This window comes from Mauremys mutica, chromosome 18 (assembly GCF_020497125.1).
Source record: "Mauremys mutica isolate MM-2020 ecotype Southern chromosome 18, ASM2049712v1, whole genome shotgun sequence".
NCBI classification, from domain to species: Eukaryota; Metazoa; Chordata; order Testudines; family Geoemydidae; genus Mauremys; species Mauremys mutica.
Window position 1 is genome coordinate 20,188,301 of NC_059089.1, and position 279,804 is coordinate 20,468,104.

The following is a 279,804-nucleotide window of genomic DNA, read 5'->3' on the forward strand; positions in this document are numbered from 1 at the left end:
CCGAGTAAGGTTCAAGTAATCCGATAGTGGACAATTACAAAATAACTAGTCTATAGGAGGAATTTCTTTCTAACCTCCATCAGTTAGTGGCTGTTATAAAGACACACAAGAACAACTAATTATTCTCACGACAGAATCAGCTTTGGACATAGACCAGTCAGCAAAGACGGACTGTCCATGGACCATTTACAGACATTCACCAATTATTCTAGGAAAGTTATAGGACGATCAAACTTTTTCTCTAATAAAGTAAAGTATAAAGTTTTATTTGTAGAACAAAGACACTGATATATTATTAACACAGATTTATATGTAACAAGAGGTTCAAGCATACAGCTGCTTTATCTTCTGAACAGACTGTTTCCACCAACCCTCCCAGCGCTGAGCCTTCATTAGCTGGGCTGTGTTTTCCTCCTTAATCTTGGCAAACTCCTCTTCCAGCTTATGCTTATATTTCTGAACAAATAACCAAAAAGAAGAAACTGGTTAAGATCAGATATACCTGCCATTTCTTTTAGTTTCTAACTCCATGCCCTGCCCTGCCGGTTCAAATGATTTGTGTGCCACTTATTTTCCATATTTGACAATAGAGTTATACAGGTATTTAATTAGTCATTGGCTTCTTTTCTTTCCTTTATTTAATGGGTACTGAAACAAACAAACAAAATAAATATTTAAGTTTTGCTTTTAAGTATACATTGGGTTACAGTGTAAGATGCTCTATCCCACCTCAGTGAGTTCATATGAGTAAAGATTTACCTGTTCTAGAAGGGGGAAGGGCTCTAAGTCTCAAATCTGCTTTTGTCCTAGAACTCACTAAGGCAGAGAGACGAGCTAAACTGTGTGATGAAGCTGCTCTGAGGTACATCACCTAGACAGGATGGGGAAGTTGTGAACCTTCTACCATCATTAAAACCTCCAGACCAAACAAATGAGTTCTTGTTCTAAAAATGAAAACTGTTTTCTTGAACCTATACTTCATTGTTTCATTTTGCCTTACCAAAATATATTTTATTGTGCAGTATGTATGTACTCTATGATATATACATTGATTAATATTACTCACATACATCTATGCATACACCATGCCTACCTCACAGGAGTGTTTTGAGGCAAGTGCTTCATTATCATTACTACATATATAAAACTGACACAGTTTTATGGTCTTGCTACCTCTGCCGTAATATATATATTTTGTACTCTCCATACAAAATGATTGTTGAAATAAAGTCACTTCCACAACCGGCCCAGCAATGTTGATCTTTTATTCCCATGAGGGCTTAAAGCACCTTTCCCCAGGTGCTGATTTTGCTGTTCTTTGAGCTATTTGCAATGTGAGTTGGAGGGCTTTGAAGTAGTCTGGAATAGAATCTGTTCATTTTTCCTACTGTCCAAAGTGACAAGAGGGTGACCCTACTAGTGGCAGAAAGAGAAATCTGAGATGACTCAGGATTTAGGATGGAAATGGGAATGGATCTTACCACCCATTCCACTCCAAGGGAGAATTAGCCTTGTGATCCAAGACTGAAATTGCAGACTTTGGGGAAGAGAAATGAGTGCTTTATTGAAACAGCACGAGGGGGAAATCCTGACAACACCGTTACTATCCAAACTGTAATTCTATTGACATACATCAATGATAATCTGTTCTGGCACCATTCATTGTTTTGTCCTATAGAAAAGTGGGGAAGTGCCTGATGGAAAAGGCTCTCAGCAGAAATCACTCAAGCACTTTCTACTTTTGTCCCCATCATAAAGAAATGGAAATGAAGGGGGATTTCTAGTCACTGATTTTGACTGTAATCTTTGAAAAGACTCGCAATGTGCCTTGGGTTTATGAGCAGGTATATTTTCTTCTCTTACAGCCCCCTGAAATTACACCTCTCTCCCACACAAACCACATAGGCTGCATCTCTTGCTTCTTCTGCTGAAACATGACCCAGAGTAGTTTTGGCTGTTGTCACAGAGGCAGTTTCTCTGCAGAGAATATGGTCTGGAACGTCTGTGAGCGTGGTCTTGGGTATTCCTGGCCAGGTCCTTAAAACCACAAACAAGAAATTTTTTAAAAACTTTTTGGTGGAGGAGGAGGAAGGGAGTAGAACGATTTTACTGTTAGTTATCTCTGAAGAGGAAATACCGATTTTTTTTCCAGAAAGAAATCTCCACAAAAGCAGAATCTAGATTAATACTTGCCTTTCATATTCTTAGCCTGGGAGTAGGAAATTTAGTTATTAAAAAGAACAACTAGAACAAAAAAATGCTTTGTTTTTTTGTTATGTGCAAATCCCATTGATTAATATGTGGTCACATGATCAAAACAGGTAGTGTTTGTCCCGAGGTCAGCATTTCCCCCCTCGCTGAAGCACATTAGTTATGAGAGAAACGACATCGTAATTGTTGTGGGTAGAACGTAGGAAGTTCAACAAGTGTCGTGACATCAACAAGTATACTAGAAAATTGTGTGGACAGTACCCGGAAGCATTTTTGACAGAAAATGTGCAGAGAAGCATTCAATATATATTAGTGATACCTGCTGCCACGTTCAGTTAACGGCTTAACGTCATGGATCTCTAAAGAAAGCCCAGCTCGTTTACGACGGATTAAGGTGGAGATCTTCTCTTTTGGCATTTCAATTCCTGGGACACAGCAAAGGACAGACTTAGTAACAGCGAGACAAGACCAGCTACATGCTCCAAGGCAACTGTACAAAGCTGGATACTTTTAGTTTTCAAGAGGTAACTTTGCAAGAAGTCAGTGGATCATCTGAATTCTTTCCTTTCATAGTACTTGAGGATCTCCTATTCCTAAACCTCGTCACCAGGGCACAGAAATAGTTTTCCAATTGACCCTAGAGCCCTGTTAATAGCATCCTGAACGGCCATGTGGTGAGACTGAGGTGCTGGAACATCCTAAGGGCCAATTCTGGTTTGGTTTGATCACAAGACCCATACTAGGGGGTGGCAGGGGTAAAGATTCTGGGCTGCTTGGGCTGCAAACTAGTTAACAGGCAGCCCTGGGAGGCAGCTGTAATTAGAGCAGCCGGGGGCTGTACCAGCCCCCATGGCAACTTAGAATCTTAACTGCACAAACCACCATTGGACTCTCACCACTTCCTCCCCCTGGTCTGTGCTGCATCTCCAAGGGGCGCAGCACAGAACCTCACCTACAGTGTCAGTTAGGGAAGAAGGGAGATGCAAATATGTCACTCTCGAGAACTAGATCTGAAACCACAAACTCTAAATTTTTACTGGTAGTTAGTCTGATAAACAAGCAGATTAGCACCCATCCAAATCTCTGGGTACTTTATACAAAACTTAAATTGCATAAAACTTCCCTTGAAGCCTTTGGACAAGGAACAGTATAAGAAAAAATCAAGGGATGACCACATTTGGCACAGGGCCGCCCGGGGGGGAGGGGGACAATTTGCCCCAGGCCCCGGGCCCTGCAGGGGCCCCCACGGGAGTTTTTTGGGGCCCCTGGAGCGGGGTCCTTCACTCGCTCCGGGGGCCCTGGAAAACTCTCGTGGGGCCCGGGCCCCCGGAGCTTCTTCCGCTCAGGGTTTTCGGCAACAATTTGGCAGCGGGGGGGTCCTTCCGTTCCAGGACCCACCGCCGAAGTGCCCCGAAGACCCGCGACTGGGGGTCCTTCTGCCCCGGGATCCGCCGCCAAAGTGCCGGGCCCCCGCTGCCGAAGACCCCAGGCCCCCTGAATCCTCTGGGTGGCCCTGATTTGGCATTACAAGTTATTCAGTATAATGAAATACAACTATGAAAAGCAATAGTCAGATGCAATTCTAGAAGGAATAGTGCAGAAGATTACTGCAGGAACTCTATTTCTCCTTTTAACAACATTTTACTGAAAGCACCAAGAAGGAAGTGGAGAACTGGGTAAGTGTTCCATTCAGTTGACTTACTTGCTACTTGTATATCATCAACGGTGATACTTTCATCTAACTCCAGAAGCAGGTTTTCTGTGAGGCTAGCTAGCGCAGAAACAAATTTTTGGGCACACTCAGCAGCACAGGCCTGTGGGGACACAGTTATCAGTTAGGACTTGAGTATGAGTGTAGATGGGAAAAGTTCTCCCTCCGAAGACTCTCATCTCCTTTCAGAGCAGCTCTGAAGAGTTACACAGCTCTCCAACCTGCTTTTGTGCAACAGCTACAGTGCAGCACTTTATGAAAAGCTCACAGAGTGGCCTCTCTGGAATGCTCCTAATGGAAACACATTACTGATCAGATTGATGTCATCAATTATAAAATGGCATAAGAAGATCTGTGTAGTTAGACAGAATCTGCCCAAAGAGTTGCACGATAGGATTAAACAGAAAACTGAAACATCCACAGGGAAAACACCCATCACCTGCTGCTATTAAGATTGCTAACCAGGAGATGTCACCATTACTCCATTCTCACATGCCGTCACTACAACACTAGTTTTAGAACCAAGAATATTATCATTATGGGAGTAGACAAATGCAAGTTCATCCTTTCCTCAGTTTGCACTGTGAATAAATACCCCCTGGGAACAACAGATTGACTACAGTCTTAGGAAGAAAGCATGGTCTAGTGGTGACAGCACAGAATTAAGATTCAGAAGATAGGCAGCCCCATTAAAGACACTAAAACTACAAATCTTTTCCAGTATCAGAGGGGTAGCCGTGTTAGTCTGGTTCTGTAGAAGCAGCAAAGAATCCTGTGGCACCTTATAGACTAACAGACGTTTTGCAGCATGAGCTTTCGTGGGTGAAGAAGTGGGTATTCACCCACGAAAGCTCATGCTGCAAAATGTCTGTTAGTCTATAAGGTGCCACAGAAATCTTTTCCAGTTCACTTTTAATGGGGAGGTAAAATGCAACCTAAACTCCAACCTCTGACCTTGAGCAAGAAATCAAATAGGTTCTAACAAGCCACAGTCTTGCATGTCACTCATACCTGCAGTGTCTGGGTGTTAAGGAGTATCCCATCAGCTTGGTCTTTTTGTCTTTTTAACTCCTCCTGGCACAAAACCTCCAGCTGGGGTAAGTTGTCTGGGTGCCCCAGAGCTGGACGCAGTTTGTTCTTGTTCTCAGCCTTTAATCAAACAAATACATCACTAGCATTTTCTGTAAAGAATGTGTGGCTAGGTCCTAGAGAGAAAGAGGGATGAGTAGAAACACAACTCTTTTGTGTATCACTAGTTACAGGGTGGCATGCTCTTTAATGGCTAAAGGCCTGGGGCTAGCCAACCCTAGTTACTAAGGAGATACACCTGAGCAAGGATCAGCTGATTCCCCTATAAAGAATAGCAACAAGCTGCACAGAGAGAATCCCCAGGTAGATCAGAGTGGGGACAGAGAGATGACAGAGGGTGAGGGAAGCAGGTAGGCTCCAGCAGAGAACCCTGAGACATCAGTGACATTGTGACACTTCTTAGGGGTCCCCCGGGTTGTGAGGCACCTCACTACCACCTGCCCTTAGCATGTACCTTGTTGTACCTACTGTGGGTCAGACCCTTGACTCCACCGGCCTCTGGCAGCACTAGCACTGTCCTCCAGGCCTTCGCAGGCCTTGCTCTCTCTGTACAGGTTAGCGATAGGCACTCAACACCACCCGAGACCTCTGAGCATTCCTCTAGAGTGCCCAGCCCCGATCCACTGAATATTCACAGAACTTCCAGATTCTCTACTCCCAAAGGAATAGTGCACACAAGCTTACTAGTGTCAACTAAAGACCACCACTTTGCTTAACACAATGCACTTAGAGATATTTATAGTGAAAACAAGAATAAGTTTTTTTTTAAATCAGAACAGAGATTCATATGGACAGCAAGTAAAAATACTGGAAACAAAACACAATCATAACATGCTTTTGAAAGCCTGAACTTACCTCCAAGTTTAACTATTCTAATTAAAAATATGAGACTGAAACTAGGAAATGAAATCAGGGGGTGGTTTAGGAGTCAGTGGCATAAGCAAGCAAATGAGTTTAATGTAAATGACAATAACACGTTCTGTCACACAGCGGATATTTTATACCAGCATGCCCAAAAACCATACCTTTGCATTGTCCCATTCTTCCAGCTGTTCTTTGAAGAGTTGCCGGATCTGATCAGTGGAGTGTCTGAGCTGCTGCTCATGCTCTTTAAGAAGGCTGTCGATAACCAGATGGGAGACATGAGGGAGTTGTTCTTCAAACAACTTCAACTGATCCCAGAACTCTGGGGGAAAAGGCAGCCACAGGAAGGTTTGTGTCACATACAGACATTGACGTCAAGGAACCAGAAACCAAACAAACTAATGTATAGTACAGGGGTAGGCAACCTATGGCACACGTGCCAAAGGTGGCACGTGAGCTGATTTTCAGTGGCACTCACACTGCCTGAGTCCTGGTCACCAGTCCGGGGGGCTCTGCATTTTAATTTAATTTTAAATGAAGCTTCTTAAACATTTTAAAAACCTTATTTACTTTACATACAACAATAGTTTAGTTACATATTATAGACTTATAGAAAGAGACCTCCTAAAAATGTTAAAATGTATTATTGGCACACGAAACCTTAAGTTAGAGTGAATAAATGAAGACTCAGCACACCACTTCTGAAAGGTTGCGGACCCCTGGTATAGTATAAGTGCCAAAAGTGACTGGAATTTTCTTTCACACACACTTCTCTTTGTGTCCACTGGCCCAGGACCAGTGGTTGGTGACACATACAGGTCCTGAAGCATTTGTACGGGTCTTTCAATTAAATATCTTTGCAATGGTCTTTCTCAGATAATTTTTGTAACTGACAGCACCCCAGTTACAGGTAATTGGCCCAATTCTGGTCCCACAGTTAATGAAAGTATTGCCACTGACTGGAGTGGAAACATAACTAGGCTTTAAAACTCTGCACAGGTTGAAAGCAGAGATTCCAGCCTTTTCAATGATAACAGGACCTTAAATTTATACTAAGCCTACTCTTATTCCTTCTTCTTCCATTGGCATAGGCCCAAGAATGAATTAAGAAAACTCTGGACTTCTGATCATTTCAGTTTTCAATTCCAATTGATACATATGACAAAGTATTAGGTCCTAAGATTTTACCTATTAGGCAGGAATTATGGTAGTCATCCGTCTGGCTCTGATAAGACAGGAGCTTCTGCCCAAACAATTCTGCACAATGGTCAAATGTCTCTTGCAGATATTCAGGCCTCGTGATTTGATGCTTATCCTTTCGGTAAAACTCCTTTGGAAGGTAAAGACGTGGTAAAGAAAAGGACTTGACAAAGTGTCCAGTCTAAGAGTCACCACTGCGAACATATCAGTACAGTGGATCTTTAGGGCTTTCAATCTCCCCTTCATTCTGTGCCACCTTTATCCTCCCCCACTTGAGCTTTACCAGCAGCTTTGACCTGAGCTCAGAGTGGGAATGTTTGCTGAGAATGCAGATTCATTACCAGAGATCAAGTGTTTTGTCAAACCTCTTTCCCTTGTAACTAGATCACATCCAGTCTCTGCTCTCAGCTTTCCCAATCATCTTGTTATGAAGGTGATGTTGTAGTCTCTGAATTCATGACACTGAGATGTGGTTATGGCCATTAAAAGCAGGGCATTTTGGTATATTTATAATAGGCTGTGAAAAACTGAGACCGAGCCTTTTTCCACCTCCATTTTGTCTTAATCTGCGCCTACCGTCTGACCCTGTTGCAACTAACAGGGTTTGAGTTGTGTTGGTAGTGAAGCCTTTCTATCACATAACTATGGCAGAGGTATGTATATTCATCCACACCTGCTATTCTGCCAAACAGGGATAGTATAAAGTTTAGTTATTGTTTGTACAGAACTTTAAGATATAAACGCCAATGCATGTATTAAGTATTATTATTATACACTGGATGCACTAATAAAGTAAAAAAAATTATTGTGGCGCTCCAATGCAATATAGTAGAACCAAATTGCTATGCTACTACAGGAGTAAATCCGCAATAGTAGAAACTGACTGCAAAAAATAAAGTTTTCTTACCTCAGCAAGATACAGCAAGGTATCATTACCCTCCCAGAGAATACAGGTGATAATCCCCTTAAAATGACTGAAACCAAAACACAATGACAATCCAAAAAGTACTTGGTACTGGGAATATTTCTGACTTTTTAAAACATTTTATCTCATTGAATATGAGAGGTAAATATATTAAAATAATCATAAATACAATGTAAATAACATATATTTGTTCATGTTGCTGTTAGAATGCCTAAGATGACCCCAACCCTCTTGGTACAGCTCCTCTTCAAAGCAAGCAAAGACAAGAGTAAAAGGCACATACAAAAGCCCATGCAGAAAATATTAGGTGTAGCATAACAAAAAAGGCAAAACCAGGTAAATTTCTACGCTAAGGGGCATACATAATATAGTTCTATAGCTTCCATCATTATGCTTTTTGACAGGTTTCCACCCCTTCTCCTTTTGTGTCCCACCCCTTTTTATCCAACGCATCAAAGGATATAAACCAACTACACCTATAATTAACACTTCACATTTATCCCATTGTCATTAAGACTGTGCAACTGTCTAATCTAGCTTTACAAAAATAGCAATTTAACTGTGTATTGGATCAATACTTTAGGAAATACAGAGCAAACTTACTCAGATTCTTTAGGCTTCTCGCCGAAGATGTGGAACTTCTTGTCAATTCGACCTGATCTGGAGTATTTTTGTATGCTGAAAAGGCAAAGATTTTCTACTTTATTCAAAAGAATTCAGACTTTTAATACATAGTCTCTCCCTCCTCTCCCCGTCAGCCAGTTGTTTATGATACTACGGTCATATAAACTTTATCAAATTAAAAAAAAAAAGCTGTGAAGATTTTCATGCTCCACATTTATATAACATGAAAATTATCATCTGATAGAGATGTTCTCAGGATTCTGCTTCCTATGGGCCCTCCAGATCCTCCCTTTCCGGACCTTCCTTTAGAACAGATGATCCAATACAAGATATTACCTCACCTTATCTCTCTAATATCCTGCGATCAGCATCGCTACAACTAAACTGCATACAGATTAGCATCTAGCCACAAAAATGCCCATTTAATGTGTCTAAGAGCCAAGTTGAGTTTCCACAATAGGACATCTAGTTTAGGCACCCACATTTGAAAATTACGATACCTGTGCTGTCTGTGCTATCTATCAATAATATACAGACACATCCATATATTTGGAAATTACACTCTGTGTTTTTATATTACATACACACAACTTTGTATAGCATCAACCTGCATCCCAAAACACTTTGTATTAACTGAAATAGGAGAGAGAGAGAGAAATTAATAGGTAGAGGTGAGGTTTGAGATGCAATTTTAAATGAGAGTGAGCTGATAAGGCACAAATACACAGCGCAGTTGTTCCAGATGGTAGGCACCACTGGGGAAAAAGCTCACACCAACAGCAGTGAGAATGTGTGGGAGGATGGAAGGCAGGCTAGTGTTAGAGGGACATAGACACAAAAACACACACAAAAGATGCTGGAGTTTTTCTTTCCATAGTCCTTACCTCCCCACTGAGAACTTTTTGCTTACAGAGGAAGACATCTTGGGTCCTACAGATAAATTGCCATAAGGAACAGAGTTCCGGGGACTTTCAGCATGCAGATTTGAAACAGAAGCTCTCTGTGCTGTGGGAGCCTGATAAGTGGCTTGATAAATTGGCTGATAAATGGGTTGATATATGGGTTGATAAATCGCTTATAAGGAAAGAGGAAATAAATTCTGTAAGCCAAATTTGAAGTCATTTCTATACATTTATACAGCATGTGTTTTCAATTTCCATACTGAGTACTCCTAATATTAATTGACACTAGTGAAGAGAAAACATCAAGATGTTTCTAAATTGGATTCAGCACCCAGAAGTCTAGGTGCTAGTCTATGCAGGATGTAGGTATGCTGTCCCAGCAGGTGCCCAGGGAAGGGTTTCTTGCATCACCTTTGGGTAGGGAAGAGGTATGAACCTCTGCCATTCCTGGCTTCCCTCCAGCCCCATCCCATCAATATGCTCATGGGAAGAGAATCTAGAAACTAGGAGCTGCCTTCTGCACCAGATGCAGGCCCAAGATCCAGGTATATCTCACAAGGTGAGAAAGGGCTCAGGGGTTTCATTCCCTTGCAGGGCCATTTAAGACAAGGGCACAATCCAGCCACAAGAGAATAGTCTGCTTCACTGTGTTTTGGTATTTCCACTTCGGGTCCTGAACTAAATTAGGAACAAAAGCAAGTGGAAAACATACAGAGTAGTTAAGCAGTTTCTGAACCTCAGAAAGGTTTAGATGAAGATATGAGCATATTTTTGTCTCATCCAAACCAATTTGTCCCTGCCTGATTTCCTGCTTCTTTCATAAGAGGTTGGGTTAAACTCTGGTGTGAAAAGTGAAAGCTGAGAGCTGTAGCCAGAGAAGAAGTCCAACTTGAAGTACTAAGTGACCTGAGTTTGATGGCCTCAACTCAGCCTCCGGTGAATGTGTGTCCTTATAAAATTACCAGGTGTTTGACACAAATGGCAGTGTCTGCTTAAGGGAGGCTCAGAAATTAGCAGGCATGGCTAGCCCAGAGTGGACTCTCCATGTCAGAGGGAGGCTATTGATTAGGCAGCCTGAGAAAGCTCATATGGCATCATGTTTAGCAGCAAGGCAAGGATGTGGGAAGAGGGCTTACTCTATCACTGGATCTCCATCATGGGGACCTTTTTGCATGGGGTCTAGCTCTAAAACTCCTGTTAACCTCTATGGAAGTTATACGGAGAGCCGCCACTTTCAAAACCTCAGTGGAATTACATGAACAGCTGTCACATACACTTTACCTAAACCAACATAATCCTTCATTTTAAACAAAACAAAAACAAAAAAGAGAGAGAGAGAATATCACTGCCTTCTCCTAAGGGAGTATATATGCACTCACATAAAGATATAGGGGATAAGTCTTGTCCTCTGTACACTGGCACATATGGTTGGAGACAAAGAACGAGTGTGTAGGGGGCCTCTTTCCTTCTCATGAGCAGCAGGACAGGATTCATCCAAACCTCTCCAGACAGCACTAGGAGATATGGCTATCCAGTATGCTTCCCTACACACCATATCTCAAAGGATGTCTGGTGCGCACACACTCAGTCAACTGGCACGTATGATGCAAACAAGAAAAAACGTGGCCTGTAATAGGCTGATATGTACTTTATTCCTGCTCAGAGGTATAAATATATAGTCACATATTAAGAGTTGCTAGTTAAAATATATATTTATTTCTGTCAATCCATAAGAAAGAGAACTTCAGCAGTAAAAGGACTGCATGCATACCTCCTGCTACTGACTGTGAGCGATCATCTCTCTCATGCCGCAGTTCTGGAGATTTCTTGGGTTGCTGAATTCTGAAACAAAAATTAAGAGCTATGTGGCCCAGCTACCAGTTCTCTATCGTTGTCATGGTTTGAGAGCACTTTAATCTCTGAGATACTGCCTAATGTTAGGGCTAAATTTACAAATGCATGTCTAACTGCAATAATTTGCATGAGGACAATTCAAATAATCTAGTATAATTGGAAAATAGAAGTTTCTGCAAGCACAATTGTGCACTCAAACATGTTACTGAAAAGGTCTGGAGCTTGCCACTCCACACCATCCACTGTCTAATTATTCATTAACGTTTATACATTTTCCTCATAGTTTTACCTTTATGTAACATTTTATCTCCCTTTAATTCAAACAATGCCCTTGAAGCCAGAAAACTAGTAGTCAGTTAACATCTATTTTTACAGCACTTTAGCTGAACTAGTGAAATTTAGCTGAACTAGTGAAACCTGAGCCGTCCTTTGTAGGTGACAAATCTAAGGAATTCTCACAGACTGAAGTGTCATTAGAGGAGGTTTTGGAATTAATTGATAAATTTAGCAGTAACAAGTCACTGGGACCAGATGGCATTCACCCAAGAGTTCTGAAAGAACTCAAATGTGAAATTGTGGAAGTATTAACTATGGTTTGTAACCTGCCCTTTAAATCAGCTTCTGTACCCAATGACTGGAAGATAGCCAATGTAACGCCAATATTTTAAAAAGGGCTCTAGAGGTGATCCCGGCAATTACAGACTGGTAAGTCTAACATCAGTACCGGGCAAATTAGTTGAAATAATAGTAAAGAATAAAATCGTCAGACACATAGAAGAACATAAATTGTTGGGCAAAAGTCAACATGGTTTCTGTAAAGGGAAATCATGTCTTACTAAGCTATTAGAATTCCTTGAAGGGGTCAATAAACATGTGGACAAGGGGGATCCAGTGGACATAGTGTACTTAGATTTCCAGGAAGTCTTTGACAAGGTCCCTCACCAAAGGCTCTTACGTAAATTAAGTTGTCATGGGATAAGAGGGAAGATCTTTTCATGGATTGAGAACTGGTTAAAAAAGACAGGGAACAAAGGGTAGGAGTAAATGCTAAATTTCAGAATGGAGAAGGATAACTAATGGTGTTCCCCAAGGGTCAGTCCTAGGACCAATCCTATTCAACTTATTCATAAATGATCTGGAGAAAGGGGTAAACAGTGAGGTGGCAAAGTTTGCAGACGATACTAAACTTCTCAAGATAGTTAAGACCAAAGCAGACTGTGAAGAACTTCAAAAAAAAGATCTCACAAAACCAAGTGATTGGGCAACAAAATGGCAAATGAAATTTAATGTGGATAAATGTAATAAATAATGCACATCAGAAAAAATAACCTCAACTATACATACAATATGATGGGGGCTAATTTAGTACAACTAATCAGGAAAGAGATCTTGGAGTCATCGTGGATAGTTCTCTGAAGACATCCATGCAGTGTGCAGCGGCAGTCAAAAAAGCAAACAGGATGTTAGGAACAATTAAAAAAGGGATAGAGAATAAAGACGGAGAATATCTTATTGCCCTTATATATATCCATGGGATGCCCACATCTTGAACAGTGTGTACAGATGTGGTCTCCTCATCTAAAAAAAGATATACTGGCATTAGAAAAGGTTCAGAGAAGGGCAATTAAAATGACTAGGGGTTTGGAACGGGTCCCATATGAGGAGAGATTAAAGAGGCTAGGATTTTTCAGCTTGGAAAAGAGGAGACTAAGGGGGGATATGATAGAGGTATATAAAATCATGAGTGGTGTGGACAAAGTGAATAAAGACAAGTTATTTACTTGTTCCCATAATATAAGAACTAGAGGCCACCAAATGAAATTAATGGGCAGCAGGTTTAAAACAAATAAAAGGAAGTTCTTCTTCACACAGCGCAGTCAACCCGTGGAACTCCTTGTCTGAGGAGCTTGTGAAGGCTAGGACTATAACAGGGTTTAAAAGAGAACTAGATAAATTCATGGAGGTTAAGTCCATTAGCTATTAGCCAGGATGGGTAAGGAATGGTGTCCCTAGCCTCTGTTTGTCAGAGGGTGGAGCTGGATGGCAGGAGAGAGATCACTTGATCATTACCTGTTAGGTTCACTCCCTCTGGGCACCTGGCATTGGCCACTGTCAGCAGACAGGATACTGGGCTGGATGTACCTTTGGTCTGACTCAGTATGACCATTCTGATGTTCAAATTCTACCACTAAAATTGTGACAGTACGATAGTTTAGGTTGTGAAATATCTCCCTCAAGAAGAGGCAGAAATCCCATTGCTTGGGACTTTTAAAACTAGACTGGACAAAACACATAAAAAAGTACTGCATATAAACTTCTCCATCCTGCACTGGCACAGAAATGGCCCGGATGATTTAAAAATTCAGTGGGATCTTTATGTGCTACCAGAACACAAGTAATAAATATGTATATGAATTGCTTGCACTACATCCTGTGCACAACATGACAATAAGATGTACATATAGTGAGCAAAAAATTAAATAAGTTAAAGGAATAACATCTTTAGGCACTGAGAGCATTTACTTACTGGAGTAAATTTTTGATAACGCTTACTGCTACATCATCAATTACTGACTTTCCAATTCTGCTTGGATTCAACAATGGAACATTATCTAACCCCATAACCACCATCCTACTCTCCTCTTTGAGACTCTCTGATCGGACTGCAGCCGCAATGGAACCTCGTAATGCAAACTCTGTCTGAGCTGCGATGGGGTCCTGGAAGTGGAGGAAAACAAAATCAGATATTACTAAAGAGAACAGGCAGTTAGTTATACTATTCCATGGAGGTGCCGGCTACCAACCCTGTTGCCCCACAGGCTAGATGAAAGTGTTTTATAACTTAGCCCTGGTCTACACTACGATTTTAGGTCGAATTTAGCAGCGTTACCTCGATTTAAGCCTGGACCCATCCACACAATGAAGCCCTTTTTTTCTACTTAAAGGGCTCTTTAAATCGATTTCTTTACTCCACCTTCGACAAGGGGATTAGCGCTGAAATCGGCCTTGCCGGGTCGAATTTGGGGTAGTGTGGACGCAATTCGACGGTATTGGCCTCCGGGAGCTATCCCAGAGTGCTCCACTGTGACCGCTCTGGACAGCGCTCTCAACTCAGATGCACTGGCCAGGTAGACAGGAAAAGGCCCGCAAACTTTTGAATTTCATTTCCTGTTTGGCCAGCGTGGTGAGCTGATCAGCACAGGTGACCATGCAGAGCTCATCAGCATGATGTGCACATTGCCAGGGCACATAGCCCGGTCTGTACTTTGTGAGAAGACTATGTCCATGTCTATGTCCTCATCACTCTCGTCACCATGCTGCTGTCGCCTCTTTGCCTGGTTTTGCTTTCGCAGCTTCGGATTCTGCGCTGAAAAAAGGCGTGAAACAATTGTCTGCTGTTGCCCTGACAGAAGGAGGGGCGACTGACGACATGGCTTACAGGGAATTAAAATCAACAAAAGGGGTGGCTTTGCATCAAGGAGAAACACAAACAACTGTCACAGAACGGCCCCCTCAAGGATTGAACTCAAAACCCTGGGTTTAGCAGGCCGTTGATTTCACAAAATAAATCGGGTCAATTTCTTGTTTTGATCCACTCCATCTATCTTTTACATCTTAGGCTGGCAGCAGATGGTGCAGTACGACTGCTAGCCATCGTCATCTCCTGGATGCTTGGCAGAAGATGCTGCATTACGATTGCTAGCCATCATCATCTCCTGGCTGCTCACCAGAAGACGGTGCAGTATGGCTGCTAGACATTGTCATCTCCTGGGTGCTTGGCAGAAAATGGGAATGACCTGGCTGAGTCAACTCCCATGTCTGCCCAGGTGCCCCTGACCGACCTCACCGAGGTCGGCTAAAAGAGCACCCAGGAGTACGATGATGGTGGCTATCAATCGTAATGCACCACCTGCTGCCAAAAGGCAATGAGCTGCTGCTGTGTAGCAATGCAGTCCTATGTCTGCTAGCACCCAGGAGACATACGGTGACGCCCAGTGAGCTGAGGGGACTCCATGCTTGTCGTGGTATGGTGTCTGCTCAGGTAACCCAGGAAAAAAGGCGCGAAACGATTGTCTGCTCTTGCTTTCACGGGGAAGGGGGAGACTGACGACATGTACCCAGAACCACCCGCGACACTGTCTTTGCCCCATCAGGCATTGGGATCTCAACCCAGAATTCCAATGGGCAGCAGAGACTGCGGGAACTGTGGGATAGCTACCCACAGTGCAACGCTCTGGAAGTCGACGCTAGCCTCGGTATTGTGGACGCAGTCCGCCGACTTAATGTACTTAGAGCATTTTGTGTGGGGACACGTACAATCGACTGTATAAAAATGATTTCTAAAAAAAGACTTCTATAAATTCGACCTAATTTCGTAGTGTAGAAATACCCTTAAAAACATTTCCAATCGATTTTTCCCCTTTCTGCAGCAATGAGAGATTGAGAGTTAAGTATTACTATAATTATGACAAGCAATCTTCAAATAAATATAATTAATAGTAATGATGCCTTCTAGTTTACAAAATAAAACGCTCTATAAAGAAGTACCAACCAATAAGGAAGATTAATCACCTGATACAAAATCTGCTATCCAGTCAAAACCTTCAGCAAGTGCATCTAAAGAAACTTTTAAAAACACACTCAAACACAAGCACAACCTCTCATTAAGGATCATCTCCTACAAAGTGCTGAGCATCTCCTGAGTTGTCCTGAGCACTCTCAACACTTGGTAGCCTCATTGGTGGTTGAAGGCACTCAGTACCTTGCAAGATTGGGCCCTATATCACCACCTCTTGGGCAGCTTGTGATCATTTGAAATTCAATAGCATACGTACATTTTACATGAAAAATCAAAATATGGATTCTGATTTTAAAATACAGGAGTAATCAAAATAGTTTGCATTTGAACAGTAAAATTCACCCAAAGATTATATAAAATACAGAGATTCCAGCTAATGTTATCTTACAGTACAGAAGGGGATGATTGTATTTACCAGCAGGCAATTGAGATACTTGCTCCTTTTTTTCAGTTCTTTCATCACAGTTTTGGCAAAGTCATACAGTTCTTCGGAAGTCACAGCCTAGTTAAAAAGCAAGGATAATATGGATAGTATTTTGCTCAATATGGTAGAAAATTTAGAATGTACCAAACACGTTGACATATCACATCTGTCTGTTCAAGATGTTTCTAATCTGTTCTATCACTTTAGTATCTAGGCTGGTGTGGAAACCAGGGGATCAATTCATTGCCTATAAAAGCTGATGTTTTTCTTTTTTGAAAATAATTTTGAGTATGAATATGCTTCTCAGGAAAATGAAGGATTAGTGGTTTTAGTGTCTCTACCAATGCAACTTCTCATGACACTTATCAGCTGTGATATAGTAGGGGGAGCAAGCATGGAGAAGGTGTTAACCTGACCCCGTCACTGAAAAAACACTAAACAGCTTAACATGATTCAGGATTTTGAGTACAGAGACCTCGGCCTGCTTAACCAAGGGCAACAAATGTCATTAAAAATCATTATAACCTTTTTATTAAAGATATAGAAAAAGGAAGGAAAAACAGTTAAATCATTTAAAATGTAAAATATTAAGAAAAGTTTTCATTTTAAAAATATCCCTTTTTCTTTTTTTAAACTGTAGAGCGTTTTTGTAGTCAGAACCTCCTGTTTGACAGCCTTTTAGATGATAATAACTGTCCTTTTTGGGGAAGAGAAAAAACGAGCTGAGATGGTCTGGAACTGATGTTGCTGTTGCTGAAATCCAGTCCTGTTTCCTTTAAGACTACACAAAACAAACACACACAGAAGGGGACAACAGAGACAGAAAATGCAGCATCTGTCTCTGGTGATGACTTTCACCTGCAACCTCACTGCTAGAGAAACACATGGCTTCATCAGCCACTCCAAGACCTGGCAAACATCTTGTTTAGGGCATTGGTTTTAGCTGCCTCATTGGTCATGGGCTCACAGCAGTGTTGTGATAGAGATAGTCTTGGTCAGCTAAGTCAGACTCTTATTAAACAGAAGGCAAAAAAGAGATATAGGAAAGAGAAGAAATAAGGTGGGGAAGGTAAAGGACACATGACACATTCCAGGTGTTGATGTGTGGGTCCCTTTTTCTGGCCTAGTCTGGCCAGGACATCTCTCGGGATCAGGTTGACGAAGGCCCAACGGTATCATGGTGGACCCTGCGTCACAGGAGATGATAGGAGTGTCAGCCATAATGATAAAAGCTAATTCCTTTCAGTCTACTTCTCCTTCATCCTGACATCTTCATTCCCTCCTCTGTCTCTTTTTAAGGACCCCAAAAGGGAATAATGGGTGGAATAGCCATCCCCTCATTATTTTATTCACCATCTAAGACTTCCTTCCAACACACCAATTTTAGTTAATTAATTTCTGATTCCATTCTCCTTTGTTCATCAGTCATGATCTTAACACAGTCCTTGGGTAGTGGCAGTAGACTTTTGTGTCTGGCTTTCTTCAACTTTGACTTTCTTGAAGTTTTGCTGACTTTTATATACAGTTTTATGTAACAGGCGGAGTTGTTTTGTTACCTTGGACACCTTAGAGAAAGACCTTTGCACAACAGCTTCTTGAGCAAAGACTGCCATGTCAAATTGTTTGATGTGTACAAATGGAGACTTATTTTAGGATGAACTAATTTTCACTTATGAACAAGGTCAAATTTTAGAATTTGAGCTCAGTGCTCCCCAAGTAAATTGCCTGCCTATGCACTAACCTACTGTGCCACATGATCCTGGATTTAGCTGATCTTTATTATGAGTTTTTCCTTTGTTAAACAGTAGGCGGCCTCAAGAATCTGATAGTTCACCGTTCCAAAATCAGGTAAGAAAACTGTCGGATCATTTAAAGAGGATTTATTGGCATTTCCAGTTTTTCAGCCTCATTACCAAAATTCATGTTTCTCAAAAGCTTTATTTACAGTCTTTGGCATTTTTCTTGACTATAAAAAATAAAATCTATATATTTATGTGTGTCCACTTCTCCCATTGCTGGTTTGGCAATATCCTCCTTTTCCCTTTATAGTTCAATACAATATACAATGCCAGTTTGACTACAATGAACTGTGGTGGATACTAACAGATTCACACAATCATGCACATCATACAACTACATGACCTCTCTTTGGAACTTACTTCTTTATCCACAGTAGGATGAGCACAAGCATCTATTTTCTTAAGGAATTTCTCCAAAAAGGAGTTTAATGTCTGTGCCTGTAAATTGGAGTTTGCCACCTAAAACAGAAGCAGATGTTAGTGAAATGAAAACTCAGTTGAGATAAATGAACACTCAAATATTTATAGAACTATCAAAAGATTTCTCCAGGAGGGAGATCCTCATGAATGAGCACACTATTTATTTTCGAAGAACAAAAACATTGAATCACTGGTACCCAGAATGGAAGCCAAATTCAGTGATTCATAACAGCAACTCTTTTTTCATGGCCTATATTGCATCAAGCAGATGGCTGGTCTATTTAGTTGTAGGTGGTTAGAGTGAAGTGCTGCAAACCCAGGACGTAATCGTACTTGACTACAACAGGAGCAGGACTGGTCCTAGATCCCTAGATTCAAGGCTGGCAATGGCAGAGGAAAACACAGTCCTTAAATAATAGATAAAACACTGTACCTATGTCCCATCTGTGTGTTTGCCTCTTCAAACCAAGCCAAAAACTTTTTGGATAGAATAAGTGATATATATAAATGATTGAGACTGAACCAAACTAAAGTTTTGGAAGTTGTATTTGTACCTCTGATTTGATTTTCACTTGTAGATTTGTTAGAAACCGCTGGATTTTCTCCATGAAGAGACGATCCATTGCAAGATTATGGAATTTTGTTTCAAACTTGTTGATAACCTCAGTAGCCTCAAAAACAAATGCCAAAAATCAGGAGATAAATCAGACTTAAACCTGTCCTTCTTAGCCTTTAATAATAGCACTTAGCATTTATATAATGATTTTCATCATTATCATGTCACACAAACATTAACTAAATCTAAGAAAGTCTCACAACCAAAATCTATTAACACGGGAGATTAGAAAAGTTGCACTAGCTGCAGCCAGGAATTTAAACACTAGAAGGGAATGAAGATTTGCCCACTTGCTCTAAGTAGTTTGACTCCATTTTCTCCATATCAATCATGATTAAGCCTTCAATGAAGTCAATGCGTCCTGTTTCTTTCTCCAGACGCTTACAAAAGAACTCCACCTCTTCTGGAGAAAAGTTACCTCCCTCTGAAAATAATCTGGAAACAATAGGTGAGAAAGGAAAGTAATTATCTTACTCACTTCCTCAAAAGGATCCTTAGCTGAATAGTCCCTATTATATATATTTATTCATGCTATTATAATATTAGTAGTATATTTTTTTAAAGGATGAACTTGAATTTTACTGTGCTGACTTGACAATAAATTAAAGAATGTAGGTAAGGAGACAAGGAGAACAAGAGAAATAAAACTATACAAGCCAGGCAAACAGAGATTGATATAGAAATAAACACACTCACACCTCTCCCTTATACCTGCAAGCTTTAAGAAAGTCCACATTTGAATCTCGTAGTTTCCCCAAGGCTTCTTCTAAATAGTTCCGGTAACTCCGCAGGGATATTTGGATAACTTCCACATGATTAAGCAGCTCTGAGTGCAGAGAATTGCTTAGAGCAACCAACCTAAGAGCAAATAACAAAAGACAGCTTTTTCAGGGAAATCTATGGAAGAGTAGACATTCCTTTCCAAAGACTGCTGGGTCTTGGAGATAGCAGAAGAATGAGAGTTTAATCAGGGCGCTTCTGCCTCCCTTCCATTGTGAATGTTTTGATGTGGCAGCATACAGCAGACGCACTACTAGCAAACACTCAATGCTATGGAAAAGGACTCTCATACAGATGTTTTCATAACCTGACTTGTCAATTGCTACTAGTGTACGGGATAGGTAGCATGGATAAAATCTGGATACACGAAACAAGCCTTTTCTATTTTATTCTAAAAATTTTATAAAATTCACCAATGACTTTAGTTTCTTAGCAGGGAGATAAAGAAACCCTGGAGAGGCTTTACTTTTGATTATTCATATCTATGAGGTAACACATTAAAGAGTAATGGCACAGAAGGTGTTGGTCTTGAGATATTAAATTCCACTTCTGCCAAAGGGACCTGGAGTAACTGACTTCACAGGACCTGGGGTTTCTAGGTTTTACCGAGCACTGAGAGAGGAAATACAGAGTCTAACTGAGTTAACCAAAGGATTTCTTTGTAACAAAGACTCTCATTCAAAGGAATGGAGATTCAAGTGAGAAAAGCATTCCATGTGACTCCCTTGCAGAGGATATTAGGGAAAAAAGAACTCAGCATAGTCCAACCTTTATGTTTATTCCATAGTTTGGGCACCACGACTGTTGTGAGAAATAGTTGTGTGAGCTAAGTTAGTACATACACACATGGGCACACCTAAATCAATGAATGTAAATGGAATTTTCCTCTTATTTATTTATACTTTGTCATTCCATTTGTTATTCCATTTTTGCCCAAACATTATTGGACACGTCTTCAAGTATCCTTGGGGATGATAAAAAGTGTTTGTATTTAGTTTTATTTTTCACATTATCGTTCCCCTCATTATTATAATTGCTCTAAAACATGGCTGACAAGCCTAAAAGTAGCAGAAGAGCAATAAATATTGTACTAAGGCTGGACATTGATAAATGTCTCAGATACATGAGCTTTTTGATCTCAGTATGTTCAAGTAACTGTTACTCTATACTGAAGCTTTTCTGTTTTAGATTATAGATTTACAGGGTAATGTGACTATACATTAGACAAAAGAATCTGGGCAGCTGAAGGTGGACAGGGCAATAATTAGGTCAAATGATCCTACCTCAGTCAAATGAGCTGTCTGGCAATCAAACAGTAAGATAAATGCTTCAAACTATCCCAGTGGGAGAATGACAATGATACCTGCTGCTGTTCAGGCAGGGCCAGCTCCAGGCACCAGCTAAAGAAGCAGGTGCTTGAGGCAGCCAATACCGAGGGCAGCACTCTGGCTGCGACTGGGGCGGCATGTCCGGGTCTTCAGTGGCAATTCGGCGGCGGGTCCCTCAGTCCCTCTCGGAGTGAAGGATCTGCCGCTGAATTGCCGCTGAAGAGTGGAGCGGCGCGATCGTGCTGCTGCGGCTTTTTTCTTTCTTTTTTTTTTCCCCCCCGCTTGGGGCAGCAGAAAACCTGGAGCCAGCCCTATGTTCAGGAAATCTGGGATAAGGCAGATTCAGGATGCAGTCCAGGAGTGGGAAACCTCACAAATCATGAGACTCACGACATGCTTACTTTTCAGCCTTAGTGGAACTGAGGAAGATGGCCTCCATGTCCTGGATCCTTCTGCGGAAGTTCTTGCTGATGTCATTTTGGTCCTCTCGGAGTTTCATAAACTCATTTTTCTCCTTGTTCAGAGCTTCCACCACCCCTGCACAGTGACACTCCAGACGCTCTTGGTGAAGAAGCAGCTCCGCTGAGAGGAAAGGGAGTACTCTTATATGGCCATCGCCTCAAGCTTGGATTGAGCCCAAGCATCACGACATGACCTATCCTGACTTCCAACACAAGTGACTATGGCTTACCCCAACAACTAGCCACTATGCTCAGTAGAAGATAGTTGGTGGTGTGAAAACTTGTAAATGGGTGGGGGGTAGTCTTGTTAGTCTGTATAAGCAAAAACAACAAAGAGTACTTGTGGCACATTAGAGCAGAGGTCGACAACCTTCAGAAGTGGTGTGCCAAGTCTTCATTTATTCGCAGTAATTTAAGGTTCCGTGTGCCATTAATACATTTTACATTTACAAGGGCCGGTGGATGGAACCCCAGACTGGCAGTGGGCTGAGCAGACTGTCGGCTGAGACCCCAGGGCTGGCAGCGGGCTGAGCCGCTCAGCCCACTACCGGTCTGGGATTCTGTCCGCCGGCCCAGGCCGGCGGTGGGCTGAGCGGGGCCGGCAGCAGGGACCCCAGGCCGGCAGCAATATGCCACAGTAAATCAGCTTGTGTGCCGCTTTTCGCACATGTGCCATAGGTTGCCGACTCCTGCATTAGAGACTAACAAATTTATTTGGGCATAAGCTTTCATGGGCTATAACCCACTTCATCAGATGCAAATGTGTTAGTCTCTACGATGCCACAAGTACTCTGCGTTATTTTTATGTTAAATGTGAATTTCTCCCCTTTGCTCCCATGCTCTCTCCTCTCCCTCCCTTCTCAGTCACTGCTGACATCTCCACTATCCTTCCCATCACCCAGACTTGCAACCTCAGCTGGTTGGGAAATTTCTTGTCTGAATGATTGTACAGTGGATATTGCTCCTCTTGCAAAGCCACATTTTTCTGTGGGAAAATTTCAATTTTGAAAAAAAAAAATTTCCATTAGGAAAATCAAACAGATAGCTTCCCAGCTCTCTGCCTGAAGGGGAGCTGCAGCCAAGCTTGTGGGGAAGCAGGGAGACTGAAAGACAAGGAGGCAGAGAGCTGGAGTGCTGGATACAGGAGGGAAAGAGACATTGACAAGCGCCTTCCAGGCAGCCAGACAGCAAGCCGACCTAAAATGAAATGTTTTGGAATGTCTGTCCTGCGAAAAATGTAGAGGTTTTATTTTTCATCCCAAATTGAAATGTAATTTTTTCCTATGCTTTAAAATTTTCCACAGGATAGAAATTTCAATTTCCAGCCCGCTCTAAACCTCAGTGATATCTTCAACACCTCAAACCTTCTCCTATATCCAGCCTCTTAAGCTTTGTCACTTCTTTCTCTAAAACTATTCTAAAATCCCTCCTTTTTCTTTTGTCTGCCATGACAAAACCTTATTAGCTGAATTTCAAAGGTACTGAGCATCCACTGTTCCTATTGACTTCACTGGGACCTGTGGATGCTCTGCATCATTAACAATCAGCTCAGAGGGCCATTGATGAATCTCTTCTTAGTGTGAACCAGGAGGAAACAAATGTGAGCTATGAAAAAGGAATGTTAAACACCCCCCACAACATGTAAGAAACTAGCAAGTTTAGGGTAGGAGCTAAAAAAGGCTCCTTGAACCCACATTATTCCCCAATATTGAATCAATAAACACTAGCCACTGCTGTGCCAGGTTATGACTCACACCTGGAGAGCTCTAAAAAGAGATGTGATGCCCACAGTGAATATATGTACCAGCCCTGACATTATGGATATCCTTTTCTATGCGCTCGCGCCTTGGCTGATGCATGTGAAGACGCAGTTGCAGTTCTGAATCCAGCTCCTCTTTCTTGGCAGTTACAATGATCCACGAGTTGGACAAGGATTGGACAAACCACTTCTCCAGGTGCTCAAAAAAGCACAGGCGGATCCTATGATTGAAAAGCAAACATGTTGCTTTGGGAGAGGGAGCGCATAGATGTGTGTGAGAGACAAAGGATTTCATTTTGCAGAAAAACTCTTCAAACATCTCAGTAAAAAAAAACAAACAAAAAACAAGCTCTGAGGAGTCTGACTCCACTGAGGTAAGGCTTCTCACCAGTCGCACAACAGTGACGCTACTGTTTCGATCAAACATAAATAATGTTAGCCTGCCCAACCTGTTATTCTCTTTACAGCATCTCAGTTCTATCATCCTGCCATGGATTTCTCTGATATAGTTAATCCACCGCTTTTAATAGAAATGCAACTGCTAAAATGCAGAAGAGTTGGTGCTCTGTCAAAACGAAGGGTAAGAAAAGGGACTTGGAGGGATGGGATTCAGAACTTTGAGCAAGGAACTGGAAGATGCTTTGAGTTCATGGCTCTGCCGATGCTTTGTTGTGTGACTGGACAAGGCAGTAACCTTTCTGTGTCTCAGTCTTTAAAATAAGCATAACATCTTCCTCACAGATGTGCAGTGAGACTTAAATGTTTGATGGAATGCAATATAAAATGTTTCTTCTTATTCTTTTGGGAAGGTCATAAAAGGGGGTAGCATACAGATAACTTTTGGATGCTCATTCAAACTTTACCTCCAAACCTTCTGAGGTTTGCCAATTACTTAGGGGAAAGAAAAAAGGACAAACTACACTCAACTAACCGTTTCTTAAGCTCTGTAAACAAGTTGTCTGGTACAAGCACATTCTCCAGGTACACAGGAAGTGTTTTTTCTGCAAATTCAGCATAATAGATCTCGGAGGTCTTGGTCTTGCCTGTTTCCTTATGTCCAAGGACTGAGTAAGTGTTCCCACTAGAGGTGGTGAAGACCTCTGCTATTACTTCACAGCTTTCAGCCTCACCAGAATCATGGAACAGAACCTAGGAAATCATAATCTGTTATCTTTGCTACTGACAAGTTTTTAAAGACCTATTAACATGGGTCATACACAGGTTAATGTTGAGAACCTATGGATTTCAAGAACCATGAGCCATGTTCTGATTCCTAGTTTGGAAAACAAAGCTATAATGAGCAAGCAAGTTTGTGCATCTCAGCATGCTGATATTTCCCTGTTAGCCTACCAGTGTTTGTGCAAGGCAAAAAGTAGAAGGGGGTCATTCCATTTCCTTCCATCTACAGAGAAATGAAGAATATCCTAGTACTTCAAGGTGGTCACTAGCCTCGGGTCACCAGTTCTTCTGTCAGTGTCTCCAGGAACAATACAAATGAAACGTTACAGCATAGCCAGCAAAAGGTTGGCATTGTTTGGATTTTTTTTTAAAAAGTACCTTATTAAGATGCTCTGGATACAGATATATCCTCTTTGCTGAGTTTTATTATTATTATTTCAATCCCTTTGAAATATGAGCTGCAAATGCTCAGCTATATGGGCTGAAAGGCTGTCTAGTTTCACTATAGATTTTGTGATCGCCTTTGTAGTTTTTTGGTTGAAATGCTCTTTTGTAACTTCTTAGAGGGGGTTTCCTCAGCTATCCCTATGTTCCCAAAGGAATATTACAATTCGGAACTAGTTTTTCTTTCTGTCCACTGTAAAATACACAAAGCAAAGAGTGATTTTCAGCTGAGACAACCTTTGCAAAATGCTTACTGGTTCCCAGTTGGGTTGACCTAATAGGATCATTAATACCAAGGGATCAGAAGAATTCCACAGTTCAGGATTTTGCTGCTGAAATGTGCAGAACACACACATGGCAAGGCCAGACATAGGATGAGGGACTAGTACTACACTAATTAGTTAACTTTCTTTTAATGTCTTGCCACCGACTGCCAACTATTCAGAGGCACCCCACTCACATAAAAGGCTCTGTTACATTGAGGCAATGACCATTTAGGTTCTCCACTAAGTACAGACCTGAAAAGAAAATACTGAGATACAGAGATAGTGTTATCTCATCATCTTGGGCTGACAATACTAAACGAAGGCAGGAAACAGACCCATGTCAGAAAAGTCTCTTTTCGGCTGTTTCTTGGAAAACGGACAGGAGAAGTGCATGAGGGAATGGTCATGCACTGATGTATGGGCTTCACCATCTCACATACAGAATCTACAGTTGCTCTAAATACCTAATGGTATATATTACAGAACATCACTAAACTAATGCTGTAAAGACCCATGTGTGTTTTGGCTGTATAAACATCAAAAAAGATTTGCATTTCTGCTGAAGCTGATTTACCTTTATGAAGAAATTAGACCTACCTCAGACTCAGGAAGAATATCTTTCAAATAATCCATTTCTTCATACGCTTGTGCAGGACTGTCTCCATCCTCAAACCTATTTGCTTCACTTTCTGCACTGTCCTCTAAGTGTTCAGTTTCTTCACTTTCTGGAGCTGTGCTCTCCCCATCCCCTGGTTTCTCGGCTTCCTCAGTTTCTTGTACAATGCTTTCCTCATTCTCGACTGTATTTGTTTCTTCAGTTTTGTTTGTGAGGCTCTCAGCCTGCTGCTCTGCTTCTGTACTTCCTTGTAGAAAGCTCTCAGACTGTTGCTCTGTCTCTTGTAGAAGGCTATCTCCTGTCGTCTCAGCCATATTTTCAACTTCTGAGTCTTCAACAAATACTTCCCAATTAAAATAAAACAGAAATGTCATCAGCCATATTCCAAAGAAGCACAGATTGAAAAAATAAGATTTGTACTCTTGAGACATTACCTTGCTCTTCAAATGCAGAGCCCACCTCCCCAGGTAAGATTGAGAAGAAAAAGAAACAAAAAGGTGCAAGTTACTTGTTTAGAATAACATCAAGTTCACTTCACTTTCCAAAATTAATGTACTCCATCAGCATTGGAAAGTTCAAAGTAATAATGTACCATTAAAAGGAACTCATTTTTAAAATGTAATCCACATTTGGATGATTTTTTAATTCTAATTTTTCTGTTTTAAAATGTAGGTGAAGTTGTTGAAACGTAGGCATGAAAATGACAGATTTGAGACTAAGACAGAGGTAGGCATAGTGTGGGCAGATGACGCAAAGTCTCCCTTACTCAGCTCTGCCAATGAACCTCAGTCCTATGGTGGCCAAAACTCTCTTTCATTTGCTCTAATCTTTGATTGATTTGGATTTGAATGCAAGATCCCCAACAATGAAACAGCAATGCATCAGCCAGATTTCAAATCATAAGAAGTTTGTTTTCTTTATACCTGTTTATAGACTTCCTTCACGCCAAAATACTGGCCAATGGATGAACTATAAGAAATCAATTCCTTCAGTATAGCTTCTGGGTAGGACGCTACTGTCTTCACTAGGTCTTGGTGAAAGGCCTCATACCTGTCAAATACCAGGTTGCTATTTAAGAGAATTCATTACATAATGTAATAAAAATTAAATATGAACATAATATACATCTGCATCTAATATGTGATCTAGAAGTGAAGTTATTGGCATAAATCAATTTCCTGACCTATGTAGTCCCATTATCCAAGATCTTTAATTTCCAGGGCTACTGCAATATTCTTGTGATTAAATCATTCATTTATTATGCTAGCATATCCTGGACTAGCTTAGCGCAATACAGAACCCTAATGTCAACCCAAGAAATTCAAATGAAAGAATTTTTTTTTAAATCACATATTTATTTATTTGTTTGTTCCCCCCCCCCCAACTCTTTAAAAAAAGCGGAGTTTTGTACCAACAGTTTTTTGCCCACTCTGAGCAAATGCAATAAGACAGGAGAGCACATTATTTGACATTAGTCTTCCTGAAGGTGAAGTAGCTAATGCAATTTTGGCTTTTCTACAAATGCATTCAAAATGCAACACAAATGTGATTGGAATGGTCTTATCAAGCTTTGGACATCCTTCACTCAGAAAGTTTGTCACATTTTCTACAATCCAGAATACATACCCAGCTCTAATGACATCCAGAGAAGCAAAGGCCTTTCCTAAAAGAGTCTTCAGCTTTCCCTCAGAGCTTTGTGTTCTCAGTTTGTCCAAAATTATATCCAGATTAGCTTCCCTTATCTAGGCCCATATGAAAAACAAACAATAAGCATAAAGCTGTAAGAAGCCCAAATGTTTCATATCTATTTAGGAGTCAATAAATTAGTTTTATGTACGTGTCTGTATTTTAATTATACATTAGACAATACTTTAAAGGGGCATTATTAAGATTAATAGGCTCAACATTTGATCTATCTTGTCTCCAATTCCTTATGTCTATTTACAGACAGTAGGTTTTCCCCCCAAATCAGAGGCATCAATGCCCTTTAAAAAAGAATCAGTGATCACAGCACTGTGTGTATTTGCCCATGTGCGTAAGAAAGAGAATAATGGTGGGAAAGCATATATAGAAGGTAAGAGAATTTCAGTTTCAAGCTTTCAAGAACTTATTGTAAATAGCTAGCACATGCCTTTGTGGGAGTTACATGCATTTACTCCAAGGCTATTGCTCTTTTGCAAAACACAACATTTGTCACTGGCCAAGGCAAGTGATGTGAATCCCAGCTGACCAAAACTACTCACTGCAGATCAGGCACTCCAGTGAACCACAGGAAGAGCCAAAGACTCACCTCTGCTTCACCTGGATGCCTCGGCTACCTTCAGAGTCTCACTGATACCTGGACTAGTCATGGTGGCCCGTTATTTCAGGACCAAAGTAGTTACTGAAGATTCTAATGGGTAGAATTTTCCCAAGCAAAAGAACAATGAAGACTAGATAACATGTGAGAGCACCTGTGTCTCAGGACCCATCTGGGATGTTTGGCCTGGTAAATTCATCATTAAGCAGCACTACCTCATCCACTTCTTTGGGGCTCTATCAAGTGAGATTGTGACTGATGAACAACAGACATCCAGACTAGGCTTCTATATCCAATAATTCAGTCATCATTGACACTTACTGCTTCCCCTGCCAAAGGCACAGGGAGATCTGGGAGACTGCACAAGACATTCCAGAAGGAGCAAATTGATCTTACACAGGGAGGGGAGGCCATGCTGCTTTCTTTCCAAAAGTTGGCAGGTATTAAAATCATTTAAAGATTCTGAACAATGCCTTCAAAATATCCTTTTATCAAGCCACAGAGCACAACTATGATGTGATAACTCAATATACATGCATGGTTCTGTAACCGCATAAGATTTTCCTTGTGAATATGCATGCAACTGTTTATGAGTAATGATAAAGTTATAGTTGCTAGAGCTGGAAAATACCAATTTAGATAAATGAGATCATTCCCCTGCCAAGAATAAGATATAGTCCCCCTCAGAGGATGTATCAGATATTAGACTAATACACTTAGCAGTATGCAGCCACATTCCAAACACAGAAACCATTAGAAACACTCCCACTTTAAGTTGTACTTGCTATAAAGGATTCTTTGAATCCCAAAAGCATCTTTTTGCTAGGAAGTGCTTTCTTTACACCACGCCGTTTTAGACTTTTGATTGTACCTGATTCAGGTTTTCATGTTTCCGCCGGCACTCAGTCAGTTTCACCTGAAGTTCGTTTTCCTGCTGGGACAGTTTGAGCTGATGTTCATCCCAGAGGACAATAGCTTGCTGGAAATATTTGTACAAGTCTTTGCAATCCTGTTCAATGTGTTTAGCCAGATCCTCAAAGTCTCTCTAAAACAATCAAACAGATAGAACAAATTATCATTACATTACTATTAGACTATTATCTGGGAGTAGAGATGCTTGAGTAGTAGGGGGATAGCTGACTTGCCAAGACTGCCTAGAGGAATCCTACAGTTACCTGATAAAGCAGAAGGTATATCAAGAATCAGAGAACACCATCTTTTTTCATGTCACTACCATCCATTCTGTTCTTGCAACTGTGCTAGTGGGAATTACATTACCATCAACAATATAATTTCTAGCAGCACCACTTTCAATGACATATCAGACGATCAGAAGATAGCACCACAATGCTGTTTGGACGGGGGTGAGTAGGTAGTAGTCCAATACCTATTTTTCAGAAATTGGAAGCCCTTAGATACCATGACAAAGAGCAAGGCACGAGAACCTGGAAAGATATTTAGAACCTAGAGTGTGAAAGAACAACTGCACAGCCTCTGAATTTGAACTACTCTTTTTTCCTTTCCAGTCCTGTAAATTCAGTGAACATTTTTCTCACCACTGATAAAATCTAAAACAAAGTGCCAAAGTGGATGACCCTTTTACATCACTTTTCAGACTATGATATTTATAACTGATATCAGTATACGTACTATAATGCTTTATTAGTCCAAGACAACGGATGGAAAAATAGCTTTCTAACATCCAATATTCATGTGTAAATACATCAAAATAAAACATATACATATGGCTAAAGCTCAGATCATTTACCAAACAAAAAAATATTCACGTCACCTATCGTTGGTGGATAGTGCAGGAAACTCACCTCTTTTCCCATATAAATTAGCACAGAATTAACACAGGTTAAAAACGATAGCTAGTGTAAACAAATAGAAGAGGCCAGCAAAATAATAATATTTTGCACTTTACATCATGTTCCATCTTATGATCTCAAAAGGTCACGTAACAAGTCAGTGACAGAGTCAGGAATAAAAACTAGATTGTCTAATTCCCAGCTAGTACTTCAGCTAAAAGACCATCCATCCCTCACAAGAGTAGCAACCACAAAGTTAAGCTCTGCATGAACCCTGAATTATTTAGCCATCTAGAACCTTGAGCACAACAGGCCAGTTGTTTTCATATGAAGTCATTGTAAAAATAAAACCAAAAGTTACGAACTATCATTGAATCGCCTCAAGCATCTCTATTTTCAGAATAAGAGGTCTATGATATCATTGCACACTCTCTAACAGTGCATCAGTAGAATAATGAAATGAAATGTGAAATTTTAAACCAGCACAGACTGCAGGATAGATGTTAGATTTGACTATTCTGACGATGTAATAAAAAAATGGCCTTAGTAAACGTACATCCATCTGCTCCAGCTCCTGTTCAAATCGACTCTGCAGCCTTCCAACCATCTTGAAGAAGTCAGGATTCACAACCTTTTCAGCCTCTTTCTCTGTGCAAACTTTTAAACTCAACAGTTTATTCTAAAGGAAAGGAATATTACATTAGTGACATGTACCTGGTATGCAGTGTTGTCAGGATATTGGAAAGACAAGGTAGATGATGTAATATCTTGTACTGGACCAACTTCTGCTGGCGAGAGAGACAAGCTTTCGAGCTACACAGAGCTCTTCTCCAGGTCTGGACCAGAAGCTCTATGTAAGCTCAAACACTTGTCTCTCTTACCAACACAAGGTGGTCCAATAAAAGATACTACCTCACTTACCTTGTCTCTCTAGTATACCTGGCATCCCAGTTAACATGTTGCATGGTTCAACAGTTTGTTTAACTCAACATGCATTCTTTTCTTTTGAACTGGTAGCTTTAGAAATAAATATCCAACTTCAGTATCTTTTCCTGAAGAAACCCTAAGTGGAGGAAAAATAAAGCTGGGACTAGGCAGTGGGTGTGCAAGGTGAGGAGTTGTATACGCCTCCCACAGGAAGAGCACTACGTCTTTGATGACATACTGTTTATAACAATCAGTAATAGTTTCAGAAAATGAATGCCTGTGATATTTGAGTCCTGTGATTGAATTGAAAATACTAGAAAACTGTAAATAATCAATGCTTTGTATTTACACATAGTCTTTGTCATCCAAAACTCTCAAATCCCTTTACAAATGTGGATTTAAGCCTCAAAACCACTTTATGCAGCATGTCAGTAGTATTATCCCCATTTTATATATGGAGAAATTGAGGTACAGAGGTTAAATAATATCCCCAAGGCCACAGAGCGAACTGTGGCCATGCTGGGGTCCTGACTCTCAATCTCCAGTGAGTGTGGGGAGGTTGGGGAAAGGATGCCCCCCGTACTCACCTGCGGCGGGAAGCGGAGTGCTGTAGCCCCAGCCCCAGCCCAGACATGTCGCTGGAGGGCGGGGGGAGTTAGGAAAAAGGTCCCGCACTTACTGGCAGCAGCGGAAGCGGAGCAGCCTGGCCCCAGCCCACTCCACACAGCCAGCTCCCAGCTGCGGCGCTCCACTTCCTGCCACATGTGAGTACAGGGGGCGTCATTTCCCCAACCTCACCGGCGGCGGGAAGCAGAGCACCGCGGCTGGGAGCTGACACGCTGATCCACCGGAGTGCTGCTTTACCGCGTTGTATGTGAACCAGTGTGATACTGGGTCATGTTATATTGGGGTAGAGGTGTACAAAATGCCACGTTATTGTGAAGAAAAGTACACAACATAGTTTTGACTAACAGGATAAACGTAATTTGGGTTGTCATGCTGAAATAGTGGGTCTCAAACCAGACCTTATACTGGATGATCTGCTGCTACCAAAAATCCTTCATTGGGTCTCCAAATTCAGCAACTTCCATTCTCATGACACTGACCTTGCATAGCTGTACATTGGCCAAACATTCCTGGCAAACTCTCTCATATTGGATGCGAATTATCATCATATGCTGCACATTATGGGTGTCTTTAGAAAAGAAGGAAAGGAAATAAGAGTCCATTGTGAAGACGTCACCATTTCACATTGTAGCACATGTGAATATGACTGAACAGTTGTGTCTAGCCTCACTCTACCCTGGTGGCATGCTTGACTCTCATGTATGGGCGTCACCAGCCAACACCACTAGGCTGCCTCTACCCAAATTTTTTTGCCATTATGCTTAGAAATGGTGAACTGTTATTTTTATTACATTTTAACACTGTTTGTGCTGCTAAACAGGCTACAAATATCCAAACAGTTCCTGTCTGGAAAGTTTATAGTCTAGAAGACACACATATAGAAAGACAAGGCATACTGCAAAACTTAGAGGAAGGAATCACTTTAGAATGAGAAAAAAGATTATTTAAAGAGAAAAAAAACCTGAGAGACCAAGATCAGGGCAGCATACGTATGTACAGACACACAGTACAGTTCAATCATGGCCTTAGAAATAAAATGATTGCTTAAATCCCAATTCATTGTCGTGAATGCCTTGCTTACCTATATATTTGTTTAAAGCCACAAGAGATTCGTACCATTCATTTATCTCAGCTTTTGAATGTGTCGGAGGCAACAAATCACTATCAAAATAGGAAGCAAGAGACACAGTGTCATACATAATCCATTCCAGTTCTCAATGGGTTAAAACTGCGACATAGTATAATAGCACTATTGCTTTTCCACATTTTGTTTGTTAGAAGTATATTTTCAGCAAGGCAAAACCATAGAGATGCTGCAATTTCTGCAAAAAAGCTGCCTTCTGGAAAATGGATAAATTGTTATCTGTTTAGTTGCTATATTAATTTTAAAATGAAAAGGAATCATTACTTTAAAATTACAGTATTTTAATAGGTTATACACACAACTTTTCTGGTTTAGAATGGACGGTGTCCCAGATATATAGTATGAGATTTCCTTTGTCTCCTCTGCTGATTATTTACTATATATACACTAAAATCTCACACCATTCCCAAGAGAGGCACTCAAACTTTTCAGTCAAGCCAAGTTAGGGTTATGGGATTTTCACCTACCCATTCATCCTGACTTGCCACTATTTATACTGTACTTTCAGAGCCACTGATTTCTGTTCTTTAGAGTTTTTACATCAGGCTTTTTCAGAGAAATTTGGGGTCTGGTATATCATATTCGCTAGGTCCCCACCCCCTTCTGTTCACTTTATTTACATGGATGTTACAGACATTTTGGGGGGCCCTAAGCTCCAGCCCCTGGTACAATTGTCCCCCCTTTCCCTCCTTCTTATCATCCCTGTACATCACTACTTGCAGCTACCTGATGTTGCCAATAATGAAACATTTAATGACCCCTTCATTCAACACATCCTGCCCACTGAAAACCATGAGCATCACCTCACTGGTGAAAGATAGAAAGAAGTTTGGGGGCTCATTTAGTACGGTGTTGGTCCATTTTACAGTGGTAAATCAGGTGCATTATTCACTATAGCAAGAAACATTTTTTCTGTCTCTCGCTTCATACCAAAGTACTTGCAGAAGCTCCATTCTCTTTCTACTAAGTGAAATCTGGTCCTTTATCATGTTCTCCAAGTCTCTTTTTACAGCTGTGGGTTCCTGTACCTCCTTCCTTGCCATAAATTCTCTGCAGGACACAAGTAACCATTTAAATAAAGATATGTTTGGGACAATCTATATCTTGACATCTAAAAGTTATTTTGAACCAGATAAATTTAACTCCAGTCATTAAAAAGGAGCATAAATGCCAACATAATTGCCTGAACACTGTTAGCTTTACAAAGAGAACAGAATCAAAGATTATTTTGTAACAGAAACACAAATAGGGTCTTGTCATTTAGTTTTAATCCTACTAAAAATATAATCTGTTGCAGTGGTTTGAGCATTGGCCTGCTAAACCCAGGGTTGTGAGTTCAATCCTTGAGGGGACCACTAAGGGATCTGGGGCAAAAAAACTATCTGGGGATTGGTTCTGCTTTGCGCAGGGGGTTGGACTAGATGACCTTCCAACCCTGATATTCTATGATTCTAACTACGGACCTGAAACCGCGAACCACATAGTCCTTCTGTATGATTTTCCAGTCCTTCAGCCTCTCTTGCCACTTGAGCCATTGAGACAGCTCCCTCTTCAGGTCTGCCTCCATCAGATTAACAAACAACTTGGCTATTGCCCTCTGATTGGCTAGTAGTGCTTGGTTTATCATCTGTGCATTGGAAGATACAAACAGGAATAAAGGGCAATACAAAGCATACAAAAATTTGACAGCTATCTTTTTTTAATCCAATGCAATGCACTGAACTAAAAGAGACTGTTAGAGAAACAGTGGGAAAATGGGGAGTATTTTGTACAAACAGAACACTCCTCCTAAATTGGAATGACATATATGTTTGAACAACAGCACTGAACAAATCAAGAAGTCCCAGATTCAGACATAGCACAATAATAGCCATATGCAATTCGAGAGGGTTTTAGACCTCCTCTGAAGCACAAGGTATTAGACAGTGATGACCTTGTCTACAGTCAGGAAATCTCCGATAGCTGTGAAGCTGCAACAGTGGGAGATTTCTTGAAAACTGCCATCTTAGGCACAACCTTAGAGGCAAGATACTAGACATAATGGCCCAGTTGTATGATCCAGTAAGGTAAATGCCATAAATATAAAAATATGTTGAAAGAAAAGCCTTCACACAATATGCCCAATTGAATTACATGAGTGAGCAAATGCTCTGATTTTGATCATATCACTGTCAGTGCTTAGCTTGAGGAAACTGTACATATTAAAAGTGAAGGAGGTTTTCTTTCCCTAATGGACAGTAACAAAGGCATGGAAAATGTACCTATATGTTTCAGAAAGGAATGATTTGTTGAGTACTGGAAAATACTGATGTATGTCAGAGAGATAAGACAGCACCTGCATGGAGGGAACTGCAGGGTAAAAAAAGTTATGAGAAATGACGATTCAGCTCTTGTATCTTTTCATTGTTAAGAAAGTGTGATAAGTTTGAAAGAGAGGTAGAAGTGTGATTAACACTTCCAGAGTGAAAGAGGAAGAAAATTAATCATTCTTTACAGTACACAGGGAATATTCCATCTTGCTACTTTCTCTATAGCCTCTTAGACAAATGAATGACTGCATATATCAATATGAAAGAGTTACCATTGCTTCAGTATGTATGAACCTGTGAACATCACAGGGTGAGAAATAAGAAATATCCTCCAGAATCTTGGTATATTTCCTCAGTAACTCTTTTATCTGGGAAACCAAAGGAAAGAGAGAGAAAAAAAAGAGCCCCAAAAGTCAGTATTTCTTAAGATAAGTATCTGAAATAAGACATAGATGTTCTGTTTCCTTAAAAAAAAAAAATCAGTTGACTAAAATACACAGTCATAGCACAGATTCAAAGCTGGATTTATGACTTAAAATAAAACAAACTATGTATTTTTCTTCTAAAATGTGATACCTTTAATAAACACATGGTTGTATCAAATATTTTAGTAACTATTATGAAAATCAACTGCTTCGTAATATATGTCACCCTTTAGATCGGTGGTTCTCAACCAGGGGTACGTGTACCCCTATGGGTACACAGAGGTCTTCAGGGTGGGGAGAGAGGTACATCAACTCATCTAGACATTTGCTTAGTTTTACAACAGGCTACATAAAAAGCACTAGCGAAGTCAGTATAAAACTAAAATTCCATACAATGACTTGTTTATTCTGCTCTATACTATACTCTGAAATGGAAGTACAATATTATATTCCAATTGATTTATTTTATAATTATATGGTAAAAATGAGAAAGTCAGCAATTTTTTAGTAATAGTGTGCTGTGCCACTCTTGTATTTTTATGTCTGATTTTGTAAGCAAGTAGTTTTTAAGTGATGTGAAACTTGGGGTACCTAAGACAAATCAGACTTCTGAAAGGGGTACAGTAGTCTGGAAAGGTTAAGAGCCACTGCTGTAGATCACTGCAGACAGGTTGCAAGTCAAGTCAAACATGACCAACTTCCTGTTAGACATTTACAGCTAAATCCCAGGCCCCATTTAAACAACAGCACTGGGCACACAAGCCCCTTGCTGCTGTATACATGTTGCTAAGGCACAGGACTAAAAGGAAACAATCTGAGCTCTATTTCTGGCACTGGCACAACCTCCTGTGTGGCTCTGGACAACTCATCTTACTCTCTGATCCTCAATTTACCCATTTGTAAAATAGGAATATTATTCCCCTACACCACAGAGGTGTTGTGAGGAGATCCTTAAATAGGGATAAGAAAACAAGGCACTTATTTGTCCCATTAGTATAGCATGTGAGCACCTCATAAGCTTTAATGTATTTATCCTCACAACCCCTCTGTGAGATGGGGAAATACTAGTATCTCCACTTTACAGACAGACCTAGAGCCCAGAGAGAATAAGTGACTCGCTCAAGAGTGAAAAGGAAGTCTTTTGCAAAGCAGGAAACTGAAACTAGATCTTCCATATATCTGGCTTGCACCCTAAAAAATGAACCAATGAGTGTTTTCTCTCTAAACACTTATATCATACTTTTCATCTGTAAAAGATACTATTGTATATTTAAAAGAGCTTTGAAAAGATGAGCAATATCATTATCTCCATTTTACATATGGGAAAAATTGAGGCACAGAGCAGTGACTTTTTATTATGAACAGTATTGTATTTCATATTTTGATACAGTTCATATGAAAGACTGGCAAAACAGAGTTGTATATTATCATATTATAACAAATAATAGGTTAAGTGATAACCAAATGCTGAAGCTTGAAGTAAAACTGTTCATTATCAATGTTACAGGAGCTCTAACATACTTCAGAAGATGGGTACTTAAGTGCCAAGGATGATTTTATTTGTTTTCTTGTTTCCATCATGTATAGAATTATTCAGTGAATGACTCATTACAGCCAGGCTTCTTTCTTTTCCCAGGTTCCTCAGGAATAAGTTGAGAAACATATAGCATGGGTGAAAGAAAAACAGCAGTCCTGATGAGTTGAGAAGATTCTGTTGTGGACATTGGTTCACACTGTAATACTAGCATGTGTTTTTGTATGCAACCATTTGCATATGTGCCTACAGTGAAGCATTTTAGAAATCCAAATAAATAAATGATGAGCAACCCTTCCTTCTAAAGAGGTTTCTGTTGCTTAAAAGGCTGGAAATGTTACACTGGTAGTCACAATGGCTAATCAGATAGTACACAGAAGTTACTAGTGGTGGTGTTTGATTTGCATACTAACAAATACTTTAGGGTCTGATCATGGCTTTACACTAAAACAGTGGTTCTTAACCTTTACTGCAGCCTGCACCCCTTTGGTTCTCAAAATATGTTCTCGCACCCCTTATCAAAAATCGTTGAAGTAGGTCAGTTCGTTAAACCTAGATATATCAGAACTATAGAATGAAAGAGATAGAATTACATATTTACTTTAATTTTGCAGTAAAATTAAGACTACATGAAAAATTACACACTTTTTTAGATTTAATAAATACATAGGTTTGATTAAGCAAAGTAGTTGTACTTATGTGCCTGTGCTTAATTTGTGATTTCGATGATTTACCCTCTAAAAAAATCTGGCATGTCTTGCACCCCCAGAAAGAGCATCTCCCACACCCAGGGGGTGCGTGCACCCCAGGTTAAGAACCACTGCCCTAAAACAACCAAGCAGCGGCAGAAGGAAGAATCAGACACCTCACATACACCTACATCGCCTCTTCATGTCTCTGCTGCAGGTGCCGGGACTGGGAAGGGAGGAAGCAGAGGCTGTGAACATGGTACATTTCTCTCCCCACCTGTGTAGGTGGGTAGAGAATGATAGGATAATCCAGCAAAGGAAGGCAGTAATCCACTACTAGTCAGGGCCTGTAGCAGAATACTACCCAGAGGAAGCAAGTTGCTTCCTGCTCCTTACCCAGGGTTAGGAACAAATTCTTAATCCAGCAATTAATAAATAACCATTTAAACTTTAGCTCACTTTCTCAGCTCGAGCCACTTCAAGCTTTATTAAGGTTTCATCCATCTCTTTAATCCACTGCCTTCTATACAAGGACTCCTGGAAGATGGCATCCCATAACTCCCCAAAACTCTGTAAGAAAAAATGTAATGTCAGTCCCACTGAAAAACTAACAATGAAAAATATGACTGCAGAAGGAGGTAGAAATAGACATTATATATACACATGTGGCAAGCAAAGAAAAAAGGAGAGACAAGGGCTTGAGCTAGAGAAGTAGATTAAATCAAATACACTCCCTTACTGCGATTGAAAAGGCTTCCAGATCAGTGTCACTTTCAATCTTTTTTAACAGAAGTTCAATAGTTCTATCAGATTCTGACAGTTTTGTCAAAAGCAACTCTCCAGACTCCAAAATGAATGGTTCCATTTCCTAAAACAGGCAGGTATATGAGTCAGATATTGGGTATTAGGCCTTGACACTTAGATAACACTTCAGACTACCTAGAGTCTCACCCTCCCAATGCAGGCTAACTCCTGCTCTAGCACTGCCACTGCTTCATTATGACGGCCTCGTCTGTGCTCGGAGAGGCGTTCAATGATATTGCTGTTTGTCTTCTCAGGAACTGCCGAGGAAGAAAATAAAGATGATGCAGACTGGATGTGTTGCTGCAGAATGTCTAATGTAGTCACCAACGCATTACTAAATCAATACTAAGATCTCTGGGCTTTGTGCAGTAGGAAAGATTCATAGCCTTACACAATACGAAAGGGCACAGATTATAATAGCACTCTGCAATTATACAGCACTTTTTATCCTATGATACTAAAACACTTTGAAGACATTTATTAAGTCTCACATCCCCTCTGTAAGGTGGGTGAATATTATCTCCATTTTCACAGATGGGGAAATTTATGCAAAAAAGATGTTAAGTGATTTGCCAAATAATAAAGACACAGAACAGAACCGAGGAAATATTGACTCCTATTCCCCTGCTCCAGCCTCTAGAAAACTTTGCCTTTAATTTTGACACATGAACAAGTTATTGAGTGAAAAACTCAGAGGGAACCTTGAACCAATATTAATGCAGTATCGCATAATTCTTTGGAGAATATTTGCAGTGGAGAAAGGGCAGAGGTCCTTGTGTACATTGGAAAGATATGAATTTTAACAGGCGACACACTATCATAGAGCTCCCATTTCTCACATAAATATTTGCCCATTACATTTTTACAAAATAGTGCCAAAATGCTTTTCATATCACAGAAAGTCTGCAAGGGTAAAGCTTAATACATACTGAATTGTAAAGAATGGTTCTCTGAAAGCCAAATACTAATTTTTAATGTTTGTTATTAATCTTTGTTTCTGTAATGAACAAAAGCACACAAGCTATTAAATTCACACCTGGTATAAACAGGTGAAACTCCACTGACATCAAAGGACTTGTGCCTGCTTATACTAGGGCTGAATTTAACTTTACGTCTATACATTCTGAGTAATCAAACAAGTACAAAACTACAATAAATGTTTCTATGATTATTCCCTCCCCTCCATGTGGGAAATTCCTAAAGAATCATTAAAAATAACATAAGATTAAGTTAGTAAATTTTACTAATGAAATCACTGAGGCCTCTGACTTCCCGGGCTGCAATCACATCTTCACTTTCTTGAGGTTTTCGAAATGTAATTTCCCTGAAATAGAAACAGAGATGAAAGCCTTGACCTATGCCATAAAAGAAAAAGTAAGGATCTCCAAAAGGCATTGCTTCACAATTTGTAAATTGTATTTGTAAATTCATTTGTAAAAAATCTAAATGACCATAAGCATCATCATAACTTTAGTGAATTTGGAGGGGCTAGTGTTTCACAGAATGAATGTTACATTTTCCCAGATGAAGTGGGCCAAATTAATTAATTATCATAGCTCATTTGGTGACAATAATCCAAAATACGATGGCATAACAGCAACAAATCCCAGGTTTAAATACATACTAACTATAGCAAAAGTACTTGAAACTAGAACATTTTTCTACCCTCTGACTCTTCCATTCAGTGGGGCACAATGTATTTCTCTATGTGGTTCTTCTCAGAATTAATACTACGGGGACTCTACAGCAACAAGATAAAAAGAAAACACTAGTTGGATAGACTGTTTGCATCACTTCTAAAACTATCATCTTCTCATGGTTTGCTATGAGAGTGATGACCAATTCTCAATTAGGACAGATCTGACTTTCCTCACAAATAATAGGTATTTGCCAGCAGGAACATCTCTCATATGTTTTACAAATGCACTGGAGACAGAAACCTTTCATGGGGGGGGTTAAAATGTGTCAGTTCTGTTAATGCAGGTATCACCTTTGTATAACTTGGATTTTAATTTTACTTCCACTTCTGGTCATGGCTATGGTTACACCCTGAACAGCATATTTGTTCTCTTTCAGTGATATTCCAGATACAATATTCTTACTTTACAAGTTCAAAGATTATTTTGCTCATTGCAAAGTCCACCTAGGATCTGCAAATCCAACTATGATTTCTTTCCCTCTTACATCTTGACTGTTAATAGAGGTTCTGCAATTAGAACTTAGCAGACACTTTGTTCAGGATGCATGAAGCAGAACAGACTATCTTCATTCTTTCATAGCTGATTTACACCAATGGTTTAACAGGAGTAGAATTTTGTTCATAGTTAATAGGTGCATCAGACTTAAAGGCATAAACGATGCTAATCTATTTAGCAAGGAACCCTTTTTACATAGTCACTTTTCTAAAAATAAATGCAATTTAAAGTAAGACTAATGAAAACTGTGCATAGTTCTAGACCGTTTTAAACAATAGTACAATACCTTTTAAAAAGGAAAACCATAATATGCAGCCCTCTACAAACATTGACTAATTAATTCTCGCAAATCCATGTGAGGTAGGCCAGTATTACCCCTCTTTACAGCTAGGAAAACTGAGTCACATGGAGGTTGAGTAATTTGCCCACTGCTACAGAGCGAGTTATTGCCAGAACCACAATTAAAATTCAGGGAGTTCCTAGCTTCCAGTCCCATGCTCAAACCTCGCTGCCCCTTTTTGACCTGAGTAGCTAGGGCCAAAATTTGGGGTCTAGTGGGTTGTTTTGGTTAGGAGGAGAAATTGATGTTGGAGTCAGGTCTTTCTTTGATACAATCCTGTTTATTTACAAAGAATGTACAAAGTCCTGTTTCCCTCAACACAGCAGGTGACAGTTTCTTTGCTCACAGTTCCAAGCCCCTTTACAGCTAGCACTTAGACCAAAAGTTCTCTCTCTAGGCCTTTCTCAGGGCCACATTCCCAGTGCTTGCTCTGGCTGCATCCTTGGCTTTCTGCTGTTTCTCTCTCAGCTTCTCTGCTGTTTCTTTTTCTTTTCCTCTCCTTCTTATGCCTCTCCCAGTCCATAAAGACAGAGACACACACTTCCACCAAACAATACCTCGTGACAGCCCTCCACCCACACGTGCCTTGCATGTGCCTTTGCTTTGGGTGGTGACATGTGTTCTGGGTGGAAGCTGCTATTGTCTCAGCTAGTTCCATAAAGGAGCTTAACTGTTTTCTTACATTTATCAATAATGAAGGTTGGCTGTGATACCCACTAGTTTCAAAGAAGTTTAACCCAACCCATAACCATATATAATTATAAATGTATACTTCCAATCTATACCTGTACAACACTGGATTTTCAGTGAAGTCATCATTGGGCATTCCCTCAACCCATTTCTTCTGGCGATGAGATAACAGTCCTTTACCAGCACACATTCCCAAGTCCCTAACCACAGGAATCCTTCCACTGTTCATAGGAAACTTATGTTGCTCTGCCTTGTTTCTCACTTCCTCCAGAGAGCGTACTAAGTGCACCTTCATAGAAACATAATCAAGGTGTTAAAATTCTCAGTAATCCACTGAAAGCAGAGAAGATCAAAGAAGCTGCACTGAGTAAAAGTGGCTGAATAGGAGATAAAGTAATAAACAATTCTGTGCACTTACATAACATCTTTCATCCAAGGTTCTTTACAAAATGAGCAAGAACATCCCCCTTTTAACAGATGGGGAAACAGGGGCACAGAAAGGTTATATGACTTGCTTAAGGTCACACAGCAAGTCAGTGGCAGAGCCAGGAACAGGAATTAGGTAACCCTGACTTCAAGTCCCATGCTCCAACCACTAAGCCATTCTGATTTTCCTTTAAAAAAATCAAGCCAGCTGTATACACTAGCCAAATACTTCTGAGGGCTTGGCTACACTTACAAGTTGCAGCGCTGGGAGTTACAGCGCTGGTCATGCAGCTGTGGAAGGGCCAGCGCTGGAGTGTGGCCACACTGACAGCTACCAGCGCTGCAGTGTGGCCACACTTGCAGCACTTTCCAGCGCTGTATTGAGAGGTGCATTGTGGGCAGCTATCCCACAGAGCACCTCGTCCCGTTTTGGCGCCGTTTTGGCGCTGAGTATTGTGGGAAGGGGAAGGAAGTGTGCGGGTCATTCCGCTTCCTGTTTGCCAGCGCCCCGTGGTGCATCGCTTCACATCCCAGCATTCACTCTTTCCAGCAGCGTTTGGCGCCATTGTGAGTGTCTTTCTGTTACTCTCTGTGTGAATCGCGATTTCTGTGGCAAATGGAGCCCGATCTGCTGAGGACTCTGCTGATGAGTGTCACCAGCACAACACGTTTGGCAGTCCAGCTATTCCTTCAGCTCCAAAGTGACAGTGAGGATTCCGACGATGATATCAATATGGATTTGCCTGCCGCGTGTGACACTAAAGTGCTTGCGGCATTTACGGAAATGCTCAGCACCGTTGAACGCCGCTTTTGGGCTCGGGAAACAAGCACTGAGTGGTGGGATCACATCGTCATGGAAGTCTGGGATGATGAGCAGTGGCTGCAGAACTTTCGTATGAGAAAAGCCACTTTCATGGGACTGTGTGCTGAGCTCGCCCCCACTCTGCGGCGCAAGGACACAAGATTGAGAGCTGCCCTGACGGTGGAAAAGCGAGTGGCTATTGCAATCTGGAAGCTGGCAACTCCAGACAGCTACCGGTCGGTCGGGAACCAGTTTGGTGTGGGAAAGTCGACCGTGGGAATCGTTTTGATGCAAGTTTGCAAGGCAATTAATCGCATCCTGCTAAGAAAGACCGTGACTCTGGGGAGCGTGCAGGACATTGTGGATGGCTTTGCACACATGGGTTTCCCTAACTGTGGAGGGGCGATAGATGGGACGCATATTCCTATTCTGGCCCCCCCCCACCTGGCATCAGAGTACGTTAATCGGAAGGGGTATTTCTCTATGGTTCTCCAGGCGCTTGTGGATCACCGCGGGCGTTTCATTGACATTTACACAGGCTGGCCTGGAAAGGTGCATGATGCACGCATCTTTCGGAACAGTGGCCTGTTCAGGAAGATGCAGGCAGGGACTTTTTTCCCAGACAGGAAGATCACAGTAGGGGATGTCGAAATGCCCACTGTGATCCTTGGAGACCCCGCGTACCCGTTACTGCCTTGGCTCATGAAACCCTATACAGGGAAGCTTGACAGGAGCAAGGACCGGTTCAACTACAGGCTGAGCCGGTGCAGAATGACTGTGGAGTGTGCTTTTGGGCGTTTAAAAGCCCGCTGGCGTTGCTTGTATGGGAAGCTAGACTTGGGGGAAAGCAGCATCCCCGCGGTTATATGCGCTTGCTGTACCCTCCATAATATTTGTGAAGGGAAGGGTGAAACATTCAGTGAAGCATGGACCACCGAGGTTCAAGTCCTGGAGGCTGAATATGCACAGCCAGAGAGCAGGGCTAATAGAGAGGCCCAGCACAGGGCTACAAGGATTAGGGATGCCTTGAGGGAAGAATTTGAGGCTGAAAGCCAACAATAATGTTTGCTGCCTTGCATGGGAGTGAATTGCACTGCTTACACTGTTATTCTATTATCCATAATAATAATATGATTTGTAGTGCCTCTTTCTTTACTGGGCTAAGGTATCTTTCACTATCTGCTATAATAAAGACTGTTTTCAAAGCCAAGAATTGTTTTATTGAAAAGAAAAAAACTTCCTTGACAGACAGACAGACACACAACATTTCATGAACACAAGAGGGCAGGGGTGTGGGTTGGTGAACTGTACAGTCACAAGTTTGCATATGCCCTGTCTGGATTGCTGTTTAATGAATCCTGCACTTCAGGGTTCATATACTGCATGGTGATGGGGGTTGAATGCAGAGGGTAAGGGTGGTGGTAGGTATCAGGGCTGGTTGGGGAACATACAGGTGTTGGAGGCAGCTGGTGGTGGTAAGAACCTGGATGCTGGGGAAAGGTGGTTTGAGCTGACATTGGGGCACAAGGCACAAAGGACGGGGCGGGTGGGGGAGTAGCACGGTAGTGCTCTGCTTGCATGGCAACGAGTGACTCTATAGACTCCGCTTGGCGCTCCAGGATGCTTAGCAGCCGCTCCGTGGTTTTCCTCTTGGCCACTGCATTTCTCTTGCGTGTCCTGCTTTCTTTCTCTCGCCAATCCTTCAAGTCCTTACTCTCTCGAGCAGACTGATTAAGAACAGTTTTCAGCATGTCTTCTTTGCTCTTTCGGGGATTTTTTCTCAAATTTTGAAGCCTCTGTGATGTTGAACATCTGGGCAGTCCAGTAGTCAAGGTCACTGTAGAAACAGAAATGACAACATTTAACACGGGCAGCATTGTATCCACTATCTCCAGACATGAATTGTTACACTGAGGGAGTGAGTTCTTATTTAAGCATTCTTTTACCCACACGCATAACACTACAGAAGCCACGACATGGTGAGTGAGCAGTGCTTATATGGGGAGAAGTGGGGCTTGGGTGTAAGAGGGGAGCTGGTTGCTTCGGGTAATCTGGAGTGCTAGAGGGGTTGAGTGAAATGAAGATGCAGATGCAGGGGTGATCTTATCTCCCTATCTCTTCACTAAAGAGTCTCCCAACATTTTTCACAGGACTTAATCCTGGAAGATGTTTCCCTACTGCGAGTCACTAGGGAACAGCGGGGGGCTCTTTTAGAGCAATGTGGATTCCGCCCGGGACCCTATGCGGCTTGCCTGTGTTCAGAAATGGTCCCCCCACCACTGGCAGAAGAGTGGCGCGGACGCGTCACCGTCACTGGGACAAGGGACACAGTGGCTCTGCCTATAAACCTGCGCAGGCATATTGCCCACGCTCTGGATGAAGCTTTTGCTGAGATAACTGAGGCAGATTACCGCGACGTGATAGACCACATCAACGGGCTATTCCACATCTAGAGGCTGGCATGCATGCATCCATAACCCCCCTCCTCTCCAGAAACATTTCACCCAGAAAATAAAAGCCGCTTACCGGTAACACGCTCCTCTGCTTGTCCTTCTGCAACTGCTGGCTGCTGCGATTGGGTGCTTTCCTCCTGGCTTGAGAAGAGCTCCTGGCTGCATGCCTCCAGGGAATCTGCGGTTTCTTCCCCCATGCCAGGAGCTTCACTCGCGGTTTCCTCCCCCCCCCACGCCTCCGCCGCCTCCTCCGCCTCCTCCTCCTGTCCCCCAGCCTGCTCAGAAGTGTCCATCGTTATCCTGGGATTGGCAGTGGGGTCACCCCCAAGTATCTCATCCATCTCCCTGTAAAAACGGCAGGTCGTGGGAGCAGCTCCGGATCGTCGATTCCCCTCTCGGGCTTTGTAATAGGCACTCCGCAGCTCTTTAATTTTCACCCTGCATTGTACTGCGTCCCGATCATGGCCCCGATCCAGCATGGCCCTTGATATCTGCTCAAAGATATCGTAATTCCTACGGCCGGAGCGCAGCTGTGCCTGAACAGATGCCTCACCCCAAACACTGATGAGGTCCTGCAATTCACCAGTGCTCCATGCTGGGGCTCGTTTGCCGCGTGGAGGCATGGTCACCTGTAACTGATTAAAACTGATTGCACTCCACACCTGGCTGCAGCAAACAGGAAGGAGATTTTTAAATTTCCCGGGGCATTTACAGGGCGGGTCACCTGAGCCAAGAGCAGTAGAGTGCAAACTGATGTGCAGAGTGGCTGAACAGGAATTCTGGGATACCTCCTTATTCCCTGGAGGACAGGTAAAGCGCTGGTGAGTGTCCACACCTGCTGGGCAGCGCTGGATCACCAGCGCTGCACTCCTTATACCCCTGCCGGGATGGGTTTTCAGCCAGCGCTGCAACCAGGGAGTTGCAGCGCTGGTTGTGCCCTGCAAGTGTGGACGGGGTGTTGTTGCAGCGCTGGAAAGCCTCCACCAGCGCTGCAACTTGTAAGTGTAGCCAAGCCCTGAGTCTGGCAAACTAAGTCTCTGAATTTATCCATCATTGCCATGTCATTAACATAGCAAATTTTGGCTTTGGCAAATACATTCGGAGGTTCAAAAGACACATAGCAGGACCTTAGCAGGTTTGTTGGGGAGTGCACCCTGATGACATTAAAATTATTTTCTGCTAAAACAAACCAAAAATCCAAAAGGCCCAAATTAATCTCTGGTCTAACTCTACTGAATTCACAACAGCAAGAACAAAACAATAAATTTGGCTTAGACTCTGATGTTTCTGTACCTCATCGTCAAAGATCTGCCTGTAGACTTTCCCACTGGGGACAACACGTACTGCTCCCACCAGCACCATGTTGCAAAGTGATCAGTTCTTGGCTTGTTTGCAGAACAATTTCCATGCACCAACCTGGGGGAGGGGGCACAGAGAGAAGGAGGCATGAGAATGAAATCTTTAAAAGGACACTATCAACTTTAGAATTAGACATCGATCTGAAAAAATTGCACCTTTATATCATTATAAATATACACAACAATTATTAGAACGTAAAGATGGAAAAATATTGGTGGTTTCTTTACTTTGTGCCTTTGACAGGACTGCTCTGGGTGGGGTGGGGACTTGCCTATCACCTAGCTATTCTGCAACACCCCACAAGGGCTATTCCAGCAGGCAAGCAAATTGGTAAATATGCCCGATGGTCTGTGATGGGATGTTAGATGGGGTGGGATCTGAGTTACTACAGAGAATTCTTTCCTGGGCGTCTGGCTGGTGAGTCTTGCCCACATGCTCAGGGTTTAGCTGATCGCCATATTTGGGGTCAGGAAGGAATTTTCCTCCCGGGCCGATTGGCAGAGGTCATGGGGGTTTTTAGCCTTCTTCTGCAGCGTGGGGCATGGGTCACTTGCTGGAAGATTCTCTGCACCTTGAAGTCTTTAAACCATGATTTGAGGACTTCAATGGCTCAGACATAGATTTGATACAGGAGTGGGTGCGTGAGATTCTGTGGCCTGCATTGTGCAAGAGGTCAGACTAGATGATCATAATGGTCCCTTCTGATCTTAAAATCTACGGGGAAACTTTCATGGTTCTCTAATCTGTGCCAGGCATCAGAGCAATCCCAGGCAGCCCTCAGGATAGGAAAAGCACCTTGTCCTCATTTCCTCTCCCAGTCCATAAACTTAAGCCTAGCATTGGCACAGTGATGGATTTGGGTTTCTGGGTGTAGGCAGTTTTGTCCTTGAAAGACCCTTAATAAACAGGGGAGCAGAAAAGCACACTAAGAAACAGACATATTTTGAAGTCAGTCAATTAAAAAAATTTGAGTTGCCTTTATCCCATTGAAGAGAAATATTGTTCCTTACTGAAGGCTTTTTAAAAAAATAATTACATAGGCCCAGATCCTGTAAGTGACTTCATGAGAGTGGGTCTCTGTGCCTACTGTCTCACTGAAATCATTGGGATCACAGGTACAAGGATCTGCCAGGCAGAGTCATCTGCAAGATCAGGGCTTTAAGGGAAATGTTATGAAAAGCTTCTACCTACAGAAACTCAAAAAACAATAACAACAAGGAGTCTGTGGCACCTTAAAGACAAACAGATTTATTTGGGCATAAACTGTCATGGGTAAAAACCCCACTTCTTCATCAAAAAACAATGATGATGACCAGCCCAAAAACTATTAATGAAGACCACAGGTGTGAATTTCCAGCGTTTCTTCCATAACCTAGATTCTGGACAGCAGAGCCTCGCTGATGGCCCAGCAGCTATTGTGGGTTACAACACTTTCAGGTTTCGTAAATAAGCGATCAAAACACATCGCACTTGGGGAGTTCGTTGCGCCAGGCGCGCCTTCCTGTCAGTGCTGTTAGGTGACTCGGAGGACGGCATGTGTCAGCCAGGACAGGGTGTGAACCTCATGGAGACCGAGCGATATAAACCCACGGGAGGACGCTCTTCCCACGCGGCAGTTCCCGCCCTCCCCCCTCTGCTGAGGAAGGGGAGGAGGCCGCTAGCGCTGTAGTGAAACCGGTTGGGCTTGTGGCTTAGAGCAGGGAGGAGCAGCGAGGTTCTGGGGCTCTGAGGTGGCGACGGGGCGGGAATTCTACCAACCTCCAGGCAGGCCCAGAGCGGGGCGCGCTCCACATTCCCCCAGCAGAAGCAGGGGGGGGTCACTCTCCCCAGCACCCCCTCCCGCAGCAGGACGGGGGCGGTTCATCTCTCAAGCACCCTAGTACCTGAATAGCCACCCAGCTCCCAGCGCAGCTCCCCGGCTAGGCCAAGCGTCTCCTCGTCTCCATGGTAACCCAGGGTAGCCTCAACGGGCTCCTCTTCTCGCGAGAACCTTCAAACTCCCGCACGAGTTCTTGACCTGTTGCCATGGAAACGCATGGGAAGCGGGTCAGGGCGTGTCTCGTCCCTCTGGGGCCTGCTGCACCGAGGCGCTGCCTGCCGCCCAGCTGACGCCATTTGCTGGTTGCTCAGCGGCCCCTGGGAAGGGTGGTACTAGTTTCAGCTCTAGTGGAGCAGCGTTACTTGCGGCACCAACAGGTCTCCGCAGAGGCCAGTGGTGGATTTAGAGTTAGTGGGGCCCTGTGCTCAGCTTCACTGTTGCCCCCCCTCCCCGTTTTTCATTCTTTTTTTCTCTCTTCTCCTCTTGGGACTCAGGGCTGGGGGTGCGGGGTCTGGGAGGGAGTTAGGGTGCGGGAAGGGGTTCAGGGCTGGGGGTCTGGGTGGGAGCTATGGTGCAGGAGCGGGTTGGGGTGCAGGGTCTGGGTGAGACAGTGCAGGAGGGGGTGCAGGATCTGGGTTGGAGTTAGGGTGCAGGAGGGGGTGGGGGGTGCAGGGTCTGGGTGAGATGATGCAGGAGGGGGTGCAGGATCTGGGTTGGAGTTAGGGTGCAGGAGGGGGTGGGAGGTGCGGGGTCTGGGTGAGACGGTGCAGGATCTGGGTTGGAGTTAGGGTGCAGGAGCGGGGTGGGGGTGCAGGGTCTGGGTGAGGGCTCAGGGCTGGGGCAGGCAGGGGGTTGGGCAGTGATAAGCTGCCAAAATCTTAACAACCGATTCCCTATAAAAAGTTCTGATTTAAAGGGGGAGCGGGGGGAGGGGCCAGGGGAGAGATCCTCGTGGGGCCGGGGGCCCCTGCAGGGCCTGGGCCAATTGCCCCCTCCCCTCTGGCCAGCCCTGGAGCTTGCAGCAGCCCCCCCCCCTTTCTGGGCCATTCAAAAAGCAGCAGCAGAACAACTCCAGAGCTCAGCTGAGCTGCCCAGCTGGTGCCGGAGGCTGGCCACGCTGCAGCTGGGGGGAAGCGGGGGAAGGGCTGGGGGAGCCTCAGCCTTCCCAGCTGGGAATCCTGGGAGCAACAGGATGGTCCGGCCCATGGACCAGAGTTCTTTGCCCACCCCCTGGCCCTTTAACAACCGGTTCTCCACGGAGGTCTAATTTTAACAACCGGTTCTTGAGAACCTGTGGGAACCTGCTCCAGCTCACTACTGGGGTTGGGGTGTGGAGCACTTACCTGAGGCAGCTCCTGTTTGGTGTGGGGGCGGGAGGTGCAGGTGGCTGTGCATGCCCCCCGCATCTCCCATTGGCTGTGATTCTTGCTGGTGCTGAGCTGTCCGAGTGCCCGGCCCTGGGCCCCCTGTTGTTGGGGGGCCGGTGCCAGGGCATCCTGTGTTTAATGGTAAATCCTCCTCTAGCAGAGGCCAAGAACTAAATGATCCACTGAGTCTGAATCACATTTACACAGCATGGACTCTGTGAATCTGGGTTTGAGTCACATAAATGAAGCAATTTGGTAGAAGTTTGCCACCTCTGTAAGTACTTATTGTGTGAATAGGAAGGAGTCTTCAGTTTTCAAGGCTGCCAAGGCAGCAGCTTCCACCACCAGTATGAAATTCACTTATAAAAAGTTCTGCTTGTCAAGAAAAAAATGAGCAGATTTTCTTTGCCATTCACAAACTGAAGCACAGTGAAAAATGTCAGAGCCAGGATTAGAATTAAGAAGTGTTTTAATTTATATTTTATTGAAAAATATGTTTCCCCCACTGCTAAATAAGGGGAGAATGGCGGGGGGGGGGAGAAAGGCAGAAAACGGAAAGGTAAAGGAATGGGCAGAGAGAGAAAGGAGAAGGAAATGGGGCAGGGAAAGGAAAGAAGAACGACATTTCCATTCACTAGGAATTAATAACAGGTTTTGGAAAAGTTAGACCAAATCTTTTCAGATTTGTCTGAGGTCCCTCTTCTCCAAAACATTATCTTCTTTTTAACTGCTAAGTCCCCATATTACTGTGCCAAGCTTCTATCCCCAGAAGCAATTTGCTTTTCTATCTAAGCAATAAGCTGTTTGGCTACAATCATTGATCTAGAAAATCAAACTTCCTGTGAGTTAGAGCATTTCCAAACCACAGTTCTAGGAGGTAATTTTTAGAGATGTAGCCACTATCATATTAATCCTCCTACCTATTCTAGCCAAATGAACTGTGTCCTGGGATAGTCCAAAACACGTGGGCCAGTGTGACTCCAGGAGTCTCCAGCAGCAATCTGTTTTGGCAAGACCCATGCACTAATTGAAACCTACATGGGGACCAGTCTGAAGGAAATACAATTTTCTGCTGGATCAGCCTTAATCATAGATCAGTAGTAGCAGAGATTTTAATGTTTTGCAAGACACTTAATTATTGACAAGGATATACACATCTAAATTAGGGAGATTTTTTGGGCCAGAAGATAGTTATAACAGCCATTCAGGTGAATGTAGATGTTTTTGGCTCCCAGGCCTGTACTCTGATTGCTAGATGTTGCTGCCTCTCATGTTTATTGTACAGTACTTTAGTCCAGGGGTTCTCAAACTGGGGGTTGGGACCCCTTAGGGGATCATGAGGCTATTACATGTGGGGTCACGAGCTGATAGCCTCCACCCCAAACCCAGCTTTGCCTCCAGCATTAAAAATGGTGCTAAATACATTAAAAAGTGTTTTTAATTGATGGGGGGGGGTCGCATTCAGAGGCTTTCTGTGTGAAAGGGGTCACCAGTACAAAGTCTGAGAAACCCTGCTTTAATCACTTGCTTTTGCTCACTCCCCCCAGTAAACCATTTATTAGTTTGACAGTGCATTCCAGGTTGCCAGTGAATGTACAAAGACACACCTTGAGTGTATTGAGAAACTCAATTGTACGCTGTGGTGTGTGTGTATTTTATATATATCTTTCTACTGAGCTCACCAACAAAACTTGTATTGATTTAAATGGGAGCAGAATTTGACAAGTCTTGTTTTTATCTTTTCCTTAACTGATCTTCACATTTTCAATTAGAACACCCACTACAGGGAAATAAATTGAATAGACATTGTTGTGAGGGAGAAAAGCGTCCAACATTTCTGTTCAAGCCACTTCAATTCCCTCTCTCTCTGTTACAACCAAAGATTTGTGAGGTATTAGGAGCTCTACCAATAGCAGATGGAGTTGCTTTCCATTGTGATACTTCTCCAGTCACATAGTTCTGTGCAGGGCTGCCCGGGGGGGGGGGAGACAAGTGGGGCTATTTGCTCTGGGCCCCGCAGGGGCCCCCACGAGAACATAGTATTGTATAGTACTGCAATTTTTTTTATGGAAGGGGCCCCCAAAATTGCTTTGCCCCAGGCCCCCTGAATCCTCTGGTTGGCCCTGGTTCTGTGTCCGTTAGGAGAGAAAATTAATTGAAAATAGATCTGATAACCCTGAGCTTTCTTCATTAGAAATTAGATGAAAACCTAAAGATTTGATATCATTCTGGGTCAGCTGAGATTGAAATGATGGATCCAGATAAACTGTTGAGACACAAGATTATTTCATTTTTAAGTGTATTTTGCAAGGCGGCGAGCACCACAGGATTGGAAGCAGCAGAACCTTGAGATGCATTTCAAGTATCCTACAGATTAGGGGAAGCCCAACTCACCTAGAAAAATCAAATTAACTAGATTTTTTGCTCTTCTAAAAAGAATGTTCTGGTTCAATTTAAATTTTTTTTTTAAACACACAGCTACACAGAGATTTTGGCTCTGGTAAAAAATAGAAATACCAAAATATCTCTTATGTTTCCACATCAGTTCTGACCCAAATAAGACTAGGAAGCACTGGAAGTCTCATGAAAGCTTCTTTGCATCAGATGTCCAGCCAACAGCAGTTTGAATAAGTGTAGGGATATTAAAGAAGGTACTAACAGTGATTCCCCCAAGTGACAGTGACACCCCCCCTCACCCCGTTTCAGCAAGTGCAGAGGTCTTTTAGTTCTTCTGTTGGGGCTTGTGGGTTCCTGTCTGCCGAAAACACTGATTGTAGCTGTCCTGTAAAAGATACTCTATTACTATGTAAAACTTACAAACAAGTTAATTGACTTTGTTCTTGAAGTAAACACTATGCTAGCCTTAAGCTGTAATTAATACAATGTAAACAAACAGACTCCCACCCTCTGTGATTACAGGGCCAGGAATCTCATAGGAATTAACACACACCCCAAAAGTGGTGGAGACAGTAAATTAAAATATGGTTAAGATATGGAATGTATGTTGATGAATGTTTGATGCACGTGAATGGTTAGGGAGGTGCCAGCCTGAAAAGGAACCATCGGCCAAAGAATGTGGCAAGTGGACCACCAGACAACCTCCGGAGGGTAAACTGGGATCCACCCCAAACACCTGGAAGGAATGTGCCACTTTAGACAGTGTGGAGCCACCAGGAATGTGACAGCTCCCATAGACTAACATAGGAATTAATTCCTATAAAAATGGACTCTAAAAACTGAGGACTTTGAATCTATGGTTCTGCTGCCAGCCTTCAGGTGCATCTGACACAGACTCGGCTCTATCCTCATGACCAAGATACCTGGCCAGTAACTTGGCATGAGCAACATCTAGGCTGGTAACTATAACACCTATACAGAACCTCTGTGAATGAATATATATATATATGTGTGTGTATAAGGAATAAGTAGTTAACGTTGTTTGCTTTCCTCTTTTGCTTTATTATTATATTTACAATAAATGTGGCATCTTTGCCTTATCCCTCTTAATAGGATCCTGCTGGTTTTTATTATATTGGTATAACATAAGCATCTGAATCTACAAGTCTCTTTATATTTCCCCAACTCTAGACACAACCTACTGCTGGTACAGCTCTATTGCAGACAAATACCAATGTATTTTTGGCAAGGAAATTGTTGGAATCAGCAAACTATCCTTATGGTGTCAAGTATCAGAGGGGTAGCCATGTTAGTCTGGATCTGTAAAAAGTGACAGAGAGTCCTGTGGCACCTTATAGACTAACAAACGTATTGGAGCACAAGCTTTTGTGGGCGAATACCCACTTTGTCGGATGCATGCCTTATCCTTATGGTAACATAGTGTCATCTTGAAACCATTCCCATATCCAGAAATCCTGGGGATGTCAAAAAAAGTTATGGAGCTTTTACCAATTATCTGTATATTTTCATCAACCAAGGAAACCTACAATATCAGTTATGTTAGTTCACACTAAGACCAGTCTGAGATTAACTTCATTTATTTCTTATTGCTGCATGATTCTTTCGTACAGCAAGAAACCTTCTTTTCTTAAGGATCTCTGGCCTACCTAGATTGTCATCCCACAGGTATTCTGGAGAAAGTATTTTGGTTGGTTTGTGGTAAACAAAATACTTGTTTAAGTGACTCTCTTCTTGCCAGATTGCTTCAATTCCATTGGCTTTGTCCACCATGATGGCTTCATGGCATTGCTTGGTCAGCTTGTAAACCTCCATTACTGTTCCTCCAAAAAAGCCTCCAGCATAGTAGAAGTCACCCTCATCTCTGGGCACATAAGCTTGAGAAGCAGGTCGACGTTCATAGGTGAAAGACCGACGCTCAGCGGCGTAGAAACCTGGGTGTAGTGTGCCAAACAAGTCGCTCAGGATCTCCACTCCAACTTGGTCATTAAACTTCATGTCTACATCAACACACACAAGGTAGCTGACCTCATTAACGAACCGCTGCTGAGAGAAGTAGCTGAGCATTTCCATTCGTCGCATAGAGATTTCTTGCCACCTAGGGTAGTTTTGGACTTGCAGAACCACTACGTTCCTTCCTTCTTTGAGCGCAACTTTAGGAACTTCTTCTGGTCTGTCTGTGAAAATGTAATAGTTCACCCTATGTCCAACCATAAAGTACGTCTCTGCAGTTTCTAAAAATGTCTTGAGGAAGACTACATACCTAGAAAAAAAAAAAAAGAGAAATTCTCCATTAGAAATAAAAGGCACTGTGGAAGAAGACTGGAAGAAGGGGACACAGAGCAACAAAGTGACAGGATCGACAAAAAGAATCTGTTTTAGTCAGAAACAGTGTTTTTAAAATATTTGTTGCTAGTTTCCTGGTTAAGATTATTTCCTTCCAAATACTGATGATCATCAGTCTTCATCTCTTGAGCCACATTCAGCTGTTCAGGGCATTGCACGTGACGCTCATGGACAGGGACGGCTCCAGGCCCCAGCATGCCAAGTGCGTGCTTGGGACGGCAAGCCGCGGGGGGCGTTCTGCCGGCGCTGCGAGGGCGGCAGGCAGGCTGCCTTCGGCGGCTTGCCTGCGGAGGGTCCGCTGGTCCCGCTGCTTCAGTGGACCTCCTGCAGGCAAGCTGCCGAAGGCAGCATGCCTGCCGTGCTTGGGGCGGCAAAATGTCTAGAGCCGCCCCTGCTCATGGAATCCATGCTGCAGGAGCAAGTGAGGTCTTAGGTACTGCGGTGATCACATGAGTGCTCTACCCATGAACACACGTGGAAGTGCTGAGAAATGAACCATAGACACCATGTCACTCTGTCCCTCCCAAACAGCCAGGAAGGGAGTCTACCTGGGAAGGATGAAGAGCTCACCTGTACCCTGCCTGAATTTGAACCTGTGGCTCTAGGGACTTTCAAAGCAAGGTATGGATCATCTCCTGAGAGATGCTGAATATCTTTAACTCCATTAACTTTCAGTGAGAGATAAGGGCAAGCAGCACCTTTCAGGATTGGGCCTATATTGCCACTTAGCCAGCCTTGCAGTGAAAATGAGAGTTCTCTGTCATGTTCACATTCCAGCTTCATGTACCATCCAAGCAAAATGACTTGCCTGCGTGGCCCAGATGTAGCTGCATTTCAAAGGTGTTCTGCCTTGTTACCTGCTATTTCAGCTGACCTGCAAATAACCAGCAGGTGTCATGTGTTATAAGAGCTGTCCCCCACACAGCCAGCTATGAGCCAAGATCTCTGGCAGCAGTCTGACATCAATGGTTGGGAAACAGCCAGGGCGCTATGACCAACAGCACTCAGGATCCTCCTCCTGCTAAAGTATTGGAGGGGGCCAGCAAAGGAACGTCTAGGAAAAAGCCCATCAAACCCCCTCAAGAGTGGAGGGGCCAGTTGAGGCACTACCACCTTACAGAATTCAGCTCAAACCCAACAGGAGTAAGGGGGCATTTACAAGGTTTCATGGCAATTATCCAAGCCCCCTTCATTTCACTACTGGAGGGATCAACAGGAGAGTTGTACACTGTACACTATTAGAAATTAACATCAACCTCATTTGTCATGTATATGTCTAGCCCAGAGGTGGGGAAACTACAGCCCGCGAGCCACATCCGGCCCGCGAGACGATCCTGCCCGGCCCCTGAGCTCCCGGCCAGAGAGGCTAGCCCCCAGCCCCTCCCCTGCTGTCCCCCCACCCCTGCAGCCTCAGCTCGCCATGCCGCCCGCCCTCTGGCCCGCCATTCCTGCCAGGCAATGCAGGTGTTGGGGCTGTGAGCTCTTGCTACTCTGAGCAGCATGGTAAGGGGGTGAGGGGGTTGGATAAGGGGCAGAGGGTCTCAGGGCCAGTCATGGGACAAGGAGCTGGGGGGGGTGGTTGGATAGGGGGTGGGTTCCCTGGGGGCTTGTCAGGGGGTGGGCGTGTGGATAGAGGTTGGGGCAGTCAGGGGACAGGGAGAGGTTGCATGGGAAAGAGGTTATGTGGGGGTAGTCAGGGAATGGGGGAGGTTGGATGGGGCGGAGGTTCTGGGGGGGCAGTCGGAACGGGGAGCAGGGAGAGGTTGGATGAGGCACAGGTTATTGGGGGGTTCAGGGGATGGGGATGGGGAACGATGGGGATGGGGAACAGTGGGGCTTGGGAGTCCTCAAGATATTATTAGGAAGAAACCCTAATTCGTATTGATTCAGGGGCAGTTACAAACCATTGTGCCAGCATAATGTTAGGGGAGTGTTATGTTTCTTGGGGTTTTGTCTTTCAAAGTCCTGATTACATGTAATCATTATCAATCCCATTAAACTTTTCACAAGAGTAGAAGTATTCTACCCAGTATCCTCGACAAATTCAAACTTCAGTTCTTTCATTCCATCTTCCCAAATTGGCCCTATATTTTCAAAAAGGATCTGCTATTCTTTGCTTCCTATACTATTTGTTGTGTCTCATTGCAGCAACTTTTCAATGTTGTACATCATCTCACTGGTGGCCAAATCAGCCTTGCAAAATTGTTATAAATATTTATGAGCACAGCTACTTGTCCATTCTTAACAGGATCATAATAAAATAATCAGGATATTTTACTATACTTTGATCTGGAGTCCTTTTGACCTTTAGCAATACATTTTGCAAAAAAATTCTGTTGGCAGGCAATAGCGCTTATAACCACTGGCTGAACCTATGCTCCATGACTAACAGGACTTGGTTGTAGCATGCACAGCCTTTTGAAAACAATCATGTTATTAAATGGACACAAATCAGACATTAGGAATGGCAATATACAAAAACCTGTAGGAGAACACTTCAACCTCCCTGGCCACACAATAGCAGATCTTAAGGTGGCCATCCTACAGCAAAAAAACTTTAGGACCAGACTTCAAAGAGAAACTGCTGAGCTCCAGTTCATCTGCAAATTTGACACCATCAGCTCAGGACTAAACAAAGACTGTGAATGGCTTGCCAATTACAGAACCAGTTTCTCCTCCCTTGGTTTTCACACCTCAACTGCTAGAACAGGGCCTCATCCACCCTGATTGATCTAACCTCGTTATCTCTAGCTTGCTTCTTGCTTGCTTATATATACCTGCCCCAGGAAATTTCCACCACTTGCATCCGAAGAAGTGGGTATTCACCCACGAAAGCTCATGCTACAAAACGTCTGTTAGTCTATAAGGTGCCAAAGGATTCTTTGCTGCTTCTACAGAACCAGACTAACACGGCTACCCCTCTGATACATGTTATTAAATAGTTCCTTAATCTGTGCTTGCATAACTTAGCGCTTCACAAACCACGCAAGTATTTTCCTTCATTTACAAATCAGATAAAGCATTGCTCGGCATGAAAGTCAAGTTCTTCCTTTGTAAGAAGGACTCTTGAAGGATGTCTCTGTGCCCAGTTACGTGGTTCTATTTCTAAATATTCCACCCCAAGTAGAATGATAACAGTGTAGAGAAGATAAAAGACCATCTATTGTTAAGTCAGCAGAGCCTAAGGTCAAAAACTTTGTTCCCAGAGCAAAGGGAAAAGAGGAGAGTACATCACTCAACTTCCATAGTTGCCAATCCCTCCAGTCCCCCTCCATCTGATACACACAACAAGCAGCTTAATCTGACCCTTTCTCACAGCTGCCAGATCTTCCTAATTTCCTCCTCCACCACACTGGAAAAGCCCTGTCCTTTCCCTGTCACTGAAATGTGTTTTAAGTCAATCAGCAGTCTTCCAACAAAACTCCTGCTTGGGAGGGTGAGGTGAATAAGGGATACACCATCACTACACAAAAAATAAGTTCCCCCATCTCCTCATTGGTTATACATCACCTTTCATACCTAACCTATAGTTCTGTAAGTAAGCCATACTCACTTTTTGATAGCAAACACTGTCAGTCCAACAGTGACATTCCTTTGTCGGAATTCCTCATTCAGGATCTCGGAGTTATAGGTCCCTTCCCAAACTATTGGAGCAAACCATGGAGTCATCATAAGGACGTCACTTCTCCTGTGGAAGAGGAAGTTTTCTTTAGAATCACACTATAGAAGTAAGAAATACGGAGGCAGTTGCCTTCCCTACATATAAACACTACCAGAGCCATGTGTTAAAGTTCAAAAATAGATAACTAACAGCTATAAAGAATATACAACTCCATGAAGTCACAATACATGGTGCAGTAAGGCTATATAATGTATCAGGTTATTGGATATATCAACTAATTAATGTTTGCACTGCACGAGCATCTACCCAGCATGTCTGAGGTCTGTAACTGAACACAATGTTCTGGCTTGTACTTTGTATAAAGACCCAAGTGTTTCTGAGATTTTGTATGCCTAAGTTAACACAGAGCAAGACAAGTTCAAATCCTTAAGGAAGTTTCTTGCTCAGATTTTAGTCAATTAACTTTAGTTATATTTTAGATGTAACAAAACACATTTTTAGTTTTACTTACGATGGCTTTAGAATCTGTGGCTTTGTGTAAATCATCCTAAAAAGTAGGAAAACAAAAATGATTTCAAGTTAAGGAAAGATTTCCATAGCTCTTAAAAAATACTTGTCGACTTTACAGACAGATAAAAGATTCCCACCAATCAGCTCCATTGAGAACTTAGTGACCCATACTCAGAACTCCAAAGGAAAGGGTTTTAGCTTTACTGTACCTCTGGTGACTTGAGTTTAAATCCTGGTTCAGGTCACATATGAACATAAATTTAGTGGTCTCTCTCTCTAGTCCCTAATATTGGTTCACATCACAAAACCTCTATGCAGTGCAGGGCCACCCAGAGGATTCAGGGGGCCTGGGGCAAAGCGATTTCGGGGGCCCCTTCCATAAAAAAAAGTTGCAATACTACAGAATATTATATTCTCGTGGGGGCCCCTGCAGGGCCTGGGGAAAATTGCCCCACTTCCCCCCGCCCTCCCCCGATGCAGTGTGGCTTGATTGACAATCTATGCTCATGAGAGGCTCAGAGGGAGACATTAAAAGTCAGGAATGAGGTGCATTAGCAAAGTGGTGTGAGCATGCAGGATTGGAGTAGAAAAGTTTTGCAGGTAGGGAATGCGGAACATTGATAGAGCAATGTGTGGGGTCAGAACTTGAATAGTAGAACTTCCAGGAGGTCAGAATTGAGGTGCAGACTGGTGTAACCCAAGCAATGTGAACATCCTTAGAGAGGAGGGGAATCCATGAGATCACTGCTGAGAGCTTTCAAAGATAGGTAACATCTGAGCTTGTCTAAATCTCAGTGTCATTATCCTGTATTGATGATTCATAATACACAAATGCAGTGCTAAGACAGAGCACTGGAGTTCCACAAGCATAGATTATCATCCTTCAGGAATGCCAGAGGTCTTCTGAAAGCAGCTGAAACACTAAACAGAAAGTAATGAAAAGTTCTACCTTGGTAATTCAATTTGTAGTAAATCTTCCAGGATATGGTTGCTATAGAGAAAGAACAATGGAAGTTTGGCTTACAAAAAGACAGCATTCAATAGAAAGTAACTTGTCCAAGAAATCATTGAATTAATTCATGTTTCCCAGCATCTAAATATTCAAGAAAAAGTTCTGTCTTAATATCTTTGCATCTTGAATGTCATTGGGATCATATATCATGTTTGTTTTTTAATAGAAAGAAACCATTGGCAGTTTAGTTTACCAAAAGTACAACATTTTTAGAGCATAACTGGTTTAAAAATAATACAAGTAAAAGGAAGACAGACCTGCAAACCGATACATGAATACTCATTATTCACACAAGCAGTCCCACTGAAGTAAATGGGAGTTATCATATGAGTAAAGGCCGCTCAGGTTAGTGTTCATCAAGTTAGTGATCATGAAACAGACAGTAAGTGGAATTAACAAAAGGTCCCACCTTGGTCGCTTTATTTTGTGAAAGTCCTGGGTATTACTGCTACAGAAAGAAAACATATCACATTTAGTGTTTGGTTGTTGTTGTTTTTTTAAACACAGCAGTCTTTAATTACATGATCACATACTATTCTTTCCACAGGACCCCTGGCTCATTCAATGCATAGGCGATATGGTGCCATACAAATTAGTTTATATAAAGGGTGGGTGCACACCTATTGAATAGCTGCTTCTTAATTGAGCACTAACTCTTTTCATTTCATTGCCTTTTTGAGTGGTAAGAACTGAGAATGAACTGTTTGAAGGCTGAGAGGCATAAGAGATGCTGGGAGACCATGAGTGAGTGTGAGGCTGAGGGGGAGAGAGGGACACACAGACAGGACTGGCAGGCAGGAGGAAATGAGGCTTTTAAAGATGGCCCATAAACAAGCCATCCCTCATTGGAGAAGGAAAGGCAGGCAGTGTCTTCAGAAAGCAATTAATTACACCTTTGGATGCCAGCCCAAATAGTGCCATAGATTCAATGCAGATGAGAGAGAAAATGGGGGAATAGGTCTGCATGGAACATCCATAACTAAACCCCAAACTGTGCAACTCTCACCTGCTTCTGTATTCCATTGCAAGCTCAGATCAAGTAATCAAGGCTCACTTTGCTTTGCCCAGTTCTTACTAACATGGCAGCCAGTTGATTTTGTGTCAAGATCAGACAACAGGTGAGACTCAGCTGTTTATCTGTGGCTGCTGGTGTCATCAGGAGGTTGGTGGATGACGTGAACATATGAAAGGGCCTTTCAGAGCCAGTTTACAGAAATGCATAAAGGTGGGGAGAGGGATAGCTCAGTGGTTTGAGCACTGGCCTACTAAACCGAGGATTGTGAGTTCAGTCCTTGGGGGGGCCACTTAGGGATCTGGGGCAAAAATCAGTACTTGGTCCTGCTAGTGAAGGCAGGGGCCTGGACTCCATGACCTTCCAGGGTCCCTTCCAGCTCTATGAGATAAATATATGGAGATACATCTATTTGTATCCTAGGAGAAATGCTCAGATAGCTCCACTGAAGTCAGTGGAGTACCCTGACTTATACCAGCTGGGGACCTGGTCCCTTAATGTATCTAATTCAGAAGAAGGTGAGCATGGGAGCAGTGCTCTCCCCCTCCACCTGCTTCTGAGGAGCCACTGCTAGTTTCAACTGAGTTTTCATTTGAAATTTGGTAGCAAACCCCAAGTCAAAACTAAAATAGAAGTAGTTAGGAATCTCAGCAACATGGAACTGATTTCCAGAGCTCTATCTGAGAGACTTCAGATGCTCACAAAATCTGGGCAAATCCAACAGGGAACAGTTACCTCGTTGTGTCGGAGACCTTGCTTGAGGTACCACTGGACACATACCTGCAATAAATCCAAATGTCATGTAAAACATCTGAGTAACATAAAAACTTTACACTAAAAATCATCTAGTCTAATGTTTAGGCATCTTTAAAGACACAAACCACACAACAACCAACTAAACCCAGCGGTTTATCCTCACAACAGAACAAAACCAAACCAGCCAACAAAGGAGAAAATGCAAAGGTTGCTAGAATGCTGTGGCAGGTGAAGCAAAGCAGTTTCCTATTATTATCTGTCATGCACTGAGCGTGCACTCAGTGATCTCTTATGGTCTCTGCATCAAGGAGCTTACAGATTAAATCACCACTGGAATGCCAAACTAAAAGATAATTGAAAAGAGAGTTATATGGTAAAACTGATGTACTGTGTTACTAACCAAGCTTGTGAAGACCTCACACTCAACAGTATTCCTGTCTGTATGAATATTACATGAGAACGCTTCAACTTCTGTTTCAAATGCTCCTTTGTTTTTAAATTTAGCTCATTTTTATTTATTAAAAAAAAAAAGATGAAAAACACCCCCAAACGACCTGAAACTGAAAATAAAAGAAACATTTTGTCTGACCCAAAACTTTTTTTTTTTGGCAGTTCGAAGCCAACTCTTTCTTTTTTCTGTTGAGCACCCAATCTGAAAAATCAGTTAGACAAGCTTGGGAACTTACATTCATAACTCTGCTAGACGCTGAAAACCATGGACTCTGGCTTTATGGCTCCTTATAACAATTTGTAACACACTGTACTGCCAGCTCACCTCAATTGCTCACTTCCTTTTAGGTGGTCTCCCACAGCATGTGACACACACATCCCTTATGTGTAACAATCTGTCCCAATTTAACTCAGATACTCTGGTTACTTTCTCCACCTGAAGAAGAGCTCTGAGAAGCTCAAAAGCTTGTTTCTTCCACCAATGGAAACTAGTTCAATAAAAGATATTGCCCCATCTACCTTGTCTCTCTCATATCCTGGAACCATCAAGGAAAATCACATTGTTGACTCATACTCAATTTGTGATCCACTATAACCTCCAGATGCTTTTCAGCAGTACTACCACCCTAGCCAGTTATTCCCCATTTGTAGTTGGGTATTTGATTTTTCCTTGCTAAGTGTAGTATTTTCCCCTTGTCTTTACTGAATTTCATTTTGTTGATTTCAGACCAGTAACCTCTCCCAGCTTGGTGTCATCCATTAATTTTATAAGTATGCTCTCTACTTCATTATCCAAGTCATTAACAAAAATACTGAATAGTACTGGACCCAGGACAGACTGCTGCAGGATCCCACTAGATATGCCTTCCCAGTTTGACAGAGAACCATTGAGATCTGCTCTTTGAGTACAGTCTGTTAATCAGCTTTGCATCCATTTTATAACAGTTTAATCTAGACCAGATTTCCCTACTTTGCTTATGAGAATGTCATGTGGGACTTCGTCAAAAGCATCACTAAAATAAAGAGATATCATGTCTTCAGCTTCACCCCTATCCACCAGGACAGTCACCCTGTCAAAGAATCTACACGTCTTCAACTTACATGTGTTCAGCAGCCAGAGCCTGGCTGGAAACCTGCTGCTTTCACATCCCAGCTGCAGGAGGATTGCTCTCACTGAGCAGTACCCTTCCCTCTTGGTATCTGTTGCAGTGAAAGTCTGGGGCAGGAGCTCAGTTCTTGGCATGAGACTAACCTAAAGAACGTTCTGGAACAGTGGGAAAGCTACCATCTGAGTCACTGTGTTTTTAAAATAGCAAATGTGGCTATGCTGTTATAAGATAAGCACAGGAAGTTATGCAATGGTTTTAAAAATTAATGATTTATACACTTTGAGCTAACGGTACTTTTAGTCATGCTGTGGCAGCCGCACTGATGTGGGACTGCACAGATGTGACAGAAGAGTCTGTTCCCTCCCTCATTTTTCCCCCCAGCTAGACTAATACAAAGCTGCGGGAATCTGTTGCACCTGTAAGAACGTGGATTTGCACCACAGATGAGCATTTCTAAAGGTTCATATGCATTTGGGTAAAGTCTTTTGTAACAATAACCACCTTAGAAATGGCGTGACGGAGACTATTGCTTCGCAAAACTACCCACTTACCAAATGTAGCCAAAGCTGAAGCACAGCAGCGTGGTGCAACCCAGGACATGAAGATGGCTCTTTGGAAAATAGCCTTTGACCCCTCCTGTTTTCCCTGGAATAATGGAGATGTGCAAGAGATTGGTACACGTAGTTCAAAGCAGTATCAATTAACTGCCAATCCAGTTCCTTTTGCCATGGTGTGTGGCAAGACTAAAAACCTGGATAAAACCCATGGAGGGGAAAAAATTGGTTCACACATTGCTAATTCCAGACTCCTTCCAGACACCCACTATATAAACCTCACAATAGCCCCATGTAGTGGGTAGATATTGTAATGGACTGATTAGTGTGTGTGTTGCCACTGCCTTTAACTGAATGGAATCAGAACTCCTCCAGTTGTCATGGACGCTATACTGCCACTAGGGAGAATTCTCCTTTGGGTTAAGCAGTTGGATAACATAACAATAACTTCATTAATCCTACAGACTTATGAACAATACACCAATTTCTACTATTCTCACATGAAATGTATATATACTCGTTATAGGCCTGATCCTTCACTCGTTGACATGAATGGCAAATCTACCATTGACTTCAGTGGTGCAGGATCTACCCCTACACACACACACACACACACACACACACACACACACACACACACCAATATATACACATTTCACAGATTCTATTTTTATATACAACTCTTGTAATGGAAGATACTTGCCCAAGTTTATGCTGCAAATCTTTGACATAGCTGGGAACAAAACCCAGACTCCCAATTCAATGATTAGCTGCCTGTAAGACCTTCTTCTGCTCTTCTGGGGTCTTATGAATAAGGAAATACAGAACACATAGGCCACAGACCATTAGGAGTGTGAGAAACTGGCCAGCCAAGTGGCTGATTATTCTGAGTGGTCATGAAAGTGGCTGTTGTGTTGGGCAACTCTAACAAATATAACAGAGAACAAAAATCCAACTAAGCCCATTACATAAAATTGCTTTTAAAAGTGAACAAATGTTAAAAATAGAGTGAATTAGTCTAGACAAAAAGGATGGTTGGGATCATGACTGGAAGACAAAAGAGAATGGAACTGGAAAACTAATGGACCAAATGATCTGTTGGAAATTAGGCCTAATAGATGGACAAAATAACGAGGCAATAGGCTGTTCTACCTGCTGCTCCCTTTTGGAGTTCTCAGAGAGGCTTTGGAGGGGAATCATGGTGTCAGGGTGCAGACAAGTGGATTGGTAGGAGCAAGCTTAATACTTTACTTTAAATGTTTCAGTTGTTTTCCTTCTTGTCTTAATAAAAGGTTATAAAATGTTGCAGTGTGGTTGTTGCCACAGGACTAAGCAGGCTGAGGTCTCTGTACTCAAAACTCTGAAACATGTTCAACTCTTTAGGGTTGTACGGTGATAAAATTAATGTTATTAGGTGGGTCACCCAAGAGTCTACGTGGACATACATCCTCATAGCTGGTTAGCTTAGCAAACAAACAGTTTTCAAACTTGTTTTTTAAAAAAACAAATATTTTCTTTAAAATCTTTGAACATATTAAGCTTGTTTCTGCTAATGATGCAAAGCCAATTATTAACACTCATGTTTAGAAAAAAAATAAGAATGCTTAACAATTGTTTTAAGATTTTATTTGAACCTTTTAACAAATATTTTGTTTTGTTTCTTTTTCTTTTTCTGGAGGTTTGTAGTTTTTGTAATTGATAATAACTTTGGTTTTATGTAAAGGCATTTTAAAGAAAAAACAAAAGTTGTAAAAATGAAGTGTTTTAAATTGTTGGTTAGGCTGCTAAAGCAAATTTTTGCTAAAATGTCATCATGGGTTATTCCTTGTTAACAGAATGCCTGCTTGATTCACAGCTGTGACTGAATTAAGAGTCAATCCACCTGAAGTAAGGGCTGTTGTCAGCACCAAACTTCTTGTTATAATTTTTGTGATTGTTTTGTTGTAGATGTTATTGTGCCTTGTTGTGTTTCGCATGTGCAACAGCACAGTGCTAGTGTTGTGGGGTCACCTCTCCGTGATAAGCTACAAGGTCACAATGGCCACGTCCTCCCAAAAGCTGGTGGTAAAACAGGTCAGGCAAAGTCTGTCCCTGGACAAAAATGCCTGTGTACTTTTCCCCCACTTTCGGGTGTTGGCAGTGATGAGCTGCCAAAATCTTAACAACCGGTTCCCTATAAAAAGTTCTGATTTAAGGGGGGGGAGCGGGGGAAGGGCCAGGGGAGAGATCCTCGTGGGGCCGGGGACCCCTGCAGGGCCTGGGCCAATTGCCCCACTTGCCTCCTCCCCTCTGGCCAGTCCTGGAGTTGCAGCAGCCCCCCCCCCCACACACACACCCCTTGCTGGGCCATTCAAAAAGCGGCAGCAGGACGACTCCAGAGCTCAGCTGAGCTGCCCAGCTGGTGCCGGCGGCTGGCCACGCTGCAGCTGGGGGGAAGCGGGGGAGGGGCCAGGGGAGCCTCAGCCTCCCCAGCTGGGAATCCTGGGAGCAACAGGATGGTCCGGCCCACGGACCGGAGTTCTTTGCCCACCCCCTGGCCCTTTAACAACCGGATCTCCATGGAGGTCTAATTTTAGCAACCGGTTCTTGATAACCTGTGGGAGCCTGCTCCAGCTCACCACTGGGTGTTGGTAAATGGTTCACGAATGCAAAAATAATCATCCCCCCAATCGTGTTGTTGCTTCTTTTTAAAAGACCGCAACATACTTTGGTAAAAATGCCAGAAGGGGTAAATAAAAAGAGGAAAAGATGGTTCCCCTTTGTCCCTTTTAAAACAAACGAAGGGACACAAAAAAAAAAACATTCTGGACATACAGCCAAAGGAGTAATAAGAGCTGGCATGTTTCTAAACATTTAGAGAGCAGATTACAGCAGTTCTGTCTGTTTTATTAAGCAATGTCTGATGTGAAGCAGAATTGGTTCATAAAAGAGGGATATTGTAAGAAATGGGGCCTGCTCCACTTGTGAGCTCAGCTGTTGGAAAGTGAGTGAAAATTCATAAAATGTCACAATCATCAATAGCAATGAATGTGGATAGAAAACTGGGAGTGAGACTGAATTAGTCCAAACCAAAAGGTCCAGTGCCAGCCAAGGGCTGTGTTAAGACCATGACTGGTAAACAAGGAAGAAGGAACCAGGAACTAATGAACCAAACAAAACCCCAAGGACAGCTGGAGTGAAAGGAACAAGCTTCACCATCATGGCTGCCACCCCCACTCCTTCCTGGGGGCCCTGATTCCACCGTGACACTGCTGAGCCTTTATCCTCCTGATTCTGCGAGATGTCCTGACCAGACTGGGCCAGAAAGCGGGAACCATATAACATCCCCACCTCTATCAGCTTCAGATAAATCCTGACCACCACCTGGAATGAGAGATGTGGGTTCCTGCTATGACCTCTCCCGCCTGTGTGCTTTTCCTTCCACACCTTATTTCTTCTTTTTCCTGCCTCTCTCTTTGCTTTTGTTTAATAAATGTGTAGCTGAGCCTGCCAAGACTGCATTTTTTTGCAACAATACTGTGAGCCTTTGACCAGAGAGGCAGCTAACAAGCAATGACTTAAACAGCCAACGATGCAAGTCTGACAGATCTCAGAGCGGCTAATAAAATCGTGCCCTATGCCAGTGTTGTTCTGGCTGTGAGGCTGCAAGTGGAAGCCAACGCTGGAGACAGAATCTGCATTTTCTATTTTTGCTATTCTTTTCTCTTCCCTTTTGTTTGTCTTGTTTTGGGTTTAAAGAAACTAGATCAAACGTTAACAATACCAGCAGCTCCAGGCCCTCTGAACTAACTTCTGCTCTTTTCTCCAAAAATGACAGTTATTACGATTATTAATATCGTCATATAAAAGACTATCAAAGAGAAGGTTTTCCTTATAAAAACCCCAGCTACAGCTAATGGGAAAGAGAGGAAGGGAAATTGGTTAAATTAAAGCTTTAATTAATACATTACTTTTTAAATGCTTCAACTGATTTTACTTTTTACTGTATCTTTAATAAAAGATAACAATGTTTAATGGCATTGGTTGTGATGGAGCTAAGCAGGCCAAGGTCTCTGTGTTCAAAACCCCCAAATCATGTGCAACAATTTAGTGTTTGTGTAGTGACAGGGTCGTATTAACACCGTTGGCTCTCTGGGCCCCTTTATTCCTTTGAAATTAACACACCACATCCAAGCCAATGGGTAATGGGACTCCTCAGAAGCTAATGGGGCTCAGCACTCACCAGCAACCCATACAAGCTGGTTAAATGAGCAGCATTCATTGGACAGGCCTGGATCCACCAACACTGCCGGTGGATCTAATGCTGCAACAGAAGGGAACCGCTGCTAGGAAACCCCCTTCTTTGGCTAGCTCCAATTTGCAACTAAAATCTGTTTAAGGTCACATCATATGCAGCTCTACAACTGTCCCTGATATGTCCCCTGAAAATACTGCCACGTGCCCAGAGTACTCCAGAAGGCAAAATAAACCATAGGCCAATGCTCTTTCAGCAACAACAACGGAAGCAGCTACCAGGTCCTCAACCTTTTTAGGCAACTCGATTCAGATCACGCAGTCTGACACTATAGATACATCTGGACAACGCCCTGTTCTTTTAAAGAAAGAAACCTGCTTGATATAAACTGAATTTCAAGGGGAGGTGTTTAGCAGGTGCAAGACCCCACTCATCTACTAATGACTGCAGGATTTGGAGCCAGGACTGTACAGTAAAAAGCTGGGGATAAAAAAATAAAATAAAAAAGGCTTACAAGCACTCCACTTAATTTCTGCAAAACATGTGATTTCAGGGAACAATCCCTGAGGGCAATTCTAAGGTTATCTCCATGAAATTCTCCATAGTAATTTAAGCCTTCAAAAGGTGGTTAAAAGAACACAGAGAGAGTATTCTGTCTTACAAAAGATTCTGGACAATGCAGATTTGGATCACATACATTATCAAAAGATTGAAACGTTTTAGTGGTAGGGGCTAGTTCTTAAACACAAATTACTCTTTTTCATAAGACGCTCTTCTCCAGAAGGAACCCAGCTTCAGGAAAACCTGTTGGTTTCTGACATCTCCTTGAAGAAAGGGTCATGAAATCTGTAGTCTACAGAGGAAAGAAAGGGAGATATGGAAGGTCTAGAACCCCTTATTCATGAAAGTAGTCCTAATGAAAGCAGTTCCACTGCCTTGACCAGGGCTACTTACAAGGAATTGCACAATCAAGTTGGAGATTTAGACTGTCACTGCCATATAATTACATTCACAAATGGTGGATTTCTGCCACGTTCTAGATGAATGCAAAGAAAGCTTGAAATCCAGCTCAGAGCCTGGGACTTGCGTATTAGATTTTGCCCCAAAATTATTTGTAAATATACAGACCAACTCAGACAATGGGGAGAGCAAAATAAAAGTGCTTTTTACATCTGATAGAAAGCCAGTGCAGTATTTTATATAATATTCTTATTGACAATCTTCCATATTCCCCAAATAGATCAAAAAGTAGGGGCCCCATCCTGCACCAACTGAACTTCCATTGTCTTTAGTGGGTCAGGATTGAGTCCTATATTAACATATACATAAATGTGTGCAGGTAAAATGCAGAGGAACAAATTCTCTCCCTCACTACACTGGTGTGACTTTACTGAGGTTAACATGTAGGGCTGCATTCTACTTCCGTCAGTTATTGCTTTGCTGTAAAGGGGAAAAATTTGGCCCATAAGGAGAAAAAAAATAACCCTCGGTCTACAATACATGGATAAACTACATCTCAAAAGTATTTGTTGATCCCATTCCTCTGTGGATAAATAAAGTGGTTGAGAGCAGGGGAATATGTGGAGAAGAAAGATGAGAGAGAGAGAAAATGGAGAATATAAAAAATATGAATGTGTGGCTAAGACTTCCCTCTTTTCCAGACACAGATGTAAATTTGATTCAGTTTCTTCAAGACAATGGCACAAATATTGTTCTTGTATAAAATCCAGTAAGGGCCTAATTCTGAGCTCAACTACCCCAGAGTAAATCAGATCTACGCAAGCCAGTGGAATTAATCCAGATTTATCTAAGTTAATAGCGTATTAGTTTGTCTCAAGTATTTAATATCTGCTACTTTTAAGTTCCTTCTTCACATTTAAAACACCTGGTCTGCCGCCAAACCCCACACCTGCTGTATTTTTTCAAAGTCTGAACAAGATTAGACATGACACAGCTCATAGAACATCTTAAAAGGAAAATTTATAGGTACCTTGGTCCTTGTGCATCGCGCACCCGATTGCTCCCACAGGAATGTGTGTGAGGAAGAAGGAATTGCGGAGATTGGTGGTGACAGCCGTGGACTGGAGCAGCCGTAAGGAGCTGAGAGCTGCAGGCTCTCTGGAGAGGGCAGCGGTAGCCCAAACCTCTTGTTTGATATCCCTGTTGATACGGATGGCTGGCCCGGGAATTAGGTGGGCAGTTTGCGAGCAGGAGCCAGCCTAGGAGAGTCCGTGTGCTCTGACTCAGGCCAGTCCTGCAATCCTCGCTCTCGGAAACTCGCACCAGGTTCACGCAATCCCACTAAGGAGGAAGCTGCTCAGGTAACAGTAAACTTCGCCACACCTACGGCCTACACCCACTCTGACTGTGGAAGGCAAAGCACGTCAGGACAGGCTGGGAGCGAGGACGTACTGCTCTGCTAGGTGAGCCTTGCGGCTGCTCACAGCATTCTTCACCCCAGGAGCTAACTGCCTGGAGACGTGGGTAAACGCCCTAGTTTGCACAGCAGGCTTCGTTTGGCCCTTACGTGCCAGCAGCTGTGGTGGCAGTTTACTCTCCAGCTCCTGCTGCTTCCTCAAGCCCTCAGTAGGAATCTGGCACAGATGCAGCTGGAGTGTGACACTTATGACTCCTTTCTGCCAAAGCACTTGCCCAACCAGGACAGGATCTGCCGTCTGATTTTAAATGTCTGTGTCATATGCCTCAGGGAGCCACTTTGAGGCTTTGTTCGCCCTAGAAGCATCTGGCTCCTAACTACTTGGTGCCCCTAATGTGCCTGCAACACACCATGCATTCGCGCACCAAATTGCTCCCAGGAGAACGTAGGTGATTGTACCCTTTGGAGCAAACCTGCTCTGAGCAAGGCTAAGCACCATGCCGCTCTCTCATGGGCACATTGGCAATGTGGGCAGTGCTAGGATTTATTTATTTATTTTTTTAATCGCTAGATATGGCACTTTGAGTTAAAGGGATACTGTCAGATCAAATTTAATTCCTCGAGTAAGCCATCTAGATTCAATGCCTCATACATGTGCAGCTCAAACTAAAATTGTGAGGGAGCAAGGGAGGACTGTTGGTTACTTCTAAAATGATATAGTGGTACCTAAATGCCATGGTGATGGACACCTTAGAAATGCAGATGAGCTTTTGTACTGACTTTTGTCCATTTCTAATTTGATGGGTTTGCAAGTTTTAGGGTTTTTTTTTCACACATACCCAGAAGCTGCAATGGAGGACACTGGAACAAGCAAAAGATGAGTCGTTAAAGAACATTTTCTTGTATTAAATTTTTTTTAAATGCTCCCGTTAAACACTTGGGAGACATTATGAGAGAGCTAGCACCCCCCTCCCTCCTTCCTTCTAATTATCATCCTCCATCCCCTATGTAGAGTCAATGAAAATTGGGCTGATGAATTAATGATCTCCCCTCCTTTGCTATCTGCTGATTAGAACCCAATATGGTGTCCTCCTGGGAACACCCCTGCCACACGCCCACTCTCACTCTTGGAACAAAACAAGAGACTGGCCCCCGAGAATCCATCCCAGGTTTTTGAGGGATAGCTCAGTGGTTTGAGCAGTGGCCTGCTAAACCCAGGGTTGTGAGTTCAATCCTTGAGGGGGCCATTTGGGGATTGGTTCTGCTTTGAGCAGGGGGTTGGACTAGATGATCTCTTGAGGTCCCTTCCAACCCTAATAATCTATGATTAGTATGACAGTGCAGTCCAGGCACCAGCATTCCAGCTGGAAGGGATGGCAGTCGCTGTTGTTTTGCCCCCAAGCAGCACGCCGAATTGCCGCCGCAGGCGGCGGGGGCAGTCCCTGTGCCCTTAGGGCAGCAGGCGCGTTTCCGCGGTGGAGGCAATTCAGCGGCAGCTTCTATGTTTAGTTGTCCGCAGCAGCTTCTGCTAAACATAGAAGCTGCCGCCGAATTGCCGCCGCGGCGGAAAGGCACCTGCTTCCCTAAGGGCACATGGACTGCCCCAGCTGTCCACGGCGGCAATTCGGCGCGCTGCTTGGGGCGGCGAAAACTGTAGAGCCGGCCCTGAGTCCAGGTTGTACATTCAGTGGCAAAGACACACCTTGAGTGTATCAAGAAACTCAGTTGTACCCTGGAGTGTGTGTGTGTATTTTATACATCTTTCTACTGAGGTCACCAACAAAACTTGTATTGACTTAAATGGGAGCAGAATTGGGCAAGTCTTGTTTTTGCCTCTTCATTAACTGATCTTCCGTTTTCAATTAGAACACCCACTACAGGGAAATCAATGGAATTGTGAGGGAGAAAATCTTCTAACATTTCTGTTCAAGCCACTTCAATTCCCTTCTACAAGTGACTTTGAGGAAAAAATTCTCTCTCAGTTACAACCTGCAAATCCAATTGCATAGATATCATGGTGATAGGTGCTATTGCTGGATATGAGTCAGCAGTGTGCCCTTGTTGCCAAGAAGGCTAACGGCATTTTGGACTGTATAAGTAGGGGCATTGCCAGCAGATCGAGGGTCGTGATCATTCCCCTCTATTCGACATTGATGAGGCCTCATCTGGAGTATTGTGTCCAGTTTTGGGCCCCACACTACAAGAAGGATGTGGAAAAATTGGAAAGAGTCCAGCGGAGGACAACAAAAATGATTAAAGGGCTGGAGCACATGACTTATGAGGAGAGGCTGAGGGAAATGGGATTGTTTAGTCTGCAGCAGAGAAGAATGAGGGGGGATTTGATAGCTGCTTTCAACTACCTGAAAGGGGGTTCCAAAGAGGATGGATCTAGACTGTTCTCAGTGATATCTGATAACAGAACAAGGAGTAATGGTCTCAAGCTGCAGTGGGAGAGGTTTAGGTTGGATATTAGGAAAACCTTTTTCACTAGGAGGGTGGTGAAGCACTGGAATGGGTTACCTAGGGAGGTGGTGGAATCTCCTTCCTTAGAGGTTTTTAAGGTCAGGCTTGACAAAGCCCTGTCTGGGATGATTTAGTTGGGAATTGGTCCTGCTTTGAGCAGGGGGTTGGACTAGATGACCTCCTGAGGTCCCTTCCAACCCTGATATTCTATGATTCTATTTAAAAACCCAAGACAACTGATGGAGCGTAAGTGGAAGCAGAATTTGGCGCAGAAGAGGGCTCTACCAGTCATCTTATTCCAACACATACTGTTCTCCAGGTGAGACTCATTACATCCGCATTTGGTCTCTCTTCCTGACATTTGTTAAGCAGTCTTTGGTGCAGAGAGGCAACGTCTGGCTTTTGAAGGCCCAAAGATTTATGAGGTATTAGGAGCTCTGCCAATAGCAGATGGAGTTGCTTTACATTGTGATACTTCTCCAGCCATCTCTCCCTGAGAAGCTAAGGTCTTTTAACCATAGTTCTGTGTCCTTCAGGGGAGAAAATTAATTGAAAATAGATCTGATAACCCTGAGCTTTCTTCATTAGAAATTAGATGAAAACCTAAAGATTTGATATCATTCTGGGCCAGCTGAGATTGAAATGATGGATCGAGATAAAGTGTTGAGACACAAGATGATTTCATTTTCAAGTGTATTTTGCAAGGCGGAGAGCACCACAGGATTGGAAGCAGCTGAATATTGAGACGCATTTCAAGTATCCTACAGACTGGGAGCAGCCCAACCCATCTAGAAAAATCAAATTGAACCAGAGAATTTTTTTTAGAAGAGCAAAAAATCCAGTTAATTTTTACACACAGCCACACAGAGATTTTGGCTCTGGTAACAAATAGAAATACCAAACTCTCTCTTACGTTTCCACATCAGTTCTGACCCAAATAAAACCAGGAAGCACTAGAAGTCTCATGAAAGCTTCTTTGCATCAGATGTCCAGCCAAGAGAGGTTTGAATAAGCATCTGAATCTACAAGTCTCTATATTTCCCCAACAACCTAGTGCTGGTACAGCTCTATGCCAGAGAAATACCAATGTATTTTTGACAAGAAAATTGTTGTAATCAGCAAATTATCATTATGGTAACTGTGACAGGTTTGGCCACAGAGACCCCTTTGGGACTGTCACCTGATGTGCTGGAATTACCTCTGAACCCATTTTCTCTGCGAGCTTGGGACTCCAGAACCCTGGCTTGTTGAGCCAGACACACTAGCCTGCTGCAACACCGACCCAGGTCTGGTTCACACCCCCAAAGCTGCAGACTTTAACCAAAAACTGCTCAGCAAGTGACCTATCTCCAGCACCCAGACACCCAGCTCCCAATGGAGTCCAAACTCTAAATAAATCTGTTTTACTCTGTATACATTTTATACAGGGTAATCTCAAATTGTCCAGCCTCTGTAACATAGATAGATAGAGAGAGATGTACAGCTGTTTGCTCCCCTAGGTATTAATCACTTACTCTGTGTTCATTCATAAACAAAAGTGATTTTATTAAGTATAAAAAGTAGGATTTAAGTGGTTTCAAGTAGTAACAGACAGAACAAAGTAAGTTACCAAGCAAAATAAAACAAAACACGCAAGTCTAAGCCTATTACATTAAGAAAGTGAATACAGGTAAATCTCACCCTCAGAGATGGTCCAATAAGCTTCTTTCACAGACTAGACTCCTTCCTAGTCTGGGCCCGATCCTTTCCCCTGGTACAGACCTCGTTAGTTCCAGCAGGCATCTTAGGTGAAAAGCAGGGGATTTCACATGACTGGGACCCCCGCTTGTTCTGTTCCACCCCCTCTTTTATAGCTTTGGCACAAGGCGGGAATCCTTTGTCTCTCTGGGTCCCCACTCTTTTTTCTCAATGGAAGAGCACCAGGTTTAAGATGGATTCCAGTACCAGCTGACATGATCACTGTAAAACCTCATTCTCCATTCTTTCAGGATCGGCCTGCCTGTACCCAGGAAGGTTTGCAGGTAAACAGAGTCATTAACAACCAACCGTCCTAGCTAATGGGAGCCATCAAGATTCCAATCCACCATTAATGGCCCACATTTTGTATAGTTACAATAGGACATCAGAGTAATACTTCATATTTCTAGCTTCAGATACAAGAATGATTGTGTAGTGGGGCAGACTGCCCCACTCCCTGAGAGCGTGGGCTGCGGCAGGCCAGGGCGCCTGTGCAAACCGGGAGCCAATTATAGGAGGGCTTATTGTGAGCCAATCAGGCCCAGGTTGGAGACAGCCAATCAGGGCCAAGCTCAGCCCTATAAGAAGGCTGCCCAGGAAGGGAGCAGTCAGTCTGTCCCAGGCTTTCAAGAGGGGAAGGTCAGTCTCCAAGGGAGGGAGACTAGCACGGTGGACAGTGCAGTGCTGGCCAAGCTCGGGGAGGCTAGGGTGCTCTAGCCTGTAGCCTGTCAGGCTTGCAAACCATTCTCATATCCAGAAATATTGGGGATGTCATATACAAACAATTGTATATGTATATAACTTTTTATTTTCATCAACCAAGGAAACCTACAATATCAGTTATGTTAGTTCACACTAAGACCAGTCTGAGATGAACTTCATTTATTTCTGATTGCAGCATGATTCTTTCGTACAGCAAGAAACCTTCTTTTCTTAAGGATCTCTGGCCTACCTAGATTGTCGTCCCACATGTATTCTGGAGAAAGTATTTTGGTTGGTTTGTGGTAAAGAAAATACTTGTTTAAGTGACTCTCTTCTTGCCAGATTGCTTCAATTCCATTGGCTTTGTCCACCATGATGGCTTCATGGCATTGCTTGGTCAGCTTGTAAACCTCCATTACTGTTCCTCCAAAAATGGATGCCATATAGTAGAAGTCACCCTCATCGCTGGGCACATAAGCTTGAGAAGCAGGTCGACGTTCATAGGTGAAAGACCGACGCTCAGCGGCGTAGAAACCTGGGTGTAGTGTGCCAAACAAGTCGCTCAGGATCTCCACTCCAACTTGGTCATTAAACTTCATGTCTACATCAACACACACAAGGTAGCTGACCTCATTAACGAACCGCTGCTGAGAGAAGTAGCTGAGCATTTCCATTCGTCGCATAGAGATTTCTTGCCACCTAGGGTAGTTTTGGACTTGCAGAACCACTACGTTCCTTCCTTCTTTGAGCGCAACTTTAGGAACTTCTTCTGGTCTGTCTGTGAAAATGTAATAGTTCACCCTATGTCCAACCATAAAGTAAGTCTCTGCAGTTTCTAAAAACGTCTTGAGGAAGACTACATACCTAGAAATAAAAAAAGAGAAATTCTCTATTAGAAATAAAAGGCACTGTGGTAGAAGACTGGAAGAAGGGGACACAGAGAGCAACAAAGTGACGGGATCAGGGAGACCCATCGGGTGCGCAGAAGAGGGAGTAGGTGGGGGAAATGGTGGAGGTGTAAGAAGGGGCAGACTTGTAAAGCATCTTGAAGGTGAGGATGAGGATTCTGAACTTAGTGTGGAAAAAGACAAGAGGCAGTGAAAGGACTGAAGGAGGCTGATGACATGGTTGGACTCACAAGAGGCATCTAGGATTTGAGCTTTTGTTGTTATTTATGGAGGGGAAGATGAACCAATTCCTACCTAGTTTGTAAAGTATCTTTGATGATCAAAGCTGTGTAAATGTCTGTTTCTCTCCCCTATGAAAATAGCCAATTGATACAAGAGTCCTATTCAGAAGTAACAAATAACTGTGACTCCACCTAATAGGTTTTGTTGCAAGCAGGAATTGACAATGCTCATTAGCAAAAATCATCTGTTTTAGTCCGAAACAATGTACCCTGCCTGAATTTGAACCTGTGGCTCTAGGGACTTTCAAAGCAAGGTACTGGTCATCTTCTGAGAGATACTGAATATCTTTAACTCCATTAACTTCAGTGAGAGAAGGGCACACAGCACCTCTCAGGATTGGGCCTATATTACCACTTAGCCAGCCTTGTAGTGAAAATGAGAGTTTTCTCTGGCATGCTCACATTCCAGCTCCATGTACCAACCAAGCAAAATGATTTGCCTGCATGGCCCAGGTACAGCTGCATTTCAAAGGTGTTCTGCCGCGTTACCTGTTATTTCAACTGACCTGCAAATAACCAGCAGGTGTAATGTATTATAAGAGCTGCCCCCACCACAGCCAGCTATGAGCCAAGATCTCTGGCAGCAGTCTGACATCAATGGTTGGGAAACAGCCAGGGCACTATGACCAACAGCACTCAGGATCCTCATCCTGCTAAAGTATTGGAGGGGGCCAGCAAAGGAACCTCTAGAAAAAAATCCATCAAACCCCCTCAAAAGTAGAGGGGCCAACTGAGGCACTACCACCTTACAGAATTCAGCTCAAACCCAACAAGAGTGAGGGATACACCATCACTACAGGAAAAAATAGCTTTCCCCCCGCCCCCCATCTCCTCGTTGGTTATACATCACCTTTCGTACCTAACATAGTTCTGTAATTAAGCCATACTCACTTTTTGATAGCAAACACTGTCAGTCCAACAGTGACATTCCTTTGTCGGAACTGCTCATTCAGGATCTCGGAGTTATAGGTCCCTTCCCAAACTATTGGAGCAAACCATGGAGTCATCATAAGGACGTCACTTCTCCTGTGGAAGAGGAAGTTTTCTTTAGAATCACACTATAGAAGTAAGAAATACGGATGCAGTTGCCTTCCCTACGTATAGAAAGACACTACCAGAGCTATGTGTTAAAGTTCAAAAATAGATAACTAACAGCTGTAAAGAAATATACAACTCCATGAAGTCACAAGCCATGGTGCAGTAAGGCTATTTAATGTAGCAGGTTACTGGGACCGATCAACTAATACATTTTGTTAGTCTCTAAGGAGCCACAAGTACTCCTAGTTGTTTTTGCTGATACAGACTAACGCGGCTACCACTCTGAAACTTGCAACTAATTAATGTTTCTTCAAGTGCTGTCCCTGTGGGTGCTCCACTCCAGGTGATGGTGCATCTCTTCACCGTTGATCAGAGATCTTCAGTAGCAGTGCCTGGTTGGGACATATGTGCTCAGTTGGTTTCTCCCATCTCACTGGAATCTTCCTGAGTGCATGCATCCCGCACCCTCCTCAGTTCCTTCTCAACCATCCTTGGCTGAAGACGGGACTTGGGGCAGTGCTCATCCTCTTCCCTGGTTTCTGAAGGAAACAATTACAAAGAACATATAAATAATTAGTTAGTAACATCCCAGTTGTTTCCCTTCCTTTATAATAGTTACTTAGTTAAAAAATAAACCAACCCCCCCCCCCACTTTCTTCAAGTTTGTCTCCCGCTGAGACACTCTCCCCTGGCATTACTAGTGCAATAATGCCAGAGGCTTCAGGATTCAATAAAGGTACTTCCTATCAGGACTTTATGCCAAGGTCCGATGGACACTCACGTTGTCTGAAGTGCCTCGGCGAGACACATGTCCCTGCCAAGTGTGTCACCTGCACAAGCCTCAAAGCCAGAGCTCGTCGTGACAGGGACCTGCAGCTGAAAATGCTTCTCATGCAGAAATCCCTGCAACCACTTCTGGAGATGGGCAATGGCAAACCCTCTCTCTCACGCTCCTCGGCCAAGTCTCATCCGACTTGGAGCATGACTTCACCCTCTCTGGAGCAGAGGCAAGAAACTCTGCAGCCGCCTATGGAGAAGGTCACTAAACCCTCTCCCTCACGCTCCCCTGCCAGGCCAAAACCGACCAGGAGCCGGCTTCACCTTCTCAAGTGAAGCAGCAAGAAGCCCTAATGGCTCCTCTCAGAGACACTCAACAGGGTAAAGGATCTCCCGCAGGGTCTTTACCCTTGGTGCTGTCAGCACTGAGGCAGGCAACTCTGGGTACGTCTACACTACGGGATTATACCAGTTTTACAGAAACCATTTTTTTTAAACAGATTGTATAAAGTCGAGTGCACGCAGCCACACTAAGCACAGTAATTCGGCGGTGTGCGTCCATGGACCGAGGCTAGCATCGATTTCCGGAGCATTGCACTGTGGGTAGCTATCCCGTAGCTATCCCATAGTTCCCGCAGTGTCCCCCGCCCCTTGGAATTCTGGGTTGAGATCCCAGTGCCTGATGGGGCAAAAACATTGTCGTGGGTGGTTCTGGGTACAGCCTCGCCCCTCCCTCCATGAAAGCAGCAGTAGCCAATCGTTTCGCGCCTTTTTCCCTGGGTGAACTGTGCAGACGCCATAGCACGCCAAGCATGGACCCTGCTCGCTCAAGACAGCAATCATGGATGTTGTAAACACCTCGCGCATTCTCGTGCGCTCAATGCTGAACCGGGACCTGCAAAACCAGGCGAGGAGGCGGCGGCTACGGCAGCGCGGTGACGAGAGTGATGAGGACATGGACACAGAATTTTCTCAAACCGCGGGCCCCTGCGCTTTGGAGATCCTGCTGGGAATGGGGCAGGTTCTAGCCATTGAATGCCGATTTTGGGCCCAGGAAACAAGCACAGACTGGTGGGACCGCATAGTTTTGCGGGTTTGGGACGATTCCCAGTGGCTGCGAAACTTTCGCATGCGTAAGGGCACTTTCATGGAACTTTGTGACTTGCTTTCCCCTGCCCTGAAACGCCAGAATACCAAGATAAGATCAGCCCTCACAGTTGAGAAGCGAGTGGCAATAGCCCTCTGGAAGCTTGCAATGCCAGACAGCTACCGGTCAGTCAGGAATCAATTTGGAGTGGGCAAATCTACTGTGGGGGCTGCTGTGATGCAAGTAGCCAAAGCAATCACTAAGCTGCTGCTACGAAAGGTTGTGACTCTGGGAAATGTGCAGGTCATAGTGGATGGCTTTGCTGCAATGGGATTCCCTAACTGTGAGGGGGGGGCAATAGATGGAATCCATATCCCTATCTTGGCACCGGAGCACCAGGCCACCCAGTATGTAAACCGCAAGGTGTACTTTTCAATGGTGCTGCAAGTACTGGTGGATCACAAGGGACGTTTCACCAACATCCACGTGGGATGGCCGGGAAGGGTTCATGACGCTCGCGTCTTCAGGAACACTACTCTGTTTAAACGGCTGCAGCAAGGGAATTACTTCCCAGACCAGAAAATAACAGTTGGGGATGTTGAAATGCCTGTTGTTATCCTGGGGGACCCAGCCTACCCCTTGATGCCATGGCTCATGAAGCCATACACAGGCAGCCTGGACAGTAGTCAGGAGCTGTTCAACTACAGGCTGAGCAAGTGCAGAATGGTGGTAGAATGTGCCTTTGGCCGTTTAAAGGCGCGCTGGCGCACATTACTGACTCGCTCAGACCTCAGCCAAACCAATGTCCCCATTGTTATTGCTGCTTGCTGTGTGCTCCACAATCTCTGTGAGAGTAAGGGGGAGACCTTTATGGCGGGGTGGGAGGCTGAGGCAAATCACCTGGCCGCTGATTACGCGCAGCCAGACACCAGGGCAATTAGAAGAGCACACCAGGAAGCGGTGCGCATCAGAGAAGCTTTGAAAACGAGTTTCATCACTGGCCAGGGTAGGGTGTAACTGCTGTGTTTGTTTCCCCTTGACGAACACCCCCCCCTTGATTGACTCATTCCCTGTAAGCAACCCACCCTCCCCCTTCTATTATAGCTTGCTTAAGGAAATAAAGTCACTATCGTTTAAAAATCATGTATTCTTTATTAATTCATCATAAAAAGAGGGAGAGAACTGACAAGGTAGCCCGGGTGTGGTTTGGGAGGAGGATAGGAGGGAAGGAAAAGGCCACTAAAAAAATTTCACAATAATGACAGCCTTTTGGTTGGGCTGTCCACGGGGGTGGAGTGAGCGGGTGCACGGAGCCTCCCCCCACGCGTTCTTGCATGTCTGGGTGAGGAGGATGTGGAACATGGTGAGGGTGGTTATACAGGGGCTGCAGCAGCACTCTGTGATCCTGCTGCTGTTCCTGAAGCTCCATCAGACGCCGGAGCATGTCAGTTTGATCACGCAGCAGCCCCAGTGTTGCATCCCGCCACCGCTGATCTTCCTGCCTACACCTCTGATCTTCCTGCCGCAACCTCTGATCTCGAGCATCCCTCCTGTCCTCACGTTCACTGGCATCTTTCCTGTAATTTGATACCACGTCCTTCCACTCATTCAGATGAGCTCTTTCATTGCGGGTCACTTCCATGATTTCCAAGAACATTTCGTCTCGTGTCTTTTTTTTCCCGCCGCCTTATCTGAGATAGCCTTCGGGATGGAGTAGGGAGGCTTGAAAAATTTGCAACTGCATGAGGGAAGGAAAAAAGGGAGAGAAGTATTTAAAAAGATACATAAGCATTGTTCTGTAAAATGTAAGCAGAGTCAGGATGAGCTCTACCCTGACATCTGGTGGTGAATTATGGGGAGTGTGGAAAGGAATTTCAGGTATTTTGCATTGGCACACCCACCCCAGCCCACAGCAGCTGGGGATGGTTATTTTTACAGCTGTGGGATCCCCAATTTCTTTGTTATTGGGGCAGGAGGAATAAAGTGTTGTCACCCTGATTAAGTAAATGAGGAACTGTGAGACTGCGTTATGACAGAGATTAAGTGTCCATTAAGTAGCACTTGCTAGACAAGGGACATGGGTGCCAAAACCCAGTGAATTGAGAGAGGTTGGGGACTGGTGTGTGTACCTGATGGTATGGGCCCCTTTTGAGGGCCTGGAACACCCATTGCACATCCTCCTCTCTCCACTGTTAAAGAGCAGAGCTAATTTTGATTTCATTAGGAGTCCATCTAGAGGCTGCTGAGCTGAATTCACTTGGGCCAGTAGTACACCAGCACTGGGGCTCCCCTACTACAAGCTGAAATCACTAAGAGCTGAAATCACTAAAAGAGCCAAACTTACTGAGCTGAGATCACTGAGTGCTGTGTTAACTAGTGGGGGAGCCTGAAGATCTATCGCCAAGCAGCTGGCAGAGCGGAGCAGTTTGCAGCGTGTTGGAGCAGCCCATGGAACAGTGAGCGGAGCGGAGCAGTTTGCGGGGACGGCTGGAGCGGCTCACGGGTCGGCTGGAGGAGCGGCACAGCTGGTGGAGTGGATCCGGTCGTGGTGAAGGCTGCAGCAGAACTCCATGGAGAGGCGGAGCAGTTGGCCCTGGCCCACGTAAGGTGCCCCTTAACACCCTGTGTGTGCCCCCCCCCCATTTCCACCCAGGCTGGGGCGTAAAACTCTGCAGATAAAGTTTTGAACTCTGGGGTGGCACTGACCAGAGACTTTTGGGTTGTTGGACTTTGGGGTGATTGGACTTAAGACCCTAAGGGGAAAAGGACCTTGCCAAACGTACTTAGAGGTGGGTTTTTGTTGCTTATGGTTTGTGTTATAATCCTGTTTGTGGTGTTTCTTCAACGTGATGCTGCATTGTTTCCCTCCTTTATTAAATGGATTTTGCTACACTCAGATTCCGTGCTTGTGAGTGGGGAAGTATTGCCTCCTAGAGGCGCCCGGGGGTGGTGGTGCTATGTAATTGTCCCAGGTCACTGGGTGGGGGCTCGAGCCGGTTTTGCATTGTGTTATTGAAATGGAACCCCTGGATACTGAACCCGGCCCTTGTTGCTGCCAACTCAGAGGGGCAGAAGGGTTACACTTACACTCTTTCACGGAGAACAACACTATTCACCTTACATAGCACATGTGATTTCACTACAAGGTCGCATTTTACATCTTAATATTGAGTGCCTGCGGCTCTGGTATTAGAGATCTCACAGACGCAGGTCTGGGCAGCAGAATTCGGCTTGCATGCGGCCATGGTAAGCCATTCTCTTTCGGCTTCTGCAGCCTTCATATATCCAGCACCCTCCTTTACCAAATAGCAAGCAAAGCCTGTTCAGTGCTGCTTCTTTCCTGTTAACATGCAGCAGCAGAAACCACCCCCAAATCCAATTCTCTGGGATGATCGCTTTACCCCTCCCCACACCAGGTGGCTGGTATCATGGAAGATCACTGCTAAACACGCCCCTTCCTCCCCCCCCACCGCGTGGCTGGTAGCAGGGAAGATCCCTGCTAGCCAAATACGAAAAAGCTCAGCGCTAATCACCCCCGCCCTCCCTCTGCTTGGCTACCTGCAAGGAAGGATTTCCTTTTAAGCAACAGGCAAACAGCCCAGAAGGAATGCCCATCTCTGTCCCCTTAATTAAATTCCTGAATTTCAACCAGGTTACCATGAACGATATCACTCTCCTGAGGATAACACAGCGAGATAAAGAGCGGATGTTGCTTGAATGCCAGCAAACACCGGGACCATACGCAGCTAGGCTTTGTCATGCAATGATACCAGATTACTTGCTACATGCATGGCGTGGTCAAGTGTCCTACTGTGGAGGACGGAATAAGGCTGCCCTTCCCAGAAACCTTCTGCAAACGCTTTTGGAGTACCTCCAGGAGAGCTTCATGGAGATGTCCCTGGAGGATTTCCGCTCCATCCCCAGACATCTTAACAGACTTTTCCAATAACTCTACTGGCCGCGAATGCATCCCAAGTCCTCAGGGCAAATTAATCATTAAAAAATGCTTGCTTTTAAACCATGTCTTATATTTACAAGGTACACTCACCAGAGGTCCCTTCCATGGCTTCATTGTCCGGGATAGTTGCTTGGGAGGGCTGGGAGGAGGGTAATTCCGTCAGGGTGAGAAAAAGCTCCTGGCTGTTGGGGAGAACGGAGTGCTGTGTGCTCTCTGCTAGGTCGTCCTCCTCTTCCCCGTCTGCAGAATCCTCAGCCATGGCTGAGATTACCACCCCCACCTCGGAATCCACGGACAGGGGTGGCGTAGTGGTGGCGGACCCCCCCGAGAATTGCATGCAGCTCAGCGTAGAAGCGGCATGTTTTCGGCCCTGCCCCGGACCTTCCGTTTGCTTCTTTGGTTTTCTGGTAGGCTTGTCTGAGCTCTTTAACTTTCACACGGCACTGAACTGAGTCCCTGGTGTGGCCTCTCTGCATCATGGCCTTGGAAATTTTTTCAAATGTTTTTTCATTTCGTCTTTTGGAACGCAGTTCTGTTAGCATGGAATCCTCTCCCCATACAGCGATCAGATCCAGTACCTCCTGTGCAGTCCATGCTGGAGCTCTTTTTCGATTCTCAGGAGACTGCATTGTTACCTGTGCTGATGAGCTCTCCACGCCAGCCAAACAGGAAATGAAATTCAAAAGTTCGCGGGGCTTTTCCTGTCTACCTGGCCAGTGCATCCGAGTTCAGATGGCTTTCCAGAGCGGTCACAATGGTGCACTGTGGGATAGCTCCCGGAGGCCAATACTGTCGATTTGCGGCCACACTAACCCTAATCCGACATGGCAATACCGATTTGAGCGCTACTCCCCTCGTCGGGGAGGAGTACAGATATCGGTATTAAGAGCCCTTTATATCGATATTAAGGGCTTCGTTGTGTGGACGGGTGCAGCGTAAAATCGGTTTAACGCTGCTAAATTCGGTATAAACGCATAGTGTAGACCAGGCCTCTGACCGCCCCTGCACTTTACAAACAACTCACAGGGGGCTCAAAAGCAGGGACCCAGCTTCCCACAGCAGGAAGCTCTCCTCGGCACCGGTTCCCCCGCCTCCGACAGCCTGCCACCCCACAGCAGATTCAGACCCCCTGTGGGGCTCTCACAAACAGCTCTTGCCTCCTGCAAAAGTGAAACTAACATCACACGCAGGCACACCCTAATGTCTCAACAACAAAAAAAGTGGCTTTGCGTTTTAATTTAACCACATGATATGCTCTTTTAGTTTTAAAGTATGGATTGTTGTATTATGCAATAAGCGCCGAATTGCACAAACGTAGTTTCTGCATAACACTGACTCCGCCACCAAATGTATTGACCTCCCTATATTGGTGGACAAAACCAGAGAACCTATGTTCCCTTCCATCCACACTCCCCAGTACTCATGCTGACCACGAACGCTTCCCAGATAGATTGTGGAGTGCACTTAGGTGACCACAAGGCACAGAGCCACTGGTCCCTATCAGAGACACATCTGCACATCAATCTCCTAGAACTCAGAGCCTTCAGGTAGGGAGGAGCACAATCTCACTCCCTATGCACAGCAGCCATTAAACTATGGAATTGGTGCATACATCACATAAAAGTCACCGCTTCCTACCTGTCCACGTGTCACAACACTACCGCCGACACACTCAGCAGACACTTCTCCGAGGAACACGAATGGGAATTACATCCCATGATACTCCGACAGCTCTCCTCCCACTAGGGCACTCTGTCGATAGAACTGTTTGCCACTCCTCAAAACTGCAAATGCCATCTATTTTGCTCCAGAGCGGGACTCGGAAATGCATCTCTAGGGGATGCGTTCCTCATTCCTTGGAACAACTCCCTCGTGTACGCTTTTCCACCGATTCCACTCATACACAGGGTTCTATGCAACATCACAGAGGAGAAGGCCCAGGTCATACTTATTGCCCCAACTTGGCCCAGGCAGACATGGTATCCTTACCTGCTACGCATGTCCATCCGTCCTCCCCGGACTCTTCCTAACAGCCCAGATCTCCTCTCTCAGAACTGCGGTCAGCTTCTTCATCTGCAGCTCTGGAAACTCCATCTGACGGCGTGGTTTCTTCATGGTTTCAGTCCCACGAATTAGCCTGCTCTGAACAGGTCCAACATGTCCTCCTGCACAGTAGAAGGGACTCCACTCCTAACACTAACCTGCAAAAGTGGAAACGCTTCTCCATCAGTGCTTCCACAGATGCCTAATACCCCAGACTGCAACCCTCTCTGACATCTTAGACTATCTTTTCGAACTAAAACAGGATGCGCTTTCACTGACTTCGATCAGAGTACACCTTGCGGCCCTTACCACTTTCCATGACACTCTGGACGGCTATTCACTTTTGGCCATCCCACCATCAAACTCTTCCTTGCGGTCTTGCAAAATCTCTACCCTGAGATTCATTCACCAGTAGCCTCCTGGAGTCTCAACCTAGTTCTCCACGCTCTTATGAAACCCCCTTTTGAGCCCCTGGCCACTTCATCCCTGCTCCACGTATCTATGAAAGTGGCTCTCTCGGTTGCCATAATGTCAACAAGAAGGGTTGGTGAAATAAGCACCCTGACGGCCTACCCTCCTACACCATTTTCTCTAAACACAAGCTTCCTATACAAACCCACCCCAAATTCCTCCCCAAGGTGGTGTCTACCTTCCACCTTAACCAGTCAATACCTGTATTCCATCCCAAGCCTCAGACAACTCCACAGGAAGCTACATTACATACGTCCGATGGGCTCTTGCATTCTATCTTGACAGAACTAAACCATTTCGTAAATCCCCTAGGCTATTTGTTTCTACTACCAAGAGATCAAAGGGTGATGCTATCTCTAAGCAAAGACTCTCCAAGGGGATCTTGGTCTGCATCAGATCCTGCTATCAGACCCAGAATGTTCAACCACCCAGAGGGTGTTAGGACTCATTTTACTAGAGCAATGTCAACATCCATTGCCTTCCTCCACAACGTACCTGTTACAGACATATACAAGGCGGCCAAAGGGACATCTGACCACACATTTGCCAAACATTATGCTATCACACGGGATACCATGGCAGACTCCATAGTTGGCCATACGGTACTGTCTACCGTTGTCCCTCACACAACTCCAAAATGCCACCAACCATAGTGGGTACTGCTTCACATTCAGGTAGAGTGGAGCACCCACAGGGACAGCACTCAAAGAAGAAGAGAAAGGTACTCACCTTGCAGTAACTGAGGTTCTTCGAGATGTGTGTCCCTGTGGGTGCTCCATTCCCCGCCCTCCTCCCCTCTACTTTGGAGTACTAGTACGATTCCTCCATGGTAGAGAAGGAACAGAGGAGGGTGTGGGACGCATGCGCTCAGGAAGATTCCAACGAGACGGGAGATACCAACTAGGCGCATGCATCCTGACTAGGCACTGCTACCGAAGATCTCCGATCAACAGCGCCAGGACGCACCATCACCTAGAGTGGAGCAACCACAGGGACACATATCTTGGAGAACTTCAGTTACTGCAAGGTGACTAACTTTCTCTTGCACTGCACGAGCATCTACCCAGCATGGATGAGGTTTGTAACTGAACAAAACATTCTGGCTTGTACTTTGTATAAAGACCCAAGTGTTTCTGAGATTTTGTATGCATAAGTTAACACAGAGCAAGACAAGTTCAAATCCTTAAGGAAATTTCTTGGTCAGATTTTTGTCTATAAACTTTAGTTATATCTTGGATGCAACAAAACACTTATTTTTAGTTTTACTTACGGTGGCTTTAGAATCTGTGGCTTTGTGTAAATCATTCTAAAAGAAAAGTAGGAAAACAAAAATGATTTCAGGTTAAGGAAAGATTTCCATAGCTCTTTAAAAAAATCCTTCTTGAGTTTACAGACAGATAAAAGATTCCCACTAATCTGCTCCATTGAGAACTCAGTGACCCATACTCAGAACGCCAAAGGAAAGGGTTTTAGCTTTACTGTACCTCTGGTGACTTGAGTTTAAATCCTGGTTCAGGTCACATATGAACATAAGTTTAGTGGTCTCTCTCTAGTCCCTAATATTGGTTCACATCACAAAACCTCTATGCAGTGTGGCTTGATAGACAATCTATGCTCATGAGAGGCTCAGAGGGAGACATTAAAAGTCAGGAATGAGGTGCATTCGCAAAGTGGTGTGAGCATGCAGGATTGGAGTAGAAAAGTTTTGCAGGTAGGGAATGCGGAACATTGATAGAGCAGTGTGTGGGGTCAGAACTTGAATAGTAGAGTTTCCTGGAGGTCAGAATTGAAGTGCAGACTGGTGTAACCCAAGCAATGTGAACATCCTTAGAGGGGAGAGGAATCCATGAGATCACTGCTGAGAGCTTTCAAAGATAGGTAACATCTGAGCTTGTCTAAATCTCAGTGTCATCATGCTGTATTGATATTCATAACACACAAATACAATGTTAAGACATAGTACTGGAGTTCCACAAGCATAGATTATCATCCTTCAGGAACGCCAGAGCTCTTCTGAAAGCAGCTCAAACACTTAAAAGAAACTTAGGGCTTGGCTACACTTGTAGATGTAGAGCACTTTGAGTTAAACCAGCCTTCGGAGAGCACAGTAGGGAAAGCGCTGTAGTTTGTCCACACTGACAGCTTCAAGCGCACTGGCATGGCCACATTTGCAGCACTTGCAGTGGCATTGGGAGGAGTGCATTATGGGCAGCTATCCCAGCATGCAAGTGACGGTAATGTGCTTTTCAAATGCGGGGGTGGAGTGTGACAGGGAGTGTGTTGTGCATATGTGGAGGGAGAGAGAGTGGGTTTTTGGGGGGCCCCGCCTCTCTCTCTCACACACAGCATTCCACAGTAATTGTTGCTTTGTTTCAGAGCAAATAAGCATGAGGACTGTCAGAAACGGAGCTTTGAAAGGGCATATCCACATTCCCGCAAAGATTCAAAAACAATGACAAGAGGGGCCACTTGACTTAAGCGGATTATGGGATGTTTCCGGAGACCGATAAGAGCGCGGTAATGCAACACCTCGTTCACACTGATGCCTGGGCATTGTAGCCAAGGTGCAGCAAACGTTACTCCATTCGCCAAGGTGGAGTACCAGGAGCACTCTAGCTGAGAAGTCGGAGGGCTCTACGTGCCTGGCCAGTCTGGACAGGTTGGGAGTTAGGGCACCTGGGGCTGCTTTATTGAGCTCTAACTCACAAGTGTAGCCAAGCCTTAATAAAAAGTTTTACCTTGGTAATTCAATTTGTAGTAAATCCTCCAGGTTATGATTGCTATAGAGAAAGAACAATGGAAGTCTGGCTTACAAAAAGACAGCATTCAATAGAAAGTAACTAGTCCATGAAATCATTGAATTATTTCACGTTTACCAACATCTAAATATTAAAGAAAAAGTTCTGTCGTAATATCTTTGCATCTTGAAAGTCAGTGTGATCATATATCATGTTTGTTTTTTAATAGAAAGAAAACATTGGAAGTTTAGTTTACCAAAAGTACAGCATTATTAGAGCATAACTGGTTTTAAAGTAATACAAGTCCAAGGAAGACAGACCTGCAAACCGATACATGAATACTCTTTATTCACACAAGCAGTCCCACTGAAGTAAATGGGAATTATCATATGAGTAAAGGCCGCTCAAGTTAGTGTTTGCAGGCTCATGAAACAGGCATTAAGTGGAATTAACAAAAGGTCCCACCTTGGCAGCTTTATTTTGTGAAAGTCATCCAAGTCCTGGGTATTACTGCTACGGAAAGAAAGCATGTCACATATAGTGTTTGGTTGTTTTTTTTTAAAACACATCATGGAACAAAATAGCCAGTTATCAGTCATTTCAAGATTAACACCATTCAAATATTTAACAGAAAGGAATAAAAAATTCTACCCTGGTTGTTTTATTTCCTGTGCCTCATCCAAGTCACTGTCCTTTTTTGTTGGTGGGGGGAGAGCAGGGAGAAAAAGAGGTTTTTTTCACCACAAAAGCAATACTGACTGGCAGGTACACTGCCATTTATTTCACATTAACACCTCTGGTAATGATGTCATGCCGTATGGCAATCTCCCACTCTGTCAATAGGTAGGTCAAGTTTCTCTGGAATTACCTGCTGACATTTGGGTGGATGGGGTTCTCTCATTGTCCCTCTAATTACCCGGAAGTAGAGTACTTTTACCTGTGTAATCTTACTGAATCAAATTCTGCTCTGCAACTGATAGGCATCATTGAAAGACCAGTACCAAATATAATGGCAAAAGTAAGAGATTATTCCTTGTAATTACTATTCTATTCTGTGCAGTAGTTATGCTCTAAACTATCCTGTATTACAAAAATTATATATGAAGAGAACATAAAGGTTGCAAAGTCAAACACTCAAAAGTCACAAAATGCCATGAAGGTTGCTTTGAAACCTTAATTCTGCCCCATAGTGCATATGCCTTGGGTTAGTCTTTAATTACATGATCACATACTATTTTTTCCACAGGACCCCTGGCTCATTCAATGCATAGGCTAAACGGTGCCATACAAATTAGTTTATATAAAGGATGGGTGCACACATTGAATAGCTGCTTGTTAATTGAGCTCTAACTCTTTTCATTTCATTGCCTTTTTGAGTGGTAAGAACTGTTTGAATGCTGAGAGGCATAAGGGGTGCTGGGAGCCTATGAGGGAGTGTGAGGCTGAGGGGGAGAGAGGGACACACAGACAGGGCTGGCTGGCAGGCAGGAGGAAATGAGGCTTTTAAAGATAGCCCATAAACTTGCCATCCCTCATTGGAGAAGGAAAGGCAGGCAGTGTTTTCAGAAACAATTAATTACACCTTTGGATGCCAGCCCAAATAGTGCCATAGATTCAATGCAGATGAGAGAGAAAATGAGGGAATAAGTCTGTGCAGAACCAGGGGCGGCTCTAGGAATTTGGCCGCCCCAAGCAGTCATGCCTGCGGGAGGTGCACCGGAGCCGCGGGACCAGCGGACCCTCCGCAGTCATGCCTGTGGGAAGTCCGCTGGTCCCGCGGCTCCGTTGGACCTCCCACAGGCATGACTGCGGAAGGTCCGCCAGAGCCGGCTGCCGCCCTGCCGGCAAAATGCCGCCCCAAGCGCGCGCTTGGCGCGCTGGGGTCTGGAGCCGGCCCTGTGCAGAACATCCATAACTAAAGCCCAAACCATGCAACTCTCACCTGCTTGTGTATTTCATTGCAAACTCAGGCCGGGTAGTCAAGGCTCACACTTCTTTGCCCAGTTCTTACTAACATGGCAGCCAGTTTGTGATTTTGTGCCAAGATCAGACAACAGGTGAGACTCAGCTGTTTGTCTGTGGCTGCTGGTGTCATTAGGAAGTTGGTAGATGATGTGAACATATGAAAGGGCCTTTCAGAGCCAGTTTACAGAAATACATAAAGATCCTAGGAGAAATGCTCAGCAAGCACAGATAGCTCCATTGAAGTCAGTGGAGTACCCTGACTTATACCAGCTGGGGACCTGGTCCCTTAATGTATCTAATTCAGAAGAAGGTGAGCACCGGAGCAGTGCTCTCCTCCTCCATCTGCCTCTGAGGAGCCACTGCTAGTTTCAATTGAGTTTTCATTTGAAATTTGGTAGCAAGTCAAAACTAAAAACAGAAGTGGTTAGGAATCTCAGCAACGTGAAACTGATTTCCAGAGCTGTAATTGAGAGACCTTAGATGCTCACAAAATCCAGGTAAGTCCAACAGGGAATAGTTACCTCATTGTGTTGCAGATCTTGATTGGTGTATCCAGACAGGTAAATTTGTACGTATTCCTGCAATAAATCCAAATGTCATGTCAAACATGGAGATCTAAATAACATAAAAACTTTACACTAATAATCTAGTCCAATATCTAGGCATCTTTAAAGACACAAACCACACAATAACCAACCAAACCCAGCGGGTTTATCCTCACGATAGAACCAAACCAAACCAGCCAACAAAGGAGAAAACTGCAAAGGTTGCTAGAATGCTGTGGTAGGTGAAGCAAAGCAGTTTCCTATTATTATCTGTCATGCACTGAGAGAGCACTCAGTGATCTCTTATGGTCTCCGAATCCAGGAGCTTACAGATTAAATCACCATTGGAATGCCAAACTAAACAATAATTGAAAAGAGTTATATGGCAAAACAGATGTACTGTGTTACTAACCAAGCTTGTGAAGACCTTACGCAGGGGTCGGCAGCCTTTCAGAAGTGGTGTGGAGAGTCTTCATTTATTCACTCTAATTTAAGGTTTTGCGTGCCAGTAATACATTTTAACGTTTTTAGAAGGTCTCTTTCTATGTCTTTAATATATAACTAAGCTATTGTTGTATGTAAAGTAAATAAGGTTTTTAAAATGTTTAAGAAGCTTAATTTAAAATTAAATTAAAATCCAGAGCCAGGACCCAGGCAATGTGAGTGTCACTGAAAATCAGCTCACGTGCTGCCTTTGGCACGCGTGCCAGAGGTTGCCTACCCCGCCTTACCCTCAACAGTATTTCTGTCTGTATGACTGTTACATGATAACACTTCAACTTCTGTTTCAAATGCTGCTTTGTTTTTAAATTTAGCTAATTTTTATTATTTAAAAAAAAACAAAAAGATTAAAAACACCCAAAATGACCTGAAACTGAAAATAAAACATTTTGTTTGACCCAAAACAGTTTTTTTTGGCATCTGAGTCACTGTATTTTTAAAACAGCAAATGTGCTATGCAAATTGGAAAACGCTATAAGATAAGCACAGGAAGTTATGCAATGGTTTTAAAAGAAAATGATTTATACAGTTTGTGCTAAATGGTACTTTTAGTCATGCTGTGGCAGCCGCACTGATGTCACTAGGATTGCACAGGTCTGACAAGACTCTGTTCCCTCACTTATTCCCCCACCCCCACACCCGCTAGACTAACACAAAGCTGGGGGAATCTGTTGCACCTGTAAGAACCTGGATTTGCACCACAGATGAGCATTTCTAAAGGTTCATATGTATTTGGGTAAAGTCTTTTGTAACAATAGCCACCTTAGGAGTGGAGCGACGGAGATTGATGCTTAGCAAAACAATCCACTTACCAAAAGTAGCCACAGCTGAAGCACAGCAGCATGATGCAACCCATGACATAAACATGGCGCTTTGTAAAATAGCCTTTGATCCCTCCTGTTTTCCCTGGAATAAAGGAGATGTGCAAGGGATTGGTACACATAGTTCAAAGCAGTATCAGTTGACTGCCAATCCAGTTCCTTTTGCCATGCTGTGTGGCAAGGCTAAAAACCTTGGTTCATACATCGCTACTTCCAGACACCCACTATATAAACCTCACAATAGCCCCATATAGTAGGTAGGTATTGTAATGGACTGGTTAGTGTGTGTGTTGCCACTGCCTTTAACTGAATGGAATCAGAACTCCTCCAGTTGTCATGGGCGCTGTACTGCCACTAGGGAGAATTCTCCTTTGGGTTAAGTGGCAGGATCCTGTTCTTTTGGAGGAGCTGGTGCAGTGAAGTTCTCTGTACACTGCTGCAGTGAAGTTTCAAGCACTCCTACTGTGTAGTTTAGTGAAAACTGTGAAGCCCAATGTGGCAGTGAACTTATGTCAATATCATTATGACTATTTTGCAAATGGAGGAACTGAGGCATAGAGAGGGGAATTTAAGAGCTGCATACCAGAAGTCATTTGCAGCACATAACAACTGCTTCATTAAACCTACAGACTTATGAACTATACACCAATTTCTACTATGCTCACATGCTTCCAGATGGTGACATGTATATATACACTCACTATAGGCCTGATCCTTCACTCATTGAAATGAATGGCAAAACTGCCATTGACTTCAGTGGTGCAGGATCTACCCCTACACACACAGCAATATATACACATTTCACAGATTCTATTTTTAGATACAGCTCTTGTAGCAGAAGATACTTGCCCAAGTTCATGCAGCAAATCTTTGACATAGCTGGGAACAAAACCCAGACTCCCAGTTCAATGATTAGCTGTAAGATCGTCTTCACCTCCTCTAGGGTCTTATGCATAAGGAAGTACAGAACACACAGGCCACAGACCATTAGAAATGCGAAGAACTGGCCAGCCAAGTGGCTGATTATTCTGTGTGGTCATGAAAGTGGCTGTTGTGTTGGACAACTCTAACAAATATAACAGAGAACAAAAAGCCAACTCAGCCTATTATATAAAATTGCTTATAAACTGAAGCAATGTTAAAGATGGAGTGAATTAGTCTAGACAAAAAGTATGGCTAAGACTATGACTGGTAGACAAAAGGAAAAGAAACTGGAAACGAATGGACCAAATGATCTGTTGGAAATTAGGACTAATAGGTGGACAAAATACCGAGGCAATAGGCTGTTCCACTCACCACTCCCTTTTGGAGTTCTCAAAGAGACTTTGGAGGGGAATCATGGTGCCAGGGTGCAGACAAGTGGATTGGTAGGAGCCAGCTTCACCATCATGACTGCCACCGCCCCATCATATTCTGGGATCCACTGGGACACAAATGGGCCTTCATCATCCTGGTACCGAGAAATCTCCTGACCAGATTGAGCCAGAGAGAGGGACCCACATGACACCCCCCAACCCCCTTCGTTGCCTTCAGCTAAGACCTGAACAGCATCTGGAATGTGAGTCTTGGCTTTCTGCTGTCACTCCTCTGTTGTGTCATTTCCTTTCCCCACCTTATAGCTTCCTTTTCTTCTCTCTCTCTCTCACTCTTTGCCTTCTGATTAATAAATGTCTAGCTTAGCCAGAAAAGACTAGATCTCTTGCACCAATGTTGTGAGCCAGTGACTAGAGAGGCAATGCCTTAAACAGCCCACTGCTGATACAAATTTGACATATCTCAGATTTGCTGATAAAACCATGGGCTGTGCACATGTTTCTGTAGCAGTGAGGCTGCATGTGAAAGAACCAGAGATACAAGATGTATTTTCTATTTTTGCTGTTTTTTTCTCTCCCTGTTTGTGTTTAAAGAAACATTGAACTTTAACAATAGCAGCTGTAGCCCATCCTAACTGACTGTGTATGTCTCTTTTCCCCAAAAAGGACAGTTATTACCATTTAAAAGACTCAAACAGGTGGGTTTCCTTGTAAAAAGCACAGTCTTCATCTTAATAAAAGGTTATAAAATGTTGCAGTGTGGTTGTTGCCACAGGACTAAGCAGGCTGAGGTCTCTGTACTCAAAACTCTGAATCATGTTCAACTCTTTAGGGTTGTACGGGTTAATAAAATTAATGTAAGTGGGACACCCAAGAATCTAGGGTAAACATACACCTTCACAGCTGGTTAGCTTAGCAAACAAACTGTTTTCAAAATTGTTTTTAAATAAAAAATATTTGCAATAAAATCTTTGAACATATTAAGCTTGTTTGTGCTAATGATGGAAAGCAAATTGTTAACGTTCATGTTTTGAAAAAATGAAAGTACTTAATTGTTTTAAGATTTTATTTTAACCTTTTAACAAATATTTGGTTTTGTTTCTTTTTCTTTTTTTGGAGGTTTGTAGTTTTTGTAATTGATAATAACTTTGATGGTTTTATGTAAAGGCATTTTAAAGAAAAAAACAAAAGTAAAAATGAAGTGTTTTAAATAGTTGAACGTTTATCTGCTAAAGCAAACTTTGTCATCATGGCTTATTCCTTGTTAACAGAAAGTCTGCTTGATTCACGGCTGTGACTGTGAATTAAGAGTCAATCCACCTGAAATAAGCGCTGTTGCCGGCACCAAACTTCTTGTTGTAATTTTTGTGATTGTTTTGTTGTAGATGTTAATGTGCCTTGTTGTGTTTTGCATGTGCGACAGCACAGTGCTAGTGTTGTGGGGTCACCTCTCTGTGATAAGCTACAAGGTCACAATGGCCACGTCCTCCCAAAAGCTGGTAGTGAAACAGATTAGGCAAAATCTGTCCCTGGACAAAAATGCCTGTGTACTTTCCCCCCCACTTTGGGGTGTTGGTAAATGGTTCATGAATGCAAAAATAGTCGTCTGCCATCCCCTCCCCCCCTTCCTCCAAATCGTGTTGTTGCTTCTTTTTAAAAGACTGCAACATACTTTGGTCAAAATGCCAGAAGGGGTAAATAATTTTCCAAGCAAGTTAGTTTAACCCCTCGTGTACAGAATGTTCATGATTTGTGTAAATGTGCAGTTTTAAGTGTGCAGGTGGCAAAAAGAGGAAAAAGATGGTTCCCCCTTGTCACCCCTCCCCCCCCTTTTTTTAAACAATTCTGGACATACAGCCAAAGGAGTAATAAGAGCTGGCACGTTTCTAAACATTTAGAGAGCAGATTACAGCAGTTCTGTCTGTTTTATTAAGCAATGTCTGATGTGAAGCAGAATTGGTTCATAAAAGAGGGATATTGTAAGAAATGGGGCCTGCTCCACTTGTGAGCTCAGCTGTTGGAAAGTGAGTGAAAATTCATAAAATGTCACAATCATCAATAGCAATGAATGTGGATAGAAAACTGGGAGTAAGACTGAATTAGTCCAAACCAAAAGGTCCAGTGCCAGCCAAGGGCTGTGTTAAGACCATGACTGGTAAACAACGAAAAAGGAAACAGGAACTAATGAACCATACAAAACCCCAACTACAGCTGGAGTGAAAGGAACAAGCTTTGCCATCATGGCTGCCACCCCCACTACTTCCTGGGGGCCCTGGTTCCACCGTGACACTGCTGAGCCTTTATCCTCCTGATTCTGCGAGATGTCCTGACCAGACTGGGCCAGAAAGAGGGAACCATATAACATCCCCCACCTCCACCAGCTTCAGATAAATCCTGACCACCACCTGGAATGAGAGATGTGGGTTCCTGCGGCCTGTTACATCTGATAGAAAGCCAGTGCAGTATTTTATATAATATTCTTATTGACAATCTTACATATTCCCAAAATAGATCAAAATTAGTGGCCCCATCTAGCACTGACTGAACTTCCATTGTCTTTAGTGGGTCAGGATTGAGTCCTATATATATATATATATTATATATAAAAAAATGTGTGCAGGTAAAATGCAGAGGACCAAATTTTCTCCCTCAGGACACTAGTGTGACTTGACTGAGGTTAACATGTAGGGCTGCATTCTACTTCCGTCAGTTATTGCTTTGCTGTAAAGGGGAAAAGTTTGGCCTTTAAGGAGGAAAAAAAATAACCCTCGGTCTACAATATATGCATAAACTACATCTCAAAAGTATTTATCCATCCCATTCCTCTGTGGACAAATAAAGAAAGTGGTTGAGAGCAAGGGGAATATGGGGAGAAGAAAGATGGAGGGGGGGAGGGAGGGAAGAGAATATAAAAAAAAATATGTATGTGTGGCTAAGACTTCCCTCTTCTCCAAACACAGGTGTAAATTTGATTCAGTTTCTTCAAGATAATGGGACAAATATTGTTCTTGTATAAAATCCAGTGAGGTCCTAATTCTGAGTTCAACTCCCCCAGCATAAATCAGATCTACACGAGCCAGTGGAATTAATCCAGATTTACCTTGGTGTAACCAAGAGCAGGATATGGACCTAAGTTAATAGCATATAGTTGGTCTCAAGTATTTAATATCCGCTACTTTTAAGTTCCTTCTCCGCATTTAAAACACCTGGTCTGCCTGCAAACCCCACACCTGCTGTATTTTTTTCAAACTCTAAACAAGATTAGACATGACACAGCTCATAGAACATCTTAAAGGAAAATGAACAGGTACCTTGGTCCTTGTGCATCGCGCACCCGATTGCTCCCCCAGGAATGTGTGTGAGGAAGAAGGAATAGCGGAGATTGGCGGTGACAGCCGTGGGCTGGAGCAGCCGTAAGGAGCTGGGAGCTGCAGGCTCTCTGGAGAGGGCAGCGGTAGCCCAAACCGCTTGTTCGTAGCCCTGTTGATACCGCTGGCTGGCCCGGGAATGAGATGGGCAGTTTGCGAGCAGGGGCCAGCCTAGGAGAGTCCGCGGGCTCTGGCTCAGGCCAGTCCTGCAATCCTCGCTCTCGGAAACTCGCACCAGGTCCACGCGATCCCACGCGGGAGCTCACTGCCTGGGGACCTGGGTAAACGCCCTAGTTTGCAGAGCAGGCTCCGTTTGGCCCTCCCGGTGCTCCCCCAAGCCCTCGGTAGGGCTCTGGCCGGATGCTGCTGAGTTGTGACACTTCTGGCTGCTTTCCGCAAAAGCACTCGCAGGGCGGTGCTGGCCACAGGCAGCAAGCGTCGCTGGGTGGGGCACCGCTGGGTCTTAGGGTCCTCCCAGCTCTGACCCTTCCCGCAGGCTCCCACAGCTGGCTGCTGCAGCCCGCTGGGTCTTCCTCCGGGGGGGTCTAGTTAAAAGGGAAAAGGCCTGCCCGCCCTACTGGATGCAAATAAATAGCAGTGCTCTATTTAACTAGGGGCATTTTAAGGAAGCCCTATAGCCCTTAGCAAAGCCAGGCCCGCTGAGTCTTCCTCCGGGGGGATCTTCAGGAGCTGGGAGCTGCAGGATCTCTAGAGAGGGCAGCAGTAGCCCAAACCTCGTTTCATATCTCTATGGATACCGATTTATTGCATGGTAATTAGATGGGCACTTTGCCAGCAGAGACCCGCCAGCCTATTAGAGTCCACATGCTCTGACTCAGGCCAGTCCTGCAATCCTCGCTCACAGAAACTCGCACCAGGTTCACGCAATGCCACGCGGGAGGAAGCTGCTCAGGTACAGTAAAGTTCGCCACATCTATGGCCTAGACCCACCCTGACTGTGAAAGGCAAAGCACGTCAGGACAGGCTGGGAGCGAGGACGTCCTGCTCTGCTAGGGGAGCCTTGCGGCTGCTCACTGGGGGTCAGAGCTGCGTCCTCCCGCGGGGCAGGAAAGACGCTCAACCGGAGCCCTGCCGCCGCGTGCGCAGCGTTCTGAGGGGCGGGCCTGTGTGCTCCCGTGGGGTAGTGTATCTGGCTCTGCTTGGAGCCTCAAGGTAAGGGGTCTGGGGTTGGGGGGGTGGATAAGGGGTGGGCGCAGTCAGGGGACAGGGAGCAGGGTGGGTTGGATGGGGGGTGGGATCCAGGGGAGGGTGTGGCTAGGGGCGGGAGTCTCTGGAGGGGGGAAGTCAGGGAGCAGGGGGGGAGTGGATGAGGCATGGGAGTTCTGGGGTTTGTTGGGGGGCAGTGGCTGGATAGGGGTCAGGGGACAGGAAGCAAGAAGGGTCCGGGGGGGGGGCAGTTAGGGTGGGGGGTCTCTGGAGGGAGTGGTCAGGGACAAGGACCTGGGGGGTTGGATGAGTCAGCAGTTCGTGGTGGGGGGGGGGCTGTCAGAAGGCAGGGGTGTGGAGAGGGGTTGCAGCAGGCAGGGAGCAGGGGGAGGGTTGGATGGGTCGGGAGTTCTGGGGGTCCTGTCAGGGGGCGGGGAGCGGTTGAATGGGCATGGGAGTCCCAGGAGTCTGTCTGGGGGTGGGGGTGTGGATAAGGGTTGGGGCAGTCAGGGGACAAGGAGCAGGGAGGCTTAGATAAGGGCAGGGGTCCCAGGAGGGGGTAGTCAGGGGACAAGGAGCGAGGGGGTTGCGGGTTCTGAGGGGGGCAATCACCCAGCCCTCTCCCCTGAGCCCTGACCCCCCCATACACACACCACACCCTCTGCCCTGAGCCCCGCACACACCCCAGACTCCTGCCCTGGGCCCTGTACCTCCCTCATACACACCCAGACGTCTGCTTGACTTCTTCACACCCCCCCCACGGCCTCAGCCCTGACTCTGGCACCCCCCCACATCCCCAGCCTCCCACACCCAATGCACCCCCCACATCCCCACCCTCACCACGACCACCAAACGGGAGCTCCTGCACCCCCACCCCCACATTCCCACCTGGACCCCTCACATCAAATGGGAGCTGCCCAGGTAAGTGCCCCACAACCAAACCTCCTGCCCCAACCCTGAGCCCCCTCCCTCATTCTAGCTCCTGGCCAGACCCTTCACCCCCAGCCCTGTGCTCAGTGCAGAGAGAGGAAGAGAATGGGCTAGAACCGGGGAGAAGGTGGGTACCCACTGTACGTGGGCAGGGCCGGGACCCCAGACTGGCAGCGGGCTGAGTGGATTCGGCAATCAGGATCCTGGCTGGCAGGAGCCAGCGGAAGGAACCCCTGAGCGGCTGTGAGCTGAGCCGCTCAGCCCACTGCCGGTCTGGGGTTCTGGACGCAGGCCTCGCTCAGTCCACTGCCAGCCTAGGTGAACAGAACCCCAGACCAGCAGTGGGCAAAGCGGGCCGGCGGCATAAGATCAACATTTTAATTTAATTTTAAATGAAGCTGCTTAAACATTTTGAAAACCTTGTTTATTTTACAATACAACACTAGTTTAGTTATATAATATATAGACTTATAGAGAGAGACCTTATAAAAAATATTTAAATGTATTACCAGCATGCGAAACCTTAAATTAGAGTGAATAAATGAAGACTCGGCACAGCACTTGTGAAAGGTTGCTGACCCCTGCAGTAGATTATAAGCTTTGTAATGATACCTTACAAGAGACCTTTTGCATGAAGCATATTCCAATTACATTATATTCACACTCATTAGCATATTTCCATAAAACATATGGAGAGCAACATCACAGCAACATCTTGCAAACCATTCCCATATCCAGAAATACTGGCAATGTCATAAAAAGTTATGGAGCTTTACCAATTGTTTGTATATTTTCATCAACCAAGGAAACCTACAATATCAGTTATGTTAGACTGGGCTTAGTGCAAACTGAGATTACCTTCATTTATTTCTGATTGCAGCATGATTCTTTCGTACAGCAAGAAACCTTCTTTTCTTAAGGATCTCTGGCCTACCTAGATTGTCGTCCCACATGTATTCTGGAGAAAGTATTTTGGTTGGTTTGTGGTAAAGAAAATACTTGTTTAAGTGACTCTCTTCTTGCCAGATTGCCTCAATTCCATTGGCTTTGTCCACCACGATGGCTTCATGGCATTGCTTGGTCAGCTTGTAAACCTCCATTACTGTTCCTCCAAAAATGGATGCCATATAGTAGAAGTCACCCTCATCGCTGGGCACATAAGCTTGAGAAGCAGGTCGACGTTCATAGGTGAAAGACCGACGCTCTGCGGCGTAGAAACCTGGGTGTAGTGTGCCAAACAAGTCGCTCAGGATCTCCACTCCAACTTGGTCATTAAACTTCATGTCTACATCAACACACACAAGGTAGCTGACCTCATTAACGAACCGCTGCTGAGAGAAGTAGCTGAGCATTTCCATTCGTCGCATAGAGATTTCTTGCCACCTAGGGTAGTTTTGGACTTGGAGAACCACTACGTTCCTTCCTTCTTTGAGCGCAACTTTAGGAACTTCTTCTGGTCTGTCTGTGAAAATGTAATAGTTCACCCTATGTCCAACCATAAAGTAAGTCTCTGCAGTTTCTAAAAACGTCTTGAGGAAGACTACATACCTAGAAAAAAAAGAAAAGAGAAATTCTCTATTAGAAATAAAAGGCACTGTGGTAGAAGACTGGAAGAAGGGAACACAGAGAGCAACGAAGTGACAGGATCAGGGAGACCCATCGGGTGTGCAGAACAGGGAGTAGGTGGGGGAAATGGTGGAGGTGTAAGAAGGGGCAGACTTGTAAAGCATCTTGAAGGTGAGGATGAGGATTCTGAACTTAGTGTGGAAAAAGACAAGAGGCAGTGAAAGGACTGATGACATAGTTGGACTCACAAGAGGGATCTAGGATTTGAGCTTTTGTTGTTATTTACGGAGGGGAAGATGAACCAATTCCTACACAGTTTGTAAAGCATCTTTGATGATCAAAGCTGTGTAAATGTCTGTTTTTCTCCCCTATGAAAATAGCCAATTAATATAAGATTCCTATTCAGAAGTAACAAATAATTGTGACTCCACCTAATGGGTTTTGTTGCAAGCAGGAATTGATAGTGCTCATGAACAATAAAAAGAATCTGTTTTAGTCAGAAACAATGTTTTTTTTTTTAATATTTATTGCTAGTTTCCTGGTTAGGATTATTTCCTTCCCAATACTGACGATCATCAGCCTTCATCTCTTGAGCCACATTTAGCTGTTCAGGGTATTGCATGCGACTCTCATGGAATCCATGCTGCAGGAGCAAGTGAGGTCTTAGGTACTGCGGTGACCACATGAGTGCTCTGCCCATGAACACAAGTGGAAGTGCTGAGAAATGAACCATAGACACCATGTCACTCTGTCCCTCCCAAACAGCCAGGAAGGGAGTCTACCTAGGAAGGATGAAGAGCTCACCTGTACCCTGCCTGAATTTGAACCTGTGGCTCTAGGGACTTTCAAAGCAAGGTATGGATCATCTCCTGAGAGATGCTGAATATCTTTAACTCCATTAACTTCAGTGAGAGATAAGGGCAAGCAGCACCTCTCAGGATTGGGCCTATATTGCCACTTAGCCATCCTTGCAGTGAAAATGAGAGTTCTCTGTCATGTTCACATTCCAGCTTCGTGTACCATCCCAGCAAAATGACTTGCCTGCGTGGCCCAGGTACAGCTGCATTTCAAAGGTGTTCTGCCTCGTTACCTGCTATTTCAGCTGACCTGCAAATAACCAGCAGGTGTAATGTGTTATAAGAGCTGCCCCCGACATAGCCAGCTATGAGCCAAGATCTCAAGAGTGAAGGGGCCAGTTGAGGCACTACCCTCTTACAGAATTCAGCTCAAACCCAACAGGAGTAAGGGGGCATTTACAAGGTTTCATGGCAAATATCCAAGCCCCCTTCATTTCACTACGAGAGGGATCAACAGGAGAGTTGCACACTGTAAGAAATTAACATCAACCTCATTTGTTGTGTATATGCCTAGCCCCTTTAGAACCCAGTACTAGTGAATGAGAAACATCCTCCTGATCTTTGTCTTTACTGGAGAAAGGGCAGCCAAACAAATAGATATACAGCATAGAGTGAAGATGGTAATTTTTCATTCACAGACATTTCCAATGCAGGTACTGGCCACATGCAGTTTGATGGGCCAGGAGACCCTTCTGCAACATATTTAGCCTTGCTTGAAGATATTGATTTCTGATTCAAAACTAACCATTTTTAATTAAGCCCATTTCTCAGAACAAGAAAACATGAAGGTGCCCCAGGAATCCTTTAGCAACCCTCCTCTCCAAAAGAAGGGTATAAATATGCTCCTTATCCCCAAGATATTATTGGGAAGAGACTCTAATTCATATTGATTCTGGGGCAGTTACAAACCATTGTGCCAATATAATGTTAGGGGGGGGTGTTATGTTGCTTGGGGTTTTGTCTTTCAAAGTCCCGATTCCATGTAATCATTAGCAATCCCATTAAACTTTTCACAAGAGTAGGAGTATCCTAGCCAGTATCCTGGACAAGATGAAACTTCAGTTCTTTCATCTCATCTCATCTTCTCAAATTGGCCCTATATTTTCAAAATGGATCTGGTGTTCTTTGCTTCCTCTCCTAAACTGGTGTGTCTCATTGATGTACAACATTGAAAAGTTGCTTCATCTCACTGGTGGCCAAATCAGCCTTGCAAAATTGGTATAAATATTTATCAGCACAGGTACTAAAACCTACTTGTTCATTCTTAACAGGATCATAATTGAAAAATAACCAGGATATTTTATTATACCTTGATCTGATGTCCTTTTGATCTTCAGCAATACATTTGGCAAAAAAATTCCGTTGTCAGGCAATAGCGCTTATGAACACTGGCTGAACCTATGCTCCATGACTAACAAGGATTTCGTTGTATCATGCACAGCCTTTGGAAAACAATAATGTTATTAAATAGTTCCTTAATCTATGCTTGCATAACTGGCTACATAACTAACGACACTGAAATGTGTTTTAAGTCAATCAGCAATCTTCCAACAAAACTCCTGCTTGGGAGGGTGAGGTGAATAAGGGATACACCATCACTACACAAAAAATAAGTTTCCCCCATCTCCTTGTTGGTTATACATCACCTTTCGTACCTAACATATAGTTCTGTAATTAAGCCATACTCACTTTTTGATAGCAAACACTGTCAGTCCAACAGTGACATTCCTTTGTCGGAACTGCTCATTCAGGATCTCGGAGTTATAGGTCCCTTCCCAAACTATTGGAGCAAACCATGGAGTCATCATAAGGACGTCACATCTCCTGTGGAAGAGGAAGTTTTCTTTAGAATCACACTATAGAAGTAAGAAATACGGAGGCAGTTGCCTTCCCTACGTATAGAAAGACACTACCAGAGCTATGTGTTAAAGTTCAAAAATAGATAACTAACAGTTGTAAAGAAATATACAACTCTTCGAAGTCACAAGACTTGGTGCAGTAAGGCTATATTATATATCAGGTTATTGGGATCTATCAACTAATTAATGTTTGCACTGCATGAACAGCTACCCAGCATGTCTGAGGTTTGTAACAGAACAAAACATTCAGGCTTGTACTTTGTATAAAGACCCAAGCGTTTCTGAGATTTTGTATGCCTAAGTTAACACAGAGCAAGACAAGTTCAAATCCTTAAGGAAGTTTCATGGTCAGATTTTAGTTTCTTAACTTTAGTTATATTTTGGATGTAACAAAACGCTTATTTTTAGTTTTACTTACGGTGGCTTTAGAATCTGTGGCTTTGTGTAAATCATTCTAAAAGAAAAGTAGGAAAACAAAAATGATTTCAGGTTAAGGAAAGATTTCCATAGCTCTTTTAAAAAATCCTTGTCGAGTTTGCAGACAAGTAAAAGATTCCCACCAATCAGCTCCATTGAGAACTCAGTGACCCATACTCAGAACTCCAAAGGAAAGGGTTTTAGCTTTACTGTACGTCTGGTGACTTGAGTTTAAATCCTGGTTCAGGTCACATATGAACATAAGTTTAGTGGTCTCTCTCTCTAGTCCCTAATATTGGTTCACATCACAAAACCTCTATGCAGTGTGGCTTGATTGACAATCTATGCTCATGAGAGGCTCAGAGGGAGACATTAAAAAGTCAGGAATGAGGTGCATTAGCAAAGTGGTGTGAGCATGCAGGATTGGAGCAGAAAATTTTTGCAGGTAGGGAATGTGGAACATTGACAGAGCAGTGTGTCAGGTCAGAACTTGAATAGTAGAGTTTCCTGGAGGTCAGAATTGAGGTGCAGACTGGTGTAACCCAAGCAGTGTGAACATCCTTAGAGAGGAGGGGAATCCATGAGATCACTGCTGAGAGCTTTCAAAGATAGGTAACAAATGAGCTTGTCTAAATCTCAGTGTCATTATCCTGTATTGATTCACAATACACAAATGCAGTGCTAAGACAGAGTACTGGAGTTCCACAAGCAAGATTATCATAGATTGCCTAGGGAGGTTGTGGAATCTCCATCTCTGGGGATATTTAAGAGTAGGTTAGATAAATGTCTATCAGGGATGGTCTAGACAGTATTTGGTCCTGCCATGAGGGCAAGGGACTGGACTCGATGACCTCTCGAGGTCCCTTTCAGCCCTAGAATCTATGAATCATTAAGCAGCTGAAACACTTAAAAGAATCTAACAAAGTTCTACCTTGGTAATTCAATTTGTAGTAAATCTTCCAGGATATGGTTGCTATAGAGAAAGAACAATGGAAGTTTGGCTTACAAAAAGACAACATTCAGTAGAAAGTAACTAGTCCAAGAAATCATTGAATTAATTAATGTTTCCCAGCATCTAAATATTAAAGAAAAAGTTCTGTCTTAATATCTTTGCATCTTGACTGTCAATGTGATCATATATCATGTTTGTTTTTTAATAGAAAGAAACCATTGGCAGTTTAGTTTACCAAAAGTACAACATTGTTAGAGCACAACTGGTTTTAAAGTAATACAAGTCCAAGGAAGACAGACCTGCAAACCGATACATGAATACTCATTGTTCACACAAGCAGTCCCACTGAAGTAAATGGGAATTATCACATGAGTAAAGGCTGCTCAAGTTAGTGTTCATCAAGTTAGTGATCATGAAACAGACAGTAAGTGGAATTAACAAAAGGTCCCACCTTGGTCGCTTTATATTGTAAAAGTCCTGGGTATTACTGCTACAGAAAGAAAACATGTCACATTAATGTTTGGTTGGTTTTTTTTTTAAACAGAGCAGTCTTTCATTACATGATCACATACTATTCTTTCCACAGGACCCCTGGCTCATTCAATGCATAGGCTATATGGTGCCATACAAATTAGTTTATATAAAGGGTGGGTGCACACCTATTGGAGTGTGAGGCTGAGGGGGAGAGAGGGACACACAGACAGGACTGGCAGGCAGGAGGAAATGAGGCTTTTAAAGATGGCCCATAAACAAGCCATCCCTCATTGGAGAAGGAAAGGCAGGCAGTGTTTTCAGAAAGCAATTAATTACACCTTTGGATGCCAGCCCAAATAGTGCCATAGATTCAATGCAGATGAGAGAGAAAATGGGGGAATAGGTCTGCATAGAACATCCATAACTAAACCCCAAACTGTGCAACTCTCACCCGCTTCTGTATTCCATTGCAAGCTCAGATCAAGTAATCAAGGCTCACATTTCTTTGCCCAGTTCTTACTAACATGGCAGCCAGTTGATTTTGTGTCAAGATCAGACAACAGGTGAGACTCAGCTGTTTATCTGTGGCTGCTGGTGTCATCAGGAGGTTGGTGGATGACGTGAACATATGAAAGGGCCTTTCAGAGCCAGTTTACAGAAATGGATAAAGGTGGGGAGAGGGATAGCTCAGTGGTTTGAGCACTGGCCTACTAAACCGAGAATTGTGAGTTCAGTCCTTGGGGGGGCCACTTAGGGATCTGGGGCAAAAATCAGTACTTGGTCCTGCTAGTGAAGGCAGGGGCCTGGACTCCATGACCTTCCAGCTCTATGAGATAAATATATGGAGATACATCTATTTGTATCCTAGGAGAAATGCTCAGATAGCTTCAGTGGAGTACCCTGACTTATACCAGCTGGGGACCTGGTCCCTTAATGTATCTAATTCAGAAGAAGGTGAGCACTGGAGCAGTGCTCTCCCCCTCCACCTGCTTCTGAGGAGCCACTGCTAGTTTCAACTGAGTTTTCATTTGAAATTTGGTAGCAAACCCCAAGTCAAAACTAAAATAGAAGTAGTTAGGAATCTCAGCAACATGGAACTGATTTCCAGAGCTCTATCTGAGAGACCTCAGATGCTCACAAAATCTGGGCAAATCCAACAGGGAACAGTTACCTCGTTGTGTCGGAGACCTTGCTTGAGGTACCACTGGACACATACCTGCAGTAAATCCAAATGTCATGTAAAACATCTGAGTAACATAAAAACTTTACACTAAAAATCATCTAGTCTAATGTTTAGGCATCTTTAAAGACACAAACCACACAACAACCAACCAAACCCAGCAGTTTATCCTCACAACAGAACAAAACCAAACCAGCCAACAAAGGAGAAAATGCAAAGGTTGCTAGAATCCTGTGGCAGGTGAAGCAAAGCAGTTTCCTATTATTATCTGTCATGCACTGAGCGTGCACTCAGTGATCTCTTATGGTCTCTGCATCAAGGAGCTTACAGATTAAATCACCACTGGAATGCCAGACTAAAAGATAATTGAAAAGAGAGTTATATGGTAAAACTGATATACTGTGTTACTAACCAAGCTTGTGAAGACCTTACACTCAACAGTATTCCTGTCTGTATGAATATTACATGAGAATGCTTCAACTTCTGTTTCAAATGCTCATTTTTATTTATTAAAAAAAAAAAAAAAGATGAAAAACACCCCAAACGACCTGAAACTGAAAATAAAAGAAACATTTTGTCTGACCCAAAACTTTTTTTTTTTTGGCAGTTCGAAGCCAACTCTTTCTTTTTTCTGTTCAGCACCCAATCTGAAAAATCAGTTAGACAAGCTTGGGAACTTACATTCATAACTCTGCTAGACGCTGAAAACCATGGATTCTGGCTTTATGGCTCCTTATAACAATTTGTAACACACTGTACTGCCAGCTACCCCTCAATTGCTCACTTCCTTTTAGGTGGTCTCCCACAGCATGTGACACACACATCCCCCTTATGTGTAACAATCTGTCCCAATTTAGCTCAGATACTGTGGTTACTTTCTCCACCTGAAGAAGAGCTCTGAGAAGCTCAAAAGCTTGTTTCTTCCACCAATGGAAACTAGTTCAATAAAAGATATTCTCCCATCTACCTTGTCTCTCTCATATCCTGGAACCAAGAAGGAAAATCACATTGTTGACTCATACTCAGTTTGTGATCCACTATAACCTCCAGATGCTTTTCAGCAGTACTACCACCCTAGCCAGTTATTCCCCATTTGTAGTTGGGTATTTGATTTTTCCTTGCTAAGTGTAGTATTTTCCCCGTGTCTTTACTGAATTTCATTTTGTTGATTTCAGACCAGTAACCCCTCCCAGCTTGGTGTCATCCATTAATTTTAAGTATGCTCTCTACTTCATTATCCAAGTCATTAATAAAAATACTGAATAGTACTGAACCCAGGACAGATTGCTGCAGGATCCCACTAGATATTCCCTCCCAGTTTGACAGAGAACCATTGAGATCTGCTCTTTGAGTACAGTCTGTTAATCAGCTTTGCATCCATTTTATAACAGTTTAATCTAGACCACATTTCCCTACTTTGCTTATGAGAATGTCATGTGGGACTTCGTCAAAAGCATTACTAAAATAAAGAGATATCATGTCTTCAGCTTCACCCCTATCCACCAGGACAGTCACCCTGTCAAAGAATCCACACGTCTTCAACTTACATGTGTTCAGCAGCCAGAGCCTGACTGGAAACCTGCTGCTTTCACATTCCAGCTGCAGGAGGATTGCTCTCACTGAGCAGTACCCTTCCCTCTTGGTATCTGTTGCAGTGAAAGTCTGGGGTTGGAGCTCAGTTCTTGGCATGAGACTAACCTAAAGAACGTTCTGGAACAGTGGGAAAGCTACCATCTGAGTCACTGTGTTTTTAAAATAGCAAATGTGCTATACTGCTATAAGATAAGCACAGGAAGTTATGCAATGGTTTTAAAAATTAATGATTTATACACTTTGAGCTAAACGGTACTTTTAGTCATGCTGTGGCAGCCGCACTGATGTCACAAATGTGACAGAAAAGTCTGTTCCCTCCCTCATCTTTCCCCCAGCTAGACTAACACAAAGCTGGGGGAATCTGTTGCACCTGTAAGTAGCTGGATTTGCACCACAGATGAGCATTTCTAAAGGTTCATACGCATTTGGGTAAAGTCTTTTGTAACAATAACCACCTTAGGAGTGGAGTGACGGAGACTCTTGCTTCGCAAAACTATCCACTTACCAAATGTAGCCAAAGCTGAAGCACAGCAGCGTGGTGAAACCCATGACATGAAGATGGCTCTTTGGAAAATAGCCTTTGATCCCTCCTGTTTTCCCTGGAATAAAGGAGATGTGCAAGAGATTGGTACACGTAGTTCAAAGCAGTATCAATTAACTGCCACTCCAGTTCCTTTTGCCATGCTGTGTGGCAAGGCTAAAAACCTGGTTACAACCCATGGGGGGAAAAATTGGTTCACACATCACTAATTCCAAACTCCTTCCAGACACCCACAATATAAACCTCACAATAGCCCCATGTAGTGGGTAGGTATTGTAATGGACTGGTTAGTGTGTGTGTTGCCACTGCCTTTACTGAATGGAATCAGAACTCCTCCAGTTGTCATGGGCGCTGTACTGCCACTAGGGAGAATTCTCCTTTGGGTTAAGCAGTAGGATCCTGTTCTTTTGGAGGAGCTGGTGCAGTGAAGTTCTCTGTACACACCTGCAGTGAAGTTTCAAGCACTCCTGCTTGAATGCATTCAATATCATTATGACTATTTTGCAAATGGAAGAACTGAGGTGCAGAGAGGGGAATTTAAGAGCTGCATACCGGAAGCCATTTGCAGCACATAACAACTGTTTCATTAAACGTACAGACTTAGGAACTATACACCAATTTTTACTATGCAAACATGCTACTAGATGGTGACGTATATATACACTCGCTATATGCCTGATCCTTCACTCATTGACATGAATGGCAAAACTGCCATTGACTTCAATGGTGCAGGATCTACCCCTACACACACAGCAATATATACACATTTCACAGATTGTATTTTATATACAACTCTGGTAATGGAAGATACTTGCCCAAGTTCATGCTGCAAATCTTTGACATAGCTGGGAACAAAACCCAGACTCCCAGTTCAATCATTAGCTGTAAGATCTTCTTCATCTCCTCTAGGGTCTTATGCATAAGCCAATACAAAACACACAGGCCACAGACCATTAGAAGTGTGAGAAACTGGCCAGCCAAGTGGCTGATTATTCTGAGTGGTCATGAAAGTGGCTGTTGTGTTGGGCAACTCTAACAAATATAACAGAGAACAAAAATCCAACTAAGCCCATTACATAAAATTGCTTATAAAAGTGAACAAATGTTAAAAGTAGAGTGAATTAGTCTAGACAAAAAGGATGGTTGAGATCATGACTGGAAGACAAAAGAGAATGGAACTGGAAAACTAATGGACCAAATGATCTGTTGGAAATTAGGCCTAATAGGTGCACAAAATAATGAGGCAATAGGCTGTTCCACCTGCCACACCTTTTGGAGGGGAATTATGGTGCCAGGGTGCAGACAAGTGGATTGGTAGGAGCCAGCTTTGCAATCATGACTGCCACCCCCATCGTATTCTGGGATCCACTGGGACACAAGTGGGCCTTCATCATCCTGGTACTGAGAAATGTCCTGACCAGATTGAGCCAGAAAGAGGGACCCCGATGACATCCCCCCACTCCCTTTCGTTGGCGTCAGCTAAGACCTGAACAGCACCTGGAATGTGAGCCTTGGATTTCTGCTGTCACCCCTCCATTGTGTCATTTTCCTTCCGCACCTTATAGCTTCCTTTTCTTCTCTCTCTCGGTCTCTGCCTTCTGATTAATAAATGTCTAGCTTAGCCAGCAAAGACAATCTCTTGTCACTCTGATCAGAGTGGCAGCTAAAAGCAATGTTTTAAACAGTCCAATGCTAACACAAATTTTACATGTCTCATTTGGCTGATAAAACCATGGGCTGTGCCCAAGTTTCTGTAGCAGTGAGGCTGCAAGTGAAAGCACCAGAAATAGAACGTGTATTTTCTATTTTTGCTGTTCTTTTCTCTCCCTCTTTGTGTTTGTCTTTAAAGAAACATTGGACTTTAACAACAGCAGCTCTAGCCCATCCTAACTGACTGTGTTTGTCTCTTTTCCCAAAAAAGGACAGTTATTACCATCTAAAAAACTCAAACGGGAGGGTTTCCTTATAAACAGCGCTGTCTACAGCTGAAGAGATATAAGCAATATTGTTAAAATGAAAGCCTTACTTAATACTTTCCTTTAAATGTTTCAGTCGCTTTTCCTTCTTATCTTAGTAAAATGTTGCAGTGTGGTTGTTGCCACAGGACTAAGCAGGCTGAGGTCTCTGTACTCAAAACTCTGAATCATGTTCAACTCTTTAGGGTTGTACGGGTTAATAAAATTAATGTAATTTGGTGGGTCACCCAAGAGTCTAGGGTAAACATACACCATCACAGCTGGTTAGCTTAGCAAACAAACCGTTTTCAAAATTGTTTTTAAATAAAAAATATTTGCATTAAAATCTTTGAACATATTAAGCTTGTTTGTGCTAACGATGGAAAGCAAATTGTTAACGCTCATATTTTGAAAAAATAAAAGTACTTAATTGTTTTAAGATTTTATTTTAACCTTTTAACAAATATTTGGTTTTGTTTCTTTTTCTTTTTTTGGAGGTTTGTAGTTTTTGTAATTGATAATAACTTTGATGGTTTTATGTAAAGGCATTTTAAAGAAAAAAACAAAAGTAAAAATGAAGTGTTTTAAATAGTTGAACGTTTATCTGCTAAAGCAAACTTTGTCATCATGGCTTATTCCTTGTTAACAGAAAGTCTGCTTGATTCACGGCTGTGACTGTGAATTAAGAGTCAATCCACCTGAAATAAGCGCTGTTGCCGGCACCAAACTTCTTGTTGTAATTTTTGTGATTAACATCTACAACAAAACAATGTGCCTTGTTGTGTTTTGCATGTGCGACAGCACAGTGCTAGTGTTGTGGAGTCACCTCTCTGTGATAAGCTACAAGGTCACAATGGCCACGTCCTCCCAAAAACTGGTAGTGAAACAGATTAGGCAAAATCTGCCCCTGGACAAAAATGCCTGTGTACTTTCCTCCCCACTTTGGGGTGTTGGTAAATGGTTCATGAATGCAAAAATAGTTGTCTGCCCCCTCCCCCACCAAGTCATGCTGTGGCTTCTTTTTAAAAGACCGCAAAATACTTCGGTCAAAATGCCATAAGAGGTAAATAATTTTCCAAGCAAGTTAGTTTAACCCCTCGTGTACAGAATGTTCATGATTTGTGTAAATGTGCAGTTTTAAGTGTGCAGGTGGCAAAAAGAGGAAAAAGATGGTTCCCCCTTGTTACTCCTCCCCCCTTTTTTTAAACCATTCTGGACATACAGCCAAAGGAGTAATAAGAGCTGGCATGTTTCTAAACATTTAGAGAGCAGATTACAGCAGTTCTGTCTATTTTATTAAGCAATGTCTGATGTGAAGCAGAATTGGTTCATAAAAGAGGGATATTGTAAGAAATGGGGCCTGCTCCGCTTGTGAGCTCAGCTGTTGGAAAGTGAGTGAAAATTCCTAAAATGTCACAATCATCAATAGCAATGAATGTGGATAGAAAACTGGGAGTGAGACTGAATTAGTCCAAATCAAAAGGTCCAGTGCCAGCCAAGGGCTGTGTTAAGACCATGACTGGTAAACAACAAAAAAGGAAACAGGAACTAATGAACCATACAAAACCCCAACTACAGCTGGAGTGAAAGGAACAAGCTTCGCCATCATGGCTGCCACCCCCACTACTTCCTGGTGGCCCTGGTTCCACCGTGACACTGCTGAGCCTTTATCCTTCTGATTCTGCGAGATGTCCTGACCAGACTGGGCCAGATTTACCTTGGTGTAACCAAGAGCAGGATATGGACCTAAGTTAATAGCATATAGTTGGTCTCAAGTATTTAATATCCGCTACTTTTAAGTTCCTTCTCCGCATTTAAAACACCCGGTCTGCCTGCAAACCCCACACCTGCTGTATTTTTTTCAAACTCTAAACAAGATTAGACATGACACAGCTCATAGAACATCTTAAAGGAAAATGAACAGGTACCTTGGTCTTTGTGCATCGTGCACCGAGTTGCTCCCACAGGAATGTGTGAGGAAGAAGGAATTGCGGAGATTGGTGGTGACAGCCGTGGACTGAAGCAGCCGTAAGAAGCTGGGAGCTGCAAGCTCTCTAGAAAGGGCAGCAGTTGCCCAAACCTCTTGTTTCATCCCTATTGATACTGATTTATTGCACGGTAATTAGATGGGCACTTTGCCAGCAGAGACCAGCCTATTAGAGTCCACATGCTCTGACTCAGGCCAGTCCTGCAATCCTCGCTCACAGAAACTCGCACCAGGTTCACGCAATCCCACTAAGGAGGAAGCTGCTCAGGTACAATAAACTTCGCCACATCTATGGCCTAGACCCACCCTGACTGTGGAAGGCAAAGTACATCAGGACAGGCTGGGAGCGAGGACGTACTGCTCTGCTAGGGGAGCCTTACCACTGCTCACAGCATTCATCACCCCAGGAGCTCACTGCCTGGGGACCTGGGTAAACGCCCTAGTTTGCAGAGCAGGCTCCTTTTGGACCTTAGGTACGAGCAGCTGCCGTGGCAGTTTGCTCTCTGGCTCCTGCTGCTTCCTCAAGCCCTCTGTAGGAATCTGGCACAGATGCAGCTGGAGTGTGACACTTATGACTCCTTTCTGCCAAAGCACTTGCACAACCCAGGACAGGATCTGCCGTCTGATTTTAAATGACTGTCATATGCCTCAGGGAGCCACTTTGAGGCCTTGTCCGCCGTAGAAATATCTGGCTCCTAACTACTTGGCGCCCCCAATATGCCTGCAACACACCATGCATTCGCGCACCAAATTGCTCCCAGGAGAACGTAGGTGATTGTACCCTTTGGAGTAAACCTGCTCTGAGCAAGGCTAAGCACCATGCCACTCTCTCACGGGCACATTGCCAATATGGGCAGTGCTAGGATTATTTTTTTTAATCGCTTGAGATGGCACTTTGAGTTAAAGGGATACTATCAGATCAAATTTAATTCCTCGAGTAAGCCATCTAGATTCAATGCCTCATACATGTGCAGCTCAAACTAAAATTGTGAGGGAGCAAGGAAGGACTGTTGGTTACTTCTAAAATGATATAGTGGTACCTAGATGCCATGGTGATGGACACCTTAGAAATGCAGATGAGCTTTTGTACTGACTTTTGTCCATTTCTAATTTGATGGGTTTGCAAGTTTTAGTTTTAGGGGTTTTTTACATGTCCCCAGAAGCTGCAATGGAGGACACTGGAACAAGCAAAAGATGAGACGTTAAAGAACATTTTCTTGTATTAAATTTTTTTAAAATGCTCCCGTTAAACACTTGGGAGACATTATGAGAGAGCTAGCACCCCCCTCCCTCCTTCCTTCTAATTATCATCCTCCATCCCCTATTTAGAGTCAATGAAAATTGGGCTGATGAATTAATGATCTCCCCTCCTTTGCCATCTGTTGATTAGAACCCAATATGGTGTCCTCCTGGGAACATCCCTGCCACATGCCCACTCTCACTCTTGGAACAAAACAAAAGACTGGCCCCCGAGAATCCAGTCCAGATTTTTGAGGGATAGCTCAGTGGTTTGAGCAGTGGCCTGCTAAACCTAGGGTTGTGAGTTCAATCCTTGAGGGGTCCATTTAGGGATTTGGTTCTGCTTTGAGCAGGGGGTTGGACTAGATGATCTCTTGAGGTCCCTTCCAACCCTAATAATCTATGATTAGTATGACAGTGCAGTCCAGGCACCAGCATTCCAAGCTGGTGCTTGGGGCAGCAATCTGGAAGGGGCGGCAGTCCCTGTTGTTTTGCCCCCAAGCAGTGCGTCGAATTGCCGCCGCAGGCAGCGGGGGCAGTTCCTGTGCCCTTAGGGCGGCAGGCGCGTTTCCGCAGTGGAGGCAATTCAGCGGCAACTTCTATGTTTAGTTGTCCACAGCAGCTTCAGCTAAACATAGAAGCTGCCGCCGAATTGCCACCTCTGCGGAAAGGCGCCTGCCGCCCTAAGGGCACACGGACTGCCCCAACTGTCCACGGCGGCAATTCGGCGCGCTGCTTGGGGCGGCAAAAACTGTAGAGCCGGCCCTGAGTCCAGGTTGCACATTCACTGGCAAAGACACACCTTGAGTGTATCAAGAAACTCAGTTGTACCCTGGAGTGTGTGTGTGTATTTTATATATATATCTTTATATCTTTCTACTGAGGTCTCCAACAAACTTGTATTGACTTCAATGGGAGCAGAACTGGGCAAGTCTGGATTTTGCCTCTTCCTTAACTGATCTTCCATTTTCAATTAGAACACCCACTACAGGGAAATCAATGGAATAGACCTCGTTGTGAGGGAGAAAATCTTCCAACATTTCTGTTCAAGCCACTTCAATTCCCTTCTACAAGTGACTTTGAGGAAAAAATTCTCTCTCAGTTACAACCTGCAAATCCAATTGCATAGATATCATGGGGACAGGTGCTATTGCTGGATATGAGTCAGCAGTGTGCCCTTGTTGCCAAGAAGGCTAACGGCATTTTGGGCTGTATAAGTAGGAGCATTGCCAGCAGATCGAGGGACGTGATCTTTCCCCTCTATTCAGATGAGGCCTCACTAATGCTGGAGTACTGTGTCCTGTTTTGGGCCCCACACTACAAGAAGGATGTGGAAAAATTGGAAAGAGTCCAGCGGAGGGCAACAAAAATGATTAGGGGGCTGGAGCACATGACTTATGAGGAGAGGCTAAGGGAACTGGGATTGTTTAGTCTGCAGCAGAGAAGAATGAGGGGGGATTTGATAGCTGCTTTCAACTACCTGAAAGGGGGTTCCAAAGAGGATGGATCTAGACTGTTCTCAGTGGTACCTGATGACAGAACAAGGAGTAATGGTCTCAAGTTGCAGTGTGGGGGAGGTTTAGGTTGGATATTAGGAAAACCTTTTTCACTAGGAGGGTGGTGAAGCACTGGAATGGGTTACCTAGGGAGGTGGTGGAATCTCCTTCCTTAGAGGTTTTTAAGGTCAGGCTTGACAAAGCCCTGTCTAGGATGATTTAGTTGGGAATTGATGCTGCTTTGAGCAGGGGGTTGGACTAGATGACCTCCTGAGGTCCCTTCCAACCCTGATATTCTATTATTCTATTTAAAAACCCAAGACAACGGATAGAGCGTAAGTGGAAGCAGAATTTGGTGCAGAAGAGGGCTCTACCAGTCATCTTATTCCAACACATACTGTTCTCCAGGTGAGACTCATTACATCCTCATCTGGTCTCTTTTCCTGACATTTGTTAAGCAGTCTTTGGTGCAGAGAGGTAACGTCTGTCTTTTGAGGGCCCAAAGATTTATGAGGTATTAGGAGCTCTGCCAATAGCAGATGGAGTTGCTTTACATTGTGATATTTCTCCAGCCATCTCTCCCTGAGAAGCTAAGGTCTTTTAACCATAGTTCTGTGTCCTTCAGGGGAGAAAATTAATTGAAAAATAGATCTGATAACCCTGAGCTTTCTTCATTAGAAATTAGATGAAAACCTAAAGATTTGATATCATTCTGGGCCAGCTGAGATTGAAATGATGGATCCAGATAAAGAGTTGAGACACAAGATGATTTCATTTTCAAGTGTATTTTGCAAGGTGGCGAGCACCACAGGATTGGAAGCAGCTGAATATTGAGATGCATTTCAAGTATCCTACAGATTGGGGGCAGCCCAACCCACCTAGAAAAATCAAACTGAACCAGAGAATTTTTTTTAGAAGAGCAAAAAATCCAGTTATTTATTTATTTACACACAGCCACACAGAGATTTTGGCTCTGGTAACAAATAGAAATACCAAAATCTCTCTTACGTTTCCACATCAGTTCTGACCCAAATAAAACCAGGAAGCACTAGAAGTCTCATGAAAGCTTCTTTGCATCAGATGTCCAGCCAAGAGAGGTTTGAATAAGCATCTGAATCTACAAGTCTCTATATTTCCCCAACAACCTAGTGCTGGTACAGCTCTATTCCAGAGAAATACCAATATATTTTTGGATAGGAAATTGTCGGAAACAGCAAACTATCATTATGGTAACTGTGACAGGTTTGGTCACAGAGACCCCCTTGAGACTGTCACTTGATGTGCTAGAATTACCTCTGAACCATTTTCCATGCTAGCTTGGGACTCCAGAACCTTGCCTTGTTGAGCCAGACACACTAGCCTGCTGCAACATAGACCCAGGTCTGGTTCACACCCCCAAAGCTGCAGACTTTAACCAAAAACTGCTCAGCAAGTCACCTATCTCCAGCACCCAGACACCCAGCTCCCAATGGAATCCAAACTCCAAATAAATCCATTTTACTCTGTATAAAGCTTATACAGGGTAAACTCATAAATTGTCCAACCTCTGTAACATAGATAGATAGAGAGAGATGTACAGCTGTTTGCTCCCCTAGGTATTAATCATTTACTCTGGGTTCATTCATAAACAAAAGTGATTTTATTAGGTATAAAAAGTAGGATTTAAGTGGTTTCAAGTAGTAACAGACAGAACAAAGTAAGTTACCAAGCAAAATAAAACAAAACAGGCAAGTTTAAGCCTATTACATTAAGAAAGTGAATACAGATAAATCTCACCCTCAGAGATGGTCCAATAAGCTTCTTTCACAGACTAGACTCCTTCCTAGTCTGGGCCCGATCCGTTCCCCGGTACAGACCTCGTTAGTTCCAGCAGGCATCTTAGGTGAAAAGCAGGGGATTTCACATGACTGGGACCTCCCTTGTTCTGTTCCACCGCCTCTTTTATAGCTTTGGCACAAGGCGGGAATCCTTTGTCTCTCTGGGTCCCCACTCTTTTTTCTCAATGGAAGTGCACCAGGTTTAAGATGGATTCCAGTACCAGCTGACATGATCACTGTAAGACCTCATTCTCCATTCTTTCAGGATCGGCCTGCCTGTACCCAGGAAGGTTTGCGAGTAAACAGAGAGTCATTAACAACCAACCCTCCTAGCTAAATGGGAGCCATCAAGATTCCAATCTACCATTAATGGCCCACTATTTTGCATAGTTACAATAGGACTTCAGAGTAATACTTCATATTTCTAGCTTCAGATACAAGAATGATACATTCATACAAATAAGATGAACACACAGTAGATCAGGGGTCAGCAACCTATGGCACGCGTGGCATTAAAAATCCTGCCTGGCGCAGCAAGCTGTGGGGTCTGCAGTCCCGGGCTGGAGCACCGGACCGAGTGCAGCAAGCCTCCAGCCCCTTCCCTGCCTTCTCCCCTCCCCTGGAGCCCTGCCGCCGTGCGCGCAGAGCTCTGGGGGCCGGGGCTGCGTGCTCCCGTGGGGCAGCGTTTGACTCTGCTGGGAGGAAAAGACGCTCCCCGCTCACCCGGAGCCCTGCCGCCGCGTGCGCAGCGTTCTGAGGGGCGGGCCTGTGTGCTCCCGTGGGGTAGTGTATCTGGCTCTGCTTGGAGCCTCAAGGTAAGGGGTCTGGGGCTGGGGGGGTGGATAAGGGGTGGGCGCAGTCAGGGGACAGGGAGCAGGGTGGGTTGGATAGGGGGTGGGATCCTGGGGTGTGTGTGCCTAGGGGCGGGAGTCTCTGGAGGGGGGAAGTCAGGGAGCAGCGTGGGAGTGGATGAGGCATGGGAGTTCTGGGGTTTGTTGGGGGGCAGGGGCTGGATAGGGGTCAGAGGACAGGAAGCAAGAAGGGTCCTGGGGGGGCAGTTAGGGTGGGGGGTCTCTGGAGGGAGTGGTCGGGGGCAAGGACCTGGGGGGGTTGGATGAGTCAGAAGTTCGGGGGGGGGCTGTCAGGAGGCAGGGGTGTGGAGAGGGGTTGCGGCAGGCAGGGAGCAGGGGGAGGGTTGGATGGGTCGGGAGTTCTGGGGTTCCTGTCAAGGGGTGGGGAGCGGTTGAATGGGGCATGGGAGTCCCAGGAGTCTGTCTGGGGGTGGGGGGGTGGATAAGGGTTGGGGCAGTCAGGGGTACGGTCCTAGGGGGGCAGTCAGGGGACAAGGAGCAGGGAGGCTTAGATAAGGGCAGGGGTCCCAGGAGGGGGTAGTCGGGACAAGGAGCGAGGGGGTTGCGGGTTCTGAGGGGGGCAGTCACCCAGCCCTCTCCCCTGAGCCCTGACCCCCCCATACACACACCACACCCTCTGCCCTGAGCCCCGCACACACCCCAGACTCCTGCCCTGGGCCCTGTACCTCCCTCATACACACCCAGACGTCTGCTTGACTTCTTCACACATCCCCACGACCTCAGCCCTGACTCTGGCACCCCCACACATACCCAGCCCCCCCTCTGCCATGACACCTGCACACCCCTCGCATGCCCCCAGCCCTCTGCCCTGACTGTTGCACCCCCCCACACCCCAGCCTCCCACACCCAATGCACCCCCCACATCCCCACCCTCACCATGATCACCAAATGGGAGCTCCTGCACCCCCATCCCCACATTCCCACCTGCACCCCTCACATCAAATGGGAGCTGCCCAGGTAAGTGCCCCACACCCAAACCTCCTGCCCCAACCCTGAGCCCCCTCCCTCGTTCTAGCTCCTGGCCAGACCCTTCACCCCCAGCCCTGTGCTCAGTGCAGAGAGAGGAACAGAATGGGCCAGAACCAGGGAGAAGGTAGGTACCCACTGTACGTGGGCAGGGCCCGGGACCCCAGACTGGCAGCGGGCTGAGTGGATCCGGCAATCAGGATCCCGGCTGGCAGGAGCCAGCGGAGGGAACCCCTGAGCGGCAGTGGGCTGAGCCACTCAGCCCACTGCCGGTCTGGGGTCCTGGCCGCAGGCCCCGCTCAGTCCACTGCCAGCCTAGGTGAACAGAACCCTGGACCAGCAGTGGGCTGAGCTGGCCGGCGGCATAAGATCAACATTTTAATTTAATTTTAAATGAAGCTTCTTAAACATTTTGAAAACCTTGTTTATTTTACCATACAACACTAGTTTAGTTATATAATATATAGACTTATAGAGAGAGACCTTCTAAAAAATATTTAAATGTATTACCAGCACGCGAAACCTTAAATTAGAGTGAATAAATGAAGACTCGGCACAGCACTTCTGAAAGGTTGCTGACCCCTGCAGTAGATTATAAGCCTTGTAATGATACCTTACAAGAGACCTTTTGCATGAAGCATATTCCAATTACATTATATTCACACTCATTAGCATATTTCCATAAAACATATGGAGAGCAACATCACAGCAACATCTTGCAAACCATTCCCATATCCAGAAATACTGGCAATGTCATAAAAAGTTATGGAGCTTTACCAATTGTTTGTATATTTTCACCAACCAAGGAAACCTACAATATCAGTTATGTTAGACCGGGCTTAGTGCAAACTGAGATTACCTTCATTTATTTCTGATTGCAGCATGATTCTTTCGTACAGCAAGAAACCTTCTTTTCTTAAGGATCTCTGGCCTACCTAGATTGTCGTCCCACATATATTCTGGAGAAAGTATTTTGGTTGGTTTGTGGTAAAGAAAATACTTGTTTAAGTGACTCTCTTCTTGCCAGATTGCCTCAATTCCATTGGCTTTGTCCACCATGATGGCTTCATGGCATTGCTTGGTCAGCTTGTAAACTTCCATTACTGTTCCTCCAAAAATGGATGCCATATAGTAGAAGTCACCCTCATCGCTGGGCACATAAGCTTGAGAAGCAGGTCGACGTTCATAGGTGAAAGACCGACGCTCTGCGGCATAGAAACCTGGGTGTAGTGTGCCAAACAAGTCGCTCAGGATCTCCACTCCAACTTGGTCATTAAACTTCATGTCTACATCAACACACACAAGGTAGCTGACCTCATTAATGAACCGCTGCTGAGAGAAGTAGCTGAGCATTTCCATTCGTCGCATAGAGATTTCTTGCCACCTAGGGTAGTTTTGGACTTGCAGAACCACTACGTTCCTTCCTTCTTTGAGCGCAACTTTAGGAACTTCTTCTGGTCTGTCTGTGAAAATGTAATAGTTCACCCTATGTCCAACCATAAAGTAAGTCTCTGCAGTTTCTAAAAACGTCTTGAGGAAGACTACATACCTAGAAAAAAAAGAAAAGAAAAATTCTCTATTAGAAATAAAAGGCACTGTGGTAGAAGACTGGAAGAAGTGACTGGACACAGAGAGCAACGAAGTGACAGGATCAGGGAGACCCATCGGGTGCGCAGAAGAGGGAGTAGGTGGGGGAAATGGTGGAGGTGCAAGAAGGGGCAGACTTGTAAAGCATCTTGAAGGTGAGGATGAGGATTCTGAACTTAGTGTGGAAAAAGACAAGAGGCAGTGAAAGGACTGAAGGAGGCTGATGACATAGTTGGACTCACAAGAGGGATCTAGGATTTGAGCTTTTGTCGTTATTTATGGAGGGGAAGATGAACCAATTCCTACCTAGTTTGTAAAGCATCTTTGATGATCAAAGCTGTGTAAATGTCTGTTTTTCTCCCCTATGAAAATAGCCAGTTAATATAAGATTCCTATTCAGAAGTAACAAATAATTGTGACTCCACTTAATGGGTTTTGTTGTAAGCAGGAATTGATAATGCTCATGAACAATAAAAGAATCTGTTTTAGTCAGAAACAATGGTTTTTTAAAAATATTTATTGCTAGTTTCCTGGTTAGGATTATTTCCTTCCAAATACTGACGATCATCAGCCTTCATCTCTTGAGCCACATTTAGCTGTTCAGGGTATTGCATGTGACTCTCATGGAATCCATGCTGCAGGAGCAAGTGAGGTCTTAGGTACTGCGGTGACCACATGAGTGCTCTGCCCATGAACACACGTGGAAGTGCTGAGAAATGAACCATAGACACCATGTCACTCTGTCCCTCCCAAATAGCCAGGAAGGGAGTCTACCTGGGAAGGATGAAGAGCTGACCTGTACCCTGCCTGAATTTGAACCTGTGGCTCTAGGGACTTTCAAAGCAAGGTATGGATCATCTCCTGAGAGATGCTGAATATCTTTAACTCCATTAACTTCAGTGAGAGATAAGGGCAAGCAGCACCTCTCAGGATTGGGCCTATATTGCCACTTAGCCATCCTTGCAGTGAAAATGAGAGTTCTCTGTCATGTTCACATTCCAGCTTCGTGTACCATCCCAGCAAAATGACTTGCCTGCGTGGCCCAGGTACAGCTGCATTTCAAAGGTGTTCTGCCTCGTTACCTGCTATTTCAGCTGACCTGCAAATAACCAGCAGGTGTAATGTGTTATAAGAAATGCCCCCGACATAGCCAGCTATGAGCCAAGATCTCTGGCAGCAGTTTGACATCCATGGCTGGGAAACAAACAGCACTCAAGAGTGGAGGGGCCAGTTGAGGCACTACCCTCTTACAGAATTCAGCTCAAACCCAACAGGAGTAAGGGGGCATTTACAAGGTTTTATGGCAAATATCCAAGCCCCCTTCATTTCACTACGGGAGGGATCAACAGGAGAGTTGTACACTGTAAGAAATTAACATCAACCTCATTTGTTGTGTATATGCCTAGCCCCTTTAGAACCCAGTACTAGTGAATGATAAACATCCTCCTGATCTTTGTCTTTACTGGAGAAAGGCCAGCCAAACAAATAGATATACAGCATAGAGTGAAGATGGAAATTTTTCATTCACAGACATTTCAATGCAGGTACTGGCCACATGCAGTTTGGTGGGCCAGGAGACCCTTCTGCAACATATTCAGCCTTGCTTGAAGATATTGATTTCTGATTCAAAACTAACCATTTTTAATTAAGCCCATTTCTCAGAACAAGAAAACATGAAGGTGCCCCAGGAATCCTTTAGCAACCCCCCTCTCCAAAAGAAGGGTATAAATGTGCTCCTTATCCCCAAGATATTATTGGGAAGAGACTCTAATTCATATTGATTCTGGGGCAGTTACAAACCATTGTGCCAGTATAATGTTAGAGGGGGTGTTATGTTGCTTGGGGTTTTGTCTTTCAAAGTCCCGGTTCCATGTAATCATTAGCAATCCCATTAAACTTTTAACAAGAGTAGGAGTATCCTAGCCAGTATCCTGGACAAGATGAAACTTCAGTTCTTTCATCTCATCTTCCCAAAAGGGCCCTAATTTTCAAAATGGATCTGGTGTTCTTTGCTTCCTCTCCGAAATTGGTGTGTCTCATTGATGTACAACATTGAAAAGTTGCTTCATCTCACTGGTGGCCAAATCAGCCTTGCAAAATTGTTATAAATATTTATCAGCATAGGTACAAAAACCTACTTGTCCATTCTTAACAGGATCATAATTGAAAAACAACCAGGATATTTTATTATACCTTGATCTGATGTCCTTTTGATCTTCAGCAATACATTTTGCAAAAAAATTCTGTTGGCAGGCAATAGCGCTTATCAACACTGGCTGAACCTATGCTCCATGACTAACAAGGACTTTGTTGTATCATGCACAGCCTTTGGAAAACAATAATGTTATTACATAGTTCCTTAATCTGTGCTTGCATAGCTGGCTACATAACTAACGACACTGAAATGTGTTTTAAGTCAATCAGCAATCTTCCAACAAAACTCCTGCTTGGGAGGGTGAGGTGAATAAGGGATACACCATCACTACACAAAAAATAAGTTTCCCCCATCTCCTTGTTGGTTATACATCACCTTTCGTATCTAACATATAGTGCTGTAATTAAGCCATACTCACTTTTTGATAGCAAACACTGTCAGTCCAACAGTGACATTCCTTTGTCGGAATTCCTCATTCAGGATCTCGGAGTTATAGGTCCCTTCCCAAACTATTGGGGCAAACCATGGAGTCATCATAAGGACGTCACATCTCCTGTGGAAGAGGAAGTTTTCTTTAGAATCACACTATAGAAGTAAGAAATATGGAGGCAGTTGCCTTCCCCAGGGGCGGCTCCAGGCCCCAGCATGCCAAGCGCGTGCTTGGGGCGACAGGCCGCGAGAGGCGCTCTGCTGATCAACGGGAGGGCAGCAGGCGGCTCCGGTGGACCTCCCGCAGATGTGCCTGCGGAGGGTCCGCTGGTCCCGCGGCTCCAGTGGAGCATCCACAGGCACGCCTGCGGGAGGTCCACCGGAGCCGCGAGACCGGCGAACGGCAGAGCGCCCCCCGCGGCGTGCTGCTGTGCTTGGGGCGGCGAAATGGCTAGAGCCGCCTTTGGCCTTCCCTATGTATAGAAAGACATTACCAGAGCCATGTATTAAAGTTCAAAAATAGATAACTAACATCTGTAAAGAAATATTCCAGTCCATGAAGTCACAGGACTTGGTGCAGTAAGGCTATTTAATGTATCAGGTTATTGGGATCTATCAACTAATTAATGTTTGCACTGCACGAACATCTACCCAGCATGTCTGAAGTTTGTAACGGAACAAAACATTCAGGCTTGTACTTTGTATAAAGACCCAAGTGTTTCTGAGATTTTGTATGCCTAAGTTAACACAGAGCAAGACAAGTTCAAATCCTTAAGGAAGTTTCTTGGTCAGATTTTAGTTTCTTAACTTTAGTTATATTTTGGATGTAACAAAACACTTATTTTTAGTTTTACTTACGGTGGCTTTAGAATCTGTGGCTTTGTGTAAATCATTCTAAAAGAAAAGTAGGAAAACAAAAATGATTTCAAGTTAAGGAAAGATTTCCATAGCTCTTTAAAAAATCCTTGTCGAGTTTGCAGACAAGTAAAAGATTCCCACCAATCAGCTCCATTGAGAACTCAGTGACCCATACTCAGAACGCCAAAGGAAAGGGTTTTAGCTTTACTGTACGTCTGGTGACTTGAGTTTAAATCCTGGTTCAGGTCACATATGAACATAAGTTTAGTGGTCTCTCTCTAGTCCCTAATATTGGTTCACACCACAAAACCTATATGCAGTGTGGCTTGATTGACAATCTATGCTCATGAGAGGCTCAGAAGGAGACATTAAAAAGTCAGGAATGAGGTGCATTAGCAAAGTGGTGTGAGCATGCAGGATAGGAGTAGGGAATGTGGAACATTGACAGAGCAGCGTGTGGGGTCAGAACTTGAATAGTAGAGTTTCCTGGAGGTCAGAATTGAGATGCAGACTGGTGTAACCCAAGCAATGTGAACATCCTTAGAGAGGAGGGGAATCCATCAGATCACTGCTGAGAGCTTTCAAAGACAGGTAACATCTGAGCTTGTCTAAATCTCAGTGTCATTATCCTGTATTGATTCATAATACACAAATGCAATGCTAAGACAGAGTACTGGAGTTCCACAAGCATAGATTATCATAGATTGCCTAGGGAGGTTATGGAATCTCCATCTCTGGAGATATTTAAGAGTAGGTTAGATAAATGTCTATCAGGGATGGTCTAGACAGTATTTGGTCCTGCCATGAGGGCAGGGGACTGGACTTGATGACCTCTCGAGGTCCCTTTCAGCCCTAGAATCTATGAATCATCCTTCAGGAACACCAGAGCTCTTCTGAAAGCAGCTGAAACATGTAAAAGAATCTAACAAATTTCTACCTTGGTAATTCAATTTGTAGTAAATCTTCCAGGATATGGTTGCTATAGAGAAAGAACAATGGAAGTTTGGCTTACAAAAAGACAGCATTCAATAGAAAGTAACTAGTCCAAGAAATCATTGAATTAATTCATGTTTCCCAGCATCTAAATATTAAAGAAAAAGTTCTGTCTTAATATCTTTGCATCTTGAATGTCATTGTGATTATATATCATGTTTGTTTTTTAATAGAAAGAAACCATTGGCAGTTTAGTTTACCAAAAGTACAACATTGTTAGAGCACAACTGGTTTTAAAGTAATACAAGTCCAAGGAAGACAGACCTGCAAACCGATACATGAATACTCATTATTCACACAAGCAGTCCCACTGAAGTAAATGGGAATTATCACATGAGTAAAGGCTGCTCAAGTTAGTGATCATGAAACAGACAGTAAGTGGTATTAACAAAAGGTCCCACTTTGGTCGCTTTATGTTGTGAAAGTCCTGGGTATTACTGCTACAGAAAGAAAGCATGTCACATTTAGTGTTTGGTTGTTTGTTTTTTTTAAACACAGCAGTCTTTCATTACATGATCACATACTATTTTTTCCACAGGACCCCTGGCTCATTCAATGCATAGGCGATATGGTGCCATACAAATTAGTTTATATAAAGGGTGGGTGCACACCTATTGAATAGCTGCTTCTTAATTGAGCACTAACTCTTTTCATTTCATTGCCTTTTTGAGTGGTAAGAACTGAGAATGAACTGTTTGAAGGCTGAGAGGCATAAGATGCTGGGAGACCATGAGTGAGTGTGAGGCTGAGGGGGAGAGAGGGACACACAGACAGGACTGGCAGGCAGGAGGAAATGAGGCTTTTAAAGATAGCCCATAAACAAGCCATCCCTCATTGGAGAAGGAAAGGCAGGCAGTGTTTTCAGAAACAATTAATTACACCTTTGGATGCCAGCCCAAATAGTGCCATAGATTCAATGCAGATGAGAGAGAAAATAGAGGAATAGGTCTGCATGGAACATCCATAACTAAACCCCAAACTGTGCAACTCTCACCCGCTTCTGTATTCCATTGCAAGCTCAGATCAGGTAATCAAGGCTCACTTTGCTTTGCCCAGTTCTTACTAACATGGCAGCCAGTTTGTGATTTTGTGTCAAGATCAGACAACAGGTGAGACTCAGCTGTTTATCTGTGGCTGCTGGTGTCATCAGGAGGTTGGTAGATGACATGAACATATTAAAGGGCCTTTCAGAGCCAGTTTACAGAAATGCATAAAGGTGGGGAGAGGGATAGCTCAGTGGTTTGAGCACTAGCCTGCTAAACCCAGGGTTGTGAGTTCAATCCTTGAGAGGCCCACTTAGGGCTTGGCTACACTTACAAGTTGCAGCGCTGGGAGTTACAGCGCTGGTCATGCAGCTGTGGAAGGGCCAGCGCTGGAGTGTGGCCACACTGACAGCTACCAGCGCTGCAGTGTGGCCACACTTGCAGCACTTTCCAGCGCTGTATTGAGAGGTGCATTGTGGGCAGCTATCCCACAGAGCACCTCGTCCCGTTTTGGCGCCGTTTTGGCGCTGAGTATTGTGGGAAGGGGAAGGAAGTGTGCGGGTCATTCCGCTTCCTGTTTGCCAGCGCCCCGTGGTGCATCGCTTCACATCCCAGCATTCACTCTTTCCAGCAGCGTTTGGCGCCATTGTGAGTGTCTTTCTGTTACTCTCTGTGTGAATCGCGATTTCTGTGGCAAATGGAGCCCGATCTGCTGAGGACTCTGCTGATGAGTGTCACCAGCACAACACGTTTGGCAGTCCAGCTATTCCTTCAGCTCCAAAGTGACAGTGAGGATTCCGACGATGATATCAATATGGATTTGCCTGCCGCGTGTGACACTAAAGTGCTTGCGGCATTTACGGAAATGCTCAGCACCGTTGAACGCCGCTTTTGGGCTCGGGAAACAAGCACTGAGTGGTGGGATCACATCGTCATGGAAGTCTGGGATGATGAGCAGTGGCTGCAGAACTTTCGTATGAGAAAAGCCACTTTCATGGGACTGTGTGCTGAGCTCGCCCCCACTCTGCGGCGCAAGGACACAAGATTGAGAGCTGCCCTGACGGTGGAAAAGCGAGTGGCTATTGCAATCTGGAAGCTGGCAACTCCAGACAGCTACCGGTCGGTCGGGAACCAGTTTGGTGTGGGAAAGTCGACCGTGGGAATCGTTTTGATGCAAGTTTGCAAGGCAATTAATCGCATCCTGCTAAGAAAGACCGTGACTCTGGGGAGCGTGCAGGACATTGTGGATGGCTTTGCACACATGGGTTTCCCTAACTGTGGAGGGGCGATAGATGGGACGCATATTCCTATTCTGGCCCCCCCCCACCTGGCATCAGAGTACGTTAATCGGAAGGGGTATTTCTCTATGGTTCTCCAGGCGCTTGTGGATCACCGCGGGCGTTTCATTGACATTTACACAGGCTGGCCTGGAAAGGTGCATGATGCACGCATCTTTCGGAACAGTGGCCTGTTCAGGAAGATGCAGGCAGGGACTTTTTTCCCAGACAGGAAGATCACAGTAGGGGATGTCGAAATGCCCACTGTGATCCTTGGAGACCCCGCGTACCCGTTACTGCCTTGGCTCATGAAACCCTATACAGGGAAGCTTGACAGGAGCAAGGACCGGTTCAACTACAGGCTGAGCCGGTGCAGAATGACTGTGGAGTGTGCTTTTGGGCGTTTAAAAGCCCGCTGGCGTTGCTTGTATGGGAAGCTAGACTTGGGGAAAGCAGCATCCCCGCGGTTATATGCGCTTGCTGTACCCTCCATAATATTTGTGAAGGGAAGGGTGAAACATTCAGTGAGGCATGGACCACCGAGGTTCAAGTCCTGGAGGCTGAATATGCACAGCCAGAGAGCAGGGCTAATAGAGAGGCCCAGCACAGGGCTACAAGGATTAGGGATGCCTTGAGGGAAGAATTTGAGGCTGAAAGCCAACAATAATGTTTGCTGCCTTGCATGGGAGTGAATTGCACTGCTTACACTGTTATTCTATTATCCATAATAATAATATGATTTGTAGTGCCTCTTTCTTTACTGGGCTAAGGTATCTTTCACTATCTGCTATAATAAAGACTGTTTTCAAAGCCAAGAATTGTTTTATTGAAAAGAAAAAAACTTCCTTGACAGACAGACAGACACACAACATTTCATGAACACAAGAGGGCAGGGGTGTGGGTTGGTGAACTGTACAGTCACAAGTTTGCATATGCCCTGTCTGGATTGCTGTTTAATGAATCCTGCACTTCAGGGTTCATATACTGCATGGTGATGGGGGTTGAATGCAGAGGGTAAGGGTGGTGGTAGGTATCAGGGCTGGTTGGGGAACATACAGGTGTTGGAGGCAGCTGGTGGTGGTAAGAACCTGGATGCTGGGGAAAGGTGGTTTGAGCTGACATTGGGGCACAAGGCACAAAGGACGGGGCGGGTGGGGGAGTAGCACGGTAGTGCTCTGCTTGCATGGCAACGAGTGACTCTATAGACTCCGCTTGGCGCTCCAGGATGCTTAGCAGCCGCTCCGTGGTTTTCCTCTTGGCCACTGCATTTCTCTTGCGTGTCCTGCTTTCTTTCTCTCGCCAATCCTTCAAGTCCTTACTCTCTCGAGCAGACTGATTAAGAACAGTTTTCAGCATGTCTTCTTTGCTCTTTCGGGGATTTTTTCTCAAATTTTGAAGCCTCTGTGATGTTGAACATCTGGGCAGTCCAGTAGTCAAGGTCACTGTAGAAACAGAAATGACAACATTTAACACGGGCAGCATTGTATCCACTATCTCCAGACATGAATTGTTACACTGAGGGAGTGAGTTCTTATTTAAGCATTCTTTTACCCACACGCATAACACTACAGAAGCCACGACATGGTGAGTGAGCAGTGCTTATATGGGGAGAAGTGGGGCTTGGGTGTAAGAGGGGAGCTGGTTGCTTCGGGTAATCTGGAGTGCTAGAGGGGTTGAGTGAAATGCAGATGCAGGGGTGATCTTATCTCCCTATCTCTTCACTAAAGAGTCTCCCAACATTTTTCACAGGACTTAATCCTGGAAGATGTTTCCCTACTGCGAGTCACTAGGGAACAGCGGGGGGCTCTTTTAGAGCAATGTGGATTCCGCCCGGGACCCTATGCGGCTTGCCTGTGTTCAGAAATGGTCCCCCCACCACTGGCAGAAGAGTGGCGCGGACGCGTCACCGTCACTGGGACAAGGGACACAGTGGCTCTGCCTATAAACCTGCGCAGGCATATTGCCCACGCTCTGGATGAAGCTTTTGCTGAGATAACTGAGGCAGATTACCGCGACGTGATAGACCACATCAACGGGCTATTCCACATCTAGAGGCTGGCATGCATGCATCCATAACCCCCCCTCCTCTCCAGAAACATTTCACCCAGAAAATAAAAGCCGCTTACCGGTAACACGCTCCTCTGCTTGTCCTTCTGCAACTGCTGGCTGCTGCGATTGGGTGCTTTCCTCCTGGCTTGAGAAGAGCTCCTGGCTGCATGCCTCCAGGGAATCTGCGGTTTCTTCCCCCATGCCAGGAGCTTCACTCGCGGTTTCCTCCCCCCCCCACGCCTCCGCCGCCTCCTCCGCCTCCTCCTCCTGTCCCCCAGCCTGCTCAGAAGTGTCCATCGTTATCCTGGGATTGGCAGTGGGGTCACCCCCAAGTATCTCATCCATCTCCCTGTAAAAACGGCAGGTCGTGGGAGCAGCTCCGGATCGTCGATTCCCCTCTCGGGCTTTGTAATAGGCACTCCGCAGCTCTTTAATTTTCACCCTGCATTGTACTGCGTCCCGATCATGGCCCCGATCCAGCATGGCCCTTGATATCTGCTCAAAGATATCGTAATTCCTACGGCCGGAGCGCAGCTGTGCCTGAACAGATGCCTCACCCCAAACACTGATGAGGTCCTGCAATTCACCAGTGCTCCATGCTGGGGCTCGTTTGCCGCGTGGAGGCATGGTCACCTGTAACTGATTAAAACTGATTGCACTCCACACCTGGCTGCAGCAAACAGGAAGGAGATTTTTAAATTTCCCGGGGCATTTACAGGGCGGGTCACCTGAGCCAAGAGCAGTAGAGTGCAAACTGATGTGCAGAGTGGCTGAACAGGAATTCTGGGATACCTCCTTATTCCCTGGAGGACAGGTAAAGCGCTGGTGAGTGTCCACACCTGCTGGGCAGCGCTGGATCACCAGCGCTGCACTCCTTATACCCCTGCCGGGATGGGTTTTCAGCCAGCGCTGCAACCAGGGAGTTGCAGCGCTGGTTGTGCCCTGCAAGTGTGGACGGGGTGTTGTTGCAGCGCTGGAAAGCCTCCACCAGCGCTGCAACTTGTAAGTGTAGCCAAGCCCTTAGGGATCTAGGGCAAAAATCAGTACTTGGTCCTGCTAATAAAGGCAGGGGTCTGGACTCCATGACCTTCCAAGGTCCCTTCCAGCTCTATGAGATAAATATATGGAGATACATCTATTTGTATCCTAGGAGAAATGCTCAGATAGCTCCACTGAAGTCAGTGGAGTACCCTGACTTATACCAGCTGGGGACCTGGTCCCTTAATGTATCTAATTCAGAAGAAGGTGAGCATGGGAGCAGTGCTCTCCCCCTCCACCTGCTTCTGAGGAGCCACTGCTAGTTTCAACTGAGTTTTCATTTGAAATTTGGTAGCAAACCTCAAGTCAAAACTAAATAGAAGTAGTTAGGAATCTCAGCAACATGGAACTGATTTCCAGAGCTCTAACTGAGAGACCTCAGATGCTCACAAAATCTGGGCAAATCCAACAGGGAATAGTTACCTCGTTGTGTCGGAAACCTTGCTTGAGGTACCACTGGACACATACCTGCAATAAATCCAAATGTCATGTAAAACATCTAAGTAACATAAAAATTTAACACTAAAAATCATCTAGTCCAATGTTTAGGCATCTTTAAAGACACAAACCACACAACAACCAACCAAACCCAGCGGTTTATCCTCACAATAGATCCAAACCAAACCAGCTAAACAAAGGAGAAAATGCAAAGGTTGCTAGAACACTGTGGTAGGTGAAGCAAAGCAGTTTCCTATTATTATCTGTCATGCACTGAGAGTGCACTCAGTGATCTCTCCTGGTCTCTGCATCAAGGAGCTTACAGATTAAATCACCACTGGAATGCCAAACTAAAAGATAATTGAAAAGAGAGTTATATGGTAAAACAGATGTACTGTGTTACTAACCAAGCTTGTGAAGACCTTACACTCAACAGTATTTCTGTCTGTATGAATGTTACATGAGAACGCTTCAACTTCTATTTCAAATGCTCCTTTGTTTTTAAATTTAGCTCATTTTTATTTAAAAAAAAATGAAAAACACCCCCAAACAACCTGAAACTGAACATAAAAGAAACATTTTGTCTGACCCAAAACTTTTTTTTTTGGCAGTTCAAAACCAACTCTTTCTTTTTTCTGTTGAGCACCCAATCTGAAAAATCAGTTAGACAAGCTTGGGAACTTACATTCATAACTCTGCTAGATGCTGAAAACCATGGACTCTGGCTTTATGGCTCATTATAACAATTTGTAACACACTGTACTGCCAGCTACCCCCCAATTGCTCACTTCCTTTTAGGTGAAAGCAGCAAAGAGTCCTGTGGCACCTTATAGACTAACAGACGTATTGGAGCATGAGCTTTCGTGAGTGAATACCCACTTCGTTGGATGCAAGGGTATTCACCCACGAAAGCTCATGCTCCAATACGTCTGTTAGTCTATAAAGTGACACAGGACTCTTTGCTGCTTTTACAGATCCAGACTAACATGGCTACCCCTCTGTTCCTTTTAGGTGGTCTCCCACAGCATGTGACACACACATCTCCCTTATGTGTAACAATATGTCCCAATTTAGCCCAGATACTCTGGTTACTTTCTCCACCTGAAGAAGAGCTCTGGGAAACTCGAAAGCTTGTTTCTCCCACCAATGGAAATTGGTTCAATAAAAGATATTGCCCCATCTACCTTGTCTCTCTCATATCCTGGAACCAACATGGAAAATCACATTGTTGACTTATACTCAATTTGTGATCCACTATAACCTCCAGATGCTTTTCAGCAGTACTACCACCCTAGCCAGTTATTCCCCATTTGTAGTTGGGTATTTGATTTTTCCTTGCTAAGTGTAGTATTTTCCCCGTGTCTTTACTGAATTTCATTTTGTTGATTTCAGACCAGTAACCCCTCCCAGCTTGGTATCATCCATTAATTTTATAAGTATGCTCTCTACTTCATTATCCAAGTCATTAATAAAAATACTGAATAGTACTGGACCCAGGACAGACTGCTGCAGGATCCCACTAGATATGCCCTTCCAGTTTGACAGAGAACCATTGAGATCTGCTCTTTGAGTATAGTCTGTTAATCAGCTTTGCATCCATTTTATAACAGTTTAATCTAGACCACATTTCCCTACTTTGCTTATGAGAATGTCATGTGGGACTTCATCAAAAGCATTACTAAAATAAAGAGATATCATGTCTTCAGCTTCACCCCTATCCACCAGGACAGTCACCCTGTCAAAGAATCCACACGTCTTCTACGTACATGTGTTCAGCAGCCAGAGCCTGGCTGGAAACCTGCTGCTTTCACATCCCAGCTGCAGGAGGATTGCTCTCACTGAGCAGTACCAGGGGTGAGCTGCAGCGGGTTCGCACGGGTTCGCGGGAACCCGTTGTTAAATTTAGCAGCCATTTTAGAACCGCTTGTTAAGGGCTGCTAAATTTAACAAAAGTTCCCGCCCACTCCTCTCCTGCTCCGCCCCCTTCTCCTCCAACTCCCCTGCTTCCCGCGAATCAGATGTTCGCGGGAAGCCTGAACAAGCAGCATGGAGGCAGCCAGCAGGTAAGCTGGGGCACGGAGGGGGAGGGGAGGTGCGGCTGGCTCAGCAGCTCCCGGTCCCAGACCGCGGCTCCCTCCAGCCCAGCGCCGGCCCGGGGAGTCGGGCCCCACAGCTGCCGCCGAGCGGCCGGGCCCCCGGGCCGGCCCGGCCCGGGGAGTCGGGCCGAGCGGCTCGGCGAGTCGGGCCCCGGTGCCGGCCCGGGGAGTCGGGCCCCGCGGCTCGGCGAGTCGGGCCCCGGTGCCGGCCCGGCCCGGGGAGTCGGGCCCCGCGGCGCCGGTCGTGGTCCTGGCAGAGTGGACCCGGTCCCCAGGCAGTGTGGTAAGGGGGCAGGGAGGGGGTGGGTTGTGGGGGGGTGGATAGGGGTCAGGGCAGTCAGAGGGCAGGGAACAGGGGGATTGAATGGGGGCAAGGGTCCTGGGGAGCAGTCAGGAAAGAGCAGGGTTGGATGAGGTGGTGGGGGCACTCAGGGACAGAGAGAAGGGGTAGTTGTATGGGGTAGGGGTTCTGGGGGGCCATTGAGAATGAGAGGAGGGGTTGGGTGGGGCGGCAAGGGGCAGTCAGGGGACAGGGAAGGGGGGGATGGGTCAGGGGTCTCGGAGTGTGTGTGTTAAGGAACATGAGGGGTTGGATGGTGCACGACCCCCCCCCCCCACGGAGGGGGGGGGAAGGAGGGAACCCGTTGTTAAAATTTTGGAGGGAGGAGGGAACCCGTTGTTAAAAATTTGGCAGCTCATCACTGAGCAGTACCCTTCCCTCTTGGTATCTGCTGCAGTGAAAGTCTGGGGCAGGAGTTCAGTTCTTGGCATGAGACTAACCTAAAGAACGTTCTGGAACAGTGGGAAAGCTACCATCTGAGTCACCGTGTTTTTAAAATAGCAAATGTGCTATACTGCTATAAGATAAGCACAGGAAGTTATGCAATGGTTTTAAAAAATAATGATTTATACACTTTGAGCTAACGGTACTTTTAGTCATGCTGTGGCAGCCGCACTGATGTCACAAATGTGACAGAAGATTCTGTTCCCTCCCTCATTTTTCCCCCCAGCTAGACTAATACAAAGCTGGGGGAATCTGTTGCACCTGTAAGTAGCTGGATTTGCATCACAGATGAGCATTTCTAAAGGTTCATACGTATTTCGGTAAAGTCTTTTGTAACAATAACCACCTTAGGAGTGGAGTGACGAAGACTCTTGCTTCGCAAAACTATCCACTTACCAAATGTAGCCAAAGCTGAAGCACAGCAGCGTGGTGCAACCCAGGACATGAAGATGGCGCTTTGGAAAATAGCCTTTGACCCCTCCTGTTTTCCCTGGAATAATGGAGATGTGCAAGAGATTGGTACACGTAGTTCAAAGCAGTATCAATTAACTGCCACTCCAGTTCCTTTTGCCATGCTGTGTGGCAAGACTAAAAACCTGGTTACAATCCATGGGGGGAAAAATTGGTTCACACATCGCTAATTCCAGACTCCTTCCAGACACCCACAGTATAAACCTCACAATAGCCCCATGTAGTGGGTAGGTATTGTAATGGACTGGTCAGTGTGTGTGTTGCCACTGCCTTTAACTGAATGGAATCAGAACTCCTCCAGTTGTCATGGGTGCTATACTGCCACTAGGGAGAATTCTCCTTTGGGTTAAGTGGCAGGATCCTGTTTTTTTGGAGGAGCTGGTGCAGTGAAGTTCTCTGTACACTGCTGCAGTGAAGTTTCAAGCACTCCTGCTGTGTAGTGTAGTGAAAACTGTGAAGCCCAATGTGGCTGTGAACTTCTGTCCATATCATTATAACTATTTTGCAAATGGAGGAACTGAGGCGCAGAGAGGGGAATTTAAGAGCTGCATACCAGAAGTCATTTGCAGCACATAACAACAGCTTCATTAAACCTACAGACTTATGAACTATACACCAATTTCTACTATGCTCACATGCTACTAGATGGTGACATGTATATATACACTCGCTATAGGTCTGATCCTTCACTCATTGACATGAATGGCAAAACTGCCATTGACTTCAGTGGTGCAGGATCTACCCCTACACACACAGCAATATATACACATTTCACAGATTGTATTTTATATACAACTCTGGTAACGGAAGATACTTGCCCAAGTTCATGTAGCAAATCTTTGACATAGCTGGGAACAAACCCCAGACTCCCAGTTCAATCATTAGCTGTAAGATCGTCTTCACCTCCTCTAGGGTCTTATGCATAAGGCAATACAAAACACACAGGCCACAGACCATTAGAAGTGTGAGAAACTGGCCAGCCAAGTGGCTGATTATTCTGAGTGGTCATGAAAGTGGCTGTTGTGTTGGGCAACTCTAACAAATATAACAGAGAACAAAAATCCAACTAAGCCCATTACATTAAATTGCTTATAAAAATGAACAAATGTTAAAAATAGAGTGAATTAGTCTAGACAAAAAGGATGGTTGAGATCATGACTGGAAGACAAAAGAGAATGGAACTGGAAAACTAATGGACCAAATGATCTGTTGGAAATTAGGCCTAATAGGTGTCCACTGGGACACAAGTGGGCCTTCATCATCCTTATACTGAGAAATGTCCTGACCAGATTGAGCCAGAAAGAGGGAGCCAGATGACACCCCCCCACTCCTCACACAGGTGGGTTTCCTTGTAAAAAGCGCAGTCTTCATCTTAATAAAAGGTTATAAAATGTTGCAGTGTGGTTGTTGCCACAGGACTAAGCAGGCTGAGGTCTCTGTACTCAAAATTCTGAATCATGTTCAACTCTTTAGGGTTGTACGGGTTAATAAAATTAATGTAAGTGGGTCACCCAAGAATCTAGGGTAAACATACACCATCACAGCTGATTAGCTTAGCAAACAACCCGTTTTCAAAATTGTTTTTAAATAAAAAATATTTGCAATAAAATCTTTGAACATATTAAGCTTGTTTGTGCTAACGATGGAAAGCAAATTGTTAACATTCATGTTTTGAAAAAATAAAAGTACTTAATTGTTTTAAGATTTTATTTTAACCTTTTAACAAATATTTTGTTTTGCTTCTTTTTCTTTTTTTGGAGGTTTGTAGTTTTTGTAATTGATAATAACTTTGATGGTTTTATGTAAAGGCATTTTAAAGAAAAAAACAAAAGTAAAAATGAAGTGTTTTAAATAGTTGAACGTTTATCTGCTAAAGCAAACTTTTGCTAAAATGTCATCATGGCTTATTCCTTGTTAACAGAAAGTCTGCTTGATTCACGGCTGCGACTGTGAATTAAGAGTCAATCCACCTGAAATAAGCGCTGTTGCCGGCACCAAACTTCTTGTTGTAATTTTTTTGATTGTTTTGTTGTAGATGTTAATGTGCCTTGTTGTGTTTTGCATGTGCGACAGCACAGTGCTAGTGTTGTGGGGTCACCTCTCTGTGATAAGCTACAAGGTCACAATGGCCACATCCTCCCAAAAGCTGGTAGTGAAACAGATTAGGCAAAATCTGTCCCTGGACAAAAATGCCTGTGTACTTTCCCCCCCACTTTGGGGTGTTGGTAAATGGTTCATGAATGCAAAAATAGTCGTCTGCCATCCCCTCCCCCCCTTCCTCCAAATCGTGTTGTTGCTTCTTTTTAAAAGACTGCAACATACTTTGGTCAAAATGCCAGAAGGGGTAAATAATTTTCCAAGCAAGTTAGTTTAACCCCTCGTGTACAGAATGTTCATGATTTGTGTAAATGTGCAGTTTTAAGTGTGCAGGTGGCAAAAAGAGGAAAAGGATGGTTCCCCCTTGTCATCCCTCCCCCCCCCCTTTTTTTAAACCATTCTGGACATACAGCCAAAGGAGTAATAAGAGCTGGCATGTTTCTAAACATTTAGAGAGCAGATTACAGCAGTTCTGTCTGTTCTATTAAGTAATGTCTGATGTGAAGCAGAATTGGTTCATAAAAGAGGGATATTGTAAGAAATGGGGCCTGCTCCACTTGTGAGCTCAGCTGTTGGAAAGTGAGTGAAAATTCATAAAATGTCACAATCATCAATAGCAATGAATGTGGATAGAAAACTGGGAGTGAGACTGAATTAGTCCAAACCAAAAGGTCCAGTGCCAGCCAAGGGCTGTGTTAAGACCATGACTGGTAAACAACGAAAAAGGAAACAGGAACTAATGAACCATACAAAACCCCAACTACAGCTGGAGTGAAAGGAACAAGCTTTGCCATCATGGCTGCCACCCCCACTACTTCCTGGGGGCCCTGGTTCCACCGTGACACTGCTGAGCCTTTATCCTCCTGATTCTGCGAGATGTCCTGACCAGACTGGGCCAGAAAGAGGGAACCATATAACATCCCCCACCTCCACCAGCTTCAGATAAATCCTGACCACCACCTGGAATGAGAGATGTGGGTTCCTGCGGCCTGTTACATCTGATAGAAAGCCAGTGCAGTATTTTATATAATATTCTTATTGACAATCTTACATATTCCCAAAATAGATCAAAATTAGTGGCCCCATCTAGCACTGACTGAACTTCCATTGTCTTTAGTGGGTCAGGATTGAGTCCTATATATATATATATATATATATATATTATATATATAAAAAAATGTGTGCAGGTAAAATGCACAAATTCCCTCCCTCAGTACACTAGTGTGACTTGACTGAGGTTAACATGTAGGGCTGCATTCTACTTCCGTCAGTTATTGCTTTGCTGTAAAGGCGAAAAGTTTGGCCTTTAAGGAGAAAAAAAAATAACCCTCGGTCTACAATATATGCATAAACTACATCTCAAAAGTATTTATCCATCCCATTCCTCTGTGGACAAATAAAGAAAGTGGTTGAGAGCAAGGGGAATATGGGGAGAAGAAAGATGGAGGGGGGGAGGGAGGGAAGAAAATATAAAAAAAAAATATGAATGTGTGGCTAAGACTTCCCTCTTCTCCAAACACAGGTGTAAATTTGATTCAGTTTCTTCAAGATAATGGGACAAATATTGTTCTTGTATAAAATCCAGTGAGGTCCTAATTCTGAGTTCAACTCCCCCAGCATAAATCAGATCTACACGAGCCAGTGGAATTAATCCAGATTTACCTTGGTGTAACCAAGAGCAGGATATGGACCTAAGTTAATAGCATATAGTTGGTCTCAAGTATTTAATATCCGCTACTTTTAAGTTCCTTCTCCGCATTTAAAACACCCGGTCTGCCGGCAAACCCCACACCTGCTGTATTTTTTTCAAGCTCTAAACAAGATTAGACATGACACAGCTCATAGAACATCTTAAAGGAAAATGAACAGGTACCTTGGTCCTTGTGCATCGCGCACCCGATTGCTCCCACAGGAATGCGTGTGAGGAAGAAGGAATAGCGGAGATTGGCGGTGACAGCCGTGGGCTGGAGCAGCCGTAAGGAGCTGGGAGCTGCAGGCTCTCTGGAGAGGGCAGCGGTAGCTCAAACCGCTTGTTCGTAGCCCTGTTGATACCGCTGGCTGGCCCGGGAATGAGATGGGCAGTTTGCGAGCAGGGGCCAGCCTAGGAGAGTCCGCGGGCTCTGGCTCAGGCCAGTCCCGCAATCCTCGCTCTCGGAAACTCGCACCAGGTCCACGCGATCCCACGCGGGAGCTCACTGCCTGGGGACCTGGGTAAACGCCCTAGTTTGCAGAGCAGGCTCCGTTTGGCCCTGACACGTGCTAGCAGCTGCGGTGGCGGTTGGCCCTCCCGGTGCTCCCCCAAGCCCTCGGTAGGGCTCTGGCCGGATGCTGCTGAGTTGTGACACTTCTGGCTGCTTTCCGCAAAAGCACTCGCAGGGCGGTGCTGGCCACAGGCAGCAAGCGTCGCTGGGTGGGGCACCGCTGGGTCTTAGGGTCCTCCCAGCTCTGACCCTTCCTGCAGGCTCCCACAGCTGGCTGCTGCAGCCCGCTGGGTCTTCCTCCGGGGGGGGGGTCTAGTTAAAAGGGGAAAGGCCTGCCCGCCCTACTGGATGCAAATAAATAGCAGTGCTCTATTAACTAGGGGCATTTTAAGGAAGCCCTATAGCCCTTAGCAAAGCCAGGCCCGCTGAGTCTTCCTCAGGGGGGATCTTTAGGAGCTGGAAGCTGCAGGATCTCTAGATTGGGCAGCAGTAGCCCAAACCTCTTGTTTCATATCTCTATGGATACTGATTTATTGCATGGTAATTAGATAGGTACTTTGCCAGCAGAGAAAACGCCTGCCCAACCTACTGGATGCAAATAAATAGCAGTGCTCTATTTAACTAGGGGCATTTAAAGGAAGCCCTATAGCCCTTAGCAAAGCCAGGCCCGCTGAGTCTTCCTCCGGGGGATCTTTAGGAGCTGGGACCTGCAGGATCTCTAGATTGGGCAGCAGTTGCCCAAACCTCTTGTTTCATATCCCTATTGATACCGATTTATTGCATGGTAATTAGATGGGCACTTTGCCAGCAGAGAAAACGCGTGCCCGACCTACTGGATGCAAATAAATAGCAGTGCTCTATTTAACTAGGGGCATTTTAAGGAAGTCCTATAGCCCTTAGCAAAGCCAGGCCCGCTGAGTCTTCCTCCGGGGGGATCTTTAGGAGCTGGGAGCTGCAAGCTCTCTAGAGAGGGCAGCAGTTGCCCAAACCTCTTGTTTCATCCCTATTGATACCGATTTATTGCATGGTAATTAGATGGGCACTTTGCCAGCAGAGAACCACCTATTAGAGTCCACATGCTCTGACTCAGGCCAGTCCTGCAATCCTCGCTCACAGAAACTCGCACCAGGTTCCCGCAATCCCATGCGGGAGGAAGCTGCTCAGGTACAGTAAAGTTCGCCACATCTATGGCCTAGACCCACCCTGACTGTGAAAGGCAAAGCACGTCAGGACAGGCTGCGAGCGAGGACGTCCTGCTCTGCTAGGTGAGCCTTACCACTGCTCACAGCATTCATCACCCCAGGAGCTCACTGCCTGGGGACCTGGGTAAACGCCCTAGTTTGCAGAGCAGGCTCCTTTTGGACCTTACATGCCAGCAGCTGCGGTGGCGGTTTGTCCTCCTGGAGCTCCCTCAAGCCCTCGGTAGGACTCTGGCCTGGATACTGATGAGTTGTGACACTTCTGGCTCCTTTCCGCAAAAGCACTCGCAGGGTGGTCCTTGGGCATAGGCAGCAAGTGTCACTGCGTGGGGCACCCCTGGGTCTTAGGGTTCACTCAGCTCTGACCCTTCCTGCAGGTTCCCACAGCTGGCTGCTGCAGCCCGCTGAGTCTTCCTCCGGGGGGGATCTAGTTAAAAGGGAAAAGGCCTGCCCGACCTACTGGATGCAAATAAATAGCAGTGCTCTATTTAACTAGGGGCATTTTAAGGAAGCCCTATATCCCTTAGCAAAGCAAAGCCTGCTGAGTCTTCATAAGAACATAAGAACGGCCGTACCGGGTCAGACCAAAGATCCATCTAGCCCAGTATCTGTCTACCGACAGTGGCCAATGCCAGGTGCCCCAGAGGAGTGAACCTAACAGGCAAGTGATCTCTCTCCTGCCATCCATCTCCATCCTCTGATGAACAGAGGCTAGGGACACCATTCCTTACCCATCCTGGCTAATAGCCATTTATGGACTTAGCCACCATGAATTTATCCAGTTCCCTTTTAAACATTGTTATAGTCCTAGCCTTCACAACATCCTCAGGCAAGGAGTTCCACAAGTTGACTGTGCACTGCGTGAAGAAGAACTTCCTTTTATTTGTTTTAAACCTGCTGCCTGTTAATTTCATTTGGTGACCCCTAGTTCTTGTATTATGGGAATAAGTCAATAACTTTTCCTTATCCACTTTCTCAACATCACTCATGATTTTATATACCTCTATTATATCCCCCCTTAGTCTTCTCTTTTCCAAGCTGAAGAGTCCTAGCCTCTTTAATCTTTCCTCGTATGGGACCCTCTCCAAACCCCTAATCATTTTAGTTGCCCTTTTCTGAACCTTTTCTAGTGCTAGAATATCTTTTTTGAGGTGAGGAGACCACATCTGTACACAGTATTCGAGATGTGGGCGTACCATGGATTTATATAAGGGCAATAAAATATTCTCAGTCTTATTCTCTATCCCCTTTTTAATGATTCCTAACATCCTGTTTGCTTTTTTGACCGCCTCTGCACACTGCATGGACATCTTCAGAGAACTATCCACGATAACTCCAAGATCTTTTTCCTGACTTGTTGTAGCTAAATTAGCCCCCCATCATATTGTATGTATAGTTGGGGTTATTTTTTCCAATGTGCATTACTTTACATTTATCCACATTAAATTTCATTTCCCATTTTGTTGCCCAATTACTTAGTATTGTGAGATCTTTTTGAAGTTCTTCACAATCTGCTTTGGTCTTAACTATCTTGAGTAGTTTAGTATCATCTGCAAACTTTGCCACCTCACTGTTTACCCCTTTTCCAGATCATTTATGAATAAATTGAATAGGATTGGTCCTAGGACTGACCCTTGGGGAACACCACTAGTTACCCCTCTCCATTCGGAGAATTTACCATTAATTCCTACCCTTTGTTCCCTGTCTTTTAACCAGTTCTCAATCCATGAAAGGACCTTCCCTTTTATCCCACGACAGCTTAATTTACGTAAGAGCCTTTGGTGAGGGACCTTGTCAAAGGCTTTCTGGAAATCTAAGTACACTATGTCCACCGGATCCCCCTTGTCCACATGTTTGTTGACCCCTTCAAAGAACTCTAACAGATTAGTAAGACACGATTTCCCTTTACAGAAACCATGTTGACTATTGCTCAATATGTTTTTCCATGTGTCTGACAATTTTATTCTTAACTATTGTTTCGACTAATTTGCCTGGAACCGACGTTAGACTTACCGGTCTGTAATTGCCGGGATCACCTCTAGAGCCCTTTTTAAATACTGGCGTTACATTAGCTAACTTCCAGTCATTGGGTACCGAAGCTGATTTAAAGGACGGGTTACAAACCTTAGTTAATAGTTCCGCAACTTCACATTTGAGTTCTTTCAGAACTCTTGGGTGAATGCCATCTGGTCCCGGTGACTTGTTAATGTTGAGTTTATCAATTAATTCCAAAACCTCCTCTAATGACACTTCAATCTGTGACAGTTCCTCAGATTTGTCACCTACAAAAGCCAGCTCAGGTTTGGGAATCTCCCTAACATCCTCAGCCGTGAAGACTGAAGCAAAGAATCCATTTAGTTTCTCCGCAATGACTTTATCGCCTTTAAGAGCTCCTTTTGTATTTTGATCGTCAAGGGGCCCCACTGGTTGTTTAGCAGGCTTCCTGCTTCTGATGTACTTAACAAACATTTTGTTATTACCTTTGGAGTTTTTGGCTAGCCATTCTTCAAACTCCTCTTTGGCTTTTCTTATTACACTCTTGCTCTTAAGTTGGCAGTGTTTGTGCTCCTTTCTATTTGCCTCACTAGGATTTGACTTCCACTTTTTAAAGGAAGTCTTTTTAATCTCTCACTGCTTCTTTTACATGGTTGTTAAGCCACGGTGGCTCTTTTTTAGTTCTTTTACTGTGTTTCTTAATTTGGGGTATACATTGAAGTTGAGCCTCTATTATGGTGTCTTTAAAAAGGGCCCATGCAACTTGCAGGGATTTCACTTTAGTCACTGTACCTTTTAACTTTTGTTTAACTAACCCCCTCATTTTTGTATAATTCCCCCTTTTGAAATTAAATGCCACAGAGTTGGGCTGTTGAGATGTTCTTCCCACCACAGGGATGTTGAATGCTATTGTATTATGGTCACTATTTCCAAGCGGTCCTGCTATAGTTACCTCTTGGACCAGCTCCTGCGCTCCACCTCACGTTTAAATCTAGAGTTGCCTCTCCCCTTGTGGGTTCCCGTACCAGCTGCTCCATGAAGCAGTCATTTAAAGTACCGAGAAATTTTATCTCTGCATTTCATCCTGAAGTGAAATGTTCCCAGTCAATATGGGGATAATTGAAATCCCCCACTATTATTGGGTTCTTAATTTTGATAGCCTCTCTAATTTCCCTTAGCATTTAATCATCACTATTATTGTCCTGGTCAGGTGGTCGATAATAGATCCCTAATGTTATATTTTTATTAGAGTATGACATTTCTATCCATAGAGATTCTATGGAACATGTGGATTCACTTAAGATTTTTACTTCATTTGAATCTACATTTTCTTTCACATATAGTGCCACTCCTCCCCCTGCACGACCTGTTCTGTCCTTCCGATATATTTTGTACCCCGGAATGATTGTGTCCCATTGATTGCTCTCAGTCCACCAGGTTTTTGTGATGCCTATTATATCAATATCCTCCTTTATCACAAGGCACTCTAGTTCACCCATCTTATTATTTAGACTTCTAGCATTTGTGTACAAGCACTTTAAAAACTTGTCCCTGTTTATTTGTCTGCCCTTTTCTGATGTGCCAGATTCTTTATGTGACTGTTTATCATCTGATCTGGCCCTTAGATTATCCTCTTCCGTCCTCTGCTCCTGACTATAACCTGGAGATTCTCTATCATCAGACTCTCCCCTAAGAGTAGTCTGCATCCAATCCACATGCTCCTCTGCAGCAGTCGGCTTTCCCCCATCTCCTAGTTTAAAAACTGCTCTACAACCTTTTTAATGTTTAGTGCCAGCAGTCTGGTTCCACTTTGGTTTAGGTGGAGCCCATCTCTCCTGTATAGGCTCCTCTCATCCCAGAAGTTTCCCCAGTTCCTAATGAACGTGAACCCCTCCTCTCTACACCATCATCTCATCCACACATTGAGACTCTGAAGCTCTGCCTGCCTACCCGGCCCTGCGCGTGGAACTGGGAGCATTTCTGAGAATGCCACCATAGAGGTCCTGGATTTCAGTCTCTTCCCTAGCAGCCTAAATTTGGCTTCCAGGACCTCTCTCCTACCCTTCCCTATGTCATTGGTACCTACATGTACCACGACCACCGGCTCCTCCCCAGCACTACACATAAGTCTGTCTAGATGCCTCGAGAGATCCGCAACCTTCACACCAGGCAGGCAAGTCACCATACGGTTCTCTCAGTCATCACAAACCCAGCTATCTACGTTTCTAATAATCGAATCTCCCATTACTAACACCTGCCTTTTCCTAGAAACTGGAGTTCCCTCCCCCGGAGAGGTAACCTCAGTGCGAGAGGCAACCCCAGCACCATCTGGAAGGAGGGTCCCAACTACGGGAAGGTTTCCCTCTGCTCCCATTGACTGCTCTGCTTCCCTGGGCCATTTTTCCTCCTCAACAGCGCAGGGGCTGTCTGAGTGGAGGTGGGACAATTCTACAGTGTCCCAGAAAGCCTCATCAATATACCTCTCTGCCTCTCTTAGCGCCTCCAGTTCCGCCACTCTGGCCTCCAAAGTCCGTACATGGTCTCTGAGGACCAGGAGCTCCTTGCACCGACTGCACACATACACCACCTGCCCACAGGGCAGGTAATCATACATGCAACACTCAGTGCAATAAACTGGATAGCCCCCACTCTGCTGCTGGGCTTCTGCCTGCATTGTCTCCTAGTTAATGGAAGGGTGGTTTACAGAAAGAGGTTTTGAAATGTGGTTTGGTTTATAGGTTTTAAGGGGACTACAGGGAAAGGGTTAGGACCAACAAGGGACTCCCGCTCCCTTCCCAAACTCCCTTGCGTAACTCCCTGTTAGCAGCCCCTGGTCGCTTGTGCGCGGCTTTATAAAGCCCTGGCCTGAGTGAATGCCCCACCCACTGATTAAGGCTCAGCCAATTACCAGAGGCTTCGAGCTTTCAAACCTTCCTTTGAAGCTCATGGCCTCCAACTGTCAGCCACAGCACACGGTCCTTCAAACAACCAAACAGACTGGCAAACACAAGCTCGGCACACAGCAAGTAACCCCCAAACACAAACAAACAAACACACTACAGACAGTCACTTACCCCACAGATGCTGTATTTGCTCCTCCTTCACCTGGAGAACTCCCTTGCAAAACTCCCTGTTAGCAGCCCCTGTTCGCAAAGCTCAATAATTCCCTAGATCCTCTGGGGGGGATCTAGTTAAAAGGGAAAACGCCTGCCCGACCTATTGGATGCAAATAAATAACAGTGCTCTATTTAACTAGGGGCATTTTAAGGAAGCCCTATATCCCTTAGCAAAGCAGGTCTTTTTCTCTCAAAGGTGTATTTCTACTGCTCAGTTTACTGTTTAAAATGGTCAGGCGAGGTCCCTTGAAATAAGAGGCAGGTGGTCACTCTGCGTTGTTCCTTGTCTGTTGGAAGCCAATGGGGAAGTTAATAGTAATGCATTGCATTCCACACCATGAACCAAACACTAACGCAAAGCTTAAGAAAGTTTTGCCCCCGTTTTCCTCACCCCTGCTCAACTAGAGTTGGGCCAGGCATTTACTTTGGAAGGGGCCCAGTTTAAGCTGAGACAGGAGCCGGTATCTTTTGTTGGGGGCTGTGTCTTGTGCTCAAGCTAAGCTTTAATTAAAAAAAAAATGTATCTCTAGCTCTTAAGGCTACAAAGTCTTTCAGAAGTGAAAAATGGAGGGATATCTGCCTGAGTCACCAGTGATGGATTAATGATTTTGCCGCCCCTAGGCCCTGAAATAATTGCCGTCCGGCCCCAACTCCACCCGTTCCCCACCCCCATTCCAACCCCTTCCCCAAATCCCCGCCTCTTCCCCCAGTGCCCTGTGTTCCCCCTCCTCCCTGCCCCCTGAAACAGTTGTTTTCGCAGTGCAAACGCTGGGAGGGAGAGAAACAAGACGCGGCATCGCACTGGAGGAGGAGGCAGAAGCGAGCTGGAGGGTGGGGCAGGGAGGGGAGCTTCTCCGTGGGTGCTCAAATTTGCCGCCCTAGGTGATAATAATACGCGGCTGTGCCTGACCCTTCAGACAACCCAGCTTAAGGTGCTATAGGCCAATGCTTTCAAGGCTGCCTAAGTCAGTGGTTCTCAAACTTTTGTACCGGTGACCCCTTTCACACAACAAGCCTCAGAGTGTGACACCCCCCCTCTATAAATTAAAACATATGTTTATATATTTAACACCATTATAAATGCTGAAGGTGAAGCGGGGTTTGGGGTGGAGGCTGACAGCTCGTGACCCCCCATGTAATAACCTCACAGAACCCCCTTAGGGCTCACGACCCCCAGTTTGAGTACCCCATCCCCCCACCCCGCCTCAGTGATAACAGTTTGGAGAAATTCTGCACTTTCCACCTTGCATGCACGACCCTAGAGCAGCTGATTGGTGCAGTTTTAAAGAGCAGGGGCTGCAGACATTTAGTGTCTGACCCAGCCGCGAGTCAGAGGACACATACACACTCTCCCTCCCTCCCTTCCTTCCTTCCTGCTTTAAAAAAACCTGCTCTCTCAACGCTACTTGAAACAGGTCCCAACCCGGGGCACAGGATTGGCGTCCGCAGCAGCCAACCGCGAGCGAGCAGGCGCCCAATGCGGGAGAGGCGGGTGGGACGATCAGGAGAGGGGGTTGGTTGCAGCGAGGCCCGGCGGCGCGGCTGAGAGCGGCAGGGCTCTGTGCTGGTGACCGCCAGGCGGTGGCTTGGTCCTGGCAATGCCTGGGGCGCTAGCTGGGTGAGGAAAGCGGAACCCGCAGCGTGCGCGGCCCTCAGTGGCCGCTTCGTGGGCGGTTGCAGGTGGATGTACCCTGCGAGAGGGCTGTAAATTAATTCACAGTCGTGTAAACACTCACTCCAGCAATCAGGGAGGCTACTAGGTACTAGAGGGCTTAGCTAGGGGACCTTCTTTCCTGTCCCCAGGGAGCTGGTTTGCTGAGGATGCTGCCTGAGTATATCTGTGGTGGACTCCCATAATTTTTCTCAAGGGCCCCTGACAGTAACTATTTGCCTCCGCTGATTTTTTGTTTTGTTTTGTTTAAATTGTTGTGTAGATTTTAAGACTGTATAATGGCCCAGTCCTGCTCTTGTTGGTCAGTGGGAGCAGAATTACAGCCCTTACCGGGTAGAGTAGGGAGAAGAGATTGGCTTTGTGAGGTTTTGACTCTAGGAGTTTCACAGGAAGCATTTAGATATGCTGGTGTAATGTTGTGATGGGAATTATTAGGATTTAATATGTTGTGCAGCCCCTGGGCTGGGGCTTGTAACAGGCTTTGTCTCTTCCTGCCTTTCAGTTCCAATCTAATTTAACACAATGTCACAACAACGAGTCCTGCCCCAGAGTAAAGAAACCCTCCTACAGTCCTACAACAAGAGGCTGAAAGATGACATCAAGTCAATCATGGATAACTTCACAGAGATCATCAAGACTGCTAAGGTGGGTATTTGAAAGAAGGCCAATGAAGTCAATACCCATTTGGTAGCTGTCAGAGTGAGGCATGGGTATAGAAGTCCATCCAGAGCCCACTCACGTTTTATTTCCACTAGTTAGAAGGACCACTAGAGTCCCTCTAATCCTAAACAAGAGAACAAATGTCTGTGCAGAACAGAGACACAAGTGGTAGGTCATGTAAAGCTTGATTTATTTTTAAACATCCCATAAATAGAACATTCCCTCAAAAGAATAATCCTTTCCACAGTTAGATTTAGGTAAGCTATCTGAGAAGAGTCAGTTTCCTGCACCACTTAAAGGAACAAATTTCCTCCACTAACATCACATTTAACAACTATATATCAAAACACTCTTACTCTAGATGTTTACATCCTGGAGATGACTCCTAATAACCTTCAGCTTGTAACACCTTCACAGCTGTGGGGGTCTCTAAATCTTTGTCAACTTGCTTTGTCACTACAAAATCAGTGTATCTACATTTCTTCCTCCTTTTTACTTGGACTTATTAACCATTCTCCCAGCCTATAATATATAGAACAATCCTCTGGCCTGTGACCAACTAGCATAGTCCCCACCTTCTTACACCAGCTTCCTTATGTAAAACACCCGTGGGTGAGGCAAAGGCCAATTAACCACTATGGAAAAGGCAACACATTGCAGACAGGATTTTTCTGACCACACTGAACAAAAGAATAGATTTCTTCATCCTGAAAATAGCTGTAGATAATCAGAAAATTCCTGAATTTCTGACCTGACTCCTTGTTTTGTAATGAACTAATAGAGTCTAATTAGCTCTGTAGCTGAAATCTAGAGCAGAGGTGGCTCATTTTTGAGTGCTGGGGAAAAGTGATCCTTGTCTGTAATTTTTGAGGTGCTTTGGGATCCCTTTGGATGAAAGGCACCATAAAAATGTAAGATTATGATTTAGGCCCCGATTTTCCAGTCAGTGGGACTACCTGCATCCTAATTATGCATTTGTAGGACTAAATCCTAAGGTAACATGGGTAGAAATATAAATGTAGATCCAATAATTTTGCTCAGAATGATCATTACACCCTGAAGGCTAGAAATACCAATCCAGCTCACAGGAAAAGGTTGCATTTGAAAATTGAACAGTGAGATTTAGGTGGCTCATAGAGATTCAGCACTTCCTGGAGTCAAATTCTGCAGTTACGCATCTATTCTGCATCTACGCCAAGCTTAGTCTTATTCTTCAATGAGGCTTTAATAGCTTTACATGGGGTGAGGGTAGATTGATGCCAAATTTGGCCGCCTGAGTTTTTAACAGTTATTTTTAGCAGGTTACTAGTGAACAGCTGCAAATTATGCTACTCAGTTTTAAAAAAACAGTCCAATCAAACAAGCTGGGAGTGCTGGAAAATCAGTGGTGGGAAGAATTAAAGAAGACAGTCCAAGGAAAACAGAGAGGTGAACAGCAATTGGTTAACATGAAGGAAAAGATGGGAAATCAACAAATGGTGCACTCTGTTAGGCCTGAATAAAGATATAGCAGACAAAACAGATATGCCAACATGACCGAAGTCAGGCTAACAGAGGTTTCTGGGTAATCCCTGAGTGGAAAAATACTGAGAAGCAGCATGTCTCACAAAGCGCTGGGAAAAAAGTGAGATAAGTGCGGGGCTGCATTCCTGGCATAGTACCAGCTGTGCTGTGTTAGGAACAGTTAGTCTGAAGAACTGATAAGAAACCCCAGTGGCCTTACTTTCACTCCCTGGTTTAGTTTTCTGTCTGTTTTTAACTCCCCTACATTCCTAACTTTTGGTGCTTGTTAAGATATTGTTAATCATCTAATGCTGTAAACATAGGGGACTAGGCGTGCATGTATATTAAAGGTGTCTAGTTTCTAGTTGTTAGAAAAGGGGGGGTTGGGTTGCTCAAGTGAATGATCTATGACGCGATGGAACTGTCTATATAGGCTGATACTAAGATGTAAAGAGCGGCCGGTTCTCTCTGGAGACGAGCTGCTCTCTATTGATGCGTGCACTTGTCAATAAAGAGCTTTTGATCGGACCTTGCTGGTGTTGCCTGTCTCTCTGCGGTCAGACAACGAACCTCGCCGTCTGCGTTCGAGTCCCTGCCATCTTTGGCGACTCCGCCGGGACTTGTCTGACTCTCTGGCGTGGGATCAGACCCTGAGGCAACGCAGCGCGCATCCTCCAGTTTAGAGGAGCCTTGCCTGGTGACCTGATCCCTGCGTCGGCGATAAGGCGTGTTCTGTGAACCAGCTGAAGCTCGTAGAAATCCAGCAACGTCCACCTACCCATTGAGTAGGGTCGAGGTTGTCGGGGTTCAAGTCCCTGACAACTTAGGTCTGGGTTAGAGTCCCAGTCCAAGTCTGGGTTAGAGTCCCAGTCCAGGTTTGCGCAGGATCCAAGTTGTCTGGGTTAGAGTCCCAGCCTGGGTTTGAGTCCCAGTCCAGGTGTTCGAGTCCCCTGGAGAGGTAAGCGAGCGCTCGACGCGGGGAGGTGGGGGTTAGAGTCCCTTTACCTCGACGCGGGGAAGGAGAGGTTAGAGTCCCCTTACCAAATGGGACAAGTTGGCAGTAAGTGCCCGGGGGACGCCCCGTTGTCTCTGATACTTAGAGATTGGAAGGAGATTTCTGGAACCGCTGGTCTGGTTAAATCTAAAATGAGAAGTTTATGTCAAATTCAATGGCCTTCTTTCACCGCTCATTTGTCCCCGACAACTCTTAACCCTGATCCTACCAAAAACATCTACTAGATAGGATCAGGGACACAAGCCCCTTTTTTATATGTGATTTGAACTGAAACAAGCTATTCTTTAAAGTAATAACCTCTTCTGGGATGCAGGAATATTGGGTGAGCTGAAGACACATGGCTTTTTTAAATTAATTTTTAGATTGAAGATGAAACCCAAGTCTCTCGAGCGACCCAGAGTGAGCAGGACAACTACGAGATGCACGTCAGAGCTGCCAACATTGTAAGTACAGCTTGTGTGCCAAGCAGGCGTGCTGCATAGCGGATCTTATATGCTCTGTGGTCCGTTACAACATCCATGAGGAGCACTCAGAACACTAATGTCAATTGCTGCGAGAGGTGTAATCATCACTGGGTGGCTTTCCCAGTGCATAGGAAGGGAGCGATTTTTCTGTTTGCTCTGGATTTCGCTTTGGGTTGGGACCCAAATTGATGAACTTTCACTTTTAGAGCTTCCCAGTTTTGCCTTTGGGTGGTGCCAAAACATATAGTTCTGGGTTTATACTACTTGCCAGTGGAACAAAAGAGCATCGTTGTTCATGCATAGAGTGCCAGAAGGTTGCATAGTGCCCCTGCTGTACATGGACAACTGCATTCTTCCTCTGGTGCTGCAGGCTTTTGGCTAGCATTTTAGCCACGTTGCTCCCGTGTTGCAAAGTCTGGTATCAGGAGATTGTGGGAGCAGCCCAGCAGATCATGTTGCAGAGCCATGATAAAGGACCCAAAGTCACTCTGTGTCCCGTTTGCTTAATATTTTATCCACCCTGCAAGGTCCGAGCTGGCGAGTCCCTGATGAAGCTTGTGTCCGACCTGAAGCAGTTCTTGATCCTCAATGACTTCCCCTCTGTGAACGAAGCCATTAACCAGCGTAACCAGCAGCTGCGGAGCGTGCAGGAAGAGTGTGACAAGAAGCTGATCTCGCTGAGGGATGAGATTTCTGTTGACCTGTACGAACTAGAAGAAGAATATTACTCTTCCAGGTACAAATAGGGCCGTGGACTCACACATACTAACAAGCCTCCTCTTGTCTCTAGCCCTTTCTGAGAAACAGGATAGGAGAGCAGATGGTCCTTAAGACACAAGCCTAAATGGATATTTCCCCTTAAAATTCACACCTGTGTTTTTAATTAGATCAAACTTGTCTTCTACAACCTAAAACAAGCCATCGAGATGCTAAGCAGTCAGGCTGGTATGAGGAAAAGCCTTTTTCTGTGCCAGTTCTTTCACAAGTGTCCTAACTACATAACGTGCCTATTCCTTATAGCTCACCACCAACAACTGTCTGGAATCTATTTAAAATGAACTAAAGGGACATCATCAAGTAGCTTAGAATCAGCATTTTTTCTCTCTCTAGCAGGGTGAGAGGGTTGGTGGGTTTTTGTTGTAAAACCTACCCCTAATGTATCTTTTGTGAAATCTTTTTAAAGACTTTCAATAGAACATAGGTACTGGTGAATACAATTTTTTTTTTCTCTCCTAATATGGTTGCAACCCCCAACGTGGCTAGTTAATGAGATTTAGTAAATGAAAGTTTCCAGAATCAGATCTGACAGGGACTAGTTCGGTTGCCCTGTCCGAGGTCGGTGAAGTGCAACAAGGTAATCAACAGCATAAATGGTGAAAAGCAAACTAGCTCTTTAAACTTCTTTCACTTTTAATAAGCTTTGATAAGCTGATTTTTATTTTAGGGAATTAAAAAAAAAAAGGTTTAGTGGTAGTTACAGATGCTTGAGTCAACTGGAACTTTGAAAATCAGGCCATAATTTACTGGTAATGCAGGTATTTTAGAAATAAATGTTAGCCCAACAGCATCCCTTTAAAATTGATGCATTAGTTTAAGAAAACTTACCTTTCATAGCTGGGAAAAGGAGAGCAACAATTATAAAAAGATGTCTTATGACAGTGAGAGGCCCAGTAAATATTTTGGAGATGAGTGGAAAGGGAGTTGAGTAGGGTTACACAACGCTGACTGATCTAAGGAAAACTTCAGGTCTTAACTGGGTCAGGACTTCATTATTTCATTAATTGATAGACAACATCCACTGCTGTGGTGGTCGAACAGAAGTGTGTGAGGTTATGGTGACCCAAATGTGAGCCTGTGGTCTGTGTATGTGCCATTGTAAACAGGCTCTGGCATGTACACGAGTAATTCTAAAATGGTTCTTTTAATCTTTGGACCAATGGGTTCTGACCATGCTGGTGTGGTCACTTATCTACCTAGCTCTGAAACTGCACTAAGCCATCATTCCTAGCAGAACTACTGTCTAAGCAGGAGCCGGGGGGTTGTCCCCTCATTGAACCAAATCAATCCAGTCTTATTCTGTTTCTAATACGAAGTGCTCACGTGGGGAGAAATCTTGCCTTGAGTATAGAGCTATGGTCTCTTTAATGATGCTTCATGTCCTGTAGCTGCACCTAACGTTTCATCCACTGGTCCGTGAGCACTTATTTCCTTCTCCTTCGTGTGCCATCGTTGGCTACAGATTTAACGCAATCTTTATTTCTGCACCAAAGAAACATGTGAGTGTTTAAATAGACACGAGTGGCTTATTCGAAGTACTTTTATAGAGTCATAAGGATTTTTTTAATGGAATTTTACTGTCTGATGTGGGGAAAGGGGTTTCTATTTTGTATTAAACTACACGTGGCTGTAGGATGTTAATTGTGTTTAAATGGCTGTAAATGCAAGACTCAGTGTGTACAAGGGTCAACTCCTTGTACCGCCTAGGATCAGGCATATCATTGTGTTCTATAGTGGCCTGATCCTGCTCTCACTTAAATTGATGGGAGTTTTGCAGTTGACTTCAGTGGGAGCAGGACAGAAGGATTCCACACAACCACTGTTCCAAATTGCTCTCCCAATCTCTGGTTTCCGTTGGTGGTTTTTCACCATCCACAACAGTTGGAGCTTTAGAGTTTAACACCTGAAACGTTGTTTCCTGACATCCCTTTGGGTGAAGCTGCAGAGCATTGCGTTCTCTGCACCCAGTCTGTTAGCCTCCAGCTGGTTCCTTTGTATTGCTAGGGCCCATAAGTCTTTGTGCAGACAAAACTCCTGTTGACTTCACTGCTTGTCTGTGAGAGGACTATAGAATTAGACTCTGTGCTTTTGGGTAGGTGTCACCTGGAAAGGCATATTCTCACTCCCATCACAGTACCAGGGGTTTGGAAGATGCTCTTGCCTCATATACTGGTAAATACTGCATGTCTGTAGGGTTTTTGCTAGTAAATACTGATTTCATGAGGAAATTTGCAAGCCAAGAATCTTGCAAAGCAACTTGTGCTTTTGTGTTCTAGGCAAGTGCCTTCCCACGTGGTCCCAATAGTGTGGCCCCGGGGGCGTGGGGGGGGGAGGGGATTTAATCCTGAGCATCAGCCTCCCAGCATCTCCTTTGGGGTCACATCCAGCAAAGCCTCAGGGTCCTCTCCACTTTGAGATTGGATGGTGCCTTGCAGAGCCCCATAACAACTATGAACTTGAGGTTACTGGCTGTAGAGCTGTAGTGTAAATTTTGAGGTCTATAATAACCCCCCTGCCCCCCCAAAAAAAGTTAAGGGAGGGAGGGAGGAGAAGGAGAGATGCCCACTTCCTTTCCAGAGCTGCATTCCACCTGGATTCTAGGCTGAAGAGTTCTTAGTAGCCCTCCTGTGTGAAGTCTGCTGGACACCAGACCCTAGTGCTCTGGGATCCAGTCATGAGGGGCTGAGATCCAGGAGAAATGGTTGGTGGATTCAGGACTAATTACGCCCCAGTCCTTCTTGCATACCTCAGTGGCAGCCTTGTTTTGCATAGACACTGAAGGATGGAGTGAAAAGCCTTCATACCTCAATGAAGGGACCTCACTTGGTGATGGTGCAAAAGCCCCAGATGGTAAACCCCCTTCCCTTCTCTCTAGCAAACCTAGCCGGGCGACTGCGGGAAAAGAGATGCTTTGACTTGGCATTGGGTGAATTCTCTGGAACTGCCAAAAACCAAGTGCTTTAAATCAGTGACCTCCTTGTGTGCTTATTCCCCAAAGCTGTAGCCCCGTGCACTCCGGCTTGCCTTATCCAGCCACCTGTGGCCGGAGCTCTGAATTCCTGGTTCACACTCCTGTCTCTGAGAGCACGGCTTGGTGACTGGAGGGTGGGTTTAGAGTTCAACCTGCTAGACACGTCTCTTCAGTTCAAAGTGTTTAGTCTCTTTTTATATATATTTACTTTAAAAATATTTCCCATAAATCTATTAATTTGAGTCTATTAATGGTAAATAAAACAGAAACAAGAAAATCACTGGACCTCTTGGGTTTGTTTTATTTTGAACACAAGCTACTTCCTGTTACAGCACTCACTTCCGTCTCTGGGTGTCTCTTGCATGGGCAGCTCCTTCCTCTCTTCCAGCATTTTTTCCTCTATTTTTATTTTTATTTATACCCTGCCACTGTGCATCTACCTCAGACTTCAGAGCAGGACCCAGGGCAACACAGGGACAAGAGATAGCCACTAGCTTAGGAACCCAGGATTTGTCATAACTGTTCACCCTACTGGTCCACCTACTCTTATACCCTGCAGTGGTCAACCACCGTCGCCTGCTTTTTCAGAAGAGCTGAGCACACACAGTTCCTGTTGAAGTTAATGGGAGCTGCAGGTGATTAACACTTCTAAAAATCTGGCCAAAAATGCTGCAGAAGAAGGCATAAATCTTTGCCAATCTGGTAATGCTAGAGATTGAGGGGGGTAGGGGGGGAGATTTCCTGACCCCCACAGTGATCCTGCAGCATGAGAATCGATTGTCTTTTTCTTGGCACATAACTTTTTTAGCTATTAGTCATAACACTAGAAAAGGGGATAGAGGCTTTGGGTTTTTTTGGTTCTTAAAAAAAAGAATGGAATGATGATCTTACAAATACAGACCTCCTCCAAGCAATTCACTGACAATGTAGTAATGCTCCTTGAAAGAACATAAAGTACTTTTTTTTTTTTTTTGCCCCATGGTAAATCAAGAATAACCCTGACTCTAAACACGTACGGCCCAAACTTTTAAAAGTGGCTGCTAGTTTTTAGATCCTAGACCTGAGTTTGAGATATGCAGAGTATTTCCAGTTCCCAGCAGCTGGAGTTGTGAGCGCACACTGCTTTTCTAAAAAATCAGGGTCAGGTGTATTAAGCTGGACACCCAAAATCACTAGTGAAATTAGGACCAAAGGGCCTGATTCTCCTTTCAGTTGGGTCCAGATCTAACTCTCAGTGAAATTGCCAGAGATGAAATCCTGACCCCGCTTACGTGAATGGGAGTTTTACCATTGACTTTAATGAGGCTGGGATTTTGCCCCAGGTGTCTTTCCTTTGACTTGAATGAGAATTAGAGTGGACCCACACACCAATTTCAGACTGGAGTAACGCCGCTGGCTTCAATGAAACGACCCCTGATCCTTCTCAGGGCAGTGAGATCACACACCAGCCTGAGCCCTGTTAGGGAACATCAGTGTCATGAGACTCATGATAAAGTTATAATCCACAAACATTATGTCCATGGACGCTTTTGCCATTTTCTTAACGCTTTGCTTCTGTCTTGCTTTCTCCCCTCCCCTCTTCCCCCCCCCCCCCTCTCTGATTGCACCTGCTGTCTCTCCTTACTGGGGTGGCTTGTTCTGGAAAGCTACAGTCTATGTGACACCAATGATCTTCCTCTGTGCGAAGCCTACTGGAGAGAAGACCCTGCTGTGCTTTCCCCTGAAGGTCTCTCCATGCCTCTGGCAGCTGCCACGGCAGAGCAGAGCACTACGGCTCCTCAGACCTCAACCCCATCGCACCCTCACGTGAACGGGCACGGGACAGGCCCGACGGAGCACTCCTGAAGAGGATGCCGTGCCCGCTGAGCACGCTCAGACCAGTCGTGCTGAGCTGAAGGAGTCTTCCCAGCTGCTGTATTGAGCCAACCTTCTCCCACTGCCGGAATAACGTACTGTAGTGTTTGCAGGTCAGCTGCTGCCATTCAGTGGATATCAACAGTGTCTTCTTCACCTCTTGAGCCATGTCTGAGAAAGTGTTACCATAGGGCTATGGTAGAAGTAATAGGCCAATAGGAAATTGACTGCTGTAGTAACTTTGAGCTAGGATTTGTCTTATGTTACCGCATGATAGCTGCATGTAGAGACCATTAGGAGCATGGAGTTTGTTTCCATGTGAATCCCGGGTTGGGAGCATGTTGTTGCGCTGAGCAGGAATCGAGTGTATTCTGGTTCTGAATAGGAAATGTGGGTCAAGGTTTGAGGTGGGGTTTTTTCAGTATTTATTTCTTCCTAAGACTCAAGTTAATCAACATTTGCGGGCTTCCTAAATCAGTATTCTCAGCCTCTTCCTGTTCTGGAGTGGCACTAAAATGACTTCCGCTGTAGTTCACAAAAATAATAACCTCCTCAGTATGTGTATATAACACACTTCACCTTCAAGGTGCTCTGCTAACTTGAATCCTTGTGTTCAGAAACTACTGAGATGGGAGAGCTAAAGCTACCTGGACTCCCCATAACACCCCTGCCACAGACATAGATACTATTCCCATTGAAGTGCAAGGGAAACCAAGGCAGCAGTGCAGTGACTTGCCCAAGGCTATAGATGGAGGCAGTGTCAGAGCCAGGATTAGAATTAAGGACTCTCTGGCTCCCAAGTGGGTGCTCAGACGCCATTTTTCTGTCAAATGGTCGATGAAGCTGCTATGAAGTTATTTTTTTGGGCAATGATTAATGCTGTTTAATCAAAGACAGGGGGGAGAGTTGGGGTTTGATGGGTGCTCATGGATAAGAAGCTCTTTGGTTTCTTAGTTAAGAGGAAGCATTCTGTGCAATTTCCTTTTAAGAAACCATTTCTGGTGCTTCAGTCAAAGCTATCTAGCAGCCCCTGGGTACTCAAATCTCACTGTCCTTAGTAGAGCTCTGTGTAGCTTGAAAGCTTTGTCCCTTTCACCAACAGAAGTTGATCCAACAAAAGATATTATTTCACCCACCTTCTCTCTCATGTCCTGGGACCACTGCAAACAGGTTCCTTCTTTCAGTCATTTAAGCTAATTCTACTTGTATAATTGAAAGAAAGTATTTGAAATGGGATGTAACCATTACAGATCAATGTCTAAACATTGCAGAACTACTGGTGCACCCAGAATGCAATTAAGTCCCTGGTCAGTATTCTACTGTAGAGTCACACTTCTCTCTGGGGTTGTTCCCCCGCCCATTTATTTTGTAAGTAGATGGCTGAATAAAATGAACTTCGTTTTGTATAATTTTTAAAGTGTGTGTTTTCAGCTGCAAGGGGAGGGTGACATGTGAATCTTACGTGTGTGTATGTAATGGGAAGAGCATTTCCCCAAATGTTCAAAGCAAAACCCCTCTCCAGTGCCTCTTCCTGCTGACACTGAAGTTGGGCTTTGCAGAAGGGTTGAGTATTGCTGAACTGAAATGTGCAAGGTGAAGCAGGAGGTCCATGGGGCTTGTCTGGGGAGCTGCCCAGGGACTTCCTCGAACGTTGCTGTGCTTTATCACCTACTTGCAGGCCAGTGGTTTGACTTAGTCTGTGTTACATCTTGTGGGTCACAGGTGTGAAATCTCTGTTGCAAAATCCTGGTAACATGCAGAACATTAGCTCAATGGTTTGAGCACTGGCCTGCTAAACCCAGGGTTGTGAGTTCAATCCTTGAGGGGGCCATTTGGGGATTTAGTTGGGGATTGGTCCTGCTTTGAGCAGGGGGTTGGACTAGATGACCTCCTGAGCTCCCTTCCACCCCTGATATTCTGTGATCTTATGTGTTGCCTCTCAGCTAGATGCTGTGGACACTTCATGCACCTCACACCTTGCTATGAGAAACTAAGGCAGAGATTTCCAACAAGAAACCCAACTGCCACTGAAAGGTACCCATGAATCCTAACCCACTTAGGCCCCACTAAAAAGCGTGACCTAAAAGATCACTGTCCAAAATAATTCCTGGGGAGAATGATTCTCTGCATTAGGTCATCTGTAAACTACAGGTGCACTTCCTGGATGGATATAGCAGGATTATCTACTGCCTCATTGTACAAAGAGTTAGTCACATATGCTTATTTATTGTTGCTAACTCTCATGATTTTAGCAAGAGGTTCTACAATACTTGGTGTTTTTTCCTCAAAGCCCAGACTCCTAGAGTCATGTGATTTCATGAGAATCTCAGTTTTCATTAAAAAGAAAAAGTTTCTACTGTGAAAATGTGACCCTATTCAATCAACCCTACAGTCAACCCTAAAGACTTGGAAACCTGAAAGCAAATAAAAATAACCTAAAGTATATTATTTTTTAAAATGTCATGATTTTTGTACACATGAAGTTGTCAGTATTGTGTTAAGTACATTAGAATCAGGATGTGTGAGTTTTGTTTAAAATATTGCAGGGTAAATAACCTCCAGGACAGTTTAAACAAAATTAGGGGTAAGGTTGTTTGCACAACCCCCACCTATCTTAGTCGATTTACAGTTGCATAATTACGTCCTGCTTCCCTAAAATTCCTTGTGTGGTTTTAACTCACTGCCTGGCCTAACTCGAGGAAGACCAGATGGGACATGAGAAAAATCAGGACACTTTTTTTTTTTCAGGGGGACTGATATAATTGCATATATAAAACAAAGTTCCTAATATTGGGATGGTCTCGATAATATTGGGACATCTGTTCACCCTACCTCACTGCCATGGTGTGTTGTAAACTGTTCAATGTCGGCTGTTCCATCCTAGAAGTGGTTGAATTTTGGTGGCTGGGAAATGAACTTGTAAAATGACTTGAGAGCCTCACAAATAAAGCAGTAGCTCCCGGTGTGGACACAATTCTGGAATAAAAATTACTTTATTCTGGAATAATTCACTCACAAAGCCAAAGAATTATTATGGGATAAAAGTGACTTTATTCTGGAATAGAGTCTGCAGACGAGGAGCTAGTCTGGAATCGCTATGCCAGCTAATTGCAGTTTGTGGACAAGCCAGGGGCCAGAGAAATCTCTGGGACACACACACGATTGGTTGCAGAACTTTTTCATTTGGACGCAGCGGCAACAGAAGGGAGAATTCCAAGGGATTTACAAATTCGGCTTTAATCCTGGCACGGCGCATAGCGGGCACGGCAGCACACGAGGGAGAAGCGGGGGACCTGCACGCCATGTGCCATAGGCACAGCCTCTCCCTGCTGCCGGCAGCAATGCACCCAGCGGCGCGCGCCTCCCCCGCGCGGCAGGGCACGCAGCCGACCCCGAGCCCCAGCAAGGCGCGCGCCGCGCTTCCTCCTCGGGCCCCGCCCCTCGCCGCCTCTGCCAATGGGGAGCGAGGGTGCGCTCTGCGTTCGGCTAGCGCTGCCTGCCCGGCCACGTGGGGGCCCGGCTCGGCTGGCAGGCGGAGGCGGCGCGCGGGTGAGGCTGCGCGGGCCCGTCCCCGGGCAGGGGGCGTCTGGGAGCTGGCGGCAGGCCCCGGCCCTCCTCCCTATTGCCCCCTCCCCCAGGAACCCCCTTCCACCATTGCCCCCCGTGCCCATCCCCTGTGCCCCCCACATTGCCCCGCCGGCCCCCCGCCCGCTCCCGTAACCCCCCTATTGCCCCTCCGTCCCCGCTGCCCCCCCCACCCCTGTGACCCCCGCTATTGCCCCTCCCTCCCCGCTTTCCCCCACCCGCCCCTGTGACCCCCTCTATTGCCCCTCCGTCCCCGCTGTCCTCCTGCCCATCCCCTGTGCCCCCCCTATTGCCCCGCTGTCCCCCCGCCCACCCCCGTAACATCCTGTATTGTCCCTCCCTCCCTCCCTCGTGCCCCCTTCCTTGCAGATGTCCCCCCGCCCATTCTCCTGTATTGTCCCTCCCTCCCCGCTGTTCCCTCGCCCACCCCTGTAACCCCCTCTATTGCTCCTCCGTCCCCCCTGTCCCCTCGCCCATCCCCATGCACCTGTCTACTGTCCTGCTGTCCCTGTGCCCCCCGTGCCCCTTCTACTGTCCCTCCCTCCCCACTGTCCCCCTGCCCACCCCCGTAAACCCCTCTATTGCCCCTCTGTCCCCCGACCATCCCCTGTGCCCCCCCATTGCCCCTTCCTCCCTGCTGATTCCCCATGTCCCCTCTATTGCCCCTCCCTCCCTGCTGATTCTCCATGTCCCCTCTATTGTCCCTCCCTCCCTGCAGTCCCCCCTTTCCCCTGCAGCTCTCTCCTCCAGTTCTCCCTCCCTCCTGCCACTTCTCTTCTGTGTTGCCCGCTGTGCAGTTATAAAGTTGCTACCCAAGTCCCCATTGTTACATTTCTCTTTCTGCATTAAATAAAGCCCCTTGTCCACTCTTCTCATTAACCAGCTTTTTTTTTCAACATCTAGGACAAGGAGATGGATGTTGTCTCTGGACTTCATTCAGTGCTGGTGATCCCCCAGGCACTTACCCAGGTGGCCCCGCTCCAAAGGACAGACATGTGTGGCGCACATCATCGCTTGAATTGAGCCCCTCTTCATTCTGGGGCACGACTGTGTAGATTCTCCTGTATTTTATTGCTGTTGCCAGGTGGCCTGGATTAGACATGGCTAGTCTGGCCACCAAAGACTCATACCTGCAGAGTTTAGCTAAGAAAATTTGTGTGCAGCAGGTCCAGGAGCCACGGAAAAGAACATTCGGTATTACAGGTAATTCTATTTGTCCTGTGCAACGAGACTCCATTTCTTGATGCTAATTTCTGATCTCTAGAAACCCTGGCTTGTAGCATGGTTTTTTTTAGTAGGCCTGTGAGGCCGTTTGGTCTGGTCTGTATGACTTGGTAGGTAAAAACCAAACAGTACTGTAATGTGGGCCCCGATCCTGCAAACATTTAAGCACATGTGTAATTTTACTCACATGATTAGCCCCCTCGACTGCTGTGCAGCTGTTCATGTGCATAAAATTATACACTTGTTTAAATAGTTGCTGGACTGGGGACATAGGACACAACTGGTCTGTAATTGGGTTCTCCTAACGTCTGTCATTTGAACATAGATAAGATCTAAATCCCATAACTAAAGAGAGGCTTATGTCAGCATTAAAATTTAAATACAGTATGTTGCCGGGCCCCTAATTTTCAGTAATATGTGGTTGGTGAGGAGGACAGTGAAGAAAGAGCTGTCCTGTTACTTTCTAAACCTTTCCTGTGCCTTTCAGCTTCCAAGCGAGCTGGGTCTGGAGATGCTAGCAGCCAGCCGAAGAAAAAGAAGAGAAAGAAACCCAGAAAGCAAGCTGAGAAGGCAGATGCCCCTCCAGCTAAGCAGGCAGCACACAATACCAGCAAATCTGCTCCAGCTAAGCAGGCAGTACCTAATCTTAACACATCTACTCCAGCCGAACAGACAGCACCCAAAGGGAGCAGAGCTGCTCCAACTGGAACAGCAGTGAGCAAAAGTGAGAACGGAACTACAGGTGAGAGGGCTCGGATGGCCGATTCAGAGGCTAAATCTGTCTGAGCTGAGCCTTGTCTTTCTTCCTTCCCCACGCCAACAAACTGGGACCGGGAACACTATTCCGAGTCTCCATGCATGAGTATTGAGTTTGTCCTTTGCTAAGATCAGACTGCAAACTGGGTGTGAGGTTCAAGACAAGCAAGTTGTAATGTTGCAGCTGGATTCACTAACTGGAGATGTGCAAAGGAGAGATGTCTGTAACTGCAGGGGGAGAAAAGAGACTCTGTCGGTTCAGATCTAATCTAATTTTGTAAAAGCTTTTTGTAAATCCTAAAATTGACAAATATTTCCATGAATTTGTAAAAATCTAAATTCCGATGCAAACAGTTGTTCTTAAACTAATAAACACTCCATTGCAGGGCTTGCTGCCTGAATGCCACAGCACCTGTAGGACTCTAGACAAAATGGAAACTGAGTAACTGATTTTTCATTGTCCCAATTGGGAGAAATGAAATGTGGATTGTGTGTTGTACAGCAGGATGGTTTAATGGACTAAACCACTACTGTGGAATAACTAGATTCCCTGGAGCTATGGTTTTAGATTTAATGGGGTAGAACTCAGCCCTTGGTCTTCCCAGCTATGTCATTTTGAGTTCTGTGTTTGGGGATCTTCTGGAAGAGAGATAAAAACAAACAAAGCCTAAAGTTCTTTCTGCATGGAGCAGATAATTAGCCTAAATTTTCCTTTTCTGCAGTCCTTTGTAAAATGTAGTATAGTTGATGCTCTCCAACCCAGAGGTAGCTGCCTTCCCTGGTACACTAAATGTATTTAGTTTGCAAAACCCTTAGAAATCCTTCAGCAGAATATACAATATTTTTCTCATTAAATGTTCCAGTAGAAGTGAAGATTGTGTGCGCGTGTGTGAGACCCAGATTCAAGGTGGTTAGTAGGGGGTTCTCTGAAAACACAAATCCCTTAAATCACCGCTTTTCAAACTCTTCATATTGTGGGTCACTTCATCAACTAGAGTTTGTCGTATGGCTGACACCCCTGCGAGTGCCCCGCATGCTCTGCAGCAACTAGAGTGCTTGGTCACCTGAAAAAGTGATTTTTTTCACACATTGCTAAGGAGAGAGGCTGAAAATAAACTCACTTGAATTTGATTGCTGTATTGCTTGGTTCTTTGTTTCCACTGCCTGGGAGTGTGACTTCTCATTTACAGGTACCCTGGAATCTCCCCAAGCTGCTTACAGCCCTTGCTGCTCTTATCTCCCCAGGTCACTCTGCAGATGCTTCACCAATGTTAACGAGGCAACTTCCTGAACCACAGTTTGAAATGCTGCCCTAATGTATTGAGGAGTTTGGGTATGTCTGCACTACAGCTGCACAGCTACGGTCCCGCAACTGCCACTGTGAAGCTGTAGTGTAGATGACGTAGTTAATCCACCTCTCCGAGAGGTGGTGGCTAGATCAATAGAAGAATTCTTCTGTTGACCTAACTGCATCTACAAGGAGGGTCAGTGTAAAATTTTTCACAGCCCTGAGCAATGTAGCTAGGTCAATCTAATTTTTAGGTGTAAAGCAGGCCTGTGTTTGAAAGGGTGCGTTTCATATGAATAGAGAGGAGAGTCTTCCTGATTCCCCCCTTGCCCCCTTTCACTCTTCAGTGAAAAGGCTTTTGTCTGGATTTAGACATTCCCCAGTAGTGTTTGCAAGTGTGATAGCTCAGAGCTGCACTAAATGCATGAGAGAAACTGACCAGCTGCCGGATGGTTCTAAAACATTCTTCCGGGTTCAACCACCTTGAGTAGTGTTAGAGATGGAGGGGAGGAAATTCTAAAGAAATGTTCCTTTCTGAGGAACAACAAGGAGTCCGGTGGCACCTTAAAGACTAACAGATTTATTTGGGCATAAACTTTTGGGCATAAGGTTGCATCTGAAGAAGTGGGTTACCCACGAAAGCTTATGTCCAAATAAATCTGTTAGTCTTTAAGGTGCCACCGGACTCCTTGTTGTTTTTGTGGATACAGAATAACACAGCTACCCCCTGATACTTGACACCATGAAATTTTCTGAGGAAAGTGTGTCTTGCATTTTCTTCCTGGGTCCCGCTGGAAACTCAAAGATCTTTCCTATGTGGCTAGTGCCTTATTCTAAGTGAATTACTTCATTCTGCCACTTTTTTTTACCAGGTGGAAAAAGTGATCCCGGTTCATTTTCTGCCGTGAATATCTTGCGTCAGAGGTTACATGAGAAGATGCAAGAAGTCTCTGGTCAGGTAAGGGCATTAGCCACTCATTGGATAGATTGGTTCCTCCCACCACTCCACCACCCCCGCCCTCCCCACAGCTTGTTGCTGGGAGACAGGAACTGGGTGGCCACACTGCAATATCCAGAGCTTGCTAAGTGAACTGTGAAGGGAATTCATTCTCATTGAAGGTGATGTGTTTGGGGCTTTTTCCTGGGGGACACTCCTATCAATGTCATTCAGGGTTTTGTGCATGAGTTCAGGGTAGTGTATGGCCCAGAGTGACTAGGGAAACTAGATAGACCTCTTTAATAGCCAGTTCATACAGGCCAGTCTTGAAGGAGAACATCCACCCGACCAGAGGAGGAGCACTGTGGTGAGAATCTCATGAGAGGTGAAACAGCTCCAGAATCAAGGGCTGAGGAAACCCCAAGGTCTGTGGACTCCACGTAGTCTGAGGCCAGGGACAGTAAGGGAGAAGCTCGTTCACAAATGTATGAAGGTTAGGAGACTCCCAGAAGGCTGAGATCTAGCAGGATTTGGGATGCACAGCTGGAGTTGGAGTTCTGGGCACTCAGCACCTCTGAAAGTCAGGCCCATAACTTCTAACCTTAGATGGTCCTGTGATAGATGGTAAATGTTTAAGGCACTTATGGGAAATGTAGATCAAGGGAGTTGTGGTCATCTCAGCTGTAATATCTAAATTCTGTACAACCCCTTTACAACCTCTCTTCCTCTTCTGGCCTTTCCTTTAGGGCGGCACTAAAGAATTATCGCCAGCTGTGCTGGAGAAGAGGCGCCGAAGGAAGTATGAGAAGGAGAGGAAGAGGCGCCGAAAAAAGGAGCTGAAGATGAAGGAGAAAATCGAGAAGAAGGGAGCCCAGGAGGCAGCTGCAGCTGTGGAGCCGCAGCAAGCGAAGGAGGAGAGCAAGGCTGGGATCATCTTCAACCAGGTCAAAATCTGTGAGGAGGAGGAGCTGAGCAAGACAGAGAAGAAGAGAGAGAAGAGGAAGAGAGTGAAGGGCAACCTCACTCCTCTGACAGGCAAGAACTACAAGCAACTGCTGAGCAGGCTGGAAGCCCGGAAGAGCAAATTGGAGGAGCTGAAGGACAAGGACCAAAAGAAAGCCCAGGAGCTGGAAAATAAGATGAAATGGACCAACGTCCTTTACAAGGCAGAAGGTGTCAAGATCCGCGATGATGAGGAACGTCTGAAGGCTGCCCTGAAGCGCAAGGAGAAGCACAAGGCCCAGCGCCAGAAGCAGTGGGAGAAGAGGACAGAGCATGTGGTAGAGAAGATGCAGCAGCGGCAGGACAAGCGGCGTAAGAACATCCAAAAGAAGAAGGTGGCCAAGGTGGAGCGCAGGAAGGACAAGGCCCGGAAGAAGGGTCGCATCCTCCCAGAGGACTTGGAGAAAGCTGGTGTGAAATGAGACTAGGGCTGCCAATGTTGGTGGCCTGGAAATGGACTCTCAGCCAGGGCTTATGGGGCTTGTTGTGGGATCTCTTAATAAACTGTTTTACAAAACTGCTCTGATACCTGCGCCTGGTGCCATTTATCCTGTAGCCACCCAAAACCATGTTTAGGCCTGATTTTTTTCAGGGGTGCTGAACATTGAGCCTGGAGTTGGTTGGTTGTGCCTCTGAAATCAAGCTGTTTACTTGGCTGCTTAATCTTAAATTTGGAAGATGGGGGTGCTACTTTTTCTAACTTCATGATGCCCAGAATGGAACATTTATATTCCAGGTATTGGCTGACTAGCCCTCATTTCTCTCTGATTGCAACTCTTTATCCCTGGGGGGCGGGGGGAAGTCCGCAGCATCTCTCGTTCATTATTACTTAGGTTGTAGCATGTTAGCACATCTAAAATTGCATAGAATCTGATACAGGCTTTTGAGGTTTGGCTCAGCCCCCTTACTGCCTTCCACGGGGGGCATGGATCAGCATTCACATTGCGCTCCCCGTCAGTACGTGGCCTGGGGTAGCTAATGATCCGACCAGCAGACCGAGTTCAGTGATGAATCCTGGTCATGTGCCAGCTGAGGCCCGTTGCACATATGCTAAGATGTCTTCCATACCCAACCCGCTCCTTCTAGTTTTATTCATCAGCTGCAGGTTTCCACGCACACCTGTGTCCAGTTCTAAGCTTAGGTTGAAGTTCATTTTTTATTCTGCCTTACCTCTTCAGTGTCAAAAGGGGCTGTTGCAAATTGTGAACTCAATGGCAAGGAAAGAAAGAGCTGTGTGTAGCGCCATGCTCTTAAAAAGCACTGCAAAATTCTCCCTGGTAGCCACTCTCTGACCACAGCTACCAGAGCTGGAGCCCAGGTTTTCTATATGGCAACGCAGAGCCATAGTTCTGTTTTCTTTTGTATCAGCGCCAATATATTTTCTGTAAACAAAATGAGTGGAACTTCCATGATGTGTCAGATTGCCAAGTTTGGGAGGCCACCTGTTAACCTGTTTTTTATGGGCTGATTTATTATTATAGGCTCGCCAATGATCTGACCAGAAGATACTTAGGTTCTTGTCCCAAAACCAGGCTACAGCATTAGAGAATGTAGAGAGATCAATACTTTGCCCAGCCCCTTGGGGTGTGTGGCAAAGATATTCACACTGAGGACAAAGCCAGGCTTTAGAGATTTTATTAAAATAAAGGAATTATCAATGCCTCAAACTATTGAGCCACAAAGCACTAGTACAGTTCTGTAGACCCTTGTCGTATCATCCCTTTACCAAGCTACTTAAATTAGCATACTCACATTCTTCCTTGGGGACCTGGGAGTGGGAGAGACAGGACCACCAGCCTCATCTCTGGCACGCCGGATACATTCAATGGTCTGGGTTCCTCAGTCCCAAGATGGTGGAGATCAGGGTCAGGGGTTAAGTAGCTGAGCTATATTGCAAAAGCTGAGCTGAAACCCCAAACAAAAGAGGCCCTAAGGCCAAAAAAAGAGAGAAAAAGATCTAAACCCCCCCCACATTGTGGTTTCCCCTCTTATAGAGTCCTGGCACTATCTGAATATTCATATCATTGCCCAAGCTTCCATGCTCAAATCTTATTTCCTCACCCAAATAAATCTTAGGGAATTCACAGTTTTGAGAATATTGTAATAAATCGTGTTACCTTTGGCCTGAGCTGTTACTTCCATGTCCTTGAAGCACACCTGGAGGTTACTGGCATGTTCCAGAATTCTGGTAAACACATTCAGTTCCCCAAAGTTAAAAGGGGTAACTGGTAGGCCATTTATCTATGCCAGAGGTTACAGATACTTCTGCTAACTTGCTCTAGCTAATCATACAGGGCACAGGCCTGTAGGTTCTTTGCATTACAGCCAAATATAATGAAGTAATGTTTACTGAAATTAGTACAAAAACATAAAACAATATAATCAATCAAAAAACAATAAAGAAAAACATAATCTAGCAGGCTAGCCCCATGGGCTACATACTTGCTGCCCTCCAAACAATCTGGAGATTGTCTATGTGTAGATCCCCCTATTGCTCCATGAGCATGTTGGGTATAGGTACAATATTGTTTCAGGCTTCCCTGCATATGCTGCAAACACAGCATGCTCTGAGAAATGAGGGGTGGTGTTTCCAGTTACTGGGAGCTCCTTAAACTGAGTGCCTATGATTTGATAGTAACAGATAGCTATGAGCTTTACTGCTGTCTGTGCTGGATAGACATCTACACAGCATTCATTAAACTGCCAGAGACCAGTCCCACTGTACATGGGACTCACTTAAAAAATCTGGGATGGATTCTTGGGGGCCAGTCTCTTGTTTTGTTCCAAGAGTGGGCATGTGGCAGGGATGTTCCCAGGAGGACACCATATTGGGCTCTAATCAGAGAATGGCAAGGGAGGGGAGATCATGAATTCATCAGCCAATTTTCATTGATTTTAAATAGAGGACGGAGGATAATAATTAAAGAGTCTAGGTCTCATGTCTCCCAAGTGTTTAATGGGAGCATTTTAAAACGTTTTAATATAAGAAAATGTTCTTTAACGTCTGATCTTTTGGTTATTCCAGTGTCCTCCATTGCAGCTTCTGGGGACATGTAAAAAAAAAAACAACTAAAACTTGCAAACCTGTCAAATCAGAAGTGGACAAAAGTCAGTACAAAAGCTCATCTGCTTTTCTAAGGTGTCCATCACCATGGCAGCTAGGCACCAATACATCATTTTAAAAGTAACCAACAGTCCTCCCTCGCTCCCTCACAATTTTAGTTTGAGCTGCTCATGTATGAGGCATTGAATCTAGATGGCTTACTCGAGGAATAAAATCTGATCTGATAGCAGCAAAGAATCCTGTGGCACCTTATAGACTAACATGTTTTTGCAGCATGAGCTTTCGTGGGTGAATACCCACTTCTTCGGATGCAAGAAGCATCTTCGGACTTGCATCCGAAGAAGTGGGTATTCACCCACGAAAGCTCATGCTGCAAAAACATCTGTTAATCTATAAGGTGCCACAGGATTCTTTGCTGCTTCTACAGAACCAGACTAACACGGCTACCCCTCTGATACCTGATCTGATAGTATCCCTTTAACTCAAAGTGATGAAAAAAAATTCCTAGCACTGCCCACATTGGCGCTGTGCCCATGAGAGAGCGGCATGGTGCTCAGCCTTGTTCAGAGCAGGTTTGCACCAAAGGACACGATCACCTACATGCTCCTGGGAGCAATTTGGTGTGTGAATGCATGGTGTGTTGCAGGCACATTAGGGGCACCAGTAGTTAGGAGACAGATGTTAAAGGGATCACCACAAAAACATCTCCCGAGTCCAGTCTCTGCATCCACAAACTCCGTCCTTTGTTCTTTTCAGCTTCACCATCCCCTAGGCTAGGGGTCAGGGGAGGGTAATAGTGGAAACTTCCCCTTTAAGAGGAAATAGACCACGGCCCCTTTAAATCCTCTCCAGCGCGTTGCTTCTCGCCTGTGTCGAGGGTTGCCTCGCTCTCGCGGGATTTCCAGCCCCATACATATATTACCCAGCATGCCCCGCTCTCTCTTTTTCTATCTCAAGCCAAGATGGTGAGTGGCAGTGGCAGCCGCTGGGCGCGGGTGCGGGGGGGAGGTTGAATCCGCCGCCATCCGCCCCTTAACCGGGGCCGTAGCCGGGCGCTACCGGGCGGGGCAGACGCGCGGCCCCCGGAGGGACCAGGCTGGGCTGTTTTTCGAGCTCGGGGCCGGCCTGGGCCTCGGCCTCCGCCGCCTGCAGCAGGGCCCCGCTGGGCTGAGGTTAGCCCTGGGCGAGCGGGCCCTTCCCAGAGATGGGCTGGCGGCCCCGGGGACAAGGGCAGGCCGGTGCCGCCAGTGCTGTGCTGGGGGAGGGCTCGCGCCTGCAGCCGAGACGCCAGCCCCGGGGGCGCAGTGCGCCTTGAAGGGAGCGAAACTTGGTCTGTTTTCCTCTCCCGGCCCTGGCCGAGTCTCGTCTCCCCCTCGGGCTGAGCCTAAAGCCGCCCGCCAACTAGCAATGGGCCTGCACATCATCTGGTGTGAAACGGCTCAAATGCGGGAGACCCGGGAGATTGGGACCCGCGTCCAAACCAGCCCGCCGGGTCTGCCTGTTGGAGCGTCTCCTCCCAGAGCAGACGCTCACTCCTGTTTTCAGTACTGCGGGAGGGTGTGAGGAGCCAGTTTGTGTTTACTGTTGGGGGGAGGGGGGGCTCTTGCTCCCATCGCAAAGTGGCTACAGCACCATTTGGAGGGGGCATTGCTCGGCACTGGGCAGCGTTTCTCTATGACTAAGGGCATTTGAATGAGATTAAAATGGTTCATTGATCGGTACAAGCAAAATCTCTTATAAGAGGCTCTTTAAAAGAGCCTTAAAAATCAAGATGAGGGAGTTGAGGCATCATGCTACCCCTGCAAGGGCAGGGTCTAGACCTCCCCACTAATATGCTCCACCTTGACAAAGATGAGCCTCTCTGAGCAGGCGTTGTTTGAACGGAGGGAATTCAGCATTTCTTTCATTTGCAGCCGAAGGGAAAGAAGGCTAAGGGCAAAAAGGTGGCACCTGCCCCTGCTGTAGTCAAGAAGCAGGAGGCCAAGAAGGTTGTAAATCCTCTCTTTGAGAAGAGGCCCAAGAACTTCGGCATTGGTGAGTAAATGAGCATATGGGGTGCTTTGGGCTGTTTCAGCTGCTGTTCAAGAGAGAATGCTCTGAATAGGTAATGGTATTTGTTTTGGCACATGATTAAGTTTTTGTCTCAGGCATAACCAACATTTTTGTAATGTGATTAAAGTTGTAGTGTGTACTTCCTCTACCCCTGCAACTGATAGTGAAGTTCACAACTCTGTTTAGGCTTATTGGCTGCACAGACACACCATACTAAATGAAAATATAATTTAGATATGTCTTATGTTTTGGTAGTAAAGCATTGTTAAACGATTAGCAAAGTTAATCTTGTGATAGGGATATATTATGGCTGTCTGGAATAAGATGAGTATCTAATTGTGGTGTAAATGAGCTCCTTTCATACAAATTGCATTTCTAATAGGCTATGGACAGAAATCTTGGGTTTAGGGGTGGTGCGGATGGAGAGCAGGGACTGAGTATGGTAGTAGAAAACATTATAAAATTCAGGTTTTAACAGAAACCAGACCTCTTTTTCTCCTCTCCCACCCTTGCATATTGTTTGCTAAATTAGTTGAACAGCAGCTTTTCATACTGTGTGCAGATGATGCAAAAGAATATTTGCTATCTGAGTGATAGTGCTGACATGTATATCCACCAAGATCGCTGATGCACTCCTATCTGTGTTCCATATTGTGCTCACATGGCTTTGGAGCATCTGAATTGTGGTCTGTGTTTCAGGACAGGATATCCAGCCCAAGCGTGATCTAACACGTTTTGTGAAATGGCCCCGCTACATCAGACTCCAGCGCCAGAGATCCATTCTTTACAAACGTTTGAAGGTGCCCCCTGCAGTTAACCAGTTCACCCAGGCTTTGGACCGCCAAACAGGTAAGATCAGATCCAAAAAACCTTTCTTGGCTCTAGTTGCCTATAATGAGGGGCTGAGAAAACAAAATATTGCCTTAACAGGTAAAAATCTCCATGCTGAGTTAGTTCAATTTGAAAGGGTTTTTTTTGTGCAGGTTCTAATACTGATCAGTGTGGGGGAGGAGGAATTTGTAGTTCCATTCAAGAGCTATCTGAACACACTTGTGCACTGTCAGGCTAAAGCTTCACCATCTGTCTGGGGAAATCTTAGATCATTCCCACTCTCCTTCATGTTCCCCCAAAGATACAAGAGCCCTGATCTTGAATTTGGATCTTAGTATGTACCTTAAATGTACATGGAAAGCATGGGACCCATCACTGTAAATGGGTAGTCTCTTGAGTAGAGTTGGATTAGGGATGCAGGCTTGTGGCAGGAACAGCAGTCAGAGATGCTGAGTTAGAATAAGGGGAAAATTGGGGCTGGAGGTCAAAGATGCAACTCCCAACACATGGTTGTAAATGGACAATGACTGTAGAAGAATTTTAAGCCTAAGTAATACAGCGTAACTAGTTATCTCGGTGGCTGATATAAAATTACAAGGAGAGGGACAACAAGGGATAAGTTGCCCCACACTTTAACCATAGATCCTGTAGAAAGGGGTTCAGTTGGTCGATACTGTCAGCAGAGATCTGTGTTGGTATGAATGAAGCAGGGGCGCTAGGAAGAGATCTAACTCATGACATGCAAACGAGAAGGTACTTGCACAGCAGCAGAGCTTAAAATTGGCACTGGAGCTGCATAGTGTAAGAAGATAACACTGATTGTGCAGATGATGATGATTGATATTTGCTATCTGAGTATTAATGATGACTACTCACCACCAAGATCGCTGATGCACAAAAGTATCTTTTTGGGGGTGAGGGGGAGGAGAATAACCTGTCTTTAAGGCAACTAATGGAATCTGGATTATTTTTCAGCTACTCAGCTTCTAAAACTGGCTCACAAATACAGACCTGAGACCAAGCAAGAGAAGAAACAGAGGCTGCTGGCTCGTGCTGAGCAGAAAGCTGCAGGAAAGGGGGATGCTCCTACTAAGAGACCACCTGTCCTCAGAGCTGGTAACTTTCTACATTTGTGTTGTGAACTTGCCTTGGTGTCTAGAGAGACACGGCCTCATTGAACAACCGAAAAGAGTAGGCTACTTCGCTTTTTTCTGTCTTCCTTCTCCACAATGATCAATGACTTGGACAAGCTATTGCAATGATGTATGAATTTCTTCACCTGAAATGCAAACTGAAGAGCAAACAAAATGAGCTTTTTAACCCTGAGCTATAGCAGATTGTCCATATAATATTCCTCACTTATAGATTCATAGACTCTAGGACTGGAAGGGACCTCGAGAGGGGACCTTGCAAATCTTGATCAGTAAGAGCTGGTGGCCACACAGTACTGTCCCTTGAATTGTGGATCTGTACGTAAGCCACGTAATGCTCAAAGGTCTTCTATTGGCTTTTTCAAAATTGGCCATACCAAAGACCTTATTTTATTGATTTTCTTTACAGGTGTCAACACTGTCACTACCCTAGTAGAGAACAAGAAAGCTCAGCTGGTAGTGATTGCCCATGATGTGGACCCCATTGAGGTAAGTGGCTTGTTCTTTTCTAGGTACTCTGTTCTAGATCCCTCTATCATAAGGACTTCTAGGGGTGTCTGGAGCAGTATCAGTAGTTCAGTAACAGAGCTCTCCAACTGCATTGAGCTAAGAAAGGGTAAATCCATAACTGGCATTAATTTGCTATGCCAGGTTTGGAGTCTAGCTCAGGCAAAGGCATTGTTCATTATAGAAAACAGCATGAAGTAGTAAAACTAACCTTGGAAGAATCTGAGAGAAATTGTTACTGTTCTTACTTTGTATGCATGTTCTATACAACATGTAAGAAACCGAATTGTACTGAATGGTCCTAGTGCTAAAGTTTCTGGCTTTTACATAGTGAGGCTTGGGCATTGCAATGATGTATGAATTTCTTCACCTGAAACTCAACCATGAAGAGTAAACTATACGAGCTTTTTAACCCTGAGCAATTGCCAAAGCCCACACTTTGCATGTTGCAAAGCCAAAGGGTAGTCTTCATTCTTGGGCCTCTGACCCTACATATCCTTAATCTCTTTCTAGTTGGTGGTCTTCCTGCCTGCCTTGTGCCGCAAAATGGGAGTTCCGTACTGTATCATCAAGGGCAAGGCCAGACTGGGGCGGCTGGTCCACAGAAAGACTTGCACCAGTGTTGCCTTTACACAGGTTAACCCGTAAGTGTTTTCTAAGAATTTAAATTTGATCAGTTCGGAAGCAGAGAGCGTACAACTAATCCCCATAGCTAAAGATTGGGGAGTGGGAGGGGAAGACAGTCTAGAATAGAAATCTTGTGTGATTTTTTTTCTTTGGAAGATTAAATACCTACAGACTTAAAAAAACAAACTGAACAGTATATAGGGCCTGATAAAAACCACTGCTAATACATGTGTAACTGGATGTGTACACACAGCAAATAGACCTATGGCCGTGGAGGTCCAGGACAGTTGATTCAGGCTTGGACTCTGGGGTTTTAGAATTGCATTGTAGACATCTGGGCTCAGACTCCCTGTCAGGGAGGGGGAATAGTTGTAAAGTATTGTCAGTCTTGCATGGAGAGGCAATGCTAAATGGTAGTTTTAATAGTAGAAGTGAACCTTTTGCCAATGATGTGTATAGAATTTCTTCACCTGAAAAATCATGTGGCATTAAGAGCTTTTTAACCCTGAGACAAAAGGTTCCTCAGAAAATGCTGCTATTATTTCTGTTGGTGTTCCAAAGGAACTAACACTAACATCTCATCACAGTGAGGATAAAGGAGCCCTAGCCAAGTTGGTTGAGGCTGTCAAGACCAACTACAATGACAGATATGATGAGGTAAGAATTTCAGTGCCACTGGCCCTTTTGTCAACATATGTCTTGAGCCCATACACTTCCAAATTCATTGAAAAAATGTTACTGGACAGAAGCTGAAAACTAGCAGATTTAGATGCAAGTAGCTAGAAATTGGGGGGAGGGATAGCTCAGTGGTTTGAGCATTGGCCTGCTAAACCCAGGGTTGTGAGTTTAATCCTTGAGGGGGCCACTTAGGGATCTGGGGCAAAATCAGTGCTTGGTCCTGCTAGTGAAGACGGGGCTGGACTCAATGACCTTTTGAGGTCCCTTCCAGTTCTAGGAGATTGGTATATCTCCAATTATTACCTTTTTATTATTACCTAAATAAACTACACCAGAGCTGTCTGACAGGCCCAAACCTCTGCATACAGAACATTTTGGTCCTTTTCATAAGAACTTTGCAGTCTGCCTTCCAGAATCAGGGCTTCCCTGAGTTAAAATTAAAGCTCCCAGGATACCAGTTCATATCCTGTTTCACTGTTAGTGTTTCTTCCATATAAATTATGTACAAATTTTCAGTGAACTCAAACCCTGAAATGGAAGTCTTTCTATCCCATTCTTTTCTCAGTCTTTGTGAAAATCCCTATCTGCTTAGTAAATCCATCATGGGGGGAAGATGTCATGTAGTTGCCAAATAAACATCTGGAACCTGAAGTCAGTGACTTGTGACTGACTTCCATAAATTCATGCAGGAACTGAACTACTAAAGTTCCATGCTGCGGGATAAAGGGTTAACTAATCATTCTAATCACTTGTGCTGGACTTACTGGGAAAGGGTGCCTAACCTATTTTTCTGAATCTTTTTTCCTCCAGATCCGTCGTCACTGGGGTGGTAATGTGTTGGGGCCAAAATCAGTGGCTCGCATTGCCAAGCTTGAGAAAGCCAAGGCTAAAGAACTAGCCACCAAGCTGGGCTAAGTGTACTGGACTTACATTTTTCTGTACATAAAAAATAAAATCTAAACCAGTGTTTCAGCATGGCGTCTGCTCTGGGATGGGCTTCAGAAAGAAGCTAGTATTGAAGCACTTGCGTAGTCTTAAGTAAATGCTAAGACGAACTGAATAGCCATTGAGTGTTCATCAGTCCTCTAGTGATGGGAGTGTAAACCCCAATTAATGAAAGAAACCACTTCACCCTTTGCTGCCAGTCTTCTTTAGTGTGCTGGCCAACTTCTGCCTTAATACTTATGCTGTAAAACCTGGAGAACTTCACCAGAAAAAATAACTTTAAATGCATTGTGTATGTAGGGCCTGCTCTTTGCTTTAAAAATGGACTTGTGGCTATGGCAGTGCACTGGCCTCAGGACTCCAGTTGCAAAGCTTGGATCTGAACCTGCAGCTCCTGTGCAGTGTGAGGCACTTCATCTTTGTCAGTACACAACTTGTAAAATGGGGGATTTTCCTTCTGGCTTTTGTAAGAGTCCTTCCCCTGGCCATTTATTGTGGCTTTGTCTGAAATAGTTTTCACTAGACCTGTATTGCTAAAGCAGCATAATTCCTACTGGGGATGCAGGTATGGCTTATGTTGTCTGTACAAGCTATGATGCTACATCACTGTAGGCCAGGCCTCAGGTTTAAAAGCTAGTTTATCTAGCTCATTCTAATTTTCTAAGCTTGATATAATAACTATGCCTAGGCATGTACCAAGCTGGCTCTACTAAACTATTTTCACTTGACTGCCCTGAGTTATGTAGCTGATAATCAAAATCCTGACTTTTTAAATCCTAGTCAAGCCCTGCTTACAGTCTCAAGCTTTACTCTAGCAAAGGGCAAGAGGGCACTTCTTTTTTCCAGGGTTTAGTATTTGCAATTTTTGAGTTTTATGTAGATGCCCAAAACTCTGAGTTTAGGCTTTTACACACCGGGGGGAGTGCTGCACCACTGCCCCTGGGCAGAATTTGTCTGCCACAGATTTGTTTCCCTGAAGAAAAATTACTTCGATGGGAAAGCAAAGGGAAGCCATAAGAGCAGTCATGTAACCCTCCCCAGCAGTATGTTATGGGGAGCCCAGTGCAGTGGCCAGAGAAGTACATCACTGTGGGGTAAGGGATAGGCCTGGGGAAGCCAGGGCAAGTGGCTCCTACCCTGCATTAAGCTCAACTGCTCATCCCAGCTGGGGAGGATAGGACTTCTCTTCCCCTGTATGGCATCTGGGGCTGAAGCAGACACCCTCCCCACCCCCCATGGCTCCTCAGCTGCAGGGGGGAGGGATCCCTGTACAGGCAACTGTTTCTCCCATCCAGACCCCCTCATAGCCAAACCTTCTTACTGAGCCTTACCCATGATGAGTGCCACTGTACCTAAACTCCCACCCTGATCCCCACCCCCCAGAGTTCTTCTCTCCCAGCACCTGGACTCCCCACTAAGCTGTCCCCCTGCAGTGTCCCATTACCATTGCACCTAAACCCCCCACCAAGCCCCTGTGAATCCAGATTTTCCCCCCACTGAACCACCTGCACCCAGATTGCCCCACACAGAACCCTCTCAATCCCCACCTCCATCCCTCCACACTTGGGAGCCATATGGTAATCTCACACACCTGTGCAGCCAGGGGCCTGTGCTCCCCAAGGCCATGCTGGAGCCTCTACATTTGACAAAATTTACAGAATTTTAAAGTGTGCAGAAGTTCTATTTTTTGTACAGAATGCCCTCAGGAGTAGCGCTTTGTACATGTAATGAATATACAGTATGTGCTACTGGAATGAGTAATCTTTACTTGTGCATTTTAGTGTAGGAGTCTTTCAACCAGCATTAAGTGCACTAGGGAACTGTTTGTTAGTGTGCTTTAGAAATCATGATCCTCTAGTATGCATTACTGCACTGTGTGGACAAGCTCTTAGATACAGGTAGCCATTTTTGGTGGTTATTGGATAAATGCTGCCTTCACTTTTTTGTAGCTAGGGTTTTATCAGTTAATATAAAGGAAGCCCTGTGTCTAAGGTGCAGAACTAGCCAACTGCTATTCACAACCTACAGTTTAGCACTTAACACTCTGAATGTTGTAGAGGGAGCCTAGGTACAGAATGAGATTCATAAGCTAGCCACTACAAAACTGGTGTTACCTAAGTCCTACCTCTTAAAGGAAGTGACTCACTCTGCATTTACAGGATGGGAAGGAGGGGTGTCAGATCACTGCACTATCCTGCACAGATACTGTAGCCACTGGACTAAAGGTTAAGGGTTGCACCCTCCCCCCACCCCTTGTGTAGGTTTAGGCATGCTCAGACCATATCTACCAGAGTGGGCTCCAAAGGTAAGATAGGTGAAAGAACCCCTAGTCAATGCCGGTGGGGCTTAGACTCTGTCGGTAATCCTAGGGCTACCGAAACTATTGGTGGTATTATAGCACCTACCCCCTCAAGTTAAGGAAGCTCAAGTGCAGAGGGTTTAATCTGTCCTAGCTGTTAAAACATGGTGAGGTCTTGGTTCAGATATGTACAAAGAGCCCTTTATTTCCTCATCTGCAAACCTTCCCCTGTAAAGTGCATTCTTTAACAAAACAATCCAGAGGAGCTGATTCATTGATCATGAGTGAACTTTAAAGGGAGGTATTTCTAATAGTTTCTCTCCACAATCATGACAGAAATACTCAAATTGTACCTCATGCCTCCTTGTGATTGATAAAAGCATTTCCTGAATTATCACCTGTACCAGGTGAAAGTAGCACTCAATTTGAAAATATTTCTTCCCCACCCTCTCCAAAAACAGGCAAGGCAGTGATGGCCTAAGCACTACCCAGCCATGGTGTAAGTTTAAACCTCATCTAAATCACCCTCTCTTGTTCAATAAGAGTTTGTCTTAATAGCTGCAGCTCAAAATGTGCCTGAGAATCCAAAGCTCAATGTTTCCAAGAAGTAGTTAGAACCAATTTCCAGTGAGTGGCCAGATGCTAGAACATCTGGTTTTACAGATTGTACAGAATCTGATCAACAGTTTTATGGCAGGTCGCTAGCTGCACTGATTTACAGAGCAGCATAGTCACAACAAGTACTTGATAGGCCACAGCCATCTTGGGATGAAGACTCAAATGAAACTTGCAATTTGTGAATTCTGGTTCTTTCATAGCCAGGCCAGTTTCTTCTCTGTGGGTCTTCTGAGAGCTTGAGGTCTTGTCTGTATTGCATCGAGGAGTGACCCACAGGGGGCCTTCTCTCAGAGGGGTATTTTTTGTATGAACTTTTTGTACCACATGTAGGATGTTGCAGCACATAAACCATACCTGCAAATGGGAATGGAAGAGCCAGTCAGAAAGGGAACAAACCAGCTTCAGCGGGTGACTTTAAAGGAGGAGGGTTGGCTGTTACATTATAATACTGCTCTGCAGCTGCCACGTGGATTACTGGAGCATCTGCCATCCACAGATCTCCATGCATTAGGCCTTAAAAGAACTCATTTTACAGATAGCCTTTCTGTGCCTCCATTTCCTTAAGTGACTTGTCACAGGCCACAAAGTAGCAGTAGGAAAGCCAGATATTTTCTAGTCAATGCTAACTCCCTCACTTTCAGCCCTCCCAGTGCTGCATAAGTCAGCCAATTTAAACTCTGGAAGCTAAAGTAGTAGTAAATGCATGCTTACCAGGTAATTATGTATTGCATATGTTCATTCCTCAAGGTCACTCTTGTCTGGCCTCCAATGGGTCCTCCTGGAACTGTGCTCCCTATAAGTACAATATGGTGCCACACATTAAAACATGCTTAAAGAATAGTGTTTGTACAACACCAAGCACAATGGGATCTTGGTCTATGGGAATATAAATGAATAGTCTGCATCGCACGTGACTGTTCTAGAATCAGAACTACAGTGGGGGTCGGTCTCTCCCCATCCTATTGCTTACTGTGCCTACAGGTTTCTTGAGTTATTTGGAAAACCTACTGCAGCTGTAGAGTTGATTCTTCCCTGGGAGCTCAATGGTGAATATAAAGCATATTTTTGCTGTAGCAGCAGCATTCTATAACAGGTGCTGTTTTCCTTCTTGAGCCCATGCACATGGAATAGGTGCTCTTATCTCTGCATGGGTGTTGGCTTGGCCCCTTGCTGTATGAATGGAGGTGAGAGCATAGAATTCTCATGCACCTTTTCATACTGAGCTGTCATTCTGCAGTGCTGGTAAACTTATTCAAGACAGTAAACTTGGCAAAATACAGGAAACAAAGATAGAGATGCAATACCTGTGCCTGCTGTCTTGAAATGCCTGAGGTAAGTAATTGGGTCTCTAGAGAAGTGCTCTAAAGTCTATGCCAGTTAGTGTAAAAATGATATTACTTTGCTAAGAAAAATAAGCAAAGTACTTCTGTCAGTTACTGCACTAGGACTCCTCTGCCTCCCACAGGTATCTCAGATTTCAGGGCAAGAGACACACTAGACCAGTCTCAAACTGAGGAGGGGATAGACACATGTAAATTGGAGAAAAGATAGGGGGATCTCGCTCTGTGTCTTACTGAAATCTGCATCGATAAAGATGGGCTCAGCGCCAGTCACCCTCGCCATGGCCTCCAGGTCACGATAATGCCAGCGGTTCTTTTCTATGTTGTTTTCAGGCACAAAGGGCTTCCGGGTTTCTGACAGCCTCACCACCCCAACAAGGTCTATTTCATCTTGGATCTAAAGGAAGGGAAAAAACCAACAGCAGATTTCTCTGCAGCTTATTCCTTTTCAAAATTCACTTGGGCCCGGGTCAATATTTATCCGGGTCATAAAACTCCAGGACCATTCGAGGCCCATAGAGGGGACAACTGGTGGTGCCGCAGGACAAGACAGATGTGTGCGGTGTAGCAGGGGAGTAGGCAGATCAGTATCAGTTTTTCATTTAAAAGAACACTACATTCATTCAAGCCAATGGGATAAAGCCCACCTGCTTTGAGAAGTACAATGTATCCCTCCACTTCAAGATATTGCATAGTCACGTGACCTATTATAGTGCCAAACTCATCTAGTGGTCTTATTTGGTATATTAACAGCTTCTCCCAGACAGTCACAGAGCAGAATTCTAACTAGTGAGGCTTTACTCTGTTTCTCTTACCTGTCCTTTCAGTCTGGTCTCTGGTTTCACCTTCTTTTTAGGGACAAATCCTCGATTGACTAGAATTGTGATCCTATAGTTCCATAAAAACAGAGAGAAGAAGGAAAGGAAAAGTCCTTTCACAAGCAAAAGCAGAACTCCGATCACCTTGCTCTACTTCCTGAACTACATACCAAGGAGAGTAGCAAGCCAGGCATTTGGTTGCCACTTTTTTTAGCCTGTTAAATGTATTTAAAACTCACTGTAATCAACAATTAGGAGTCAAGGCTCAGTGGCTCTACTGGTTATCAGGAACATTCTTATAAGGGGAAAAGAATGATTTATACAAAAAATCCAACTGCTGCAATTCAGCCTTTGGAGGGGAGGAGCAAGCGACACATGCTTCAGGGTTTCAGTTGCCTGGCTGTAGCACAGCAGTAATATACATGATTCTCTAGTTAGTATCTGAACATACCCTAGGTCTGTGCAGTAGAAGGGAGTAATGACATTTGCTCCACTCTCTGGGTTGGATGTCAGCCGTCCAGCTTCTCTGGCCTCTCGTTCAGGATCCACCAATGAACGTGGCAAAACATAGAGCTCCTTGGAGTGGTCGAAATACCCTCGAGTCTTTACAGACCTGTACTCCAGTTCCTTTAGCTCCATGGGGCTGGAGAGAAACATGATGCACTGAGATGAAAGATGCAGTTAGTTCCATAATTTCATTTAGGATTTATCTCCTATGGACCAATTTGCAAGGTGGAAAGTAAAGCAAAGAAGGCATCAGCAACAGTGGAAAGAAGGGGTGGAGGTGGGATAAACATCTGGCTTCATAATTTAGAAGCACAAGAGAAAAGGTTACATCAATTCACGGTAAGATCAGTCAGTAGTATTCTGAGTGCATCCACAGATGCATAAATCAGTTGCCCCTCTTCCATGCCACTTGCACTCAAACATCTCTTCTGTGACCAAGCTAGCCAAACACCAGCCAGAGAGGAGGAGGGTCTGCTTCCTGCTAACACAGCACGTAAATGCCAAACCAACAGGAGAAATTTCCCTTCCCTTTTTAATCCCCAAACTTGCACAAATTGGGAATGCTTTCACACACAATATTTATGGCCGTATGATCTAACAGAACCCTTCTCCCACACTGCTTTCCTCCACCTGAGAAACTGTTTCCATGCTTGGGCAGAAGCCAGGTACTGAACTCATGATCCAAGGCCCTCTGAAATCAATGGGAATCTTTCCTTTGACTTTAGTGGGCTTTGGATCAAATCCCAAGCACGGTCTCTCCTTTAAGTCCCTTCTATGGATCTCATCCCCAGCAATACTTCCAATAGCTTCCTGCCCCGGAGTGGTCATCCTGTGAATCATACTTGTCTGAACTATACTGCAAACTCTACACCACAGGGACCTTGCCTTTTTGCATGTCTTTAAAAGTACTGCATATATTTATGGCACTGCATGATGCCTCTCCCAGGGACGTGCTCCCAATCCCTATTTAAAATAATGGAACTAACATGACATTTACCTTCCTTCCCTTCTTGTCCACATTGCTTTTTGTGGCATCCCTTCATTTGTATGTCATCTAGTAAGCTCCTGGGGGCGAGGATCACGTCAAAAGTTCCTAGCACATAGTTGGAGCTACATAAATAAACAGTAGCATCCCAACTCTCACACTTACTCTATAGGCAGAGGAATGGGCTCTGATGCAACTCTTGACTCCAAATCTGCTATCAATTTTAGCTTCCACTTCCGACGCTGAACCTGGGAATGCACAAATGCACAAGCAGTAGTGCACAGCAGTGTCATATACATGGGAGATGTTTATAATGAGTTTTTGCAAATTTGGAAAGGAAATCCATCTCATCATCAGGATTTTTTTCCTCCATCATGGGTCACATTGGTCTATTACAGGAAAGGTTGTGATATGAAAAGTGAGACCACTACATTTTAGGGAGGAAAAAAAAATATACTGAAGCGTGGTTTTAAGGAAAATGGATCTCCCATCCTCAAACTTGCATGGAATTTACCAATAGACACAAAGAAAAAAAGGCAGGGGTCAAATTTGGGGGTTGGCCAACCTCTATGTTGTCACTTAAGAGGGCCATATCTTTGAGTTAGGCCATGCACCATCCTGAACAGTTCCCACTGCTTCCTAATGCTCAGATATCTCAGGAGAATGAAATGGTGATATTTACCTGCCATGTACCAAGACAAAATGTGGTGAGGGGGATCAGTAAAAGGCCCCACTTGAAGACGACATCCTCTTCAGATTTAGCAGAAGCTGCTGTGGAACTTATATGTCTGCAGGGTCTCAAGCAAATCTCTGGAATACATTAAAATGAGAAACAGGATTTGTGCAGTAAGGACCCAGCTAAATTCCTGCAGGGTTTGCACCATCAGAAACGGAAGGTGAATATGCTCCAAAGCTACCATTCCTTTTGCTTAATGCTAGTCAGCTATTTTATTTACGTTATATAATGTATCTATTAATAGGACACTTGGAGATTTTCATCATCAGAGAGCTTTATAATTAATCTTCCCAGCATTTCTTGAGGTGGGTGAAAGAACTCTATTTATGACAATAGCCTTTTAATTACATTGAATCCTAATACATTTAACATAAAATAACTACTCACTATCAAAGCAGAAGCTGTTCCTTTTTTCCCCCACTTTCCTCATACCAAATATTGTTGCAATGGAGCATGGGTACGAGGCTGCTCAAAATATGACACCTTCTGGAATAAGACAAACGGAGTAGGACCCCAAAAAATTCTTCCTTACCTTTATTTTGCTGAACCAGACCAGAATGTGCTTTAATAAGAGGATATCCCAAAAAATTTCTTCTGACCAAACATTTTGGTATCTAAACAAAATGAGAGACATCTTGTAGCGGCTCTGCTTTGCAATTAGTCCCACATGATAATGGTTGTCAGAGTGACCTTATAAGATGATTTTATTTGCTGGGGAAAAGGTATTGTAGATCTCATCTGAACTATCATCCCTAACTCGTTCTAGTTTAGATTACAATACAAAGAATTTAAAATTAAATTTCAACTGTAGGAATATAGTTCAGTTATGACTGCTCTTTGTCTTCACATCATTCTGTATTAGAAATCTGACAGAACAAGTTAGGATGCTGTTTCTTAACACAACGATTGGGAACATCTTGATATAAATGCCATCAGAGTTCTGGTACCTCATAACTTTTGAGCTTCATTAAATCATGTTCACCATTTAACAGATATGGCCAGACTCAAATACTTAGTCTCCCACCAACATCATCATGTTGGTTAACAACAGATTGACAGCTGTCAGTCATTATTGGTCAGTAGTTTAGAACTACCTTCATTTAGATCTGGACACTACTGGATGGCTTAATCCCTGACACTAGATGTCCCATTTATCTATGTCCTTCAGTCATCTCACAAGCTCAACATCTAATTCATAAAAATGAATAAATTCCGAAACTGGTGCAGTGACTGCAGATGCAAGCAGACCAACCAGGATGCGCTCAGCGCACTAGCCTAAGCTTACATGAAGCCTGGAACATTAACTAAGCGCTTGGGAGGCACAGAGAGCTATTAACGATAATGCAATAATTAACACTTCCTTTTGTGAAGAATGCTCCCCCGTCCTCCCCGGTTGTGTTTCAATGGAATATCTTAACAAGCCTCACTCCGTTTTTTGAGACCTCTCTGTTCGGACAGCTGGAAACAAGCCGCGTCTCTTTCATAATAAGCCCCCCCCCCCATTCCCCCGGCCCGACACCACGAGGGGCCCGCAAACTAGACACCGAACCTAACACCACAGACCAAGCCCGTGGCCCCCATCTCGTCAGCAAACACCGCGCGGCGCCGAGCTCCTCGACAGGGCGAGGAGACGCCTGGCCGGGTGCCAGCGCCCCCTCTCCTCCCTCCCCACCGGCTGCGGCAGGACACAGCGCTCAGCCCCCTGGCCCAGCCTGGCAGCAGAGATCGGGCGAGCCCGAGTCTTACCGGGCAGCCCCGGACCCTGCCGCAGCGAAGGGCCCCGGGCTCTTACCTGGTGGCTGGCCTCGCGCAGCGGCGGCAGCAGCAGCAACCGGCTGCAGCCGGCCATAGCGGCCTGCCGGGGTGACCCCCAGCGAGCAGCAGCTGGGTACCGCTCCCCCACTCTCCTCCCCGCCTCTACCGCTTCCTCTTCCGGCTCCCACCGGAAGTCGGGGTGTCCGTCCGGCCGCTGCTCTCTATGGTTCCGGCTCCCGGAGACTCCGGGCTTCCCTGATTTCCGGTTTGGGCCGTCCCGTGTCCTGGCCGGCTGCCCCCACGTGAGGGCCGGGCCGGAGCAGGGGGAGTCCGGGCTGCGCCGCCCTCCAGCGCCATCATGTGCGAGGTGCCCGCGGAGGTTCAGCGCTTCCTACAGCAGCACCCGGTGCTGCGCCTCGTCGAGCCGGGCAATAAGGCAAGTGGCCGGGCCGAGGGGGTTGTCTCGGTCCCGGGAGCGGCGGGCGGGGTGAGGCGAGCGGCCCGGGGGGGACCCCGGCGGGGTGAGGCGAGCGGCCCCGGGGGGACCCCGGCGCTGGGGAGGGGGCGGGGTGAGGCGAGCGGCCCGGGGGGACCCCGGTGCTGGGGAGGGGGCGGGGTGAGGCGAGCGGCCCGGGGGGACCCCGGCGCTGGGGAGGGGGCGGGGTGAGGCGAGAGGTCAGGGGCGGGGTGCGGTGCGGGGGAGGGGGGCGGTGCCGGGGAGGGGGGCGGCCCCGGGGGGACCCCGGTGCCGGGGAGGGGGCGGGGTGAGGCGAGCGGCCCCGGGGAGACCCCGGCGCTGGGGAGGGGGCGGAGTGAGGCGAGAGGTCAGGGGGGATCTCCAAGTCGGAGGAGTGTTAGCCTGGGGGAGGGTGGTGCAGAACTCATGGGGACGGGGGTTCCCTGCACCCGGCTCAACTCCTCTGGATACCAGCCCAGCAGACAGGGCCCACAGGGTGGGTAGGGGAGGGATCTGGTATCCCCCCCACCCTTGCTCTGTTAGAGAAGTGGTGTTGGGGCCCAAAATGATGTAGATTGCATGGAAGGTCGCTTGGGGGTGTCTGGAGCCGGGGAGGTGGAGGGAGAGACCCTTATGTCTAGCCTGGTAAGAGCCAGAGTATCACAGGGGCCCTTGCACTGCTCCAATAGGCTGTTTTCTTCTCTCCTTTTTGACTGCTCAGGTGAAATGCAGGTTGACAGGTCACGAGCTGCCATGTCGGATGCCAGAGCTGCAAGCTTATACGAGTGGCAAGAAGTATCTGAGACTGATAAAGACAGCAAGAGCATTTGACTACAGTGAATTCGAGCCACACGTTGTGCCCAGTACCAAGAATCCGTGCGTGTCTGTTTTTTCCTTAATGTTCACTTGGAGCTCTTGCTAATGTTAATTGCATGTCCAGTAGGGGAGTGATGCCTGAGTGTTTAAGTGGGTATCCATCCAGTGGGCTGGAAAAGCATTTATAAAGCAGCTGTTGACTCTGAACTAGCCACTTAGAGGTGAAAGACTCATTTCTTTTATATAATAACTTTACTAAACGGTGTGTCTGTTTTTTATTCTCTAGCCATCAGCTGTTTTGCAAGCTCACTCTCAGGCACATCAACAGGCTTCCAGAGCATGTGCTGCGTCATGTCCAAGGAAGGCGCTATCAGAGAGCACTGAAAAAATGTAAGTGGCTCTATCATCTTCTGTCGGGTTTTTTCTCTTCCCATTCTGATCTTTTAATGCGCTCTTCTGCTACACATGTGTAGAGTGTTTGGAAATCCTTCTACAGCGTGGCAGTAATACAGAGCAATGTTCCTGCATGCTTCTCCCAGCCAGGAAGGAAGGGTGACTTCAAAAGTAGAGAGCAATGGTTTCCTATAGTGAACAAATTGGAGTGTCTACTTTAGAGTAGGGATTCTCAAACTTTCCAGTAGTGTGGGTCACACTTTAATTCAGGGATTGTCTTGTAGACATGTTTCCTTCCATTTGTGATTCCCGTAATGTCCCTATGGCAACTATCACTTGCACCGAAAATATTATTAGGGAATTATTTAATATTTTTTTTAGCTGCCCTTAAATACAACTTAGCAGCTGGAAATGAGGAGGAACTGGTACCAAGTGACTAGCCACCTCTCTGCACACCACAGTTTGGGAACTTCTTGGGCCTCACTAATGCAAACCTGCATAACAGCTCGTATCTGTGGGGAATTGTGTTAAGACTTCAGGTCATCTCAAGACTGTATGTGTCTGGCTCTTGACATAGTTGTGTTTCATCAGCAAAGGGACTGGAGGTTGCAGGTTACTGGTGCCAATGTTTACCTTCAGGTAACTTCTTCAAATCCTGCCCAGGTCAGCGGTGACTAAATGTCAACATCTGATGGCTGCTTGATGGCCTGTATGAAATGAGCTGCATATCCCAGTCCAGGTTCTGGTGAGAAGCAGCCACCTCATAAAAACCATCTCCCCTGCAGTTACAGTATCTGTAGGTACGCTTGGCATTCTCATCAGAGAAGCCAAGTTTTGAGTGGGCCAGGGAGACTGAACTACGCTGCAGCCCTTGTAGGTATCTCTCAGTGAGAGTTGGGGCAGTGTGTGTGGGAAGCTGGCATTGGTGTTGCTCATGCTGTACTTCCTCAGTGGACTCCAGTCTGCAGGACTGTCAAGCCTGACACCGTTCACAAACAGTAACTCCCACCTCCCCTTTCCTGCTGCTAGAAACAGAAATATGGGCAGCATGACAAAACCTTAGGCTCCCTAAGTCTGCTTAATGTCTCTCTAGGTCTGTTCATAGATGCTGTTTGCATTTCTGACGTGCTACCCAGCACTGTGCTCTGCTTCTAGTCCATTCTGTTCTTAACAAGACCACCAAATTCTTGAACCACTTGCATTATTTGTGAATGAGCCCTGCCTGGTTTATTTTTAGATGAGGAGTGCCAGAAGGAGGGTGTGGAGTACGTCCCTGCCTGCCTCCTGCAGAAGAGACAGCGGCGGCGAGATGACCAGGCTGAGGGGAGCAGGCAGCCCCGCAGAAAGGGAGAATTCTGGGAGCCTATGTCCAGTGAAGAGGAAGAAGATGAGACAGATGATAGCATGAGCGACCTGTACCCAGGTGAACAAGAGCTTTGGTGTTTTCTGACCATCTTAAAGGCGCACTCTCAGTTTCTATTCCCTGGCTCCTCTTTCTGGTTGGCTACCCGCTGGGAAGCCACAAAGCCAGCTCAGTTTAATGTCAATGTAAACTTTGTTAGCAGCATGGGGGAGGGATGCCTGGAGATAATGTATCGTTGGTTGCAAACAGAAAAGAACAAAACCCTCGGAAAAGAGATGTGGCGTTTCCTTTGCTAGCATTAGAGGGCAGCAGCAGGATTGGAGCCAGCCAGTGATTTTACGGATGTACTACCAGCAGGAGGAACATGCAGGGTACAACATGTATGGGGGAAGGTGGTGATTCCTACACACAGAATCCAGAGTGGGTGGGGGTTACTCTTCTCCAGATCCTGAGCGCTAAATGCAAGTTATCACTGAATCGCAACCAAGACAGAGATTGTACAAGGGGAGAAGCACTTGTCAGCACAGGATCTGCCGGAACCTGCATGCTCACAGGCAGTGTGCACTCCACTGCCTTTCCCAGAACAGTCCTGGAGCCTACAATCCCACTCACCCTGCAGAGGATTTCCTACCAGGTAGAGTGAATTCCATTGAGTTCCTGTCTAAAAAAAGACTGGAGGAGAGGTGGGGTTGTAAGGCTACAGGACTGTGTTTGCTGAATATCCCCTGTAGCTGGGCTAATCAGGGTACTGGGCACTTATTACTGAAATACAGGAGTTATATTTGTCTTCCAAGTGTCTTGGTAGTAATGTGCTGCCCGGTTGTCAGGGATATTCAGCCCTTGCTGATAAAATGACTGGAATCTGGTGCTTCATTTTTGCAAAGTCACCTCCGAGAAAGTTTCCCGTGAAGCCACTGGAGTGAGGCTAAGTCAAAGCAGTAGCCAGAGGAAACTGATCCCAAGTTGGGTCTTACGTTGTGTTTTAGCTGAGCTTTTCCCAGAAAAAAGGCCAGTGGTGCAAGGAGAACGGGAAGGTGATGATGACTTCGTGACAGATAGCGAGGAAGATGTGGCCAAGCCCGCAGAGGAAAACAGCAGCATGAATGGAGAGGAGAGTGAAAAGATGGACGAGACCAGACGAGCTGGCAACAAAAGGGGAAAGGTGAGTACTGTGCTGCCATGCACAGCCACATCAAGGGAGAGTGTTTGCAGAATCAGAGGTGAGCCCGTGTGTGATCCATCTGCTCTCATGTCTGTGAGAGGGGCTGATGCAAGATGGGCTCAGCTGGTATAAAACCTTTTGAGGGATGTTACCTCCTGACCCTGGAAGTCAGTGACTGACTTAGACCCTGAAGCACTGGGATTCTATCCTTTAGTGAACTTGTATCCTGGCTAGGGTAACTGGGGATATTAATACCCATATAAATGTCTAATCCTAGTTTGAATCCTACTGCTCGCTGCCTCAGGAGTGGGAATCTTAGGCCAGGGAGACAGAAATGTCCTTTCGGTCCTAAAATTACTTCCACTACTCCTTTCTTAATCAATCCCCTTTAGAATGTAAAGGTTGATAGGGCAAAAGAGGCCAGACTAAACCTTTTCTCAGTGCTCCTGATTCTGCCTGTGGATCGCTTCACAGGAACAGACATTTTAGTCCTGATCCTGCAGTCCTTGTGCGTTTGGGAAACAGCAGGAATGTACGTTCAGGCCCTGAATGTGTAAAGTGGGTATACGTAATTTCGGGAACATCATTGCTGATGAAAAGGATGATTCTAGAACACAGCCCAGAGGGGAGGTGGATGATTTCCTCCTTGTCTCCCTTCCTCTACCTCAGGGAGAACAGGATCTGTAGTATTTTATGGCTCCGTTCTATGAGGAGCATTTGGTACAGACACGGTGTTTGTTGGGAGAAAGGGAGGGGATGGTCTTTTTTAGATCTTATACAAGGGCTGAAGAGAGCTGGAGGTCAAGTCTTGTCTCTCGCTGGCCCTGTGTCCTCGGTAGCTAGGACAGAGTTTGTACTGACACACTCAGCCTGAAAAAGAAGCTTGGTGTGATGCCTTGTCTGAGCATTCTAGCCCTGGCCACACGCAGTCTTATGCTGGGCCAGAGACATGAAGAGGTTCTTGGAAGGACAGTGCAATTTCTCTCTCTCCACAGCCACAGTTGAGTTCCTTAAAGAAGAAATTTAAGAGTCACCATCGAAAACCCAAAAGCTTCAAGAAAGCAACCAATGGCAAATAAACTTTTCTATACGTGTGAAACAGTAGTTGGCTGGAGCTAGTTCTGTGGCAGTTCTAAATGGGGCAGGGGGGCACAAGTCCCACTGAAAAACCTGGCCTTGGACCTTGCCTACACCATTGTCAGGTTCCAACCATCGGTTTCTGATGAGGGGGCTTTAGTAAGCTGGAGCACAAATGGGTTGTGGGCGTTAGTGCCGAGTTCTGACTGAGATGCCAATGACTGGGTGCCTTATGCTAATATAAAATCTATTCTGTGGCACTTCATTTTTTGCTGAAAGCGGTGGCATTTTTATTGCACTTCCTGCCACACAGGACTCTACTACAGAGACTATTAATATTAATACCAAGCTTTAGCCAGGGAACACCATCCCCAAAGGGTCACCACCCGCGCACTCAAGCTGGATACAACAAAGATGCCATAGTTTTATTTTGATGGTTTCCAAAAATCAAAACATTTTCAAAACACAACTAAGATACAAAATACAGCATAAAATGAGAATTTATACCTATTTCTTTTTCCACAAAGCAAAAAAAAAAAAAAAAAAATTCAGAACACTTTGCAAAGCCAATTGGTAGATTCCATCCAGCCTTCAAGAGAGCATTCCAACCGTTAGAGAAGTCACTGCATCAGTTCTGGAAGATATGTAGTACAGCAGTGCACGTGAGATGCAGCTAGCCTTCCTGCAAAGGACACATTGGCTAAAAAGTCACAGTTTGGGTAGCGTGCTGTTGGGAGGAGAGCAGTGTATTTAAAAAACAAGCCCTCTCCTTAATGCTGATGATGTACTATACTTGCAAGAGCCCTGCTGCAAAGGCTAGTGACGTTTACCTTTCCTAAAGGGGAACATCCATTTTGTGATGCCTGAACTTCCTATGGGGCTGCAGGCAGCCTCTCCAGGAGAGAGGAATTTCATGTATCAGTGTCTGGAATATTAAATAATCCCTCATCCAAAGTGATCAAGCTCCCTAGCTGGGCAGAATGACGGGATCAGCTATAAGGAAGCTAATTAAGGGGTAGTTACAAGACCTGTTTCTACCTATTAACTTATAAATACTTGAATTGTCCACAGCAGCTAGAATGTTTGGAAGAGAATATTGCTGCAGCTAAGGGGCGTGTGGGTATTCTAAACAGTTGCCCGTAGTAACTGCAGTGTGCTAGTCGCTCATATCCTTTATGTATTGAAAGTCAGGAGGAAGCTGAAAGGTCTAGTTTCCTGCACAATGAAGACACAGGCACTGCAAGAGCAGTTGAGGCAAAAAAACCTCTCTCCTACAAAACCTGCTTGGGGCAGGGGAGGCCACAGAGTAACTATTAAATGATTTAAAATGAATTTAAGAAATATCTCCAGTGCTAGTGCTCTCACTGCAGAGGCCATTCTCCCTTACACTGATGTAAATGGCTGAACATTCTTGGAGGTGTTTCTATAGCACCAGCTGCTGAGAATCATGTTTTCCAGGGTAAAGGCAAGACTGTTAAGTTGCACTGTCCAGGTCAATGGGCTTAGCAGCATTCCTTGGGGAGGGAAGCCCAGGAGCTGGCTGCCTGCTGGAGATGCTGAGCTGGGCTGCTCTTCGAAGTGGAGATGTAAGCAGCTACGCTGAAAGGAGCCATTGATGCAGGAAACCAGGGCAGTTAGCCTGCTGAGCTGCTAGTTAAGGTCACAAGGTGAGTGTCTCAGAATCCAAGTCAGTAAGATCAACAAAAAAACCAAAAACGTCAATTTAGTCCACTAGCAGAGGGTGAAATGCCCCTTCCCAGCAGGGATGGATGTGAGGTGAAAGAGGTTACACTGATGGGGCAAAGTCGGGACCTGTTTCCCTTCAGCCTACTTAAACTAAAGAATCATTTCCTCTCAGTGAAATGCACAGCAGGGGGTAAGAATGCATAAAAGTTACCTCCCCCAGCTGTTAAGACACTGCCGAGTATATTCCACTCACTAGAAGTCTTAGCTACTACTGTCAAAAATGAGGCAGATGCCCTTTGAGAGACAGGACTGAGATTCAGTGCAGTAAGGCATCACACAACTGATTTTTGTATGCTGTCTAATACAGGAACAATGGCACTGGCTCAGGAAAGCATTCTCTCCCCCAGCCCATGAGTGTGGGTATTGGGATGCCAGAGCAGGTGCTTTCCCTTGAGAGTTCTGTACCTGCTGTTGCTCAGTGCGGGGAAAAGATTTTGCATCTACAAGAGAGACTGGCAGAAATGGATCAAGAAAGCAAAGGGTGCTCTGGGCTGGAAGATCAGACACTGCTCTGAACCCACTGGTGAGGTGATGTGAACCCTGCATGCATTATGAAATGCTCAGCATTTGAGCTTCTGCCTTTCAGTGCCAGGAACAGGGTCTTTCACAGCTCCACAAATATTAGTTCCACCAGTTACTGCTCAGATTGAAAGAACCTGGAGCCACATTTAGATAAATGCTGATTGGTTGCTGAAAGGAGCTGTCTCTGGGAATCACTTTCTGGCTTGCTTCCCTTTGTTGGTGGGTGGAAAATGCTGAAAAGGATTGATTTTGGCACACTACATTTTAAAATGAAGTCTGTCTTGAGACCCTTCCCACTAACCCACCCCCAACATCTTACTGAAATCTTTCCACCAATATATCACCACCACCCCCTGGTTCTGCTCAGGAAAAGAAATGAGACATTCCATTTTCATTACAGAAAATAAAACCCTCTCTTTCCTCACCTAGAGAAGGATGCAGCTGCTTCTGCCATTCTCTTTGCCCCTCTCTCTCTGTCTTGGGGTGTGGAAAGGACCTTCCCCTTGCTCAGACCTGGGTACATAACACTGTAATTTTTTAAAACCAATGTCTTCACTTAGCGTAACTCTCCAATTGTACAAACAATGCTCCAACCAGCAGCTGGGTTTTATATACACAGAGGATTTTTAGTTCTCTGAAGGGAATGGGGAATTCACTTGTAAGAGTTAAACAGAAAAAATAACCAAACAGCACACTGAATGATACTGCTGTGTATCTGCTCACTGTACTTTAAATTTAAAAGCCATTACTGAAGTACTCAATGAAATGTGGATTCCTTGGGTTAGTTCCAATTCTAGGAAGTTAAAAACAACAACAAAAATAAAAACCTAAGCAATGTTCCTCGAAGTAGGATTTATCATCTATTATCAGATTACTGGTGCCACTGTAAATTAAATTCTCAAGACATCTGTGCCTTTAACAGGGGAAGGTATGGGAGGGGCAGGTACACATAAAATGCTGGCAGTTTTTGTTGAATCCGTAGAGAAACAGTCCTGGACCTAAGCTGTTGTGTCCTGAGAAGCTACACTGCTCCTGTTACCACTCTTTTTTCTTCTCATCCATGGAGACGCCGCCAGGACCCAGCGCTACCACCAGGAGAAGCCCTCCAATGACAGACATGGTCTGGAAGAAGTCGTACTTGAGGAAGTCATGCATGGGCTTGTAGGCCGGGATGGTCCAGAAGGCATTAAAGTAGATGTTGATGGCAAACAGCCAGATGACCAGAGTCAAGGCAGCCAGCTTGGTCTTAAAGCCAATCGCCACTAAGATAATCAGGGCTGTGCCCACGATGTTCTGGAGAATCTGCAGTAGCAGAGGGAAGAGGAAAGAGTAGAGTCAGGGTTATACTCAGCTCTGTTACGGTAGCAGAGAGCACAGACACTGCATACCCAGCTTGCACAGGTATAAATAGCAGTGTAGACAGCAAGCCATAGCACAGGGGGGGTAGAGTGTCCTACCCACCCCAGGGTATAGACCCTGCATAGCCCTCTGCACACCCAAGCCAGGCCACCCACATCTACACTGCTAATTTTAGCAGTGTCATGTCCTGCTACCTCCCCCTACCAGAGCCTTTCCTCGCCACAGTGAAAGCATCTGGCAGCGGGGAGCTGTAGAAGTCTTTCCCCATGGCCAGAACCTTTCACTATGGTGTGTAGCGCCACATGTAGTGCCTGTACTGTGCATGCTGCCGTAAGTGTAGACATGGCCTTAGAGAAATATGCATGTAGCAGGTGTAGTTGCTGCAGACTTGTTCAGGTAAAGGCAATGCAACAGGCTGCTGTAAGAACATAAGAACGGCCATACTGGGTCAGACCAAAAGGTCCATCTAGCCCAGTGTCTTGTCTTCGACAGTGGCCGGTGCCCCAGAGGGAATGAACAGAACAGGGAATCATCAAATGATCCATTCTCAGCTTCTGGCAAACAGAGGGTAGGGACACCACCCCTGCCCATCCTGGCTGTGATGCAGGTTATCACTAGATTATTTGACATCTCTTAAGTTCCTTCAGTAACTAAAGGGCCCTTTCCTGTTACTTTTATTCAAGTGAATTGTCCCACTGATCACAGTGATCCAGTGGCAGGATGTACGTGACTGATGGCTGCAAGGGTCAACCGTCAGTTTGTGTGGGACCCTGAAGGTAGATTTTGGGGTACCATTCCCTAGAATTTAGTTTCAAATCAGCACTTCCTAAGCTAAGATCGTGTTTATGAAGAGGTGAGTAGTTTGGGTTGAGGTTTCTCTGCTGTCACTCAGACCTGAAGAAATATTTTTTACCCTACTGCTTAAAAACTCAGTTATTAGATTAAAAAAAGACATACTTTATCCTTCTCTAGCACCTTGCGCTAAGCAGCCCACATGCTTTATAGACGTTAACTCATAACATGTCCAGGAGGTCAGAACACAGTATCTCTATTTGACAGGGCCCAAATCCGGCAGTTTTACATAAGGAGACCCAGCAAAATTGATGAGGACTCGCATGAGAAGAATTGCTGGATTGGGACCCCACCCAGGCGGTAGCAGAGCAGTGAAGCCCTATGCTGTGACTCCCAGTTCTGTGCCAGATACTTACAGAAAAGAAGCTAACATCAAAATGTAGCAGTGTCATGAACATGAGGACCAGCAGCACACGTCCACCCAGCTGCATGTACTGTTTGGGGGAGCTTTCCCGCATGGTGGGGACACCGGCAAACATGCTTTTCCCTTCTGACCGTGACTCAGCCAAAAGCAGCAGCAAGCCTCCCCCAAGGGCCAGGTTCCTGGGGAGAGAGATTGGAGGGAGGGGGGGTGGGGAAAGATAAAGAAAAGTCTACAGGTCAGTGCAAGAAAAATAAAAGCCACATCATAGAGCGTCTTGGATGTGTCACGAAGATCATTCTACCTGAATGAGTGAGAATGCCACCAACAACCTTGAATTGGTTCTCACTATGTCCCACCGCAATCTGCCCTCCAAGAAATCATCATGTTCCCCACTGATTCAGTAGTTCTTATGGCTCTGCAGATACAAGAAGATCGTGCATCCAGCGCTTACAACACACTTACAACACGTGCAGAGCTGTGCAGGCTCCAAGCTTCTATCAAGGATGGCAGATAGCAAAGAAAACTGCTTGCATTTGTGGGATTTTTTTTTTTTAAAGGTACAAACAACATGGGACAGAGAGGACATTATAGGATGGAGACGGTTGCAAACTAGGAAATTGACTCCTTGCTCCCAATCACCCCCACACGACTCATTTCTGCCCCATCATGCATTGCCAAAACTTGCCCAAAAGACAGTGCATTGGATGGTGGCCAGTTGCACACTGGGTTATCTACCCATGGTGCACTGCACAGCAACACAAGCACTCCTGACCAGTATGTGCAGTGTTGATGCAAGGAGCCAAGTATGCATCTGCACAGGCGATACATTGATTGCAGCAGCTTTGGGCTGATGTAATTTGCGTTGATCAATGTTTGTTGTGTAGACATGGCCTTAAATGGGACCTTTATAAAGATCTCTTCATTACCATCCCTGGGTGACATTCACAGAAGCAAGTTTATGAGGACAGTACAGAGAGGTAAAATAAACTAGGACCTACCTCATCAAGAACTTCAGATCCCACAGAATGCTGTAAGCAATGGTCTGGGAGGGGGAAAAAAAGAAATATTTAAGCTATTTCCACCTCCTTGAGAAGGGAGAGCTTTTAAAAAAAAAAGTGTTTGAAGTCAGTGTGATTAAATGCAGAACGTAAGAATCAATAACATCTTAAAAAGTTACTTATCATGCCAAACTACTTGCTAAACTAACAATAAGAAACTTTTATTAGAATCCATTTTGGATGCAGAAGGTCAGGATCACTCATTAGCCTGGGTGCTTTTTATAGCAGGGTAGATCTGTGACTCTCAGGGCTTTTTGCAGATAGTTAATTAACCCTCAACAATTCCCTGTGGCAGTCAAGTATTTATCCCGTTTACAGATGGGGAAAACAGAGAAGCAGGAAGGTTAAATTAAATGCCCAAGATCACATAACTAGTAAGTGGAAAATTTGGGAATAGAACCCAGAAGTTATAACTCCTACTATTCTGCTTTAGACAAAATTTAACAAGAACCCTTCCTGTCCAAAATAAGTTGTTTTTACAACATAAAATGGGGATCCTTCCACGTTGGGATATTCTTGTAGCAAGCACTGGTGGGGGAGTGAGGTGTCAAGACCAAAACAGTTATAGGTCTCTTATGCAGTAGGCGGCTGAAGCTCATGTGAGTTGCAAAGAGGTCTGCCTCCTACTATATGGGACAGGATTGGTTTGATACCTGTTTTTCCAAGCACTTACAGCCGGCTGATCCTATCAGCGTCCAAGGAGAATACCTCACCGCTGTGCATGTCAGAGGAAGAACAGCTGTAACCATGTTGCCACAAAAGATCATGGCCAATTGAAGGAGGGCAGTGGGCACAATGGGCAGGGCAGTCCTTCCTGCTGCTTTTAGCTTAGACGTATCAGTCCCGTTGTGGGGGAGGGTCGGAAAGATAGGGACTGTACTTTGGAAGACTTGAGGCTTCCTACCTGTAATGCTATAATTCCGAACAAGCCGAAGCAGGCATACTGCACAAAGTTCCTACTCAGCACCAGGATACAGCCGCCTGAGGAAGGGAAATTAAACAGCGTTACCACATCTCCAGCTCACACAGGAAACAGCTGGCACTGGTTTTGTTTTGAATTTCAGCTGGTTAAGGATTTCATGTAGCCAAGTCACAGAGAGTCTCTGCTAGGAGATATTGATGTCAGAACACTTGCTTTGGGGGGAAGTCAGCTTTAAAATCTGCATTCTCCAAGGAGCTTCTCTATAGTTGACATTGTCTTATGGCTCCTGAAGAACATCTCTCCATTATTCCACCAGGTGATGGAGCAAAGGGTCAAACATGCGCTTGGTTTAGTCCCTGGCACATCGTACTAGTTGACAGCTGCCATGCAAGGATACATCTACTCTGCAATAAAAGACCTGCAGCATGGCTGCAGCCATCTCAAGTCAGCTAACTCCAGCTCGTGGAGCTCAGACTGCGAGGTTATAAAATTGCAGTGTGGACATCTGGGCTCAGGCTGGCACCCTCCCTTTCAGACCCTGCAAGGTGGCTGGGTGGGTCTCAGACCCTGGGCTCCAGCCCAAGCCTCAGTGTCTACACTGCTATTTTTAGCCCTTTCACTGAATCCCTGTCAATTGACCTGGGCTCTACTGCAATGTCGACATACGCTTAATGTCACAAGAAGTTAAACAAAAAATGGCCAAGCATGGTTTGGATGTTGCCTTTCGTGAAGTGGTGGTGTGAGGATGATGCCATAGTTCTTCCGAGAATACAGAATATTAAACAAGCAGAAGTTTTCCTTTAAATCTTGCATTCAAAAGAAAACTGATCACATTTCCCAGCAGGCGGATTTCCACACTGAGAACTGTTGACTAAAAGAAATCTATTAAGCAGGCTATCTCCAGGGGAAAAGATTTAGCAAAGTTAAATTTTTGCCTGGACAAAATACAAAAGCAAAACCTGGACGCAGGACTTTGAAAGACTAGGCAATTGGAGTGTGTGTGAGAGACAATTTTAAAAAGGGGGACACCCAATATAAACAGGGAGAATTTAGTTCCTTTTCCACCAGTGATACTGTTCACAGTTCACTCAGCATGGACATAGAAGCTAGACTTAAAGTGTCTAGTCTGTTTCACTTCCTAGTCCTCATGAACTAACAGAGTGCTATTGCTTTTGTGAATAGGACAGGACTGAAATGCTTCCTGCATAAAACAAGACAAAATATTTTTCTAGTTGACGTTAACCTCCATAAGATCCAATATTGGGCTGAGGCAAGAAACCCATGGTACTGTAATCATCTGATATATTGGAGCAATTCCTCCTCTTTTTTTAAAAAAAACAGGAAGTATTTTATTTACAGACTACACCTATTAAGATCTGGGTACACATACATAATTAAATAGATAATACTATCAACTAAGGGACTCCTCAGAGTTTTCATTGACCAAGAGGTACCATGTGGACTCAAAGTCAAGGAGCAAAACATGGGGAGGTCAATGAAAAAAGTCTTTATTCAACCTATGAAACATCATCAAAATATAAAGCACTTGATGGGTAAAGAAAAATAAAAACTAGGCTTCCCATGAGCCAGAAACGCTAGCGTCATTTGGCATCTGCCCTAATAGACGATTAAGAGCCACTTACTCAGCTGTCCGGAGAGATTTAGGAACACAAAGATGGAGGCCAGGAAATAGCCACAGTTCCACGTGGCATCAATGTAATCCCTCTGCTCGCTCCACTGGAACCACATGCGGATGCCATCCTCCAGGAAGGTGCTGATCAGGCACAGGCGGGCCACGTGGGGAAGGTACTGCTTCGTCACTCTCAGGAACTACATGGGCAGACAGTGCAGGAGTCATGCCCCAGGAAACCCAGAGCCACGCCCCTCTGCAGACTGCAGGCATATCACTGGTGTGTGCATGTGCATGTGCACACACCCACCTCCACCACAAGATCCTACTGAACGCAGGTGTGTTGGGGAATTAGATAAAGCCAAACCCCCTCAATATCACTCTGGTTTAAAACACCTATGCTTTTACATTTCCCCTGTTCTCATTGGGGAAATTTCCATTGACTTCTCCCGCAAGTATCAACACATTGTGGCATCAGGCCTAAGACTCTTCTATACAATAGTAAAAGGGTTCAACTGTAGATGAAAAACAGACCATGATATTAGTTGATTTCAAAGATAAACACGTACAGAGATAAGAGTTCAGCCCCTCGTCCCATTAAGAATCACATCCCACATAAAAACACACTACTCAGGAAGATGAATTAGGCAGTTATATAAAAACTACAGTTCGATGCAACCTAGTATTTAAAAAAAAAAAAATAGCACCAAGAGGCACGAGGAACAGAGCACACCGCTTCTCTTCTTGGGAATGAAAGTTGTGTCTGATCAGGTGAACAGAATACTGAAAATTTACCCTTAGGTCACTCTGCCATTATGAGAATTAGAGATTATGTAGGAGCAACTACTGCTGAGCAGAACCACAGCATACACCCCAGGGAGTCTAGCTTCTTGTACAAATGATACATGTGCAAGATATTTGCATATTTAAAAAAAAATCTAATTGCGTCTTCAGTCTCCAGTTCTCAGGTGGTATCATTTAAGTCTTCATTAGTATTTAAGTAACTGTAATAGAGCACCAAGGCGTATCCTGATGGGGATTAATAACTGGTTGGAGATTTAATGCTCTGACACAAATCTCAGCCTAAAGGGCCACCGTTTTGGTCTGCAAAGGGAGCCATGTGTAGACACTTACAACACATGACTAATCAGCAACTCTGTTTGTGCAGGCAGTTGCCACGATTATACGTACCTCTTGAGCAAGCTGGTATACACATGGGAGTTGGATTCTTGCACTCCATTATTGAAAATTTAGAACCATTGCATTGATCCCAGGTTAATATTAAAAAGTGTCTGGTGTTATTCCTCCACCAACCCCACCATCCCTTTGGTACACAAAGGTATTGATAAAAAAAGTTTATTTCCTAACAAACAGCCATAGAAACCTGCAAATAGCCCGTTCCACTTGTATAGAAAGTAGTGATGTTTGTAGGCAATGTAATAGTACCAGGAGACATTTAGTAATAGAAAATGCCTTTTGGCTGCAAGTGAGGTGACTGTTTCTTTAAGAAACATATTTAGGGCATCAACACCAGGTGCAGAACAGCCAAGTAATTCAAGTGACATCTGCCAGGTGTTGTATGCAAGATAGAGATGGTCAATTCTAAATTAAACAGCAAGAGAGAAGCAGAAGGTGCCTATCTTCAGATTTCATGGGCAGTTTGTGCTGAGCAGTGTCACAACCAGATGCATGCACAGGTGGGGAGGGATAGCTCAGTGGTTTGAGCATTGGCCTGCTAAACCCAGGGTTGTGAGTTCAATCCTTGAGGGGGCCATTTAGGGATCCGGGGGGAAAAAAATCTGTCTGGGGATGGGTCCTGCTTTAAGCAGGGGGTTGGACTAGATGACCTCCTGAGGTCCCTTCCAACCATGACATTCTATGATGTAGATATGCCAGGTTTTGCAGAGACTCCTGGTTTAGCAGTAGGGGGACTATGTGTTATAACCTCCCCCAACCCCCACACAGTATGTATTAAAAATGATTTATGGGACTATTTGATTCAAGTAATTTCACTCAGTGTTAGAATCTAAACTATGTTCGAGGGAGGGGAGGAAACAGTCCACAATACCAAACCAACCAACCCACCTGTATAGAGGTGTTCTTCAAAGGGTATCAGGAATGCCACAAAGAGGAAATACACAATGAAAACAGTGTATGTGTGTCTTGTGTTGGTCCCCTTGCACCAGTGTTTCTTGCACCATTAGGGAACAGGAACTTAAAAAAGTAAAAAGTCACACCCAGCACTGACAATGTTTTGTTGGTGCAACTCAGTTAACTTCAGTGGAGGTGCACCAGTTTATACTAGTAGAGAATTTAGCTAATTGAGTCAGCAAACTAACCGGTAAAACTGTATGTTGACAAAAAAAATTAAGTTAGCTTCTCATTGTTTATGATGTTCACTGCTTGCATTTTACAGTAGTCTAGTTTCATTGTCCAAACTGAGTAATCAGTTTCACTTTCTGTTTTTAGTTAGAATAATTTTGCAGCTCTCTCTTATTTAGCTTCATTACAGCTGGGTGGCAGGAGATTAAATGCACTTCTAAAAGCATATTCCCACCACCATGATTAACCTATCAATAAAGGATGTTTCAAGTTCTGTGAAAATTAGAAACCTTCCTTGCTGTCTAATTCAAGGTCAGCATGAATAAAAACAGAGCAGAAATGTTAACACAACAGACATGCCCAAATAGTTAATATCAGAAGAGCAAACTACACTATTCCTCGGTCGCATCCATCTAGAGTCTAAAGGGTCAAGATTCAAGTCAGTTAAACATACTTTGAACACAAACCTCAACCAAGTACAGACTAAATCTTATGCTTTTGGAATTTTGAATATGAAATTTTTTCAAACAGCTAGATGAGTGAATCTGGACAGATACTTTTCTTATGATCTCTGTCATTTAGTGAGATACAAACGGATCAATTAAATACACATTCATACAAGGGAGATGTGACCTAAAATTAACCAATGTGAAGTTAAAAAGAAAGAAAGAAAAAGAAAGGAGCTCATTTGCATGGTCCAAAAAGCAGATCAAGAGAGCTTCGAACTGTAGGAGTTCCTTAGGTAACTCAAATACATGTACCCCAAGGGTAGAAAATAAAACAAACCCTCTTAAACTGATCATTATTGTACATAAAGTTATATCTTTCATCCAAAAGTCCAAGCCTAAAATTTGACATATTTTAGCTGTTACCCTCTGCCAGTAAGTGTATTGTTTATATATTTTTAAATAACTGCTGTAATTTCCCCCCCCCCCCATTTTTTAAAATGGGCCTGAGCCCACATGTCTGTTCTGTTGCCTCAGCCTCTACAAGCTAATAAACCCTATTCCCACAATTAGGCAATCATGTGGACTTTGCTAACAAACAAAAGCCAGGTGACTTCCATGGAAGAGGATAAGATTACAGGGAAAGTATCAGAGGGGTAGCCGTGTTAGTCTGGATCTGTAAAAGCAGCAAAGAATCCTGTGGCACCTTATAGACTAACAGACGTTTTGCAGCATGAGCTTTCGTGGGTGAATACCCACTTCAAGCTTCTAAGGCACTTGTGATAATACAGAGATTGATTTAGAAGAGTCCTTTTCTGTAGCACAGACAGAAACTAGTACAAACAACAGACACTCCTGGGGGGAATTCTGCACCAAAAAATTAAAAATTCTGCAAATATTTTAAAGTTCTGCACCCAGCTGGGGCTCCCGCTGTCAGCCCTGTGCGTGGCAATGCTCTGGCTGCCATGTGCAGGTCTGACAGTGGGAGATCACAGGTTAGTCAGGAAAAACTAAAATTCTGGGAACATTAATTCTGTGCAAATTCTGCATTGTACAGTGGCACAGAATTCCAGCAGGAGTGAGAGAAACAGGGAAAAAAACTAAATGCTCCAAAAGTACTGGATAGCAAGTATAGAACGCCTACAGAAAAGAACTAGAGGGTTTCTACAGCAAGTCTTGCTCCTCAGCTTGGAAATAATCTGAGGTGTTGCTTGTACAACACGCTAGACCAGGTGTGGACAAACTTTTTGGCCCGAGGGCCACGCTGGGTTTGCAAAACTGTATGGCGGGCCGGGTAGGGAAGGCTGTGCCTCCCCAAACAGCCTGGCCCCTGCCCCCTCCATCAGTGCCCCCCTCAGAACCCACCCTGCTCCTTGTCCCCTAACCGCCCCCTCTCGGGACCCCCCGCCCCTAACTGCCCCAGGGACCCCACCCCCTATCCAAGCACCCTGCTCCCAGTCCCCTGACCCCATCCACACCCCTGCCCCTTGACAGACCCCCAGGACCCCACGCCAATCCAACCCCTCTTCCCCCCCCGACCCCTAGCCACACCCCCACTCCCTGACAGGCACCCTAGGACTCCCACACTTATCCAACTCCTGTCCCCTGACTGCCCCCCAGAACCTCCGCCCCATCCAACCGCTCCCCGGGATCCCCCGCCCCATCCAACCCCCCAGCCCGCTTACCATGCCGCTCAGAGCAGCATGTCTAGCAGCCGCATCGCCCGGCTAGAGCTAGACACGCTGCTCGGCAGGAGCATGCAACCCAGCTGCCCAGAGCACAGCCTGTGCAGCGGTGTTGCTGCGGGGAAGGGGGGACAGTAGGGGAGGAGCCGGGAGCTAGCCTCTCTGGACAGGAGCTCAAGGGCCAGGCAGGACGGTCCCACAGGCCGGATGTGACCCGCAGGCCATAGTTTGCCCACCTCTGTGCTAGACATTTGATGAATTTTAATCAGGAGGAAGCAGCACTTTCCAACATCAATCTAATGACCGAGAAGCTTTCAAAGCACCCAGCAACACCCTAATCAGCCACGTTGGACAGGAAAGCATAATAGCTCAACACCTGGGCATCAGAAGGGTTGAAAGCACCTGTTTTAGCATCAGTGCACTGCACTGGAAATCCCCAAGCAAAAAGAATACACAACCAGCAAGTCAGAAATCGGGTGCAACCGTGTACCATCAAACAGGTAGAGAGCATACAGAGAATGCAGCATCTGTAAGAGACCTGCTAAAAATGGTGGCTGATTTGGAAGGCAAGCCCCAAATGCACGAGGCAAGAGAGGCAGGCTGTGGTCTACCTTCCAAGGTTCAAGTTTTGATTAGAGATCCTTAACTGAGGTCTGGTCTACACTACAGACCTATATCGGCACAACTGTGTCACTCAGGGGTGTGAAAAATGTTTGCATTCAACATGCCATATCCACCCTTGTCGTATAACTAGAGTAGTTCTGTGTTTATAGTGACCCACTGCTTGCTAAAAAGATTGGGTTTCTAGTGAGCAAATGGCACCTGCCCTGCTTCCAGTTCTCAGTCATGTTAGAATAAACCACGCTGAGGTATTAAGACAAGCTCTCCCAGGCGACAGACTAACTAGGTTCCAGACAGAAACCAAGACTCTCCATCCCAAGTGTTTGAACAGATTGTGCCAATGCCAAGTGAATTCCTGGAGGGGGTTGGAAACAGACTCTCAAACAGCCGTCTCTTTCCTCGCCACCCAAGGCGTATGCAAACCCAACCTGGCAGAGAAAGCCAAGTCAACTGGCTCTTCCTAGGGTTCAGAGGAAGGGAGGGTGTGTGCACGCTGACTTAAAGACCTCAATCCAGCTCCCCTGCATGGAAGCGTGTAATTCTGGGTTACCGACCTGGCCTCTCTCAGAGCAGGGATGCCTCTCCCTGGGCATTCTGTACACTTTGGCCTTTACAAGGGAGAAAGGATTCTCTACTTTGACAGCTTTTCCCTGTTCTTCAGCTACATCGGAAGCTGGAGAGAACATAAGAACGGCCATAATGGGTCAGACCAAAGGTCCATCTGGCCCAGTATCCTGTCTTCCAACAATGGCCAATGCCAGGTGCTTCAGAGGGAATGAACAGAACATGTAATCATCAAGTGATCCGTCCCCTGTCACCCATTCCCAGCTTCTAAGAGGCAAACAGAGGCTAGGGACACCATCCCTGCCCATCCTGGCTAATAGCCATTGATGGACCTATCCTCCATGAAGTCATCTAGTTCTTTTTTTAACCCTGTTATAGTCTTGGCCTTCACAACATCCTCTGGCAAAGAGTTCCACAGGTTGACTGTGCGTTGTGTGAAGTGCTTTAATGTAGACATACCCTTAGTTAAACATCTCTACTGTGCCACCATAGCATGCTAGTATAGACTCTTCCTACATCGACAGAAGGGGGTTTCTGCCAATGCAGTTAATCCTCCTCTCTGAGAACTGGGAGCTAGGTCAATGGAAGAATCCTTCCACCGACCTAGCTGCATCTATAGTGGGGGCTAGGTTAACCTAACTAAATCACACAGCACGTGACATTTTTCACTGGCCTGAGCAATGTAGCTAGGTCAATCTAATTTTTAGGTGTAGACCAGGCCCAGGGAAAACCGTCCACGCATATCTGATAGTGACAGGCAGGGGGATCAGTTATTTAAGGTGATTCAGGGTGTGGTTGTATGAGTGGAGTTAGGAGCAATGAGAGGCAGTTAAAAAAAAAAAAGCAGCTTCCTAAATCTTTCCTTTTCTTGATGGGGGCTGCCTGGAAAATATCTAGATGAACAGATACAACTGTAGGGATCAACAGAGAAGTTTCAACTGTTAAACAACAAATCAGTCAAGCTAACAAGCCAATGAAGGAGGAAGGTGTACATTCTACAAGAGGGAGTTTTTAAATTTAGGCCTAAACTGAGGGGAAGAGCAGACGTTAAAATGATTTGATAAACCGGGAGCAGGAAAATGGAAAGGCAGAGAAAAGCCTGCCCTGGCAACTTCTGCAGAGAACACGAAGTAGGAGAGGGAATGTAGTGGGAGGTTGCGTCTTGAAGATCAGCAGGAACAAGACTGTGGAAAGGTTGCAAAATAAGCACAAGTGCTAAGGGGCAGCTCTACTTCCCAGCATCAGCTTTGGAACCTGCCATCTTTTGTTGTAATTAGTCACATGGACTTGTCTCATTGTCACCTTCCCTGAAAACCAAACAGCCCATGACAGAAAGTTTAATTTGCTCCCTCCCCTCTCAGCACACACAGGAAAGAGAATTGTGTGTTGCCTGGTAAACAAGAGTGCTTGCGATCCAATCAGTGGAAGACAAGTAGGATAGATTGAAGGCGGGAGCAATGCTAGGCAACCTTATCTCAAGGCAAACCATCTTCTGACATCCATCATGCGTACAGCTGTGTTTATGCAACTCACATGCAAGCACTGAAGCCACTGCTCACAGCAAACCATAGAGAAAATGAGTCAAATTCAGAAACAGAATGCACAACAAAAAGGGGTAAGACTAATTGAGGAGGTCTAGGAGAAGAGGAGAAAGATTATACCATTAGTTAACTGTGATAGTGCGGGACATGTATCAGAAGTGTCTAGTGATTTTAGGATTCAGAGTACCTATGTACTGAACTCTCTCAGTGATCTAACTAGGTGCAGTAGAATTGATCTAGAACAGGCGATTTCTAGTAATGGGACTGAATCAATAGGCCCAAACCAGAGTGCCAGATCCAGACAAACTTGGTGGAAGTCCTGATCTGCATGTTATAGCTTGGGCCCATCTCTAGTAGTCATGATTTATATACCTCATTTCAACAACCTACAGCACCACATAAACTATAGCTCTAAGAAGAATCACTTCAACTTGCAATGCAGCCACCTCTGGGGTGCAGCTGTTTAACAGAACAGGAACAGATTAAGACAGAAGTTAATATCTTATCCAACTGAAACTACACAGGAATTACACAGATTGTAATTACCTGAGCTTCACAGACACAATACACTTAAGATAAGACTAAATTATTCAAGTGAGGGAAGGAGATAATGTTAAACTCATGGCACATATGCAGTTTAGAGTTTTCTATACACTGAATATTCAAATGGCCGATTATTCTGTGGGCCTTGCATGGACCATACTGAAGACTGCATCTCACATAAGCACAGCCAAAGCTGGAAAAACTAAACATTATCTGAGAGGACAACTGGTTCTTCACTCCCAGCCAAGTCATTAACACATACCACAGAAGGGCTGTATGTTGCCATTTTCTCCTCTAATGAGGTTATAAGGGCAGTAAACCAAGCCCTGTGGAGGACAGATTTAAATACTCTTCTTGGTTTAGGAACACACACAAGGATCCAGCATTCGCTGGATCTAGTCCCTTCTCCAAATCTCTTTCCTCAAGGAGGCTACGTAATCCAACCAAAAAATAAAGAACTTTAATCTTTGACTCACCTGCATTACTCCCTTAAGTGATTTGCAGTGTTGTTGTCGAAAGCTTGTCTCTCAGCAACAGAAGTTGGCCAGCTAAAAGATATTATCTCACCCACCTTGTCTCCTTAAGTGATCAAATCATCATCCTTACCAACCACATCCCTTGTTATCTCCTCCTGTCATCGTTGGTCTAAGTTGTAAGGTCTTGAGAGTCTGTCTCTATACATACACACCTCTAAAGCACAATGCCCATTTATGGCACTTACGAAGTAATAAGCAATAATGAAAGCAGCAGCTAGGGAGACTGTAGATATACTATGGTTTTAAGACAGAATCACAGAATGGGAGCCAGAAGTTCTGGATTCTATTCCTGGCTCTGACATAGATTTCTTATAGAGACCAGGTGCGTGAGATATCTTATGATACCTACATAGACTTCTCATGTTACCTTGGGCAAACCTAGGTTTGTATTTCACCTAGGTGCTTAAGTGACCACATTATATTTTTTGATCAAGGCCATGGCCCACTGCAAGCAGTAGCTTGTTTTACATAAGCAGATCTCATTTCGCCAAGCTTTACCTGTGGCTCTCATCTCCAGAATGCCGGTGGGGACACTATGAACAATAAGAATGCTCCAAAGTTCACTAGGAAAGAGGCTCCTCTGTTTATTCCCGAATTAGCGACGGTAGGATCAAAGTGGTGAAGGCAGCTACCAAGTAAACAGCACAGAGACACTTGGACTGCAACATGCTGTTTACAGTCTTGTGTTTCTGATAAAGATACAGGACCCATCCCTGCAACCCTGATGTGGAGCCGCTCTGTTTCTCTATGGAGAGAAGCATGAGCCAGTGGCCCAAGTACAAGACTGGGAGCAAGGAATGCTGATGATCTCATTTCAGGTCTGGCACCAAACTCTATACACTGGCCTAGGGTGAATCACTTCTTCTCTCTGTGTTTCAACCCCCATCTATGAAGTGGGGATAATGACACCTCCCCTCCTCCCAGGAGGAGTCAATATTTAGAAAGGGGGACTATAGGTCAGGGGTTCTCAGGATAAATTATTTCGTGGCCTCAGAGTGTGGCCTTGCTGGTGGCCACTCTCATACTTTTTCCTAAAATACTTAGTTTTCAGAGAAACAAATACATATACACATCCAAATCACTGCACTTTATGTATTGCTAGCTAGTAAGTCTGTTGTGAAAAGTGATATTAACAAGCATACAAGTATCACTTTTCACAGCAGACTTGCTCAGCCCCAGCAAGCCTGGGGACAAATTAAGCCTTGGATCAGGCGTTAGGGAAGGCAGTGGGGGCCGGGGTGCATGGCTGGGGAAGGCAGCAGGAGCCAGAGCTCCTCCAGCGCTGTGCCCCAGATGTCTTCAGAGGGGGGCAGGGCCCAACTCCTGCTGGTGGGGCCAGGAACCAACAGCAAGGCGGGTCATCCAGGAGCAACAGGGAGGAGGAGGGGCCACTGCTTAGCCCCTCCCCCAATCACAGCCCAGGCGGCTGTGGCCGCAAGACAAGCCAGTGGTAGCCGTATGTAGCCACGGTGGCCGCATTTAAGAAATGCTACTATAGGCTCATGCTGTCATTTTAAGATAGGTCAGAGGAAGGACAAGAGCAGGCCAGAAACTTTCTGGCCGCCTTATTCTTTAGAGCAGTGGTCCCCAACCTTTTTTGTCTGCCAGGCACCAGACGATGAGCCACGGAGGACCATGGCAGAGGAGGAGCATCCACCGAAATTCCACTGCCAAGCAGCAACGTCAATAGGTGTTGCCACCGAAATGCCGCCAAGCAGCGTCATCCAGAGGCATCACCAGTGAAATACCGCCGGAAATCGGCAGCATTTCGTCGTCGGCGCCTCTGGATGACGCAGCTTGTTGGCGTTTCAGCGGATGCTTGTCTGCTGGCCAGTACGCAGGCACACTTAGATGCCCTGTAGGCGCCATGGTACCTGCGGGCACCGCATTGGGGCCCCCAACTTTAGAGGGTTTCATCTTTGTTGTTCTGAGTTTTAAGGTTTCCCCATAGCACATTCCATTTTCCCTTTTTCACACAAGCCTCCTGAGTGCAATTCACAGCACTCCAATCACCAGGGAGGTTCGTGGCACATCAAGTCTTCGGCTGCCCATCCTCTGCATGGGGGCAAATGTCACACTTCCAGATTATGGCAGGAGTAGGGGGCTTGGCTTATTACTAAACAGGATCAGTGCAGTTATTTGGACACGCCAGGCTGAAACAAGGACCTTCCATGCTCTGTTAGCTTCACTGGAAAATGAAAGGACCAAGTTTAAAACCAAAAAGAGTTTCTCCCCCACACTTGTTCTTGTATTAACTGTCTCAGAAAGCTGGAGGTTAGAAGGGAGATCTGATCAGCTGAACACACACAGGCCCTTGGGATGGAAGATTAAAGAAAGCCCTGTAGTTTTTGCCCCAGGAACATGGTTTGGGCATCACACTCACTCCTTCCACCAGCTATCATCACTTCACCCGTTTACAACAGTTGCATAGTCTCCTCGCACTCCGTCTACATGGAGTACAGTGCCAAACAGCCACCTTCTCAAGTGGTATCAGCACAAATGGAAGACTAGCCAGAGGTCTGCTCCCTCAGAGAAAGTCAACTCCTCCTGCAAATCCAGGGAGTGAGTGCAGACTCAACGCAAGACCTCGTTACAGCTACTTCAGCTTTGGATAATGCAGACAGTATTTGGCAACACATTTAAAGGCTCCGTCTTGAACATTTTATATTCAGTTAGAAGATCTCAGCACTGATCCTTGAGACGTTCTGCTCCCAGTTATGGAGATTTTTTTCACTTCATGGTGAATGTGGGCCTACACCAAGCAAACAATTCCACATTACCTACAGTTAGACTGTAAGCTCTTTGGAGCAGGGACTGCATCTTCTGTTTGTACTAGGTACTATAAATAATTATTCCCCATCCCATCAAATCAGGGAAGCTAGTTCTCCCCTAAGCCACCCACACCTGCCAACCAGCAAAGCCCACCCATCTTAAAGCCCACAGTTAAGAAAACGCCAAACAGAACAGTGTCTTGTATTGCACATCTGTGAAATGGGCAAACCTTGGTTGTAAGAGAAAGACCATTTCCAGAGCCAAGGTCAATCCCAACCCCAATCTATCTCCCCTTCAGAACACCTTGCCAACTCTGTAACACACTTAAGTGTGCCATATTCCCCTCTAGTGGCTGGTCCAGATATGGCTTACAAGCATATTACTGCTACTAGTTAGCAGCATTACTCCTTTAGGTCAAGGGGCAGAAACCTGTGCATGGGGTGCTAAAGGTCACGGGTTCGAGCTTCCCTAACAACCAGTGGAGCTGCTCATTACACCTGCTCCCACGGGGAGAAAGCAATAGCATTTTAGCTAATCCCAACTATTATAACAAGGAATGGGGAGGAATAAGGCTGTCAATGAGGGGGCATCCAAGTTCTAGGGTATTAATCTGATGTACCCAACCAGCCAGCCAAAAAAAATCTTCAATCTAATCCCAGTTCAGATGTTTTGTTCCAAATGAGCTAAGAACTTCCCTAACAAATGCCCACTATGCAAAAATATACCCAGTGGTTATTGTTTTGTAAACTCACTCCCACATGTGTATGGGTTTGTTGTAGCAGCATAGGTAGTGGTTAGAATAAGCAGGGGGCAATTATTTGGACCTAGAGTTAGCAAATGAATTACTTGCAAAACCTAAGTGTGCTTTTGCAAGCTGATGGATGAGCGTCCACAAACATCAGGAATAGGCTGTAGCTAAGAATAGTCACTTTTAAATAAAATGAGGTCAAAGAGAAATAAGGTTGTTTCAGTGAAAGTTATTCCAGGAAGGGGCAGACAAGGCTTCATGCTGGACAATAAGGCGTTCAGGAGGTCTTACAAAATATTTAAGATCCCAGAAACAGTCACATGGGAATAAATACACAGGTATTTCAAAAAAGTAGTACCTAGGACTCAAGAGTCATAACATTTAGCAAAGGATATGAACACAATACAGCAACTGTTTGTCTTGTCCTCCCACTTCTGATGGGTCAACAAGACAAACTGGGCCTGATTCTGACACCCTTACTCAGGCTGAGTACTACCATACACACCACGCTGAGCCCCACTGAAATCAACATAAAAGACAGCAGAATCTGGCCCTAAACAAGCCATCTGTCTAGAAAAGACAGCGAATGGCAGGTTTTTCCAGTGCTGGTCAGTTACAGGGATTCAAGGGTGGCATATCCATTTTAGATCCTGTAATATGCATCATCCAACCTTCATCCTGCTTTAGAAGTCTAGAGCCAGATCAAGTCAGATTTTTCAGATCTTAGCTCTAGGCGGCCAGATGTTACTAATTTTAAAATATACTAGTCACCAAGCCAACAGAGATCTTGCTTTACGACACTGTCACAAAGAGAGGGACTGAACACTTCATTCATATTATTCTGCTCACTCACAGCAAGATGAGAGATTCTACGCTTTGATTTATCATAGACATCTGTATTACACAACAGCACAAGATAGTCTGTCTAGGTTGGTGTCAACATCTACAAGGACCGTTTATACAGGAATGTTTAACAATCCGGATTGACTTTTGTTCTGAACCTATAGCGTAGGCAGAGACCTATGGTTCCTCTTTGTTCCACTTAATGATTCTGGACATGGTCTAAGAGCAGACTGGGGTTAGGATTTTCCATTATCATTTCACTGCATGTTTGTTTTCACATATCCCCTATTCCCTGTTGCTACATGCCACCTGGACACCTCTTGGAGAGAGAGAGAGGAAGAATGGCTTGGCCTTCCTCACCCCTTTACGGGACTCTTTACACTTATTAACAGATAGGAATGAGTCAGGCTCCCAGGAGAGGAGGGTTATAGCACTGATCTGACAGTTTAATTCAAAGAAGGCACAAGATGCGGGCTCCAGGGTGGGGGCAAGATCCATTCCTTCATGGGTAACAAAAATGACAAATACCCTCTTTAGTTGGTGGGGAGCAGAATTACCACCAACCCTCACATCCTGAGAATAAAGGAGGCTAATGCCTCATGTCCCTTCCAGGGTATACATCACTGACTGACCCCCCATTATTCTTGAGGCTCACAGACTGTAAGACCAGAAGGCACCATCATGATCATCTAGTCCGACCTCCTACATGTTGCAGGACACCCTCACCCTCACCACCCAAAAGGCCCATAAACTCTGGCTGAGTTAATGAAGTCCTCAAATCAGAGAGAGGCAGACCCCTCAGGGGTACACATCACTGAGTGATCCCCTCCTTTATCCAAGGGGCAGGGACAAACACCAGGGTGTCTCCAGTGTACAAACCACAGACTGTTTCCCCAACCCCCAATATTCTAGGGTGTTGGCCTGCTGGAGGCACACACCTCTGACCGATCCCCCACCTTCCCTCATTATCCTGGGAGGGGCAGGACCCCATGGCAGGCTCATTTAGGGATACACAAGATTAGCCGATTCCCATGTATTCTGGGTTGAGGAAAGGGGGGACAGACCCCAGAGCTCCCAAGAGGTCTGTACCACAGACCGATTCCCCCTTTATTTCAGTGGGAGACCCCCCCACAGCCCCTGGGAGGGATACACCCTAATGCTCATCTCCATGTGGAGGAGGCCTCCATCCTAGCGAAGGGATAAGAGGGAGGGATATACCCACCTGGTCTGCAAAGTCCTCAGCCGTGCTCATTAGGTCATTCTGGCCCATGGTCTCAGCTGCTGGGTGGGTGCTGCAGTGGGGAATTCCTCCAGGCTGGGTGTCTGCCTGCTGCCTGGGCTCGCACACCCCTGCCTCCGCCGGTGCTGCTGCTGCTGCTGCTGCAAGCTCCTCCACAGGAAGTGCCTCTCTACTGCTGCTAAAGCCGCTGCTGTCTCCTGCGTCTGCCACGTAGGCCAACTCTTAAAGGAACAGCGCTAGCAGCAGGAGGATCCCCGACGAGGGAAGCAGGGATTGCATGTAACTGACATGAGATACAAGTTTGCCTATCTCCAGCATGTGTCTGACTCTTAAAGGGACCTCAGCAGCCCTGTGAAAGCAGCCCATGGAAGGGAGGAGGAGCAGGAGCCTTCATGCAAATCACTGCCCTGACATCAGAGATGGGCAAAGCTTTGGCGGATTTGGGGTTCAGTTTTGCAAAATCTTGTTTGCCAAACCAAAACTGGGGCGGTTTGGGTCCAGGACCCATTTTATGGGAACCCAGGAAACACACAAAGTTCAAAGCCTGGTGGGGATTTTCAATTTCCAAAATCCTTTTTGTTTTATGGTTTATATCTATTCTATTCTATATGGCTTCTTGTACATCTCAGCACCCCTGCCTATGGTATCTGAGCACTTCCATGGTATATGCAGCAAAGAGTCCTTTGGCACCTTATAGACTAACAGACGTATTGGAGCATAAGCATGAGCTCTTGTGGATGAATACCCACTTCTTCGGATGCCTGTATCCGACGAAGTGGGTATTCACCCATGAAAGCTCATGCTTCAATACGTCTGTTAATCTATAAGGTGCCACAGGACTCTGCTGCTTTTACAGATCCAGGCTAACATGGTTACTCCTCTGATACTTGACTCCACGGCATATGAATCTCCTTTTATTCAACCCTCAGCATGGCCGTAACCAGGGCAGCAACCAACCAGGGTGCAAAACTGTGAGGGTGGAAAAAACTGGTAGGGGATGCAAATATCCTTGCTTGCCCTGGGTGCTAAAATGCCTAATTACAGTATTCAAGGTGGAGTGAGAGAGGAGGTTTTGTTTGTTTTGGGAAAAGGTTTTAGTTTTGAGCCATCTCTTCTTGAAATAGAGGTATTTACAAAGTAGGATGGCAGACTATGAAACACTGTGTTGCCAACGCTTGTGATTTTATTGTATGTCTCACAATATTTGGTGTTTTTCTTAAATCCTCAGCTTCTGGAGGCATGTGATTAGATGAGAATCATAGCTTTAACTTAAAACAAATAAAAAACAAGTTTCTAGTCCCTCACTATTAGATTAAATCTTGAAAACGTGACTTAAGATCACCCTAAAGGCTCAAAAACCACAAGGCAATGAAAAAGCTGCACAAATTTATTATTTTTCTTTTTACAACTCATTGTAAACCAAGCACATGAATTTTTTAGGCCTGTCTCATGAATTTTGAACACTTGGGGTTGGCAATACTACTAACTCAGCGCCAGGGAACTGCAATATGCAACTGGAAAACATTCCTACAGCAAAACCAGTCCGCTCTTGTCTCCTCCTCCAGTGTATTTTTCTACGTACAACCATGTGCTGATCCAAACCCCTTGTACATCTGTTTTCCTGCTCAGCTTTACCCAGGAAACCCAAAGGTGAGGAGGACATTGATTTTAAAATGTATTTAAATATAGACAGATTTATAATAGTGTATTTGGGTGCAATGTAGTAAAACTAAACAGAGGAATCCTGAAGTGAAATGACCAAGGAAGGGATGTAGGAGTTATTGCAGAATTAGCTTTGAAGCAAGATCTGGTCAGAACAGCTGCCAAATCTGCAAAGGGCCCAGTACAGGAGGGCCACCACACACCACGGACTGGTTGCTGCAAGGTTTGATGTTCACTGTGAATGCTCTGGTACTATGGAGGACAGAACACAAGTTGCTTCTTGTTACCTGGGGACCACATATGGAGATGTTTAGGCCTTCTGGTTGACCAGTACATCTGCCCCTTTATCTCAGCGCTGGCAAGCATGCTTCACAGATTTCCTCCTATTTAACAGGAAACCTCCATCCACTGTTTCCCTATTGTGATGGGGCAAGGCCAGATGGCTACAGTCAAGTAGTGAGGAACAGGTATGTTAGCCCCAGGCTAAACAAATCCCTGGTACCATGGTAACCAAATGGCAGTTGCTCTAGGTTAATCAAGATACCTGGGGCCAATTAAGGTCCTTCTAGAAAGCAGTGGAGATAGCTAGATTGATTGGGACACCTGAAGCCAATCAAGGGCTGGCTTGAACCAGTTAAAATCTTCCCAGTTAGTCAGTAAGGTGTGAGTGTAAGGAGCTATAGCAAAGGGTTGTGCTGTTGGAGGAATGAAGCAGCACAAAGCCACAGCAGCTGTAAGGAAGAAGGCCCTGTGGTAATGGTGAAGGAGATATTGGGGGCTGCTGTGGGGAAGTGGCCCAGGGAATTGTACATGTCCTATTTCCAGAAAGTCATCTACCATAGCTGCTAATTTTAGGGTCCCTAGGCTGGAGCCTGGAGTAGAGGGTGGGCCTGGGCTCCCCTGTCTCCTCCCTGATTAATGACTGAGACCTCAGAGACTGTGAGGGAGGGTTGCTTCTCCTCACCTCCCTTGTTAACTTACTGAGCCATTTTCATCATAAGCCATGTCCCTTGCCTCTAGAGCAGGGTTTAGCAACCTTTCAGAAGTGATGTGCTGAGTCTTCATTTATTCACTCTAATTTAAGGTTTTGTGTGCCAGTAATACATTCTAATTTTTTAGAAGGTCTCATTCTATAATATATAACTATTGTTGTATGTAAAGTAAATCACACTTTTTAAATGTTTAAAAAGCTTCATTTAAAACTAAATTAAAATGCAGAATCCCCAGGACCCTGCCAGTGTGAGTGCCACTGAAAATCAGCTCATGTGCTGCCTTTGGCATGTGTGCCATAGGTTGCCTACCCCTGCTCTAGAGAGAGAAGGGCTATGGGGAGGGTCACAGTGAGCCTCTGAGGCTAGCAAAATCTGCCAGGAAATGCCAGACCCGCAGAGTTGTCACACTATTGACTCATTACAAACATGATTTCTACCAGTTCTGGATGCATTCTCTTTTGCTCATACCTGCCTTCTTCTGTCCCACAAATTCAACTGGGATATCAATTGGGAAAGTCGGAGGCTGAGTTGTGCATGGGAGAATATTGCACACAGATTGATTCTTGAAGCCTTGAGACCCAAACAATAGCTTGCTTCATAGGTATCGAGTCATCCTGCAAAAATCCAGCACCTTTCAGGCACTGTGTACCGTGTAGCTCTTCACCTTTCCCCAGGTGATTCTTTTCATCTAATTGTTTTGCAGGGCCGGCTCCAGAGCCCAGCGGGGCAAGCACGCGCCTGGGGCGGCCCTTTCCCGTTTTGACATCTACCCTGAAGGTAATGTTATTTAAAAGGGCATTCTCAAGATAATTTCCATCATTTAAACAATCTCTCCCCTCCCATGTTGTTTATAAATATTTTTTGAGGCTTGCAAAACCTTTTTCCCTTTACCAAAATATTTTCCTCTATCCTGTAGGTGCAGTAATAGTGGGTTTTTTTTTTTATTTGATGAGGAAAAATTCTCCAGAACAAACAGGATGAGTTGAGCACACACAACAAATAAGCACAAGCACAGAAACTTGTATAATGCTCTGAACATGTAATCAAGTAAGTTCTCTAAAGTAAATTGTCATAAGCTGTTTTGGTTATGGAGTGACTGTGGCACACACAAGTGCACACTTGAATAGAGCTCAAATGGATGTGAAGAGAGCAGTGCAAATAAGCAGACAGAGCACCCTGCTCCTTGAAAAGTTATAGTCCTTTGATATTCTTTGCGAGAGCTTATTCTGTTCAAATGAAAATTCTCCCTTCAGCAGTATCAGTCTGCAATGTATGAAGGAGACCAGTAAAAGGACCAAGGTCTTGATCCTGTAAAGGCTTATGCACATGCTTGACTATAGATATTGTGAGTAATCCTACTGAAGTAACTTGGACTACTCGCTGCACACATACAATGGAGCATGTGCAAAAGTCTGTGTAGCATCAGGGCCACAGTGGCACAAAAATTCTTCTTCCTTGTCCCTGGATCTATTTTGCATTTGTTAACACTTTTAATGATAGCTGGAATCATAGTAACAGCCTGGGCAATGGATAAGGTATTCATTGCATCATGATGCATTTCTTAAAACATGCAGATTTATATAATTGATACATTATGGAGAGGATTAAATGGGATTTTTGGCTGCCCAAGGAATAGCATGACTGAGCAATCTAGCAGCTATTCAGTGGGAGTAATATTACTATCAATGGAAAGCAGAGGTGTTGCTGCACCTCTTGGCTTGAACTGGTTTCCATCATATATAGAGGGTTTACACGTTGGTTCAATGGCTCTCAGCACACCCGACCCCCCAATTAAGAGGAAAGGAAAGTACATGACTCCAGCAATCTTCAACCACAAAAGCCCCAGGCAAGTATGACTGAAGGGCCCGATCCTTCAAACACTTATGCGCATGAATAACTTTACTGAGCTGAAGCGTGACTAGGAGCAATATTGGCAGGTGATGCCCTGGGGCGGAGGGGGGGGGGCACGGGGCCGTGGCATGGGGAGAAGGGGCCGAAAGCGAAGGGGCCCCAGGGAAAGGGGGAGCGAGGAGCAGGGCCCGGGGCCCCACCGGGAGGCCGCGTGCGGGCTGGCGGAGGAGGAGGGAGGCCCCGCAGCGCCGTTTCTGGCTCCCGGGGCAGCGGGAGCGGGCGGCAGCCATCCCGGCCCGGCCCCGCCGCCATGGAGCGATACACGGTGAGGAGCGGCGGCTGCCCCGCCCCTGAGCGCGCAGGGGGCCGGTCTCGGGGGTGCCCGTCGTGTCCCAGAGAAGGGGGAACTGGGGGTGCCTGTTGCCCAGGGGGAGGGGTGCGGGGGGTGCCTGTTGCTCACGGGGCTGGGGGTGCCCGTTATGTCCCAGGGGAGGGGAGCTGTAGGGTGCCCGCTGCCCCCAGGGGGAGGGGAGCTTGGGGTGCCCGTGGCCCCCAGAGAAGAGGGAACTGGGGGGTGCCCATTGCCCAGGGGGAGGGATGCGGGGGGTGCCCGTTGTCTCCCAGGGCAGGAGGAACTGGGGGGTGCCTGTTGCCCAGGGGGAGAGGTGTGGGGGGTGCCTGTTGTCTCCCAGAGCAGGGGGAGCTGGGGGTGCCCGTTGCCCAGGGGGAGGGGTGCGGGGGTGCCTGTTGTCTCCCAGGGCAGGGGGAGGGGTGCTGGGGGTGCCCGTTGCCCAGGGGGAGGGGTGCGGGGGTGCCTGTTGTCTCCCAGGGGCAGGGGTGCGGGGGTGCCCGTTGCCCCCGAGGAGGGGGAGCTGGGGGGTGCCTGTTGCCCAGGGGGAGAGGTGTGGGGGTGCTGTTGTCTCCCAGGGCAGGGGTGCGGGGGTGCCTGTTGCCCAGGAGCAGGGGTGCGGGGGTGCCTGTTGTCTCCCAGGGCAGGGGGTGCTGGGGGTGCCCGTTGCCCCCGAGGAGGGGGTGCTGGGGGTGCCTGTTGCCCAGGGGGAGCTGGGAGCTGCAGGCTCTGAGGTGTTTTTGTGCCCAGGTTCCCCCATGTTTATCAATGCCTGTTCCCCCCACGTAGGTGCTGGAGCAGCTGGAGCCCGGGGCCCTGGGCACAATGCTGGTGGTGGAGTTAAAAACAGAGAGAGGAGAAGCTGGGAGGAAATATGTGCTGAAGCAGGTGAGAACTAGGTTGCCATGACACCGAGATGCAGCTCCCTAGGCCCATTTGCCTGAGAGTAACGTAGCCCAGCATACCAACCGTCACAGGCACTGGGTCTGGGTTGGCTTATACTTTGAATTATGACACTGTTTTGAAGTGCAGTTGCATTCAGATCAATTACCGGAGCATAAAGGTTGAAGGTGGAAAAGACTTATTGGGTCCTTCCTAGTCCATTCTTCCCTAAGTCACTGTCACTCTCATGGCAGGGGAAGGATAAAGCTGATCAACTGCAGCTTTTTATTGCTGCTGGACCCAGCCAGCAATCAATTTCTGTTATTCTTGCCAGGAAGATTCAAGCACCCAACGGTAGATGTTAGGGTTGCAGTGTGTAGTTACTGATGATCTATACAAATTGGGTGCAAATCTCATTCTCCTGGTGGGGTTACTTATGTGATGCTTAGTGTCATAAAGCTTGGCCACCTCTGTATTACATTCTCATCCATGTCTTTTATTATATTGTTATCTTTGCCTTTTGTTTGTTTGGTACAGGTTGAATGCATTGATGAACAACAAGCAAATGATGCCCTGAAGGAGGTAGCAGTGCAGTCTTTTTTTACTAGTCTAATTCAGAAGGAGCAGGGCCTTATCTTAAACAGGGTCTTATCTTAAAAAAATCCTTTATCAGCAATAATTTGAAAATATAAATAGCCCTACCTGATTTGGGCCTTGACTACCCATAAACTGTCTTGTCCTCCCTCCTCGTGGGGTCTGAAAGCCTGGGCTCCAGCCCGAGCCTGAATCTACATAACAACTTTATAGTCCAGCAGCCCAAGCCCCAGGAGTCTCAGTCAGCTGACACAGGCCAGCCATGGGTATTTGATTGTAGTGCAGACATTCCCTAAAACTCCAGCAACTCGGTTCAGCCTATGAATTCTTATTAACAATCCTTAGACTTGAATGTTTGGGTTCGAGTGGCCAGCTATTCTCAATGGATGGCCCTCACTTCAGAGCCTGTGTTTGTTTACCTTTAGGGCACAGTGCAAAGCCCATCTCTTTGTTTGCTCATTAGCCAGAAGGATGGAGAGCTGTCTGTTCATAGTCCTGTTTATTACTAATGACTCAATTTCTACATAGTATATGTTATTTTAATGTTGTGTGGATGTTTGTGCCCATGGATCTAGAAATTTCTTGATGGGAATGTCTTCACTGGCCTTTCCCTTCTATGGTACCTGCGTTGTGCATACCTCCTTCAGAATTTAATAAATAAGACATAATAATAAGTCAGCAATATTGCTAATATCATACTTATTGTTCCAACAGAACACAGATATTCACAACAGAATGGTCTAGTGTAGGGGTCAGCAACCTTTCAGAAGTGCTGTGCCAAGTCTTCATTTATTCACTCCAATTTAAGGTTTCGCATGCCAGCAATACATTTTAACGTTGTTAGAAGGTCTCTTTCTATAAGTCTATAATATATAACTAAACTGTTGTTGCATGTAAAGTAAATAAGGTTTTTAAAATGTTTAAGAAGCTTCATTTAAAACTAAATTAAAATGCAGAGCCCCCCAGACCAGTGGCCAGGATCTGGCCAGTGTGAGTGCCACTGAAAATCAGCTCGTGTGCCGCCTTTGGCATGCATGCCATAGGTTGTCTACCCCTGGTCTAGTGTCACGGCTGGTGTTCATTGTACCTAGCACCTGCTGTTCACAATGAGTGAGAACGTTTAAAACCAATTAATATTTAGTTGTGATCAGAAAGTAATTAAAATTGCCTATTCTACTCAATATACCAGCCCCCTGTGTGTATTCAGAATTAGATCTGCTGACTTTACCGACCAAAGTTTGAGCCAAATTGTCTGCTGATGTAGTTCTATTAAAGTAAATGAAGTTATACTAGCTGGGAATTTGGCCCTTTGCTTTTACTTCTTTTTACTCCAGTTAGCTCTGTAGTGCCATGAGCACAGCTTTGGGAAAGTGAGCTGAATTCTGTTCCAGCTCACACATCAACAACAGAATTTTTAAGTAAGTTCCAACTGCAGGATCTTTACCTTGAGACTTTACCTCATGGCCAGGTTTAGAGAGATGGACACTTTGTGCATTTTAATTACACCTGCAATTCACAGTTGACTCAGGGTTACTGCAGATGATGGGTGTACCAGAAATAACCCAGCTTGACTTTCAAATTCCAGGATGAGTTTGTAAGGCTGGCTGTTAGGAAACAATCTTTTTACTTGTGAACTGATCTCTTGTGAGATGACAAATATTGAACCCCAATATGCTATTTGTACAGATTTCAGAGTAGCAGCCATGTTAGTCTGTATCCGCAAAAAGAACAGGAGTACTTGTGGCACCTTAGAGACTAATAAATTTATGTCAGCATAAGCTTATGCATCCGAAGAAGTGATCTGTAGCCCATGAAAGCGTATGCTGACATAAATTTGTTAGTCTCTAAGGTGCCAGAAGTACTCCTGTTCTTTATTTGTACAGAGTTATATTTAGAGTAGCGCTTCACTCAAGTACTGTATTTCACTTTTCTTGACATGCCTTCGATTGCAAATGTGAAATAGAACTGAAAAAGAACTGGACCTGGCTACTCTGACAGGGAGGTGGCATGACTGACAGTTAGATATCTGCCCTTTGTGTTCTGTGTTTTGAAGACATTTTCTTAATCCAGGAGAAAGAAGCCTGTGGATTGTTGTAGCTCACTCAGAGTAAACTCTTTGGGTTTCATTTGCTGTCTTTCCAACAGGCAATGGATCTGCTGAAACTTCAGCATTCAAACATCTGCATTTACAAAGAATTGTTTATCACCTGGGATAATAAGGTGAGAATGAAAACAGCCTGTTAGAGTGGAGGCACAAACTGGCATGTCAAAGTTTCTGTAGCTAGGTAAGGGGACACTTATGGTTTCTGGGCCTGTGATTGAGCCTCCTTCTGTGAAGGCAACTGAGTTACACTACCATTGGGGCAGCACAACATGGCTGTGTTGCATCCCTGTATCTGTGTATCTGAATGCAGTGTCTTCTCCTTTTGCTTCCATATGCAACAGATACACAATTTTTAAGCTGCTGTGGTTCCTTGCATGTCTGAATAAAGCACCTTAAAAATTGGCCCATAAAGAAGCCAGAAGGCCAGAGCTATTTCTTTGTGGACACAGCCTTCCACGGTACTTGGGCCTAAATCCCATTGAATTCAGTAGAATTTATGTTTGAGTGGAACTGCTCATATGGTTTCAAAGGTACTTGTTGCTGTTAGAAGCAGATGTTTTATGTTTAAGTAGACAAAAGTAAATATTGACTCTTTTGTGGGAGACAAATAATCCCATCACATACTTCCATGGTGTGCACCAAATCTGTTTGCAAGGTCCAACTGCTGTATCTTTGTTGCTGCATATGTCATTACCTGCAAGTGACTAAATAATGTTGATCTAATCTCTGTTGCAGATTTCATCTCTATTTCTTTGTCTGGTGATGCAGCACTCAAGCCAAGGAGACCTTTCATCTCTGATCAAGGCAAAAAGGAAGAAGCGAGAGAAAGTAGAAGAAATGGTAACAAATTACAGAAAAAGCATTTTATTGAAATGCAAAGTAATCTCACTGCCTTTAACTTTTTTTTCACCACCTTCTGTCCTTTCCCAGCTGCTCCCCAGAGACATCAAAGTATAGTATTTATTGCTTAAAGCAGGAGACCAGGACTTAAAACTTCTGAATTTTCTTCCCAGCTCTGCCACTTGAGTCATTGTACAATCACAATAATAAAACTTAGCATTTATGTAATTTTCTACTCCTGGGCAACTCAACCTTTCCGTGCTTTAGTTTTCTCTTCTGAAAAATGAAGATAATAATAGCTCCTAAGTCACAGGGATGATGTGCAGGTTAATTGATCTGCAGAAAATGAAAGGAGTACAGTAACTTCTCGCTTAACGTTGTAGTTATGTTCCTGAAAAATGCGACTTGAAGCGAAACAATGTTAAGCAAATCCAATTTCCCCATAAGAATTAATGTAAATGGTGGGGGTTAGGTATCCGTTTTAAACAAACAATTTAATACTGTTCACAGCTATGATGATTGTGAAGCTTGGTTGAGGTGGTGAAGTTAGAAGGTGGAAGAGGGAGGGATATTTCCCAGGGAATGCCTTGCTGCTGAATGGTGAACTAGCACTTGGCTGAGCCCTCAAGGGTTAACACATTGTTAATGTAGCCTCTCACACAAGGCAGCACGAACACGAGGGAGGGGAGACAGTATAGTAGACAGAGACAGACACACACCTTGTGTGTGTAGGAGAGAGAGAGAGAGATGTACACTGCCCCTTTAAGTAAGCCGACCCACTCTTAAGTGCATTGTCTTTTTAAGTGGATCAGGAAGTTGACAGCAGCTGCTGCCCCAAGCTCTCTCTGTCTCTCTCACTCCGTGTCCCCTTCCTGCTCTATATGGAGAAGGGGTAAGCGGGGTGCAGGAGCGGGAGGAGGGGGACACCCTGACATTAGTCCCCCCACACACAGCAAGCAGGAGTCTCTGGGGGCAGCTCCAAGGCAGAGGGCAGGAGAAGCACATGGAAGTGTGGGGAGGGACAGCTGACCTGCCCGGCAGTTGATAGCCTGCTGGGCGGCTGCAGCACAGGGAACTTAGGGGAGCGGGGAGCTGATAGGGGGGCTGCCGGTCCTCCCTGGTTACAAGCTCCCACCAGCTAGCTACAACGGGCTGCTGTTCCTGCAAGCAGTGGACAAAGCAGGTGGCTGCCAAACAAACAGTAGAAGGGAACACTGCACAACTTTAAACAAGCATGTTCCCTAATTGATCAGCAACATCACAATGAAACAACGTTAACCAGGACAACTTTAAGTGAGGAGTTACTGTATAGTATTCCCACTTGGACTGGAGCCTGTATCAAACTAAGAAGCCTTCTTGTGATTAGACATGTCTTATTTCACCGTGAAGTTATTCTTCGTGTACTACATTTTCATGTCTATTTCTGTCCATAGGTGCTTCAGAAGTTCCTGGGGCAGATGGTGGATGCTTTGTTTTATATACACAAACAAAATGTTTTTCACAGGTAAATAGAAATTCCAGCCTCTTTGCCTGCTAGACCTTTGCCTCTTTGCAGCTGAACTATCACTTCAGCACAACTATTCACTTGAGAAGCAAGACATTGTACATTTTGGTGGCATGGTGAGGAGTTTCAGAGATAAAATGGAGTGTCCAAATGAGTTTATAGCAGAGATAGATGATTAGTAGATTTACTGTATGAGTGTTAATCAGTGCTCTTCTCCTTCCCCCCACCATTTTTTCCCCTTCCGTGGTGTTTGACTTTAGACACGGTTGTCTGAGTGTGAATTTATTGATTAAAGCAGGGGAGTGGATGTTATACTCCTGGATTCTGTTTCTGCATCTGATTGTTGTGACTCTAGGCAAGTCATTTAACTCATATGTTCTCCCCAGATTTATCCATCCACAAAATGAGTATAACTTAACTCTTGAATGTTTGCAAAGTGTTCACGATCCTGTAGTTAATGAAATGCTGGAATATTGACTCTTCATTCACATTCATATTACAGTCTATAATCCTGCATAAACCTTGGCAAATGAGCTGTGCCTTTCATAAACTAAAAGAGTGAACAAACTTAACAGGTATAAGAGAGGAAAAAGGACTAGTGTCATGCTCAATGTTCGGATAAGTTGAGGCTTCCAGTGTCAATTTTTAAAGTTTTTTGCCTTATTCACAGTAAAAAAGGAAAATAAATGTATTTTATTTCTTATAATTTGTAACTTAAAAACAAAGCCCAGCTTTTTTATGTAAAAGGTCTCAGAGATAAGAAGCCTGTAGCTATACATCATTATGCTCCGATTTAACATGTTGATAAAAACCATTTCTGTGTGTTGCAGAAACCTCAAACCGTCTAACATCCTTTTAACTGATGAAGTATCCTTCATGCTTTGCGATTTCAGTGTAGAAACTCTTATGACTGATGAAATGAAATGGAAGATAAGAGTGGAAGAAGGTAGCTATTTAATATTCTAGTATTCTGTTTGTTTTTTTTAAAAAGAGATTCAACTGTGTTTTTTAACAGTTTAATTCTATAACAAAATAAAGACGGAAAACACCCTTTTTTGCCTAGTATCAGAGGGGTAGCCATGTTTTTTGCCTGTTACATTTTATTTCTTCTAAGCAGCGAGCAAGATCATTGTAAAAGATCAAGAATTAAATAAATTGATTGTGATATGAAAACTTTCACACTTACATAATTGGTCTGAATCTTGCTCAGCAGTGATAAAAAATGTTACCATCTAATGGCAGTTTTGTGGTATTAAAATGAGTTTGTAAAAATAGATCTTTTAATATTTTGGGAGTCATGAGATGGCTCTAAGCTAAACTGGATTTGTAAGACTATTTGCAGTAATGTATAGGAAGTTAGATCTTGGAGAATTGTTTGTCATTAATTGTAGTGCGGTTCTTCTTAGAATCTTCTATGGGGTATCACCAGTAAAAATTTAACTCAATGTAGAATCTTTCTGACTGAATTGTACTTTGATGTGAAACTGCTATCTACAGGTCATACCCATGCAAGCAAAGCAACACATTACACAGTATCAAAACCATTACTGAGCTGACATTTATTTCAACAGATCCTGACTCTAAATCCTGGATGTCCCCTGAAGCACTCTGCTTTTCCTTTAGTGAGAAGTCTGACATCTGGTCTTTAGGATGTATTCTACTAGACATGATGACCTGCTTCTTTCTGAATGTATGTACTATTGAGAGTACCACGAACATTTCACTGGGAATGTAATGTTTTTAAAAAACCCCAAAGAGATCCACAAAGTGAATACATACAGAGTCTACCAATATTCTGCTCTTTACAGGTGAAAGAGACAAATTCATTACTGCAGGATATTAGAAAGGACACCAGTAGTCTTGAGAGAGTTCTGACGATAATGCAGAAAGGGAATAAAGATACTCTGCCTTTGTCTCAAATTTTACTTATGATGCTACAGATTCAGCCCAGTATGAGACCCTCAGCAAAGTGAGTTCTGGACACTGTCTCTTGCTCTATTCTGTTTTTTGCTTTTCCCCACCCATCTCCTGTAAGAGGGAGTGTTCTTCAGTCTTTAGATTAGGGGACTGAGAGCCAGGGTTTCTAGGTTCTATCCCTGTCTCTGCAACTGACTCGCTGTGCTACCTTGCTGTAAGAAAGTCACTTCACCTATCAGTGCCTTGGTTTCCCCATCTTTGAAATGAGTGTACACTGACCAGAGATTCTCTGGTCAGAAAGGATAGTTGGTTTTGTTGGAGAATTATGTTATAAAATGAAGTTATAGACACTCTTTTGGAGGCTGGGCTGTAGTCTGTATACAGTTTACATTCTCAGAAAATGTCTGCATTGACTAAGGTTTTATTTTTATATAAGAATCTCAAAGCTCTTTACAAACATTAATTAATTAAGCCTCAGAGAACATAATGAGATTGGTTAGTGTTATGTCCACTTTCCAGGTAGGTAAAATGAAGCACAAGGGTTAACTGACTTGCCCACAGTCACAAAATCAGTGAAAGAGTCAAGATCAGAATTTAGGAGTCCTGACAACCAGAACCCTATTTTACCCACTAATTAACACTTCCACTTCCAACAAAACACACCAAAATCAATAGGAAAACTTTGCTGACTTTCTTTCTCTCTCCTTCTCCAGGGATCTGGTTGATATTCCATATGTTATGGAATGTTTGACTCTTGCTGGTTCCTCTTTATCAAAACAGGAAAAAACCTTGCCTTCAGCAATTTTAGATGTGCTCCTTGAAGGAGGAATTGGAAGTGTTTTAGGTAATCAGGAAAATAAGTAGACTTTGAGATACTGACATTAGTTTTCTATTGAAATGCCATGTGTGTTCCATTTAGGATGTATTATATTACAGAAATGAATGAATGTATGGCTACCCATTGTACCTGAAATGAAATACATCACTGTTTTGGACAAGAATCTCTGTGTCACCAGTCTTATAACTTCACAAGAGTAGTAGCTCTTATCTAATGTTCTGTCTGAAAAGGGTGAGAGAGTGTTATTAAAAGAATTTTTGTCAGACTGTTCTGAAATTCCTGGGAGCTCCCTACTCTGATTGCATTCTAGTTTACGGCAGTTAAACCTATTAAGATATTACGTTAGAATGCATTATTGGCTAAAGAGAAAAAGCTGCTCCTTTAAATAATTTTGTTTACTTATATATCTTTACATTTTATTATTAACATAATTTCATATTGGAGTGTTTTTAAAGAACATAAATTATACTTAACTCTCAAATAATTTTATGAGATAGCAACATTACAAGGTTTGTGGTGGCTCCTAAATATCAACACACCCACTATTTTGAGTGAGTTTTGCAATTTTAAACTGTTTGATGCTTTCTTTCCGTTTTCTGTTGTTTTTTTTTTAACTGAGTCTCAAGCTGAATTTATTTCAATTACGTGAATTCACAGGCTGGGCACAGAATAGAGAAACAATAAAATTATGAATATATCCTGTAAATATTTGTGTAAAATGACAGAAGAAACTTCTGATGTCTTGTTTTATGCAGAATTTATGCAGACTTACTGGGACATAGAGCAGGCTCAAGCAAAAGCCATAAAGCGCCTTGCCAGCTTACTGGGAGAAGAAAATGGTATGGGTCAATATTTCAGCATTTTGTTTTACTATGTTCTTGCTCACTGTTTTTACTCTGAAAATAGTGGGAAAATATATTGCATAATAGTACATTAGCCTGATAGAAAACTGGGTTCAAATTCTGCTGTTGGCTACAAGTGAAAATGAGTTTGATTGGTCCCAACCTGTTTTCCACTTGTGCACATCTATCTATCTCTGTTTGGGAAAAGCTTGGACTGAAATAGCAGAGATATTGTTGGACAGAATTACAATGCACTGGCAGAGCTGCATTTGTGGAGCAGGACCAAAGATGCTGTACGTCAGGGCTGGTGTGTGTTGTCAGAGACCTGTGGGGTCCCAGGACTGTAATAACAGAGAGTGATGCAGGTTGGAATTTTAGTGCTTTGGCAGAGCTGTGTGTTGGAAAGTTACATAGCTTCTCCCTTCATTATGCCTAGCTCTCTGCAGTGCTATTAGACTAATGCTTTTATGAGCTCTAAATTCACTCTGTTAAACAAATTCCACTAATAGTACTCTTATTTCAAACTATTATCACTTTTCATACGGGCATTGACCTTTTGATATTAAACATAGAGATGTTTATGATCTGGGTAGATATTAAAGTATAATGATTTAAAGCTCTAGGACTGTAAGCAATAAGGGGAAAGAACATGGTGATTTCCTGTCATCTACCAATATCTGTGAAGCATTTCAACTGAAAAGTGGCTTTTCCCATTGAAATAATGTGACACTGTGATAAATAACAGTTTGAATAGGCATGAATAGACCCTTGCTAGCAGTGATATAAGTGGGATTTGTTACAGCTGATATTTTAAATGTCTGAGCAGGGCTGTCCCTAGGGGGATGCGGGGCCCAGGACATCGATGCTGAGTTTCTAATCTGCCAGGGGGTGCTCCCTCTCCCCCCCCCCAGCTCCACCCAGGCCCTGCCCCCACTCCACTCCTTCCCCCAAGGCCCTGCCCTGCCTCTTCCCTTCCCACCCCGCTACTCCTCGCTCGCCCGCCCGCCGCTCGCCTCCTCACCCCGCTCACCCGTCCACCTCACCTCCCCGCCCGCCTCCTAACGAAGCGCAGGCCCAAAGTGTGGGCCTGGGGCAATCGCCCCAATTTGTTGTACCCAGGGGATGGCTCTGTCTCTGAGAATGGTTAGAATGGGTTCCAAGAGGACATCTAAGTTCCCTTGGACAAGTGTGTCGCTCCCTTTTGGACTAGCTAACCCTGCCCAAAGACTTGCTAGGACTGAGAAACCTAGTGAAGTAATCTCCCCCCGAGTCTGAAAAGCATAATTTCTCTGCACTACCACACCAGAATTCTAGCCCATGTCACTTAGAACAGTGGCTCTCAACCTTTCCAGACTACTGCACCCCTTTCAAAAATCTGATTTGTCTTATGTACCCCCAAGTTTCACCTCACTTAAAAACTACTTGCTTACACAATCAGGCATAAAAATACAAAAGTGTCACAACACACTGTTACTGAAACAGTGCTTACTTTCTCATTTTTACATATAATTATAAAATAAATAAATTGGAATAAAAATATTGTACTTACATTTCAGTGTATAGAACAGGGGTCCCCAACGCGGTGCCCGCGGGCGCCATGGTGCCCACTGGGGCATTTAAATGCGCCCGCGTCCTGGCCGGTGGTGGAGCATCTGCCGAAATGCCGCCGAATTTCTGCGGCATTTTGGCGGCAACGCCACCGACAAGTGACGTCATCGAGAGGCGTCGCTGCCGAAACGCCGCAGAAATTCGGCGGCATTTCGGCGGATGCTCCACTGCTGCCACGGTCCTTCGTCTGGCGCCCGCCAGATGAAAAGGTTGGGGATCACTGGTATAGAATATAGAGCAGTATAAACAAGTCATTGTCTGTATGGAATTTTAGTTTGTACTGACGTCACTAGTGCTTTTTATGTAGCCTGTTGTAAAACGAGGCAAATATCTAGATGAGTTGATGTAGCCCTTGGAAGACCTCTCTGATGAGAACCACTGACTTAGCATGTAGCCAACCAAGAGCTGCAATACTACTTCCTAGGAGGAAGATGGCTACAACTAACTTGAACAAAATGGAAGATTGTGGCTGCTTTTGTCTTTAACGCAGAGGAGGTGCCCACGAGACTACTGGTATCAGTGTGTAATGCTCCATCTTGATATGCACAGCTTTTCTTTCAGATCAAGGACCTTGTTTAACCATCTCTGCCTTACCATGTCATGCACGGGGACCCAAACCTGTCCTAAAGCTAGGAATTCCATGTTGTATTGAAGGTGGGAGGCATATAAACCAGCTAAGTTGTTCACAGTGTTATTAAATGTTGACTCTAACAATTCTTTTCTTTATAGCCTTAATGTATTTGCTAGAACTTCTGGATCCTGTCACTTGTGCAATGAAGACTCATATAGATTCTCTAGAGCTACAATTAGATGGCTGCAGATTACTGCTTGACATTATTGGCCAAGGTACAGTAATGAGGTTCCATACTAAACACTGAGTAACTTGTTACATGTCGTAAACAAGATTTGAAATGGATTTGGTGAGAATTAATATTCATACTAAGATATTAAGGAGTAAATTTATAGTTACATGGGGATTTAGCCAGCTTTAATGGGAGTCCAGATTCTCTAGGGTTGGTGGTTTGATTTAAATCAGAGTGATAGAAATCAGCAAGCAAGAAACCTTGATTCAATTTTGTTTTGCATTTGTATTTTTTAGTAGTTTTCCTAAAGGAAGGATGATTCTCATTAGCTGGTATCATTAAAACATGGTTATTTGCAACTAAATACAGCCTTTATATTAAATTTGGTATTTCCATTTGCTCACCAGGAGGATACGCTATATCTATACATATTTATTTAAACAGACATTGATTCAGAATCTTAATTTTTATTTTTTTATGATAGAAAATAATGAATGATACATTTCCCATTTATTAGATTATTTTTGTTTATTCATGATGTGTGTCAAGCTGCATTTGGATGAAAATTAGAATGCAGTTAAAATGAACAAAACCAACATTTTAAATTAGTTTTTTACTAGTTAAATAAAACTACCTTAACTGTGCTGCATATGTAAGAAAAAAAATGTTTCTCAAAACATGTTTTGCATTTAAAACTAACTGGTTTACTAAGCAGAGGAAGAATTAGCTGTAGCTAGTGAATTGATGGAGTGTTTTTGATCACCGTGCACCAGATTTTGAAATCTCTGGGAATTAGGCACTTAACCAGTTTATGCACTTTTTGAAATCCCACTAGGTGCCTATCTGTACTTCTGTGTGCCTAAATGCCTTTGAAAATCTGGTCCTATGTCCTTCAAGTTTTTAGAATTAGTAGATCTCATCCTCTCCCATCTGTTGGAAGAGGAAATGAGATTTCTTGCTTTTTCATCTCCCAGTTGGTCTCAACTTTGAATGAACTAGTTCAAATGCAGAAAATATTCCTTTGGCACCTGCTAGGTAAACTGAAACCAACAGTAAATTAAGGCAAAAGTTTTTCTGCACAACTGAAATTAGAAATTCTTCCATTTGGAAGAATGTAAATACCAGAATTTGCTCCATTGTAAAGACTGCAAATAATAGAGACTCTTAATGCACTACATGACATTGTAACATATTTATAAAGCTTGTGTTGACCTCAAAAGTTAAAGGCCCTCCCCCAGTTCTGTATATAATTAAAAAAGCAGCACCCCTTAAACTTGTTAAAATTTGAGGCCTCATTGATGCAGCAAATTACTTTTTATTTATTTTAATAAATGTTGACTTTTAAAGAACGAAAGCTTTTGTAAATTTTTTCCCCAAGACCTGCATGCAGATTTTTACTAAAGTTTATAAACAAGTGATGTGGTTCAGTGCTATGGTTAAATTCTCAGAATATGCTTGCAAAGCATGCTACTGAATGGGCAAAATGGGTGATTGCTTATGTGCAGAGTTTGAAATTTGTTAATGATCAGTTTTCAATTGTGCTTTCTGCATATGATTTAGGGGGACATTTTTGATAATATAGCCCTGGTAGCTAGCAAAATTTCTGTGTAAGATGCAATATGATTAACTCTAGGAGAAACCCATAGGTTTAAAGTTGCCTGTGAATAAGAACAAATGTCCTGTGCAAAAATAATGTAAACAACTAGACTGTACCTCCTTTTCATTCTTCTTTTACCTGTTCTAATTTTTGTGACATAATTTCCCAAAGGAACATATGAAAATTGCAGAAAATGAGACAAAAAGAGCAGTTTGATTTCAGGAAGAGAGGAGAAAATATAACCGTATAGTCTATGTTAAGTCAACAAATGATGCTTGCTTCATGGTATACATATGCTGAGAGCAGAAAAATCAGACTTCAGTGAAAGCTGCTGAAGCATCCTCATGCTGTTCCATGTTTTGCTTTTGATAGCGCTACAACAGAATGTGGCTGTGGAGATGCTAGTTGGTGAGGAAGGAATCAATTCTCTGTTAAAGACAATGAGAACATATTCTGAAAATGAAGAACTGCTCTCAATGATCTGCACTTTACTAATGATGATGTCAGCCAGTGGTGGGTCCTTTCATATGGACATGTTCTTGTTGTTTATCCATCTTTATTTGTTGGATTAGATACATAATGGAGAACTCTGCGATTTAGCATAGATATGTTGCTGTACATGGGTTATTTTTCCATCTCAAAAGCATTAGTCAGCCAGTTCTAGTTGCAAGACAGCTGGGAGCATAAGGTACTATATTTGGACTAAGTGGTTTGAGACTGGATGTATTAAAGAGGTGGTGTGTTCAGTCTTGGTTGGCTAACAAGTGATTCTTACTAATTTACACAGATGGTAACACTGGGGAAAGCTAGGGCATGAAACCTGGGTTCCATTGCTGGCTCTGCCTCAGGGCATGTCTACACTACAACTCTAAGTTGACCTGTGTTAGGTTGACTTTCAGCTGTGGCCATAAGTGCTGACTCCATGGGTGCTCCGCTTATCACCCACCAGCAGCAAACTCCCCCTCCCCTGAGCAAAAGGCAGCTATCTAAGATTCTTGGCACTTTTGACCTAAATTACCTAAGTTATTGTTCAAAATGAATTCTTAAGTCTGGAGTTGACTAGGTTGGTTGGATTGCTAGACTGACTTGAATGGCAGTGATTGGTGCCCTCTCAGTAACTCTCTTTTTGTTTCTTCCATGAAGCTCAAAACTATAATGGGAGGAGATGGCCAAACTGAGAAGGTTCTGAAAAGGCCAGTCACCACTAGTATAGTTTGTGTGCATGTGGTTCTCATTAAGAATCCAGTACATTTCTTTTGCTCATTTTCATATTGCCCTTGATCATATTATGTTATTCCCTTGTTTCATGACTCCTTTTGATTTAAATTAGTTGTGTAGTGGTGGCAGTGGCAATATAATTATATGTCCTTTTCTGTGCTTATTAGAAATGGCTGCAGAAGCACTGAGGAAAGCTGGAGTCATCACAGATGTTCTGTCAATTATAAGCAATTTTCCTCAGAACAGACAGATCTGCCTTTCTTGCTCTGGTATTCTTTGGAGCTTGGCTGTGAATGGTAAGTAGAACACAGCAGATACTGTGCCTAGCTGGATTCAGAGATTCTTGTAGCTCGGGGATGAAACGTTTTACTGACTTCTCCCAACTTTGGGTACAGTGGGGTGTTGGAGAAAAGAATGTGGTTGAGAGCTTTGATTGAGTAGCATTAGAAGATCCATCATTGAGTGAGCTTATGGGGCAACACAGACTAAAGATCAGTGTGAACGTCTCAATATCCCTAGTGGTGGTAGGGACCCATTTGTAAATTTTACGATGCATACTGTTTATAAACATTCAGAAATGAAAAGTGGGTTATGTGGCTGCAGGTTCCATCACATAATGTGATGTGTTGTGATAAGAAGAGGAAATGAAGTGTAATCAGCATATTGGATTGATTTTAGAAACAAGCCTAGCAAATGGAGGTGAATTAGATGATACATTGGTAGAGACGGGGAATTGTCTTTGAAATAAGTAGCTTTTTTTAATAACCCCTCAATACACCCTAGCTTTCCCAGGAAGAGATTGTTGTAAAAAACCTCCAGCCATGCATTTCTATCCTACAGTCCTGTCATATCTCACAGTTGAAACAAGATCAGGCTAACTGTTGACTAGAAACCTCCAAGGAACACCAGCAGGTGGCATTCCTTCTACTGAGTCAGTGCTGAACCATTGCATTACGCTGCTGCTGGGAGATCCCCTTTTGCACCAGACCTAAATCTGAGGCCCTGACCCCGGGCCAGGGGCGGCTCTAGGAATTGCGCCGCCCCAAGCAGGGCGGCATGCTGCGGGGAGCGCTCTGGCGGTTGCCGGTCCCGCGGCTCCGGTGGACCTCTCGCAGGCATGCCTGCCGCCCTCCCACGGCACGCCGCCTCAATTACTGAAATTTCTGAAAGAGCAGCGATGTGTTGTTCTCATTGTCAAGGTCAAAAAACCAAAACAAAAATGTGCGGAATTGTATTCTGCATGTGTGATTTCCCACTCCAGGTTCAACTTGGTATTTTTCTCTGTGGGATTTGTTAAGTATCATGCCTGATTGCTATGTTCTGCCCACAGATGGATGCATTTTAGGTTTGGGTGAAGCAATTCCTGTATATAGTCTGCATGTTAGATTAAGCTTGCAAAGCTTTTGCAGATGAAAACAGCTGGAATAATGCAAGATTACACCTCTACCTCGATATAACGCTGTCCTTACGACCCAAAAAATCTTCCTGCGTTATAGGTGAAACCATATTATATTGAACTTGCTTTGATCCACCAGAGTGCGCAGCCCCGCCCCCCTGGAGCACTGCTTTGCCACGTTATATCCAAATTCGTGTTATATTGGGTGGCGTTATATCAAGGTAACGGTGTATTTTACTAATGTAAAGAAGAGTTGATGGAAGGAATCTAGAGCATGATCAAATAAATCAAATATATAACTAATCAATAGTGAGTTTTTATACAAAAAACATAACTTCTTCTGATACCTTTGTGCAGTAAGATGTTGTTTGCATGCAGTTTAATCTGCTCACTGTGTTAATGTTTGAGTTAACAAACTCTGCTTGATATATTGGCATTTGGATTTACTTCCTAATTCAGAAAGTAACATGGGGCAAGCATCACTAAAAAATGCTGTCCAGATTATCACTGGAGTCCTCCAAGAACACCGTGAGAATGGAGAGGTGGTTGAGTCGGCTTGCTCTGCCCTCTGGGTTCTGACACTTCAGGGTGAGTTTTCATGCTTGCTGTGCTTCATGCACAGCAGGGGTTAGTCTGACAAAATCACACACAGCAGTTATTTAAGTAGTAATTAAAATGAACGTTGAAGTAAATCCTCTATAAGTTACCTTGGTGCAATACAACCTGCTGTACCTTAGCTGGCTTTATACCTATACTTTAGCCGGCAACGTAGTTACCCTCCTAACTGAACCAGCACCCCCTAGTTCAGGGTTTCTCAAACGGGTCGCTGCTTGTGCAGGGAAAGCCCCTGGCGGGCCGGGCTGGTGTGTTTACCTGCCCCGTCCTCAGGTCCGGCCGATCGCGGCTCCCACTGGCCACGGTTTGCTGCTCCGGGCCAATGGGGGCTGCTGAAGCGGCGGCCAGTAAGTCCCTCGGCCCTTGCCGCTTCCAGCAGCTCCCATTGGCCCGGAGCAGTGATCCACAGCCAGTGGGAGCCGCAATTGGCCGGACCTGCGGACGGGGCAGGTAAACACACCGGCCTGGCACGCCAGGGGCTTTCCCTACACAAGCAGCGACCCCTGTTTGAGAAACCCTGCCCTAGTTCGTCTCTTTCTGACAACCTCAGATAAAGTTTAATTTTGTAATAACTCTTAGCTATCAGATACTACAGTGATGAGCACGGTTTAAAAACCTATGTAGAATAGATTGTCACCTCTTAGTTGTCTTCTCTCACAACTAAAGAATCCCAGGTTTGTTACTCTCTGTTCCTATGTAAAACCGCCAGTACAGTATTAGTGCTGTGGAGAGTATTACAAAGAAAGGTGTTTAACATGAATGTCATCAGTGTCTTGGGAAGAACATGACAAGTTAAAAATAAAAGTATTATCTATATATCGCTATGCATGTACATTAAAAGGAACATCTTTGTAGTATGAGTCCTGTACTAATGCTTCTTCGAAATCACTTTATAGATGAAAACATCCTTGCAGCATTTTCATGTCACCCTTTCTCCATTTTCATCTCCACCATTCAATCCCCTTATTATGGCCACCAGCCTTCTAGCCACTGCATTCTTTCCTCCCCAGCTCCTATGAGTAGAGGGTGTTGTTTTTGCATCATTCCTACCCTCTGCTGATCTGGAGAATCAGAGGCTGGAACCAGGATTTGAACCTGGAGCTTCACCTAGCAGGTGGCTCATAACTGTCTCTGAGCCCATGGACCAATTCACGATGATCAGCTATTTGATTAGTCTGTAGTATAGTAAAATAGGCCTAACAGGGCTTACTTTTTAGTTTTGGTGCATGGTAAAGGAATCCTTGCAGAAGCTGAAAGCACTGATGGGTATTTCACTGGCTATTTTTGCAGGCTGCTTAACTGAAAACCAGTATGAACCAACAACTCTGCTTTTGTTGGATGCTCTCAGGATGAATCCAGAAAGGCCAGTGCTGGTGAAGAATACCTGCTTGGCATTGGCAAGCCTCCTAAGGATATCTGGTAACAAGCCAGAAAGGTGTTTTTAACAATGGCAAGTGGGCATCAGAGGCAAACAACACTGTAAAGACTGAAGGTTCCCAGTGGGGTTGGGAGGGGCATCTGCCCTCCTGGATCAGTCTTCTCCTTCTACCCGTAGGAGAAAAACATTCAAACAAGAAAACTGTATTAGCCCCTCCTGCCCAAGAACAGAAGCATAAATGTCAGAGGGAACTGGTGGATCAGCAGAGGGAGAGGGACCCTATTGTAAACTCTGTGTTTTAAATGCTTCCTTGTGATGACGTTCTAGTGTGTAAAAAGGATACAGCTCAAGGAGCGGTTAATGAAAAATGAACAAAGGGTATCTGGGACATAAAGAGAAGTTTTTTGTCATGCAAGAAAGTGTCAGCTGCTTACACAATCCTACACATTATCTGAAGGTGCTTCCGAATAGTTTTCCAAGGTAGGCAATCTGCCACTGCCTAGTAGCACTTGTGTCTCTCTTTTTCAGAGTTATCGGCTTTCAGACTTATAGTAACAGATACAAAGGGCAGTGGAATAAGCCTGATCAAAGATTCCTACCACTTTCACTGTGATGATCCAGAAGTGGTGGAGAACATCTGTATTCTGATTAATGAGATGGTTCAGTACGGTAAGGTCTTGTTGTTCTTTCTCGTCTTTGGCCAGTCCTTTTTGTTCAGGCAGTGCATAAAATAACAGCAACCAAGAATAATTCTACACTGTCAATGAGCACAGTGACTGGAAATTACTGCTTGCAGTCCCCAGCCAGACTACCATACTGTACAGTAAGCTATAGTTCACCTTCTGTGCTATGAAATCTGATATGTTTTCAGATTCAGGTTAGGAGCTATTGCATATCTGGGGTTGCTTCTCCCCAGATTGTTCACCATGGAAGTGTAAATAGTGAAGCAGGAAAGGCAATATGTTGCAGTTTGAATAAGAACATCTAGATAAGCATAGAGTCTTGCTTGTCTTATGAAAGACAGGAGAAAGGAAGGAAACAAAACTTCAGGTGTGGCCCACCTCAGAAATAATGCACTGGCTCATTTTTATCCCACAAGTTAATAACATCTGACTCTTCCATTTAAACTGCTCTTGCCTACTAATACTGCTTTCTGTCCGCACATTTTTAACTAGACAGTAAGCTCTTCAGGGCAGAGACACAGTCTCATGATGTGGTTAAACAGCACCCAATGCAATGGGGCCCCAATCTTTGTTGTAGCCTGTGCGCTCTACTGCAGTACAAGTAATTAATACACAGAGGCAGAGCTCCAGGCCTCTCGGTTCCTGTGCTTGCATATCAATTGCATAACATGGATGCTCATTAGCATCTTATGGATGCTGAAGGAATCTTTCAATTGTCCCTTACTTGATTTACTTTAATTTCCATCTAACCTGATCCCACTTTTCCTCTTGGCAGTAATACTTTAATCATGCACCTGAGGTTACAATAAACCTTATGTTTGTTTCAAACGTCTTTATGATATTCTTGTTTCCTAATATAAGGGCCTTTCCCTCCCCCTCGTCCCTTTGGCCATTGTCAGGTGAGAGCTATGGAAGGTGAAGTATTATTCCAAACATTGTTTATTACAGTAACTAAGCTAGATTCCCCTGTTCCGTTTCATCAGATGACATAGTGCTAGAGATGATCTCCCAGAATATGAAGGAGCTGCTGACTGAAATGAAAGTCAAGTTTACATCCAGTCTGGTAGGCGGAAGTCACTGTGGTAACAAAGAGCACACTCAGTCTATTCGTACAAATGGTTTTATTTCTTGGCTGTGGATTGCACAAACATCAATCCTCTGGAGTTGTTTGTGGCATCCATCTTACCCAGAGGAAGACAGGAACTTGTGGGGGTAGGGGCTTAGCGTGGATTCAGTGTGCAGGGTACTCTGGAGGCATGGGGACTCAGAATATTTCTAAGGGTACTAAAAACATAAGCAGGTGGAGCATGTTGAAGATACTCTTAAATCAATTAAATGTAAGTTTGACACTATTCCTGCTTCATCCAGCATTAGCCTGCATGTATTTTTTATTACATTTTTCGTACCAGAAATACAGGTTAAAGTATATAGGAACAAGACAACTATATTACAAAGCAGAGAGGGATTTACTGATCTATTAAATAACCCTAAAAAGCCCAAGCCACTTAATTGGGTGGGTTTGCTGTCCTGGGGAATTACTTTATGTTAAATTAATCAAACAGCAAAATAATTCCCACCTTTGTTTTTCTAACACTAGAGCGACCTACACTCTTAAACCACCAAGTTATTAACATAGAGTAGTTTGCCATCAAGCATGTAGCAGTTATTTAAAAAAACAAACCACCAAAACCGATAGTCAGAGCCTCCACCCTTACTCTTGTCTTAGTCATGAATTTAATATGCTCACAGTTCTCTTCCTCCAGAATGTTTGCCTCATAGGCCATAGCACAAAGTCACTACTTTCCACAATGTTTCTCTAGCTATCATTACCATTCCCATTAAAAAAGCCAAAACACATTCCACATGTGAAATACACTGAAAAAATAACAATTATTTTATTACAAAACCTAAGAGAGGACCTTCCCTCTCCCATTTTTCTCTTCCTCTAATCAAGGCTTTTTACAAGCTAGATATTGCTCAGTGTACTTAAACATTATGTAACATTACAACTATTCCTAAATATTTAGAGCAGATTCCTGATGACCTTTCAGCATTTTTTTTATTTTTAGACAGATTATGTAAATTTTATAGTTTTAGGAGCCAATCCTGTAGTACAAAGGAATTATGGGTGAGAGTAAAGTGTCCGAATTAGGCCACCCGTTTGCTAAAAATATTGAAATAAGTTAGAGACCCAAAAATGCAAATGAGATATACCGTCTGAACTCCTATAAAAGGACATATATTAAATACAGAATAGATTTTTGTACCATAGTTATTAATTGTATCTTTACACTGTAAAGTAAAAACCAGGTTAAACTTGTATTTAAGATTTCTCACTTTCTCCCCAGGAGATAATTACCCTTGTGGATTCAGCACTTTTGAAACTGCAGAAGTAAGGTAAAAGCTGTTTTATATATACAAGGCTTGAAGTCTTCTGATTCAGGTAGAAATGATTGATTCCTTCAGAAATATTTTAAAAAGATTTTTCTCCCCAGAAGGAGATACTGCCTGTATTATATAGACATCATCTGCTTGAACATATTCCATTGTATTCTTTACAACGGACCACTTTGACTACTGACTATTGAGAGTCTGACAGCAGTGTTATTTTCGGAACCTGTCTTACTTTGTGGATTTTTAAACTATATTTAATGTATACTATACTTTCCTAAAAGATTAATAAAAATCATACTAAGGTCTACAGTTATGTGAGCTTTATGTATTTAGTGAGCTTTTGGTCCATGGATTATTTATTTTCAGGATTAGCTCTACCTCAGCAGTTTGTGAACAGACATATGATTCCTTGTAATGGACTGTTCACAGCTATTAGTTTATTATGCATTTACTATGCATGACTGATTCAAGGATAATACAGTTGGCAAGAGAAGAAAGCCATCATACAACGTCATAGGAATCTAGTCACCATTTGAATCTGGTAAACGCTGCACAGCAGAAAATGACAGGATAGAATAGTTGACATTTTAGAATTTATTTTTCTACAGTTTAGGTTTGGCTTTGATAGCTGCTTCCCACTGCTTTTTCACTAGTGTGTATAGTCTCATAGCTGCCTGCGCATCCTGAATCTGAAAGACAATGAAACAAGCCGCAGGTTAAAGAAAGAAAGCAGAAGTTGCCGTAGGATCATTGTTAATGGTAGTCACATCCTCTCATCCATTTTATTCCCCAAATAAAAGTAAACCTTTTAAATTTCACTTGATGTTTCTCTTGATGCTGAAATAACTCATGTAAGAGAACACATAATTTAGCTGATGGGAAATTTCCATATGGTTAGTGTTCATGAAAATAGGTGATTAATGCTATTGGTATGAGGCAGGTAAGGACGGTACAAGCTTTCCTCAGACTGGTATTGCACATCGATATGCTGAGTAAAGATTATCAAATCTCATGAGTACAGAGACGACAATGAGGTTATCCTTCTACTAGGGTCCCAGAGCCTAAAACCCAATGCACTGTTGATCCACCCATCAATACATTTTCCCCAGGGGTTTACGTACTGAACAGTGCTCCGATGTCTGCACTTTCACATTCAGCAGTTTCTCACAAAGCAGTTTTAGAGATGGACGTCCACTCTAGAGGCAAAAACAAGAGAATCACAGAGTTGTTACGCCAACAATGAAATTAAATAGTATCTCCTCCGTTGCATGAAGGACCCGATTACTCAAGCTAAATCCTGCAGTAAGGTTTTAGTTTAAGAAAACCCATTAAACCATAGTGTGTCTTAGTTTCTACAGATGAATTGGTGAGACAGATGCCATTTGTCAGGTCGCTGAGAGATCTATTCAAACCTCCACTCTTGTAAATCCCTTCAGCATTATAAGAATGACATAGACAGTGATATCACTTACAGCAGCACATATGACTATAGCCTCATCAACCATGGCTTTGTAAAGCTTTTAGTAAGAGGGAGAAAGGAAAAATTGGGTGTCTTGTTTTGAAATTTAAAATATCACCTGTCACTTCAAAGGTAAACCTTTTGGATCTGCTTGACAGATGTTTCCAGTCAGGAAGGTGAGCTAACAATATCACAAAATAGAAGAACCCACTGTTTTCTATATACAGATCCATATTATCTTATCTGACTGCCCAGAAAGATGATAGAAAGACCCACATTCCTGTTTTGAGTTCCAGGAAATGGGAAAAGCCAATGAATTTGCTCTGCATGGGTATTACTGGTAATCTTGATTGGCAGTAAGTTACTTAGTACTTTACACATTCCAAACACTGTATAATAGGCTTGTCAGAATTCAGTTTTTTAAAATAATTTTTAATAATACAAATCAGTGTTTAGGTTAAGCTTTTAAAATTTTTTTATACATTTAAATTTTAACAGTTGCAGGAAATTATGGGGGATCAGACAATTATTTAATGACCGTACATACTGAGATTCAAAAAAGTTATAACTTTATAACCATTAAAACACAAATTGTCACTATCACATGTCAAAATATGCAACGTAAATACAGGGGAGTCGCATCTTACATGGGGGTTAGGTTCTGAAGTCAGCGCGTAAGGTGAAAATCGTGTATAGTCAAACGCTCATTGAGTGGAATGGCGGGCAGAATCGCCCGCACTACAGGTACAGTATTTAAATTGTTGTTTTTCTCTTTTTTGTTTTGTTTTGCTACGTGCGTATAGTTAAATGCGCCTATGATGCGACTCCACTGTATCCTTAAATCAAACTCTAAAGTTCTTAAACAGCATTTTTCTTCCTTTGCTTATCTGTAAATTTCAGTTATTGATGCAAATATTTTTTCAGTTTGTACAGTGAAATCGAAGTTTACTGCTATTTACTGAAAAAATTTAATCCTTCCAAACCTATGTCTAAATACATTAAACTAGCTAACTTTCATAAATGGCAGTGCGTCAGATGCCCTCATTTTACAAAAAGACAGTTAAAGCAGAGAGGTGAAGGGACTTGCCCAAGCTCGTACAAAGCGTCAGTGGCAGAACCAGGACTGGAGACTAAACGTGCCGGGGGGAATCATTCCTCTAGATCTTGTTTCCTTGCACTAGCACTAAATGTTAGTGAATCAAGAGACTATTTTCTGCACGTTTCTTACTTTGACTTCCTTTCTGAAAGGTTTGTATCTTTGTGTGTCCCGAATTTTCTTTTTAGGATGATCAAGAAACAGGATCTGAAAGAAAAATATTTCCATTGTAAAGAATGCAGTACAGTAGCAGGATACTTTATGCAGCCGAATGCACCACTCCCATCGATTCAAAGGACAGTTCACAACATGAACAAGTAAGATTGCCGGTGTTAGGACATCCTCAGTATCCAAGAGTAAGAGCCCCAACCAATTTGCATAACGTGGCTCAGATGGGCGCCATCTTTGGGAGGTGCTGCCTGTGGAGCTTGTATGCCCCAGCCTAGAATACTCCAGTCTGATGCAAGTGGCCGAGTGTCTCTGTATTAATGATGCCACTGGCCTCACTGTAGAACTTCACAGAGTGTGTGCTTTGGCCTTCCCTAATATGCAAATAACTTGATCAACTTGCTGATTCCTAGACTAGAAGAAATATTAAAACGATATAAAATGTGCCATGAGAGCTTTAATGTCCATATAGAGAGCAGATAAAAACAGAAGATCCTAAGGTCTCATCTGAAAGACTCAGTCATCGGATAGCTGAATGATGCTGTACTTTAACCTGCTCTGGAATGACAAAAGACTGAATGGACCCAGCTGCAATCGGAACCTATGGTTCCAGAGTGGAGGTGTTTTAACCTGATGCTTCAGCTAACATTCTGGGGTGACAAGTCAGTCGCTGAAGACAGGGGCTTCAAAGCAATAAATATCTAACCACGTACCTTTAAGTCATTGTGGACAGCATGCCCAACTAAAATCCTTCCTTTCAAGATGTCAGCCACCTCCTTCTGAACATTTTTAAACTCCGCTCCTAAAAATGCAACACATTTTCAGTAAGAGACAAGACAAAGCGCAAGTTGTGAGACAGCATTAGAAAGTGGAGCATTTTACGTGGTAGGCACTTCCTTGGGACCCAAGGTACTGGAGAATGCAGAATTCTTGTACACAGTAATCCTCAGTTTGCTCATAACTACAGACTCAAAGATGGCAGAACAGGCACACACGTGAACAAAAATAGCAGTCAATTGAGAAACAGACTTCTACTTATTGGCCTAAGACCACCCTTGCATTTTTGTAGGCAATGATTACAGAAGTTACACTCTACTGGGGCAATAATGATCACTCTGCAAGAAAGTGTCAAATGTATTTTGATTCATGATCTATTGTAGAGTTCCCTTTCATTTAGATATTTTAGGTTGTGCTGAGATTGCGATTGTTTTATTTCCTACACAAAAATAGAATTAAACAGGCCCAAAAATAGCTTAGCAGTAACTCAGTCAGGGATGTTTCTGTGGTGCTCATCTGGATCCTCTCCCTTAAGGAATGTGCTAGGAAAGATCACTCACCTTTCTTTATGTCCTTGGGCCGTATGCCGCTAACAGCTGTCCTGTAATCGGTCACTTTTTCTGTAGGCTTGACATATTTGTCATAAATACACTTTCCAAATTGGTTCACAATGGATACACGAGCCAGGATGCTGTCTTCACCCTCGGGCCCCACTCCCACCATCTCACAGTCCATGGCTACAGCTTTTGTCAGCCTAAAAGAGGATACCAGAGTTAGAAAGCCTTTGCTGTGATCATATACTTCTAGATGTACAAGTTAGTCACCAGTTAAAACAAATGGGGCACTTAACATCTCAGAGTAGTTTCAGTCTGTTTGCAGACTCAGGAAGACATCAGTTTACACTCTGTTTATGTTTGGAAGCCACGGATGTAAGAAAGAGAAAATGTCTGACACCTCTATATACTGTATATACACTTTACGTTAGAAATACAACCTACCCCGCAAAAGCCTTTTCTTTAACCAGCACCTGTTCCATAGACAGTTGTGATTTGCCTTCAATTCCCATATTTCTTCTAGCAACTTTTGCTGCTTCAGGTCCAATTGCTGCTTCAATATCCTCTGGATCTACACCATCAAACCAGATGTCGGCCCTGCCAGGCAAAGATAAAATTACACTGTAACATTGTTAAAAAATGTACTGTCTAAAAGGCCGGTTTATCTTTGACCGTTTGGCTAAGCCTGATGTTTATGAAAACAAGGAGTCGTCAGCGAATTAGTCTAAATCAGTGCCAACTAGTCCAAGAGTCAGATGCTGCAGACCACGTAGTTTTACTCAATCATAGGACTTGGCTAGCCGGGAGAGTGTGGAATTCTTTGTACTATAATCTTATACTGTGTTTCTCAGGGTACACGATATAAGATTAGAAGTATCTGTGTCTGAACTTCTGTCCAGCCAAACACCCAATCTATTCCCCTGTCCATTCTGCCTCTTCAGGTACCAGTGATTCCTTAGTTCCCAGGTCTAAATCTGCTGGTCACCAGGTGCTCTTCCACCAGTCTTTTCCTCTCCTTCAGCATTTCACTAGAGCTCTTTCGAGACTGCAGGTTTTCTTTTTTTATTCATGTCCAGGGCCAAGATTTGTGGATTTCTTTTCCCTAAAGCTTTTAATTTATGATAGCTTGGGATGTCTGTATGAACAGGCACCTCCAAAACAGGGTTATGGTACAGAAATCTGTCTGTTCAGGTGGGAAGGGAAGAGAAACATCATATACTGTAATAGATGAGATGCAGGTTTCATTTTCAATCCATGTCTCTTATTCCCTGGGTAGATAAAGTAGGAAGTGCTATTCAGGCAAAGCACTGGCAAAGTGCAAAATATCTTGCATTGCCAAATAGCTGCCTCCTCTGGCCATTAAGCAATGGTTCTAACACCCCTGAAAGCAGTGTACCTTGCGTGTGCACTGCCCCCCCCGCCCCATGTCTGTGTCCTTGCCCCAGAGCTGGGGCTCTGGGAGGGGCAGGAGGGATGTGGACAGGGGTAACAGGGCTGAGACTGGGGCCACAGCTCAGGGCAGGAGCAGAGCTGGGTGGCGTTCCCTCCCTGCCCCCCATGGCCTGGGTTGCAGTCATGCCCCCCCCCCCTCCATGTGGGGTGTGTGCCCCACAGTTTGGGAACCTCTGCTCTAAGGAGAACCATGTAGTGTCCATGAAGATAGCTGCAGTAACTTACAGCCTGTACAGTAGGGAAGAGGTGAAATTTTAAGAGGAGGTGGTATAAGGAACAAAGAGGATCTTCCTCCTTTGAGAAAAAGCACAGCGTTGTATCACCCTCTGTCCAAAATTAATCAACTGCAATTAGAATAGTTACAGCCACCTACATATGTAAACATGAGGCCTGAAATACTCACTCTGTCAGCGGCTGCTCCGTGTGCTCTTCAGCTTTCCTCCTCTTATGTTTTATGTCACCTTGTTCCTTCTCAATATTGCCATTTTTTCTTTTGTGCTCCTTTCTGTTTCCCTTGCCATCACTCGAAGTCTTGGCAGGTGCAGTTCTCTCCGATTTCGGGATAGCCAAAGGAACACAAACTTTGGCAGGATCACTGTCCATCTTGTTTACAGATTTGAATGTTCCCATATTCCCACTTCCATTTATAGCTGGAATTCCTTTGACGTTTCCCTTTTTGGTTGTGTGCTTCTTGGAATATGTTTGGGATACAGGAAGGGACTTATCCAAGCTGGTGGCCTTTTGTTTCAGCAGCTAATATGACCCAAAGAAACCCCACAGAATTTACTATAGCATTAAACTTTGAAGTTTCCCATTCCACCTCGCCCCACCCTTCACATTCTCTCTTGTGACTTTACTGCTCGATTTCCATGCATGTCCAACCCTAGAGCTGGAAGTTCTACATGTACTTACAATAAGGTACAAATGTAGGCAATAGCAATGCAAGATTCCCCCATACCGAGCCCCACCATTTCAAGGGGTGAAAGATTAGCTCATTCTCCGTGGTCCATTAAGTCACTGATCTCTCTGCTGAGATTACTAAGAAAGGGGCCAAGAAATGCCAACAATTTTAGTGATGTGGACACCTATCTATTATTAAGAACTGGACAAGTTTTTCTTGTACAATGAAAACTGCAGTTTTCAGTCAATTTCAAATTGAATCTTTAAGCTTCCTTACGTACTCCTCTTCCTCAATTGTGCCTACAATAGGTTAATATCGATAACCGTACTATTATAATTCTCAAATCAGACCAGAAGGAAAGAGGCTGTGAAATTTACTAGTTCCCCATGGACCAAGGTATTACAGATACTTATTTCCACTTCTGGATAATTCCATAATTTGACTACTGAACCAGCAAAGCATTTTTTGTTTCAAGAGTTAACAGCAAACTTTATTTGCATAAAACATGCTGTGACCTCTTAGTCAAAACACCCCCTCAACATTTCATGTCTTTATATACAGTACTTAAGTCTACAATTCAAAAGAAAGACGACGCACTGAGCCGACATCTGTGGGGATCTTAAATACTCAATCCCCCTTGCAGATCTGCACTAGAACGTAACTGATTATGGGTTACCCCACTGGGGCATGGTACTAAAATCTTGGATGTCACTGACCTCTTGCAGGGTCTTCCAGTTAGAGGAGAACTCCTGAGGAGCTTTTGGGGGCAGCACTCCCACAACGCTGGTGTCCTTTTGTTTTTTCTTTCCGATCTGCTTGACTTTGTTTTTCCACAATATTTTTTTCTTGTTCTTCCTGTGCTGTTTTTTCTGAGTCTCAGGTTTAACGGTGGGGATGCTTGTTGAAGCTTTTGACTCTTTGGTCTTTATTTTAGCCATTCTGTCATCAGAAATCAATCACGCTTCGAAAGCAACAGCCATTTCTGTCAACAGGATGTATAAATCATACGTTATAGGAATATATATATATATATATTTAATTTGTTTGCCACACCAGCTAATGCTTATAAAAGGTATGGGTGAAATAAGCCTGGATGCAGGCAGTCTCTGTTTATCCCAGAAGAGACACAACATTGGCTTTGCCCTTAGTCTGCAGGGAAGTCGGTGTATTACAAGGTGTTTACAGCAAAGAATCCTGTGGCACCTTATAGACTAACAGACGTTTTGCAGCATGAGCTTTCGTGGGTGAATGCCCACTTTGTCGGATGCAAGAGTGGAAATTTCCAGGGGCATTTACCCACGAAAGCTCATGCTGCAAAACGTCTGTTAGTCTATAAGGTGCCACAGGATTCTTTGCTGCTTTTACAGAACCAGACTAACACGGCTACCCCTCTGATACAAGGTGTTTACAGACATACACAGCAAGGGACGTGACCCTTTGCTTTGCTTTGCATTCACCCCCACAGCAAACCCTTGATAACCACACTCTGGATTTTAAGGACGGTTTAGGTGTGATCACTTCCCTGTGGTTTCCATGCAGCTAAGCCGCCTATGCCACCCCCCCCTCCCCCCATAGCCAGGGCTTGCCAGCCCCAGCCACAGAGCCTGTCCCCCCCCTCCCTCCCGGAAGTGCCAGCCTCAGCCTGGCACCGCCCCCCCAGCAAGCCCCGCAGACCCCCGCCACTCACTGCCCGCTCGCGCTGCACCGCCGGGAGCCCGGCCCACGTGCGCGTGCAGCGCCTCCACCTCCGCCCCGCGACTCCCAGCGGCGCCCGGAAACCGCTCCGAACGGCCGCCGGCGGGAAACACGCACCGCGCCGCCTCGGGCCCCCCCGGGACGGGGACACGGGGCTGCAGAGCGCGCTGGGGAATGGTACCGGAGGTGGTTGGGCGCGGCTGGGGGATCACCCTGGGGTGCACCGGGGCATGGGAACTGCGAATGGGGGGGGGGTGCACGGGGGATATGGGGATCTCTGTTGGGGTGCACCGGGGCATGGGAACTGCTGGGGGGGTGCACGGGGGATATGGGGATCTCTGTTGGGGTGCACCGGGGCATGGGAACTGCTGGGGGGGTGCACGGGGGATATGGGGATCACCCTGGGGTGCACCGGGGCATGGGAACTGCTGGGGGGGGGTGCACGGGGGATATGGGGATCACTGTTGGGGTGCACCGGGGCATGGGAACTGCTGGGGGGGTGCACCGGGGATATGGGGATCACCCTGGGGTGCACCGGGGCATGGGAACTGCTGGGGGGGGTGCACGGGGGATATGGGGATCTCTGTTGGGGTGCACCGGGGCATGGGAACTGCTGGGGGGGTGCACGGGGGATATGGGGATCTCTGTTGGGGTGCACCGGGGCATGGGAACTGCTGGGGGGGGTGCACGGGGGATATGGGGATCACCCTGGGGTGCACCGGGGCATGGGAACTGCTGGGGGGGTGCACGGGGGATATGGGGATCTCTGTTGGGGTGCACCGGGGCATGGGAACTGCTGGGGGGGGGTGCACGGGGGATATGGGGATCACCCTGGGGTGCACCGGGGCATGGGAACTGCTGGGGGGGTGCATGGGGGATATGGGGATATCTGTTGGGGTGCACCGGGGCATGGGAACTGCTGGGGGGGTGCACGGGGGATATGGGGATATCTGTTGGGGTGCACCGGGGCATGGGAACTGCTAATGGGGGTGCACGGGGGATATGGGGACTGCTATGGGGAGTGCACCATGATTTGGGGACTGCAATGGGGGTACACCTGAGCATATGGGGCACTACCATTAGGGTGCACTGGGGTGTGGGGACTGCAGTGGGGCTGAAAATGGGTTTGAGGGGGTCCTCTGGGGGGTGTGTATGTGTGTGTGCGCGCAATGGAGAGGGAGCACAGCAGGGTGACTAGGGGGTGCACAGAAGGGGGAAGACTAGTTGGGGTTCAGCCCAAAGAAGAGGGGTCTGGCATTAGGGACACAGCACTAGCCCCCGTAACATCCTTGGCAGGTAGCACAGACACATTTTGCAGTGGTCCTGCTCTAGAGCAGAGAGGGGCAAACTACGGCCAGCGGGACCGTCCTGCCCGGCCCTTGAGCTCCCAGCCGGGGAGGCTAGCCCCAGCCCCTCCCCCGCAGCCACGCCACTGCGCAGGCAGCACGGCTTGTGCCCGCACACCTCCCAGGCTTTCCAATAAGCCAGTCCTGCCGCTCTGAGCGGCGTGGTAAAGGGGCGGGGGGGGGGGTTGGGAAAGGGGCAGGAGGTCCTGGAGGGGCAGTCGGGGGACAGGGAGCTGTTGGGTGGGGCAGAGGTGGGGGGCAGTCAGGAGACAGTAGGAGGTGGGAACCTGGGAGGGGGGCAGGGGACTAGGAGCAGGGTAAGGTACAGCCTTTCGCAACTCCAATGTGGCCCTCAAGCCAAAAAGTTTGCCCACTCCTGCTCTAGAGAGTGTTTTGGGTAGGACGCACCTGGGAGTCCTGATAAGCCTATACAACATTCTACCATTTTGGAAAAACGTTGTCATGTGGCATCGAAATACCATTGGCCTGTAAAACCATATGTTAGTGTAATGATGTTTCACAAATCTTCCCCACCCCAACGTGACTTGATGACTCGTAAACTGGATTTTGCAAGCACCCGTGAAAATTATTGTTAAGTGTAGAAATAGGCAGAATCACCCTGTGAAAATTGACATTTCCTCAGAAAAGCGTGTGTCTGCGCGGGTGGGCGGGCAACCCAACAAAGAATATAGGCCATACTTACAGGATGGAGAACTCTATACTGGGAAGCAGTGACTCTGAAAAAGATTTAGGGGTTGTGGTGGATAATCACTGAACACGAACTCTAAGTGCAACTTTATGGCCAAAGATGCTAATGCGATCCTTGGATCCATAAAATGGAATCTTGAGTAGGAATAGTGAGGTTATTTTTCCTCTGCATTTGGCACTGGTGCAACCATTGCTGATATACCAGTTCCAGTTCCAGTGTCCACAGTTCAAGAAAGAGATTGATAAATTGGAGGGGTTTCAAAGAAGAGCCATGAGAATGATTAAAGGATTAGAAAACCTGCCTTATAGTGATAGACTCCAGGAGCTCAATCTAGTTTAACAAAGAGAATGGCAAGGGTGACTTGATTACAGTCTATGAGTACCTACATGGGGAACAAATATTTAATAATGGGCTCTTCAACCTAGCAGACAAAGATAGAACACAATCTAATGCCTGAAAGTTGAAACTAGACAAATTCAGACAGGCAATAAAGAATTTTTAACATAATAAGAATAATTAACCATTGGAACAATTTACCAAGGGATTCTCCATCACTGACAATTTTTAAATCAAGATTGAATGTTTTTCTAAAAGATCTGCTTTAGGTATTATTTTGGGGGAAGTCCTGTGGCCTGTGTTATACAGGAGTTCAGACTAGGTCACAATGGTCTCTTGTGGCCTTGGAATTTATGACTCTATATTATTTCACTCAGAGGTTCCCAAACTGTGGTCTATGGAACACTTCCTGGTGGTTGGCAGAGAGCTGGCTGCTCACACAGTGCTAACTCTCCTGTCTGTTGTATTAAAGATCACTGAAAATGCAATAAACAAATTCCTAATGTTATTTTTCTATGTAGGCAATTGCTGTAGTTGCCATAAGGCTGTTACGTGAGCGTGAATGGGAGGGGATGTGGTCCGATTGATTGTGAACATTGGATGAACATAATCTTTGGCATTTAGTTTCTGGCAGTGTATATAAACATAAACCTGAAGGAGGGGAAAAGCCAGTGCGAGGGCCCAGGGTTTTTTTTTTTTTTATAAAGTCTATTTCATGTTTAGGATAATGAGGATGCCTGTAGCAAGCTGTGTTCTCTGTGCCTTTGTGACCCTCCAAAGTGAGATATCAGCCAAAATCACCACATCTGGTGAAAACTGGTGCCAGTATCCATTGCTATTGCCCATGGATTAGGGCTGCAATTTTATAGCTTCATTCAAAAGAACCCCCGCTCCCGCCATCTCTGGCAGGCCATACTCGCCATGGATGGGGCTGGAGAGCAGTGCTGGGCAGAGACACTCCAAAACTGAAGTGTCAATAAGCATAACTTATTAAAAGCATTTATGGGAATATGGGAAGGGAGTTTTGAAATGTTTCTTTCCTTTTCCGCTGTGACCGTAAATCCAGTGGTGCATATGTCTATTTTTATCAGCAGCTTCTGGCGGTATTATCTTTTTTTTATTACCTTTAGTATAGCCTTGAAGGATGCCCCCTCCACGCCCACAGAATGCCTGGCACTGATGAGGAGGAGGACTGAGGAGGACATGTCTTTGCAAAATCCTGCAAGCCAGTGTGCATCGGACCATGAACAAAGGGCTTGGAGATTCAGTGTGACCGACAGCCTGGAGAAAGACAGTGAGGACTGGAAAAAGGTCCTGGAGTCCCACTATGTCAAGGAGCAGGAAATGCACCTGAACATAATGGGTCTTTTTAGGCACCAAACCCAAATGCTGCAAATCCTGGTTGACTGATGGTCCAGAAATCCTGGATTTCCCACCCTTTGCAATCCTTGGAGAACTCCATGTTCACTGCTTCTTATACCCTCAATATTCCATGTGGCATCATGGGATGTAGTCGGAGCCCCTAGCACACCACGCTGGGGGACAGCAAGGAAAACCACAGCTTCACATATACTGACCCATGAGAACCATGACTGGTGTACGTGTAACCACAACGGGCTACATTTGTTTACTGAAATAGATATAAATGTTTACCTCCTTTTTAATTTAAATTTTCACCCTGTTAAGTTTTGTTAAAATTTTGTAGAGTATTGTACAGGGTTTTGTTTTTTTTTTAATACGTAGATTTTCTGCTCTTTTTTTCACTCAAAGTTCTAGTTTTGGAGAATCAAATTATTTTTATTAGATCACAACAAATATTACAGAATGCATAGCGGTACTTAAAGCACATAGTACTTGTAAATGGACATCAAGCACCACTGAATTCATAGCTTCAGGAAAACACCCAGCCATATTTATAAACGTGCAGCAAGCGAACACAATTCTTAGCAGCACCCAAAGCTCCAGGCTCAACAGAATAGATACCAGCAGGCAAAGACCCACCAATATGTAATGTAGATTGCACAAGACAGACACAAGTCCCTGAAAGAGCCTAGAACACTACTGTAACGGACTTAAAGTGCTCTTTCAAAGCCTCTCCCACTGCATAGCTCTGTGCTGGGCTCTTGGAAGAGCCCTGATGTCTGGCTGTTCAAAGTCAGCGGAGAGCTCCTCTACCTCCACCCTCCCCCTTGGCGGCAGCTTTTTCCCCTTTGCCTCACAGATGGTGTGCAGAACACAAAAGGCAGTTATAGCCGTTGGGTTATTTTTCTCACTGAAATCCGTTCTAGTGGGTAAATACCGCTAGCGTTCCTTTAATTTACTAAAAGCACATTCAATTATCATTCTGCACCTGCTAAGCTGGTAGCTGAATGATTCCTTGATGCTGTTGACGGGGGTGTGTATGGCTTCGTGAGCAAGGGTGGGGGCTGCGTCCCTCAGGATCCCTATTAGCATTTCAGTATTGCCAGTGGTAGTCTGCCCGTCTGGAAACAACATCCTTGGTTGCAGCTTTTTAGAAAGTCCACTGTTCTTAAAGATTGAGCATCATGCATCTTCCCTGACCCGCCCACACTGAGGTTGGCGAAGCATCCCCGATGAGCCACCAACGCTTGCATAACCAGAGAAAAGTAGTCCTTTCTGTTGATGTACTCCGTGGCAAGGTGAGCTGGTGCCGAAATAAGGATATGCATGCTGTCTGTTGCCCCACTGCAATTTGGGAACCCCATTGCTCCAATCCATCCACTATGTCCTGCACATTGCTGGGAGTCCTTGTGCTGCATAGTAGGGTACGATTAATGGCCCTGCATACTTGCCAGACAATGACCCCCCCACTGTGGATTTTCCACTGACCGGTTGCAATTCAGCATTGCAAGCTTCCAGTGATTGCTGCTCCCTTCACTATCAATGCAGCTCTCATTCTGGTGTTCCTGTGTTGGAGGGCTGGGGCGAGCTGGGCACATGTGCAGGAATGTGAGTGGCCTTTTGCATATGAAAGTTCTGCAGCCACTGCTTGTTGTCCCAAACTTGCATTACCATGCAATCCCAGCGCTCAGTGCTTGTTTTTCAGGCCCAGAAGTGGCGCTCCACCGTCTGCAGCTGCTTGGTGAATGCCACCAACAACCCTTACATTGTTTTTTACTATGTCCATCAGCAAACTGCCCTTGAAGATATCCTTGTGCTCAGTTACAGTACTTCCACTGGGTCTGCAAATACAGGAGAACCGTGCAGAGACTGCAAAGCACCACATGGGTTTGTGGGTTTTTTAAAAAACAGTATGAAAATTATGGGCTATGGATGGTATTATTGGATGGAGAAAGTTGCATGCTGGGAACTGGACCCCAAGCTCCCAAAGAGACCTGGGCAATTCATTCCTAAATCACAAAACATTGCAAAAATGTCTCAGAAGGCATTCTATTGGATGGTGGTGCATGGCACCCTGGGATACCTACCTGTGGTGCACCACACTTTGCATCGATGCAAGCAGCCAAGTATACACGTGCCCCAGCTACACACAAATTAAGGTGGCCGTATGCCAATGTAACTTGTATAGACATGGCTTGAAATTGTCCTCTGAGATTGAATATATCTCACTCTTGTGTCTCAGTAGAGTTATGTCTCATTCTCCCCCTAGAACTGGAGCAAGTGGGAGTTTTGCCTGGATAGGCACTGCCAGATTGTTCCCTCAGGAGCCGGAAAATCATCTTGTTTCTTTGACACTCTAGATCCATTTCTCCTCTCCCCCAGTTGCTTCTTTACTTGTTGTTTACTTGGCTGTTAAAACTGGCTCAAAGTTTCTATTCTTGCAGTGCTCTTTGGCTGTAACAAAATTGCAAATATTGCGCAAAAGCGTTCTCTCTACAGCTGTTCTTGTAAAAACTCCTGCAGCAACTGATTTCCCCCTCAGCTGCCCCTCTCTGCAGTGGATCAACTCTTTTATTTATTTAAACTATGTATTCTCCACTTCCGCTCCATGTGATGCCTTGGGCTAAACATCTTAATCACCCCAGGCCAGCCTTTGCTGTTGAGTGTCAGTAGCAGTTCCTTCAACATGAGCATCAATTCAATTTTCCTAGCTTTTGCAGTGATCCCTCTGGGATTCTGCTGGCCAGCAGCTTTCCAAGAGGTAAGTCTGACCTCCAGAGAGAACAGATTGCAAGAATGTTATTTTCCCCTCTCTATGGAAATAGGACAATGTGCGTTCAAACCAAAATGTATCAAGCCCCACTAATCAAGAAAGTACAACCATCTCCTCTGGGTGATCATTCTGTACTAAAGACATCAACATTAAAACGAATAATAGTTAAGATGCTGATGTTGTGCGCAGGGTGGGTGGTGATGAATAAAGTTTTATTTCCATTTGTTTTTGCTTTGAAAATGTAAAGCTGCTATTTTTCTTTTTGCAGAAATTTCTCGAGGCGTTGGATCCAGAAGACGTTTTCTCTTATTTTGGCACCAGTGCAGTCCTTGATGGTATGCAAGCCTTCTTCCTTCTGAATTTTGTAATGTGTCATGTTTGTAAATTTGTTTCTGATACTGTATATTTGATATCAGTAAGCACACACTTTTATTGACGTTAGCCCAGATCTGACCTGCAAACACTTATGCTTGTGATTGACTTTGCTTACGCGAGTAGTTTGGTTCAAGTGTGTAAGTGTTTGCAGAATTGGGTCTGTTATTTGGAAATCCAATCCAGTAATTCTTTTAACACTTTTCTGTTTCACTTCTCCTTCTGCACATTGTTATTGTTTTAGTGCACAATTCATAGAACAAAAGATTCTAAATAACCCTGGAACAAATCCAGATCAGCTGGGCACGAGAGTATAGACTATAATGACGATTTTATGTAAATGTTTTTTTATAAACATTTCAAGAAAATATAATAATACTTTTAGATGGATCATAATTCAGGATTAAGATACTGTTTAGATTTAGGCAAGATTCTCAGGGCAGGGACATTGTGTACTTACATGTTTGTCCAGTGCCTAGCAATAATAATTTTCACTCCTATAATGCTTTACATCTGATGAACTCAAAATACCTTACCTCTTTGTCAAGTAAATTGTTATCCCCATATACAGATGGGGAAATGGGGGCACAGAGAGGTTACAAGTTTTGACCAAGTTCACACAGCAAGTCAGTTTCAGTGCTAATAGGAGAACCTGGACCTCCTGATCACCAGTTCTGTGCTGTAGCTGCAAGATGATATAGCGTCAGTTTCGGGTAGGGTGACCAGATGTCCCGATTTTATAGGGACAGCCCTGATATTTGGGGCTTTTTAAAATATGGGCTCCTATTACCCCCCTCACCCCCGTCCCGATTTTTCACACTTGCTATCCGGTCACCCTAGTTTCGGGGTTGATAAAAACACAGAGGACTGGGGTCATTGACATCATTCAAGGGAAAAGGCTCTTTGGGCAGATAGTTGTATTTATTTTCCCACGCATCGTTACTGTTACTGTTAAGCATGTCTATAATCCTAGTCATTTCTGGTATTTCTTCCAGTACCGGGATTTGTTATTGCTCAGCCAGCTTGTCCCTGTGAAGAGGACCAAGTGGAACCAAAATCTTGTAAAGTTCAACGCTGCTCTCTCAGGGCCCGGGGAGAACTCTACGCCTTTGAATTCCTAGAGGACCACGTCTTTCTTTCCTCTTCCTTCGTGAGCGATCGAAAGCTGAACTCCTCTGTTAGTTTACTAAAGCAATTCCCAGGTGCCTGCTTTGCCGGTGGACGGGTAATGCGCCCTCCAGGTGCTGAATGTAGAGTCACGTACTGCGAAGGGCAGCTGGTGAGTATGCAGCATAGACTTTGAAATCAAAACATCGGCTGCATTTACAACCACTAATGACCGAGGATGTTTTGCCATGTCAGTTGTCTCAGAGTGAAGACCCAGGTGCCTGGAAAGCAAAGTGTCAGATCAGAAATAAGGGGTTAGAGCGAAATTCATTCCTGGGCAGAGGACCAGTGCGAGGACTATGCGCTACGTAAAAGTTCCACTTTGACCTTGAAGGCGTTGTGAAGAATGCTTGGGGTGGAAGTGGAACTTATGTGGTGCATTGGCCTGGTGCTGGCCCCTCTGCCGAGGGATGAGTTTCACCCTGAGCTTGGAATGGAAGAAAATGCCCTGCCCTCTCAAAAACATAAGGGGATCTACTTTTTATTTATTGATGACGAATTGATGGTGCTGGGTCCAAAGCCCAAAAATTTGGAGCTGGGTCCAAACTTCCTTCAAGGTCTCAGGGGGTTCAGATCAGTTTTACAGAAGTGAGGTTGAGCTGAGAAGTTCAAATCCCAGTTTCCCCCAGAGTTTGAAGGGTTTCTGATCCAGTGCTGTGGCTTGGGACCATTTCTCCTAGCTAGAGAGCACTGTGAAGGCATTTCAGAGAGTCCAGAAAAGTCAGTGTCATTGCTCTGAAGGGTTTGCAGTTCAGTACAGTGTATGGGATCACAATTCTGCCATGAGAAAATGTAGAAACAGGCAAAGAAAGAAACAAGCCGCTCCCCCCACACCTGCTCAAAGGGAGGAAGGTCCTGAAACACTTATTTTTGGTCATCCCAATGCTGCCTCACTGAGCCTCCAGTAGCTTCATTTTTCAGAGCTTTTGGTAACCTGGCAGTTTGGTGTTCATCCAAATCCTTCTGATAACGGGAGATCCCGATGATGTGTGAGGTACTCCATGGCAATAATAATAATTAGCGTTGATCCTTTCCAATGAGGATCTGAAAGTGCTTTATAACATTAATGAACCAAGCGTCACACTGCCCTGTGGAAGGTAATTGTAACCCCGTTTTATAGACGAGAAAGCTGAGAGGATAGTGACTCACCCAGAATTACACAGCAAGTTGGTGGTGGAGACAGAAACAGACAATAAGAAACCTAACACCCAGTTCCCTGCTCTAACCACTAGACCACACTCCCTCCTAGATCCTAGTAGGATCCTGCTGATCACAAACAAACAGGAAGCCTTTGGTTTTGCATCCTGATGTGCCAAACATGTTCAATTTTGCCTGGGTGCAGCACCTATTTGGGAAACCTTGGCGGTAAAGGGGAGAGCGGGAGGAGAGGTGGCCTGTGACTTTCTCTTGGTGGTGAATGCCTCTGGAATAACCTAGGGGTGGGATTTTGCTTTCTTTAGCAAGGGGCCATCATCGTGAACGAGGAAAAGATTCACATCAGGCCTGTGAGAAGCAAACACCTGAACGTGTTGGAAGACCCCAGCCTCCCCAGACCCCACATCATCTTCAGAGCGGCAGGGAGAGGGACAAGGACGATAGGAGGTATTGGATGTCTCGGGGCCACAAGAGGAACCACTGGCCCAATTCTGCCCTCTCTTTTTGCCTGCAGTCAGTGGCGTTGCATATGTGACGGTGAGGGCAGGAATTATTGCCGTCACAACGTGTAAATGATGCTCTCATTGAGACCTGTGTAGTCCAGGAGCACTGCTTGTGCCACTCTCCCATCTGCTTTCACCATTGCTAAAACAACATATAGCCTCCGTAAGGACTCAGGATTTATCTTGGTCAGATAGGCATGGCCTTGTCACTCACCAGTTACTGCCAAACACAAGAGCAAAGAGATACAAACTTAGCTGAGGATGGGTCAGGACTCAGGGTATGTAGGTGGGGTATCTTGTGCATGATAAATTACCAAGAGTGGCAGCAGCAGCTACTAGAAATCAGGACAGACGGGAATTAGCTAAGTCTCTGAAGGAAGCAATGTATTGCTCATAAGTGTTCAATAGGCTGGGATGGACCCATGGGCCTTTCATGCCTTCTTCCATCCTAACCTCCCTTGTATTCCCTCACGTTGTTGTAGAAAGAAAGTCTTCTCCTCGTCTCTGGAAAAGAGCAGAGGGGAGCATCATGCACCTGGAGCTGCTGGTGGTAGTGGGCCCTGATGTTTATCAGTTCCACAAAGAGGACACCGAGAGGTACATCCTTACCAACCTGAACATCGTGAGTGGCTTTCTGTTTGATTTCAGTGCCACATTTCCTGAGCCTATGGTGGCTTGTGTTGGAAGGGACCTCTGGCGGGGCGTCTGGCTAAGCCCCTAGCCAAATGTTCTGGAAGGGCCTCCACAGAAGTGAGTGGGAATACCTCTCCCCCGGGGATGTACAGAATACTGGACAGAGGTGCAAAGCAACCACTTCACCTGCTTTGCCTGGGCCATTGTACCCTCATGCAGGAAGCTGCAAGCAGAAAGGAGGCATTCGCAAATGCTGGGAGTGCAGCTTTAAAGCCCCCATTGGAAAATGTGGCCCTTAATTTCCTTAGTAGCTGTTTGGGTGCTGGCTCCAGCATTAGGAGTTTATCCTTCAGTGCCCATTGATTTCAGTGGGTGTTGGATTGGGCTGTCTTTGAGCTGCCCTATCATTTCACTGTGTGGGTTTTAACATTCTATTATTAATTTCTTCAGCGCTGCCCACGTTGCTCCAGTCAGGAACATATCACTGTGTTTTCATGTGGATGGCGGGGGCTGGGGGACTTGGAGGGATCTTGACATTCATTTTCATATCCTGTGAAATCCCTTGTTCTCTCTCTCCAGGAGGCTTTTAATCCTATTAGTTAAATCTAGTGCACATTAGTGGACAGATTTTGTGGCTTCCACTGAGTTTAGTTCTCGGATGAATCCTGGTTCTGTTTGGAATGGGCAGATTTCATGCATCTGCCTGTTTCTTTCCCTGGTGATTTGCAGATTTTATAATTACCTGGTGTGTCACCTTGGCAGTGCATCCAGCTGGGATGGTGGAAGATCCTCAGTATGTGTAGGGAGGCCTCGGTGTCAGTGCAGGGCACAGACAGGAGTCACACCGGCATCTTCATTATGAAACTCCTTCAGGATCCTGTTTTTCCTTTTACAGGGTGCCGAGCTGCTGAGAGATGCCTCGCTGGGAGCTCAGCTCAGGGTTCACCTGATGAGAATGATGGTCCTGACAGAACCAGAGGTAGAAAATGGGGGTTTGTTCACAGTCCTTAGAAGGGTCCGTCACAGGTGAGGCTGAGCCCAGCTCCCCTCAGAGGGCTAGCCAGCCTGTGACAGGGCCACTAAAGGGGAGTCGTATGAAGATGTGCCTTCTCTTCAGGTGGGTATGAACATCACCACGAACATCACCTCCTCGCTGGTCAGTATCTGCGAGTGGAGCAAGAAGGTCAATCCCCAGAATGACTCAGATCCCCTGCACGCCGACCTTGTCCTGTATGTGACCAGGTAACAGAACTCCCCTGACTGAGGGGAGATTAGAGACGTGAGGTCAGGCAGGCAGGGTCAGGCGAACCGCGGCAACTGCTGGACGTGCTCAGATGGGATGGGAGGAAAATGTGCAGCCTTTGGAGAGGGACCCTACAATTCTCCTTCCGGGTGGCTTGCTGTGGTGTAGAAAGCCCCTGTGCCAGTTGTTCCCCTGGTCTGGAGGGGGGAGGTATTCTGCATGTCCGCACCCACCAGCTCCCCGAGCACAGACGGGGCTGAATGCTCAACAATTCCACTTCCTCAGCCCAGTGTTAACAGGAATATCCCAGCCCGGCTGTGTCGGACTCAGCACAATTCCAGCGGAGGCCTGCGTCCCCAGCAATGTTTGCATGATCATGGGAGGCTCATGTGAGGGCAGAAAAGTCTAGAAGAGGCAGAAACCCAGTGGTTGTTATAGAGAAATTCCCCAGCTACAGAGATTTCCTCTGACTCACACATTCGCTTGGCTCCCAGGGTCACATTATTCTCAACTGACTGTAGCTAATGACACCCGACAATCTCCCATTGAATGTAATGTCCTTGTTTGGTTGTTGTTCTCTGCACCGAGGGGATTCTCGTATCTCTGTCTCCTGCAGACAGGGTTATATCTAATCAACACGTGCCGGGTAGGGGGGTACCTGAGCAGGTTCTAGGTACTCAGTGAAGCCTTCATTGAGCATCTCGGCCCCGGGGAGATGCACATATCAAAGTGAAAGAGGGTGGAAAATACCTGGTGTGAGGTTGAGCTGGGAGAGGCTAAAGACATTTTCAATGGACAGTGTTCACGGCTTGGGTTTTTAACCCTAATGAATCTGCTCTCCCGTTTTCCCCCGACCTGTCTCACCCTTCCCTGAGGTTTGACCTGGAGTTACCCGATGGAAACAAGCAGCTGCGCGGAGTCACCCAGCTGGGGGGAGCCTGCTCCTCCTCCTGGAGCTGCGTTATCACCGAGGACACTGGCTTCGACTTGGGAGTCACCATAGCCCATGAGATCGGGCACAGGTCAGAGGGCAAGACCCAGAGAGTCGCCAAGTGTCAGCCCTTTCCCTCAGAGAAAATCAGCCCGTTTGCAAGCTGAGTTCAGAGAGCGAGCAAGTCACCTCGGGCAGTGCTGGATCAGGACCATCCTTAGGATTTATGAGGCCCTATACAGTATTATTAAACTGGTGCCCCTATGCCCAACTTGGGGCACAGCCACCACCCCCACCTGTGGACCCCCAGAAGACACCCCCCCATTGCTGACACACACCAAGCTTTGTACGTAGCAGACACTGTGGCAGCCCAGGCTCACAGCCCGGGGTGGGAGGACTAGGCAGCAAAGGATACTGAGCCCCCCAGCCTGCCTCATGGCAGCGGAGAGTCACAGTTCCCTGCAGAGACCCCCGTGCCCTCTCCCTCATGCAGAATGCGCCGCACCGGCGCAAAATTTTCGGGTGCCCTGCTCAGCCAGGTATGCTGCGTGTGCCTAAGGACAGCCCTGCTCAGGTTGCTTGAAACCCAACTCCGGAGAGAAGGAATGGGAACGAGGGGCCCAATTCTGCAAGGTTCTGAGCTCCCTTAACTCCAATCGTTTTCACTGGGAGCTGAGGGCACTCATCACCTCAGGAGGTACTCAGCACTCTGCACAGGGTCCTCCGTCCTCGGCTCAGTGTGCCACCAGCTGGATTCCAGCCCCTCAGAGGGCACAGGTCACCTTTGCTAATCGATGTGGTGGGGTCTCGGTCCAGAGAATGGTGGTGACTCCCGGTGTCATGGCGGGGCGCGGTGACGAGAACATCGTGCAGTGAGTTACCTTTGGGTGGGGTGAGGAATAACGAAGGGAAGACTGGTGATGTAGAAAAACACAAAACAGAGGCTGAGATTTATAATCCCTGCTCCAAATTCTTGGCTGGTGTAAATTTGTGCAGCTCTGGTGACATCAGCAGGCCTGTGCTCATTTACGCCAGTGGAGAATTTGGCCCGTTGTTTTGCTTGAGCCATGTCATTCACATCCAAACGTTTCCATCAGCCTCAGGTATAATGGAGCCTCTTCATCACCCTTTCCCCAATCCTTCGTCCCTCTGACCCTCTTAGCCTGTGTAAACTCTTCAGCACAGAGACCATCTTTTCCTAGCTGTATGGACAGTGCCAGGCACAAGGGGGTCCTGATCCTGACTGGGCTTAGAGGCACTAGTGTAATGTCAATAGTATCCAGTAAGCACTAGCGTTCTGCAGGAGAAAGCGCGGTGTGCTGTGGGGAAAGGGAGGGAGATGGAATTAGAACAAAACGCAGTGGAAACTTCAATATTAATTAACGCTTTGCACTTCCCTCCCGTTGCATCTCTCCACATTGGCCTGAGAGCACTTTATAAATGATGAATTACGCCTCGTACCGCTGCCACGTAGCAGGGAAATACTATTGACCCCCTTTTACCAACGGAGAAACTAAGGCACAGAGAAGGGAAGAGACTTAGCCAAGATCACTCACGCGCTCCCGGAATAGAACTCAGGAGCGGTGGCTCCCAGCCGGGGGTTGAAACTGCGCTCGGTTCCTACAATTTAACACCAGGAGATCAGCTGGATAATATCAGTAATGCCCCACCCCCAATCTCTTGCGGCAGTTTTGGAATCCATCACGACGGCGAAGGAAACCGGTGCAGTGGGAGTGGCAACGTCATGGGCTCCGAAGGCAGCCGCAACAGCGTGGACCTGGTCTGGTCGGAGTGCAGCAGAGAGCAGTTCCTTGCCTTCCTCAGGTAGAAGGAACCAGCTGTTCTCCAGGCTCATCTGCATGTCTGCGCTGGGGGGAGGAGAAAGGCAAGGAACAAGGTGGGGGACTCGTGGAGAGTGAGGCGCTGTTGATTTTTGGAGTGAACAAGTGGTGGAGAGAGCAGACCTCTCTGAGCCTAGGGCAATGCTCACGTTTCCTGGGACGCCGGTAACGAACTCCCAGACTGAAGGCCTCGTGCCTGGGTTAGCGTATGTGCGTGTCCTCGCTGTCTGTGTGCAGGAAAGCGATGTCTCTTGTGGTTTTCCCAGGACAGGCCAAGCAAGCTGCTTGAATGATCTGCCGGACCTGGAGGGCAGCATCCCCGGGTGGAAGCCTGGCTTATATTACGGCGCAGACGAGCAGTGTAAAATAGCCTTTGGAAGCGCAGCCGTGGCCTGCACCTTTGCCAGGAATGACATTGTAGGTACAACACTTTCCACCTGCTCGTGCTTCTGGCTGGTAACGGCCACCCCCGAAGTACTGCAGCTGGGACGGGCGTGGTGGCGCAGCAGGGGGGTGGGCTGGCATTGAGAGGAGCTCTCCCTCTTCCCTCTCTTGTTCTACTCCATCTCTTTGCTCTCCGGATCCCCCTGGGCCCCTCCCTTGTACAAGACTGTGTGGCTCCCTGCTGTTCGCAGGCCATGCGCAGCATCATTAATGCGTCTCATTAACAAGGAAACACTAATCCGGCTGCAAACCTCAGCCGCCGCGACCGACCCTTGTCCTGTGCCATAACGATTGGCAGTGCCAGTCACTGGAAGCGCCTACAGTGCCTGCCACGTGCAGCATGGGCCTCATCTCTTTCCACTCGAAATGGAGACGCTCAGGAAATTGCCTGAGCCCTTGGGATTTGGAGGGGGAGAGCAGGTGCTGGCTTCCTGCTAGAAGGAAGCGGGTGGGTGGGTGTGGGTAAGGCATGCTTGTCTTCCTGCTGCTCCCTGGTATCCTGTGAGTGCCGAGCACACACACAGCCATGGCCCGGCCTAGGGAGGCCATCTACCGTGGTCTGCAGTGTTCTGGCTGGGAGGCGCGGGGGTCCTGTGTTGGTGAGATGGGGGCGGGAGCTCAGGTTGAGTGACTGGCACAGCAGCCTCGGGCACGCGCTGAGCAGCCTGGCGTCCCTGCCCTCCCAGGACATGTGCAGAGTTCTCTCTTGCCACACCCATCGGGCTGACCAGACCAGCTGCACCCGCCTTCGTGTTCCCCTTCTGGATGGGACCGAGTGTGGGATCAACAAGGTAAAGAGTCTCCAGGCGCTGCGAAGATTGGAGGTGGGAGTGGGTGGCTGCCGGGCACATGGTGGGGCAGGGGGTGACTGTAGGGCACACTGGATGTTTGGGTGGCAGAGTGGGTGGCTACAGGGCATAGTGGATGGCTGGTACAATGGGACGAATGAGCTTTCCTATGTAGAGAGCTAAGTCTGAAGAGTGATGGAGAATCCACCACCACCCTTGGTAAATTGCTCCAAGGGTTAATTAACCTCATTGTTAAAAATTTGCACCTTATTTCCCATCTGAATTTCTCTGGTGTCACCTTCCAGCCGTTGGACCGGGTTAGCCCTTTGTCTGCTGGACTGAGGAGCCCGTTAGCAAATAAGCTATCGGCCTAGGATGTTTTCACTGTTTGTCCCCCACAGGAGGTAGAGCTGGAGGAGATGCCTCGCTCAGCTCCTCCCCTCGCGATTTGGGGTCCAATTTTCCTCCCCTCCCGTCCCGTCCCAGACAGGGGAGCGACTGAGGCACGAGATACTGTACCCTTCCAGTTGCATTTCTCCCAGCCGAAGGGGCAGAGCCCCTCCCCCCCAGCTCCCTGTGGTATTAGCTGGGGCACTGCTGTTGCTGATCCCTGTGGTGTTCTGGGTTGCAGTGGTGCTCCAAGGGACGCTGCAGCTCTCTGGAAGAGCTGAACCCTGTGGCAGTGGTGCATGGGCAGTGGTCCAGCTGGAGCCCCCTCACCGCTTGCTCCCGCAGCTGCGGAGGAGGAGTCGTAACGAGAAGACGACTCTGCAACAACCCCAGGTAAAGACTTTCCTCTTTCCCGGCAGCACGGTTGGAGGTGCTCGCAGGGTCCTCCAGCTGTTTGCAGGCCCAAAGTGTCCGTGCTTCCACTTGTTTAACATGTTCGAGTTCATTTAAACGTGGGCTGGCGTCCTGCCCTGTACCCAGCTTAGGACGTGCTGCATGTTTTGCCAGTGTAACAAGTCCCTTGTCTCTCTACTGACCGTGTGTATCGTTCTCAGGTCTCGGTGCCTTTCCGCTGCCCAGGTGTGTCATTGTCCGGATGAGTCTTTTCAGTGCCTCGATCCCTGTATCGCTCCATTCTTCTTCTTAGCATAGGCGCAACGTGCCTCAGGTGGCACATGAATAGGGTTCATCACTGAATTTGGTCTGCTGGTTGGGTCATTAGCTTCCCCGGCTTGGGGGTGCGACGTGAACGCTGATCCATGCCCCCCGTCGCTCCACTGATTGGCTGCATCACTGACCCGTGTATTTGTCGTTTCATTAGCCGGCTCGGTGTGGCTGTCCACGAGCCAGATCTTGGTGCTGCGGCCAGGCGCTCCCGGACCCTGTGTATTTGGATCATCAGGATCCTCTGTCTCCTCACTGTGGGGCAGCTCTTCCAGCCTCTTGCCTGGCTGCCTGCGGACCCACATGTCTGTTGTTTTCAGGCCGGCTTTCGGGGGTCAGGAGTGCAGGGGAGCAGACCTCCAGGCTGAGATGTGCAATACGCAGGTAGGCTGCCTTCTCTCGCTCCGCAGGCATCACACACGTGGCCAAGCAATGCACTGTCAGTTTATACGCCATTTTTAACCCTTTAAGAACTGTACCATCCAGGGCCACAGCTTTCAGAGCTGAAACAATTGATTTCCCTGGGAAGGAAACCAGGCGTTGGGCATGGAGTCTCCAGCTGTGTGACAAGACAGGTATTTGTTCTGCTGTCACTGAGGCCAATTACTGACTAACAACTGACCAGCCCCATCAACGTGAAATAAAGCATCTTATCTGGGACCCCTGAGAGAGCCGCCCAGGTACTCCGAGGGAGGGGTAATTCCCAGCTCTAGCATGGAAGCGGCCATGATGGTGCGGGCGACAGCAGGCGTTAGGCACTTGAGTACGGACCTAGGGTCTTGGACGGGATTGTACTTGGGCAGCCGGCCTGTCCCATTGCCTGTGTCGCCATGGCAAGACGGCAGCTTTTAGCGCGATAGCTCAATCAAGCTGAAGCTCAGTCGAGCTGAAGATTACCCCTCTAGCTGCAGTGTACATACCCCGAGTCCTTTCAGTGCAGGGCTGTGCTCAACAGCCGCCATGCTTGTATTGTTCACATTTGCCCCAGACATTTATTTTGGATAAGTAGGAAAGATAACATCATGTGCAAACCATCTGTCTCCCATTCCTAGCCCATCTCCTCCTCCCCAACTTCTCCTGCAACTTCACTTCAATGGGCTAGTCTTCTTCACTTGCTATTTTTCTATTTGCTGATTTTTCACCCCAGAGGTGGCTGCACTTAGGTAGTGGGTGAAGTGGTTCCTGGGATTCTGCTCTTACTGTATTCCATTTCACTTTCCTTGCATAATACTCTCCCTCTTCCATAGGCCTGTTTGACTTCCCAGTTGGAGTTCATGGCTGAACAGTGCACAGCAACAAATGTAAAGCCGCTGTATCTCATTCCAGAAGCCCCATCTTTTTATAAGTGGACATTGGCTGCTGGTTATGCCAAAGGTAAAGAGGGAGAGAGAGGGACAGAGAACCCCCAGCGTGCCATTGACTCTCTTGTGCCTTTTTGCTTGAGTAACTCTGCCTTTCTCACCATGTCTGTCACCCCAGGGGATACCCTGTGCAAACACATGTGCAAGGCAGAGGAGAAGAATTTCATGGTGAGCCGTGGGGTCAGTTTCACAGATGGAACCAGGTGTGAGCAGAGCAACCACAGAGCTGAAGCGGCTTTCGATCTGTGCGTGATGGGCAGCTGCAGGGTAAGGGTTTTCCTCCCCGCAAGTGGATGGTGGATCCAGGCCAAGCTTCAGACATAGGATCTAAATGGTCTCAAAGGAGCCACCTCCTTGAGGAATAAGCAAACTGCGACCCAGACTTGTGAGGCCAGCTCTTCTATAAGACCAGGATTTGTTAGGGCTGTTTGGACTTTTGGACTAACTAATTGAGCATCCCGCTTGCGCATCCAATACCAACCCTGATTATACAGTACGGTACATGTGTGTGTAATTCCTTCCTGACCAGTGCAGCAATCAGCTTATACCTTGATGCATGAGACTGAAATACCCTTGTTATGTTGTTAAGGTAAGTGGGCAGACCTGGACAGACCTAACTCTCCTCCAGGAGAGGTTTGCCCAGAGTCAAACAGTGGGGTCAGTGGCAAAATGAGGAATAGAATGTAAGAATCCTGACTCTAAAAGCCATGCTGTAACCACCATCTGCGCTTGCTTCCTCTGCCCATGCTCACTGGGGTAGCTTAAAGAATGTAACCCAGGAAATGCCACTTTGATCACTTCACCTGCTTCCCAGAATAAGCTGGTCTTGTGGCTCTCCCCTTTGCTCAGGTGTTCGGCTGTGACGGCAGGATGGACTCTGGGATGGTGATGGACTCCTGCAAGGTGTGTGGGGGAGACAACGCCACGTGCACCAGAGTGAGCGGCTCTTACACAGAAGGAAAAGCCAAAGGTCTGCAAGCCTCAGCTCCGCTCTCCACATCAGGGTCTATCTCGGTTGCTGGATGCCCCCAAAGCAGATGCCGAGCTCTGTGCTGTCCCTATGCAGCTTCTTGGATGTGGTTTTGCTTGTTTCGGTTTTGTATGGAATATGCTGGTGAAGGCTGTCAGAGATGGAGACTGATGAGATTAATGCTCATGCAGCCTGAGAGCTGGTTGTAGCCTGGGTTCCCTGCTGAGCCATTTGCAGTGTGGCTTCCCTTGTTGCCACGGGCAGGGATCCTGAACTCTGGCCTGGGGGGGAGAGCTCAACCTAGCTGAGTTCTGTAAAACAAGGGGGCTGCGTGAGCAGTAAAATATTGATCTGCCTGAGCTCGCCTCTGCCATCACCCTCACGTAGACGTCTCTGGAGGGTATCTTTAAAAACTGAAAGTGAGCGGAGGGCTTTGGTAGCTAGAGCGGAGGACGCTGAGGCCATGTTCCCAGGTCTGCCGCTGATTCAGTTAAGCTTTCTTGGCTCTATTCGTCCCAGGGGTGACTCTGAAGTCAGTGGAGTGACACCGGGGGGGATTTAGTTCTCTGTGCCTCCGCCTGTCCTTCCGTAGCATAGCGATATAATACCTACCATGCAGGGGAGTTTAGAGGGTTAATTACTGTCTGTAAAGTGCTTTGAGATCCTCGGAAGGTGCCCTGTGAGGGCAAGGACTGTAATTACAAATCCCCCCACTCCTTACAGAAGGTGCAGGAGTGAATGTGACCGCGTCTTCTCTGTGTTCGTTTCCCAGAGTATGTTACGTTTCTAGCCCTGCCTCACAAGAGCACCCTCGTCTATGTTACCAATCGCAAACCCCTCTTCACACATTTGGGTGAGTATAATGGGAAGGCTACCAGGCCGGTTTGGTTCCTGTGCCCCCAAAGACGCAGACGGTCTCGAGAAAAGGCAAACGGGGGGAAGGATCCTGGCGGTGCAATCTCATCACTTGTGGGGTACTCTCTGTAGAGGAGCGGGGGAAGCGCCATTACTTGGGATGTTTAAAATAGACCGGAGAGGTCACTAGTGGATGCATAGAAGGAAGCCATTGTCTCTAGTTGATTCTGTGAACACACAATACCTTTCTGCCCTGACTACCACTGTTGCTTCTCTAGCTGTGAAGGTCCAAGGTCAGTATGTGGTGGCCGGGAAGGAGAGAATCTCCTTGAACACCACCTATCCGTCGGTAATAGAGGACAACCAGATCAAATACAGGGTGTTTCTCACCGAGGACAACCTGCCAAGCCTGGAGGAAGTCCATGTCGATGGGCCAACCCAAGAGGACATTGAGATACAGGTAGCTCGGTAGGGCTGGAAAGGGGATAGCCAGAACTGGCTTGGGGCTGCGTGGCTCAGGGCTAAGACCTGCAAGGCAGAGTCTGGTGGTGGTTGAGGCTTTGCTGATTCCCCCACAGCAGCAGACATTGAGCTCCATGCTGGTGATGGCCTCCTTATCCTTGGAAATGGTTGAGCACATGTTCCCTGTGGGTTTTCTGAAGACTTAGGTGAAGGCTGGATGGGGGAAGAAAGGAGAAAACAGCGGAATCCTGGCAGCAAATCTCCCTTGTGATGCAAGAGGTCAGTTCCCTTCCCAGGAACAAACCTGGTGGAATTACAAGGCTGTTTCTCTAATTAAGCAGTTCCCATCATTCATTGCTGAGGTTCGTGCTCCAGTAGCAGACACACACGTGCTGAGGCAAAGCCACCCAGAAGAGGGATGTCCCTATCAGGACGTGAATTCAGATTTGGGTGTTAGTTTTTATGGCAGACTTAACCTGAGTTTGAATGATTGGAAGTGATAAATAGACCCGGTGTTAACTTGAAATGTTTACAAAGAGCATTGGCTTCATAGTGTCTATTCAGTGCCCAATGGATGGGTGTTCACAGCATAAGTCCCCCCACTACAGCTTGCTCTACTTGGCTGTCCCAGCAGAGGCAAGAGGGCTGAACTGGCCACAGAGACTCTACTGCCATCATAGGCAGACCCTCTGAGTTGGGTGCGGGTGCTGGTGGGGAGCAGCAGTGGGAGAAAAGATTGCGTTGTCCCTGCCTGTGCTGCAACACACAGAGATCGTCACACTCCAGGGCTTTTGACCCAGCACCTTTCACGAGCGCTACAGTATAATGAGAAGTGATAATCAGGATAACGAAGAGGCTGCAGACACTATTGGTTTCAGTTAATTTATAAATTATGGAATTAAACAGGGAACAGTCAAAGATGCGGGAAGGAATTTAATACAGATGATGCTATTTTGTGTGTAAGGGACTTCTGAGTAGGGCAGCAAGAGTTGATTGCCTGTACCATATAGAAAGGAAGTGTCGCAATTGGACCAGAGACTGTACCTGTGGCCAATCAGAAACCAGCACTGCCACGATTCTGTTAGTGGTAGCTGATTGGTTGAAAAGTTCTTTTAAGGCCTTATGTCCTAACTCTGAACCATTTTTAGAATGCTGAGTTTAGAAACTTTTATTAGGGAATACTAATAAACTGTCCAGCATGCTGACTGGCTGACAGAAATTCCATTGGCATTGGTACAACCTGGTGTTTATTAGAGGTGAGTATGAAAAGAAACGCCAGGTATTGGAGTGTTTGGAATCCACATCCAGATCTTGCACCCAGGTTCCATCTTTGCTATCCATGTGCTCAGACACATTCCTCTGACTTGATCTGCATACGCAACACCATACTGACCTGGGTTAAGCTCTAGATTTCTACGCTCTTCTCCTTCCCAGGTTTATAGGAAGTATGGGAAAGAATATGGAGATGTCACCAACCCAGACATCACCTTCAGCTACTTTATACCAAAGGAGAAACAGACACATGTGTGGATTCCTCAGTTCAGGACCTGCTCGGTGAGCTGTGGGGAAGGTGAGGCTGATGTGAGAACCAATGGTTAATTGGGGGAAGCTGCTCAGGCTTGTAGGTTGACTCGCTGCTATCCACCTACGTCCTCAAACCTTCTGGACTCAGTTTGCTTATTCAAAGAAATACGCTTGTTATCGCTTTCATACATTTTATTAAAACTTATTAAACAAACTAAAATTTAAAAAAGTGGCCAAATCTAAGCTGTTATTACTAATATTAACTTAAACTAAGAATACAGCAGTACGGCTATCAAATCATGATCGAATGAACAAGCTAGACTCAACAATGGATTGGAATTAGATCCTCAAATTAATCCTCCATATAACCAATCCTTATAAACTCCAGAGAGGATTCTAAGAAGGTGGCTGTGCATTTGGTTATAAACCCCAGCTAAAGAATTTGGTCAAAGTCCATCAAGTCTATGATTTAGAGCTAGTGAAGTGTCGTAATACTGAAACCAAATTATTACTTAATGTCTGATCTAAAGCTGGATGAATTTTTTTTGCACAAAACTTTTTTTCTTTCTCTTTTGGAACCGGGCTAACAATTGAACAGCTTCTCTTTTAGAGCCTTCCTCTTGATCATGAAAAAGTGACTTTAAAATCTTTCAAGATGAAACCCATGTAAGAAATAGAGTTTATATAAGGGCTGAATTCCCATATTTGTTCTTTCTCTGTCACATTTGGGGAGTCACTTTTGTCTTATTGGACAAAGGGAACTCACAGTTTCTTTCTGTAAGAGCAAAGACCAGCCCGTAAATCAGCCTAGAATTTCCTTTCCTTTTTTCAGCTGGGGACCTCAGCAATGGCGGTTCTAATATTTTACTGAACTTTTGTTCCCAGGGGTGCTACTGGTCGATCACTCCTGCTTTGACCAGACCAGGAATGAAATAACAGATGATCAGCTGTGCTTGGAGACTCCACAGCCCCCTTCCAGGCTGGAGCCCTGTGCCATGGCACCATGCCCACAAGGGTGAGTATTCCTGAACGGCCTTTGCCACCACTAAGCTAACGTCTCTTATCACTAGAGATGGGCATAGCTGGCTCTTGTCCTTTCACAGCTGGGTGGCGGGGGACTTCGGCCCCTGCAGTGCCACATGTGGGGGTGGAGTGACGGAGCGTCTGGTTCGCTGTATGAAGAAAGAAGGGGGCTTGATCCTGACTCTTCCCGATTCCAAATGCACGGATGCTCCCAAACCTGCCTCCACCAAGGCATGCAGCACTGAGCCGTGTCCCATAAGGTAATTCAGAGGCCCCCTGAATGTGCGTGTGTGGGGGGAATAAATCATTGACTCTGTCTCCCCTTGTTTTGTGTGACAGTCCCGTGGTCAGGGTGGGTTATTGCATATTCTTCATTCCTGAGAGCACCTTGTTCCTGCCCGGGCCACGTAACCGTTTCTGTTACTATGCCCGTCACAGTGACTCCTGCAGGGGCAGCGCTCCTCAAGCTGGGAGTGTGGGGACTCAGCCATGAGGGGATGTTTGCCCTTCCTTTCCAATCACAGAGACCAAGTGTTCTCCCCAGCGGCACGGCTCTTAATCGGGAGACGGTCTAAGTGTTGTCTAGGCTGGAGTAGGGGACTGGGAGCCAGAACGCCTGGGTTCTTTAGTCAGCTCAGCCACTACTTGCTGTGCGACCTCTTGAACGTATCACGTCACCCCTCTGTGACTCAGTTTCCCCCTATGTGAAATGGGAGTAGTAATCCCTACCTCCTGAAGCTGGTGTGAGGGTCAGCTGATTCACAGTGTTAATTAAAGTGCTTGGAGATCCTTGAGTGGTGCTATTATTTCCCATGTAGATGGAAGGAATCTGAGCCGGGCAAATGCTCTGCCATCTGTGGGATTGGAGTCACCCAGCAGAACGTGACCTGTGTCCAGATTCTTGATGGACTGGAGACCACAGTAGACGACAGCCTGTGCCCGGCGGAAGAGAAACCTCTCGCTTTTGTGCCATGTGTGGTTAACATCTGTCCTCTGGGCTGGAACACAGTGAGTACGCTGGCCTGGCTAATGGGGAACCTCACGCACTGACCCGCGGGGGATCCAGGCTGGGAAGGACCATTTTACTGCTGGAGGTTGAGAGGGTGTTATGCACACAGGACAGCTCGTTAGTCCAGAGTCCCATGTAGTCACTGCAGGAAGCCTTGCTCACCTTAGATAATGCTGCCGGGTTCATCAGGCTTTAGGGGAGAGGGGGGATTTAATTCTGGGAGGGGCCGGCTAAACCCTTGGGCATCATCCCACCCGCTTTCCTTCCCACGCAGCCATATTGCTCCAAGCAAAGCAGAGGCAGAAATGCTTTAGCATATGTCACAGAGAGCCCTCCCCTCATGAAATCACCTCCAGTAAAGAAACCCCGGTGCCGTCTGTCAGAGGGAGCCCAGCATTCGCAAACGGGCTGCAGAATGAAACTGGAAGCTGGAGGGGGAGTTGATTGGCTCTGGGGATTGTTAATGGGGTGCAGAGACTGTCCCCTGCAGGTCACTGGTTCTAAGCCAGCCTGGGTGAGGCGTGACTGAAAGTTATGACTATCTAAGGTAGGTCAGCGATCGGAGACAATGTGTGTCCATGTCAGAGACCCACCTGCACACTGGGAACCAAGAGGTGCCCTTGTAGGCAGTCTCAGACAAGGGACCAGAGACTTACTGGCTATGAAGTCTGGAGGGGCTCTCTCCACACGGCTCAGCCTTATTGGTGGGACCCTGTGAGGGAAACGTCCCTTGAGCGTGCCGTGCTGCTATCACTGTGTGGGATAAACACAGGGTTTGGCCTCCAGGGCTGTTGGGCGCCTTTCGCCAGCACTAAAATCTACAGGCCAGTGTCCTACTAAAATAGTTAAAAGGAAAATGCTCAAATCTGTCTCTCTTCAGTCACAGCGGGAGATTCTTGTGGGGGCTTAGACGCACAGCTTGCATCACTGAGGGGGTGTACTGGGGGTCCAGCTTTCATCACTGAGGGGGAGTCCTGGGGGTCCGGCTTTCATCACTGAGGGGGTGCCTGGGGTCCAGCTTTCATCACTGAGAGGGAGTCCTGGGGGTCCGGCTTGCATCACTGAGGGGGAGTCTGGGGGTCCAGCTTTCATCACTGAGAGGGAGTCCTGGGGGTCCGGCTTGCATCACTGAGGGGGTGTCCTGGGGGTCCGGCCCTGCACACCAGTTTGGAATCTGCCCCTGCTCCAGCGGAAGTGTGGGGAAGTGTCTGTGAGAGAGATCACAGGTGCTGTGGGCATGGTCCAGAGCGCTCTGACACGAATGAAAAGACTCCCTTGGTTCCCCTGGGCGAGCAGCAGCTGCCAGTCTCTTGTCTTTTGCTGCTCTGTTGGAAGCAGGACAGTTCGCCCTCACGGGAAGAGCTGGTGCCATTTGGGAGTATCCAGAAGGAAAATCGCTCGGTGCATGTCTGGAGCCCTCTCGTTGGCGAATGCACCGTGACCTGTGGCGGAGGTGAGATGCTTGTGACACTGCACAGAAACATTCTTTGTTCTGGGGATGAGCTCGGCAGCCTCGTGCCTTCGTGCAATTAACCTTTCACCACTGAGGAGTGGGGTGCGCATGTGGCTGTGGTCACAAGTACACAGCGTCTGGAAGAGTTAGGGGCGCGTGGCGTGGGGCTTGGAGCAAGGATGCAGAGCCTTCCCCGGTAACGTTCCTGGTTTCAATCCAGAGTAGGCTGGTACTAATATAAGGTTCCGGGAGCTTGGGCAGAGCTTGCTTGATCTATAAACAGCACTGAGCTCCAGCGCGTGAGGCTGCTGCTCTCATAAATGATCTTGTTTCAACAGCCGCATCCATGCCATGCTATCAGACTGTCTCCCCTTCCCCTCTAGGTGTGGCCCAGCTTCGTTATGTGTGTGTGGCTTTCGAGACCAAGGAAGAAACCCAAGAGAAACATTGTAATCAAGTGCCAAAGCCAGCGAGCAGGCTGGAAAGCTGCAATCCCATGCTGTGCCCTCCCAGGTACGAGACAGGTCTCTTTTCACTGTCAGCCCCCAGTGATGGGGTCAGCAGTTTCCCAAAGGGGAAGTGTTGTGTGGATCCTGGTACAGATGCTCTCTGCATTCTTGTCCCCCCGCAGTTGGGAGGTGAAGGAGCTGGCTGCATGCCCAGTGAGCTGTGGAGGAGGGAGAATACCACTCTCTCTTCGCTGTGTACGACAAGAAGGAAATACAACCCGTCCTCTTCCTCATTCCAAATGTGGTAGGATGCCCCGGCCAGACAGCACCAAGGAGTGCGGCACTGATCCGTGCCCAGCAAGGTGACTGCTAGTTGCTTCAGGGCCTGGGTATAACTGAGTGAAGCCCTCGCATGCTTATCTGCCATGGGAAATCTTAGCCCAATACCCCTGATACCTCACTACCTGGGAGCAGGGAGGAGCCCCGTTGTAACAAATCTGGGGTTGCAAAAGTGGACGCCACAGTTACCACCTAAATTGTGCTTAGACATTCCAGTACCCCAGGCATCTACCATGTGAACTAAAGGACAATCAGCTGTAGTCTTATAGGGCTGATAGCCTCTGCAGGCAAATCTCCCAAATAAGCCCATTAAGAAAAGCTTTGGATCTAGTTCTTTGGAGGTTGGACCCAAAATCCACCTTAGTTCACTAATGGCCGGGGGATGGCTGGCTGAGGGGTGGAATCACTCATTGATGGCTGCGTTGTTCCCAGGTGGCATTACAAAATGGACTCGTGCAGCGTAAGCTGCGGAGGAGGTGTGCTGCGCAGGGTCCTGTACTGTGCGAGGGAGGCTGGGGACAAGGTGGAAGAGATTGTAGCGGATGCACAGTGTCATGGTTTACCTCGCCCAGAGGAGCAGGAGCTGTGTAATCTGGAGCCGTGCCCTCCAAGGTCATTATAATCACACTCACCAAGATCGCGGGTGCCTGGGGGGAGAGGCTGTGTCTTTAAAAGTGCCATGGACTCAACCCGGTGTGGTCGGGGAGCCAGGTTACAGAGGGGACCTCTGGATTGTCACTCTCCAGAAGCCGGAGACAAAGTGCTTTTGTGTTCTAGAGAAAGGGTGAAGGGTGCTCACTGCCCAGTCACTTCTGACCCCGTAACTTCAGGACAGAGATGCATGGCAGGGTGGTAGCAGAAGCATGTTCAGCACAGGCTGGCTAGGAGGGTGTATGGCCTCTAGTATCTGTCTTTTGTTCTTGATGTTGCAAGAGGCTGTTTACTGGGCTGAAATAACACAAGAGTTGGTCTGTTCGGGATATGTCAGTTCCAGGGGGGTGGAAATATCATGAGAAGACCAGATCTTGACTCATTTCAGCCCGTACCTGTCTCCCTGAGGGGAGGGGGGAAAGGGCTTGTGATGCACATACTGTGAACACCCATGCAAATATTGAGCTCCCGGGGTTTCGGCAAAACCCGAAGATGCTGCTCTGCAGCTTTCAGAGGACTCACTTCCACACCAGCCCCAGATATTCTAACCTGGCCACAGGGACTGACTCTGTTCCAGGTACGGATTGGAGCCACGGTAAGCTGGGATGACCCCAGGCTGCAGTGTGCATGTGGCTCAGGAAGGGAGTCGATGGATGACTGGGAAAGTGGGAAGATGGGGAAGTCTCAGGGTGAGCTTTTTAGCCGGGGCTGGTGGGAGGAGGGGAATCAGTCCTCACTGAATTTTCTCCTTCCCCTTGGATCAGATGGAAAGTAACAGCGACTGGTTCATGTTCCTCCTCTTGTGGGCTCGGCATAGCCCCGCGATTGATCACCTGTGTCCAGCTCCGCCAAGGCCTAGAGACCGAGCTGGAAGAGAGTTCGTGTCCGGAGGCAGAGAAACCCCTCTCCAGCATCCCCTGTATCATCAGAATGTGCTCCTACCAGTGGGGTTTCAGTGAATGGACAGAGGTACCTGCTACCCTTCTAACGTGCAGCCCTCTGGCTTCATAGCAAATGCCAGGAGAAATAACTCCTCTCTCGCACGCTGCATGGTGTTCGCATCCATCAAAATACCAAACTGTTCCTAGGGATGTCATCCATCTTTCCTTCCTCTCTCCCTCCCCGAGCAGGGTATCTGTGCAGCCCCCATGTTGCTAGCCTTCTGGTCTTTGGCTGCGGTTTAAAAATGGCCCTTGCATGTTTTGGGGCGATGTGCTCCATGCAAGTCTTTTCTGAACTTTGGTCAAACCCTTCCCCTGTCAGACACCCACCTAATCACTATTGTGCACAAGTATCGATACATCTGTGGGTCTCAGGGTCCTTCGGTAAGGTGGCTCAGCACTATGATCTCCATTTCACAACTGGGGAAACTCAAGGACGTAGAGGTTAAATGTGTTGGCCAATATCAGTGGAACAGATGAGACGTGCATTTTAGCCATTGAACCTCCTTCCCCCTGCATAGAACTCTGACTCTGGATTTATAAAGGCCTCTGGGTTTCTTCCGCTGCAGTGCTCGGCGTCGTGTGGGAACGGCATTCAGATGCGGCACGATTTCTGCCTCAATCCGAAAACCCACGAGCACGTGAACCCCGTCTTCTGCATGCGCTCCCCCAAGCCCATCACGGTGCGTGGCTGCTCTGCTGGCCCTTGTCCTGAGCAGCCTGCGGTGGATGGGTCCTCAGGATCAGAACACCAGATACCAACCTCAGCTCTGAACCCGATAACGACAGCAGCCACCATTTATCCCGAGAGGCCAGAATACAAAGCCCTGGATCGTCTTCCAACCAGGGTGCTGGCTCCTGCACCCAAACGCCGCGAGGAGCTTTCAGCGGGAGAGGAGGACACCGATGAAGCGTACAGTTGGGTGGTGATTCCATAGGGTGATGTCCTTAGCCAGTACTCCAGCCAGGGGTCTGAGTCTCCTCCCGCACTCAGGCAGTGCTCTGGCAGGGAGCAGGGGAGCACTCCAGTACTGCAGTGGGAAATTTGTCTGGGTCAAGACTTCATAGTCCAGGCTTGTGATCATTGAAAATCAAATGAAATTCATTGCCGAGCTTAATTCCGGCCCACATCAAGCTCAGATCCAGGGCAGCTCCCTCCCAGCTCAGGAGGGTGAAAGCCCCAAGTGGGTACAGCACATTTGGTATGGCTAGTGGTTCTGGTGATGGGCAAGTTCTGCTCAGAGTTCACCTGTTCTGCTTTGCTGTGAAGAGCATCTCGCTAGGAGCTGCGTGGAACATTCATAGCACAAGCCAGAAGCCCCCAGTACGCACCTTGATTCAGGTTTGCTGCAGACTGAAAAGTCGGAGCAGATTCACTGATAGTCTTGCTGTGGGTCATGCCTTCCAGGCGCCATGGGCTACCCATCAGAAGGGAGTTACGAGCAACAGCTCTCTTCCCCGGGCCTCCTGCATTCTTTGAACTGCAAGCACCTCAGGGCAACAACTGTCTTACTGTGTGTCTTGTACAGAGGTCAAGCGCACTGTTGGCACGTGTTCAGGCGCAGTGATCGCAGTCTCTGCTCCAAGGAGCTTGCAGACAGTACGGTGCACGTGCTACGATGTATAGGGAGTGGTGTCAGTGGGGGTACGTTCCTCCTGCTGCACTGACTCATCCGCGGCATCTGTGCTTTTGGTTTTATTGCGCAGGTGTCTGTGGGAGGCTCTTCCTCAACTCCACTGGGGTTATCAACATGACCGGCCTGCAGGTCAGTGACTGCACGGTTTCCATCGGACGCCCCTTGGGGGAAGTGGTAACGGTCCAGGTGCTGGAGAGCTCCCTAAACTGCAGTGCAGGTACGTTCCAGAGGCAGCAGAGCTCACCCCTGGCAGGGGACTTCCAGAACCCTGCGCCTGCCTCCTCCTGGGAGTCCTGCTCGTCCATTGCTGGGGACAGGCACCAGGGTGCTCTCAAGAGAGGGTCTCCAGCTGTGGACCAGCCCAAGCGCGTTCACCCCTGAAAGGTTTATCTTTGCCAGGTGGGACTAAACTAAGCCATCGCCTTTTCTTTCCCGATTTTTTCTGATTTCTTCCTTGACTGGTGATCGGTACGTGCATGGTGGGGCAGGCTGGGGGTGAAAATTACTGCCCATTTTGGTCTGTTACAAAGTGATGCTTTTCATGTGCGATGGGCCCAGATGCTGCAACAATGGGGTCTGTGCAGGCTAATAACGTAAATCAAATCACTTTCATGGCTGATATTGACGAGCTTAAGATGTTAAGAAATATGGGTTGGAATTCCATGGCCCATCTGACACAGGAAGTCAGACCAGATGATCGTAACAGCCCCTTTCGGCCTTAAAAATGAAGGACGGATGCATATTCTGAGATTCTCATGATATAAGTGTAAGTTCCCCCAGGGGCTTCTCATTGAATCACAGGTCTTATGCTCCCAAGCGCAGTTCATTTACTGCCCGGAACCAGAACACATCAAATATTCTGTCATTCCAGATGACTACCTACTGGGAATTACTATAAAACAGTTTTTCAAAATAAAGCACACAGATGTATAGAAATGTTTAAGTCCAACCCAATAGCTCTTATGTAGAACAGTCTTACAGACTTTACAAGCAGTGTCTTAGACAGTGAATTACTAGGGCTGGCAATGAGTCAGTTACTGACAAAACAGCTGCTTCTGTTTTTAAGATTTCTTCTCCTGATCAAGAGTCCTCCCATCCCCAAATCTCTCCTGAATTGATCTCTTTGTTCTTGTTTATCTTGCCTTACACAGATTAGAAAATGTTCAGAGCAGAGACCACGTCATATTTATATTTGTAAAGCCCTGGATAAGTTGTGGTGCTACTTAAATGTTTTTAACTATCTTAATAAAGTGCGTCGTGTATTAGTGTTAATGTAGAAATGACCGCAGGGCCATGATGGAGCACAGGCCTTGGTGACAGTGACTCCAGCTTTGAGATGAGACATGAAATCAAGCTCCTGGCCACTGGTGATCATTAAAGAGTTCGCAGCCCCTTTTTAGCAAGGTATTAGTGACAGCCTCCTTGCCAGATTCCAGTGTGCACAATTATAAGCTTGCTCCTTAAAATATCCTTGTGGTTTCATTTAGATACCTGACTCTTCTTCACTTCTTTTCTTGAACTGTTACAGAGCGCTGTTGTGTGCTGTTAAACAGCTGCTGTGTTCCATGCCAGAGGTGCTGCATTTCACTGATGGGTGAAGTGATCATTACCTTAGTCTCTCAAGCAATTTCTTAGATCTGTAAAGTATACGCCTGTTGTATCTGACTGTGCCGTCACGACAGCGTGTGTGCTCTCATGTAGGTGTATAGTTTAATAATCCATGAGGCACAAGATTGCAAACAGATGTCACATGGGAATGTGCAGGCTCCTGCTGAGGACTTGGCATGACGCTGGGTCCTTTTTCCAGTCGGTTTTTTGCATCTGTCTTCCTCAAAGGGTTTCCATCTTTCCATTCACGTCTGTCCTTGGCTGTGACTTCAAAGTTATCACCATTTATGCCGCAGAGAGTGAGACTCTGCTTAAGGGAAGCGTTTTCATTGACCACCCTTCCTGCAATCATTGCCTCGGCGCTGGTTGTTTTTGCTCTTTCACGGATGTTAACCTTTGAGACTTTCTCTGTAAAGTACTTTGCGGTAAAAGGGTCCTTTATCACTATTGCATTTTATTTCAGGGGAGATCGTGCTGTTTTCTGAACGGATGATGTGGCGGACAGGCTGTAAGAAGCTGATGGTGTCATCCATAAACTCCAGGACCAACACATTGATGGTGAGACAGCGCCTCCTGCTGCCAGGGAATGGTGTTGTTCTTCAGTACAACAGCAAAGCAGCCGCAAAAAAATATTACCAAGGTACTTTGCTGAACTCTTCCCTGTGGCTTTCGGGCAGGGGCAGGGAAAGCAAGGCCCATTGAGTTTCACTGTGCAGTCCATGGCTGCCCATGGAGACCAGAGGGCCCAGAATATTGAATGTTGGGTACAGTCGTCTCCATTGGCTGCCCTGCTGTATTGAAGCCGAGTCCCTGAAAGATGCTTGCACATGCTTTGAGATCCTCTTCTGGAGTGCACCAGGGAACTTTCTGGGCATGCTTTATTTTGTATGGACGTACCAAACACAGTGTTCCAAACTGCTTTCTCTCCTATCCCGCTTCCCCATCTCAGACTGTGATGTGCAGCTGTTTGGTCCCTGGGGTGAAATAGTGAATCCCGGAGAGTTGCCGGACCCAAAACGACAAGTGGCATGTCGGACCTTTATCAACGTGGCTCCACGGTATCGCATAGCCATCCATGCCCTCTACATGGACCTGGGGGCTGAAAACAACCCCACACACTCCAATTACATCTCGGTGAGACAGCACCCTGGGGTGGGGCACCTCTAGCTCACGCTTTTCCCCTCACAGGCCCTGAGAAATTTGCTTCTACATTCGAGCTTCAAAGCACATTGGAAATCGTATAGAGTCAGTTCTGATCTCAGTTATACCAGTGTAACGTGATGCACTTCTCTGAGGTGTCCTGGCATAGCACAAACAATGCTCTTGCTTGAAAGAGGCAGGCTGCTATGTGATTGTGATTCATTCCTTTCTTTGTTCAGATACGCGATGTGAATGCCATGAAGACAACAGTGTTTCGTGGGAAACAGCTGTTCTTCTGGGAATCCACGGGGAGCCAGGTTGAAATTGAATTTAATGAAGGCATTACAGAAGATCATGTCAGTTTCCGAGCAGAGTACTGGGTCAGAAAGCCCAGATAAATGGAAACAAGGGACACCCCAGCCAGGGAAGCAGTGGATCAATTAGAGTCAGGACTCCCAGCGCTGCCACTGATTCACCGTTTGACCTTGGGCAAATCATTTAACCCCTCCACCTCAGTTTCCCCTTCTGTTTCATTGGAATAACAAGACCTGTCTACTTCACAGGGCTGTTCAGTTAATATTTGTAAAGCATGTGGAGATGCTCAAGTGAAAGCCATTATATAGACGTCAAATATTATGATTCTCTTAAAAGTTTTTTCCTGTCTCTCCCAGCTAGTCCTGAGACGACTTGCCTGTTTGAAACGAATGACTGAGAGACTGAAGCACAAGTGATGACTGTGATCTGCTAGTCTATGAGGTGCCACAGGACTCTTTGCTGCTTTTAATGTCACCTTGTTAGCAGGGTCTCATTTGCTCACAGTGCCTCAGCCTCCACCGATGAAGATGTAGATTAGAGCAGTTAGTGAAAGTCAGCAGCTTAACCCTTCAGCATTTTTCCTTTTAGCCGATGATACGAATGTGTGTCGCGGACGGATAAACCATTCAGAATTGATGGACCTGATGCTCCTTTACACTCTGGCAGTGTACAAGGACCCTAACATTTACACCCACTTTACTGTCAGGATGGTGGACAGGGGCCTTATGCATAAATAAGAATTGGGCACTATATGTCCGCCAGCAATAATAGTATTTCCCAATATTTAGGTAGAGAACTTGTCCTGCTAATGACGAACTCGGTGCCACAATAGACTCTGGCCGAGAGTTCCACAGGATGACTGTGCGTTGTGTGCAGAAATACTTCCTTTTGTTTGCTTTAAACCTGCTGCCTGTTCATTTCGTTTTGTGACCCCTAGTTCTTGTGTTATGAGAAGGAGTAAATAACACTCCCTTATTTACTTTCTCCACATCAGTCATGATTTTATAGACCTCTGTCATTTCCCCCCCTTAGTCGTCTCTTTTCCAAACTGAAAAGTCCCAGTCTTATTAACGTCTCCACATATGGAAGCTGTTCCATACCCCTGATCATTTTTGTTGCCCTTTTCTGTACTTTTTCCAAAATCATGAGTCAGGCCTCAAATGTCAAGATGTTGGCTTAAAAATCATGAGCTTTAAAAAAATAATAATAGATGTCGGGTTCTTATTCATTATTTTCTGGTGTCTGAACCTTTAGGTCGCACTTGGTTTATGTTTTCAAACTTTTCTCTGCAACCATGAGAGCCAGAAACTTTTGTAAAAAACCAAAGCTGAAATTCCAATGCACTCCCATGATTCCAGGAGCAGGGGCCTTAAGAAAAACTCCGAATATTGCGAGACGCATGATAAAATCGTGAGAGTTGTCAACGCCACATTTAAAAGGTGCTTTCCTCCCACCTCTAATGAGAATGGGAAGATTTCCAGGAAGATGAGAGATTTGGGAAGCCTCGTTGAAACACCCTGCAAAATCCCTCTTTGCAAGAGGGGGAAACACTTTAAGAACTGCTCCATAAAATTAAATCCTCACCGAGGGACTCTCTTTCCAAACGACTGAGATTTGGCAGCTCTGGAAATCACTGAACGCTAATTGCCAGAGAGAAGAGAGGTGGGGTGAAGGGTGGAGTGGGAGTTTCCCTGCGTCCCTCCCAAACCAATTCCTTCTGATCAGACTTAGCTAAGTACATTTTTTGGTTTGCATATAGAGACGCACCTCCGTCATGTCTCCTACCTAGCCACTCGGTCTGACAGACCTGGATCCTGCCCTCGCACACCGGGCACCTTGGCAGCATGTCCTAGTAGTTAGCGCAGGGCACCAGGAGTCAGGATTCCTGGTTCTGCTCCTGGCTTTACCACTGATGTAATCTGTGTAACTTTGGCAAGTCTGTTCACCTCTCTGGTGAAGCCAAAGTGCAGAGACACGCACAAGAATGAAGAACGCGAGCAGAGAAGACAGAGTTCACCAGAGCTGTTGAACCCACACGGATGTAGGAGCTCGTGTAGGGTGACCAGACAGCAAATGTGAAAAATCAGGACGGTGGTGGGGGGGAATAGGAGCCTATATAAGAAAAAGACCCCAAAATCGGGACTGTCCCTATAAAATCGGG

General features: G+C 45.3%; 13 protein-coding genes and 5 non-coding genes across 67 annotated transcripts; 11 read left to right on the forward strand and 7 right to left on the reverse strand.

Moving 5' to 3' along the window:
• Positions 1-257: 257 nt before the first annotated feature.
• Positions 258-48,588, reverse strand: CCDC180 (coiled-coil domain containing 180). Its single transcript, XM_044993183.1, has 38 exons — positions 48,356-48,588; positions 46,820-46,942; positions 41,941-42,134; positions 39,865-39,944; positions 38,768-38,877; positions 38,556-38,684; positions 38,276-38,386; positions 35,441-35,536; positions 34,323-34,486; positions 33,790-33,909; positions 32,797-32,876; positions 32,195-32,283; positions 30,718-30,840; positions 29,222-29,395; positions 27,678-27,793; positions 26,975-27,101; positions 26,486-26,510; positions 26,033-26,394; positions 24,478-24,695; positions 23,592-23,767; positions 21,728-21,908; positions 19,930-20,076; positions 19,509-19,653; positions 19,157-19,273; positions 18,543-18,641; positions 16,375-16,461; positions 13,908-14,098; positions 11,298-11,368; positions 9,509-9,698; positions 8,604-8,678; positions 7,983-8,049; positions 7,064-7,205; positions 6,037-6,197; positions 4,934-5,071; positions 3,914-4,025; positions 2,531-2,636; positions 1,899-2,037; positions 258-456 (listed from the first exon to the last, which is right to left on the reverse strand). The coding sequence occupies exons 2-38, from the start codon at positions 46,886-46,888 to the stop codon at positions 325-327; spliced, it is 4,863 nt and encodes a 1,620-aa protein (XP_044849118.1). The 5' UTR covers positions 46,889-46,942; positions 48,356-48,588; the 3' UTR covers positions 258-324.
• Positions 48,589-54,050: 5,462 nt separating this feature from the next.
• On the reverse strand, positions 54,051-112,634 carry LOC123352336 (histo-blood group ABO system transferase 1-like). Of its 10 annotated transcripts, none has more exons than XM_044992259.1 (8): positions 112,604-112,634; positions 63,855-63,948; positions 61,724-61,768; positions 60,386-60,424; positions 59,914-59,955; positions 58,966-59,001; positions 58,386-58,520; positions 54,051-54,749 (listed from the first exon to the last, which is right to left on the reverse strand). In XM_044992259.1, exons 1-8 carry the CDS (start codon positions 112,617-112,619, stop codon positions 54,062-54,064), a joined length of 1,095 nt encoding a protein of 364 aa, XP_044848194.1. In that variant the 5' UTR covers positions 112,620-112,634; the 3' UTR covers positions 54,051-54,061. The 10 variants fall into 10 exon arrangements, with proteins under 10 accessions (XP_044848194.1, XP_044848193.1, XP_044848195.1 ...); XM_044992258.1 differs by lacking the exon at positions 112,604-112,634 and adding an exon at positions 97,128-97,254; XM_044992260.1 differs by lacking the exon at positions 112,604-112,634 and adding an exon at positions 70,082-70,342 and having other exon boundaries at positions 60,386-60,421.
• On the reverse strand, positions 75,459-138,257 carry LOC123352335 (histo-blood group ABO system transferase 2-like). Of its 15 annotated transcripts, none has more exons than XM_044992245.1 (8): positions 112,604-112,634; positions 108,685-108,778; positions 91,158-91,214; positions 89,137-89,181; positions 88,672-88,713; positions 87,204-87,239; positions 77,451-77,585; positions 75,459-76,234 (listed from the first exon to the last, which is right to left on the reverse strand). In XM_044992245.1, the coding sequence occupies exons 1-8, from the start codon at positions 112,617-112,619 to the stop codon at positions 75,547-75,549; spliced, it is 1,113 nt and encodes a 370-aa protein (XP_044848180.1). In that variant the 5' UTR covers positions 112,620-112,634; the 3' UTR covers positions 75,459-75,546. The 15 variants fall into 15 exon arrangements, with proteins under 15 accessions (XP_044848180.1, XP_044848178.1, XP_044848179.1 ...); XM_044992243.1 differs by having other exon boundaries at positions 89,137-89,184; XM_044992244.1 differs by lacking the exons at positions 108,685-108,778; positions 112,604-112,634 and adding exons at positions 92,495-92,588; positions 97,128-97,259.
• Positions 98,013-157,173, forward strand: MED22 (mediator complex subunit 22). Of its 6 annotated transcripts, none has more exons than XM_044992273.1 (5): positions 98,013-98,097; positions 146,993-147,135; positions 150,031-150,111; positions 150,660-150,868; positions 155,527-157,169. In XM_044992273.1, exons 2-5 carry the CDS (start codon positions 147,013-147,015, stop codon positions 155,723-155,725), a joined length of 612 nt encoding a protein of 203 aa, XP_044848208.1. In that variant the 5' UTR covers positions 98,013-98,097; positions 146,993-147,012; the 3' UTR covers positions 155,726-157,169. The 6 variants fall into 6 exon arrangements, with proteins under 6 accessions (XP_044848208.1, XP_044848207.1, XP_044848210.1 ...); XM_044992272.1 differs by lacking the exon at positions 98,013-98,097 and adding an exon at positions 139,356-139,672; XM_044992275.1 differs by lacking the exon at positions 98,013-98,097 and adding an exon at positions 146,288-146,436 and having other exon boundaries at positions 155,533-157,173.
• Positions 119,622-138,314, reverse strand: LOC123352338 (histo-blood group ABO system transferase 2-like). 3 transcript variants are annotated; one of them, XM_044992268.1, is made up of 6 exons: positions 138,181-138,314; positions 134,136-134,229; positions 130,845-130,889; positions 124,082-124,117; positions 123,213-123,347; positions 119,622-120,601 (listed from the first exon to the last, which is right to left on the reverse strand). In XM_044992268.1, the coding sequence occupies exons 1-6, from the start codon at positions 138,194-138,196 to the stop codon at positions 119,914-119,916; spliced, it is 1,014 nt and encodes a 337-aa protein (XP_044848203.1). In that variant the 5' UTR covers positions 138,197-138,314; the 3' UTR covers positions 119,622-119,913. The 3 variants fall into 3 exon arrangements, with proteins under 3 accessions (XP_044848203.1, XP_044848205.1, XP_044848204.1); XM_044992270.1 differs by lacking the exon at positions 138,181-138,314 and adding an exon at positions 125,019-125,514 and having other exon boundaries at positions 134,136-134,231; XM_044992269.1 differs by lacking the exons at positions 134,136-134,229; positions 138,181-138,314 and adding an exon at positions 132,626-132,642.
• Positions 157,174-159,150: 1,977 nt separating the features above from the next.
• Positions 159,151-165,052, forward strand: SURF6 (surfeit 6). Of its 2 annotated transcripts, none has more exons than XM_044992238.1 (5): positions 159,151-159,283; positions 160,223-160,522; positions 161,031-161,285; positions 163,460-163,545; positions 164,271-165,052. In XM_044992238.1, exons 2-5 carry the CDS (start codon positions 160,420-160,422, stop codon positions 164,946-164,948), a joined length of 1,122 nt encoding a protein of 373 aa, XP_044848173.1. In that variant the 5' UTR covers positions 159,151-159,283; positions 160,223-160,419; the 3' UTR covers positions 164,949-165,052. The 2 variants fall into 2 exon arrangements, with proteins under 2 accessions (XP_044848173.1, XP_044848174.1); XM_044992239.1 differs by having other exon boundaries at positions 160,223-160,513.
• A 3,373-nt stretch (positions 165,053-168,425) lies between these two features.
• On the forward strand, positions 168,426-174,408 carry RPL7A (ribosomal protein L7a). Its single transcript, XM_044993042.1, has 8 exons — positions 168,426-168,555; positions 169,504-169,624; positions 170,342-170,491; positions 171,449-171,589; positions 172,034-172,113; positions 172,645-172,775; positions 173,346-173,415; positions 174,247-174,408. Exons 1-8 carry the CDS (start codon positions 168,553-168,555, stop codon positions 174,349-174,351), a joined length of 801 nt encoding a protein of 266 aa, XP_044848977.1. The 5' UTR covers positions 168,426-168,552; the 3' UTR covers positions 174,352-174,408.
• Positions 170,200-170,274, forward strand: LOC123352735. The gene has a single exon (XR_006574268.1). It is a non-coding gene; the product is annotated as a small nucleolar RNA SNORD24 (small nucleolar RNA).
• On the forward strand, positions 171,296-171,368 carry LOC123352736. The gene has a single exon (XR_006574269.1). It is a non-coding gene; the product is annotated as a small nucleolar RNA SNORD24 (small nucleolar RNA).
• On the forward strand, positions 171,727-171,804 carry LOC123352733. The gene has a single exon (XR_006574266.1). It is a non-coding gene; the product is annotated as a small nucleolar RNA SNORD36 (small nucleolar RNA).
• LOC123352732 lies at positions 172,476-172,554 on the forward strand. The gene has a single exon (XR_006574265.1). It is a non-coding gene; the product is annotated as a small nucleolar RNA SNORD36 (small nucleolar RNA).
• LOC123352734 lies at positions 173,199-173,273 on the forward strand. The gene has a single exon (XR_006574267.1). It is a non-coding gene; the product is annotated as a small nucleolar RNA SNORD36 (small nucleolar RNA).
• Positions 174,409-177,350: 2,942 nt separating the features above from the next.
• On the reverse strand, positions 177,351-183,736 carry LOC123352631 (surfeit locus protein 1). The gene is made up of 9 exons (XM_044993045.1): positions 183,477-183,736; positions 182,217-182,298; positions 181,631-181,758; positions 181,114-181,196; positions 179,908-180,099; positions 179,454-179,526; positions 178,873-179,035; positions 178,010-178,091; positions 177,351-177,652 (listed from the first exon to the last, which is right to left on the reverse strand). Exons 1-9 carry the CDS (start codon positions 183,531-183,533, stop codon positions 177,586-177,588), a joined length of 927 nt encoding a protein of 308 aa, XP_044848980.1. The 5' UTR covers positions 183,534-183,736; the 3' UTR covers positions 177,351-177,585.
• Positions 183,685-191,786, forward strand: SURF2 (surfeit 2). 2 transcript variants are annotated; one of them, XM_044993043.1, is made up of 6 exons: positions 183,685-183,875; positions 184,618-184,772; positions 184,999-185,102; positions 186,343-186,528; positions 187,455-187,630; positions 190,761-191,786. In XM_044993043.1, the coding sequence occupies exons 1-6, from the start codon at positions 183,798-183,800 to the stop codon at positions 190,845-190,847; spliced, it is 786 nt and encodes a 261-aa protein (XP_044848978.1). In that variant the 5' UTR covers positions 183,685-183,797; the 3' UTR covers positions 190,848-191,786. The 2 variants fall into 2 exon arrangements, with proteins under 2 accessions (XP_044848978.1, XP_044848979.1); XM_044993044.1 differs by lacking the exon at positions 190,761-191,786 and adding an exon at positions 188,626-188,729.
• On the reverse strand, positions 189,107-211,255 carry SURF4 (surfeit 4). The gene is made up of 6 exons (XM_044993041.1): positions 211,004-211,255; positions 197,174-197,360; positions 195,513-195,589; positions 194,549-194,592; positions 193,543-193,729; positions 189,107-192,277 (listed from the first exon to the last, which is right to left on the reverse strand). The coding sequence occupies exons 1-6, from the start codon at positions 211,049-211,051 to the stop codon at positions 192,011-192,013; spliced, it is 810 nt and encodes a 269-aa protein (XP_044848976.1). The 5' UTR covers positions 211,052-211,255; the 3' UTR covers positions 189,107-192,010.
• Positions 211,256-214,591: 3,336 nt separating this feature from the next.
• On the forward strand, positions 214,592-237,636 carry STKLD1 (serine/threonine kinase like domain containing 1). Of its 8 annotated transcripts, none has more exons than XM_044992306.1 (20): positions 214,592-214,722; positions 216,665-216,763; positions 217,295-217,339; positions 219,497-219,571; positions 220,191-220,295; positions 221,729-221,799; positions 222,630-222,745; positions 223,371-223,489; positions 223,608-223,768; positions 224,430-224,560; positions 225,310-225,393; positions 227,734-227,850; positions 229,777-229,917; positions 230,790-230,918; positions 232,478-232,606; positions 233,924-234,052; positions 234,540-234,680; positions 235,678-235,757; positions 237,043-237,091; positions 237,190-237,628. In XM_044992306.1, exons 2-19 carry the CDS (start codon positions 216,701-216,703, stop codon positions 237,088-237,090), a joined length of 1,884 nt encoding a protein of 627 aa, XP_044848241.1. In that variant the 5' UTR covers positions 214,592-214,722; positions 216,665-216,700; the 3' UTR covers position 237,091; positions 237,190-237,628. The 8 variants fall into 8 exon arrangements, with proteins under 8 accessions (XP_044848241.1, XP_044848240.1, XP_044848239.1 ...); XM_044992305.1 differs by lacking the exon at positions 214,592-214,722 and adding an exon at positions 215,462-215,521; XM_044992304.1 differs by lacking the exon at positions 214,592-214,722 and adding an exon at positions 215,507-215,612.
• Positions 237,637-237,670: 34 nt separating this feature from the next.
• Positions 237,671-245,302, reverse strand: REXO4 (REX4 homolog, 3'-5' exonuclease). Of its 2 annotated transcripts, none has more exons than XM_044992308.1 (9): positions 245,183-245,302; positions 244,212-244,477; positions 242,998-243,347; positions 241,587-241,739; positions 241,149-241,342; positions 240,525-240,613; positions 239,776-239,850; positions 238,210-238,284; positions 237,671-237,777 (listed from the first exon to the last, which is right to left on the reverse strand). In XM_044992308.1, exons 2-9 carry the CDS (start codon positions 244,431-244,433, stop codon positions 237,691-237,693), a joined length of 1,245 nt encoding a protein of 414 aa, XP_044848243.1. In that variant the 5' UTR covers positions 244,434-244,477; positions 245,183-245,302; the 3' UTR covers positions 237,671-237,690. The 2 variants fall into 2 exon arrangements, with proteins under 2 accessions (XP_044848243.1, XP_044848244.1); XM_044992309.1 differs by lacking the exon at positions 245,183-245,302 and adding an exon at positions 244,979-245,027.
• Positions 245,303-245,350: 48 nt separating this feature from the next.
• On the forward strand, positions 245,351-278,610 carry ADAMTS13 (ADAM metallopeptidase with thrombospondin type 1 motif 13). Of its 10 annotated transcripts, XM_044992291.1 has the most exons (34): positions 245,351-245,367; positions 248,712-250,241; positions 250,649-250,834; positions 251,985-252,051; positions 253,084-253,367; positions 254,716-254,947; positions 255,396-255,535; positions 256,442-256,525; positions 256,664-256,788; positions 257,665-257,811; positions 259,410-259,544; positions 259,828-259,978; positions 260,692-260,796; positions 261,425-261,576; positions 262,227-262,290; positions 263,154-263,280; positions 263,386-263,534; positions 264,117-264,237; positions 265,010-265,090; positions 265,371-265,552; positions 266,989-267,124; positions 267,964-268,093; positions 268,182-268,361; positions 268,920-269,109; positions 270,446-270,563; positions 270,947-271,076; positions 271,195-271,374; positions 271,784-271,963; positions 272,767-272,971; positions 273,513-273,861; positions 274,651-274,797; positions 276,652-276,828; positions 277,138-277,322; positions 277,568-278,610. In XM_044992291.1, the coding sequence occupies exons 2-34, from the start codon at positions 250,176-250,178 to the stop codon at positions 277,724-277,726; spliced, it is 5,064 nt and encodes a 1,687-aa protein (XP_044848226.1). In that variant the 5' UTR covers positions 245,351-245,367; positions 248,712-250,175; the 3' UTR covers positions 277,727-278,610. The 10 variants fall into 10 exon arrangements, 9 of the variants coding, with proteins under 9 accessions (XP_044848226.1, XP_044848232.1, XP_044848225.1 ...); XM_044992290.1 differs by lacking the exon at positions 245,351-245,367 and having other exon boundaries at positions 247,864-250,241; XM_044992292.1 differs by lacking the exon at positions 245,351-245,367 and having other exon boundaries at positions 247,864-250,241; positions 270,449-270,563.
• The last annotated feature ends 1,194 nt before the right edge of the window (positions 278,611-279,804 follow it).

Excerpts from the sequence above, each read along its gene's own strand:
- CCDC180 (XM_044993183.1), bottom strand. The coding sequence starts at position 46,888 with ATGGTGCTGGTGGGAGCAGTACGTGTTGTCCCCAGTGGGAAAGTCTAC. Across the intron at positions 34,487-35,440 it reads TCATACATACTGAAGCAATG|ATGATAAACCAAGCACTACT; the intron begins GTAACTCTTTCA and ends TCCAATGCACAG. Across the intron at positions 14,099-16,374 it reads AGTATCTCAATTGCCTGCTG|GACCCCATCGCAGCTCAGAC; the intron begins GTAAATACAATC and ends CTCCACTTCCAG.
- LOC123352335 (XM_044992243.1), bottom strand. Across the intron at positions 77,586-87,203 it reads CCACAGATTCTAAAGCCACC|GAGAAGTGACGTCCTTATGA; the intron begins GTAAGTAAAACT and ends CCTCTTCCACAG. Across the intron at positions 76,235-77,450 it reads ACAGTGTTTGCTATCAAAAA|GTATGTAGTCTTCCTCAAGA; the intron begins GTGAGTATGGCT and ends TTTTATTTCTAG.
- LOC123352336 (XM_044992259.1), bottom strand. Across the intron at positions 60,425-61,723 it reads AAGGTCTCCGACACAACGAG|CAGTAATACCCAGGACTTTC; the intron begins GTAACTGTTCCC and ends TTCTTTCTGTAG. Across the intron at positions 58,521-58,965 it reads CCACAGATTCTAAAGCCATC|GAGAAGTGACGTCCTTATGA; the intron begins GTAAGTAAAACT and ends CCTCTTCCACAG.
- LOC123352338 (XM_044992268.1), bottom strand. Across the intron at positions 130,890-134,135 it reads TTCAGCTTTGGCTACATTTG|GTATGTGTCCAGTGGTACCT; the intron begins GTAAGTGGATAG and ends GATTTATTGCAG. Across the intron at positions 123,348-124,081 it reads CCACAGATTCTAAAGCCACC|GAGATGTGACGTCCTTATGA; the intron begins GTAAGTAAAACT and ends CCTCTTCCACAG.
- MED22 (XM_044992273.1), top strand. The coding sequence starts at position 147,013 with ATGTCACAACAACGAGTCCTGCCCCAGAGTAAAGAAACCCTCCTACAG. Across the intron at positions 150,112-150,659 it reads ACGTCAGAGCTGCCAACATT|GTCCGAGCTGGCGAGTCCCT; the intron begins GTAAGTACAGCT and ends CCACCCTGCAAG. Across the intron at positions 150,869-155,526 it reads GAAGAATATTACTCTTCCAG|CTACAGTCTATGTGACACCA; the intron begins GTACAAATAGGG and ends TGTTCTGGAAAG.
- SURF6 (XM_044992238.1), top strand. The coding sequence starts at position 160,420 with ATGGCTAGTCTGGCCACCAAAGACTCATACCTGCAGAGTTTAGCTAAG. Across the intron at positions 160,523-161,030 it reads AAGAACATTCGGTATTACAG|CTTCCAAGCGAGCTGGGTCT; the intron begins GTAATTCTATTT and ends TGTGCCTTTCAG. Across the intron at positions 163,546-164,270 it reads TGCAAGAAGTCTCTGGTCAG|GGCGGCACTAAAGAATTATC; the intron begins GTAAGGGCATTA and ends CCTTTCCTTTAG.
- RPL7A (XM_044993042.1), top strand. Across the intron at positions 170,492-171,448 it reads GGCTTTGGACCGCCAAACAG|CTACTCAGCTTCTAAAACTG; the intron begins GTAAGATCAGAT and ends ATTATTTTTCAG. Across the intron at positions 172,114-172,644 it reads ATGATGTGGACCCCATTGAG|TTGGTGGTCTTCCTGCCTGC; the intron begins GTAAGTGGCTTG and ends ATCTCTTTCTAG.
- LOC123352631 (XM_044993045.1), bottom strand. The coding sequence starts at position 183,533 with ATGGCCGGCTGCAGCCGGTTGCTGCTGCTGCCGCCGCTGCGCGAGGCC. Across the intron at positions 181,759-182,216 it reads TCTGGTTCAGCAAAATAAAG|AGATTTGCTTGAGACCCTGC; the intron begins GTAAGGAAGAAT and ends AATGTATTCCAG. Across the intron at positions 179,036-179,453 it reads AGACCAGACTGAAAGGACAG|ATCCAAGATGAAATAGACCT; the intron begins GTAAGAGAAACA and ends CCCTTCCTTTAG.
- SURF2 (XM_044993043.1), top strand. The coding sequence starts at position 183,798 with ATGTGCGAGGTGCCCGCGGAGGTTCAGCGCTTCCTACAGCAGCACCCG. Across the intron at positions 183,876-184,617 it reads TCGTCGAGCCGGGCAATAAG|GTGAAATGCAGGTTGACAGG; the intron begins GCAAGTGGCCGG and ends TTGACTGCTCAG. Across the intron at positions 187,631-190,760 it reads CTGGCAACAAAAGGGGAAAG|GAACAATGGCACTGGCTCAG; the intron begins GTGAGTACTGTG and ends TGTCTAATACAG.
- SURF4 (XM_044993041.1), bottom strand. The coding sequence starts at position 211,051 with ATGGGCCAGAATGACCTAATGAGCACGGCTGAGGACTTTGCAGACCAG. Across the intron at positions 195,590-197,173 it reads AAATCTCTCCGGACAGCTGA|GCGGCTGTATCCTGGTGCTG; the intron begins GTAAGTGGCTCT and ends TCCCTTCCTCAG. Across the intron at positions 192,278-193,542 it reads TTGATGTTAGCTTCTTTTCT|ATTCTCCAGAACATCGTGGG; the intron begins GTAAGTATCTGG and ends CTGCTACTGCAG.
- STKLD1 (XM_044992302.1), top strand. Across the intron at positions 222,746-223,370 it reads GAAGATAAGAGTGGAAGAAG|ATCCTGACTCTAAATCCTGG; the intron begins GTAGCTATTTAA and ends TTATTTCAACAG. Across the intron at positions 232,607-233,923 it reads CTGGGTTCTGACACTTCAGG|GCTGCTTAACTGAAAACCAG; the intron begins GTGAGTTTTCAT and ends CTATTTTTGCAG.
- REXO4 (XM_044992308.1), bottom strand. The coding sequence starts at position 244,433 with ATGGCTAAAATAAAGACCAAAGAGTCAAAAGCTTCAACAAGCATCCCC. Across the intron at positions 243,348-244,211 it reads ACTGGAAGACCCTGCAAGAG|CTGCTGAAACAAAAGGCCAC; the intron begins GTCAGTGACATC and ends GGGTCATATTAG. Across the intron at positions 240,614-241,148 it reads GCCCAAGGACATAAAGAAAG|GAGCGGAGTTTAAAAATGTT; the intron begins GTGAGTGATCTT and ends TTGCATTTTTAG.
- ADAMTS13 (XM_044992291.1), top strand. The coding sequence starts at position 250,176 with ATGAGCCACCAACGCTTGCATAACCAGAGAAAAGTAGTCCTTTCTGTT. Across the intron at positions 252,052-253,083 it reads CACCAGTGCAGTCCTTGATG|TACCGGGATTTGTTATTGCT; the intron begins GTATGCAAGCCT and ends TATTTCTTCCAG. Across the intron at positions 268,094-268,181 it reads ATGGCACCATGCCCACAAGG|CTGGGTGGCGGGGGACTTCG; the intron begins GTGAGTATTCCT and ends GTCCTTTCACAG.